General features: G+C 40.3%; 3 protein-coding genes and 2 long non-coding RNA genes across 12 annotated transcripts in view; 2 read left to right on the plus strand and 3 right to left on the minus strand.

Annotated features, from left to right (window-relative positions):
• Window positions 1-762: 762 nt before the first annotated feature.
• On the minus strand, window positions 763-152,957 carry FBN1 (fibrillin 1). Of its 2 annotated transcripts, XM_072148248.1 has the most exons (66): window positions 152,754-152,957; window positions 152,392-152,652; window positions 140,565-140,647; window positions 136,428-136,526; window positions 122,843-122,938; window positions 120,113-120,208; window positions 94,084-94,281; window positions 85,997-86,122; window positions 79,046-79,171; window positions 78,803-78,961; window positions 77,537-77,713; window positions 75,520-75,657; window positions 71,889-72,008; window positions 70,950-71,075; window positions 68,959-69,081; window positions 64,489-64,611; window positions 61,129-61,281; window positions 60,519-60,572; window positions 58,088-58,213; window positions 57,865-57,990; window positions 57,312-57,431; window positions 56,661-56,798; window positions 54,413-54,463; window positions 52,180-52,305; window positions 50,469-50,690; window positions 50,147-50,272; window positions 49,943-50,071; window positions 49,236-49,361; window positions 48,957-49,082; window positions 48,272-48,394; window positions 45,569-45,694; window positions 43,957-44,082; window positions 38,123-38,245; window positions 36,956-37,078; window positions 36,181-36,306; window positions 35,501-35,623; window positions 35,184-35,306; window positions 34,642-34,806; window positions 34,486-34,554; window positions 34,121-34,246; window positions 33,886-34,008; window positions 32,838-32,996; window positions 32,036-32,107; window positions 31,825-31,950; window positions 30,778-30,900; window positions 27,667-27,792; window positions 26,980-27,096; window positions 26,512-26,640; window positions 25,594-25,713; window positions 25,379-25,504; window positions 24,990-25,139; window positions 24,814-24,879; window positions 24,609-24,725; window positions 23,844-23,963; window positions 22,720-22,842; window positions 21,464-21,595; window positions 21,061-21,183; window positions 19,299-19,505; window positions 18,830-18,955; window positions 17,866-17,988; window positions 16,430-16,546; window positions 13,340-13,468; window positions 11,014-11,133; window positions 8,156-8,387; window positions 5,745-5,913; window positions 763-2,268 (listed from the first exon to the last, which is right to left on the minus strand). In XM_072148248.1, the coding sequence occupies exons 2-66, from the start codon at window positions 152,562-152,564 to the stop codon at window positions 1,879-1,881; spliced, it is 8,604 nt and encodes a 2,867-aa protein (XP_072004349.1). In that variant the 5' UTR covers window positions 152,565-152,652; window positions 152,754-152,957; the 3' UTR covers window positions 763-1,878. The 2 variants fall into 2 exon arrangements, with proteins under 2 accessions (XP_072004349.1, XP_072004350.1); XM_072148249.1 differs by having other exon boundaries at window positions 152,392-152,957.
• A 54,073-nt stretch (window positions 152,958-207,030) lies between these two features.
• On the plus strand, window positions 207,031-217,264 carry LOC140125676 (uncharacterized). The gene is made up of 3 exons (XR_011854685.1): window positions 207,031-207,187; window positions 207,704-207,813; window positions 217,176-217,264. It is a non-coding gene; the product is annotated as an uncharacterized lncRNA (long non-coding RNA).
• Window positions 217,265-225,706: 8,442 nt separating this feature from the next.
• On the minus strand, window positions 225,707-257,739 carry CEP152 (centrosomal protein 152). 5 transcript variants are annotated; one of them, XM_072148254.1, is made up of 28 exons: window positions 257,472-257,739; window positions 255,846-255,962; window positions 255,075-255,181; window positions 254,935-254,998; window positions 254,508-254,849; window positions 253,235-253,400; window positions 253,019-253,159; window positions 252,573-252,712; window positions 251,641-251,841; window positions 250,351-250,498; window positions 249,887-249,978; window positions 249,551-249,705; window positions 247,746-247,956; window positions 246,022-246,144; window positions 245,740-245,870; window positions 245,483-245,611; window positions 245,262-245,385; window positions 244,993-245,184; window positions 243,293-243,556; window positions 242,160-242,291; window positions 241,385-242,005; window positions 241,178-241,274; window positions 238,597-238,770; window positions 229,632-229,722; window positions 229,097-229,200; window positions 228,554-228,710; window positions 227,409-227,512; window positions 225,707-226,784 (listed from the first exon to the last, which is right to left on the minus strand). In XM_072148254.1, exons 2-28 carry the CDS (start codon window positions 255,930-255,932, stop codon window positions 225,943-225,945), a joined length of 5,139 nt encoding a protein of 1,712 aa, XP_072004355.1. In that variant the 5' UTR covers window positions 255,933-255,962; window positions 257,472-257,739; the 3' UTR covers window positions 225,707-225,942. The 5 variants fall into 5 exon arrangements, with proteins under 5 accessions (XP_072004355.1, XP_072004354.1, XP_072004353.1 ...); XM_072148253.1 differs by having other exon boundaries at window positions 253,235-253,403; window positions 255,846-255,956; window positions 257,472-257,738; XM_072148252.1 differs by having other exon boundaries at window positions 253,235-253,403; window positions 255,846-255,959; window positions 257,472-257,738.
• Window positions 257,349-288,358, plus strand: part of LOC140127491 (uncharacterized) — a 50,445-nt gene continuing 19,435 nt past the window's right edge. The window contains exons 1-4 of one of the 2 annotated variants that reach the window (XR_011854999.1): window positions 257,357-257,887; window positions 258,838-258,919; window positions 262,916-263,019; window positions 283,610-284,437. This is a non-coding gene — a long non-coding RNA (uncharacterized lncRNA). Of the gene's footprint in view, window positions 257,888-258,837; window positions 258,920-262,915; window positions 263,020-283,609; window positions 284,438-288,358 lie in introns of those variants that run through there. The other variant, XR_011854998.1, reaches the window with a different exon arrangement.
• Window positions 268,531-288,358, minus strand: part of SHC4 (SHC adaptor protein 4) — a 53,159-nt gene continuing 33,331 nt past the window's right edge. For both annotated transcript variants that reach the window (XM_072148256.1, XM_072148257.1), the window contains exons 6-12: window positions 287,849-287,900; window positions 283,123-283,240; window positions 274,595-274,763; window positions 273,249-273,309; window positions 271,101-271,232; window positions 270,612-270,844; window positions 268,531-268,867 (exon numbers count right to left, since the gene is read on the minus strand). In XM_072148256.1, the coding sequence (XP_072004357.1) occupies window positions 268,721-268,867; window positions 270,612-270,844; window positions 271,101-271,232; window positions 273,249-273,309; window positions 274,595-274,763; window positions 283,123-283,240; window positions 287,849-287,900 (912 nt within the window). In that variant the 3' untranslated portion in view covers window positions 268,531-268,720. The remainder of the gene's footprint in view (window positions 268,868-270,611; window positions 270,845-271,100; window positions 271,233-273,248; window positions 273,310-274,594; window positions 274,764-283,122; window positions 283,241-287,848; window positions 287,901-288,358) is intronic.

Here is a 288,358-nt window from a genome sequence, read left to right on the forward strand (position 1 = left end):
GAGGGCTACAATCAGACCGCCTGCAGACATCACTTATTATACATGGGTATAGTTCTGCAGCTGTCCCGCAACATGAGCAGGTAACCTTGGGCTATACCCACAGTGGTAATTTTTCACATATGGGCATGGTCCAATATTCCTAAATCTGAAAATATTATATTTTTAATGCCCAGTGAACACAAAACACAATGAAAGTTCCAGTTTTTTTTAATAGCTATTTATTTTCACATACTAGGGGCAAAACTTTTCTTTTTATGAAATGCAGGGTTGGACTCAGACACACAGCTTTCAATGTCATATAATTCTAGGAGAATTTTGAAATACAGGCCAAATAATTTAATTGAAAAAAAAAACCTTATTCTCTGTGTCAAAATCTCCATAGAAGGACAAAATACTGTCTACTTTGGGAAGAGATCAAATCCAAAAGATCCTTGCAATAATAAGGAATCTAAAAATTTTTTAACATGTATAAATGTACCTGAATAAAATACTGTACTTATGACATAATGTATAATATTGTATTGTGCAAATGAATCAGTCGCTATTTGCTGTAGATACCAAGAGTAAAGTGGAAATCCCTGGATGAAGAAATGAATGAAGCTCATGTAGTATTATGTAATAAAACTATGTTTGATCTATGTATGATGATACCTTTGTCACTTCACCCCAGAATTGAGGAGACAAAATCCCATATGAATGTTCTATAGAAAAGTGCATGATCTCGGCTTTATAAAAATCAACATCAGACATTCACATTGTAACATTTACAGCAGTAGGTTGGCTGCTGATTTATTCTGTAAAGTTAATAGATTTTTTTTTCTTCACACAGATGAAAAACAGATATTTCATTGTAGTTATGTAAAACTGAGTACCACAGGACATTATAGGAAACATACTGCATTGGTCCTCCCACCAACATGAAGCTTAACATACAGTAATAGTTGTTGTTTGATTGTAACAGTTTATTTTCACGTAACTACTTTGGATTGATTGAACAAGGTAACAAATATGCAACATAACAAAAAAAATACTGTCTTATGGTGGCATCTATCTATAATTAGAATGTCGCTGGGTACTTACAATGTGCAATGTATGTCATATATTGTAGGATGGCACTGAACCTGCGCTGATAATCCTATATGGTCACCTGACCTCAGTGCATTCACCTAGTTTTCGAAATTGCACCACTAGGCTTCTGTATACAAGTAGTTGGTCTTTATAAGCACCGTTTACAATAAAAACCCAAAACCGTTTCAGGTTTTATATCTAGTTTACAATTGCTCCAAGGATAAATAAAAGCTTGATTACAGTATACACACATGTCATATACATGACACATAGAGATAATTGAGATAAACTATAGCTAACTTTGGTTGAGTTTGTAAATTTTAGACAGAATAATGGTTGACTTCTAAAATGTGTACATATTACAGTGCATTCATACAAAAATGTTTTGAAAGAGCTACTAGCACCAAAAAGGTATCATAAATGTCTGGCTTAGTGTGTTTAGGTGGCGTAAAAAAAGAAAAACCTTTGACTTTACAAACCAGAAAAGTCCAACACAAGGACAGCTTCATGTACCTCTGCTGAAATTGTCAAAAATTTCAGCATCAAAGGCCAACTTCCATTCAAGTCCCCAAGTTTAAAATTGGCGTATTCACCATATGAAGGTAGCTCAGCTACATACTATGTAGGAAGCCTGAGAAAGTGGTTGTGTTGAGCTGGGATAATGATCCTGTACCTTGCATATGTCATGAGAAGAAAGTGCTTTTTATTCATAAAAACATACTTATGAAGGGTTTGTACCAAAGCTATGGGAATCAGTGAAATAACTTTACTTATAAATCTTTGGTTTTTGCTGTTCTTTGGCTTGGCCAATTAATGAAGTAAGATCTTGATTTTCATCTTAAGAATATCACCCAGTTCACCAGTGAGGTAGTCTCTGTCATGTTTATCTTCAAGCTGGATAAGCTCTTTCTCCTTATAAAGAGGAAAACTGCTAATCTCTAGGTCGTAAACACCGGGCACTGGCTTCTTCTTGGTCAGATGCAGGTAACTGATTCCATCTTTTTGGTTAAGCCTGAATAAGCCATGTTCATTTCCATAGTCTATTATGTATCTGTTGTGATGCTGGAGAGTGGTAAGGGCTGGAGTCAGCTCAAGAATACGGTCCCTGGTGTTTAAGTGGGAGATGTTAAAAGAAAGAACTGCGGTCTGTTCAAGATCCCAACTTGCGAGGCTAACAATGGATTCCAACTCAAGCTTCTCCTAAGAAATAGAAGGAAAAATAATAGGTTAAAAGGGTTAAACCGACTCTTGCCCTATCTATAGAATACACCATTAATGCCAAAAAAGTATGTTCAATCAAATAAATAGCTAGGTGCTCACACTTTTATCGTAAAGATGGTTAAGAAGACAAACGACTAGCTATTTATTCTATCTAAAATATTCTAAAAACATACAGGCTGTTTACCAGAGACCAAGTTCTGGACTGCCATTCAGAGCCTGAACACGGAAGTCTGAGTCCAAACACGAATGTTCGTGTATTCCGCTGAATAGAGTCATTGTAAGCCGGGCGACCATACTAAGAAATTACCCATGCGCATGCAGGATCTGAGGACAACGAGCGAGAGCGAACGACTCCATGACTAGGACTACGAGGTCCACAATTCACACTTCTATAAGCTGTATTTGACACGCTTACATCACCAACAGTGAGTTGGTCATACAATGCTGATCGAATAACCGTGCTGCGTGACTATACATTTGCTATTATTTATAGCCGATTTATGTGACATTGTTACATGACAATCTAGTCATTCCATCACCTTGCAATTGTGGAGGAACCGCAGACTCTGATTGCAACAACTTATCAACAACTTGAGTATTTATAAACAATATAGTCGCACTCGTCCTTAACACCTCAGTCTAACATTATCTTCAACGATAAACCATTTTTTAGACTACATGTACTTTTTTCGGTGTGGTAGGCCTTTTTACCAACCAACCGTTTGCCCAGCCTGTGATCTCCATAATTGTAATTATTGTGCATTGATACTTTCACTCATTGTATATGGTTCATAACCATGATCATGTATTTTATTGTATATTAAAATCGTAATACGGAATATGCACAATATACATGTCTAACTATTATTATTACTATTTTTATTAAAGTATTTTATTATTTAGTCGCAGTTGGCGCTCAGTATTTTAATCATTTTTCATATGACCTAATGTGTGTCAACAATAGGGGCTGTTTGATGTATTACTTACACTACAGACTGAAATATCATTCTGGTTAACAAGTTGACTGACTTGTTAACTAGTCCTACATCTAGTGCTCCACTAGTTAACTAGTGCTATACAAATCCGTTCATATGGAGCATATTTCTTTATTTTAGAAATTTCACATGCCCTTTAATTACAATTTCAATCTACGGGTCAGTTGAACACTATAGCAGGTGCGAGGCTGTGTTCGGGATGGCAGCGCTGGCCTCTGTAATTAGACAACAACCTGGCAGTGACGGATGTGAATTATAGTGCCAGAGGGGGTGAGTATAAATATTTTATGTTTATATGCTCCTTTAAGGAGTTCATTGTATAATGGTTGAAATGTATTATTCTATTATAGCAAAGTTTCTTTTTACTATGTTTTGCGGTGTAATTGCCACTTCAATAAAAAGTGGGCAGAGCATAGGCCTTGATAGCCCAATAAACCTTCCATAATTTACAGCAGAAAACTGGCATAAAGATACAAGTTTGTGACTGCTCCTTCCTGTGCACTCTGTAAATTTGGGATTCTAAAGCAGAGATCTGAAATTGATTGCAAAGGTAATTAAGACTTATATGCCTACATATAATTTTAGTGCATTTAGCCCTGTAAATGATTTGGGCTGTACCTAATACATTGTCACTACTCAGCCATGCGTAAGAATCTATAATACAAAATATATCGGCTGCACTGAAAGTGGTCACTGGACTGGTCTCAGGAGCGGATTTTCAATTTCTGAGACTCTCAAGTAAATCTATGTCTCAGGACCCCCCTAATGCACAGTAGTGGATCCATCATAGCTTGAAACAGCATTGGCATCTTGTGGAGGAATTTCCGGAGGACATAAGGATACAATCTGTATGCATCTCACTTATTTTAATAACTGGTCGTTTTACACTACTGTGTGGGGTCCTCCACATCTCTGAGGCTCCTAACTGTAGGATAACACAACAAATGGACAATTGTCAGTTATCTTCATTTGACACACTATGTTATCATTAACTGCACAATATAAGCTCTGGTAGTGGCTGTATGCAAATTTGTAATATATGTTATTGAAGAAAATACCTCTTTCATATATCAGACTCCTCTCCTGTTTCTAACGCGGCTCATATCAGTGGTATGATCTTTACTGAGGTGGTAAGGAAAGGGTTAATTTAGTTATGTGAGGTGATTTACTTTGATTTGCTGGCCTGTTTTATGAGGTAACTCTTTCCTGCAGTTTTTATGAGGCTTTGTTTTGATTGGCCAAAGGCTAGATCAGCTGTTATTGGATAACAGCTGGATCAATGACAGATGTGTAACTAGGCAAAATATTGTCGGCAGTCAGCTGATTGGCAGCTGGCCGCCTCAACTTACCTATATAAAGGGCTGTCGGCGGGATCTATGTGCCAGTTTGAAGAACAAGAAGTCCTCAACACTCCGCCCAGCCCTCCCTTGCTATATTTATCAACTGTATAATTTTGCAGCTGCTTATTAGTGGGGGATATTTCTCCCAACTAATGCAGGGGAGAAGAAGCTATAGATATTATTTATTGTTATGTTTTCAAATATTCTGTGTTTATTATAATTAATTATTATTAAAGTTACTAATTATTTAATCTCCTTGGTTACCCTATATCAGTGGTGGCAAACCTATGGCACTGGTGCCAGAGGCGGCACTCTGAGCACTCTCTGTGGGCACCCAGCCCATCACCCCAGCATGAAGTTCACCAGACAGGACTCAAAGAATCTTCCTACAGAATCTTCCTACAGAATCTTCCTACAATAATAGGCGAGTTAGTTTGCCCTCCTCCTTTCAACTGCATTGGTGTCTTTAGGAGGGTGAACGATTGAAAGTTGTCAAAGAACAAGGAGAAATGAATTGCTGTGCTGACACTTTGCTATAAATAAGTGGGTTTTGGTTTAAGTTTGGGCACTCTGGCTCTAAAAGGTTCACCATCACTGCCCTATATTAAAGCATAGCGGCCATTTTTATCCACAACTTGTTGTCTTTGTTTTTATTTCTCTAAAGTATAAGTTTAGTTAATATATATACATACATACACACATAGATATATATATATATATATATATATATATATATATATATATATATATATATATATGGGGCTTGTGTCACCATGTTCTTCTTGCTGCTATCTGTGAGGTTGTGAGAAATAGATTGAGACCTTTGTAGTTTTTCCCTGCTGTGTATGAAGACATCACATTATCTAATCTTCACCCACTAGTTCAGGGAAACCCGCAGAGGGTAAACCGAGAAATATTCAGCATAAATGTCTTATAACAGCCAGATATTATGTTATGGTGTGATACAGTCACGTACACACATGAAAGTTTATTCTGAAAGTGACATAAAGGTATGCTGTCATTTAATGTCAATGCAGTGAATTTGGACAACAATATCACAAAACTACCCAAACTCTCCAGCATCCATATTGATGTAATCTGTACTGTTTGATAAAATTACCTCATCGTCTGTAACTGTGTCATTGGCACTCCTCCGTTTCCTTCCTCTTTTAGGATAGCCATTGATCTTGCAGTCATAGCATGCTTCTGGGGATAAAGAGTTGTCATCTATTTCCCCACTGACTGCCATATCTTGCGGTCGGCTCAATCCTGCTCCTGTTACACAGTGTCTAAAAGAATAACAGCACTTTAGATGAATCCTCTGAAGGTAATACTGAAAAAAGCACAAATATTTGCCAATCATAATTGTCACCCTTTGAAATCAGATTTGTTAGACAAATCTGAGGGCTTGAATGTGGGGTAAAGATTCAGTAAAAATTGGGATTTAAGTCCTGCTGTGGGGTTTAGGATCCTTGTGGTCAGTCCTACTCAGTGATTCACAGCGGTAGGTGTATACGCACTTATACAGAGAACTGGAATAGGCATGAAACCTCTACATGTCGGTGATGTGATGAAGGGGCTGTCTGGGTAAATTTTTAAAGGGAACCTGTCACCACAACCTCCATTTTTCACCATGCACATGTTCCAAAAACCCATAACTTGACAATTGCATCGTTGCTGTTGTCATGTTTTTGAGTAGTATAGGTTCGCAATAATCATATGGTATATTTTACCCGGCTCCTTGCCAAGCTCCCGTGCTGAGTCCTAGGGGAAGGAATTCAAAATCAAATGGACGTCTGCTCCTGGATCTTTTCCCCAGCCCACACACTCCAGTTTCCCCACTGATGTCATGGATTGACTTAATCTAGGAACCAGGGGAGGGATGTCTGCTTCCTAGCCTTTCTCCCATCTGTGACGTCACAGGGGAGGGAATTTAGTGTGTGGGCATTACATGATTTTGAGTTCCTGCCCCAGGGCAGGGAGCCAGATAAAATACACTATATGATTATAGCAAACCTAAACTACTCCCAAACAAAAGCAACTATGAAATTTTCATGTTATGGGCTTTTGGAACATGTGCATGGTGCAAAATGGGTTGTGGTGACAGGATCCCTTTAAGCAAAGGTTTATAATGATGTTTGAATTGTTACTCTGCTCCTTTGTCAGTTTATTATATATGGAAAATTCAGCTGATCTGCACAAAATGCATTGACACACTGTTGGCTATTTAATAAAAAACACCAGCAAAATAACAGAGCCTAATGCAATAGAGAGATAGGCAATAGTCACTGGTGATGATTCTGATGTGAACTCTGTCTGATTCCAAGACAGAACAGATAATGGAGAAAATGCTTGCACATGTGACATAACCCTTACTCTACACATGTTGTTCCAAGGGCGTTGGCACTTTATGTTTTTCATGCCATGAGCAATTTCTGAGAATTGTTTCCAACAGCAGGAAAGTCATTGCTTCAAGATTCAACACACTTTATATTTTTTTATTACACTTTAGCTATATCTTTTATTTGTGAAACAGATTAAAGTGAATTATAGGTTCGTTTTAATAATGAGTAAAATAAAGATACTATGGTCAATATCATACAAGAATTATAAAAGGGGTATGCCCATGAAATAAAGTTCTCAAATCTTAATCCCCTAGTGATGCTAACAAAATAAAGTTAACTTTTAAACCCTTACTTTCCAGCTTTACTTATATTTCTGCTTTTCTCCTATCACTAGCACTATCCATAAGCTGTTCAGTGTAAGATTCATATCTATGGGTGGCCAGTAGCTGAGTAGACAATTTTTGATTCCTTTGTGCTATGCTCATGCACAAGATGCTGTGTGCTGACCATGTGCTTAGTTTATTAATGTACAGGGTTTAGCTAAACTTTCAATTAGCTTCTGAACATTCTACTAGTATCTGACCATAGAAGAAAAGAGAGATCAGGCAGATCAGAGCCATGACACGAATATAATAAAACAATCTGCTCTCCTCTACACCCTGCTGGACAGGAAGTGCCTCTGGCTCTAGTGGCATCTGCCACCTGTGCCCTATCCCCCCCCCCCCCCGCAATACTGGAGATGTACGTTCATGTGATAGGAATCTGGGAAGACCATATTTAGGACTGAATTTATGGTTGTATTCAAAGAAAACCAAAATATACCACATCGAGACTAATAGATACAGGTTATACTATCTGTGTTAATAACACTTTATTTAAGAATGTGTTATTTTTCCATCCTGAGTATATTTAAGAATTTTGTCTTTGGGAGAATACCCTTTTAATTATTTTTCTGCGGTTCATTAATGTGAATAATTATTTCTTTCCCCAGTATTTGGACCAGTGCATTGGATGCTGGTGTCCACAGGAATTCAGTGACATGTAAATTCTGCCAATTACAGCAGCGCCGGAAGTAATCGAATAGAAGGGAGTGCCATCTTGGCAGCTTCTCCTCTACAGCCTAAAAGCGTGTATTAGTTATCTACGGAGGTTCAAAATAATGGAAACAAGTAAAAAATAATATTACCCTTGTCCTATCCTGAAGTAACCTGGTGGGCAGCCACACACATAGCCCCCTTCTGTATTGGAACAGCCATAGCTACATGGAGCCTGGGAAGAACTGCACTCATTGACATCATGGCAAGAACCTGCAAACTGTTCAAACTGAAATCCTGTTGGACATATGCACTTAAAGCTTCCCAGCGTGTTGTGACATGTGGCTCCCCCACATGCATGACTGCTCAGGCACTCATTCTCATCTGCAAAGGTAAAGCAGACAAAAACACAATTTTTAGCAGTTAGCAAGTTTTACCTCTTCACAGCTGCAGGACATTTCCATAACTCCAAAATGGAAGTAAATGTTGCAAAAGAACGTAAGGAAAATGTAAAAATAATACATTCAGGTGGAAAAATATTTTACATAACAAAAAGCATTCCTGTTAATAGGAACAATAGTGTAATTATATGTTTAAAGCGGTTTTAAAGACTAATATTTTGCTGACCGATTCTTAAAGGGAACCTGTCACCAGGTATCTCATTTTCACTAAAGATGGGTTGCAGAAGCTTATTAAACCTACAGTGCACATATGCCTCTCTGCCTTTTCTAAGTATTTGCATTACAATATAATTGTGTGTTATAGCTTATATTGCACGCTGAAGAAAATCCTAGGGTAGTCACAGGGGTTGGGCTTTGCTTTGGATGCATTTCAAAAACAACAGGAACTTGTCTGTTTTACTCACTCCTCAGATCTTGGCCCCCACTGTTGTGCTCCTGTACAGCTCCTCCTCCTGCTCCTACTCAGCGGTCACAGGAGCTCAAAGATGAAGGCAGTCTGCAGCACAGACAAGTCACATGTTTGTTTTTTTTAATGCATCTAAACCAAAGCCCAACCCCGGTGACTACCCCAGGTTTTGTCAAGGTTTATGGTAAGTTATAACACACAATTTTATTGTAATGCAAATGCTTATAAAAGGCAGAGAGGCAATTTTGTACTGCAGGAATGATGGGCTTTTACAACCTGTCTTTAGTGAAAATGAGGTTTCTGGTGACAGGTTCCCTTTAATATAGGAAACCAGTATTAGATTTGTGTCGGTTTGACACCTGGTACTTCCACCAAATAAGGATTTGAAGTGGCAGCAGTGCTTCAATTTCAATGCCTGTATGGTCATATTCCTAGGTCACATGGTCTGGCTCAGGGACAGACATTATGTAGCCTATGGGCCCCATCCAGCCCTGCAACTGCGATTGTGGTCACACAGGGATATTGGGGCCAGCGGCAATGCACGGACCAGAATGGGCATGCAAGCCAGGTGTCGTACAGTAGTAGGGCTCCAGGCTAATTCTCTAAAGCTGACCGCTGTTAGGGACAGCACCGCTCCCAGCGCCTGCAACGTAATGACATCACTACATCGCTGGCACTGGGCGCCTTACTTCAGCACCACGGAGAGCTGCCATCTGAAATACCAGACAGGCAAATATTTTTTTTGCAAATGTAGGACATGAGGAGAGGAGGCATAAAGAAAGAGGGCATAAGGAGAAGAGGCATTATAAAAGGAGGAGTAAGGTGAGGAGGCATAATGGAGGGGGTGTTATAATAAAGGGCATAAGGAGAGGGAGTATTATAAAAGGGGAGTAAGGCAAGGGGGCATTATAAAAGGGGGCATAAGGAGAGGGAGTATTATAAAAGAATGCATAATGGTAGGGGCATAAGGAGAGGTAGCATAAATGGGAGCATAATTGAGGGGGCATTATAAAAGAGGGCAGAAACAGAGGGGGGCACTATACATGGGGCATAAGGAGAGGGGGCATTATAAAAATTGTATAATAGAAGGGGCGTTATAAAATGAGGCATTATAAATGGGGCATAATCGAGCAGCATTAAAAAAAAGGGGCATGATGAATGGGAGCGTAATGAGAGGGGGCTTTAGATATTGGGTAAAACTAAGTATATTAGCCTGACCCTGTAAAACCTTTCCACTTTTTCATGTGGTCCCACTTTCCACTTTCTCATGTAATTCCCTACCCCTGGTCTTTATACAGCTCCCCATGTTTTCAGTATTATGGTAAGCAATAAAGAGACTACAAATTGCTAAACAGTGAGGGATTTGGGTGTTGTATCCCTAAATCTTTATATTAATTGCTTAATTTAATGAGAAGTAATTGATATATATGTCTTGGAAAACTCCTTTAAATTTCTTAGATGCAGCTTCAGAGAAGTCTGGGCCGGTATTAAGATGGTCCTTGTAGTCAGGGCCTGTGACATGCATTTTTGCAGGAATAAAAGTGGTGATGTTTCAGGTAAAAAGAAGAACCATCAAAAATACCTATTTTTTAAGGTAATAAGAGGCTACAATGCTGCGGCAATACTGAAATCAACACTATATGAGTATCATATGGCTAGTACTGCTCTGTTATTAATAATAATTGTGGACACCAGAAGGAAAAATCAATGAGTGGTAATTTGTCTGGAAATAGGAGGACTCTCCATGCCTATTAAAATACAATAACAAAGGAAGCCATGGAGACACATATGTCTTCACTTTCCCAGAGCATGATAAACACATCTGGTAGTATTATATGTTAAACTCACTGCAAATCACTGTTCTGCTAAATGGATCAAAATAGAGAATATCTTCATGTAAAAATTCCAGTGTCTGAACTGACCCATTAAAGTGAACAGACAGAAAACACATTAAAGACTGAAATAAAACCCATAAGACTGAATTAAGTAACTAAAAAAATGCAATAAACTAGAGGGATATGCAGCGTTGATATAAAACATGTAAAAACACAACTTTCTTATTATCATGTTAATAACACAAGAATGGGACTGGTAACCAGTGAATGGTATTTGCTTCCCTATTTTCCATATATTAAATACTTACCCACACACTGATTCCACTGGTAATGTTGAAGATAGCCTTGTGGACAGCTACACCTGTATCCACCAATGATGTTCTGGCATCCATGCTGACAGCGATGGCTTCCATCACATTCATCCACATCTAGGTTAACAAAAATGATGAAACTGGTTTGATTTATTCCTAGAAATTGCTGACTTAAAATACTGAAATATTAGAAGAATAAGATGTTTACTTGCAACTGTAATTGATGAAAAAACACATATGCTAGTCAAAATGCATATTTATGATTAGTGGTTTTAGCCAACATGTTCACATTGTACAAGGCGCTACAGCGTGCACCATGCTCTATCGTGCAGACAGATTCTGCAAAAATAAACATTGCTGTTTCCCTTGGCGAATGTAAAACTATGGACAAACTTCTGAAACACTTAGCTATAAGTCATGTCACTGTTCTCCCCTGCTCAGGCCTCCACACACAGACATCCTCTGGGGCACAGAACTGTAATTTGTACCACCGGACAATTCCAAAAGATTAAAATATAAACCATTATGTTGAGATGTGTCTTTAAAGAACAACTGTAAAGTTTTTTTCTTTTTCACAAATCAATAACTTCTTGGGATGCAGAACAACATTGCCTTTGTTACCTATATGCAGAAGTTTCTTTGCTGTAGCCCTCAGATAATCTCAGTGCTGAAGTATTTCCTTCCTCTGCCTATGTTGATAAGACCAGTAGTCCGTCGGATAAACAAATCTACTACTTTACGGTCTCACAAGACGGGAGGGGCTGCTGCTTCATGCTCACAGAGGAGGAGGTCATGTGACTGTGCTATGTAGCAGAGCTGGATGTGTTCAGTTCTGTGGATACAGATGTCTCCTGCACAGAATAGTGAGGTACAAGATCTCCCCTGTTCTGTAACAGTTCCTCCATCCCAGTCTGTGATTTTACAGAACTTTCTCTTGCATTCTCTACACCTCATGCTGCAGCCCTCCCCCTTTTATTCGACAGTGTAAGCTCTGTGTAGGTAAGCTATTAACCCTTAGTGCTTACACAACACAGGCTATACACATTGGGGGTCATTTACTAAGGGCCCGATTCGCTTTTTCCCCACGCGTTACCCGAATATTTCCGATTTGCGCCGATTTCCCCTGAATTGCCCTGGGATTTTGGCGCACGCGATCAGATTGTGGCGCATCGGCATGCACGCGACGGAAATCAGGGGGCGTGGCCGAGCGAAAACCCGAAGGATTCGGAAAAACTGCTGCATTTAAAACAAAAAATCTGTCGCGGAGCTTGCACTTACCTTCACTCAGCCCGAGCCGGTGAACTCCAGCGCGTTTTCGATGCTTTTCAGCGCAGCAGCGCCACCTGGTGAACGACGGAGGAACTACCTTAATAAATCCCGGCCGGACCCGAATCCAGCGCAGAGAACGCGCCGCTGGATCACGAATGGACTGGGTAAGTAAATCTGCCCCATTATGTACTAACAATTTCTACCACTTATTACATGTTCCCTGCTCCTGCCTATGATGAAAGCTGCCAGGCTGTATGTGCACTGTTCAGTGAATTTACTTGTGGGAAACTATAAGGATTTAATGCTAAATTACTTTGAGAGAGAAAACAAGGCATGAGAATTTGGTAAAATCAACTTTAACAGTTACACTTTAAAAAAAACTCTTTTTGTTGTGCTAATGCTGTTCTGACTGCCACTGATGAAGATGATGGGCCCTGTATTCCCATTTGCAACTGTTCGACTTGTGCACTTTAATCTCTTTTTTATTTCTCTTCCATAACTTATCAGGTACAGTATAAGACATTTGAAATCCCATGGAGGGTCTCGTTTATGAGGAAAGATTAAAGCAACTAAATTTATTTAGTCTGGAAAAGAGACGACTACGAGTGGACATTATTAATTTATATAAATATATGAATGGTCCATACAAATAATATGGTGGTAAGTTGTTTCAGATTAAATCAAATCTAAAGACGAGGGGGCACTGTCTCCATCTGGAGAAATCAAGGTTTAATCACCAGAGGCGACAGGGCTTTTTTACTATGAGAACTATCAATCTGTGGAATAGCCTGCCTCAGGTGCTGGTCACAGCAGGGACAGCGGAGAGCTTCAAGAAGGGTCTAGATGCCTTTTTACACCTAAATAACATTGATGGTTATGTTATGTGGTTATGTTTCCCCTAAATCCCTTCCTCATCCAATCCCTTCCTTGGTTGAACTTGATGGGCATGTGTCTTTTTTCAACCGTATAAACTATGATACTATGATACATAGTATTATACTAATTAAGAGTACATTTTCACAAATGTATTTGTAGCAAGACAAAATAGTAGTACCTTCACATGCTGCTCCACTCTGGTCAAGGGAAAATCCACGCTGACATTCACAAGCATAACTTCCAGGAGTATTCTGACATATACCTTTAGCTCCACACAGGTTTACTTCTGAAGCACACTCATTATTATCTAAAAGTATACAGGGAGTAAAAGATACCAAATGATTGAGAAGACAAACAAAAAGGTACAAGGAATTCACTAAAATTAATAACAAATATTGGATTTACTCCTTTCTCTGCATGTATATATCCCTAGAATATAGGCAGGGTCAGTCTCCTGTTCCCTTAAATAATTCTCTAATTTAGCATTCCAAACAGGCCCCCTCATGGTTATTTTATATAAAGGCCCCCATCATGATTATTTTATATAAAGCGCCCTCACCGCTATAGATATATTAGATACAGCCCCTCTCATCCCCTTGCATTCCTTATGCATCCAGGTATGACCAGTTCTGGAGCCGGCCCTGAATATAGGGCATCCTTGTGCCATAATATAAATAACCATAATACAAATAAGTAACTGATAAAACTGAATTTTATTCCAAAACAACAGTTAATGCTATTGTAAAAAATGTCAAATAATGCTACAATAAAAAAATGGAAAAACCACAAATAAAAACAATTTAGTAACAGGTTATGTTAAGTTCATAAGAAAAACAAGAACAGGCAGTCCCCGGGTTACATACAAGATAGGTTCTGTAGGTTTGTTGAATTTTTATGTAAGTCGCAACATTTTATAATTGTAACTCCAGACAAATTTTTTTGGTCTCTGTGACAATTGGAATTTAACACATTTGGGTTGTCATAAGAACCAGTATAAACAATAAAGCTTAAAGGGCTATTCCCATTTCAGCAAATTAATGTTATGGTTTGTATTATAAAAACTTATATGTTTTACCAATATACTTTCTGTATCAATTCCTCATGGTATTCTAGATCTCTGCTTGCTGTCACTCTGTGGGAAGCTTCTTTGTTTATTTCCAGGGAACAGAAATCTGTCCATGATCACACAGGTGCACGGCTCGTTAGAATCATAGAGAGTAATCAGAGCTGTGTGTTATAACGAGCCGCGCAACTGTGTGACCATGGTCAGATTTTTGTTCACTGGAAGTAAAGCTTTCCACAGAGTGACAGCAAGCAGAGATCTAGAAACCCGCATGGAATTGTATATGGTAAAATTGTATAACTTTTTTTTGTTAAAACATTAATATCAATTTACTGAAATGGGAATACCCCTTGTGAAAACACATTTGATAACTCTTACAGCTGATCATTGTAGCCTGGGAATAAAGTACAGTAAATTACCAACATCCAGAGGTCTATTAACTAGGGATCGTCTGTAAGTTGGGTGTTCTTAAGTAGGGGACCGCCCGTATACACAATCTAATAACTCCAAGTTTACAAAGGACGACACCTTCTATCAGTAATAGATCCCATTTTTCATTCAACATAAAAATGAAAACAAGTTCCCACGGTGGACAATAATGGAGCAGATTTACTTACCCGGTCTTGTTGCGATCCACGAGGTGCGTTCTTGGACGAGGATGCGATTCTTCAAGATCGTGCGTCCATTTTCCTGCATGTGTAGCTTCCCCGCTCAGGTCCGCCGGATTTCACCTTCTTCTTCCCGGTGTATGTGAGTGCATTGTCACAATTTGAATTGTAAATCCCGTGCTCAGTCTGAAACAGTTGGGTTGCCCGTCGACCACGCCCCCCAATTTGTGTCACATGTAAGTAGCCGGGATTGCGCCAAAATCCGACCGCGTGCGTCAAAAACCCCACTTAAATGCGGCGCAAATCAGAAATAGTCGGGAAACCCAACGAATATGCGCCGTGCGGACCCTTAGTAAATGTGCCCCTATGTGTCTAAGGAAGGAAAATAGTCAGAGAAATTTACAATATACCTTCTATGCACCTTTAGTACTTTAGTGCATAGCCAGTAATCAAACTACTTTGGTGGACAGTTTCTTTCACTACTTTCCCCCCTCAGACACATTTTTGTCCACTGTGGAAATATTTCAGTATTTGACCTCATTTCCTTTTTATCAGAGATACCGAGGATAGTGTTAGAGCCTTTTAATTCCTATATAGGAGGTCCCTTACTTAGGGACACCTGACTTACAGACGAGTTAAAGATGGACCCCTCTGCCACTGTGACCTCTGGTGAAGCTCTCCGGATGATTTACTTTAGTCCCAGGCTGCAATGATAAGCTGTAATGTGTCTGTTATGAAGCTTTATTGATAATCATTGGTCCCGTTACAGCAAAAAAATTTGAAACTCCAATTGTCACTGGGGCAAAATATGTTTTTGTCTGGATATACAATTATAAAATATACAGTTTCGACTTCCATACAAATTCAACTTAAGAACAAACCTATAGAACCTATCTTGTATGTAACTGCCTGTATATACAAAAAAACTGTAGCACAAAACTTTGGTGTAGGGTAAGTCAATCAATAGATTGTGTTAAACTTTACAAAAGTGCACCATATTCACCATTTGATGTGAACTACATTGTCCAACTCTCAGGATTAGAAAAATTGTCCATTGGCACTACACTTGTCTACTTTTTATAATTACAATTACTGGTAAATCTTCTGGTATTATGTGTGACTTTACATAACCTGGTTCCAATTTTTCAAGTTCAGAGAATGAATCACAGAAGCTTCCATTGAGCGCTAAGGATGACATGAGGCTATTCCATGATTTATTGTAATAATTAATGAACAAGTACAGTTGTTGACAGTAAACTTCATGAGAGATTTGGTACATGAAATCAAAATTATATGTTATACTAAGCTTCCTATTCTTAAGCATCAACCAGAAAGCCATAATACTTTTTGTCAACATATTAAACTAATTAGCATGGAAACGTCTGTCACTGGTTAAAGGGAACCTGTCACCACATTTTCACACATAAATCTAGTGGCAGGTTCCCATAGAGCCATATTAACTAAGCAACTGTCCCCTGCTATTTAGAAAATGTGACTAAACTATTATATTAACGTATATATAATTGTATGTAGTCAGACTAGCATTCTATGAGTAACAAGAAGTGGAAAATTTCATTTAAATTTCAAATGCACTCACCAATGCAAGCAGTATGATGCTGGGTGAATCCCGGAGGGCATTTACATGTAAATCCACCAATTGTGTTGACACAAATAAACTGGCAATTGTGTTGCTTAGTTGCACATTCATCAAGATCTGAGAAGAAATAATAAGAATATTCGTTGTGGCTTCCTTAATAATAGTTTCACAACCAGATTTTTATTTCTCCTATGCATCTTAAATAAGAAATAAACTCAAAGGATGTTTGGTTTCTTAAACTACTTTATGAGACTTGTTTGTCTCAGTTGAAAAAAACAAAAAGTAGAAGTAACCAAACAGTGTGGCGATAAATTCCCCCAAATAGTCTTGACAAAAATGTTCTACCAGTTGTGTGTATACAGCCCAAGTGCTAATTTGTGATTCCATGGTTAATTACCATATATACTCGAGTATAATCCTATTTTTTCAGCACAAAAAAATGTGCTGAAAACCCAAACTCAGCGTATACTCGAGTAAAAAAATATATCAAAACTCACCTTTCCGGCTTCCCCCACTGCTGGCTATGTACTGGGGTAGGGGGCTGGCTATATACTGGGCAGGGGGCTGGCTATATAATGAGGGATATGGGCTTGCAGGCTTTATACTGGGGGACAGGTGCTGGCTATATACTATGGGGCTGGGTCCGGCAGGCTATATAATGGGGAGGCTGTGACCAATGCATTTCCCACCCTCGGCTTATACATGAGTCAATAGGTTTTCCCAGGTTTTTGTGGTAAAATTAGGGGCCTCGGCTTATACTTGGGTCGGGTTATACTTGAATATACACGGTATTTGTTATTTTCCATGACTTTATGACATATGTAAATTATATTAATTTATTAAACTTATCATGTATTATTTTGCTATAATTATTTCAGCTTAATTACTACCGTATTTTCCGGACTATAAGGCGCACTTAAAAGCCTTGGATTTCCTTGGAAATCCAAAGGGCGCCTTATAGTCCGGTGCGCCCTATATGAGGGCAGCGGACCCTACTTACATATGTCCCCGCTACCGGAGACAGCAGATCTCCAGCGGGAACTGCAGACCACGCGGCACGAACAACTTCTGCCGCGTGGTCTGCAGTTCCCGCTGGAGATCTGCTGTCTCCGGTAGCGGGGACCTATGTAAGTATTCCATTCTCCACCTCCCCCTCACCTTCCCCGCGTTCCGCGTCTCTTCTCGGCGTCGCGTCCCGTCGGGTCTCCGCTCCGCCCCCGGACCTCCGCCACGCCCCCGACCATGCGCCTTATAGTCCGATGCGCCTTATATATGGAATTATTACATATATAAGGCGCATCGGACTGTTGCGCCTTATATTCCGGTGCGCCTAATGGCCCGGAAAATACGGTAGTTTTGAGAGTGAAAAAGAAATAGTATGTACAAGTGATGTTGTATGAAATGTGTTATTCTATGTAATGTTCATTATACGTTACCTTTACAGCTTCTCCTATCTTCTTGTAAAATATAGCCACGTGGGCAGGAACATTGGAAACTTCCATCAGTATTTTTACAGATAAAATTACAGGGTTTGGGAGATTGACTACATTCATCAAGGTCTGTAAGAAATAGAAAATTAAGTGTAATTACGTCTGAAGTGTATAGAAAATTTTGATACATGATTAGAATAAGCTGCCAAAAGTGTGTACTAAATAAATAACTCTATTCTAGCTATTATATAAGAAAAACTACCGCATTTTATCAGTTTTCCCCTCTGTAGGCTGTATCTGTAATTCTCAGTTGTCTCTGAGCTGATGGGCAGCAGGTTGAGAATTGCTCTGGTGATGTCTTCTTTCAAAGAGGCTTAGGGCAAAGCCGCAAAGTTTTTTAGATTGACTTAATGTAAAATATACATTGGGGGTCATTTATCTTGGAATGTTCTCTTTTTTCTCTTACTTGTGCAACTTTTTTTTTGACACATATGATATATTTGCGCCTAAACTGGTGACTTTTCCACTTGGCTAGAGAAAATTTTCCAGTGTTGCGCCTTATTTATCTTTACAATCCAGATGTGGATGGTCAGAAATTTTGGCGCAAATCATGGTTAAGAAGTCACAAATAAACTCCACTTCCGATCAGACATACGAAAAACAAAGGGGTTGCTAACTGTGCGACTTTTAATTAAAAGTTCCAAAAACCCTACAGGCTCAACTGTCTGATATATGAACCTCTAAGATAAATCAAACAAGTCCAAAAACCAGATAAACAAAGAAAAGTCACGCAAAAAATGTCCTCACTAAAGATAAATGACCCCCATTGTGTATTAACAGATAATATAATGGAACAATGGAGAAACACTTTGAATATAACTCAATGCCAAGGAACTGTCTCTTCTATACCAGTAACCTAAGAAGATGGACTGGGCCATAATCTTGGTGCCATTTAATAATATGAATATACCTATGCAAGAAGTGCCAGTCACATCTGGAATATAGCCAGGATTGCATTCACACTTATATGAACCTCTCTCATTGATACATTGTCCATTCCGGCAGATACCATGTAGCACATGGCACTCATCAATATCTGAAAAAAATACAAGATAAGTGATGTGACAATAATATACAACAACTGTAATAAAAGGTAAAGTGCTATGGAATATTAAGGAGGTGTAACTTGCAGCTTTTGGGGTTAAATTTAAAATCTATACAAGACTTCTCACACCATTTGATTTTGACCCCCTTTAGGTACCAATGAGTATGCTGGTACAATGCAAACAGCATGTTCAGATTGATAGATAAACTCACATCTTCTATTTCATGAGTTCATTTATTTATAGTTCATATACATTTTTATATTGACGTATACATCAGGGCTATGAATCATACACTATAAACACCATAATCATATAACACACTAAGATACATACCTTCTCCTCCTGTTGTGAAACCTTTTCCATAAGGACAAAGCTTTTTAAATTGTACTGTGCCAGGGAAAGGGCAGATCTCACAAGTAATACCCCATCCTCTTCCTGAGTTACAGCAACATTCAGACTTGGTGACTGAGTTCTGGGTGGATGAACCGAGTTGACACATGGTATGTAGAACTTCAGTAAAGCAATATCCAAGCCTGTTGTCTGGAGCAAAATATTATATGGTAAATATTGTGGTTGGGAAAAAGTATTACATGCATACTGCTCATTATCTAAATATTTTAATACCTCCATAACCTCCTCGAATGGAGGTATCTGTGTACCATGTTACAGTCCTGCTACATCTAGGCCTCCAGCAGCATTATACCACTATCTATAAATCCTTCACCTTGTAATGATAATGACAAGACTCTTCTCTTTCTGTCCTAGTCTATACACTAAAGATGACAAGTGAACTCCAGATGACAGCAAGCAACATATTGGGGCTTATTTAGGTTCGCGCTGCTCACTTTCGTCAGACTGTTTCCCGTTTTCAGGATTTGTGCAGCTTTGACAGGTATTAACAGGGGATTGCACTGGTATTGTGTCGCACGTGATCAGACTGTAGCGCAGTTACGTTGGCTTTTATGCAACAGAAATTGGGTGGCGGGCCATCGGACGATCCGACTGATTTGGACTGAGCACAGGATTTAGCTTTCAAATTGTGTCGCAAGACAATGCACCTACATGCACCAGGAATAAGAAGCTGAAAAGAAGCAACACATGCAGGCCCACGCCCCTCCCCCGGTTTGTGGAGCGTGAAAGCCGGCACGATTGCGATACAAACTGATCGTGTGCGACACAATCCTTATTATTCTTCTCTGTGGTTTCCCAGCTAACTCTCTAATGCCCCTCTAATCCATCCTTGACTCTGCTTCCTGACTAATCCATCTGTCTCCTTGCTTCTCCTCTGCCAGTATCTCAACTATTCACCTATTGCACAGCAAATTCAATTTAAAATACTAATCATGACTTTCATATATCTCTGAACTAATCAGCCAATATCGTCCCATACATAATCTCCTTTCCATACAAGACCTTCCTCTTCTCCTGTGCATCTCCTATACCCTGCCCCCCCATCAAAATGTGTTAGACTGTCCCCCACATTCCAACCCTCAAACGTGACCTGAAAACCCACTAGTTTAGGATTGCCTACAATACACAATAACTGCACTGCTCTCCCACACTTACTAGATCCAGCACCTTGTGCACCGGACAGCGGGGTAATATTAAGACTGGCATGCAAAACACTAGTCTTAAAGGAAATCAACCACATTGATTAGTGTTTTAAACCCAAGTCTGTACCCTCTGAAACAAGCTCCCTTCTTCAATTAGCTATTAAAGGCATATTTTTCGGTAGGAAGACTTTATAAAAATATGCAAATGAGCTTCAGGGGCTCCTGTGTATATCACATAAACCACTTCTGGCTCTGTTGGCTGTAACTGACTCTGGCCGGGGAAATGAGAGAGAAGGTGAATATAAGCATCGAATGAAGGCTTGACTAATTAGACAGAATGGGCTTCTGTGATGTACATAGGAGCCCCTGAGGCTCATTTGCAAATTTGTAAAAGTCCTTTAAAAGTTGACGCATGCCAGTATGTAAATATGCTTGGGTTAAAACCACTAATCCATGTGGTTAAAATTGTGTATAAAACCAGGAAAACATATTTCGGGTACAATAATGTTCTTATGAAACATACCTGGATCTTTTATACTCACCAATACATTCTGTTTCGGTAGCGCTGGCGTTGAATCCATCTGCACACTCACACTTGTAGCTTCCCACAGTGTTCAGACATTTTCCATTTTCACATAATCCAGGTTTACTGCACTCGTTCACATCTTAAGAAACAAGAACATTCATATTATAAAACAAGAGATTTCTAATATCCACTAACTAAGATAAATCACATAGAAAATCATCACATCCCTTAGGAATACAGCCATACCTTCAGCTCTGGAAGGAATTATTTACAACAGCATAACTTTCATTGACTAATCTAGTTAAACATAACTAAATTTTCATAAAATTATCCTAATTTTCTAGCTCACAGAAAAGTTCTACAGCTTTTCTTATTCCCACTGAATAGTAATCAATAGATTTCTGGTCCAGCTCACTTACCCATGCATCCTTCGCCATTTGGTCTACGTTGATACCCTGGTCCACATATGCACATAAATGTCCCTATGAGATTCTTGCAGGTCATCTGCTTTTCTTCACAATCATGAAGGCCTTCTTCACACTCATCTTGATCTATAGAAGAGAAAGTAAATTGAAGAAAAACTGCATTTCAGGACACTTTGTATATTTCTGAATGTGTATAATGAAGCATTTAAAAGCTGCTTATAATAAGCATGTGAAAAGTAAATGAAGCTTGACACCATCTGGATCCTTGGATGTTTTCTGCTTCATCTTACTAGTTTGCTGAGTAAGTGTACAGTATGTGACATAAGCATTCTGGGGGAGATTAATCACAAGGGATATTTATGGTTGCATATTTGATGGAGCCTGTGTTGCTGGAAATTGTGTCTAATGTATCATATGTCTCAGATTACTTTATAAATTTGGTGTATCTAATGTCCTGAGATACTAGTCATCTGTCTTGGATAACCTCCCCCCCCCCCCCCCCCCACTAAAGATGTAAGAATGTAAGAAACTTTCCCACTTCATAAAAACTTGATAAATCTGGCATTTTATTTTTTTGCTTTTTGTCAAAAAAATTCTGGAGTAGAGAATAAATTGCCCCCCTGGTGTTGTCAACATAGTTACTGCTGGACTGTAAAAAAAAAGTAAGCCCATGCACACAGGGCTGGATTATGCAGTAGGCTCCCGGGGTGCGTGCCCCGGGCCCCCACCAAGTGTGGTGCTTCGGGCAGTCTTATGGCCACCTGAACTGTGACTATATGTTCGGGCTGTCTACCTGGAATAGAAAACTGCCCGTAGTCGATAGATTTGTTTCTGTGGCAGAGCAGGGAAAAATAAGCTCCCTGCTCTACCATAGATGTTGGCTGTCATCTTGGTGCAGGCGGCACAGCGATGTCACGCAGTAACGCGCCCAGTGGCCCTCATCAACCTTAATCTAATATATATTATTTTTATATACATATTATTTTTAACAAAAGAATGCTACATAACATGACCGTATTTCCTTTTAGAAAAGTAGAGAACTCATAAAATATTATAAAATGGTAACTTGCTTGAAAATTTAAGCGTTAGGCCTTATGGCCTCTGCCATTATTAAGCGATCTATATTGATTGATATAAAGATAAAAAAATGTTCAAGTTTGGAACATTATTTATGATTCAAAAATTTTTCAGGTACTCTGTACCCAACATAACATCAAACTAAACGGCTATTCATTATTGAAGACACTTACCCTTGCACATCCTCTTGTCTTCTCTGAGCACATAACCAGCTGGACACTTGCATTCATACGAACCAAAGGTATTAACACAGCGGAAAGCACATAGCAAGGGATTTTGAGCACATTCGTTAACATCTGTAAAAAAAAAAATTCAGCACATAACAATTAATATAAAAATACATCTAGACTTTGCGGAGTTCCAGAATGTAGTTATAGCTAATTATTCTCTCTATGTCTCTGTTTTGCATCGCATACTAGAACCCATATCCATAACATCCCCATTTAGTGCTTGAACGCTTGAAGGGGCTTCCTAGCAAAAGATGCAGAAAGCAAACAGATTTCACAGCAGTGTAGTTGCAAAACCACTAAAGATTTTTCTGCTTCCTGTTCCATTTTTATATTAATCAGCTGCAGAGCATAGCTGATCTTTAGGGCCGATGGGTGTTTAACCCACACCAAGTTAATATTCTGTGAATACCGTATATACTCGAGTACGTCTATGTTCTTTGCCCGTGCACACAATATAAAATGTCATGCAGAGGCAACAATGCTGCATTATAGTGTGTGTGCAGCCAGAGTGCATAGACATGCCTCTGCCCGCACTGCTGGGAAGCTGCAAGAGCCGAAGAGAGAAGAACAAGCCAGAGCCACAGGGAGAAGGACGGCTGTGGGGAAGACTGGAGGTTAGTACTTTGTTTGTTTTTTATAATTTTGAGTATAAGCCCAGTTGGGGCTCTTTCAGCACCAACATTGTGCTGAAATATTTGGCTTAAATTTGGTATATACATTATATTATAAATATCTTAAGCCTGGAAAACCTTTTCAGTGGAGTTTGCTTTTAAAAAGACTAGCAAATTTATAGCAACATATCTTTATACGTCAGTACACACATTATAAAATATTAATGGAACACATTTGATCCATTAGAATCAAAATTTTACATTTGGTGACTATTGTATTTCAGTTTCATACATTTAGTATATTTAGTGTTGTGGCTATTCACTTAGCACATCAAATAACACAGAGAGTAATTGGAAATGTAAAATATGAGATGATGGGCCACAAGTAAAAGTAATAAAAAGTAATAAAGGATTGAATCATATTAGTCCATTACAATTATAGTATTTAGAAGTTACCTTCACAAGACATCATTGGTCCAGGTTCAAAACCTTCCTCACATGTACACTCAAATCCACCAATTACATTTTTGCAAGTTCCATTTCCACATGGATTTCCAACAGCGCACTCATCGGTGTCTGGAAAACAGAAACAATGTGTTAATCATTGACCATTAGTTACCCATTTTTACCCAACAATAATCTAGTGATGTGTAATTAATGTCTACCTCTAGTTTTGCAAGACAATGCAGTTGTACAATGCGGGAGTTTGCACTACAGCCATGAGCTAAAGGACTAAATTAGGTTGTTTAATGTTTTAAAAAATATTATATGTGGCTTGAAGTGGGGTACAAAAAAATAATAAACCACTTATACTCACCTCCTCTGCCGTTCCCATTCAGCTGTTGCTTCACCCATCTCTGCTGGTGTCTGTATACAGGCAGTGCTGTCTTGTCCACTGCCGGCGTGCCTGCTACAGCATAAGTTTCGGTGTATAGCAGGCACTCCGCAGAATCTAGGTTTACGCTTGGTTAAGTTAAGCTTTCCTATAGAATTGAATGGAGAGTGCTCATACATGCAACACACTCTCCATATGGCCAAGATGCAGGACCCAAAAGTGGCTATGACATAAGTACTGGACTTGGAACTAAGAAGAATTCTGTATGTTTATAGTACCAGTCCCTAAACTGAAACAGTAGTCTATCCACCAGAGCAGAAGTGTCGTATACTATTACCATGTAACTCAATGATTCATGCAATGCTATATTTATAATAAATGCATACCTATACATTCCTCGCCTGTGAGGACATAGCCAAAGGAACATTCACAGCGGTAGGAGCCATCTGTGTTGATACACTGCCCATTCTTGCATTTCTCTGGATCAACGCATTCATCCATATCTACGTGAAGAAGTTGAGTAAATGACAATGTAAATCCCTGATTTTGAGGCCTCTAACAATCACATTATCACATGTCATTAGACCTTACCAATTCGTTCCCCATTTGGTCCAACCTTATTGCCATATCCAAATGGACAGATTTCTCTGAAGGCGGCTTTAGACAGAAACAGATACACAGATTATTATAGTAAATACTTCATGTTTCTTATCTCTACAAATAAGAAATGGCATTGTCTACACAAACGCTGGACACACAGATCATACCATCTGCTTCCACTGGGCAGATTTCACATGGAGATCCCCATCCAGACCCTTTGATAGTACAGCAACAGTCGGCTTTTGATTCATTGTGAGGTTTGGGTGCCGTACATTTTCCATCTTCAAAGTTAGCATAGCAGAATCCAACTCTGACATCTGTTAAGGAAGGATAAACAACTTCTATAAGCATCTGAATATTAAAATGGCAATATTAATAAAATTAAATCATAGACGTTGGTAATATAATTATGTTGGGCTAAGGTTTTGAGCATAACCAAATTTTTAAAGCAAGCAAGGTTATAGTTTACAGTAGGTGCTGGATAAGTGATTAGAGTAATTTTGATTTTTATTATTTTCACTTTACATTATTTCATTGAAGCAGGTTAAAATGTTACCTTGGCATCGCCTTCCACTGGAAGATAACTCAAATCCTTCTGGGCACAGACAGATGAAGCTACCAGGAACATTGCTGCAAGTCCCCAAGGCACAAGTTTCTGGCACTTCGGCACACTCATCAATGTCTGCACAGATAGTTATTGTACAAAGTCAGATTTATTTCAGAGTTCACATTAAATCACCTAAATCACTTAAGGAGCTTATTATTCTTTACCTTCACATGTGTCATTTTTCAAGAGATATCCTGGAGGGCAAATGCAACGGTATGAGCCATCCAGATTTTGACAGGTTCCAGGAGCACATTTCCCAGGATCAAGGGCACATTCATTGATATCTAAGAAGTGCAATGATAGAAAGTCAACATTTAATCTTTTAGGAAGCTAGAAAGAAACAGAACTGTGAAGAAACATCACACAAAGTGAGTTTGGCTAAAACTATTTACAATTGCCTTATTAACCAGCCACTTCTATGCACTGCATTTAAGTCACTGGATATCTCTTGTGTATCAGAGCCAAGAGAAGTGCTAACTGTTTCTCTACAGCATATAGAAGAAGATACAATAGTTAGACTAACCTTTGTTAGCTCAGTATTTACAAATGTGGCAAATTTGTCCAAAGCTGTGGTTTTCTAAACACTTACAATAGCCGAATGCCCCTTACCTAATCCTTAGAATAATAGGATCAAGCAAGTAAAATTCAAAATGTCTTATCCTTTATTGTTTGTTGGTGGAGATTCTGGACAACCCTAAAATTGTTGGCTGGCCAGACAAAATGTATGTCTGTTTCATAATGTTAAAGCAAATTTAAGAATTGTAAAATGTGCATTTCTTATATATAGATGAAACAATGGAAACAAGGATATTTAGAGGCTTTAATAAGTTATGTTTAATTATTCTCTTGGCTGTAGCAGAAATAAAGGCCATTCTCCCTAGTCAGATGATCAGCTTATATTTCGATGGTCCAAATGGTTTGTCCAAATTATAAGAATGTAATTATGTAAATAATTTTGAATACAAGCAATACATGCATAAATTATATGATAAATGATAAAACCACTGCATAAACAGAAATGGAAATGCTTTAAGGTCAGTTACTGTTTTGTTTTACACCTTTAAAAAATGACTGATGCTTACCGAGACATGTTCTTCCATCAGCTGCCATCTCGTAACCTTCATTACATATACACTGGAAAGACCCAACGACATTAATGCACTTTCCGTTTCTACATAACTGACCATTCAGAGTGGCACATTCATCGAAATCTGTCAAAAACACAAAGCAGAGTTAAAGGAAACTATATCTATAATGCTGAATCTCTTGCAAATCTACAAAATGGAGGACGCTGCATTCCTTTGTGATCCACCAGAATAAAAAAAAAAATTCTGTCACAATGATCTGTATCAGAAGTATTACAGCATCCAAAAATAATAGAATGGCTCACTTCCTTTAATTAATATCTGGATCGTCTTCAAAGAGAAAATATTTGACTGAATTCTGTGTAGGCGAAAACAAAATACTAGACTGGATAAAAGAGGGAAGCTTTTGCCATGAGGACCTAAGAATTAGCTCTATGTAATCTGTTTCACATCTGATGGTCTCACCTATGCAGTCATTATTATGGGACAGGATGAACCCCTCAAAACAGCGGCAGTTGTAAGAACCGACTGTGTTCCTGCATGTTCCATTACCACAGGGATCTCTTTCACACTCATTAATGTCTGCAACAAGAAAAACATTTTAGAAATGACTTGTTTGCAATTGTAAAGTTCTAAAGATTCAGTAGACAGAATATTGAGTCTACTATTTTTGCATAAATTAATTTAAATCTATCAGCACAATTATAAGGGACTGAAGAATCACTGGGGAGCATTCTTCTGCAGCTATTGTCTATCCACTTCCCGTAAAGTAGGTGCCCTGCTAGATTTACTACATTTCACACTAATTATCTGGCTTGGAAGTGCCTTACAATTGTTACTGTAGAGAACGGTAGCATGGTCATGATGTGGGCACATGCTGCACTTGTTTAAGAGAGTATCAAGACCAGTGGTCTTGATAAATGACCCCCAATCACTCATTTGCAAAAAATTTGGTAAAAAGGAAGTCAATGCACTTCCATCCTCCAACGTTCTTCATGCTTTGTGTTGGCTAAAACACAAAGCGGAGATACTGATACACAACTCACACTTAATGCCAATCTCAATACATCTACCACTCTTCTAATTTCAGCTACTAATAAGAAGTCATTAAAAAATTATTCTAAGCATGTATGTAAATTGTGATCTACCCACCTAGACACATGGTCTCATCTTCATTGGTTTTAAATCCATTATGACAAACACAGTAATATCCTCCAGTCTTGTCGTGACATTCTCCATGGCTGCAGAGGTTCAGATTCTCCTGACACTCATTACGATCTGTACAGAGATGAAAAGAAACATGTGATAAACAGAAAACATCAGTGACTCTCTGACACTTACCACCGGACATGAAACATACTGGTTTGATCTGTCAGTGGATGTCACGAAAACAAATTTTCTTTCCACAATCAAAGTGTTTACAAGATCATATCCCTTCAGTAATGAGAGCAGACGTGCGGTTCACTACAATGAACGCATCGCTCATGTGTGACATCTCAGTAACTCCACAGTGATCAAACAGAATACCGCAAGACTATAGTCCATACAATCCATCTCTCAAATATCACTAGTGTATTACAATAAAAAGGCTTCCAGAGAAAACTCCAGGAAAAATGGATACATTCAGAGAGATTTACTAGGCTTTTTGTAAAAAGTAGGTGTTAAACTGCAAAATCTATGGCAGTCATGCCAAAATTATGGTGCCTGGAAGAGCATCTAACATGTAGTATGACCTTATGCTAGATGCACACGTTTTTTGGGTGTGAAAATGTACATTTACATACTTTTTTCATGCCCTATCTTAAATTGTAGTCTAAGGGGGGCATTTATCATAGTTTGTATGCCAGTTTTATGGTGTACAAGTCCTGAAATAATCGCAATTCCTTGTGAACTGGAAGTAATTTTACATCACCTCCATACCATGTTAGTGTGAAGGGAGCGCAACAGGTGGAAGAGTGGGTAAGCCTAGGGAAGACCTGGGCATTGTGCAGCCCGCAGGCCACATGCAGCCCTCTAACTATCTCTGACCGGCCTGCCTGAGCTCATTGAAAAATTTGAGCTCCCCCCCCCCCATCATTAAACAATTATGCAGTTAGAACTTCCATATTTGAATTGAATTATTGTAATGTCTTATTTAGTGTTTTTTACACAAGAATAAATTATATACTGAAAACAGTTTATAGGTATTGGGTAGAATTGAGTTAAGTATATTAGTCTGGCCCTCTAAAACCATTCCAATTTCTCATGTAGCCCTATGAGAAAATTAATTGCCCACCCCTGGTATAGGGCACTCATTTCCTGTTACTTGTTCACTCGCTTAGTAACCGTTTCGGCTTTATTATCCCATCTCAAAAAGGGGCCAATTATGAAAACACTTTTTTCTGTAACTCCTCAAACACAATTGGTGAAGAGACCTATAAAAATTATATGACCTGCCCCCAAATACAAAATGCTGAATGATAAAGTTAACGGGTTTTCCCACCAAAAAAGTTAGGCAAGATAGGGCCTTACTTGCTGATCACTGGGGGTCTCAGTGATAAGACCCTCACAGATCACAAGAACGGTGGGTCCGACTGGGTCCAAGGTACCTCTGTCAGACCCCTTGTTGCTTCTCGAATTCATCTCTGGGAGCGACGAGGGGACCGACAGAGGTGATCTGTGATCTGATCACGGAAACCCCCACTGATTAGCAAGTTAATTTCAAATATGATAATCATTTTTAAGCAATTTTCTTTTTTTTAATCTGTCCAACAGTTCAAATGCTTACATATGAGCTAACTGAAACTAGCCAAAGAGGCAGCTACCTTATATTTGCATATAGTGCACAGCCATCCTTATCCCAGGTTACCTCCCCTTTGACTAATATAAGCTCCAAAGCATTAGAGTCACAATAGTGATTAAGTGAAGTACATCATTCATTTTACACTTGGTGACAGATACTCCACTAATTTTACTGGTGGCTATAGATGAGGTTTATAAACCCTCTTGCCCTTGACCTATAACCCAAACAGACTCCAGATTTTTTTTTACAAAATTTCACCCTTGTTTTTCTCCACATCATTAGGATATTTCTTTATATCAGGTGTTTCCTACAAAAACACCACTGCCTACTTCTGCTAGCCAGGTTGGTTCCCGAGCTGGAGAATGGCAGGAAGGTGTACAACTTGCCAATGTGATCACCGATATTGTTCTTGGGATCTGATTATCTAGCATTTTTCCTGTTTCACTGAGCAAGTCACAATAGTAGTTGTGAGGGAAAGTATAAACATCTTTAAACAACCACACCAGAGGCCTTTCAAGAAAGTATATATGAACACCCTACTTGTTATAGGAATGGAGTGCATGAACAATAGTCTTTCTCATCAGGAGAATAACCTGGATAACAACTATAGAATGTTCTTGACAGACTTGGAGTAGAAAGTGAAATATAGTATCGCCATCATTAGGCAAAATGCTTTATAGTTGACAGAAAATCCTCTGTTGTGGGTTCAAAGAAAAGTTTTATACATTTGTAGCAGTTGAATCCAGCTATTCCTGAGTCATACAGAGACCTGGGAAGAGCTCTCAATATTTCAACAGCGTTAGGGTAAAGAGCAATGGTCTTCTGGCTAGGTTCAACAAGCTTAGTGCCAGAGAGCATCATGTTTTGGGTTCAGTTCTGTGCTTGTGTGGTTGGTGTGAAAGAACAGATGACCCAAAACAATAATAAATCAAGGACTGATGAAAACACATCTCAGATTTTACAACTATCCAGGCCATGCTACTTAATAAAAACCATACAGTCTATAATAGGAGCAGATCCACCCGTTGTACTCTAGTATAAAACGGGAAAAATAATGCAATACTATTTGTTCTGAGCAGCATGTTTATTGAGTAGAAACCCCACACAGTGTGGAGGAACCTGTGATGTCTCTATAACTTACCTTGACAACTAAAGTCTCTTTCGAGCATGGAGGCACAGTGTCGGCAGTGTTCCAGAGTTAAGTTTACGATTCTATTTTATGGAACTATAGGCACTATGTGTCATCATTTAGATCTTCCCTATTGCAACTCTGCTATTTGACCCTAAAAACAATCTGTCTACAGTAGAATAACTCTAGAAAACAGCATGGCACATTTTTGTTCCCGTATGGACTCCGGATTCCCTATAGATATATTCCCATTTCATAAAAAGACTGCATCACCTATCTCTAACAATACTATAGAGATTAATTAAGACACAACTGGCATAAGGTGCAAAACCTAAACTACATAATATCTCACCAACACATTGTCCAGTAGAAGTAAATTTGTAGCCAGGCTTGCAGTCACAGCGGTAGCTCCCTGGGGTGTTAATACAGTCTGCATTTCTTTGACATACCGGGCCATTCTGACATTCATCAATATCTGGAAAAGCAAGCAAACACAGATACATGTACTGTTATAATAAGATTAGGAAATGTTTAAAATTATAAAAAAAAAATCTAATTGAATTAACTCGATTATCGGTTAAAACTCCTTTCATAACCAAATTATCAATGAAACACATTCATTGCAGAGCCTACCCTGTATTACAAACACGAAGCTATAATGTAATATCTACTATATTCTACAGCCTTAAAAAAAGCCTTCAGTAGCAAGTCGGTTAAGTATCCTGTTTATCCTCCTTTGGAGTCCTGTTTGCTTTCTCAGTTAGAGAATTTACCCTGTTCTTTTCCCTGTGACTACTTCTCTGTCTGTACAGAAACTTTATGAATGGCACCATAGCCCCTGTCAGCCCCTACCGTGTTTACAGATTGGCAAATATGCTGCCAGTTTATTTACATCATTGGATCCTTGAGTTTTAAGTTTCAGATGTTCACAGCTAAAGTGTTGTTGATGTGGTAGACATAGGTTTGGTCAAACACTGCTTTCTTAAGCTGCAATCTGCCGGTCTCTATCCTGTTGTATAGTAGCTATATGTGAGGTGTAAAAGGGCACACGTAGCACTGAAGCCGTTGCCAAGAAGCTTAGACCCTGTCTTTATACTGAATCATGAAATGGACCGTCAGGTAAAATTCTACTGAGATTTAGTTTCCAACAATGTATCAGAATTATGATCTTTTCTAAGTGAATTGTCAACACTTTCATCAGCCATTTTTTCTACTATACATTTTCTAAATACTTTTATTAACCGGTGCCCTAAATTGACACCCTGTTTATTAACACATTCCAACCGGAGCAACCTTCCAGAGAAATATTTATCCTGGCTACGACAGGAGCTCATGCCAGTGCTTTCAAGATTTACACAGATGACAAGGGCAAGGTGGTGGTTCCTATCAGCTATATTACCTTCACAGATCAGAAGTTTGTCATTGTAGAAAAATCCCATTGGACATTCACAACGGAAGCTCCCGATCATGTTTATACAAATGCCATTCTCACAAACTCCAGGAATTTCCCTACATTCATCAATATCTGTCGGAGAAAAGGAGTAGAATAAGCTCCCTAGTGACATGGATATGCATTTCACTATAAGGAAGAAAATCAGTATTGAGCTTACCGACTGGTTGTCCTGTGTAAATATCAATGACAAAGCCGGGCCGGGCACTTCCACAGAGTGCTGAAAAGTCATCTGCCAAAAAAACCAATTCTGCTTAGCTCAGTAAAGAACAGCATCCCCTTAGTACGGTAACTTTGTGTAAGTCACCTCCAATTTTGTTAAACCAAATTCTCAAGCTTTTGAGCCATGAGGCAATACAGTCTTATGGAGATTCTTATGGTGTTTAACATTTATGTAAACTATAGGGTGATGACGAGATGACTGCAAGGGATGGCAAAATTGGGCAATGCTTGCGAGAGATTACCAGAAGAAACCAGAATAGGTAATTCATTACCTATTTAACATCAATATCTTAACAAACCTCGGGAAAATCTGTGCCAAAATCCCCCTCTCATTGGCATCAATGGGAGGCTGTCAAGTCAAAGGCCCACATGAAAAAGAGAAGTGACATGCCCTATGTATTCAGCATTTTAGGAATTCCCATCAATTAGCTTATAAGGGTATTATATTATTATCTTACTTTTCTACAATTTAACCAAGCAAATTCCAGAAATACTTTTTTGTCATTCCAATTATAGTGAATTTATATTTTAATAGTTTTTGCTGTATAAAAAAAATGTAATTTATCAGTGAATTTACGTACATTGGTAGAGGACCATGGGTCTGAGTTCACAATTAGTAAACAAACAGGGCCAAATCCCTGCATTAAATAGGATCAAAGCTATGTTACTTTTCCTACTTTACTATAAAGCATTTGGTGTGACTTTATTACAGGATGGTTACATTTCTATCATGTACTCACCAGTACTTGGCAATGGACATTCCTCACAAGGTCTATGCCATGCACGTCCAATATTATATGAACAGCAGCACATTTTTTTTGTCATGTTGTAAAGCAATTCTCCATCACAAGTTTGATTGTCGGCATAAAAGTTTCTAAAGCACAAACTTCTTCTCATGTCTATATATAAGATATAGCAGATGAAAAATGAAATTGTAGAATATATATAATCAATTACACAGTCAAAAAAAGACAACAAATAAACTAAAGCTATAATAATGTCAAAAGAGCAGAATATTTTCACATATTCTGTAAAACTGAGCCATACTTGAGAAGGTAATAAAATAGATTAGCTACAAGACGAATAAATCAGCCGCTTTCTTTGTACATTTTATTGCCTAGAAGGTGTGAATCCTTTATGCTGCATAACAAAGTTAAACCAGACTCTCTTTATATTTGTAATTTGACATCTTTTTTTGGATGTACTTTTACAACTGTTTATAGACCTGGCAAACCACAGCCTGTTATTTCAACAAATCTGTGAAAGCTATGTAAATTAAGTCATCTGTAGCTTAACTGGAGGGTGAAGAGGTTCATGTGGCGGACAAATTAGTACAGCAAGGCTTAGATAGTCATCAAGCTAGAGGTGGTCTACATCAACTGCTTCAGCCCACATACCTCTGTATAACAAAAGTGAACTAAATACTGTTTTGCTGTTTTTGATGTTTCAAATATAATATGCCTAATAATTCTCACTATATTTTGCCTCCTTGGCTTTCAAATTTCAACTGAAGTTTACTTCACTTTGTTGTCAGTGTTGTGGCCTAAAATCTTAGCTGCTCTCAATGTGTGTGCACATAACAGTCCATACAAAAATTTGAACTGCCTATTACATTATGGTAGGCTAAGTTCTGAACCTTTATGAACAAAGGCTTTGTGGCTTTACATACTGTTTATATATTTCAAATCTTGCCAAAGGTTTTCTTATTCTTCTTCACTTTTACAACCAAAACCAATAACCAATAATATTTTGAGAGGTAAAACTATTATATAATGTATCATAACTTACCCATACAGTTGTTTCCACCATTAACTGCCATGAAGTCAGGTGGGCAAATACAGGTGTAGTTTCCAACAGTGTTGTAGCATGTTCCAGGTCCACATATTCCAGGCTGCTCACATTCATTGACATCTTAAATACAGTAAGACATATACATGTATTAGATATGTAAAAAGTAGCATATATATCTTTTTACAGTGTAAATAAGAAGTATAATCAGTTAATAATTCAGGACTTAACTTACCATCGCAAACTCGTGTCTCTTCATTGAGGAAGAAGCCAGTTGGACAACGACACTGGAAACTACCAAAGGTATTGATGCATTTTCCTCCCTGACATAAACCTGGCAACTCAAGACATTCATCGATATCTAGAATAAAATAAAGAAGACATGTTTTTATTTTTTGCTTCACAAGATCTCCAAAACACTTTCAGAAATTAAAAGACAAAAGAAAAAAATGTCAATTAAACCAATAAAAATCTGATGTAATTTCTGTATTTTCTGAATTTTTGCCCAAAACACTGGGCTCTGACTGAATGTGCAATTTGCGTTTTGGTCTGAGAATGACTTGCATGGGTGATCTCACAACATTTCACATTAAAATTTACCTTCTAAAATAACAGTGATGGGATTTGGCCTGAAACCTTCTCCTCCGGGACACAATAATTTATAATCACCTGCAAAATAAATTCTGTGTTACTTCTCTATTATAAGTAGTTTTCAATGTAGCCTTTGTATGCAAAGTTTCTTAGCTTTCTACTTACTTGAATTTACAGATGGACAGTGTTCACAAGGTGTTCCCCATGCTTTCCCAAGTGAGCAACAGCATGAGGCCTTGGATACACTTACTCCAATCTCATTAGTGCAGGCCAGGTCTCCATTATCTCCTCGTGGTTTTGCTTCCAGGTAACAGTTGCCAGAGCGAGTATCTGTACAACAAGAAGAATGGTATTATATTAGGCTGCATAAGTATTATTATAAAATTATAATGATATAAACTTATAATTATTAGCAAAGGAGGAACCAATGCTCCCTAGAATAACTCCATAAGATCAAGCATCTTTGATAAGGTCTAAATCAGAGTTGATCATTAGTGGATGGCAGTGAATCAGCTTCTACTTTTGGTAACAGAAGAACAGCAGGAAATAGGAATAAGGGGTCATTTATAGACTGAAATTTATAAAACCGAATTTTAATAATAACAATAATACTAATGTTAACAATATGGTAGAATAAATGGTAAGTGAATAATATAACTAGTTCTAGGCGCTAGCTTATAGAGAACAATAGCTAATAGAAATCATACCAACACATCCAACTCCAGTGGGGTTAAGCTGGAAATCTGGGGGGCATTCACAGTTGTAGCTACCAGGGGAGTTCTCACATGTTCCACTTATACATGCTGTTGGATCAGCACATTCATCCACATCTGAAAAAGGAAGAAAAAAAGAATATGTGATTGTTTCTAGAAATGTCACCAGACCAATAGTTGGGGTTGACTGATGGTCACCATTCTAGTAATGTTACATATTTGATATAGTCTCATTATTGATGCTACATAGATGATTCAGTATAATTTTTTTTTACTTGATGTCAGTTGAGGAAAGTCCACCTAGATCTCACCTGTGCAGTTGCCACCACTTTTATCCAGTTCATACCCACGATCACAGTCACATCTGAAGAGACCTGGGAGGTTCTTGCAAGTGCCATAAACACAGATGTTTGGAAGAGCACATTCATCAATATCTGCAAACATAAAAATACTATGTCCAATATACAAAAGAAAATATGTACTGTATGTAAACTATACTACACAACATATGTAATCAGACAAAAACAAAGTCAAATGTATTATACAATTATTAAAGAAATATATCAAGATTATACCGGGAAAGCAAGTTCAAGCGAAAAATCCAGTGACAAACAAGCACATTTTTATTAGCCCTTACAAGTGCACGAATATAGGCTAATAAATTATCACCTACTTTTACTGGATTTTTACTGGATGCGGCAAACATTTTTCATTTATTGGGACCTTGGATTAGGCTCTGGTTGCTGCCCTAAGCACCGACCCTCAATGGCAAATACAGCCATGCAGATATAATAATCTCTATAGTCTATCATTACCACTTTATAGATAAGGTATATCTAATGGGGAAAAAGTTCACAAGATGTCTAAAGATGATTCTAGACTTTTAACCTAGACTTTTAACCAAGCAAAAGCAAATACTCAGCATTGCATGTAATAGTCAAAGTTGTCATTCTTCATTCTTTTGTATGATGATAACCTTGGCACATCCTACCTTCACAAGATTTGCTATCAGTGCTTGGTAGGAATCCCATGTCACAGTCACATCGGTATCCTCCAGGGGTATTAAGACATTGGCCGTTTCCACATAGATGCACGTTGTCTGTGCATTCATCAATATCTGTTCAGAAGAGCAGAATATTTTATTTCATTAAACAATGACTTCTTGGCATAAATTAAAGCTTACAGTGTGTTATTGAAGCTAAATTCTCCTTTGCTCTTGTTGTAATTATAAAGATCCATTCTAACAAGGATGACCTATTCATTGGCAGTAACACTGCAAAATCCATCTACCAGACCAAATGTGTAATGCCTTCACTAATCTGCTGCAGTGATCTCACCATGAAAACAGCAACCACCATGAAAATAGAGAAGTAACAGTATGATAATATCAGCTAGTTTACCTGATGTTGGGTTCTTTCCCACCATACAACAGAAAATTGTAAATCTGAAAATCTCCTTTAGCATGAATTGCTTCAGAAGAAATCCTTAAGTTATCATAAACAATATGAACTAAAGCTCAATTATTTTATATTGTAAAAATATAGGTTTATAAGTGCATTTTAGTTCCCCAGACCGGGTATAAGTGCTTTATGTGTGCATAATAAATTTGTAAATTTTATGAATTTATGAGCATATTATTTACTTTAATGGGATGTGGTAGTGCATTTATCCATCTTTAGTAAACCTCAATTCATGCCTATGGCCACAACCACCCTTAACACACCCCAACTTGTCTGATCTCAATGGACCACCAAATGCAGACTCACCTTTGCATTCAAATCCATCTCCTATGTATCCCTCCTTGCAAAGGCATCGGTACGATCCCATGGTGTTTTTGCAAACTGCATCTTGACTACACAGATGGGTTCCATTAGAGCATTCATCAAGATCTGGCAAAAATGTAAAACAGTTAATTTCCGATTCTATGTTGTCCAGGATGCAAGGTAAAAATGAATGGGCTCCACCAATGGAAATGGCTGAGGAGTGAACTGATTCTGTCAGCCTCGACAAGTCATGTGGCTGTGGACACGTTTGACTTTTGCCCCATTCAATCTGGAGAAAGAAGAAATAAGGATTTGGGGCCCTGTTCTAGTAACAGAGGGGACCTTCATTGTTTATTAGGAATGATAAATCTTTTCTCAAAAAATTGGAGTTGGAGCATGTGTATCACTCCTTGTTTTCTTTTTTTGTGCAATTTGAGACTTTATAGGTGCAGAATCAAGCAGTGTACCAAAGTTAGCTGCCTCAAGCAGTTAGTGCAGTGGCCGTATTCATCCTTGACTCAGATGTTTGTTCAACTTTCGAGACTTTTGGGCTCTGAAATTGTCCCATTCTTGATATATTGTCCCATTCTTGCACCTAATAAGTCCCAAAACAGAGAATCCTAGACCCAGACTTACTTTTGGGAGCTACTATTTGGGACTAAAAAGTGGCACACCTCAAAAAGTCGCAAAAGTGAGACTATATAGGCAACTAATCACATGTATCACAAAGGGGAAAAAACTTAAGAAACATTGCAGTGATTAAGTAGGATGACTTAAGGAAACTTGAAAAAGTGGCAGCCGTAAAGCTATGATACATGTGCCCCAGTATGTGCTCAAGTTTCCCCTCTTACAAAACCTGTGCTAGGCTGTAAGATAGAGCATAAAATGAGTGAGTGTAGGCCCAGGAGCCTTAGGGGGCTGATATGGTGTCTCTTCCCCCTGCATAGAGTTCAATATTATAAATAGTACGACTGCCTGATGAGTTTTAATTAACTGCTATATTTAACTGTAGTGACTGATTATTCCCTATATAGATTCCAAAAAATGATATTCCACCCACCATTAGGGAATGGAAGCCACAGCTTGATATGACAATTTACTATTTGTAAAAAGACCTCCTAGTCAATATTGCAGATGATCAGAACCTAAAATAATAAGAAAATACCCTACCTGTGCACTTGATTCCATTTCCTACCCATCCAGGGCTACAGCTGCATTTAAAACTTCCAGGGAGGTTTGTACACATGGCATGTCGGTCACAATTGTGGGCACCAATCTCACACTCATTTACATCTGGTCAAAAAAAACCAAAACATAGATATTGAAAATGACATAAAAGTAGACGCATTAACGATTGGCATATTGTGATAGTTTACCATGCAGTCATGTAGACACATTTATCTGGGCAACCCAGCTAATACTAAAGGTAAAGAGGTTGTCCATCCACATCAAGTGCCCCCCATGGACCAAATGAATGCTGCTGCATGTCGGACATGTGAGCTGCTGCTCCACTCATCTATGGGACTGATGGAATTAGTCGGGGACTAAGCTTGGTAATCTCAGTCAGCGCCATTAAGATGTATTGTATGTGAACCCCTTACTGATTGTATAGCACCATGAAATTAATGGTGCTCTATATATAAATACATAAATAATAATTCCTTTATTTATATAGTGCACACAGATTACGCAGTGCTACACAGAGTTTGCGAATTCAGTCCCTGTCCCCACAATCTAATCAACCTACCAGTATGTTTTGGAGTGTGGGTGGAAAACCGGTGGACCCGGAGGAAACCCACACAAACACGGAGAGTACATACAAACTCTTTGCAAATGTTGACCTGGATGGGACTTGAGTCCAGGACCCCAGCAATGCAAGGCTGTAGTGCTAACCACTGAGTCACCGTGCTGCCCCTTAAAATAATAATAATCAATAATTATAATAATGAAGAGAGTAGCAGGCACATTTGTGACCAGCTGCTCTGTCACTTTCTTGATGGGGAACTTGATGTGTCTGGAAAAGCCCTTAATGGAGCAACACATTTGTAGTTGAGGGGTGGATTTGGTTTCACTAAACATCAAACACAATATGATTTTCTAAATTGAAAATGCAGCATCCAAGATCTTTAAGAATTCAGTATTTAGGTACTTGTAGGGATTCCACTATATGTGAAGCACAGGACAGATTATTCTTCCACAGATCCTCTACCGTCTAGTGTTATTTACATGTGAAAGATACAAGCATACAACACAATAAACTTCTTCGCCCGGGCTTTTGCTTGTTGTTTGTTCCCTTTCTGCACATGAACTTAGGAGCTTGTGTAATAAACAAGTCATATCATAGAGAGTTAATTAGAATCATCTCCACACGGACTCAGCATAGCTGCCCCTCACTGATCCTTTGTACTAGGATATATCTTTTCCCACAGAGCCTGAACAGCTTGAGAAATTGATATTTTGCACATTGTCCTGCTTGTGGAATGTGGAGCATGTCATATTTATGAAGATACCAGGAAAGAATTGCGTGAAGATATACTGGGATATTTGTAAGGGTTCAGGGAGCTTGAGGAGATTCCTGTACTAGCTAAGAAAACAAACACTACACATATTCTGGCAACTGTCCTTAAAGGAAACTCAACGCAACTGACTAATGTGCAACCTGTGTTCTAAGAGGAGCCATGACCACTGGATACTATCTGAATCATAAAATCCTAATCCACAAATGCTAATTCATTTAGAGTACAATTTATCCAAAAAAAACCTCAATAGCACTGAATAAGTAAAGTAACCAATACTTCATATGGTACACATAATTAATCTTTATTAATCACATCAGTCATACACAATGCCAGAAAGAAGCATTTAAAAACACCCCATTAAATGAGATACAAATTAGCAAAGATTAATTATGTGTACCATATGAGGTATTGATTACTTTACTCATTCGGTGCTATTGAGGTTTTTTTGGTTAAATATTAGTTGAGTGGTCCTCTATTTAGCCCCTTACTATTTGTATTTTCAATTTTTTGTGTGTGATATATTTCTGGTGATTCATATAGAATACAAGTAGCAAAATACTAACAATATCTTCTGCAGATGTAAAATTCACCATTGATATTAATGTTCTTGGTTATTTAGTTTCATATACAGACGGTCCCCTACTTAAGAGCACCCGACTTACAGACGACCCCTAGTTACAAACAGATCTCTATATGTTGGTAATTTAGCTACAATAGCTACAATAAACAGCTATAACAGTTATCAAAGGGGTCTGCAATGAAGCTTTATTGTTAATCCCAACGTTTTTGACAACCCAACGTTTTTTAAAATCCAATTGTCACAGAGACCAAAAAGAATTTACAATTATAAAATATAAAGATCCGACTTGCATACAAATTCAACTTAAGAAGAAACCTACAGAATCTTGTACGTAGCCCGGGGACTGCCTGTATTCCATTTCAATAGAAAGATCTACAAAATGGAATCAAATCATCCAAGTAAAAATCTTGAGGGCTGTGGTGATTTGCTGTGTGGTTTGGTCAAAACCATAATAGGATGTTTATTAGAATTGATTCAAAGCTATTCTTCCCAGGGAAAATTTTATTCATGCAAATCTTGGCACAGCGACTTGATTTCAGATTGATCTCCTGCCGAACTGTCAGTTACCCAAGTACAGACTCTCTGGGAACTATTTAGTTTAGGAAATGCAACTGTGCGTAAAGTTAGCCGTTAGAGAAATAGATCTTTTTTTACGAAATACAAAAACACCAATTTACAATAACTCAAAAATGGAAAACAAATGAACCAGTGATGGCCCAGCACCATGATAGCACCTTCATAAAAGGTGGCTGGCCTGGCAAACAGCTCAGGTCAACAGGTTTACCTACTGAGACCCCTGGTGATTCTCTGTTATTACTGCACCAATACAATACAATAAAGCTTTATTGATCCCTTAGGAAATTGTGGGTAAGAAAGTTTACCAGGTTATCAAGTACAATATGGGGGTCACGCCATATTGTACACACCTTGGTAAACTTTTCTGTTCTGCCCATAGGAGGCATGGGTCAGCTGCTTTCGGGACTTTCGGGACCTTTTTCCTTCGCCATTTTTCCTTCTGCTCCTACTCGTTATATGTGTCAATTCCCTAACTTTTTGGCTTTGTACCTTTGACTACACCTTTGACAGCACTTTACTGCCAATGACAATACAGATATTTGTTGTATTTTGTATGCCTCTCTTCTTGGCAGGTTGATTCACTTCAATTCAACATTTTCGATAACAAAACAGTATATAAAAACCTACTATTCATAACCCTCAATGCTAAATGCTATGTTTGTCGCTTGCAGTAGTAAGGAACTGTGCTGCTCCTTTGCTTCTTGACATTTTCATTCCTTCTATTGTTAAACACTGTAATGGAGCGTGTAATTGGTGGTGAATTAATAAATCACTAACTAGAGATTGCCAAGTCTATATGGCCATGTGTCATATTTTACAGCTTCCCATAGGGATCTCAGGTTCTCATTACTACAAGCTTTCCATCTGTTCCAGAGGTAACAGCTACATTTATTTCTGAACTCTCTTCTAAATTCTACTTAGAAGGAGAAACAAGCGTGTGTGGGTTGGGAATGTGCTGCATGATAGTGGGTGGACGATGAAACCGAGTGATTAGGGAACTAAAACATGTTTATTTGTGAGCATGGAAACAATCCACAATGACAGGGGAGACCAAATATTTAGGCTAGACCCAATGAGGCCCAAAGGACAATGACTTGTAGATCTGTTGGGCGTGTCTCTAGCATAGTCATATGCTCACTCACTTTCCACAAAGAGCAACTAGTGATTGGTGAGTTTTTTATATGTGTGGAGGTGGGGCAGGGGTAGACATTTATCACCTATTATCTAGACAGTTGATAAATGTTAATTGTGGGAATCCCTTGATATCATACAAGGGTGTATATATCAAAAGCAGCTGCTACGGGGCCACTGAAAAATACAGGCTTGCCAAGCTCAGGTTAGCATCATCCCTTATTTTAACTGGTAGTAAGAACATGTGCAGGGGGCTCTTCCTCCAGCCAAACGTGAATAAGAGATGAGGAGGTTGTGGGGGGAAAAGGTATTCAACCTTCAAGTCTTCATATCTCTAGTGGTAAGAATCAGTGACGTCAATCAGGACAAGATGAAAGGATACATTTTTACCATATCAATATAAAGATTATTATTCTTAATATATTTTTGGTGCTATGAACTATCCTCTTTAGCCCTGCACTTCACATAACACAGGCATGTCAAAAAGGGAATGGGGATTTAAGGACATAGCATCTTTCAGAGGATCATACATCTACGTGTCTGATTGATCATGAGATTATTGTTTGGCTAACCATACACTTCCGATTGTTGTAGGAGAAACACCCCTAACACTTCAGTTGTGGGCTAAACACATGCGTGGTCTTCCAAGCATTGCCTGGTTTCTGAATTTATAAGAAGAAAGGGCCACTGCCAGGCATTTATCTCCCCAAAAACCAAAGGACGGAGTAAAGCTTGATTTTTATCTTACTTTATGTCTGCCATTAGATATTGACCAGTGGATAAGACTTATACACATCATATGCATATGGCTGCTCAATTTGCTGCCAGCACATCTGGTGGGGGTTTAGCTCCCATGAAATCTAAAAGCCCAATCCTTATTTCATTGACACCCAGCTGTCATCAGGGGGAAACTCAGATCTCACCCATTTGTAGAAGATGGTTGCTAGTCCAAGAAATTACTACAGTGACAAGAAAATAGATAATTGTTATATATCATTCTATTCTTCCTCTAACCATACTGTAAAGCATACACCCCTAGATGTTCTTGTTTCCTATGCTGTAGAATGCATTTCTTCATCTATGACTAAGATTAGTAATGCTTTGGATCTGGATCAGTTTTCATGTCAGTAACAGGCAGTGGCTCCAGATGTACACAAGTATGGTATGTGTTCTTGTGCTAAACCGAGAATATCTTCAGTACATTTCCACATCTATTGTTACGGGAAACCACAGTGAATGGTTGCCATTTACATTTCAAGAAAAATATGGAAACAGTATATATGTTTCCTGAAAGGGAATGTATCAAGATGGCTGCATGTTATCTAGTAACAATGAACCTATCAACTTAATAAGCTGTAAGGGCCAAATGAACCATACAAAAAAGTCTGTGACCTACGCAATCTCTTTCACTGCACTTTGATAGCAATCATCTATGAGTTGTATACAGGCTGTTCATACATACTTCCTCCAATTTGTTAACCCAATCTATTTCCATTTTTCTTGGCCTGTTTCTGACCTGTTCTACTCTCCAGTTATATAAAGTTCTTTCCAGAGAGACTATTATTGTGTCCAATATCTTCACAAGACTAAAGTAAAACATGTAATCCCATCCACCACCGGTGGCTGTAGAACAGCTTCAGACACAAAGGTGTAGGTTGGAAAACCATTGTAGCTGTGGCCATACAATTGAATTTGGTGAGATCCAGAGGCACTTTAATGTGTATCCTCTTAGAGAAAAGCTAAGGATTGTTTATGTACAGTTCTAAGTAAGGATAAGTCATTGCCTGATGAGTCCGTGTGAAGCTTACTGTACTGTGCCATCTGAAAACATGTGCATTTGAAAAAGCTGAGTGTGCATGTTTATGAAGGTGTCAGGAGGATTAGTTTTTGCTCAAATGTGTGTTCAGCTATCTACTGTGTTTGGGTAGCTTAGGCACCACCATAATTAAAACAAGCCTCGCCTAGACAAATATCAACAGTAATGACCACTATAAAGATGAGACCTCACCCGGTTAAGGCACTGGCTGAAAGTTATAAAGCTTTCTTACATTGAAGTGTCATTGAGGAAGAGTCATCTTCAAGATGTAGGTATTTCTTATCACATATATTATACCATGGAACAAGCAACATGTACAGTAACATGACCAGTGTATGATGGCTCTGGCAGATGTTGTAAAGCTTATTAAATTGCCTAATACCTGTACATCCGGTGAGTCCTTTCTTGCCAGAGTAACCCGGATTACAATGACAGATGAAGGAGCCTTTGGTGTTCTCACAGCTTCCACTTAGGCAGATGTTTAGATGGAGTTCACACTCATCAACATCTGAAAAATAAAAATATGTCATGAAGAGTTATAAGGACTCAATACACGGTCAACATCTGTACACAGAACAGGCTTCTAAGCAGATTACATGACATGGTCAGGGGAACTGAAGCAGAGGAATGATGGATCTATGAGGTTGGTTTTTGCTCTGTTTAACCATTTGTCTGCCAGCTCAACCTTTTAGCATTGAAATTATTATATTGTATTGTATTATATAACCACAATGTTACTCTGACATTTGGTCCCATACATAAAATATATGTATGTCAATACTTTACTTGTGTCCAAGTTGCACAAATACTCTCTTGTCTGTTGTGAAATTTCATTCATAGCTATCCAATGAACTATGTGCAAACTTGGCTGAGCTACTTTATCCATATATGTAGGAAATGTAACATTTTCTCTTGTAGGCCCAGCAGTAAGTGCTCGGGACTTCTCCTGACTTTCAATTTTGGAACAGGAAATTATAACTAAAACTAAAGTTTTCAGGTATATAAGCGGTTTACCCTCAGGCTTCTACTCTACTTTCCTCACTTGGCTCTTTCAGGCAGCCGGTCGTCGAAAGAGAACTCTACCTTTTCTTTCTGTCCATATACATGCTTGTGTCCTGCTCTCTCACCTCTCCCTGTCATAAAAGGAAATCCCTTCGAGAGATATATGTATATATATATATATATATATATATATATATATATATAAATTATTTTTACCTTGACACAAAATAGGTTGAAAGGAAAGTTGAAGTTTAAGGGCTAATTTATTCCTCCAACCTTGGATCAGATTTAAAGGAGGTCATACAACTTGAAATCCTATGCAGAAATGGTCCAATCTTTCTGTGGCAGAAAGTAACTACTGGGGCAAGTCTCAAAATTTGGGGTTTAAAACGATTGCAGCCATTCAGCATGGTTTCATTGGTATTTCAGCCACTGAAACCAGTGCTAGAGAGGTCATTATATCTTTCAACTTAAAGAACAAAACAGTTTACACCTTTGCTTCCATTAGAAATGTCCTTTTTCCATTTAATTTCTAATTAGAAATCTGTGTTAAAATCCATTGTGTGAACAAGCCTTTAGAGAGGAACAATTATTGTTAAGGGTTCATTTCAATGGACAGATCCCTGCTACGATAAGGAGAGATACATAAAAAAGACATTTAATAGTAATTCCTTCCAGCCATCAGAAATATCCCAAGGGATGGATATGACCCAAGCTACGAAGCTTCTCTGCATGTGGTATAAGAATGCTTCCTAAATAACATCCCTAATCAACTAATTGCAGAATTGGCATCCTGTATGAAGAATATCTACAGTACATTAGTGGGAGTATTTTTACAAAGAAACCTTCATTCCTAAATTGGTAATAAATGGGTTTACAATGAAAAACAATGTTGTGACACTTCCCCTCCTGGATTTGCAAATTACAAAACAATTAAATAGACAGAGATACTAAAAAGCATTGGACACACATCAGCTCTGTATTTTACTGACCTAGACAAGTCTTCATATCCAGAGATGCCATGTAACCATCAAAGCACAGGCAGCGGTACTCGCCCGGTATGTTTGTGCACTGGCCTCCATCGCAGATGTTTGGATTAGTTTCACACTCATCAATGTCTGGATAGGAATGAAAAGAAATCCTGTTACCATCATGCATTGTTTCATATATTACAATGCCTTTAATGACCTGTCACGTTATTATCATTCTGCTATGACTTTCAGGTATTTTCATCATGTAGATTAGCTTTCATGTAATATAAAACTACTAAAAATCCAACAATGCTAAAGGAATGTAAATGAAAAGAAAACTGTACAAATTTCTATAGTAACATTATAAAATGTGCTTCTTATTGGTGCCCAACAGTAGAAATGTGCAGTCTGTTTTTTTTCTGTTAGAATAGAGGCTGCAGTAAGGGCAAAATGCTAAACTTTTCTATTCTATGACGTCTACTGGTATTGTCATTGTATGTTATATATATAATCTTTCATTATACAATATATACATGACATAAAGTAGACTTTACTAACATATGGATACATCACTTTAGATATATAGTTTTCATAAAACATTGAAAACTGCATACTCATCTTACTGATCCCTCAGCACTCTACCTCTGATGCTTCCTGGGTCCTACACAAGTCTCTGATACCTGCTGCAGCACTGACATCCCAACTTAGGGTCACTGGTTGCTGCAGGATAATGCTACTGCAAGTGATTGGCTGCAGTGGTCACAAGGCAATAGGATTGAGCTACAGTAGCAGTCACAGCCACTACCTGGTGTTGCGTCTAGTATGTAATGAAGAGGATTTAATGCTCCTCTGAGCACTAGAGTCCCTTAAAATGTCTGATCAACAGGAGAAATGGGAGTCAGAACGCCTTTAATTTATGACTGAGGATGGAAAATTTACTAAAATGACACAGTGTTATATTGAAAATTGCCAGAATTTTTGGGAACACTTTTGATGGTTTTTTAGTTTATTCAGTAGATGAAAAATATCAATGTGAAATAACAGTGCAGTTTTTCCTAAAAAACATTGTATGTGGAATCACCTACTGATATAGCTTATATATAGCTGAGTATTAGATAATAAAACAAACAAGGTCAAGTTAATGAGGTGCTATAGTTTATATGTTTGTAAAAGTAACTCCTCTATTTCTCCCTGCACCACAGACTGTAATATCAGGATATATAAATCTCCCTTTCTTATACACAGGCTCTTGCGGCCTGTTCTGTTGTAACTTCAGCATTCCATTCCTAATAGAGAAAAAGGCTGTCACTATTCACACAATAAATCTGTGCTCCTGTAAATAGACTATTATGTTGATGACTTGATCTTGGCGGAAAACTTGGCAGCTTCACCTCACACCAATGTGGGTCAGTGAGAGGTATAATTAGGAAGACACCTTTAGCATTTTCCATATTGTAATGTAAATACTCCCGATGTAAATACTATCGGGAGTTCATGTTACATTTAATGGACAATATGGACAATGCATAACTAAGGGCCAGTTCATGCGAGCTATTTTATATTGATTTTTAAACCGTTTTTTTGTGAGCTAAAACCAATTAGCAAAAATATTCTGAAATACATATGAATATGTAGCTGACAAATGTTTTAAATTATTTATAAAAATCTTTTAAAAAGGTTCGATCACCCCTCCTGACATCTCTGTTTCAGTGAATACTTCTTGGTAATTTTTAGAAAATAAATAAATGTTGATAATCATTCATATCTAATCTTGACCCTCAAAGGAAATCTACCATCAGAATAAAGCATGATAAATCAGGAACACTAACTCATAGATCCAGGCAGTTTGCCTGTGGTAATCTTACATTTGTTATCCATTGTCTCCTTCCTCCTAAAATCAACTTTTCTAATTATTGTTATGCGCCTGAAGGGTCCTCTGTACTGCAGCTTCACACAGTTACAGTGAGCAGAGCAGGTCTCCCCCTGCACTTCCTATTTACTAGCTTATACAGGCAGAGAGAGGATGGAGCAGGGGCTCAGGTAACATCATTAGCATAATTTTAAAAGTTGATTTTAGAAGGAAGGAAGCTGTGAATAACAAATATAAGATCATTACCAAATTCACAGTGATTGGATCTATGGGTAAGTGTCCCTTGTTTATCATGCTTGAGTTGATGATAGATTTTCTTTAAGCAAATTTTGGTTACATTATCGTAACATCTGTGTTGACCCAATCACAAATGAGGCCGGGCTCTGATATCACAGTCCTGCCCACCCTTCCTTGGGTGCTGGCTATAGGTTTTTCTTAGATAATTCCATACCTCTTGTGACTCTAATTGTTTTCCTGGTGTCCTGACCTTTGGTTTGTATTTAGACTTTCCTACTGTCTTGTGATTTCTTTACTGTGTTTACCCTCAGTATTGTGACCTGGCTCTGGCAACTATTGTTATCTGTTTGTACTGTCTTGTTTTTGTCTCAGGGTTTCAGTGGAAGGGATCGCTACCCAGTTACCGGGAACCATTTAGAATGGAGCAAGTAAGTTGGTAGGGCGAGTCTGACGGGTTCAGAATTAGGGCTGATTGTCTGTGTGTATTTTCTGTTCAAGCCTTACACTTGTACTAAAACTACTAAGTTACTGTGATGTTAACTCCAAAAAAGGTAAATTCAATAACTATGTAATTCATACTCATTTCTGTGATTCTGCAGAATGAGCAAAAGACTTACCAGTACAGGATCTGTGATCTTGCATCAACGCATAACCTTCTAAGCAGCTACACTCATAACTTCCTTCAGAGTTGGTACAATTTGAGTCACATCCGCCATTGTAATGTTCACATTCATCAATATCTGAAAAAGAAATGGTATCATAGGTATGAGAAATAATGTAGCAGAATAAGTTGTTGTCTGGTAGATATTTGAGATATTTCACTGTGTATGATTCTACACAGCATCTTTGTAGTCCCATAATATAGAGTCATAGCCACTCAATGTGCCAGCATATGGGAACATATTACAGGTTTATTCTCTTATTGATGCTTCTACAGGATAATATATCATATACCTCAAGCAGTATTAGAAAGTACAGGGAAATCTTTTTTATTTACGAATTTACATAATAATTAAAGGAAAAACCCTTTACTATATGAATCTTTGTTAAACCAAAGGAATGTAAAGATTCTAGAAACGGGAGCTCTGTTCAATGGTGATTTGCAGGGACCTGATACAACCAACTGCATGAAATATAATTCAAGAGAATTTGGTAAATGTTCTTATAGGTGTCTTAATTTGAAAAAAAAATAAAAATATATATTTAAGTAAAATATAAAAATAAGTACAATTTTCAATGTGAATTTCAACATATTACTGCAATCTAAAAATGTTAGACACATCAACAAAAAACACCTCTTACCAACACAGGCGAGTTTATCAGGGGATGGTTGGTACCCTGGATCACATGCACACTGGTATCTTCCAATCAGATTTATGCATCGGCCATTTCTGCACAGATCCGTACTTAGGCCACACTCGTTGATATCTAAAGAAAAGATGGAAATCTGCCATAAAAAAAAAATTCTAGCGCAAATCTAGCATCATAGATGCTTAGCATTGATAGGGATCTGATTATAAACAACATTTAAAGTTTCTGGTAAAAATAATAATCTAAGGTACCACAGTGGGTCCAACATACCTAGGCAAGCAGTACCATCGAGTGCCACTTCATGTCCGGGAGGGCATTCACACCTAAAACTTCCTTCTGTATTCAGGCAGATGCCACCACGGCACAGGAGTGGGTTCCTTTCACACTCATCAATATCTGAAATAAAGGAAAAAAATTGTTCTAATTACTTAATATCACGGATTGCGCTCAGGATAGAAAAAATTCTTTAGTAGAATTGAAAAACTGAGGTGAGCCAAAAATAATTACTGCAAAATCTATTTCTTCCCTCAAGCCAACATGCCTATTAGCCAACTAAAAATAAATACAATTTGATACACTGAAGGGCCTGTCCTGTAATTTTATAATATTAAGTTATTAAAACAATATTTTAGCAATTATCTGTTTTTGTTAACATTATTGAAAGAAAACCATAACTGCTCCTCATACGTCACTTTAGACAGTGCTTATAATGGTGGGTCTAGTTAATCTTTTCTAATGGCTCTTTTTTATTCCATTCCTTGTGTCCTTGTGTTATTCACAAGTTGTGAACTGGTTGACGTCTGTCCCTGCAGAATCTCATACTGTCCAATCAGCACAGCCTGCGTGGGACACACCCAGTTGGTAATTTACTACATTTCCTAAATTGCTGCTTGATAATGAACTAAAGAGTACAGCTTGGATCATTCTTAAAACATTTTTAGAAATTGAATATAATTTTGCATGTGAGCATCACTTACCCATACAGTTCTTCATCATCATGAATCCACTTTCATAGCCTTCAAAGCAGTGACACTCAAAGTCCCCTGGAGTGTTAATGCAGTTTCCTTGTCCACAAATATCAGGGGATATTCTGCATTCATCAATATCTGCAAAGACGACAATTGTTAAATATCTGCTCCACAACAGTCAAGAGTCATGAATTTGTATAAATGAGCACTTACCTGTGCAATTTCTTTCCTCAGCATCCAGGGCAAACCCATTGTCACATCGACACTTGAAGCTACCAATGGTATTTCTGCATTTACCATATTTGCAAAGACTTGGAAACACTTTACATTCGTTGATGTCTACAAGGCAAGGCAACAATAAGAATACAAATGCTTTGTCCTTGAATGAAATATCACTTTGCAATAAGATATCACTAGATATACTATGCAGGACTGGAGTCCAAAACATCTTTAATTAAAGTCCAAAACAGACTATAATTAAATCTAGAGACTGTAGAGCTAGATTAGACATATTTGTTTGTCATCTTTCTATTACCTTTAGAGAATACCTTTCCTGGGGTAATCTCTTTAGAGGAGAAACCAGGGCCTCTGGGACAAAGAATATTAAACTCAGGTGTTCCCCTTTCCGGGCACTCCTCACAGTCAGACCCCCATGCAGCGCCAACTGAGCAGCAGCAGGCATCCAACCTATGGCGCCCAAGAGGAGTAGCACATTCCTCATCTTCATGCCTCAGGAAGCAGGTCTCCACACGAATGTCTGTTGTAAAACATATAAAATTAAGTTAACAAAGTGGTCTTAACTTTATATACAACTGTGTTCCCAGTGTTGTGTTATCTCACCAACTATTCTCAATGTAAAGGCCAAAAATGCTGTTTTAAATATGTTCTCCAAAATCACATAATAGTGAAATGAAAGACAAAGAATAAAATTCACCTTATCTATCTCCTATGCCACCCATTCCTAGTTCACCCTTGATCTTTGTATCCTGGCCTCCAATAAAAAAATAATACAATTCTCTGTGTCAAAACATCATTACTGGAAGCCAAGATACAGGAACTGGTGGGAGACCTAGAAAAACAGCAAATTAGGAGTACTGGAGTAATGGAGTAAGGTGAGTATTAGATTTTTCGGCTTGTCGCTAGTGATAAACGGACCAGTCAAAATCCAGATAAGGCAGAGTTAGTGTGAACCCGAATTTAAAAAACCTGTGACCTGTGATTGGTCTTGGCACCGATCGAGTTTGTCAACTGTTTAAATGCTATAGACAGTGGGGCCACGCACCGCCATTTTGGACATCATCAAGGTGTGAAAGTTGTACCAAAAAAAACACTGTCCTGTTAGGTTAGGGCTGGACCCACTAAGATTTAAATGCCACTGACGTCGTCTTCGCCAGTAGAGAAGGGTTTGGGCTTGAAGTTCAGGGTCGGGTCCTGGGGACCCAGACCTGCAAAGTTCAATACAAACTTGAACTTTGTGGCTTGGACCTTGTCAATACTAGTTGTCACTTCTCTAATACAAAAGTCAATTGATATACTAAATCCATAAATCATAATGATGAGTAAGATGAGTAAATATTTTCCAATAGGGTTAGTCACCTAATTCAGCATCAAGAGTAAATGAAAATTAACTTTAACACACAACAAAATAGTTTGCTGCAGAAAATATATTTTGACAATGCTGTTTATAACCTTTCCAACATATGCCGTCTCCTTTAATAGTTGCAATTTTTTCTGTAGGACTCACAGATTGAAAGGTAATCATTTATTTTAGTTTGAAGCACACAATACACAAATTACCGTGTAATAGGCAGTCCCAGGTAGTCTATTCCAGCCCTGGATCACCCAATTGACAGTAAATATCCCAATTAGATTATCGGGTGCCAAACTCATGGTACAGTGCGATCTAGAGAAAAAAATCCACTCAACTAAAATCAGTGGGTCCACACCTATTTAAATGGTCCAATGATTCTGAGTTGGACAAAGGACCTTTTAAAAAGGACAGCCACTCAGTATTCCCTTTAATATCTTTCCAACAATGTATTTTATATACAATCTGTGCATTACATAATGGCTTATTCAATTCTATTGCAATACAGGCAGTCTTATCTGCAAATCTATTCCTGAATCACTGGAATTGCAAACTGGTCTGTGTCGCCAATAACAGAACTTTAATGGATTATATAGTCCTGTTGGGAAATGTCTGGAAAGAAATGCAACAAATATTCTATAAAGTCTGTGAATTATACCAATGCATGTGCGTCCAGTAGCATCAACCTTCATTCCAGGGGGACATTCACAGACAAAGGACCCGATTGTGTTTCGGCAATTGGCATTGGTGCATATTCCTGCAAATATCTCACATTCATTTACATCTGCAACCAAAACATATAAATGTTGCATCAGAGGAGGGACACAGATAACAGTATATATCATACAATACTAAAAAAGAGGGTGTGGACCAATTCCCAACTGTCCATGACTACAGATAGCCTGGGAGGTTTAGAGGAACATCTAAAACTAACGAATGTCAATATAAAACCATAAGACAAACTTTAATACAAACACAGAATTAGTACAAACGTAATCTACAGTGATAGCATTTATGTAGCCGTCAATCACAAGGTGGAGCAAAGGCATTATGTACAGGCTTTTATGTGGGTTGATGAGCAATTATCTTCTATAATTAGTTACCTTCTTTCATTGTGGTGCATGGCATAGCTATTAATTCCTTAGATTTGGGATTTTTTTGTTATGTACCACCACTTCAGGCACTGCCCTATGCACAAGCTAATGGGGGAGATTGAATAAAGTGCAGGTGAATAGACCACTGCAGAGTTATACTCCACAGTCATATTCTGCACCGGAAAAATCATGCTTAATGATCTATCTGTAGTAATTTAGAATAGTGGAGTAGATACTAGTTGGGCTAGTTTACGTCAGAATATTCTGGTGCCCTGGCTAGCCCAAGCCCCCACGCAAGTTGAAAAACTGCCTAAAAATGGTCTAATACCCTCATTAAATGTGGCACACAATAATTCAGGTGCATGTTACTCCAGAATTCTAGTGTAGATAGATTGATAAATCTTCCCAATGTGTTCTAAACATTCTCTTTATAGCCTGGGAGGTTTAGAGGAACATCTAAAACTAACGAATGTCAATATAAAACCATAAGACAAACTTTAATACAAACACAGAATTAGTACAAACGTAATCTACAGTGATAGCATTTATGTAGCCGTCAATCACAAGGTGGAGCAAAGGCTAGCCCAAGCCCCCACGCAAGTTGAAAAACTGCCTAAAAATGGTCTAATACCCTCATTAAATGTGGCACACAATAATTCAGGTGCATGTTACTCCAGAATTCTAGTGTAGATAGATTGATAAATCTTCCCAATGTGTTCTAAACATTCTCTTTAAAAAGGTTGTCCACTTTAAATGCTGGTCCATGGTCATGTGAGTCACACAGGTGCACAGCTCGTTATGACACACAGCTCTGACTACTCTTCGCGATACTATCTAGCTGTGTACCTGTGTGACCTCACATGACCATGGATTGTTTTTTTATCCACAGGGAGTAAATAGTGAACTTTCTGTTGAATAACAGCAAGCAGAGATCTAAAAACGGTGAGCAATTGAAACAGAAAGTAAATTAAAATATTGACAACACCAAAAGGTTATTGTTACATTCAGCAATATTTTATATCCAAAAACTACATATGACTGAGGATAAATATTGGTTTTAAAGAAATAAAGATTTGGATTTACGGTAATTTTACTGCTCCAACAATTGGCTTTTATAAGTTTTGTCTCTTAGGACTAGGAAGAGAAATCAAGTTTTTTTTTTCCGATTAAAAGAAAATTGTTTGTCCCCTATCCAAATTTTTTAGACAAAAAGTAGCATAACTAGGAACTGCATCTGTACACTTTTAAAGGAAATTCAAGGTAAAAATGTGTATTGTGCTTATTATTTATCTAGTCACATACACCTAAGCCCTGGAAGCTAAACCACAAGCACTCTGCAAATAACATGCTTTGTTTTTGTGCTGTTATGGATATAGGGATCCAGACAGTGTGCATGATTACATAATTCTCATCTGGAGGGGGGCATTAACACATAGCTAACAATTCCATTTTTTGTATAGCTTTAATTAAGAGTGCAAAAAAAATGAAGGGACCACCCTTTTTTATGAGTGTTGACTTTGGCAGGACTTTTCCAAGGCGTTTTCAGGTTTGTCATGGTGAACATAAGACAAAAACATAAGCCAAAGTGTTGGGTCATGGGGAGTGAACTCCCTCAAATACATAACAAGGGTCTTTGGAGACCTGACATCAGGGAAGAGATGTGTTCTCTGTGCGTCAGTGGAAGTATCTAGTTGTCCATTATGCCGGCTCTTCCAAGATTTGGTCACCTTAGGCTGAAGTCAATAGAACAAAGGCAGAGACATCAGGACTAGAGGGAAATTGTATTTAATATTTTACCTTGACAAGTATTGTCTTTGGTCCTTGAAAAACCTTTTCCGCAGACATGATCTGTAGAAACAAAGATGAACAACTGTAAATGATGGAAGTGAGCAGTGTTTCTAACATAAATAAATATAATACCCTATTTATTCACTCCACTGCTGATGTTAGTCTGTTGCTGTTGTTGTTGTTGCTGTAGTTCCTGTTGATCAGTCCAACCTCTCACTATAGAACACCTTTTGACTTCCAGAAATCTATGCTATGATAGAGGCTCGAATCCTTTCCTGACAAGCAAGGCAGAATGTTTATTGCCCATTCTACGGTAAACTGAAGAACACTATCCTGAGGCATGGTCATGGGAAGAGTAATTAAAATTGGTCACATTACTTCAAGTTTTTTGTAATGTGTATATGTGTAAGTGCCAGGGGCAGGGTATCTATTAAATGTTCTGCACCACTTTCCTTCAAAGTAAAGCCCCCTTGTTCAGAAATGTACTTCACCTCATCAGCTGCCAATACTGTCCATAAAATGGTTGTAGATGGAAGCAGGGCTGTGGAGTCGGTGACAATTTTGGTGGATAAAATGATAAAATGGACCGACATAGACTCCACAAACATGTAATAAATTATAAAAATTTTGAAATTTCCTTTAATGTCTGTTCTGTTCCTTATCTAAGGATTTAGGTCAGGGGTGAGCAACATTGATAGGTCCAAGGGCCATACTGTCATACTGCTCATTTTTAATGAGCACCCAACAATGAGCAACCAACAATGAGCAACCAACACCCTTGATTCACCAACAGCCACAGTACAGCGCAAATGGCAACCCAGAAATTATAACTGCCAGCAATACCACACCAGAACCCAAATACTGCATTCAAAGCAGATAATAATAGTACTGGAGACCACATAGCAGGTCTAAAATACTGGAGAGCCCCAGAGCAGAGAAATTTCCATAGGCCCCCAGAGCAGACAATAATATTGTCTAGAACACAATACTGGAAACCCCCCAGAGCATTAAAATAATAATACTGGAGATCTTCAGTGCAAACAAATATTGAAGACTAATTAGCAGACAATAATACTGGAAACCCCAGAGCAGACAAAAAAAAAATGAATAAATCATCTCCTTTCTTTGCTCTTCTTCTCCTTGCACCACTCTGCAACTTCTTCTCTCCTATTATTGCCACTCTGCTCTGTGTCCCGTGTTGGTTGTATGCGGTGGCATCAGGGCCCAGAGCAGACCTGTGCCAGGAGCCGGAGAGAACAGGAGAGTACAGTAAAGCTGACAAGTACTTACCACAACTGGGTCCTGTCCTGCAGTGTTCTAAGTCCTGATCTTGACGCATACAACCATTGTCAGGAGTCTGGACACAGAGCGGAGCTGCAGGAGAGGATCTGGAATAGTGAGAACTTCTCAGCTGCACTCACCACTACATGGCCTTCTACAGCAATGAACGCTTCCATCAGTTATGCTACATAAGTTATTGAAGTGCTCATTGGACAGTCAGTAGGGTGCGGACCGCAACTCATGGCTTGACAGGCTGCATGTGGCCTGTCGGTGTGGCTTTGCCCCATTGATACTCCTTTTAGTTGAGATGAATGTATGATGCACTTTATGTACATGCTCAGGAGTGAAGCTCCTCTGCTAAAGATTAGAGGAATAAGGCACTGGGAATGAACGCCTGCATTTATCTCAGCACTTCTAATGTGACCAGGAAAACAGGGCTGGGGGGGTCAGAGTAGTTGATCATCCTAGTGGAGCTGGAGTCGGAGTCAAATTGAGGAGTCAGATGTTTGGCTTACCAACCCCAAAGCCCTGGATGGAAGGTCATACAATCTCTAACTGTCCATGACCAATCATCCATCCAGGACTGTGAAATTGCATACATCAATGCTAACATAAGATCCTGAAAGCTTGATTAGTCATGGAGAGTTTTGATCACATGACCCTCTATCTGCTGCCATTTTAGAGACAGGGATGACTGGTTGATGAGGTAAAGATATCTCTGAACTATAAGGCATCATTTTCACATATCAGGAGTGTGTTGCACAACTATTAACAGATGTATATTGGTAAATTTCCTAACATGCTGACACCTACATTTACACACACATTACAAAAAACATGTAAATTGTAAAGTAAATTGGCTAACCTTTTTAATCATGTGAAAGTGTTTGGCTTATATTTTCCAGAATTGTATTTTAAAGGGGGGAAACTATGACTAAGGCTAAGTGAATGTGTTGGCTAATGACTCATTTCTTACCAACATCACAAGGTTGACACGGACTTCCCCAAGCTACTCCTAATGTTGAACAACACTCAGATTTCAGAGTGGCTCCATTTATGTTTATTTCACATCTTCCATTGATCATATCTTTCCAGCAGGTGCCTTTTAGTGTTTCTGTGAAGCAAAACAAAACATTACCATTGCTAGAATAAGTAACAGATAATTTATTTTTAAAGGAAGAAAAGCATATCAGAATCTGATGGAATGGAGACTACCCAATAGCAAATAATCTAACGTATCAATATTATTATTCACTCAAGAATTAGATAGTAGCAGTAGAAGAAATCATGATTTAACTTTTATTATGCTAACCTCAAACATTGGGTGTTAAAGCAAGTTAAGGTTCAAAGGCACATGAAAGGGGTTGATCCTTGATTGAGTTCAATACGTGACTCAGTTTAACAAAACGGGTCTGGAAGTCTGATCCACAAAAAAATTGTAGATGCAATATTTTCTCTTCAGCCGTTTTCTCACAGCTGTGTAACACCCAACAACTATCTAAATCTCAGACTTCTGCCACCAACTGTGCAGGGACATGAAGTCAAAATTACAGTAAATTTGCATCAATAACTAATATGATCAAATTGTTACATGTCTTCAACCAGATTTTAGAGACTAATGACTTACCGATACAAATAGTCTTGGTTTTATCCAATGTGCTGCCAAACAAACATTCACAAACAAAGGATCCTTTGATATTCTTGCATACGCCATTGATGCAGGGGCTCGACTCACATTCATCAACATCTGAAAAAAATATCAGAGTTCATTTCAAATTTGCAATTTATACCAGTACAACACTTAGGCAAGCTGCAAAGACATGTTTTCTGCAGTGTATGTATATTCACATTGCATCAGGTTGTGCAGGATGTATCATTAGTATTAGCTACATCCCATTGATGGAAGATAAACCTTTGTGATATTTATTTTTAATAAAACATCCTGACATTCTCAAAATAACATGAACAGACTAATAAAATTAATAAACTAAAAAAAAAATATATATATATATATATGAGACGCCTATATTTAGTGGATCTCTCATTATACTCTGAACACATATCCAGAAGGCAAAATCCGCCAAGCATCTCATCTACGCTGGTAAGATTATGGAGAATGCTCATCACTAGCAGTAGATCTTTCATAAAGCACATTTATGTACACAGCATAACTCTACTACCTTCACAGGTTTTTAGTTCAGGCTTGAAGACATATCCAGTAGGGCAAGTACACGAGAAGCTTCCCGGAGTGTTACGACATTGACCATTGTCACAGAGTAGTCTGTTCAGGGCACATTCATCCACATCTACAAAGGTGCAAACACAGAAACATATTAGTCAATGTGATTTTGTGTCCAAGCTGCTCTTACAATCTTAATTTCTAAGGCTTGTAAAAGGACATACCAATACAATTCTTTCCAGTAGGGTCCACATCATATCCAGAATTACAGACGCATTTGTACGTTCCATAGAGGTTTTCACATATTCCATTTGGACAGATATCAGGATCCAGAGCACATTCATTGATATCTACAAGAAATGGGTTGAAAATGTAAAAATACTGCAATTGAGATAACCTTTTTCACAATTACTTTTATAACTTTATTGTTATTATTCTTCGAAGTAATTCAAAATAAACATTTGCATAGTATCTGTCTAATAATTACTTAAACGCCTCAAGCTTACCATAACATTCACACATCTCTACTATTGGGTTAAATAATTAAAAGGGGTTGTATTTGAGTAAAACAAATGTCTGATTTCTTCAACTACTTTTTAAAACTTTTTCATATTAGTTGAGGCTATGAGACTTTTTCATCTCAAAATGTAGCAGAAGAAAGCAGACAAAGTGGTAACTTATGGCTTTAGTGGTGATGCTAGAACCTATGGTATGTGACTACTGGGTCTACATTGGGTTACAGGATGGAAATAAGCAAGTTTTGTCTCTAGATTAGTGTGATTAGTAAGAATTTTTATTATTTGCTGTTTTTAAGTGGTTGCATGAAGCAGCTTTGCTGTCTCTTGAAGCTCCTGTTTAGCTGTTAGATGTAGTTATAGTCGAGGGCATTTTACTGGCATTCGCAATGACCCCTACACACATGGCATTTGACAAATTACATCAAAAGTGATATGTGATTGGTGTGGAGGTCACCACTGAGGACAGTGTTTGGCTGCACTGGTAATCTGCCACAAATGACCTCAAATGGGGTTGTAAGAGCTTGCAATGGGCTGTCAGTTGTAAAAACAGAGGGGTCTGTTAGCTTTATATTAGTTACTGTAATGGACAACCCCTTGTAAGATATTACCAGGAAACACAAAGATGTTATTTGTTAATTCCTTTGAAAAAAGGAATTGACTTTTTGTTGCCCTACGGAAGAATCCACATGAATTTTTTTTTAATTATGTGAATGTTTTCAAACCCTTAAGTTTTCCTGCTCTCCTTGTTTCAATACAGGTCAACTGGCAATATGCTTTGTAACCTAGATTGGATTTGCATGTCATATTATAGAGATGGCTGCAAGTCCTGTCCCAGTTGTGCGTCCATGGTTAGAAACCTATGATTTTCCTTGTTTGGGTAATAAAACCAATAAATGGAAAGGGATTTGTCGACACAACAGGGCTCATGTAATATGGATATAATATGCTCATGTAAATGCAGCATTTCTAATACCATATAAATGACAGCTATAACTTGAATAGTCATATTTTCTAGCTGAAATGTTACTAGTCTCGTTTTCTCGATGGTTGCACTGAATGACTTCTTTTAGACTTTGTTTTATGTCTCAGCCTGATAAGCAGACATTACCAGGATATAACTTGTGGCTAAATTCCTAGTCCCAAGAATTCTATTTATATACCACATGAGATTACATTGTTGTGCACCAAATGGACACTTTAATTGATCTCCTTTAATTGCATTCTTATGGTTTATGGGGGAAAAGCACATCCAAAGCCTGTTTACATAAACAACCTAGTGAAAAGTGAAAAGGGAAAGATGGTTTTAATTACTTTTCTACTATTGAGAGTATGCTTTTTTAAATATATCAGTAATTTCTTTTCTAGATATATAGCAGTCATTCTCACAGTACCAGGCAGTATACTACACTGCAACTTTTCCTACTGGTGCTATAAGGGGTTCATGTATTTTGTTAAGTGAAAATAGTATAATCTACCATGCAAATTTAACTGTCAAAAAAAACAGAACCTCATCCAAAACTGATTGATTGAACTAAAGTGATATAAATCAGCTTTGGTAGAAGTTGCTAACCTTGCCAAAACAGGCTGCAAACAGGGGATCAAAGTATTGCACACATTGTCATGTACATGTAGCCTTAGAGCCATTTTTAAGACATGCAAGCTACAGCTCTGGCACCAAAAACTAAATAATAAATGGAGCCTTACAAATATTTTGGGCCTACATGTGCAAAACATTTGTGGCTTTTTAAAGAATGACATGACAAAAATAGCCTCTGCTCTGAGTTTTGAGGAACGGGCAGTCGACTCATACACAATTGGAAACCACCTCTGTGTGTATGAGCCCATACAAGTACATGGGAATGTGTGAGCGAGTTATTGAAACAACGACTAGTATACCTCATGTCCCCTAGTACACCTTATAGATATGCTAAATGCATTAAATTTGGTGCAAATTCAGTTGTGTAAATCTGGCTTTAAATTTCTCCTCATACTAGTTTACCAATTAGCTAACCTGTTGGTAAATTTATTAAAAACAGAAGACATGATTATGAGACTCATTCAGAGCTTAATCCTTGTCCATTCCAGTCTACATACATAAGAGCACTAACATGTATGTCAGAATATTACTCATACATACCAGTTCCTGTGGATGTCAATCCTGGGCCACTGCTGCATAATGCGTGATACTCATCTGAAAACACAGGAAATACATTGTAGCCAACAAAAATGAATTTTAGATTTCAGAAACAATATCCTTATTAATAGTAAGAGTAAAAGGTTATTGTAAAGAAGGACATGCTTGCTTCTATGGGTTTGGTCATGAAATATTACAATGTAGCATTGTGTGCCAGGAGACAGTGATGTACTGTACAACTGGGTAAAGCTGGGGGTCAAGATTTCATTATTGCTTACACTGGTGAAAATATTATCTTGTGTATTTGGCATTGATGGAAGAAGAGATGACTATTTTGCATGTATGAGGTTTGGGCAGATGGAATCTATGTTATGATGTAGTAATGGTGTTTTTGCAAAGAAAAAGTGTAACTATCAAAGCTTTGTTCACAATGCTATTAACAATTCCACCACAATATATATCAAGGACAGATATCAAGTGCATCCTGATATCATCCAAACACTATAAGAGAACCCAGATGGATCTAAAAGCACATATTTTACCATAATCACCAAAGATGATTAATGTAGATTTCAGTGGTGTAACGTTGGTTCAGAATATTAGCCCATCTTACCTGAAGTAGGCGAAGGACAAGGTCGGCATGGTTCACCAAAAGCATGTTCTGGTTTGGAACAACAGCACTCCGATTTTGTCACAGCACCCAGTAATGGTTTATCGCACTGACCCCTCTTGTAGCCACCGTAACATGTGCTCCTCATATGAGTGTCTGTGATACAATATATGTATAAAAAGGTGGATTACAGCCAGGTCAAATGCACACATTTACAGATTTTTTTACTTTTTTACTGATTATTGAACAGAAATACATATTATTTGTTTCTAACTTCCAAAAGACTGCCTTAGGCTCAGTGCACACGTCGGCAAATGAAGAGCTAGCCGTTTTTGCGGCTAGCTCACGGCCACCATAGAGGTGCATTGTATATCTGAGCTAGGCAGCTGTACCACAAGAGATATGGCAGGTCCTATTCCTGCCTGGGTTTGTGGCACCGCTGTCCAGCTCCCTAAGGAGAGGACATTTCAACAATAACCCATAAACTATGAACCCCAAACCCCCTTTCAAGCAAGTCAGATAATATTGCTCTAAAACAACATATGCCAAACTGCACCATCTATTTGTAAAATTTGTGCCAAGACTGAATTGCTACTAAAGTATATTTGGCCCATTTCCTCACTTTTCCATTTCAGACATTTTTCACAACTTCACTGTAGATGTTCTAGTGATGGCCAACAAATATTTGTCTAGTGGACCACTGAAGGATATGAGAGGTAATTACTGTGTGCTTATTTTTTTTAGATTTAATCTTTTTTTAACATTCTTTATTGAGGCATCCTATGTCATAGAACACTTTTTAGACCACAAACATGAAGTAGGTAGGGGGGAAGGGGAAAATAAATCAGTGTGTAGGGAAAATGACAGTGCTAGAACAGTCTAACACTAAGGCTGACAAGTTCTTATGATGGACTCCCAGCAATTTATTGATGATATCAAAAACTTTGTCCCGGAACGCCCCGATTGGTTGACAATCCTACCAGCCATGGCCTCATGGTACCCCTAGTTTCGGAAGGGCACCAGCACTGATCCAAGACTGAGGTTAACAGGGATAAAGCCTGGATGGGACTCTATAGATTCTATCTATTTCTCTTTTTACCAATGAAGGTAACCTATAAGGCGATTGGGCTGGCTAAACTCAGGTATTAGCAAGAGCTAAAACTTAGTTCTGTTGGCTGATGTTTGTTTCATTAAAATAATTAAGCCCTTCATCTCATTCTAAAATTTTCCATGTGGTTATATCCTTTAACCAGTTTGTACTGCATTGCTTTATATACTAACATTGTCCTGATTCTTGGCTTGCTGCTGAATGGTTATCCCTGACTCTGTATTGTTTGACCATGGCACAGACACACCTCCCCCTTCCTTTGTGGAAAGTACAAAGGTCAACATGGAGCAATACTAAAAAGTATTGTCTGTCAAGGATGCAAAACCTTTCCCTGCACTTATTATGAATATATCATTTTATAAAGTCGAAATTTTATATTTATGGTATATTTATATGTAGATAAAATTGTAGGTACCCCTCGTTTAATGAAATAAAAACCCACAAAAGTAAAAATAAATAAAATTTGTATGAAAATGAACAAATGAAAGGCAGACATTGCTTTTTTGCCAGGCTTCAACAGAATTAAAAAAAAACCCATAAACTCATGAAACAGGCCTGGACAGAAATGATGGTTCCCTTAACGTAATATTTTATTACACAACCTTTTGAGGCAATCGCTGAAAACGATTTCTGTGATTGTCAATGATACTCCTGCACCTCTCAGGTATTTTGGCCACTCCTAATGAGCAAACTGCTCCAGGTGTCTGGGATATGAAGGGGTCCTTTCCAGACACCATGTTCTAGCGCCTTTCAAAGATGCTCAAAAGGATTTAGATCAGGGCCCATAGAAGGCCACTTCAGAATAGTCCAATGTTTTCCTCATAGCGGTTCTTGGGTGGTTTTAGCTGTGTGTTTTGGATCATTATCCTGTTGCGAGAGCCATGACCTGTGACTAAGACCAAGTTTTCTGACACTGGGCAGCACATTTCTTTCTAGAATCTCTTTATAGTCTTGAGATTTCAAATTTAGCATGCACAGATTCAAGACACCTCATGCCAGATACTGCAAAGCAGCCGAGAACATAACAAAGCCTCCTCCATGTTTTACAATAGGAACAATGTTATTTTCAAGATATGCTTCATGTTTCCACCTGTGAACATAGAGCTGATGTGCCTTGCTCGATTTAAGTCTCATCTGTCCATAGGACATTCTCCCATAAGCTTTGTGGCTTGTCAACATGTAGTTTTGCAAATTCCTGTCTTGCTTTTTTATGTTTTGTTTTATACAATGGTGTTGTCTCTGATTAAGACCCCTTTGGCTTAAATAACAATGGATGGTACAATCTGACACTGATGTTCCTTGAGCTTGAAGTTCACCTTTAATCTTTTTAGTCACAAGAATATCAAGCTGCTTGCAGGTGGTCTTATAACCTTTACCTTTAATATTCTTGTCTATAATTTTTTTTTCTAAGCTCCTGAGACAACTCTTTCCTTTGCTTCCTCTGGTCCATGTTGAGTTTTGTACACACCATGTCACCAAACAGCACAGTGAGTAGCTATAGCCATATATATACAGGTTCACTGATCGATTACATAATTGTAGACACCTGTGACAATAATTAGTGTACACACCTTATTTAACATTTCCATTTGCTCACATATTTTCAGCGGTACCATCATTTCTGATTCAGGAGTTCTATATTTTTTTTAAAAAATTCTGTTGATGCAAGGCTGAAAAACAATGTCTGCCTTTCATTTGTTGATTTTCATAGAAATGTAATCTATTTCTACTTTTGTCAATTTCAAGTTATTTCTGTGACCATTGTGGGTTTTTCTTTCATTAAATAAGGGGTACCAATTGTCCATGTGAGTATATATTGTTTGTAATGGAAGATTCATAGATTTGTGGCCCTTGGTAAATCATTGGGCCACACTAAGCCCAGGTTTTAGAGGTAAATCGTCAGCATTACCATTTCCCCCTCTTGTGATAGCACCTTATTACAAATACTTAGGTAGCTAACCAACCAATCATGTCACAGCAACTAAATAAGGAGAGGTTTAATAATATTTCTCTAATATGTATTACATGGTATAAGGCCTAGGTTTTTGTGACCTCTACAGAACTGATACTTCCCTGACTGTATATTTTTTTATTTAAGCACAACTCTGCATTAAAAAAGCTTTAGATTTTATAGGACAACCCCTCTAATACCAGCTAAACATAACATAAGTAACATTTCTTCTACTACACAGATGGAAATAACATTGTAGCAACTGACTGTATATCAGGAATGGGAAATGCAAAGATATACTTACCCACGCACACACGTCCATCAAGTCCAACTGCAAGGCCAGGGAAACATTCACACCGGAAGGAACCCTCTGTGTTCACACATTGTCCATTCATGCAAATGCCTGCTGTTTCACATTCATCGATATCTAAAATCATAAAGTCATATAATGATTATATGCAGCATAGAACGGTCATTCATATACAAAACAGTAAAATAAGTCTTCCTCGCATACATGCAACTTCTAAAAGGGTTAAGTATCTCATAACCAAAGATATTTTACTACCCATAGATTCCACAAAAATAGAGCACACATAGTTCTCTATGTGTTTCGTAGACAACTACATAATAAAACATTAGACTGATTGTGATCTGGCTGTATTACAATGTAGGTTACTAATTGTTTCATCTTTGTAGCTACATTACAAGTATAGCAATAAATGACATACGTATACAATGTTACCATGCAAACAAAACTAGAGCACAACACAGAAGACGGCCGTCAATGTGCTATACTCCTGACCATAAAAGGACAAAATGAGTATGAAACACCTTTCTTTTTTTTTCTGGCTGGGGGCCATAGCACACACTAGTAATATCCAAACTCACTCCAACTGTATTTTATTAATAGACTGTAATTCTAAAAAAAATTGCTGGACACTTACAAAGAACATTCAAAGCATGTTGTATATTAACAGCAAGCTGATCCTACCAGGAGGCTACGACTCTACCTCAGCATCACACTGGTTATACTGTCACTTTATAGATAACTTGGACAATTTTAGAGATTAAAGTAAATCAAATGTTGTTGGCAGTGTCTTCTATGCAGTCTAAATGTACAATTTGTTTGGCAACATAATTCCTCATGGCCGTGTGGTAAAGAGAGGGAAAATGGTTTTATTGCCAATGCAGGGGCTACACCTATAACCAGACACTGGCTGGATGGTTTCCCCAACAAATAGGAGAAGTGAAAAGGTTTCTTAATAGAACTATTTGGATGGAGTTGAAAATATATGTCAAGCAAGGGTCTGTGTGTAAGTTCGAGAAGCAATGGAGTAGAATGGCTTTGGCTAATTTGCTAAGAGGCTGGATGAGAATGTGCCCTGAAAGGCTACTGGGACAATGATCTGATTTCTGTATTACCTGTTAAGGGAGATGGTAGAAATAATATCACCCGTGTGGATGGTTAAAGGATGTAGTAGGAAGAACCTGACTGTTTGGGGAGCGGGGTGGTTGGGGACAGTTTAAATTCTGTAATTGTAATTCTATGGTATTGTATTTCTATATTAAACATTGAGGTCATATTCTGCTTATAATATTGTGCATATAAATAAATGTTACTTGGTTAAAAAAAAAATTGTTTTAGCAAAATCTCTTACATATGCCAGTTCATTAACACAGCCTTAAAGGACATCTACCACCAGGATGAAGGATTGTTAACCAAGCACACTAACATACTGGTGTGCGCCCCCTATTGAAAGATCTGCTCTTTTCTAAGCTTTTTATGCCCTGGTTTTGCAAAAAAAAAAAGGCTTTAAAATTATGTAAATAAACCATAGGACTTCGGGCTAAATAGATGTTAATGGAGCCCTGAGCCCCTCAGGCTCATTTGCATCATTTTTTAAGCCTATTTTCCTAAAAACAAGGCCATAGGAAGCTTAAAGAAGAGTGGATCCTGTCAGAGTGGGCACACACCAGTATGTCAGTGTGCTTAGTTTACAATCATTCATCCTGGTGGTAGATGTCCTTTAAGACAGTTGCCCATGAGCAAGTTTGATCAGAGAAACTTGGTCCATGTGTTTGTGGGATTCCCGGACCAAACCTTGAACCACAAGACTAAACTGACTAATAGGTTCAGTCTGGGAAATCCCGCCAGCGCATAGAGTGAGTTTTTCTGACTGTACACAAGCAAGTTTGGTCCAACAAACTGACTCAGTGCGTCTTTGGAATTTACTGGTCCAAACATAACACTACAGAACTGAACAAAGTTCTATGTTCAGACGGGTAAATCCAGCAGACACATGGAACAAACTCGCTTGTGTACAACCAGCCTGGTACATGACCGTGTAATGTAATCATATTAAACAGGTCACTTAGATGTTTAGATTTTAACAAGCACTAGGTATTCATGGCTTATTTAGCTTGGCTGTACTGTGTAGTCAAACTATCTACGTGGTTCCCCACAAATATATTTATTATCTGGTCAATTAGAAAGTCTCTCCACCTCACAGAACACCTTATGTGCAGACAGCAAGTCAGATTCTCAATTTAATTCTATATGACATCATAACGTGTTATTTTAAATTAACCAATTTCTAAAAATCTTTAAATGCACAATTTTTCCTAATCAATACATGGAACTGTAGTAAATGCAATTTATAATACATGTAACACACATAGGGGCAGATTTATCAAGCAGTCTGAATGTCAGAATATTTCCAGTTGCCCATGGCAACCAATCACAGCTCAGCTTTCATTTGACCAGTGCTCATGAATATTTTAAAGGGAAGCTGTGATTGGTTGCCATGGGCAACTGGAAATATTCTGACATTCAGACTGCTTGATAAATCTGCCCCATAATGTTACATCACAATAAACCAATCCATCATGGCTGTCTTTTATGCAATAACAAAACAGATTTTTGAGAGAGAGAAAAACAGACAAACCACACTTAGCATATGTTTTGCTCTAATGTTAGTGGTTTGGTGGGGTCATGTTCTAAATTACAAAAAGTTTTTTTCTCTATTCGAAAACCAAATTCCCAGAGGACTGAATACCACAATGTCCCATAAAAAAGCTAATGTTTACAGCCTGTGCATTATACATTACAAACTAAACTCAACTAGTCGTGGGATGGAAAGTTTGGGTTGAAAAAGTATTTGGGATATGCCACCTCAGCAATGAATAGGTTCCTCTGCATCTGTTGTGGTAGTCTAGTGCTTAGTTAAGTCAAGATGCCAAGGGCACAAACCTGTCTCATATACATGACAGAGACAGATGAAATAATAGAAAAGAATGACACATACCAGTAGAATAGGAATCAAAACCAACAATGCAATAAAATCTCAATACCGATTTTGGGAGTTGTGTGGTGAGGAAGATATTTGACATCATGCTCTGAAGAGATTGTCCAGGTTCAGAAAATGTTAGCTCTATGGCTGGGTAGAGGATGGGGTATAAAACAAATAAAGAGCTCTTACTCACCTGCGCAGTTTCTATCTGTATACAGAGGCCAGCAGTAACACCACATTGACAGAGTGCACCCGTGCTATAACCTATGAAAGCTGCTGTAGAAGTCAACACATTACTGCCAGCCTCTATAACTATAAGTAGCCAGAGCTTCAGCGGAACAGGAGAGCTGTTTATTATTTTCACACCCCCCTTTGGAACTTATAAAAGGTTTCTGAACCCTACTACCCCTTTAAGGAAGAAAAAAGTAAGACTTCTCTTATTGATCCTCCAGTACTTCAATTCCAATACTTTCCGGATCTCCCATATGTGCCTGCTTCTTGACACACTAGATGGTCACACATGGAGATGATCCCAATCAGTAATTTGTAGGGTGGGATTGTGCCAAGATGGTTCTAGAAGCAAACACCAGCAGGTATTATGACCCACATTCATTACAAACAATTTTTTTAGGTGCACCTTTAACATAGAGCACTGGGGCGCCCCTTTCACTGCAGAAATTTGTGTTGCATGAGGAATAGTGCAGCCGCGACACAAAAGATACATAAAAGAATGTGCAAAGCCGGACAGAAAACTGATGGAAGGTACTTAGTAAATGTTCCCCTATTTATTTTATTTTTCCAGCAAGACAACCTATTAAGAATGTAAGTTATCAAAGAAGTTTGTTTTTTTAATATTTTAAAATGGTGGTGTTTGATGCGGAAAAAGCTAACCTATGATTTTTGGGAAACAGAATTTTCCAATGTAATTACTCTGAAACATCCACTCCTTAATTAAATCATAGTGCAGATGATAATGGTAAACTTTGTAGCATGCTTTAGTATGGAAATATATCCCTGTGTCCTTCCTTTTCCCCAGCTTTTCTTCCTTATTAATGCAGTTTGTGTAAATCAATTGTCTATTCTGTATCCACTGACAGCTGAGAGATAAAGAAATCTTATAAAGAGTCTGATGACTTAACTCTTTACAGACAGTGCCTGAATACTCTAATCTCATCAAAGAGCTGAATCAGCAAAGGAAATATGCTCTAGGTATTGAAAAAGGTTAACAATTAGCCTGTTTATCTGTCTGAAGTGGATGGGAACTTAGAAGGCTTTCAGCTACACTGCTCATTATAGGAGAAAAAGTAGAAGAGAGATACAGAGAAGCTGCTTTATGTAATGAAGTAAAGTTTACTATTATAATCTGTTCTATGGATTTATGAAATAAGAAATTTGTGGCCTTACAGATAGAGAAAGTACTCCTATGTACTCCTCTGCAATCTGACTGCATCTTACAAAAATGACTAAGTTATCTTCTTACATACCTGTGCAAAATCGTCCATTAGGTGCCAGCTGGAAGCCAGGTTTGCAGATGCATTTAAAGCTTCCATCCTCATTAATGCACATTCCATTTAAGCACATGTTCTTCACACTACACTCATCCATATCTGAAAATAACATAAAATATAAATCATAAATAAACTTCCAAAATATAACCTTATTATTTTTCTATACAATATTTCTCTTTTTATTTACGGCATTGTGTTAATGTACTGAACATTTTCTTGGAAAACAGACAGACAGTCTACAGAAATAATTGTTGTATTATTGCATGCTGGATCTGATGAACTTAGAAAGATTACTAATATGTCCTATATTCGAGACAACAACATTACTTGATGTCAATTATGCCATAATGTTCTATTATAAGCCCCACATCTATACTATCACTTTTGCTGCTGTCTGACAGCTACAACTACTCCCACTATTGTACAGTGAAAGTAACGCTTTTCCTGAGAACTTGTAAATCTGCCAAGCTTCACCACACTATTGTTTTCAATAACAATGTGATTGCTTCCTCAATATAACACACTTTCTTTCTGGGAAACTTTGATAACTAAATTTCCTCTGTTGAATTATAGCCAGTGCTATATTTGCTCCTATAATGTCAAAAGGTTGAGGCAGTAAAATCAGGAATAGTTATATCCTTGCTCTGTATCAGGCAACATATTACCAGTAATAAGCAAACAAATGCAGGGCTGTGGAGATGGAGTCAGGGACCATTTTGTTGAAGTCAAAACCAGAATAAAGTGGACCGACCAACTCCAAAAATATATAAAAAAAATGTTACAATTAGTTCACTGCAGTAAGTGCTGAATATTTTATCAGTATTTGGGGAAATTATGGCATGTCCTGTAAATGTCTGTTCTATTCCTGATCTAAGGATCTAGGCTTTTAGTTAAGATGAATATGGATGCATTTTTTGCTCATGCTCAGTAGTGAATATCTTCCTTTACAGATCAGAGGGGAAGGAATGCCTGCACTTATCTTAGAACTGCTAGAGTGACCAGGAACACTGGATTAAGGCAGGATTGTCCAGTGTGTGTTTAATGCTTTAGTTTGCTTTTCCTTTTGTTCATGTTTTAGATGTTAGTTGCTCTGATGGATTCTATATATTATACATAGAATATGAGGGGGGAAACGTTTTTCTAACATCTTAAATTCAGAAATACAGAAACACACACAACTATCCCTACTATAGGTATAGAATCGAGTAAGAGTTCTCCTTATGGAGCGTTTGCCAATTAAAGCCTCCTTGCAGGCGTGTGGAGACTTATAGTTATTGATGCTCCACTAGGGGATTCACGAAGCCTAATGACATGATATGGGATTAAAGTCAAACCAGTATATTCCATGAAGATGCATGGTTTTCCTTTTTCCATCTAGAAAAACATATTTCCAAGAATCCACCAGTGGAGCATCAATGGCTATTAGTCTACACGCCTTTATGGCGGCCTTAATTGACAAACTCTCTGTAAGGAGAACTTACCTTCTGATCCTAGTCAATAGCCTCTCACTCAGCTAAACCAGTTCTCTACACTGTACCGAGATGCAACCACGTTGAAACAGCGCTGTCTACAGTAGGGAATCTGTTCCTTCTCAAGTAGATAAACTGATTTGGCTTTAATCCCACAACATGACATTAGGCTTCCTGAAGGTCATACTTGACGGTAATGGTCTTCAAAATAGAAAAAGAGGCAGTGGTTTTCCGTGTCTCGTGTAGGAAAATGTATTTGCATATTCCTCATAGTTATAGAAGCCAAGCCTCCATGTTATCTAGCACTTTAAGATCACTTAAAGTTAGGGAAATAAAAGAGCCAAAGTCTGAGGTTTAGCTTATCGACTCCACAGCTCTGAACAAAAGCAAACAAAACTCCAACTTTAAGGATATACAGTAGGAAGGGAAGTCTGTCAGTAGCATGATATCACTCTTCAATGGAAAATAAATTATAAATAATAAAAATTGAGAACTTACCTTGGCAATTCTTTCCATCAGGCGCAACTTGAAAACCTGCATTGCACACACAGTGGAAACTTCCATCTGTATTCACACATCGTCCATTATTACAGATGCGTCCATTCTGTAGGCACTCATCAATGTCTAAAAGACAGGAGACTCATTAAATTGTGGTGTAGTACGATGGCAGAGAAGCCAGTACCTTCAAATGGCTTAAATGAGATTACAGAATCTCATGTACTAATGAACAGCTTAAAGGCATCACTAACTGAACTGGAATAGTATGAAATAGATTCCATCTAACTATATAATACTATCACATAACAGAGCATCAGACATTTATTCTCACAGCTTGATCTGTGAACATATTATGATACTTGCATGCACTGCCTTAGATCTGGAGTTTCCTTTTTGGATGAACATGTATGTGTGTTGGCATTTATTTTTTTAGTGTAAAGAAAAGCATATAAGACTGGCGGTTTCTATACGGACCACCACTGCAACCCCACTTCCTCCCCAAAAAAATACTATATGTTATTATTTTATTCGTAATCACCAATGAGTTGTGTATGCCACAGTATAAATAAACACTTCATTGCTAGAAAACTCATACATCTAAAATACAGACAAATATAATTATCCTACATACCAGATTAGCATTTCTCTGATAAGCCCTTGTGGCATATCTGCTTGTCAGGTACTTTAGAATGTTCAGGTATATTTAAAACAAAGATTATTCACTAAACTCATGTTCCCTTTAAGGACTATTTTTAGCAAAGGAATTTTCCACTCTCTTGTTCAAGGATTTTATATTCCAGCTTGACTCGAAAGAGAAAAGCTTCAATCCAAATGGTTACTATGTGGAACAGATTTTTTTTTAAACTTATTATATAATTTACAGTAAACACAACACAGAACTACATAATGGCGTCCCTGTCTGTACAGGATTTCCCATACCTCTGCATTCTGTCCGTGTTGATGTGCTCACAAACCCAGAATGACACTGGCAAATGTATGATCCCTGGGTATTTACACATTCCGCATGTAGGCAGGGGTTGGTCGCACACTCATCTTTATCTACATATAGAAAATGAGAATTAGAACAAAGCAAATAAAACAGTTACAATAAAAATGACACTGTACCAGCATAACCACTAGACATGCCAGTATTACACGTGGCCACTGAGACAAGTGATTGGCTGCTGTAGTCACATGAATGATGTACTGTACATAGAAGCATTCTGAAAGATCACAGGAGCCTCAGGATAAGAGATTTATTGTGTTAGTCTTTAGATTTTATGCCATTGTCTGCTCTCTGACAATCCCAGTCATCCCCACTGCTTGTTCAGTCTTTGGCTTTATGCTGTCATGAACTTAAAGGGAACCTGTCTTCAGGAGCCCCTTTTCTGTCTCCCCCATGTCCACATAGAGAATATTGTACAAATTGCCAAAGAGTTTTTTTATAGTAAAACTGGCTTTTTACAAAAAAAGGAAAAGTTATATCAAAGTTTACGTTTCTGTATGCAGATCTGTGTCCCTAGTCCCATGCGAGTGGCCAGTGAGGAGCAGTGCAGACATTGGGTTGGGGGGACACTCCTCACTGGCTACTCTCAGGATGATAGGGACACAGCTCTCCATACAAAAAGAAAAAAAAAATATCTAACTTGACTTTTTTTCAGAAAAAGCCAGTTTCACTATAAAAAACACTTTGGCAATGTGTACACTATGGGGGCATGGGGGACCCAGAAAATGGGCTCCTGATAACAGGTTTCCTTTAAACATCTAACATACTAACTGAAACCAGAACACTCTGAGATGTAGCTCTTGAGGTTTTTTTTTTACAATTTCTCGAAGGGATTGGGGTGCATTTCTGTGAAGATTGGCAACTATCTTTAAACTCTTTCCTTGTGCAGAGTCTTCCCAATGTAGAATGATGAACTTCAAATTGTTTTTAAATGAAGATTTAACTTTTCTCAGAGTGATGGGAAGAACAATTGCTTCTCATTTGCTAATCATCACTTACTATTATACTTAGCAGCTAGCGGGATATCATGTCTCAAAATAAAGCGTATTCTTTTACATGCATTTAAGGGAGAGACATCAGCTCAAAAAGGGGAATTCCTTTAAATTTAGTCTAAAGGAAACTCAAATCCAGAGGATTAAATTGAATTCCTATCATATTTTAAAACAGAAACTTTTATGAAAGATATCCCGGGCCGCACGTGGATACATTAATTTTAATAACTGAAAGAAATTAGTTTCTTTACAGAGAAAACCAATAATACATTAAATATGTTTCAAAAGTACATTTTCTCCACAATCTGGAAAATAGATCAAGATTTAGCAGAGACTGACGCTCATTCAGAATTCTATCCTTTGGGCAAATAACGTTTCTTAGTAAAACATCCTTCCTAACATGACCTTTAATTATCTTTGCTATGTGCTACTGGAGCTGTCTAGCTGTACAAATAATATATACAAAGATTTGTACAGAATCAGACCTTAAATAAAATACAAGGTGTTAGGCAATCAATATTATCACCAGTCATCCTAATAGAAGGCTTCATCTTCTGCAATCCATTTTATAAATTCAGTTTCATAAAAATTCAATACATCAGGGGCCTAGCATATATGTTGCTTATCAATATTGCAGATCAAGTAATATCCATTCTGCAGCCCTGTTAGGCTGCAAAATTGTTAAGTCAAGGATTTAGCAACATGGGTATATTTACATGGAGCATTACAGTATGAATATTTCAACGGAAAAATAAAAGTTCCTCTTCCATTTATTTCAATGGGGGTTTTTCAGCTTGTTCTTTGATATACTTTGTTTGGGTTTTGAAAAAAGGAGTGTGTCGTAATCTATGTAGGAACATAGAAATCCGAGTAGATTTTGACAGAGAAAATTTGTGTCAAATTTTGGCATATGAACTAGCACAAAGGGTTCAAGAAGTTTTGCATTTCTTCAAAATCTCCTCAAGCATCTGTGGCATGCGCTGCATAATACATCTAATCCACAGACTCTCCACCTCAAAATTTATAGAACTAAATTTGCTGCTAATCTCTTGATGCCACAGGTCGTATTCAGAGGTTCTGAACTTTTTTTCACGACATGAAATGTTTACATAAGAGCTGTTTTTAGTGTTGTTATTTGTTGAACATGTTGCCATTGATGGTCTCCTTCCAAATAAGCTGCTCCCTCAAGCCTTGACAAAACATATAAGGCTTTGGCCACATAATCTATTCTTAAAAAGCACAGGTGGAATTGAGTTTCCTGTAAAAGTGGCAAGCCACCAATGTTCCATGGAAAAGTTTCCTAGGATACATTTTATGACTTGGCATCCTGTATCTCAAAGCATGACTCACCACAAAACTTTTGGACTCACCAATGCTGTTTACGAACCAACATTCTCAAGTATAAATTCCACACACTTCCAAATGTATTACACAAACATTTCACCAGCCCAGGATTCGCAGCTCTCCCTGCGTTGCAGCTTATAACAATATACTGCTCTTTACTTTCAAAGTGACTTGTACATATATTGCATTTTCCATTTGCAAAGTAGCCATAAAAAATTCCAAGGCTGATGAGTTTGGCATATGCTGAGAGGTGGATTTTCATTTTTGTTAACATGCCGGTTTTCTTCTTGTCTTTGGTCCATTCTTTAGTTTCTTTTGAAAGTTTGTTTCCAGTTAAACTACTTAGAAACTTATATTCTTATAGTGCACCTCCAGCTTTAAGGTCTAATTTTTGTTTTCCTATACAGCATCATTTTGGAGATGCTCACCTATTTTCTTTAAGGCCAAATGAAGTGTGACCTGCTTCATACCCCTCCACGCCCACTGGAAATGCAAGTTACAGTATCTGCCATTACATTATTATCCTCTTTGGTGGGTTAACAATCAATGCACATAGCACTTCATAAGCACTATATATACTGTATGCACATAAAGAGGAAGCTCAGTTTCTTCTTATAGTTTTTCCCCCTTCCTCAAAATCTAGTAATATATATATATATATTATTCCTTTTTTTAAATGTAGTGACAGTTTCCAAGGATCTTTCTACTATTCCTTCAGGGAAAATATCTCCAGTGCATTCTTGGGATTTCTGAAATGACCATTTCAACTATTTCCCGCCAGCTAGCCAAATGTCCACAAGCCTGCTAATAGCAACTACTAAGAAAAAGTAATTCTATCAAAACTACAATATATAAAAAAAAATTTGTAAAAAAGAAATCAGTATAACATACATACAATGGAGGAGAAAAGAAAGTGTGAAGTGTATTTTGAGGTCTAAAGCATGGTAACATTTTTTTCATCTTGTCTACCACAATTCTTAGTTTGCTATTAATTGCTATATTTTTTTTCTTTTGTAGGATTTTTGTAGATGTTATAAAAATTATTCAATATTCCTGGTCTGTATCCAAGAAATCATTAAAAGGTCACCTGTCTCCAAAATATTACTTTTATTTAGCATATAGGAACATAAAATAGACCTTCCAGAAATGTCAGAAGTGATGAACAACGATAATAAGAAGTATAAGTAACATAAATTACAGTTAAATAATCATTTAAAAAATATCTTACCTATGCATTCTCCTCTTCCATCTAACTCAAAACCTTTATTGCACTCACAACGATAACTTCCAGGAGTGGGGATGCATCGGCCATTTATACACAGGTTTCGGTACAATAAACAGTAATCAGTGACATTCAAGGTAGTAACTGGAGGGACAAAATAAATTAATTAATACAAAACATTATATGCATTATTTTCAATAACTGAACAGTAACAAATATTCAACCCATCCAAAGCAATACATGTACATAACCACAATATCTTATTTCCTCATACTGTGTAATAATAATGTTTAGTCCTATATCTTACTCAATAAATGCAATATTTAGGGTCCAAAAACTCTTCACTGATAACAGAGCCTGTATTTATCTATGAATTTGAGGTGCTGTGAATTTGCTTCTTCCTGAGAAAACAGCATTATTGCTGCATTCTGACTGAGCTAGATATGTGTAGTGCTTTCCAGGCATACATTTCCTTTTTCTAAAGTGATCTCTTGTTTTAAAGAAAAAAAAACAACAACTATGTATATGCTCGAGTATAAGCCGACCCGAGTATAAGCCGAGACCCCTAATTTCAACACAAAAAACTGGGAAAATCTATTGACTCGAGTACAAGCCGAGGGTGGGAAATGCATTGGTTACAGCCTCCCAGTATATAGCCTGCCCAACCCCTGTAGCATACAGCCTGCCCAACCCCTGTAGCATACAGCCTGCCCAACCCCTGTAGCATACAGCCTGCCCAGCCCCTCTAGCATACAGCCTGCCCAGCCCCTGTAGCATACAGCCTGCCCAGCCCCTGTAGTAGGAAAAAAATAACACTGTACTCATCTTTCCGACATCCCCCATAGGTCCTCTTCTGTCTCAGACTGTCTCAGACAGAAGAGGACCTATGGGTGACGTCAGAAAGGTGAGTTTTGTCTTTGTTTTTAGTTGACTCGAGTATAAGCCGAGTTAGGGTTTTTGAGCACAAATTTTGTGCTGAAAAACTAGGCTTATACTCGAGTATATAAGGTAATAATTATATTTATGCAGACAACTTTTTGGTCAACCAAAGGATGGCACCTGCTGGTGCTCCTATTTTCTATGCTTCCTATCACAATTCAGTTTAACCCCCTTAAACCAACATTGCCAATAAGGTAGAAAAAAAAGCAAGCAACTGGACAGAAAAGTTCAGCTGCATTAAATAAAAATATCCTTGTAAATCAGGAACTGTATGCCTGGAAAGAACTCTACACAATCCTGGTTTTCCTTGGGAGTGATTAACTACCTTTTAATAGGCAGTTGTGCTCCTCTCTGTTTTTGACTCAAAATATCAATATTACTCCAAAGCATATAAACTCATAGAGCATAGACCTCCACTGATGACTCCACTTTCGGGCAGCCATTATTTTTATGTTTATTATTTTTTTTAAATGAATCACTATTACCCCACTATCCAGAAAAGAGGAAGAGAAGACAGCAATCCAAGACTCCAATTACAATTGGGTGGTGCTCGCAGCTGGGGATCCGGTGCTCAGAGTCCCAAATTCAGCATAAGGGATGGAGACAGCCACAGCACCCGGTACGTTTCAATATCAGAACGTCTTTATTGATACTTGGTGCTGTGGCTTTCTCCATCCCCTATAACCCCACTATCTTCATTGGTGCTGTAGTTCTTCTTACATGCCTCTTTCTTTTTCAGAGCTTCCCCCACAGCCTCTGATGTCAGCGCCTTCACTTGAAATCTTGTGCATGTGCTAAGCGATATTCAGCCTAATCCAGAAGTGGCTTCAGACTCATCTGGTGCTCTGGCTCCTAGTTGAGTTGCACAGCCTCACTGAGTAGCAGATGGCTTCCCAATGAAGATCACATAGCACATGTGCAGAATTTAAGAGAAGAACTTGATGTTACCGGCTGTGAGACACGTGAGTAGGGCTGTTTATAAAACTAGGATTAACTAGTAGGATCTTTCTGTAAAATATTATAATACTGTGAAATACATAAAGAATAATAAAAGATAATAAAAAAGGGAAATAATATAATTTACCAGGATGTGAAGGAGTTGGATGAGGATATCCCGGGACTGGTGGTTGCGGAAACACTGGAGGGTAGGGTACATGGGGGCCTATAGGAGGATAACCAGGTCCAGGAGGAAACCCTGGTCCAGGATCAGGTACAGGAAATGTAGGGGGTAAAGTCAGTGTGCACAGCTTACGATAATCATCTAAAAGGAGAAAATATAATATATGACTAAGTAACAAGAAAAGGCATTGTTGTAATCAACCAACAAGTAGCAATAGTTAATAATAATATAGAACATATATAACTAGAACATCTAAAACCGAAGTCATACAAAACAAAACAAAATAATCAGACATGAAGAGTTACAGCATGTCCCATGTATCCCTGATATGTAAAACAGACCATCGCTCAACTTGTACATTTTTCCTCGCACGGTAGGTCCGTCTATACATCTACTATAATCCAATCGTTTATCTTTGAGTTTTTCTTTTTCCTCAAAATTTTGGGCCTACCTTTGAAATATTTTCTCTCGCTTAGCAAAGTTAGCTGCGCAAAAAAATTTTCCAGTGTTATGCCTGATATTTCTTTAAAATCTAGATGTGGATGTATGAAAAAGTAGCAATTTTGTCACAAATAGTTGTTAAAAAGTTGCAAATAAACTCCAGTGTAAAAAAACCATTAGAAGGGGTTGCAGAAGATTTTTTTTATTTTTGTGCAACTTTTTAACAAACCCACAGTCTCAGCTGCCTGATATATCAACCTATAAGATAACCCAGTCCAAAACTCAGAAAAACCAATAAAAAACACACACAAATGTCCTGACTAAAGATAAATAGCCCCTTAGATATACATATACAGGCAGTACAAGGTAGGTAGGTTCTTTAGGTTCTTTAAGTTGAATTTGTATGTAATTTGGAACCTTATATTTCAGAATTGTAACTACAGACATATGATTTTGTTCCAGTGACAATTGAATTTTCCAAATTTTTTTCTGTAATGGGAATAAGTATTATCAATAAAACTTAATTACAGACATTTTACCGTTGATCAATGCAGTCTGGGACTAAAGTAAAGCATCCAGAAAGCTTCACCGAAGTTCACAGTGGCCAGAGGGGTCCATCTGTAACTAGGGGTGGTAAGTAAATCAGGTTACCTTAAGTAAGGAACCGCCTGTAAAAAATATTACTTGAACTTCCCTTATGTGTTTCTTAATAAAGATCCATTGAGCTTTTGAATAGAAGTGATAAGTATAAAAAATAACCAGATCCATTACTAGAACCAGAAGTCCTACCTGTTCCTCGGAAAGGACACATTTCTGGGGCTCCTGCAACTCCTGAAGACCAGCATCTTCCGCTATCACAACAACACTGTGTTTTTGGTTGAAGTTGAGGGAGCTGATTGGAACAGCGTCCATTGACAACAGAGGTGAAGCAATATCCAGGTCGAGTATCTGGCATTTACAGACAACTTGGGTCAACTAATGAGGCATAAAACATGCAATAAGACATACAAATTATTACTTGATGGTACTTACCGATACATCTCGATCCATCAGCAGATGTGAAGAATCCTGGGGGACATTTACAGAAGTAGCTGCCCACAGTGTTTGCACATTCACCTGATTCGCAAATCCCTAGTATGGTACTGCATTCATCAATATCTAAAAGATCAAAATTAAAATAAAAATACTGTAAACCTTTTTAACAATTAGCCAAAGAATAATGGGCATATACTGGTATACATAAGTATAAGTATACATTAGAAACAGAGAAACTTCTACCAAAGTAGAATGTACATGTCAGAGATGATGCCTCAACTCATATATGTTGTACATGAGACTTGATAAGTGTACCAGTGTACAGGACAGTGTCATTTTCCAGTCTCAGTATACTGTACATTAGCTACAGTTAATGCTACCATGTACCGTATATATCTATTTTTACTGAATCCTAAAGAAGTGGAGTATTATTACATGTAAAGGAATTAAAATAATCTGGAATCAGGAAACCTATTTCTGGACCTTCTAATAACCATGGGAGGATATGTGGTCAGTCCATTCAACAGCAAAATGTAATAAGTGGAAATCCCTGATGAAACCCAGAGGTGCTTAGAGAATTTCATGTGAAAGGTGTTAGGTCTTAAGTATTCTGAGCAGAACCTAGTAGTAAATCTAGTTTAATTTACCAGTAGCAAATGTCTGAGCAACTCCCCCAACTCTGCATTAGCACTAAAGCACTAAAAAGGCCTTAGGGAAAGTCTGTGGTTTAAGAAATCACATCTATGGTTTATGAAATAATGCAGCATATGTATTAATTCGGAACGTCCCTGGATCATGTACTTTGCTGTTGACACAGCACTCAAGATTATGGCTGGAAACATGGGATTGATGGGAAATTTCACAGGCAAAATTTCAGCAGGATGTAAGCTAAACATTATGAACTGCACAGTACATGTCCTTTAACCTGGCATCTACTGTGCCCAACAAGTTCTGCCAAATGTTCCAAATTGTTGAAGGGAATAGCTTAATTCTTAGTTACAAGAGCCCTGCTATGCCAATGTCATTCTTATGATAAGGTGGATGTTACAGATGTTCTTTCTTTGTGGGTTCATGATGTAATTGTAAATATTCAGCTTGTTAAAAATACCAGTAATATCTGGAACTTTCTGTTACAGGTGCCCCAGCCTGAATTTTAGATCCAATTTCTGAAGGATTAGTGACAACCCTGTAGAAATTGTAATGACTGTACAATAATGGAAGTTTTTGTTTTCTTCTGGAAAACCAAAGGTTATGTGTCAGTAATATGTCAGAGGTCATAATGGGGTCTGTGTTGCACCTTAATGTAGACAGATAAAAACACAGCAGCGTGAGGATACTTCCCCATAGGACTTGTGAAAAATACAATCCTAGAATATAAATACATTTGTTCACAGTCAAGTTGCTACTAACACATACATGTAGGATTACAGAGATCACCAAGGCCAATGCCTAACACTGAATGTGGATTTGTATGTAGAGAAAGGAGAAAATATTCTAAAATATCGTAAAACTGTTAATGTCAGTCGTTTGTGGTAACTTGTGGGCACCAGCTATCTCAAACAATCCTTAACATGCTCAGGGTACAATTGTATTTTGCCAACCAAACATTCTCCCATGATGCCACAATGAGGCTAATCCTGACTTCACATGTGTTGGATAATTATTTGTCAGAATCTTGATTCTGGACCATTTCATCCGGCCTTAAAAGTAAATTGAAATCCGTATGTGTCAGAAGAGTGGTTAACAGTTGTCATTAAGATGATACAGTGTAACCATCACTATTCCACCTTGAATTATGGCAGCTATAAAATGTCTCTAAATGCCTGAGCACAACCATATATATTCATATAAAGATATGGTACAACACACAAGCATCACGTATACCTCATTCAAAATAATGCTCAAACCTCAAAATGTATATTATACATTTTATACAGTTAAAACACAAAATACAGCAAAATAATGTACAGTAAAAGGCATCAAATAAAAGTAAAAATTAATTTTAATTGCAGGGCATTTAATGCAACTTATATATCTTGATCTGGCAGCTGGATTTACAGAGAGGATAACAGGGAGGATCAGCAGATTTCCCCACATTTTGGAGATCGATTCCTATAGTGGAATTTGAACTTAACTATATCAATAGGGACTATAAAAGTAATCAATTCTCCAATTTTCCAAACAACATGTTAGTTATAAATGGAGGTCTGGCTTCTATAGATGCTTTATTGCAGTGGTGGCGAACCTATGGCACGGGTGCCAGAGGTGGCACTCAGAGCCCTTTCTGTGGGCACCAGGGCCATCAACCCCCAGCAAACCAGACAGGACTCAAAGAATCTTCCTGCAGTTCCAAGCACCTTCAAAGATGCTGCTTTCAGTCATATGTTAAAGTGATACTTACTTCACTACCTGTGAATTTAAGAAGAAGGAGAATGAGTAGACAGGGCCAGAAGGACATTCTGCTGGCCCCAAGATTCTCTGTGTACAGAGTGACACTGGAAAGAAGCTAAATAGATGCAAATTTCCCCTCTTGTCCTAATGAGGCCAGTATGATTGAACGTTGTTGAAGAACAGGGAGCAATAAGTTACTGCTTTAATTTTTGCCTGGCACCTCCCAATAATTAAGGGGGGTTTTGGGTTGCAGTTTGGGCACTCAGCCTCTAAAAGGTTCGCCAACACTGCTTTATTGTCTTACAGCAACTTTCACATTATATAGCACGTTTGACATATTTTGTAATATTTGATATTTATAGATGAAAATGCATGGGCCCTGCATTTAAATATAATTTTACTTTTATTTGATGCATTTAATTGTACTTTATTTTGTGTATTTTTGTAAGTTGTTTTACCTTTATAAAATTTATATAAAATATTGAGTTTTGAGTATTATTTTGAATCAGCTATATGTGGTGCTTGTGTATTGTACCATATTTCTATAGTCTTTTTACCCTTGTACCCAGGGTTATCATGTAGCATGTGCACAGCTTCTTCATATCCTCATGGACTGTAAGCTATTGTGAGCACGGCTTTCACTCCTCTTGTTCAATATGACTGTTTGTACTCTGTAATGTTTTTTTAGATTTGTATATGTCCCCTATGATTTGTAAAGCGCTGCAGAATTTGATGGAGCTATATAAATAAAGATTATTGATATTATTCAACCACGATGGCCCACACAGCTTGATTTTGTTATATTCATATTAGGACCTATTCTCACCAAAGGTTTTTCATATCAGATTGCTGAGTATTTGACATCCGACACTCTCATCGATCATCTGATCTAAGCAGAGATGTCTGATTCCTGTTCCATTCTCTATATATTGCCAGCTGAGAAGCTGATCAGTGGGGATGTTGGTTGTCAAACCCCCATTAATAGCAATTAATCTACCGTATATACTCGTGTATAAGCTGAGTTTTTCAGCACAAAAAATGTGCTGAAAAACGTCCCCTCGGCTTATACACAAGTCAATACACAATGTCAATGCACTTAAAAATAATAAACTTATATACTCTCCCTCCGGTGGCCCCTATGTGCAGCGCTGCTCCCCCGATGTCCACGCGGGTCCCCTTCTGGCTTCCGCGTCTGTGTTCTTTCTTCTGTAACATCGTGCTGGGCGCTGCCATGTTTTTCTCCCGGGTGGCGCCTAGTTTGATGTCAGCATACTATGTGCCTGCCGGCCGGGAGAGAGCCATGGCGGCGCCCAGCACGATGTTACAGAAGAAAAAAGATGGGCGCGGAAGCCAGAAGAGGACCCGCGTGGACATCGGGGGAGCAGCGCTGCGCATCGGGGCCACCGGCAGGTGAGTATATAAGTTTTTTTTGTTTTTTTTAATGCTGGGCTGGCTGTACACTACTGGGGGCAGGCTGAGATGGCTGTATACTACTGGGGGTAGGCTGAGGTGGCTTTATACTACTGGGGGCAGGCTGGTCTGGCTGTATACTACTGGGGGCAGGCTGGGGTGGCTGTATACTACTGGGGGCAGGCTGTATACTACTGGGGGCAGGCTGTATACTACTGGGGGCAAGCTGGGCTGGCTGTATACTACTGGGGGCAGGCTGGGGTGGCTGTATACTACTGAGGGCAGGCTGGGGTGGCTGTATACTACTGGGGGCAGGCTGTATACTACTGAGGGCAGGCTGGGGTGGCTGTATACTACTGGGGGCAGGCTGTCTACTATGGGGGGCAGGCTGTATACTACTGGGGGCAGGCTGGGCTGGCTGTATACTACTTGGGGCAAGCTGGGCTGGCCGTATAGTACTGGGGGAAAGCTGGGCTGGCTGTATACTACTGGGAGCAGGCTGTATACTACAGGGGGCAGGCTGTATACTATAGGGGGCTGGCTGGCTAAATACTTGGGGGGTCTGTGACCAATGCATTTCCCACCCTCGGCTTATACTCGAGTCAATAGTTTTTCCCAGTTTTGGTGGTAAAATTAGGGGTCTCGGCTTATACTCGGGTCTGCTTATACTCGAGTATATACGGTAGTTGTTAACAGATTTAAAGGGAACCTGTCACCAGATTTTCAGTAATAAATCTAATAACAAGTTCCCATAGCACTATACTAACTTACACACAATGGGGGTCATTTACTAAGGGCCCGATTCGCGTTTTCCCGACGTGTTACCCAAATATTTCCGATTTGTGCCGATTTTCCCTGCATTGCCACGCGAACGGATTTTGGCGCATCGGCGCCGGCATGCACGCAACGGAAATCGGGGGGCGTGGCCGAACAAAAACCCGACGGATTCGGAAAAACTGCCGCATTTAAAAAAAAATGTGTTGCGAAAATTGCACTTACCTTCACTAGGAATAGGCCGGTGAATTTCAGGGCATTCCAGCGGGCCTCGGCGGACTTCAGCGCAGCAGCGACATCTGGTGGACGGCAGAGGAACTGCCTTAGTGAATCCCGGCCGGACCTGAATCCACTGCAGAGAAAGCGCCGCTGGATCGCGAATGGACCGGGTAAGTAAATCTGCCCCAATGTTTTTAGCTAAATAATGCAGAGTACCTATTACCAGAAAATGTAGTGTAGAGGATGACTCATCAACCAAAAGGAGGGAGGAGGGACTTTGCAGAAGACATGAGCGGAGGTACACGGTGCCTTGATTGAATAGCACACACCCTTGGGACACCCTGCTCCTTCAAGCAGGGTGCCATGTAGGCTTACTAACTTTATTTTCCGGGGATAGGGACAGTGCATTTTTTAGGTAATAACCGTATGGGCACAAGTTAGAAAAGTGCTATGGGAACTTGTTATTAGGCTTATTAGTGAATCTGGTGACAGGTTTCCTTTAAAGAAATCTCCAGGAAAACCTTTACTATGTCCATTTATGAAATGCCAGATCTTTCTTTTTTCCAAAAGAGTGCAGAGTCAAGACACTACTATAAATATGAAGTCCTCCCAAATGGCCCAGGTAAATGAATCATTGGTTTGCAAGTTTGACTGCCACTCCTTTCCTTCTTATAGGGCTGCTGAAGATTTTGACCACCCTGACTAACAATGCCTGCTGATAAAGGGTTACAAGTCCAACCCATATCACTTAAAATTATCTGCCAATGGGTCTCTTTTCCTTAATTACAGATGTTTTTCTAATATACAAATTAACTTTTGTGACTCATGTCTGGTATCTGTGACTCTTCTCTCTCTCAGGCTGGCAGTGAATCATGCCCCATTATTCTGACTGACAGCTCTGTTTCTCTTCAAATCACTGCTCTGCCTCCATGTACTTATGGACTGTCTGCTATTATTCAACTACAGACATATAGGGGCACATTTACTTACCCGGTCCTGTCACGATCCCGCGGTGCGTTGTCCGATGAGGATTCGGGTCCGCCGCGATTTACTAACCTAATGCGCCCGAGTTACACCGTGCCTTTTGTTACATTCACGACATGTGACTAGAGTGACATCTCGCAGGTCCTTTAGCCTTCTAATAATAGCAAACTGTACACCATGTATGTGAATACATGAAATCACAGCAGTCTCCTTGGAGGATGGAAAGAAGTAGGAGTCCATGGAGGCAGCTGTGACTTCATGTGGTCACATTCATACATGGGGTACAGTTTGCTATTGTTAAGAGGCTAAAGGACCTGAGTAAGGCATAAGGCATAGGGAGGAGTAGATGTGAGAGGCCGGATGAGCAGGATACGCCCCTCTGATTCCAGGTAATATAAGATAAAAGGTAATTTATGTTGATGTAAAAAAAAAATTTAGCTAAAAGAAGGGTGTCAGTTACTTATTAGAGCTCTATAGGAACCTGTCACTGGCTGCATATGTGCACATGTGGAGACAGGTTCCCTTTAAGTCAGGCAACGCCTGTACAAAACTATATTTTATGGTTTAATTGGTGACTTTAAAGAGTGTGGGAACTTCTCCAATGTAAACTTGATGGTCTATCCTATGGAACCATATTATCCAATTAAGTGCCAAGGTGCTAAACCTACAAACACTTATACAAAAACTCTCTGAGAAGATGATGTGTAAAAAATGTTTAGATATTTAGAACACAGTGATCTTCTGGGTCCCTTTGGTCAGTACACAATACAGTATTAATACCAGAAGACAGTTGGGGCCTCTTCTGGCAAAAAGTCTTGTAGATGCTTCCAGAAACCCCTCCTAAGATCACATCATGTAAGAAGGGAGTATGGACCTAGGAAGAACACCGTGAGGCCATATGACACTGTAATCTCCAAGCAGCTGCATTTTTCCATCCCAGCCCTGTGAAATGAATTCCCTAAAGATCTAGCCTTTCTTTCATACTCCAGATCACAAGTGTCCTGCTCAACATACAACAAATAACTGGAGTTCAGTAAATGAAACATGACACATACAATATGACAATAATCAACAATAATGATGTGGAACAATGAACAAGACATTCTATGATTTCCAAAAACAGAAATCTGAACGGGTTTGTTTATCTTGATGGGTTTGGAAAAGTCTTACCTTCACATTTTTGTGTTATTTCACTAAACTTGTGTCCAGCTGGGCATTTGCACTCGAAAGATCCCACAGTGTTAATGCAATTTCCTCCTTGACACATCCCAGGGATTGCTTGGCACTCATCCACATCTGTCCCAAGGATACAGAACAACAAAAACCACAAAATGTAAAAACATCCCTCCATTACAGATAATTATTCTTAAAGGCTAAATCATTCATTTAAATGAACATTGTGTAAGAATGGCTTAAAATTTAAATTATTCTACTTCAGGGGATTAGGAAGCCAGGAACAAGATATTTTTATTAAGCATTTAGTATTCTCTGGGTCCATTTAAGAATATGATAGTCGCTAAAGATTAAGCCTACATGAGCCTAGAGCTTAAGTACAAAGGCAACAGTAGAATAAGAAAATTGTGCTCCTAAATACATAGGAACAAGGATGTGCATTAATGCTAATACTTCACAAAGTCAAACATCTGCAAGAAAACATCACAGTCCAGAAAATGGAAACACAGCACCTAGTCTCCACTCCAGGTATAAAAGAGAACAAGAGGAAAACAGCCACCAATACCTTCATGAAATATTATCCTTTTAGTTGACAAAGTACGTCTTCACATCATATATGGACCTTGATTTGGTGTCATGGTTGAGATGTTCTTCTAAATCTAAGGAATATGCTGGAGTCTATATATATATATATATATATATATATATATATATATATTAAAGGGAGTTTTCCATCTCTCAAATCATCTAACCAAGTCAGCAATGTGTAGCACACTTTATAACTTTTCAGATAAACTTTTCCCACTGATTTGTCATTTCTGAGAAAATGTCATCTGTAACCAAACAAGTTCCTCCACAGTTGCAGTGCTCCTTACAAAGTGATCCATACAATGCTGTTTACTTTGGGTGATTTGGGAGCTGGGACTTCATTTAATGAGACAAGGTACTCTGTTTTGTTGCCAACAAGATTAAAGGAAACCTACCACTGCCCGCATGATGAAATCATGCGAGCAGACCACCCGGTAGGCTACTTCATGCTGATGCCGGCACATAGTTTTGTTAGGCACGGCAATCGTTAGTTTAGCAAAAAAAACTATTTTCTTACATATTTAAATGAGCCCTCCGGTGCTACCCTGCGCCATCTTCGGGCTTGTGGTGGCTTCCGATGTTTAATTATTCCTCCTTCAGGTTCCGAGAGCCGTGACGTCACCAAGCTCTCGGCACCTATCACGCATGCGCAGACACTAAGTCTCGCACAGCCGGCCGGCGATAGGTGCCGAGAGCTTGGTGACATCACGGCTCTCGGCACCTGAAGGAGGAATAATTAAACATCGGAAGCCACCGCAAGCCCGAAGATGGCGCAGGGTAGCACTGGAGGGCACATTTAAATATGTAAGAAAATAATTTTTTTTGCTAAACTAACGATTGCCGTTCCAAAAAAACCTATGTGCCGGCATCAGCATTAAGTAGCCTACCGGGTGGTCTGCTCGCATGATTTCATCATGCGGGCAGTGGTAGGTTTCCTTTAACACGTTCAAGATCCTGTGTCTTTCATGGTTCCAGCCTGGTGGCATCATCCAGTAAAACAAGTTTCACAGAGGAGATAAGTTGAGAACTGAAGTCAAGCTCAGAATGTCCCCTTAATTGTCATTGATGGTCCTGTAGCCTGAGATATCAGAGACAATTGGCATTCCTGAAGTCTCCATGTCAAACACAAGAGACAGAAAGCTCTGAGACAGAACTAGCTTGATTTCAGTGCTAAACTCTCAGCCTCTGTGACCTTATAATTTACATATCATTTAAAAGATGATTTTCTAGAAACCACCACTATTCAACATGAATGAAACATACTATAATCTAAAAGTGTAGAAGCATCACTTTGTTTAGGGGCTGCTACACAGATTCAGGGGCAATATTTCTTTCTAGCCCTGACGGTTGTGGAGATATCAGTCCCAACGTCTGACCATTATAATCTGTGTTCTGTCAGTGAGGAGGAGCTGGGACTGGAGCTGGAGGTGTGTATTGTACAAATCTTCTCTCATACTGTGGCAGGCAATGTCAGAGAAGCTATTATGAATATTGAGCTGTGATTTCTCTATACTCATCTAAAGGCTATTTTTGCACACATACTGCAAATATTCTGTTGACATTGCACTTACACCACATTTACATAAACACAACATTACCAAATTGCGATGTAAATGGAATGTGAATGCAAACGTCTTGTTAAAGCAAATGCGATTTTACCACAAACATAATGTAAATGCAAATATGATAACATGATGTAAATGTGATGAGAAAGCAGATGCGATGTAAATTCAAACTCAATGTTACCGCATAAGCGATGTGAACATAAACGTGATGTAAAAGTATTTACATTCCATTTATGCAATAATGATGCTTGGTATTTGTGCTTACATCTCATTTGCCATTACGTTAATATGGCATTTTCATTACATTTGCGGTTGTGTGGCATTTGCGTGGACATGGCGCTTGCACAGTGGCACTAGTAATTACACAGTTTTTACTTTGTGTTTACATTTACTTGGTGCTTGCGTTGTGTTTATGAAGCGTTTGTATTTATGTTGTGTTGGCGTACCATTTCCATCATGTTAATATTTAAGTGGCATTTGAATTACATTTACATTTATGGTTACATGCCATTTGTATCACAGTAATTTGGTGTCTGTGTCATTTTATTCTTTCGTTTACATGCATACTACATTTACATCACATTTGTGCTTTAAATGGCGTTTGCATCATGTTTACTTTTATGTGGTGTTTATGTTTTATGTGTGTTTATGCTGCGTTCGTTTAGCATTTGTGTTTATGTTGTGTTTGTGTTTACGTCGTGTGAAAAGAATGTGCAAACTGCTTGCATATATATTGTGTCTAGTGTCTTTGGCAGTTTTGTGTCGCGGCTGGACTGTGTCTGACAAGACAGGAAATATGTCCACCAAAAGGGGCGTGTTAGTGCTTAGTGGGAGTCTGCGTCACATTTATAACTGACGTTCACCACAATTCTGTCTGAGCCACTATTTTGCTGCATGAAAATGTGCACCAAAAAAATTGATGCAGGGTGCGCCAGATTAATAGCAAACAGCACATAGTATGGACTTCCAATTTTTTTATAAATATGGGCCAATGTATGAACACATCATCTAGATGAGCATAGAGAGATCACATAGTTTCTGCCACTGATTGGACAACATGAGAGAAGATTAGTATAACACAGGCCTCCAACTACAGCTCATGATTAGAATGGTCAGATACTGGGACTGATATCTCTGCAACCATGAGGGCTATAAAGAAGATTCAGAGTGTGCCTGAATCTGTGAAGAAATCACTAAAAAAAATTACCAAAAAGAATATTCCAGAAGAACATCTATGAACTGGCTCTAAACTAACATTTAATTTGCTAATCCTATCCCCTAAATGTATTTTTTTTTAAAACAAGTTATATGTAAACAGGGCCGGCGCTATGGGTAGGCAAAGGTGGCAATTGCCCAGGGCCCCCAGGGAGAAAGGGGAGAATCTCTTCTTTCAAATGAATCTTGAATTGTGTTTCTAGGTGCTATGGATCCAGAGATATTCAGGTTTAAAGTGAGAATATCAGGTTCCATTTTTATATATAAATATCTCAGTTTTCCTACATTTCAGAAACACAAATTTAGATTCATATAAAAGAGGAGACTCTCTTCTGTCATAGGAAAAAAGAAGTGAGGTTCTATGTGTCACAGAGCCAGAGATACAGCCCCCTGAAGTGCCCCCCCCCTCCAGATTCTTAGCCATCAGGCTGCAGGGAGCATTTGCTGCACACAGGAGCTGCTGCACCTCACAGATAATGGAAATATTCACTTTATATGTTACTACATTTTGAGAAGGGATAATATCAACTAATATTCATGTTTTTAACCCTTCTCTATGCAAATCTAAGAACACACTTTGGGCCACATGTATCAATCGTTTTTTTCTGTTGTTTTTGCGCCGTTTCATTCAGGCGCACCGTTTTTGTACCATTTTTGCGACTAAATGCCAAACTAGCTGCGCAGCAAAAATAACCAGCTTTCCCTCATCTATCTTACCAATCCAGATGTTTTGATGCGCCTAATCATATTCATCACTTGCGACTTTTCATTTAGGCAAAAAAACGGGCGCAAAAACACTCCAGCCCGAAGGTGGCGTTAACTGAGAAGAAAGCACTGAGCCCCTTTGCAGAACAGCTCATTTCTAGCAGCAAAGCTCAGCCAGACACTGCAGACACTAGAACAGATCATACAGACATGAGATACTCTGCAGACACTAGTACAGATAATACAGTCATTAGATACTCTGCAGACAGGAGCTGCAGACTCTATTTACAGTTCATCACCTTCTATTTACAAAACATTCTGCAGAATCCTGAGCTCAAAGCAAGAGAGAAGAGAACGTTACAGAATGTTGCACATAGTACCGATAAGTGTCCCCCATATAATTCTGCACAGTATCACCAGTGTGTCTGAGGGGGATACTGTGCAGAATTACAGGGGTGCAGCAGGAGACCAGCACTGGGGGATCCCCTCCAGGAGAAGCCCCTGCTGAGGAGGTCACTGGGTGCTGGGTGTCACACACATGGGTGCTGTTGTGAGTGTTATCTTCATTCTGGGCTGTGGGAGAAGCAGAGAGGAGCTTGTAGGAGGATCACATGTAAGTGCCTGAATCTAACATTGCGCCTTAACTGCGCCAAAATTGCGCCTAAACTGTGATAAAGTAAAGTGATTAATAAGAGGCAGGAAATTAACTTATCACAGATGGTTGTAGCTTGTGATAATTCTGGAAAACAGTGCGCCAGAATTTAGGCGCAACTACTACACTTAGGCGCACAAAAGTGATAAATGTGGCCCATTCTCTCTTATTCCCTTTTATTTTGTGATAGTTATTTTTTGTTGGGAAAATTGACTGATACGATGAACATTCAATCCTCTTCGCTTAATGTGACTACACCGCGACCAGAACATGTCCATAAAGTTATATGTAACACCAAAAACACACACATGTCCTGGAATACAGTTTTTATTTCCCACCATCCTCCATTATTTACACCAACGTTCTCACTCTCATTCTTATGAAGGGCGGAGGGTTCTGTTATTGTGCGGATAATACATTGGCGCACATCTAAATGTGACTTATTATCTCATTAGAGGGGTTTATGGATATATAGTTATTTATTTGGGTTACCACTGTCTAAGGAACAGACAATGATACATCTGTGTGAATTTTCTGCAGTTCCCTTTGCTGCATATTTTGGTGAATATACACATGTGGGGTCTGTATGATCCCCTCACAGCTTACGGTTTTAGGAAACTAGATTTTCTTTATATAAGTATTCTGGATTTGTACAGATTTTAGAGGAAATTTTGAATGTTAATTGCCAAATGCATCGCCTGGTTGTCTGCTTTCAAAATTCTGTAGGTTTTATGGCGCCTTTACTTTTTATTCTGTTTTATTGATATATTTTGCAGGTTGTGACTGTCTAAAAATGTCTAGCTGAAAAGCAGATCTCTAGTTATTACAGTTTTAGTGATATTATGTGGATTTATTCATGTGAACATATCAATAGGGCACATTTGTGAACTCTACAAATGTCCATGTTTGGATCAAATTTTTTGCCATCAAAGTCAAATTTTAAGTATTTTTAATAAAATGTTTCAATTTGAATCAAAATTGCATGAAGGCGCCTTTGTCTATAAAATCTTTGATGCAATTTTGAAAATGGGGCAAGTGTCTGCTTTCAGAAAATATTGGTCCCTCTCCCCAATAGGCCTCACAGTCTAATCAACCTACCAGTAATTTTTTGGAGTGTGGGAGGAAACCGGAGGACCCGGAGGAAACCCACGCAGACACAGAGAGAACATACAAAATCTTTGCAGATGTTGACCAGCGCTGCAAGGCTGTAGTGCTAATCACGGAGCCACCATGCTACCCATAAATCTCCCTATCATTTATCTATCTCCTATAAAATTCTCCCATATTACAGTTTGTTTTACCATACTAAAGGAGCCTCTTGCTGACTGTGACTGGTCATAAAATAGTTTTATTTTGGGGCCCCACTTTTAGTTTTGCCCAGGGCCCCACTTTGTCTAGAACCGGCCCTGTATGTAAATTAGCTACAGAGGCTACTGGGGATACTATCTCGCCGTTGGCTTTCTATGGAGCTACTGCGCATGTACCCGCCCCGGGTTGAGAAAAGAGGCGCGCTCTGTACTATGCACGCCTCTCTCTCAACCTGACACAGGAACATGCACAGTGGCTCCATAGAAAGCCATCAGCGTGGCAGGACCAAGACATTGCTCTAGGACAGTGGTGGCGAACCTATGGCACCAGTGCCAGAGGTGGCACTCAGAGCCCTTTCTGTGGGCACTCAGGCCTTCACCCCAACACAGAGTTTGCCAAACAGGACCCTGCTGTCCAATATAGGCCAGGACGTGCCATGCTTAGCGCCATTTTAAATCGACATCCTTGGCAGCCAGAGCTACAGGAGGAACGAGAAGGTGTGGAAAGAGATAGATTATTTTTGGAGCTCCTGCTCTGGGAACCTTGATTCTTCCTTTTCATGGTACCCTGGAGTTAAGCTACAATCCAAATTTCTCCATCATCTTTCTATTGTATTGATTAACTCAGGACGTCAATAGGATTAAAACCTGAGGTTGAGCAGGGATCAATAAGTTACTGCTTAAATTGTCATATTGGCACTTTGTGCCATATAAGTGGATTTTGGTTGAAGTTTGGGCACTCTCTCTCCAAAAGGTTCACCATCACTGCTCTAGGATGTGGAACTACAACGGCTACTGAGGCATGGAGTTCTGGCAAATCTACAGCACACCCCAGTAGCCTCTGCAGCTAATTTACATATAACTTTATTAAAGTTTTTTAAACATAAGGTTAGTTGCTAGGATTAGCATATTAAAGGTTAGAGCCAGGCAGCAGACATTTACCATCAGATTTGTGGTAGATTTCCTTTAACTTGGAGATTTAGATTTACACTAAGGTAAAAAGGTTGAGCACTACTAATCTAAGTTTTAATTTTCTAAAATAAAATCGTAAGTAAAATGTTTATTTAGTGAAGAATCATCCAGTTCCTTTTATAACATATCATGCACAAGTATGGTCTTTGATCCAACAGATTACAGCCCTGGCTCATGGAAATAGATGTACCCTGAGGTCTATTCTTTTTATAGAGTACTCATCTGAATCACTCATGGTACTCAGAATGCCCTAATATAACTGCGTCACACAAACTATCCACTAAAGAGACTCTTCGTGCTATATCCTCTGTGCAGATGCCAGAAGATCAGAATGTAGATAGTCTGGACTGAACCTACTTTATTCTGTTTCTCTGTTGCATTTCATGTTTTCTTACGTACCCAAGTGAAAAACTTACATAAAACTTTACAAAATTCCCCTACAGTGCTGGAAAGTTAGATTACTCAACAGTTTAGTATATGACTGCCTCTGTTAACTTTCTTCAGCTTCCTGCCAGACATCCAGACAATAAAAGAATTTATACAGCTGGAAGTATTAGACCAAAAGCCAAAAACTGTGTCAGAGCTCTCTATCAGGAGGCATGCTCAGGAATAAGTGGGGAACATCTGGGCGAATGCAATGATCTGAACTGACTGCACACTCCAGCAGAAGAAAATGTCATAGGTGGATAAGCAAGTTTTTCACAAGTCAAATCACACAATCTGTCAGCTATCTATGAGAGGCAGTCATAATTCTGAGCGTTTTCTATTAGAGTCCAGCTTTAATTGAAATGAAACCTCTCTATCTGAGGTCATGTTGAATTATCTCTTTTCTGACGGAATGAGGGAGTTCTTGGCAGGGAGAAATTAATTAAGACCTTGGCTCGTCTGTCTGACCTGAGTTGCTAATGCCCCCCCTTTTACATCACGCAGTCACTTAGTTGTGAGGTAATGCCTTTGACAATGATTTTCCATTCTCCATGCACAGGCTAGGGTATGAAACAAGGAATGCCGTCCAAAGCCCTGTAATTCTATCAACATTAAGACATTAGCAGTTTCAACAGCTCCATGTACTTTGCATACCTTGACACGCTCCTGTTCGGATGTTTGGGATAAAGCCACGACGACAGGGATGTGGCTGGGCTGGGCACATCTCACAAGGGTGGCCCCATGCCCTCCCCACTGTAGCACAGCACAGCGTCTTCGTGCACACAATGCCACTCAGTTGTCCTTGGCACATCTGGTTGCTCACAATGGAGAAGCAAGGTCCTGTCCTGTAATCTTGAAAAAAAAACAAAAAAAACAACAGGTACTTTAGAGCACAGCCAACAGATATATCTGCTGAAAATGTAAAACCTAATATAAACAATTATGTCTTTCACATGGCTAGCGGCCAAACTTTTCCTAGAAGTTATAGCACGTGTATAGTAAAAGTATCCAGAAAGAGGATCCAGGTATTTTACATAGTAGAAACTGTTCAAGTAAAACTTGAGGATAAATAAAAACTTAACCTCTTTTTTGTACCATTTAGCAAGGAAGTAAAATGTTTATTGTTGTGGTGCCCAACTTTGCTTTTCCAGTTTTTATTGTGTATCACAAAGATTCCTGTTTGAAGTACACAGTACAAATAGCCTGCACTTAAACAACACATCCATCGTAACAAACAACGTTAGCACAGCATTGCCAGAGAGTGACCATACATGGAGAAAACAACATTGTATCCATGACATTGTGAACATCTGGACTATTGTACATGTCAGATTGGATTGGTGGAAACTTGGCAGTGAAGGGGATACAAACAATTATTGATCCTGGCAAATAGGCTTTGGCATCTAAACATTGTATTCCGAAAGGGACAATAATATTGCCAGTTTGCAGAATAAGTGGAAAACCAGAGTAGGTCTGCACAAATTTAACTAGGGTTTTGCTAAGAACTTTTAAATGGAACCTGTCAGTAAAAAACTGATCTTATAAACCACTACCAGTATGTTGTCAAGCAACTTAACACCTTTCAGATTATGTTTCTTTCATGGCCCAGCATGGTGTCATTATCCAGAAACTCTTTGAAATGAAATACAAATTGGTTGTATAAATTCACGTAGTTGGAGAATTTAGCACTGGATTCCGGCTCTCTGAAATGCAGAACACCCCCTTTGCTGTTAAGTGCATCCAGGGACATCATCAATGACTGTCCTGAAGTCTTATGTCAATCACAACCACAGGGGAGCATAATCACAACCACGTGGGGAGCATAACTTCATTTCTGAACTCTCCATTTCCCTGACTTTATACAACTATATTACATCTGAATTCAAAGTTGATTTTGGATGATGCCACCACACCGGACCAGGAAAGTAACATGATATGGAAGGTGTTAAGCTGATTCACACCATCCTAATAGTGGTTTATTAGGTCAATTTATGCTGACAGGTTCTCTTTAAGGCAGCACAATACCAAGATAACGTGAATATATACTGTAAGTTGGCGCTCAAAGTCTCTTTTGTTTCTATTCAATTTTATTAAATAATGTAATATCCATAAGCATATTATAGTACAGGAAGATAGAAATCATAAAGCTAGTCAAACCTTTAGTCAAATGAACACAAATCCAATCCAAACATCAGAATCAATCACATGTGGAGGGTTTACAAGAATACAAGCTTTATATCACAGAAGCAGGACTGAAATGTTAATGAAGCAAGGCTAAGATTGTCATTGAGCAAGACTCAAAGTGCAGTTGGCCGTATGTATGAGATAACTGTTAACCAGAACACTTGCTTGGCCAAGAGCTATTTCTGCCAATGCCACAATAAACATGCATGGTTGGCTCAGGGGAAGTGAACATGTAAGTTTCAAAGTGGAGAGAAGTCACTTCCAGTGGTGTCTGGCACATCTCCTGGGAGAACAAAAGCTTAGCTGTGTTGGAATCAAACATGACTGATCATTTTTCCTCTTACATCAGGATTATAGGACTGTAGGCAGGCCCAAACCACATGAGACTTGTACAATACAATAGAATCCTAACAAAATCAACAGGTTTATGCAACGTTTCTCTCATCTTAATTTATTTCTTTGTGAATGAGCAATAGTCTTATTACATTTACAGTTCAGTATGGTTTGACTCAAAAATGTTGGCACTCCTGGGCAGAACTTGAATACCCCTATTTTTATCTATTAAAAGTTGGTAAACACGAAAGGGCGTTATGATACACTAAACTCTCATTGTAACTTATGCTATGCTATAACACTGTATTCTTACTAGTGACTTTATTTAAAACTTAAAGGAAATTAGCCCACCGCCCTAAAAATACCTACTGAATAAGCAAGACAAGACTTTATCATTCATGTTTCTAATGTAGTATAAAGATACAGATGAGGTTCGCACTCTTGCTTGTTTGTGATAAAATCTTTAGCTTTATTCGTACATGGATACAGCAATTTACAAAGAAGAATGAGATCTGACGCGTTTCTGACCCTTTCGGTCCTTAGTCATAGATAAAATGAATGAGGTGAGAGAGACACTTGTATTCTGGATACCGGAAATGGTAAGGTAATTGACCAGGTGTGGGTGTCTCAATCTCATCTCCTTCTAACTGGGTATATATACATAATAGTGTTAAAAACATCAAATTGTGTAACTAGTAACATATCACATAAGATACACACAGCGACCTGGCTATAGAGTTTAATAATTGACCAATAGGTCGTTTCTTACATTGAATCCTTTAGGATATATGCAGTCTTTAGTAAGGATTAGAGATGAGCGAGCACTAAAATGCTCGGGTGCTCGTTATTCGAGACGAACTTTTCCAGATGCTCGAGTGCTCGTCTCGAATAACGAGCCCCATTGAAGTCAATGGGAGACTCGAGCATTTTTCAAAGGGACCATGGTTCGGGAATAAAATGTGTTATTTAATTGAAAAAGAATGTCTTCTGATAAGTTATCAGATGTATGCAAACATCTGCAATCTATTCTTCACTGTTCCGCGCGTATATTATCTCCCGACAAGTTATCAGATGTGAAGAACAGTGAAGAATAGAATAAAAACAGTGAACACAGGATCATTTAAGTGAAAAACACAGTGAAGAATAGATTACAGATGTTCGGCACATCTGCTTACTTGTCGGGAGAGGAGATACGCTGTCCCGGGATCCGCTCCTCTTCTTCCACTGAAGTCTCCCCGATGTCTGCCTGCTGCCCGATGTCTGCCTGCTGCCCGATGTCTGCCTGCTGCCCGATGTCTCCCTGGTGCCCGCGATGTCTCCCTGGTGCCCGCGATGTCTCCCTGCTGCGCGCGATGTCTCCCTGCTGCGCGCGATGTGTCTCTGCTGCGCCAGATGTGTCTCTGCTGCGCCAGATGTGTCTCTGCTGTGCCAGATGTGTCTCTGCTGCGCCAGATGTGTCTCTGCTGCGCCAGATGTCTCCCTGCTGTGCGATGTCTCCCTGCTGCCGTTCCGCGTGTATCTTCCGACAAGTAAGCAGATGTGCCGAACATCTGTAATCTATTCTTCACTGTGTTCTTCACTTAAATGATCCTGTGTTCACTGTGTTCACTGTTTTTATTCTATTCTTCATTGTTCTTCACTGTGTTTGTTTAATTAAATGCTCGATCTCGAGCAGGGGAAATACTCGTCCGAGCAACGAGCCGTTTCGAGTACCTTAATACTCGAACGAGCATCAAGCTCGGACGAGTATACTCGCTCATCTCTAGTCACCACCCCTATTGTTTCGTTTAACCCTTTCCAAGCCACAAAAGGTAAATCCCGATAAATCTCTATCATGGTATTTGATGAAATGTCTCGCGGCGTTGGACGGATTCATGTAATCTACATTAGTGACACCATTAAGGTGTTCTCTTATGCGTTCTTTTAGTGCCCTACTTGTGCAGCCTATATAATCTTTGTTGCAAATGATGCACGTAATGCAATAAACCACGTTTTTAGTGTTACAGTTGATAAAATCACGTATAGTTATTTCTATATTATTATTTTTATCCAACGTGGTTTTGCAGTTGCGTGCATATTTACAGCTTTTACATATTTTTGCCCCACATTTAAAAAATCCTTTTGTATTCAGCCAAGATTTAACATGAATATTTTTGTGAGTATCACTAGGGGACAATATGCTTCCTATGGTGGGGGCTTTTCTGGTAGAAAAGGAAAAACCATCATGTAAAAGTTGTCGCAAAATGTCATCCTGATACAACATAGGTACATAGGTATTAATGATATTTTTTATTACTCTATATTCAACACTATATGTTGTAACAAAAGTAGGTTTGGTGTTGTAAGCCTTAAACGGTTTATAGGAAGCAAGGCGTTCCTGGAGGTGTACGCACCGGGAGTGGAGCAGGTCTGTGTGAATGCGTGATCATAGATCACTACTATTTGGACTGTGTACATGTTTCTAATGTCTTTAGCCCTCAAACAGGGTTATAATTAATAGTTCCCGCAGCACTTCAGATTCAGATAACCCATCCGGACTGCATGTTGATGCCCACATCATTCTCAACAGCTCCTGCACAGTTCTTCTAGAAGCTTCATTAAACCCCTAGTGATGGTTTTTTTAGCCCCTTTGCAATTTTACTCAGTGTTATTGTTGTTTTAGCTCCTATCACTCAGTGATGGTCAGTGTCAATTCCCAGGGTATGGGCGGGGACTCTCTAAGCAGACACATTAGGATCCATCTAGTTCTGTGAGCTGATAATGTGGTTAGATTATCAGGATACAGGTGTATATACACTTTCATTTAGCTTCTGAACATTGTAGAAACACACTGACACATAGAGAGATGCGACAGATCAAAGATGATGAGATCCTTGAGATGCCTATTACAGACAATGACAGTCAGCTCTCCTACATCTCTGCTATTTCACATCACACTAGATCTGCTGTGCCTGCCTCTGACTCCCCAGATAAAAAAAAATTATCTGTATGTACTTTACACACCCCGGAAGGAATTCAGTGTATATGTCAGTGTGAGCTCTGTCCTGAACTGCAGGGGGCGGGTCTAGAGCGCAGGGAGCAGAGAGAGAAAAACTCAGCTCCACGGCCTCACACAGAAATCCAATGTGGTTTCCCGTCCCTAAGTCAGAAGTTACAGGATCGTGTCTAGGGACAACTGAAATTGTGTACAGCAGGACTGATATAGACAGGTTGGAATTATATCTGTGAAATTCTGTATTTTTGTTAATAAAAGTGAATTGGAGAATGTGTTATTATGTTATCCTGAGTACATTTAAGAAACTTGTCTTTGTGGGAAGAACCCTTTATCTTGGAAGCCACAATATTAAATGGGTAGACTGCACAGGCACAGGATCATAATTCTGAATTATATGGGCGTCAGCATGCAGTCCAGATGGAGCAGTGGGCGTATGTGCGGTGCGATGGAAAGCATTAATTATGTTCTGAAGACAGAGACTGCAGGGGCTCCGATCACACCCCTGAAAGCACTTCACACTAATTAGCATAATTTGGAAAACTGTTTTTCAGACCTACAGACATCGGAGACAGGAATGATAAAGTTAGGCCTGGCTTACTAGGGAGAAGCATTACAAGGTTACACAAATATAAGATGTTTACAAATGAAACCCTTCTTAAAGTGACACTAAAAAACACATTTGTACTTCTCTGCAGCTCTCACCTTATTGCCAAATACATAACAGAAGTGCAAGTGTCTGTTATCTTTCCCATAATCCTTTAGAATCACATGATCAGCTAGAGAATTATCTGTATCAGAAGGGTGCATTGCCAACTCTCTAATCATCAGCTGTAGCTATATCAGATTTTGTGTCAGATACAGAAAGTCATATAATTTTATCAGTTCTTAATAAGATCATATGAGCTAACAAAATGAGTTAATACTCATTGGGGTTTATTTACCATATACTGGTTCTTGGTGCACCAGCCTATGATGTCCCCCCACACCCCTCCTGCGCACCACATATATAACAAGGCACTGGCCTCTTCATGCATCTGGCAGGGTGGCCGCGCCCTTTGGCAATTCTACACAAGTCCCTGCCCATTTGGCTTGGAGGTGGCGTAAAGGGCAAAATAATCACAATTCCTGGAACTGTTCCAGCTATTGCTATTTCAGGGCAATATATAAGCTGGGAGCTAGTGATGTAGAGTCTGGGAACAAGGAATATTCATAAAGGAAAAAAAAAATCACGCTTGAAGCATTCTTACATAGCCCGTGTCAATGTACTAGATGCATATTGTGTGTGCACAAAGATAAACAAGATAAATATCACAATTAAAGGGCATTATTTCTTATGGGAACAGCCACATTTGGTCTCTATTCCTATATTGTTAGGGTACAATCGTGCCAGTATTTTATTGTGTATTATTAGTACACGATAACCTTTTGCTTTTTACAGTTATATACAAAAATAACAGTGGGTGGATGTGGTTGTTACAAAACAAAAAAGCAGAGTACACAAACATAGAGAAATATAAGACATAGGAACTCTGAAGTGTAAAGCTTGAAAGATGAGTTTATCACTGTTGTAAAGCTTGGCTTTTAACTTGGAACAACTCTACAGAGTGATCCAGGGGAACTCTATTATTTATTTTATTTAAAGCACCCACATATTTAGCAGCTCTCAGATTGCGCAACTGTCCCCGTTGGGGATTACCATGTTCGTTTCAGATTAACCTATCTTTATACTGTTTTATAATATGCATTTCTGACAAAAGCTGTACAATTTAAAACATTCCAGGGGAATAAGAGTCAGTATCCTGCATCTCCCAAGCTTTCATAAATGCATCCCATTCCGGTGAGGAAACTCCCCTATCTCTTATCTCTTCGTTATGAACAAAGCCATACATTTGCTAGAACTGTCAATTGAATTCTTCATCAGACTATCTTCTCCGAAGTACCAATGGTTGGTTTGAATTACCATATATACTCAAGTATAAGTCTAGTTTTTCAGCACAAAAAAATGTGCTGAAAACCCAGACTCGGCTTAAATAGGTTTTACCAGGTTTTTGTGGTAAAATTAGGGGTCTCGGCTTATACTTGGGTCGGCTTATACTCGAGTATATACTTTATGAGAAAACAGACAAGTCACTGACAGACACATGTGACAGCAGCATATCTTGTGGCAGAACCATGGGTCACCCCTATTGGTGTGTAATGACAGTTGAGAGTGACACCATGTCAGAGACAGTTTGTCAATAGATCTAGGGTGCATGGGGAGCCTTCAAATAAAATGAAAAGATAGGACAGCCATCTGTAATGTCCTCCTTATTTGTCTGCAGGGGGACATGCTTACAGTAAAGGTATTCCGTTTTTACAAAAGTGATGTTTATACATTCCCCCTTAGCAAAATTAATATAAGCTTAAAGGGGTTGTCCCCTTTAAGCACATTCCAATAAATTATAAAAAGTTATAACATTTTCCAATATATTTTCTTTATCAATTCTTCAAGGTTTCAAAGATCTCTGCTTGTTGTCTGCTTTCTGTCATGCAACAGGAAACTTCCTGTAGATAAACCCCGGTACGTGATCATGTGATCTCACACAGGTGCACAGCTCGCTATGACACACGTGTAATCAAAGCTTTGTGGTGCTAACGAGTCATACACCTGTGTGACATCACACGACTTTGGGTCAGTGTTTATCTACAAGAAGTAATCGATGAAGCTTCCTATAAAATGACAACAAGCAGAGAGCTAGAAAACCATAAAAATTGAAACATAAGGTATATTGGAAAATGTAATAACTTTTCATTACAGAAACAATATTATTTGCTGTAATGTGCTTAAAGTGAACATCCCCTTTAATATATTAAGCTCTAGGCATAAGACATAGGTTGCTAATAACCAATTGTTTCTTTCCGTGCACCTTGAACACAAGGATTACTACACAGCGGACGAACACTAGAAGAGCCAAACCACCAGTATGCATGATCAAATTCATCATGACAAATTATGTCAACCCAAATTCTTACTCCTAAAGGAAGGTCAAGGCACTCACTAACACTTCAATAAGATACATCCAAGTAGAATACAGTATGTGAGTTATACATTGTAAACAAATGACTTCATTACATTGGCCATTAGTGGTCAACATCTGTTCCTCCAGCTGTTATTAATCCTAGCACGTTCTTGAGCGAAAACTCCTGTACACTTTTTCAGTCAGTGGTTAGATTCGCCCAATACGCTATGTCAGTCACTGCCTGGGATAGAACACCGCACACTGCACAACAGGGGAGAGTCCTCCCGACATTATATTACAATACAAGATCAACAATCACCTTGAAAGAAATGACAAAGTCACCGAAAGAGAAAAAAGGACAGAACATTGTGTCATTTTTTTGGGGGGGGACAAAAAGTAATAAAGGCAGAATTTAAATAAAAAGTTAACATCCAAGAAATGGCCCTCCAAAGTTCGTATTAAAGAATTTAGAAATTCTAAAACAAAGATGCACTGAAGTCAGGATTTGAACGGAGTGTTTCAGGTGACCCAATGTCCTGTTGCATAACATAAGGAATCAAATACTGACAGTAAATGGGTTACACACAAGTTTGTACTTAAGTTGAATTTGTATATAAGGTAGAACACACGCTGAGCCCTCTTCATACATTTGCTGAATAAGGCCTCATGGACAGGACATTTGGGGAACCATTATTGGATATTTGTCCAATATTTTGCTGTACTTCGGCGCCATCAACTCACTACTCTAGAGCTGAACACCCCTCCACTCTCCTGCGCATGGACGATCATACGTTTGTGTGCAAGGAGTCTTATGCAGCAAACACCCAGCAGTAACACCAGTGATAGGTGCTGATTTAATTCACTGATTTAAACCACTCAAATGTAACTGGCAAATCGGCATTTAAATCCTGTATTGGAGTATATGGCAGGAACAATCAGACTAAAGTAAGCAGCTCCTAGCCCTACCCCATTTGTAGCAGGGATAAACTGCTAGCTTTATTGGAACCCTCCGATAAAGCTAGCAGACACTGCCATGCTCAAAGCGTTCCAGCGTATTCATGAGGGGGCAGGACTAGGCAATCACCGCTGGCCTATGGAGTGGGAGGGGCGGCCCAGGGAGAAGCAGCGCCTCAGACTGCCCGCTTTGAGCATGGTCTGGCGCTCCTATTGTACTGCGCGGCAGTGTCTGCTAGCTTTATCGGAGCAGTTTATCACTGCTAAAAATGGGGTAGCGCTAGGAGCTGCTTACTTTAGTAAGCAGTACATGGCATTGAATATTATAGAAAAAAAGTCTGTATACCAAAAGATAAAAAAATTATATATTTTCGAAGGTAGGGATCGAAAAAGGCTCCGTCCTTAAAGGAGTATTCCCACAAAGAGAATATTCTTAAATGTACTCAGGATCTAGGGGAGGGGGAGAGGGAGGTATATAGTATGAACTTAACATTTTCAATATAAGCTGTCTTCATCATCATCAGCCCCACAAAACTCTTTGCTCACATTACCTGTGGTCATTGCTCCTTTTAACTATATGCATTTTAACATAGGGTTGATAAGAATCAGCAATCGGCGCTTATGAACAGTTCCTACCAGAGACATAACTTTTTATTTAGTATTTCTGTATGAATGCATATTTCCGTGTTAGCATAATATTCCATCTGGAACTAAGAATTTCTTTCCCAGATAAATACAGATGCTTGAATGCTGAAACGTTAGCTAAAAAATATTCAGAGTAATTCTTGTTTGATTTATAATGTTACCAATAATGATTAAAATACAATTAAAGGTACATACACAAAGTCGTATGCCTGTCCGGCGCTGGAGAGTTGGAGGAGATGACCATTCCATAGAGAAAAGTGGCGCACGGCCACACACGAGAAAGATAAAGCATACTCTATCTTTTCCTTGTGTGCGGCAGTGGCCACATGTGTGGCACCGCACCACTGCCGGGTCGCCATTGCCTTCTTTGGGGAAGTATATGCAGCCACAAATTTGTGGCCGCACATATATCCCCACAGACGGATGTCTAAATCTACACTAAAACAACTGCAATTAAAGGTGGCTTCCACTGAACAGAAATTGACATGACCATGACACTTAACACTTTGACTTTTTTGTTTTTTCCTTATTCAGCAAAGGCCCACATATACTAAAACAGTGCACTGTACTGTACTATGTGCAGCTTGCCTGTGTATAGTGCAGGGTGCACCAGATTCAGGATTTCTTGCACAAGTTCTTCATGAATCTGGTGCTCCCTGCACTGATTCGACACAGTGCACCAACTTTATTTTGTTACACTTTTAACACGGAGCGTGCTAAACATTTCTTTCGGACATTGCATGATAAATGTGGTGCACAGTCCGACTATGCAGCGGAATGACCATTTCAGTGTTGAAATTTTTGACGGTTGAAGAATAGTGTAGCAGCACTACAAAAGGGTCACGTGTGACACTTATGTGGTGCGGGCACTTTTTTAAATACATGTGCAAGCAGTTTGCACATAAAAGAATGTTCAAAGTCGGAGAGAAAACTGGCGCAAAGTCCTTAGTAAATGTGCCCCAGAGGGTTTCTTACCACTGAATCGAAAACAATGGGGCTTGTGTCGATTCGGGGGGCGGGCCATCGGAAGATCCGACGGATACAAACTAAGCACAGGATTTAACATTCAAATTTGTGTCGCTAGCCAAGCACTTACATGCACCGGTAAGAAGAAGGTGAACTCCAGCGGATCTGATCGGGGAAGCAACACATGCAGGATATCGGGAGCACGATCTACGTGGATTGCGGCACAGTGCAGGATTGTCAGGGAACGCATCTCGGGGAACGCTACTCGGATAGGTAAGTAAATGTGCCCCAATGGCTTACATTTAGGTTTGCACCAGTTTTCTGACTTTGCACTGTAAAGAATGTGCAAAATGTTTGGACATGTATTTATTAAGTGGCTTGCGTAACAAAGTGTACTTCCTAGTGACGGTATTTTATATTCCATCCCATGTACATAGAAGTGGAAATCTAATTCAAAATGCATGAATTGTGTAGAGAGGAAAAAAAGCTGGCACTCACCATATAAAATTTCAGTCTTTATTCCAGAACAACGTTAAAACATGATGCAGGAGAGAGGAATTACGCAGGAGACCACTAGAGGCGACGGCCCGGCAGGGCCTGGCAGGACTAAGCGCTCAGTTAGCGCAAAACGGGCCGTCACCTCTAGTGGGCTCCTGCGTGATTCCTCTCTCCTGCATCATGTTTTAACGTTGTTCTGGAATAAAGACTGAAATTTTATATGGTGAGTGACAGCTTTTCTTCCTCTCTACACAATTCATGTTGCTTTTTCTATGGACTATGAGAGCTAGAGCACCACGATGCATTAATACGTTCCTTCGCCCCAGCTATTCATCACTCCTTTTTTTGCTAAATAGCCTGTATGGGACATTATAGCTTGAGCAGTGCCCCCGCCACCCCCCCTTTTCTCTCTATTGTACTTGGAATAATTCAAAATGCGGTAATATTGACAAGAAACCATATTTGCGCCATTTTGTTGTTGTCTCTGTTTTTACGTCTTTTACTGTGCCCTCCAAATGGCATCTCTAATTAATTCAATACAATCACAGGGATACCAAATTTATATAGTTTTTATTAGGTGTTAATAGATTTTAGCAAAAATTAAAACCTTTTGTACCAAAAAATTTTTTTACTTTTACCATATTCTGACTCCAATAAATTTTTCATGCTTAGGAGTACGGTGGTGTCATTTTTCCCGGGACAAGCTGACGTTTACATTGCTACCATTTTGGGGCTTGTGCGACCTTTAGATCAGTTTTTATTTTGTTTTTATGCAAAAGGGCAAAAAAATTGGCGAGTCGGATATTTGAGAACATTTTTCCGTTACGCGATTCACCGCCGGGAATAACCGTTTCTATAATTTTATAGATTGGGAATTTTGGGACGCGATGATACCTAACATGTTCCTTTTTTTTTTACTTTGTTTCCACTTTTTTATTATTTATTGTTTAGGGATTTTGGGACATTTTATTTTTTATTTATTTTTTTGTGGGGTTTTTTGCAGTGCATTAGAAGTGTGAGCCTATGCATCTGCATTGGCTGACAGGCAGCTACTCGGTCCAACTACCAATGACAGGCTGTCTGGCTATGAAGCCCCTTCCGTCTGCAGGTACGTAGATCCCACGGTCACAGCATTGACCGTGGGATCTAACGGGTTAAGAGCCGTAACGGAACTCTGTTCTGATCCTGACTGTTAGAGCAGGGGCACTGCTCTTCCCTGCATCGGGGGCCGATGCAGATCTTAGGTTAGGACGACAGAGAAACCCGTTAGCTGCTTTTTTTTAGCCATAATACAAATTCTAGCAGTGTATTCAGTAGGACTATGAGCTGTGTATCCACCTGACTTCTGCACAACACAACTGATAGTCCCAACACTGTTTATAAGGCAAGAAATCCCACTTATTAAACCTGACAGGGCGCCCCTGTGATGTGAAAACCTTTTCTGGTGACTACCTCTTGAAGCTCACCAAGAGAATGCCAAGAGTGTATAAAGCAATAATCAAAGCAAAAGGAACCATATTGTCAGTTGTTTCACACATGTATATAATTCCACATGTGTTAATTCTTAGTTTTGATGCCTTCAAAAAGAATCTACAAATTTTAGAGTCATGAAAATACAGAAAACTCTTTGAATGAGAAGGTGTCTGTATTTTGCATTTAAACTAGGCATCAATGTTCCTTCTACACATTACGTAACAACTTGAAAAAATTGTTACACTGTTGATGAAGCTGCAAAATGTACAGTAATGCTTACAATGAAGAAGACCTGGTCATTTTTATGACTCATGAATATATCAGTATTATCAGCTCTTGTATCAGATTTAGACAACATATTTCTCTACATGTACAAGCATAACAAAAACCAGACTTTTATGAACTATATCCATAATGTGATTAGCAATTTAAGGAGTAAGTTGTATTAAAAGGCATTCGTGCAAAGATTTTGAAGAGAATAAGTAGTTTTATGGTCATTTGCCATATTTTACATCTCTTCTCCCAGACTGTCTCAAACAACTGAGAAAGAAGATTAGATTGCCAGCTGCAAAGTGCATGTGGGCTGTCATGTGGGTACCCTCGGCCAAAAAGCAATAACCCGACCTCCACTCAAGTACTGATCAATGTGTATGATGGAAAGGTTGGAAAGGAAATTGGGGTATGATTGGGGTCATGTTGGATTATGGAGCATTCTAATCATGGCCAGTTACTATCATACAATAGATAAACAATAAGTTGTGATTTGCCACAGTTTAAACAAATAATCCAAATATTATTTAATAATTCTTCATATATATGTTTCATTGGAAAACGTAGGTACCCTGACAGTCAATGCCTGGACTATAACAAGGCTGTGAAACATGATTAGCGATGATGGCAAAGCAGCCAACCACTGATAATTGTATGGGTAGTGCTATGTGGACTCACAAGGCTAGTTAAATGGTTTAGCTTAGGGCTTCCTATCCAGGGGACCCCAATCGACATGCACAGTTTAAAGCCAACAGAGGTATCAGGACTTTATTAAGTCAGGGTCAGTAGGCCGCTACCACTTAAAATTGTTCCAGTGTAGATTGCAGCCGGGGTCAGCAACAGCACAAAAGTTAGGCAGAGAAAAGTCTGGGATGAGCTAAGTTCATGACAGGTCTGGTCATAGGTTTGTATGAGCAGTACAGATATATTATTAGAGGAAAGCTTGAGTCAAAACAAGAAATCAGCGGGTCAAGGTCGAAAAACAGAAAGACAAACTTGAGATACAAAAACACAGTTAACAGGGAATGTACATGTGCATCGGAAGGCCTGGTAAGCACTAGGTAAGCTAAATACCCATGCAATTGCTTAAAGAAGAAAGTACCTTTTCTAAACAATGCCAAGCAGGGAACACTGTTGCACTTGAGCTGTGTGTCATGGACAGTCAACAACTGATTAGGGTTAACAAACCTGTGGTGTCACAGTAGACAGCCGTTTGTAAATTTGTGTCTTGATTGAATAATTTACCTTTTATAAATTAGGCATTGAGTTACATGATAGCTCCCGATAGGTGAACCTAGAGGAAAGCTAATTTTGCAAACTTTTTACCATGCAGCATAGCCTGTAAATCTCCATATTTCAGCTGAGTCAAGGAGAACTAGAACTTAAAAAAGCAATACAAAATGGGGGGGATTTACTTATTCTGGCGCAAGCACGATTGTCGACATCGGAGATCATTCTCCGTAAAGCCCGATGTTTTAAAGTGGCGCATAGCTGTAAGTAAATAATGGGTAGACGGTAATAATCAGTCGTGCGCCATAAAAATGCAGACATCAATGCTGCGCTTTAATGTTGCTCTCTGACCATTTTTGTCCTGGTCTATTGTGCGCCAAAAATTGCGCCTAAAAATGCAGACAAACTACACATAAATGTGGCGCCCACTTGCGCCAAAAAAAGACAGAGGAGTCGGGATAGAACATCTGTTCTTTCTGGCGCAAACTCATTATAAATGATCCGCAACAATTCTGTGCCCAAAAAACGATAGATGCCGGCAATTTTTAGGCACAGATACGATAATACATGTACCCCAATGTTTTAAGTCTTCACCAAATCTTACCAAAAACATAATTTTTAAAAATGTTCTCAATAAAAAATACTATCATTTTAAGATTATATGTCTCTGACAATGCCAGCGTCTCGAATGAGGGGAAACTATACGTGCAGCCTTGAGCTTACCTGGCACAGAGACAGAATCAGACTGCTATACACGAGCTGCTACGTCCCACAGACTGATGAAGGGAACTATTCATAGGGGGGAAAATCCTGATCATTTAATGCCAGTGTTTATCATCCATGGTGCATCATGATCAACCCCATGTATACTACTACGGTCTTGTATCTAATGTCAGTGCCCAGTGTCAAAGCCGTAGGCTGTGCAGCGAGCGTGGCTAGAGATTCTGTCGAAAATTCAGTGCATCTTCTATATTTGCGGAGCTTTACTTAGCTGGATCATGTTTTTATTTACTTAGATTTGTTTTCTTTTTTTAGTACAGGCAGTTCATACAGAACACAGCAGTCTTACAATAAGAGTACAGAGAGGCAGCCTTACCACATGAACTTACAAAGTGTTTCCTTCATGAATTTTATTTAACAAGATTTCACTTTGGGATAATGCATGCAGACTATATTTACTGCACCTACGGGCACATCATAATACTGCATTCATGAAGAGGATGAGACTCATTTACACCTTTACTTGTAGCAGGTAGTTACCGTAATAGCCATCTACACTGTAAATGAAGAACGCAAATTACACAGATGGATATACAGGCAGGAAACCTGACAAACTGGACTTGGCTACTAAAAATGTATCAAAATAAATAGTACAGTGAATGATTATGTATGAACAGTTAATACTCTAAGAAATTATTTAGACATGTTTATTAGATTTAAATTCACAAGAGCCTTCAAGTGGCTTTTTTCAAGGGGGTTTCCAGGGAAATGAAAATCATGAGATGTTGGCCAATATTGCCCACTCCACCAATCAGTAGTGATGTGGCTCAGACAGAGATGAGCACAGAGGGCATCCCTGGGCATTTCCTGTTTTTTTTCAGACAGTAGGAGTTAAAGACCATCAGGAACCCTAGCATAGCCAAAAGCAGAGAAGCAAAGAATCAGGAAAATGTATCACATGTTTTATTAAAATTTTCCTGGAAACCCCTTTTAATAATGTTACCAAAGATTTAACAATGTGACTTACCTATAACAATACTGACACACAACACATTATATACGATATATATATATATATATATATATATATATATATATATATACACTCACTGGCCACTTTATTAGGTACACCTGTCCAACTGCTCGTTAACACTTTATTTCTAATCAGCCAATCACATGGCGGCAACTCAGTGCATTTAGGCATGTAGACATGTTCAAGACAATCTCCTGCAGTTCAAACCGAGCATCAGTATGGGGAAGAAAGGTGATTTGAGTGCCTTTGAACGTGGCATGGTTGTTGGTGCCAGAAGGGCTGGTCTGAGTATTTTAGAAACTGCTGATCTACTGGGATTTTCACGCACAACCATCTCTAGGGTTTACAGAGAATGGTCCGAAAAAGAAAAAACATCCAGTGAGCGGCAGTTCTGTGGGCGGAAATGCCTTGTTGATGCCAGAGGTCAGAGGAGAATGGGCAGACTGGTTTGAGCTGATAGAAAGGCAACAGTGACTCAAATCGCCACCCGTTACAACCAAGGTAGGCAGAAGAGCATCTCTGAACGCACAGTACATCGAACTTTGAGGCAGATGGGCTACAGCAGCAGAAGACCACACCGGGTGCCACTCCTTTCAGCTAAGAACAGAAAACTGAGGCTACAATTTGCACAAGCTCATCGAAATTGGACAGTAGAAGATTGGAAAAACGTTGCCTGGTCTGATGAGTCTCGATTTCTGCTGCGACATTCATATGGTAGGGTCAGAATTTGGCGTCAACAACATGAAAGCATGGATCCATCCTGCCTTGTATCAACGGTTCAGGCTGGTGGTGGTGGTGTCATGGTGTGGGGAATATTTTCTTGGAACTCTTTGGGCCCCTTGGTACCAATTGAGCATCGTTGCAACGACACAGCCTACCTGAGTATTGTTGCTGACCATGTCCATCCCTTTATGACCACAATGTACCCAACATCTGATGGCTACTTTCAGCAGGATAATGCGCCATGTCATAAAGCTGGAGTCATCTCAGACTGGTTTCTTGAACATGACAATGAGTTCACTGTACTCAAATGGCCTCCACAGTCACCAGATCTCAATCCAATAGAGCATCTTTGGGATGTGGTGGAACGGGAGATTCGCATCATGGATGTGCAGCCGACAAATCTGCGGCAACTGTGTGATGCCATCATGTCAATATGGACCAAAATCTCTGAGGAATGCTTCCAGCACCTTTTTGAATCTATGCCACGAAGAATTGAGGCAGTTCTGAAGTCAAAAGGGGGTCCAACCCGTTACTAGCATGGTGTACCTAATAAAGTGGCCGGTGAGTGTATATATATATATATATATATATATATATATATTTATTTATTTATATAATTACATATTCATATATGGATTAAAAGGGAACATGAGATGAGATTTCTTTAACATTAGTCATCTCTAAGCTCAGTATTTCTCTTGCTTTTCATATTTCAGGTGATCATCAGATTCTAAATTTTGGACCTAAATGAAGTTTACACATTAATGCCTTATACTCCATTGCCTGTTGAATCTGAGCCCAACAATAATATATTACATCCACATCTGATTCCAAACAATAGGTGACCTTATACTCCAAAGCTACAATGGCTCCAGTCATACTCTATATTCCAATTTTACTTGCAGTAAGATTGTTATAAACTATAGATGTAGCGTTTTGCAACAGCCCAGCTATAGAGTTTATTCCTAATACCAACACAAAAATATAAAATGCCTTTTGGCAACATAAATTTAAGATGTTATACCCAAGATTATCAGATTTTACATATGTAACCTGAGTTGCCAAGGGAAGGCAAAAAACACTTCACAAATAGGCTACATACGTCACCAATACCAATAACCATGTATATTATGATAAGAAAGGAACATCCTTTTTAATGACTTGTATGTATGTGCCCTCAGAGAGTTAATAGAAAGTGATAAAAGACAACAGAGAACAGTAGGAGCACTCTCCTTGTGCATTAAATGGCAGCCAGGGTGTCCCTCCTATACGTATAGAGACTCTCAGCTGGTTACACTAATATAAATGCATGTAGTATGTAGCCTAGCATACCGTCCTCCGCAATCCAGGACGACCGGTGGGCGATTCCAAAATGAATCCAACTGATATTATATACGTTTGTAGTCAGCGCTCAAGGAATTTACGGGACCCGTGGTCTAGGATTCCATAAAATGCGATGTATGTATGGTAAATCCTGTGAATTCCATCTGGGTGTGTTCTTGATAGAATAATATCCTTAACATATTCAATGTATTGTAGGTATAAAATGGTCTTCCAATGCAGATGAAAAAAATTGGTCGTTCGGTAATTTTGTCCTTTTTATATTTCAATCATTCTTGAGAATTTAATGTGTAGAGAAACTATGTAAGATAACTTCAATAACAGCGCTGTACAAAAGTGGTGTACTAGTAAGGGAAAGCTTGATTCATAACAGCTCAGAGAAATTGTAAGATACTTTATGATTGAATATGGAAGTAAAGGATAATCCAGAAGAATAATATTAGTCTTTTCGTGTGATGTATTCAATATAGAAGGACTCACGGTCATGTAGGTAATTCTAAAACTTTAGGCAAAAATATAAAGGTGAATGTGAACAAAAATCAGAAGGTCTTCTAAAGATGTGATCGTTTGGGATATACATAAACTACATGTTTGGGGGTAGAAGGTTCTCTGATTTCTTGACATAGAGATATAACATGGTTTATCAAAAGCATTTTTCTTGCTGCAGTTTTAAAAGAGAAATTTAATAGAGCAGCTGAGCATTTTACAATCTTTTGGAAGATGTGAAAAGAGGGATCTGAACTCTAGCCCACCCTATAAAGCATACATTTCTTACCAAAAGAATATGAGCTCTGTACATTAGGTCAATAATTACTCACTTTCTTTGGAAATCGACCAAGCGACCCCACCTAGTGAGTACTGTTTTAGTGTATGACCAGGCCTACGAGCAGTCTTGGTACATGATATATACCAGTGGCTTATGTCTTACCCCCAAAAGGATTTGGCAACAAAAGCTCAGATCTCATATCTCAACATTTTCAAAGGTTAAACAAGAGAAAAATGTTTGCAGAAACGAAGTAACTAACTCATACCTTATGTAAATAGTAACATGCTCTGGAATTCTTAATTAGTTTCAGTTTTTAAACAACCCAGTTAGTTAATGACAAGTTGAATAAACATCAAGATTCTAACGCCTCTCCGAACTTCACTTCCCCGTCCGACTATTTCCACCCTTCAACAACTTTTAGAGCAGTAAAATTGAAGTCATAAACCACAAGTTCTAAGGAGCAGTTGACAGACAGTGATGCGCGCCAATTCAACTAAGTGGTCCCTAATAAAATGATTTCTGATACCTAACGCATGTAACTAATCTTTCAACAAAACTGCATAAATCAATAGTACAGTTGATGACAGTAAACTTTGTAATGTAATGTATTAAAGGACATCTACCACCAGGATAAAGGATTGTAAACTAAGCACACTGACATACTGGTGTGTGCCCCCTCTAGCAGGATCTGCTCCTCTTTAAAGGGGTATTGTGGGAATATGAACTTCTGATACAAAACCCCATAATGCTTTAAATAAATTAATACAACCGGACTCCATTTCATTAGTCCCTAAATGGAGCTTAAATAGTAGGTAGAGTTATATTCAAGATGGCCGTCATCTAAAAGTACAAGTCACATGATCATTCAGTTCTCAGTAACAGACTGTCCTGCTCTGTTACCATAGTAATGGTGTGTAACTGCCATCACTGTACATTGCCTCACTGAGATGAGGTCTCATCACAATACTGACCATACTGACCATACTGGATGCAATGCAACCAACCGACCAAAGCCTAACATAGGGATGATCACATGACCTGCCCAGGCAGGTGAAAGACATGTGATGTGGACATCCACAGGGACAAAGCCACAGGACTGATTAAAGGGACAGTGTCATCTTAATTCTCCATTATAGTGTATGTCCACAACAATTTTAAATAACAAAATATTTTAAATAACAAGTAATTACATATTAGCTTATATTTTAATGACCCATTTTAAAGGGAACCTGTCACCAGGAGACACATTTCTAGCACTCCCCCAGTCCGCACAGAGCACATAGTACATACACTGCCAGAGTGTTTTTGAATAAAAAATAGGTTTTACAGAAAAAAAAGATATGTTACCTGGGTGTGGCTATAGAGGAGCAGTTTCCCCCTCCTCTTGGGAAACAGCTCCTCCATGTGTCCTTTCAAATATATGAAAAAACCCATCACTTGGCTTAGCAACGCCCCCTGCTCCTCTACAGCCAATCCCGAGTGATAGGAGTTATTCATTTATTTGAAAAGGACACATGGAGGAGCAGTGGGGGGGAAACTGCTCCTTTCCAGCCACTCCCAGGTGACAAGTGCCTAGTCACACAGCACAGTACTATATAACATGTCTTTTTTTCTGTAAAACCTATTTTTTATACAAAAACACTTTGGCAGTGTATGTATTATGCTCTGTGGGGACTGGAGGAGTGCTAAAAATGGGTCTCCTGGTGACAGGTTCCCTTTAAAATGAATTAGGCTTATTCCTGGAATACCCCTTTAACCTTATTATGGCCTTGTTTTAAAAAAAAACCATGGCATTAAAAATTATGCAAAGGAGCCTGAGGGGCTCCAGACTCAATTAAAACATAAGGAGCCTGGAGCCCCTCAGACTCATTTGCATAAATTTAAGAACCTTTTGTTTGTAAAAATCAGGGCATAAGAAGCTACAAGAAGAGCAGATCCTGCTAGAGGGGGCAGACACCAGTATGCCAGTGTGCTTGGTTTACAATCCTGCATCCTGGTGTTAGATGTCCTTTAAACATATTTCTGTGTCTTTCCTTATGCTTTTCCTTATCAAAATGAAGCATGATACACCAGAGACACATACTCATCAAGGCACAGCGACTGTGGTCTCTTCTCTATCATGTCCTCCTTCCTTCTAAAATTATACTAATGAGCCTGAGAGTTACCCTAGCCCCTCTGTGATCTGGCTTTACAGGCTATTACACTGTCTTGCCCTCCCACCTGCTCTATCAGCACTTCCTGATCACTGCACAAGAGCAGCCGAAGACAGACGAACATAGCACTCAACTATATCCGGCCGATTGCATGGAACTGAATGGAGCAGCAGGGTGCATCCTTGTCCTGCCACTTTATCCATTAGTGAGAACAGGAGCATTCTCCTAATTTGTGGGAGATCCCATTTTGATGATCATGGAGTTCCCAGCTGACCCTGTGGTTTGGGAATAACTTCCTAAGTTGGGACAACTTATCCAAGGTAAATCCAAGATATAAAGCAAGACTTTTCATAGCCTTTCTTCTGAACATACAACTCAAAGAATAGCAGTGTAAGGTAGAAATCATTAAAATATATATTCCGCTAATGTAGAGAGTCATATTGTAAAAGAACCCATAGTTATTAATAATTTTGCCCCAACTGTAGGGGCCCAAAAAAAACAAGTGACCCTTTAATATGTTATATGTCAAAAAATGAAACTAAATGGACATAATTTACAGATTTCAAAGTGCAAAATCTGACTGCATTCATGGAGAGCCTACAGCCAGCAAACAACATCTGTCCCTTACATTATGATCCAAGAGTTATCTTTGTCCAACACAGTGATGAATCCAAACAATGATGCACTAGGAATTAAGTCATTCAAGAAGACCAGATGCTTGAGATGGGTGGCAGTAAAGAATGCAGTGTAATATTTCCAACGCTTTAGAGAGTACGCACACAGCTACCGTAGCACTATGTAAATCATCCGATTGACACCGCAGTAAAACTAACCATTTGTTTCATGAAAGTAAATATACTCCATGGATATGAATGTCATTACTCAGCTGTAGCAACAAAGCACAAATATTTAGAGGATACTTAAGGAGGCAATGTGACGACAGATGTCCGAACATACTGATCTTCACTTCAAATAATCTATATAATGTTTTCCGAGTTATATGAAAAAGTATTCATATATTAACAGCATTAATATAAATATATAAATATTTCCTACATGTCTTTGCTGGGCTCTCTGGTTATAATACTTGCCAATTTTGTGTTGCCCAAGGGACTTCATTAAACCCAAATGGGAATGCCCCGCTTCTTGCATGGCACTTGTTCAAACCACACCCCTTTTGGATTGGGATGAGTTAAGTTTGTCAGATTGCTACTAATATTTTCTGGACATTGTAAGTTTGAGAGTGTCAGCAACAAAAGGTTATGTCTACCATGTGAACAAATAGAAATTATTTTTATAGTCTCATAGAAAAACCAAATTAGTTTATGACTTCTATCATTATTCAGTTATGCGTTATTACACCTTTATAATAGTGGATAATAAAAGTTATGATTAAGTTTTAATAGGCGCTAAGCTGCCGGGATTCTGCTTGGAGCTATGCCAACTATTGGACCCACACTCATCTGATACTAATTACTTAGTCCAAATATATATCATACACATGTAAAAAAAACCATATAAATGAGTCTACCAGGTGTTTAGATCACAAAAAACTCTAGACAAGGTTAGGTAGCCAAGCTGGAGAGCTGTGTAACCTCACCTTGGTGTGTGTTGTTAGTAGTAGTGAAAAATGCATTTATATTCCAGTATTGCATCTGGACTTGAAGTGCCCTTACACTCTTCAGAGATCCCTTCTCCAAAGACACTCTCCCTACTCCCTACCGAGTGACAGAGAGTAGAATATTTACACTGTCTGCAGCTCAGTATGGACAAGAATGCTGGTAGACTCCCTTTAATAACTAATAGTCCATAATCTGTAGCTTTGCAAGAAAATACATTAATGATCTTTCTCAAAATAAATCAAAACCAGGATTATACTGCAGTCACTTAGAGCAGACATTGTACTTTTCAACTATTCACCCAGGCAATATCTTCATCAAATACGAGCAAATGTACAAATGGCTGCACGTTACTGCTTAAATGGGGTTTACATAGGAATTTCCAGGAATTGCTATTGTTGGATATTGCTGTGAATGAGCATAGGTTATAAAGTGCCCAACAAAATTTGGTTTGCCCAAATTACTTGCATTATAATTCTTGGCACAAGTGCACCATAAAACAAATTGAGGATACTAGATTTCTGTACCGACCTTGTCCTTACGATAAGATGTAAAGCGCCAACGTTGTGTTTTTTATTGCCTGTAATCTTCAAAATTAAGATTCTCAAAGATTCTTACATTATCTGTAGTTAATACAGCACTTTGACAACTTCTTTCCTAATCTCTGTATATTTAACTTTTTTTTCTTTGATAGTATGGCATATCTTACTGCATATGGTAAGAAACATAAGGTTTACTTTACTCTATACTCATAAATCTCTATAGATTTGGCAATTTGCCTTGTGATCCTCCTTTCCTAAGGGAGATACAAATCTTCCCCAGCTAAAGATTAATTGATGTATCCAAACATATGAATCTCATGTATGCAGATAATAAATCTGGAGCAAAAGAAGCAACTACTTGAGCAGATTACTCTCACATAATAAAAATATTACATATATAAGCTGTAACAATGTGTTAAAACAATGGAATTAAGCTTTGTATACGACTTCTGTTGGGATCACAGAAAGGTTAAGGGTTACAATAATTTGAAATAGGACCCTTTAAAAATATTCCACAACAGTAAAGTAGCCAGACCACTTTTCTATATTGCAGAGGTACACCAGGAAACCGAGGATACAAACACAATCTAATCTGTACATCTAACAGGGTGACATCATCAGGTGACGTAGCCTGAACACCCCAGGGTAGGCAAGCATAACTTTAATAAATGTATATTTCCGCAACCGCAGCATATATAGAGTTATGATAAAGGAAGTTCTGATGAATTATTAGGACACATCTACCTTTGCAAACCTAATGGTAGATGTCCTTTAAGGGGGATGCCTTACAAGGTAGCTAATAGACATTGGGGGTCATTTACTAAGGGCTGATTTGCGTTTTCTCGACGTGTTACCCGAATATTTCCGATTTGCGCCGATTTCCCCTGAATTGCCCCGGGATTTTGGCGCACTGGATTGGATTGTGGCGCATCGGCGCTGGCATGCATGCGACGGAAGTCGGGGCGTGGCCGAACGAAAACCCGACAGATTCGGAAAAACCGCCGCATTTAAAACAAAAAATGTGTCGCGGAGCTTGCACTTACCTTCACTAGGAATAGGCCGGTGAACTTGAGTGCGTTCCGATGCTTTTCAGCGCAGCAGCGCCACCTTGTGGACGTCGGAGGAACCGGCCGGACCCGAATCCAGCGCAGAGACCGTGCTGCTGGATCGCGAATGGACCGGGTAAGCAAATCTGCCCCAATGTTTTCCTTATTTCCTTATCCCATCCTGGAAAACATATTTACATATTTTCCTGCTGTTTATAGGTTCACACATATTTAGGACAATGCAGGATGCTTGGGACATTTCTAGATCTCCATGCTATTGGCATAACCAGTAGAAGCATTACTAGTTCTATTGTGGTGAAGAAAAGACTATAAGGGGCATTTACTATGCCTTGTTCGCCAAATTTTCCTACAGTTTATAAATTAAAACCCCATTTCTGTTTTGTTGGAATTTCGTCCTGAACACCACTTTGTGAGTGATGAGGCAGGGAGTGGGGAGGGGGAAATTATAGAAGACTATAGCAGAAATCTCCAACAAGTCAGACCTGGTCTATCTGCTGTACATCACTTCCTTGAACCTCTTAGTATCCTGCATGTGGTGTTCAAAATGCCAGTCTTAATAAATACCGCTCCCCCCAATGATTCAAGACTGCAGTAAAGGCATTGCCTACTTCTACTGTAACACAGAAGAAAGATGGTGGTACCTTGGTTGCTTTTGAGGGTCCTTAGTTCAATTCTTTGTGACACGCAAAAATATGTTGCAGAAGACCAATAATCACAGAGGAAAGAAATAAGCAGAGAAGAAAAAAGCTATATACTAGAAAGTGAAGAAAGACACAAAGGTAGAATAGTTAGTGTAAAGTAAGGTTGTAGAAATCTGATGAGCCAAGACTGCCATAGAACAGAAATATAGAAAATAAGATATTTGATTTAAAGGAAATCTACCATTTGTTTTATGAATTGTTAACCGAACCTAATTTGAGAATGCTGTAGCTACACTGATGCAGAAACTTTTGTTGTTTAATCCCTGAACCGAGTGGTTTTGCTCAAAAAGCCACTCAAAAGAACTGTCCAGACAGAAATAATCAAACTGAGCTGGATGACTCATATACAGCAGCTGGGAGATGGTCCGGCGATTTATTACTTCTGTCTGTCAGGGACAACACAGTAAATTCAGCGTTCTCCGAAAAAGTTCATAATTAGGCTGGGCCACCCACAGGAGCGAGACAGCCTCATTACCATAATTTTATAATAGCTTTTTCAGCAAAACCACTCAGTTCAGGGATTAAACAAGATATGTTTCTGCATCAGTGTAGCTACGGCATTTTCAAGGTATATTTGGTTCAAAATGTACAAAATCAAATGGTAGATTTCCTTTAAATGATTTAAGAATTGTTATAGCAATGTGATATTTACAATTTGTGGAAGTGCATTCAAATGTTATTTGTCAATGAAAAGTTATCAAATATTACCCATTCCTTGTTTAAGGAAACCTGTCAGCAGAAATTGATCTAAGTCAGAGGCAGCGAGTTTAGCATGGAAGTCAAGCTCTCCCAACCTCAGAATACCCTCCTGCTGTCTCTGATGCCCTTATATCCAGATCCATGACTGACAATCTCTCTGGAAGTGTGATGAATAATATCAGATAGAGTAGAGAGGGTGATCTAAAGCAAGGAGAGCTTGACTTCACTGCTGAGCGCTCTACCTTATACAACTAATTTACATCTCAATCTAAAGTTGATTGAACATGACCTGGAAGATGATAATCTACTTCACTACATACTAGTCGTGGTTTATTGGGTAAATTTCTGGTGACAGGTTCCCTTTAAAATAGAGATTTCAGACACTCCACTAGGCATAACAGTCCTTCAGCTGCACAGTCTATTATGTAGATAGCACTTTATATAGCAGAAGGAGTTGCTGTTGCTCTAATTCACTCTTGTCTTGATTAGTTGTATCCCCTTCTCATTGGATTTCCTCTTATTTAAATGTTATTTGTGTTTATGTAATCTAATTTTCCATATTAATTAACTACAAAACATCTTCAAGTTTTGATAAGCAGGATATTTCATTTCAGAAATGCTACAGAACAATGTACCCAATATAAATTTTTACCTTAATTACTGGAGTATGTCACTCATTTCTAGCTTCAAAAGACAATTACCGTGTTATATATAAAAAGTTGGGTATGCAGACAAATAGTATAGATTTCACTAGTAAGAATCTCACCCTTACCTCTTTCACACTGCGGTCCTGTAAAGCCATATGTGCAGGCACAGCGATTTGGAGCCACACATCTTCCACCATTTAGACACCCATGTTCACAAACAGCTGCAACCATAAAGATTTATAACCATAAGGAAAAGATTGCAAAATATATAAATTTAAGAACTACGTGCAAAAACCTTTAAACATTTTATTATATTTCTTGTTCCAGAATTTAATTACCAAAGTTTGTGGAAAAGATGTACAGGTGCTAATGTATTTGTTCCAATCAATCTTAATGAGAGAAATGCATTGAAATATATATATATATATATATATATATATATATATATATATATATATATATATATATAGGCATAGATGTTTTAAAAGTGTCTAAAAGTAGCACTGTGAAAAGTTAGACTAGATAGTCTTAAACTGCTGGATGATAAATCTGGCATAGTATAAGACTATATAACGTTATACCTCCTGTCTTGTTCCACAATTTTTTTTTTTTGGGGGGGGGGGTAGTTTTATTTTGAAGGGGGGTGTAAAATGAGGCGAGCAAAAAAGGCATGTATAATCAACATGGCATTGTACATACAATATACATCATGACACAGGGGGAACAGAAATGAGAATACAGGCATTTCACCAAAATGGAATTAGAGAAAGAAGGATCAGGAAAGGTATAGGATGGGGGGGAAGAGGCCCTAAGGAGGTCAGTGACTTAGTTTACACCTTTGTTTACAACCCCCCTTTTTAGATACCAAACTCCCTTAGTTGTACTAGTTGAAAAAGTGATTAAAACAGTCTAAAATCCTTGATAGATGTGGTCTGATCCTTCGTAGAAGATTTTTATGGAGCAAAATATGACAGACTTCTGTTGTAAACAGATTGATAAATATATACCATTTCTGGATGCTATGCCTTCTTTGTCACTTCCTGTTTACTTACATATTGAGCATATTTTAATGTTTACTATCTTTTCAATATGTGCCTTCAGTAACTAATACCTTTCCTGAGGAATACATTTATAAACCTTGAAAACAACTCCTAGATATCCTTTTAGTGTCTGTTGCACCAAATGTTGAGACCTTTACAGGGCTAGCACTGACAATGTGAATGTATTGTAGATGACTACAAATACCTTTTCCTTCTATTATACATTGTGTTAGAATATTAGATTTACATATAAACACATTCCGATTTACTGCAATTTCGCTGACCAATTGGTAATTCCCAGGATAAGGACATGAAATGGACATAATAAAACAGTACCAGTATCATGTAAGTAAAGCTACATTCACACAGGTGTGTGCCCGCCATACCACAGCATGGCGGGCACACGTCTGCACCAGGGAGAGGAGGAGGGAGTGAGTGCCGCTCGTCCCCGCCCCCTCCTTGGAGAAACATGAGGCACGGCGCCGTATTCCGGGGAAAGATAGGACATGTCCTATTTTTGCCCGGTCATGGAACGGTACGGTACCGCTCCCATACGGCGGCATGAGCCCACTGCCATTTGTGGGGGACATATATACGCCATATATACATCTGCCATTTATACGTCCCCCATACAGCAGTGTAAATGCAACCTTAGACTAAGTTTATATTTGCATAATTTTTTGTCGGAAACGACCTTCAAGGGAACGGGAAGTGAAGGTCTTGGATATAGACCTTGGTAGTTACATGGTTACATGGAAATTTGGTTGATTCCATTCTATTTAAAGGACACCTGTCATCAGGTCTCTGCCACTCGTCCTGTCACCTCTACCTGTTGGAGCAGCTCACAAGGAACCCATCCCAGCCTTTATCTAGTTATTTCATACATTAATCATTGTAAAATCATCTATTTTTATCATGTAAATGAGGCTGGTCACATGGTCAGAGGCAGTGATGTCACCACTGTTACCCCTCCCCTCTCCTCCCCTGCTCATGTCTGTGTGTAATGTATAGTAAAGCATGGCTAGTGTGTGTGTGCTGCATCTGCTGACATGCTGCATCCTCCTAGTATACAGGTGAGAGACACAGACATCAGCTACACATGAATCTGACATGTTCTGCTGTAACATGGCTGCCTGGAGCTGCTGTATCTCTCCTAAACACACACATGCACACACAGGCTGCAGGGGGTGTGGCCACCAGCACCAGGAAGCACATCATTATACAGCCTCACACCATTATAGAGGCTGTCAGTCATGCACTGGGGGTGTGGCTGTGCCTCCCACTCATGAATAAGGTGGACGGCTTGAATATGCTAATGCTTCATTGGACATTTCACAGGTCATTTGCATACAGCTTTAGGACCTCATTGCTTAGGTTTACAGGCATGTAGAGGGACAATGAAGGGATAGAGGCAATGCTCTCTAATGGCAGTTTATGAAAACAATAATGAATTTTCTGGCGCACAAACTCCGGCCACGGTACCTTTTACAAAGGCCGTGCCTCTTTTCCAAATGAATCGTTAAACTACCTAAAAATGACCGAAGACCTTCAATAAAAACGGGGCATTTTAGATGCAAATTGTTACAAAATTCTAGAGTAGAAAGATGGGTAGACCTCCCCTAGCATGTCACAGCAGCTAGATCTTCACACTACAGATGAAGGTACACTTAGGATTCACAGGAATTGAAAATGTACAAGTCACACAATGACCAGAAATAGTACATACAATGGAATAACGGATTTCTTTAAAGCTTGTTGAATGGTGAGATACACTTTAAGTAGTGAATAAATATTTAATAATAATAAAGTACTTACGCTGGCCACAATGTGTTCCTGTATAACCTTTCTGACACATACAGTGTTCATCGCTGCAGGTGCCACCGTTCATACATCTGATGTTACATTGCTGAACTACAATAACATTTGAGGATAACTGTTATAACACAACTAAACCATAACTGAAAATCATAAAAAAACACATATATTCCAAAAAGTTATCAAAGTCAACAAAAGCTGACTTATTCAAGGCTGGCTGAATTTATTAAATACATAATTTAAAAAAGCACACCTATGGTATGAACATTTTAGTTATCTCCATCAGCGTATCATAACTAAGCTCCATAAATATACAGGCGGTCCCCGGGTTACGTACAAGATAGGTTCTGTAGGTTTGTTCTTAAGTTGAATTTGTATGTAAATCGGAAATGTATAGTTTATAATTGTAACCCCAGACAAATTTATTTTGATCTCTGTGACAATTGGATTTTTAAAATGTTGGATTGTCATCAGAACCAGAATGAACAACTTAGGCTTCTATAAACAGCTATAACAGTTATCTAAGGCTACAGTACAATAAATTACTAACATCCAGAGGGCCGTTTGTAACTAGGGGTTGTCTGTAAGTCGAGTGTTCTTAAGTAGGGGACCGTCTGTAAACCACTCTCAGGTCTAGGCCACATCCCCATGATTATCTTTATTTTACTCTTATTCTCCATCTAGTACCCTACTGTGTTTATTTGACTAATGAATGGAATAGGGTAAGTGATATTTGCAATATTGAGAGGAGAACATAATAAAAATAATTAAATATAATGGTATTATTAAAGATGGGTGTCATATAGTCAAATGACCAGATGACTTGTTTTCTAAATAAACGGGTTGCTTGGGATTAGAAAAAAGTTGATATATGGCAGGGGAGTGCAGCGGCTCCTGTTCACCTACGGTACCACACGTTCCTACCCACCTCTATTCATATACCATTCCAGCCACTGTCTGATTAGTTTAAGGCTATAGTACGTGTGCAGCAGTGGTAGGGATGGCACTCGTAGCCAGTGTAGACATAGACTAGTAGTGACAGAATACATAGTGGCTGAACGGGAGCGAGGAGAGAGGTAAGTATAAGAGGTTTATTGTTTTAATACACACACCCCCACACCCATATATCAACTTTTTACTAATCCTGGACAACCCCTTTAAGGTCAATGAAAAAAATCCCAACCTTGCCATGTATTCTCTCACTGCTACATTTGGCCAAATATAAAGGGCTACGAGCCGTATACAGATGGAGCACTGAATAACATCAATGGCTTAACCCATTGACCAGATTACATAACACAGTTCGCAGTGTAAGTGCATAGAGAGAACCACCCATTTTCTGTGATACGGGAATTAACTCAATTTAAGTCATGTTAACCAGCTCTGCATCTGTACATGCACAAAATGATCAAAAGGGAGGATGTAAGGAGATATTATAAACCCAAAGGAACAACAAGTAGGATGCATACCCTCTACATTAAAGTCATATCTTTAGAATGATCTTAGAAAAATTATTTACAACTCCAGGTTAGTGTAAAAAAATTGTGAGCCCTCATGGTCAGGGACCTCTTTCAACTTTGTGCATGCTTTTATGCAGTGGATGGGAACCTCTTTTTCAAATATAAAGCACCAAGAATTCTGCTGCTGCATAAATTGATCATGATAATATCAATAAGTATAATTAATAATAAATAATTGCCTTGATATTCCATATTATATTCCGGTTCATTGCTTAAAACCAGGGCCAGATGATCAGACTTTCTAGATTATTGTGGCAAATGCAAACATTATGGGAGTCGTTTATCTTTATTTTCTTTAGTTTTTTCTGTCTTTTTTGCAACTTTTGTAGCGCATTGCAATTTTTCTGCCCTTTTGGACTTTTTGAAATGTGCACTGAAGTCCGCCAAACATTAGTGTATTGTCAGTAAGACACATTTATCTTTATCGTTATGTTCTAAAAACTCAAAAAACTTCAGACAAAAGCATACTTAAAGGGGTTATCCGGGTTTAAAAAATTTCTTATGGCCGGGCTGGGGAGGGCTATTTAAACACAATAAACATGTACTTACCTCCTCCGGTGCTGCCGATGTCCCGCGCCGCGGCCGGTCTTCTCTGTGCGCCGGTTTCATTACAAGTGCGCATAGGGAGCTTCCGGACGGCCGGAAGCTCCCATACGCACCATCTCCCAGCGCTTACAACGCTGAGAGACAGGGACGGAAGGGAGGAGCCGTCCACATCGCGGACCGGAAGCTCCCTGTGCGCGGCTTCCGTGCCCCTGTAAACAAACAGGGGCGCGGATCGAAGTGCCGCGGCGCGGGACATCAGCGGCGCCGGAGGAGGTAAGTCCATGTTTATTATGTTCAACTAGCCCTCCCCAGCCCGGCCATAAAAAAAATTTTAAACCCGGATAACCCCTTTAAGGAAAACTTAGAAAATGGAAAGAAGTGACTTGAGACATAAGCCTGTCATTTTTCCAACATTTGTAACAAATTTTGCAAAAGGAGATCTTAAGAAAAAAAAATTTAACACAATGAAAAAGTGAGATTGATAAATTTTCAAAGTAGCAGAGAAGGCTGAAAGAAGCCAAAACAAATAGAGATAAGATAAATGGCTGAAAGTGTGAAAAAGCCCACTGAAAAGAAGGGATCAGTGAGGCATCATTGAGAAATCACTGAAGCCATGAAGAGAAAACCAATCTGTATGTGTCCATAAGCCAAAAAGGTTCAGTGACCGCTCCATCAAAGATGTAAACCGGGCCTTATGTATTATGTCAGAAAAGTAGGTGGCTCACTGAAGCTGAATAACTGGCTCGGGAATGAGAGATCAGAAATCCTGGTACTTAACAGGCTGTGTATAACTGGTTTAATGGAATCTGAATCTTAAGTCCCTCACAATATACCATCAGATGGACAGGGAAGAAGTATGGGACTTCAGAGCCAGAACTTTCAGTTTCCATTAAACTTTTATTATGTCCACGTAAAATTGTTAGAGAATTACACATACACAAAATAACACTCCAATTTTCTATCCTGACTTTGCTTAACCCCTTATCACCGACACTAGTTTTCAGCTCAATGACCAGACTCGATTTTTCAAATCTGACATGTCTCACGATAATTGGTTATAACTTCCTAACGCTTTAACATATCCTGGTGATTTTGAGAATGTTTTCTCGTGATACATTTTACTTCATGTTAGTTATAAACAGTTAGTATAAGTTTTGCGATTCGTTCTGAAAAAAAGTGAAAATTTGGCAAAAGTTTGTAAAAATTCTTCATTTTCCAAGTTTGAAATGTTCTGCTTTCCAGACAGGAAGTAAAACTACCCAAAAAGCTTGATAAATTACATTTACGGAATGTCTGCTTTATGTTGGGATGATATTTTATGCTTCCGGTCATTTTTCTAGGATGTTATGAGGCGCAGAACTTTAGGTGCGATTTTTCTCATTTTCATGAAAATTGCCAAAACTCACATTTTGAGGGAAAACTCAGCTTCCAAGTGACTTTGAGAGGCCTAAATAATAGTAAAACCCCATAAATTACCCCACTATAGAAACTTCACCCCTCAACGTATGTAAAACAACTTCTATTAAGTCCATTAACCCTTTAAGTGTTTCACATGGGTTAAAACAATATGGACCTGCGATTTAGAAACTATGGAATTTTTTTGGAAAATACATTCATTTAGGCCAAACTGACAGTTTCAGGATAAATTAAATGATGAAACGCACTGCAACGTTTGATGCCCAATTCCTCCCGAGTTTACTGATACCCCATATGTGGTGGTAAACTTCTGTACGGACGCACGGCCGGGCATAGAATGAATGGAGGCGCCATTCACAGCAGATTTGTATTGTCACATTGTACTACCTATACATTTTTATTTTTTTTGGTAATGCAAACATATGAGGGCTTATTTTTTACGGAATGAGATACAATGTATAGATAATTCATTTAGGGGGTCCATAGCTTAGTCATGAGATTTTATTAACTATTTCAAGGGGGACACAAATAAAATCATCAATTTTTATTTTGGATTTTTAGCATTTTTTTCCCCCCGCTCACCGTAATGTAAAAATAATATTTTATCTTTATTCTCTGGTTCACTACGATTGCGGTGATACCTCATTTATATAGTTTTTCTTATCTTTGCTCAATTTTCCTGAGCAAAACCAACATTGGACAAAATCGCATTGTTTTTACTATTGACAACTTTTTAGGGCCATAACTTCTGTATTTTTATGTTGTCAGACCTGGTTGAGGGCTTATTTTTTGCAAAAAGAGTTGTTCTTTTCAGTCGTATCATATTAGGGAACGTAGCTTTTTTTGATCACTTTTTAGAACATTTTTTGTGACGGTGTTTGATAAAAAATGGTATCATACGGGAAGTTTTTCGTAGTTTTTTTTTCATCGTTCACCGAGTGGGTTCAATATTGATTTAGATTTATTGTACAGATTAATACGGACGCGGTGATACCAAATATGTACATTTTTCGTGTGTTTTTGTGTTTTATATACTGTATTTGCATTATATGTGTAACTGGGGAGATTATGGGACTTTATTTTATTTATTTATTTAATTATTATTATAAAATGATTTAATCTTTTTTTTTTTACTCTCACATATTTTCCACCTTTTGGCTTGAAGAAGCGATCATACAAGTGTATTGCAGTGTATAGTGTAACATGCTCAGTTACTTACAGCCGGGTCCTGCCAGGAAGGCAGGACCCGGCGAGAAGAGGAGCCGACAGCCTCGGGTCACTCGTCGGGACCCGGGGCAGCGGCAGGAGGGATCGGATCCCCCGGTAAGCACACAGAAATCCAAGATGGTGTCATCGACTCTAAGTCAGAAGTTACAGGGTTGTGTCTAGGGGCAAATGAAAATCTGTACACAAGGACTGATAGAGATGTTGGCCTTTTGTCTGTGAAATGCTGCATTTTTGTTAATAACATTGCATTAGAGAATGTATTATTTTGTTATCCTGATTACATTAAGAAATTTGTCTTTGTGGGAATACCCCTTTAAAGAGGTCATACCACCAATAATGAGAATGGATCCCCACTGATCCAGAGAACTGGAGTTCCATTTTCACTAATGGGTGGAGCAGCAGGACAAGCATGCCTCCTACCACTCCACCAATTAGTGGGAACGGATCCTCCATTCTCCAGATTAGTGATCCAAAATTGTGGGAAATGGATAATTTCCTAAATCGGTCAGCCCCTTTAACATAATGTTTTGTATGAGAAATATCCCACATCATATCTACAAGGTTACCTATAAATTGTGTATACAGAAAAGATGGCAAAAGGTATTTTCTGGGAACCAACTCCACATCTTAATAGATACTTCAGCCTGACTAATGCTTGGCTATCTAGACCAATGCTGCACAATTTATCTCCTTGGCAAGCTCTGCTTCCGGCTCACAGACTTGTCCTGGGGATTCAGCTGGGAAAGTTTATATCTGTGAAGAGGCTATGGGTGAATGCTGTGTTAAACTTTTCCTGCCAATTCAGTTAATGCTAAACTGCAGTTTTATCTAGGAGAATTACATAACTATCTATATCACATGGTATGTGGTGTACACAAACAGAATAACCTACAGTCAATATATGTATAGGCCAATATTCTACATGAATTATTACTGTGTTTGAGTCTTTACTTGAAAAAGTCCAATTGAACTCTATACTGTAATAATATATGTTCAGTTGTAGAAAACAACACAGACCCATAGACCATAGCAGGATGTGTGATCTGTGGGGTTTTGTAAAATAAAGATGCTGTCATTATTCAGATCAAAAGCATATGTCCATTATAGACATGTCTCGTATAATACAACAGAATAAGCCTGTTAATATCTGCATTATAATCACATGGCCTCTGTTTAACTTGAAGGTAATGTGGCCATATGTAACTCCAATATTTTTTAATATTATTATTTATTTATAGATCACCATTATTTCCATGGTGCCGTACATTCAATAAGGGGTTCACATACATAAAATAAGGATGAGAACAAGGACCCTTCCAGTGAAGGTGCAGAATTTACATGGGAGGGCAGATTGAGACAAGAGGAGGGGCATTTTTTTATTTTTGGCGCAAGGTGACACTAGAACCGTTCTATATTTTTTAGTGGGATGTAAATTTGTAGCGCAAGGGATTCATGAATTGGCGCATGGATTGAAAGGTTAGCTGGGCTATATTGGCTCCACAAACAGCTCCAAAAAATGTGTCTGAAAAATAGAAGCGCCAGAAAAGTGGTGGATTCACAAGTAGCGCCAAAATTTTGTGACCAAAAATAGAACAAGTCGTAAATGTAGAAAAACAGCAATATTATAGCGCCAACACAGGTGCAAGAGGTGCAGAAAGGAAAAAAAAACAGCAAGTTTTTCCGTTTGAAAGGCCATAATAAATGCCCCTCGAGGTGAGGGAGCAGAACAGTGCAGTAATTGGCCCTCATTTATCAAAAACAGTGCAAACTGCGCCATGTGTAGTTTACCTGTGAAGTGTGCAGGGTGCACCAGATTTATAAATTGTATCACACTTCATGGATCTGACGCCCCCTGTACAACTCTGGAAGTGTGTACTCTTTTTTGGTGTACTTTGTTCCTGCTGCAGAATTGTGGTGCAGATACAATTGTGGCGCACACTGGGCAGAATTGTGGTGCACAGTCCGACTAATCAGTAACACACCCCTTTAGGTGCACATTTTTTTGCCTTGTCAGACACAGTGCAACCATTGTGCAAGCAGTTTGCATGTTCTCTCTAGTGCAAAATCAGACAGAAAACTGGCGCCAACACTTTAATCAGATTCTGTTTGAAGGCATGGAATGTGGGAAACAGTCTGAAATATTTTGGATGGGTATCCCAGAGAATTGGGGATGCACAGGAGAAGTCCTGAAGACAACTGTGAGAAGAGTACTAGTAGAGTGCAGCAGAAGGTCTTGTGAGGATCTGAGATTACGAGTGGGGCAGTATTATGTTTATTTCTGTAGTTGCAATTAAATTATCCCGGTTTCTCCACATTTAGGTTACAAGGTTAAACAGTCAAATAAAACTAAACTCTCACTGCAATGCTCATGCATCTTTCTTATCCAAACCAGAAATAGACCCATAGGAGGTGAGGAGCATAGGGATTACTTTACACTCCTCCTCTCTGTTCTCAGTTCACTTCCAAAGAAGACCAGACATTCTTATTCCTACTGCCTGAAAGAGTAAAATGTCATCATGCCCCTCATCTTCCAAAAAAGATAACTACAACTTTGAGTTATTATAACAGTATGCAGAGTCTGATGTTATGAGAAAAATAGGACAAACTTAAGACAAAACTTTTTATACAGTGCAACTATTATCTAACCTTAGCCTAGGCACAATGCTAGCTTCCACATCTATTAAACGTGTCTAGAGTGAATGGACCAGACATTCTACACATTCTTATGGTTTGTCAGGGAATTAATTGTTGAACTTTTGTGGTATAAAAAGTTTGGTTAGTCTGTTTGACTGTATCCACCCCAGACCCATGCAGTGCCAGAAACATTAAATTATACCTATAAATATGAATTATTGAGTTTTAATGGTGTGGATAACCAAGGAGGGAATCACGGCTGGTAACTGATAGTTGTACAAATATTTATTGGGCCTAAAACAGGGAAGGATCAGAATTCTAAATACTTATTCAAAGACTATTTTCTGGATTTCTTTATCCCAACCTAATACAATAGAAATGATTACCACTATACATGGATGTTATCATAAGTATTTTTGGGGGGGAAAAAAATAAGTACAAAGTTCCATTGTACAATTCACCTATCACCCTATACCTAAATCCTACCTCTGCTCTGGGTCAGACAGAACCTAGGAAATGTTCATTCAACCAATCACTTCTTAAACGGTTATATAAATGAAGCTTTGATGTGTATAATATAGAGAGTACAGAGCATAGGCCCTTTGTTAGATAATACCATAAATAGGATTAGTGAATCCTTTTCAACTTCATAGTGGATGAGAACATGGAATATATTTACATCACATTCACTAACCAAAAGCAACAAGTTGTAAATTTCCAAAACAGCAAAATAAAAATTGTCTATGTATGTTATGACTTTGGGCTAAAACATGACTAATGAGCATTCTTCTGGCCCCTTTGACTAACGTCAACATTCTAGACTGGGAACTTAGATAGTGAAGTATGTAAAGTCATTACACACAAATAAATGCAAATACCGCTCATGTGAAATGGAACACAGTGAAAAGTAATAAATCACATAATATAAAAGCAACATCAAAAGTAATATACTATAAAAAAAAACTCTAAGAATGTCATGATCTTTATTATTCCAGGCAGTTAGGATGCAGACAAAGATTTGGATCCACTCAATGCTCATTTAACAACTTCACCCCTTAGGCAGAAACAAGTTGTTGGGGACAGGGGCTGTCAGCTGTATACTACAGTTAAATAAATGTCTAAGGCTAAGTTTACACTACGGTGTAAACCTCCATTCCTTACCTCCGATAAAAGAAGTAAAGTGTGGCAGTTCAATGTATCCCATTGACATCTATGTAAATTTTACATAAACCGTTATGGTAAGGCATCCGTTATCCATGTGTTCTTTTGCAAACAGACAAAAAGAACTGCAGCCTCCATAATTTTTTCCATCCAAAAACGCATGCATAATGGATACATGCCTAAACTGAACATATTACATAAACTTTACATAAATATAAATGGAATTTTTAATTAAAACCTCTGTTCTCTTAGAGAGAGTAATGTGAACTCAGCCTATATGGTATGTAAACTTTTACAGGTCCCCCCTTACAGCACCCATATTTGCAATTCTTGCAGGACCAGTACTGGATAAGCTAAGTTTTTTTCATGGCAGAGTCTCAGCAGTGGCCTTTTTCGTGAACAGTATGTCACCGTTGAGGCCAGTGACTGAAAGAATAAAAATTCACAACTTCCTTGGAACATCAGGCTGCCAGCCTTCATATGGAGGACATGTAAAAGGTAGATTACCAGAGCCCCTCCTTGCTGTAGATCCACAGTTACAATATCTCACCCTCGCCCCTACTCTCCAGCGCTTCCTCCTCTCTTTGCACTATGTCTTTTAGCAACAAAGGAAGTTTCAGCACACAGTCAGAGGAAGGAATTGCTGTTTGGACACACCAACAGCCTGTGAAGCTGCGGCAAGGAGGGGCTCTGGTATCACCTCCCAGAGCCCTTCTGACTCATTATCATATTTCTAAAAGTTGATTTTAAAAGGAAGAGGCCATGAATAACACATACAAGAAGATTACCACAGTCACAGTGCCTGGATCTATGAGTAAGTGTACCTGGTTTATAATGCTTGATTTTTATGGTAGATTTCCTTTAAAGAACAACTGTATAGTATAAATACTTTTGCCTAGCTCTGCACTAAGCTAAAATAAGCAATTCTCTCTAATTTACTCTCATTAGCTATCTGAAGCTGTTAGCCTGCTAGCAGGGGTTTTACCTTGTCCCCTGGGTGCTCACTCTACGTTTGTTTGGATTGGTTCCAATGGAAATCCCTATCTGTAGCTTGAGATGAGTGAGAGGGTGGATGGATCTTGTTGGGCACTAGGAGAGGCGTGCACTTTCGATCAGTAGCTTGTTAGTTGCAGGAGAATATCCTGACTATTTCCAGCAATAAGAAGAAACCTCCAGGGCCATGTGACTGATCACATGCTTCAGGTCATCAAATTTCAAGGAGGCAGTCTATGCATACTGCCCCAGGAAAAGTATGTAGCAGAGCTGGTTGTGTTTAAACACAGTCTAAGGAGGAGATTTATCATTAGGCAGGATTTTGAGCAGTTGTCTATGTCTTAGACTGTCAGGTTTCCAACAGTCCGGTGTATGTGCAGTGTTAAATGCCTTCTGATGTGTGTGCTGTGTGGGAATAGACTACACCAGTTGCACGTATGTTTAACATCTGCTCAATTTCTGCCTTTTTGCAATGTTTTTGCACAGGAAATTCTCAGATACCTCAAAAATAAAATTGAGCAAAAACTTTAAAATTGAGCAAATTCTGTAGTAGCAATGGACTCGAAGAACGACAACAAAGTCCAGCTCACCTCAAACCATGTGTGGAAATCCAACGAGGCACAGACTGCCCTACTGCAAGGGCTGCGTTAGACTAGTAAAAGTGGAAAAAAAGATTCCGTTCCCAGCTTCATCCAAGATATTCCAACTTTATTTTCGGCATAATGTTTAAAATCCAAAAGTGTTTAAACGCCAACGCGTTTCAAACGGTAGACCCGTTCTTAGTCATGGCTGAGAACGGGTCTACCGTTTGAAACGCGTTGGCGTTTAAACACTTTTGGATTTTAAACATTATGCCGTAAATAAAGTTGGAATATCTTGGATGAAGCTGGACACGGAATCTTTTTTTCCACTTTTACTAGTAGCAATGGACTCACATACACCACCTCCTCTCTCTCTCTCTCTCTCTCTCTCTCTCTCTCTCTCTCTCTCTATATATATATATATATATATATATATATGTACACATACTGTTATGTTGCCATGTGTTCATCTTTTTATTCCTATGTAGATGTTTTATGATGCAACATGTTTTCATATATCTTTTTCTTTGGTGTGTAGCAGATTACTGTATGATAATTTCTTATGATGATGCATAATTCCAGTGCTCTGTACTGCCAGCCCTGTGTCTTCCCTTTCTTGCTCTGCAATAGATCTCTGAACAAGCAGTAACACTGATTCTGTTTCCTGATTGCTTGGACTGTTTGTTCTTGTACAAGTAAATGGCCTCAATGCACTGGCCTCAGTAACCATAGCTGATGTCCCAACCAGGAAGTCCTTTTTGGGTGGTTGGACAACCATTTTAGGCTTCTAACAAATAAGACAGTAGGATCTCTTAATAACATGCAACACTTTAGAAACACAAAATTATAAAAATCTGCCAACTATACACATTTTAGAGCAAAATATGCCTGCCATGAGCATAAATTCATGAGTATGTTCACTATTAACTCATATTTTACGATCTGATTTTTAATTTTTGTAAAAATGTTCATAATTCACTGCAATTTTTTGTCTTTTACATTAACTCTATGGGGCATGTGTGTCATTAGACTGGGATTGTACACCTGTTTTTTTCCCCTTCTATTTGGCAATGTGATGCCCGTAGATACTAGCTATCGCTTTGATTGTTTAGTGGGACACCCCTGGCCAATCATAGCCAATCACAGTAGCAATTTGTCGGTGTCAATAAGTGTGTGGCGCGCAGGCCGCACTTAAAATTTGGCTCTGCTCAATTCAACCCCTGGAGACGCAACAATACTTTTGTATCCACATTATATTTCCTGTTATAAATAACAACAAGATGAGAAAGGGAAGCCGTGCATGGAAAAAGTAAAAATAAGTTAAAAATAAAAATTGTCTTAGATAGCTTTCTTTAACTGAAGGAAATATTTGGATTTGTGAGTTGTATAGGAAATGATATCATCCAAGAAGTAGGGTAGGAAATCAACTGAAGAAAACTGATTTCAATTAATGCGTCTCTTGCCAACTTTTAATTCCATTCCCACCAAGCTCATTCACATACTTTGAACTGTAGTTTAGATTAGAAGAGTGAACAGACGCCTAAGACATGGTTTGAGAATACTTTTTCCAAGCTGGAAGAAAGACACGTTTCTGAAACGGAAAACAAGCTCACATGAACCCTTAATATGACATTTCCTACATTTGTTCTTATGTTGTCTATGATATTTCCACTGAGTCTTTTTATCTAGAGGAGGGATGAACACAGTTGGCTTCAGAGTATTTAAAGCTGTATTAGACATATTTTTTTTATTTTCAGCATGCATCTTGGAGACTGTCCAAAATGATGATGAGGCCAATTACTAGAGTATGTTTACTTGACTGTGTAATTTTTCAGTGATTATTATACACTTTAACCACTTTGCAGGATGTGGAAATATACTTAAGGGCTTATAAAATCAGTAGTTCAAATTACTGTGAGTGATCACTTTTTCACTTGCAAAGCGATGCAATTCATTTTGTCTGATCTTCTACATTATGGTTAAGCATTCTTATATAATACCTCTCAATGGGGAATTTGTATCTGCTGGTACATAAAAAATAACCAGACTTGTAATTACCATAGTGTTGTTGACATGAAAATAGAAACGGATATGGCAAACTGCTCTACCCATCCCGGGGCTTCCTACAGATCCATTCTTATTAATACAATCATTTTTAAGAAGCCCAAGGCCCATTTTCAAGGAGAGATCAAATATAATTCAGAGAAATGGTGTACAGGTGATCCCCTACTTAAGAACACCCAACTTACAGACAATACCTAGTTACAAACAGTCCTCTGGATGTTGGTAATTTACTGTACTTTAGCCCTAAGCTAAAATAAATAGAGATCAAAACAAATTGGCTGGGGTTACAATTATAAAATTTACAGTTCCGACTTACATACAAATTCAATTTAAGAACAAACCTACAGAACCTATCTTGTACGTAACCCAGGGACTGCCTGTATTAAAAGGTGTATATGTAGGTCTCATATACAAAAGTTCATATTCATATATTCATCCATTTAGCCAATTCTCTGCAGTGTTGTTTACAATAAAAGCAAAAAAAAATTCTGCTCAAATTCAAAATTTGGATCCTGACCGTTCATCAGAGATCTACTAGCAATAACATAATGGGGCACATTTACTAAGGGTCCGCAGCCGCGAATTCGTCGGGTTTTTCCCGAATATTTCCTCTTTGCGCTGTATTTCACGGGATTGTGGCGCACACGATCGATTTTTGGCGCAATCGCGCCGACTTTCACGCGACAGAAATCGGACAACCCGAAGGATTCGGAAAAATCGCGGAATTTAAAAAGCCATTTGTGTCGCAAGATCAAGCACTCACATACACCAGAAAAAAGCAGGTGAACTCCGGCGGACCTCGGCACAGCAGCGACACCTGGTGAATATCGGCGCACGGACCTTAGTGAATCCCGGCAGAACCCGAATCAGCGCCGGAGAACCCGCCACTGGATCGTGACTGGACTGGGTAAGTAAATGTGCCCCATAATCAGTGAACTCAGAAAAGGCATTCAGGCCCATTTTAAACTCTTTTAGCATGTTGAGCGGCAGTCTTAATCATCAGTGAACCTGGAGCACAACAATGACAAAATTACTACGTAATTCTGGGGCAGCTTTTGTGCACTGAAATGGAATTATTTTTAGATTATACTTGGTAGTCTGAGGCATGGCCTGCCTTGTTCCCTGCTGAGCCTATATATTTAAAAAGTGTCATATACGGGGCAAAAAGTCACAAATTCTTTAGCGTGTGCCAGGAATTAAGGCTTTTTTTGTACAAAAAATGCACAGGGCTCGATACATCGGCACAAGTAAGTGCTATATGTCCACTGCTAATATAGTAAATAGTATGTGTCTATGTTCATATGAATCCCTTTCCTGTATAAGTCAAGGATACCCCTAATAATAGATACTGTAGAGATTATGAGACCTTTAATATATGTATAGACAGTTACATAGATTATTGTTATAGATTTCTATTGGCATATAATACAGTAAAAAGCTCACTTGATTTAGATCCGCAGGATGGTGCTGTTTGCCCGGTTGGACAAGTGCACATATTAGGCCGTGAACAGAATCCATCTCCACAGGAATGACGACAAATAGCTGGAAAAACACAAACACTTTTTATTTAACAACCCTAAAATAAATTTACATCAATAAAAAAAATATGAAAATACTAGATGTAGGTTATTGCATATAAATGTATATAAATCAGAAATCCAATTCAAACAAACACCATCTGCCTAAGGCAAAACCCAGCATTGCATAAAAAAACATTCCTACCCTGATCTAAAACTCCATCGTTTTCAATGTTTATTTGATATGTCACAAAATCATTTTAAGATGAAAATTACTGTGTAATAAAATGGGCCTGGATTGGATAGGTGGAGATGAGGAGAGTCATACTGGAATCATTAGCATAAATATAAATGCATATTTATTGTCCCATGTGATTGTGGGTAAAGGGAATGTATCACCAAAACGTTTTATATTCAGTATATTTTAAAATAATTCTTCTTTTTATTTTTCCTGTTGCTTAAAAAAGTATTAGATTCTGCAAGTATAACTGCACGCTAAGCTTAAAGGGTTTGGCAAGTACATTTTAACAGAATAGAATAGGGTCACCCATTAAGTACTTAGCACACCATGGTAAAGTTTGTGTAACTTCCTGCAGATGGAGGATGTCCTTAGCACGCCCCTTCAACCATTGCTATGGGAGTGCTTATGTATAGTAATTTCTGTACACCCCCTCCATCCGCCAGAAGCCAGAAGGACACAGGGTATCATAGGAAGTCCCGAGTCCTGCTACCAGTCACTTTACACATATGTAACCGGGGTAAGTACTATATGGGTAACCTTATTCGGGTCCTATACTGGTACATTTTTGTAATAGTAGCCAGCTCCATCAATAATAGAATGAGAAGAATAGTTCTGTTAGTGTTATTTGCAGCGGTAATTGTCACACAGGATTACATTAGAAGATAAGGCCGCTATACAATCCAACATTATTGCTTCACTACAGATAATAGGAGATGTTACAGCTTTCTACCTTTCTCGTTTATGTAAAGCAAATCCCTTGAAACCTATCCCAAAAGCTCACTGAACTTCTCTAGTGTATTATTATTTATGGTCAGGGGACTGCTGTAAAGCATATCATAAAATGCTGTTAACAGAGAAGAGGCAACATGGCAGCCCCCATAATCATGTACATACAATGAAAAGAAACAACTACAAACAGCAAATAAAAACAGATAAGAAAAAGGTGATAGATTTCACTTTAAGGTTTCAAAAGATAAAACATTTGTGATACATTCCCTTTAAGCCTCATGCAGATGGACGTTTGGGGGCTGGTGATACATCACTGCCCCCACAGACATCCATGGCACCTAGTCATAGTATGGTCAGCTTTCAATAGAGAGGTGAGGGATGAAGAGCGCTCACCCCTTCTCCCTCCTTAATGAGTCAACTTCCCCAATGTTATTAAAAAGATTGAGTAATGTTCACTAGATATATCATTAACAGATATAAGAATATGGCATAAGTGTGACCCGTCATTAGTTGGGACCCTAGCGCAGACTGATATTTTCGCAAAGGATTCTTGAGAATTTGGACGAGTAGATTTGCACTTTAAATAATACCGGTAAATGTAAATTGAAAGATTATTTTATTCTACATGAAAATGTGATAGAAAGAATCAAGTCAAATCAATACAAAATACTTTCTACAAACGCAAAGACATTTTTTGATAACCAAAATCTACAGGTCTGTCTGCTTGACATTTAGTGAACATTTTTTAGAGGGTGTAACCTGCATGTAATATAAATATGCTGAGGCAGGACGTCTGCTTCCCGTTTAGGGCTTCGTAATTTATGGAGAGCAGTAACATCTGTGCAGGATATGTGCTGAAAAAAGATGATGTCGTGTAATAGTGGAGATGATGAACAATGATTTGTTGCCATTAGTGGCGATTGCCTTCTATGTTCTAGTTCTCGCATTACATTGAGGAAGTTCCAATCTTATGTGCAATGGTTAAAAGGTGTTTATTGTAGCAGGTGTGTGAAGATTTATCCCTGGATATCCATAACTGGCCACTAGCTGGAGCTTTCCGGTCTGAAACAATTATAAGTACATTATTTTACAGATTTGCAGCTATGAAAAGTAAACTCAGTTATGATTTATAAAATTGCTTAGTCCAATGTAAAATCAGAACATGGGCACAGGAAGACATCAATGAGGTTGGAGGAAGCACATGATTAATAAAGGTAAGGACTTAAAGGAAACCTACCACTTGAAGTGGCAGGCTTCTGATGGAAATACCGGGCACCAGCTCAGGGTGAGCTGGTGCCGGAGCTTATTTTTGTTAGTGTTTTAAACCGCGGTATCGCGGTTTAAAACACCTTTTAAACTTTATAGCCGGCGCAGGGAGGTACGTGCTCGGCGCTTACCATGCGCGCAACTACATAGGAAGTGAAGGAGAGCCGCACGCATGGTAAGCGCCGAGCGCGTACCTCCCTGCGCCGGCTATAAAGTTTAAAAAGTGTTTTAAACCGCGATACCGCAGTTTAAAACACTAACAAAAATAAGCTCCGGCACCAGCTCACCCTGAGCTGGTGCCCGGTATTTCCATCAGAAACCTGCCACTTCAAGTGGTAGGTTTCCTTTAAGGTGGTATAATAACAAAGACATGACTGATCAAGTCTTCGATATAGTGGTACAGTATTCTTACTTTTTATTTAACATATCCCCAATCACTAGTGGTTGTCCAGTTAGATGGGAAAACCCCATTACATTCCTGGCAAGTCTTGATTTGAGCACAATGGGGCTTATTTACTAAGGGTCCACGGATTGCACTTTAGTCCGATTTTCCGATGTTTTCTGGATTTGTGCCGCTGTGACTTAGGGCTTATTCACATGTACGTCCCCATAGACGGCAATAGCGGCGCGGCGCAGATGCGGTGCCACATGCTCTATCTTTTGGCGTGTGTGCGGCCGTGCGCCGCTATTCTCTATGGAGGGAGGAGGGGCCGCCTTCTCCTCCTCTCCAGCACACGGCGGTATGCGGTGAATGTACCCTTAACTGGGTATTTAACTGGGGATTGTGTCGCACACAATCGGATTGTAGCGCAGCTGCGCTGACTTTCATGGGAAAGAAATCAGGGGGAGTGGCCGTTGGACGATCCGACTGATTCAGACTGAGCGTAGGATTTAACTTTGAAATTGTGTCGCAAGATCAAGCACTTACATACACCGGGAAGAAGGTGAACTCCAACGGACCTGAGCGGGGAAGTGACACATGCGGGATATCGGGTGCACAATCTTAGTGAATCGCTGCACAGTGCATTCCGTCGGACAATGCACTTTCGAGGAACGCGTCAGGACAGGTAAGTAAATGTGCCCCAATATTTCACCTTAAAGGGGTATTCTCATCTGGGCATATACATTTAATTAATCTGACATATATACATTTCTTCAATTGCATGTTATTAAAAGAATTTACCTGTGTGAATATAATTTTCCATTAATGTAGCAATGTCCTGGACATAGTTATCCTTGGATACAACCACCCTGAACCCTGGCAGCAGTGGCTGCCAGGCACTGCCCAACCACTTGTATCCAGCATACATTGTCACAGTACGATTGTGTTAAATGCAGTAACTCCCACCCATTTCAAATAGGAAAACAATTTATTTCTTTGTGCAATCACTTCCTCTTGGTTGCATCCAAGGACAGCAGTCCTTCATTTCTAAGGATAATGTATGGCTTAATTTATGGGAAATTATCTTCACACAGGTACATTGCTTTGATGAAAGTACATACAACTGAAGAAATGTATTTATGTGGCAGAATAATTATATTAAATGTCAATGCCCAGAAGAGAAAACCCCATTAATCATTCTGTTATTTTTACATTCTGCATCAAAAACAACCATATTTTGAGTCTAGAAAAATACAGGGCAGATTATCCCTATTTGGAAACCAGAAGCAAACATGACCCTTTGATGGTTGAAAAGACAAGCAGGGGTTAAAACCTGATACTTACAACTATTTACTTTTAATATGGCTGTAGCTCCAAAGAAATGCTCTATGTCAGCAGAATTCAGTATAAGAAGGTAAGGAAATAATAAGAAAATGGAAACTTACGGACTATGCATTGGTTTCCTCCTGGTAACGTTTTCCACCCAGGACAACAGTAGGCATTGTATCTGGATCCACAAACATTGGGTCTTAAAAACAAAAGCAGCATATTAGACCAATATGTTTCAAAGGCATTAAAGTGTCAAGTATAGAAACAGATGTTCATTTCTTTATGTCATAGGAAAAAGGACTAAGCTTTGTATTCAATCTAATATCATTACTCATGCAAAAAAAAAAATCAGGTAGCTGCCGTAAAGTGTAGGCTTTCTGAGGTTTATGTAACTGACACATTATTTGGTTGGTGAAAGACAAGTGGAACGGACGCTGTGCCTGGGAGTTTAGAAAATAAAAAACTCTGATGAGGTATTAACGGTCACCATGGCCCAAATTCTGTCCAGCTCAGCAGTATTTTAATGAGTCCAGGATGCTCGCACTCAGCTATAACTTAATGAGTTGGACTCTCCCCAGGCACAACAAGGTCCATTAAAAAATTACAGACAACTGGTCATTTCAGGGACCTTTAACTCCTTACATGCTACAAAATCATGCAATGTATTTCCTGTTGCTAAAATAAGCAACAGGAAATAAACACACAATTTCGGGCTAATCTACTTTTTTATACAGTGGTCTTGTGTAAGATCTTTGTTCCTGCCATCACTGAGCTGCCAGCGTTTGTTTCTGAAGTGAGATAGCTACATTGTGACTGCAAAAATAATGAAGTAAAAGAAAATGCTCTTTAAATCTGTAAATGTCATGATTAGGATATACAACCACAGTAAATCTCCAAGGCAAAAGTCCACTGCAATTACAATAAGGTGAGTTACCCACAGGGGAGAAAAATGCTTTGTGCACTGGGGGGATTCCCTGGACTGCACCTGGTATCACTGGACTGAACTCAGCTTGTCTGTCCAGTGGTCCGGGAAACCCCTCCAGCACATGAAGCGTTTTTCTCAGATCAAACTCGCTTGTGGGCAACGAGCCTTAGGGTAACCAAAAATGCATATAGAATACCCAATTTCCTTGTTACCAGATAAACATTTAACTTGGGTGTTCTTTCTCTTCCCTAATAGTGAATGTCGGTGGAAAGCAGGGATTGTTCACAATCACATTCACATGGCTAATTCTCATTGACTAGTAGAGATAAGAGAGTGGGTGCTTTAAATCAATGTATTAATTCTGTGCAATCACTTCACACACTGAAAGGGCAGATCAGTCCTGGGCAGATGGCAATGTCCGATATTTAAAGAGATAAAACATTAACAATACACTAAGCTGCCCTGGAAGAAGAAGCCTTGGAGGCAAAACCCTGAGCCAGTCGTTCTGGCTAGCTCATGTATGAATACAGGATTGTAATTGCTGTTTTTAAACTGCTAAAATGTGACTGTGATGAATTAAAGATTTTTATGTGAACTGTGGACAGGCTACGCTATGTGCAACTATTCTTTTCAATAGAAGGAGCGCTGGGGATCTGGAATACAGGTAGAATAAGGTAGAGAAGATAGGAAACACACACTGGAGACGTCTGGATGGTGACTTATTCTTATCTTGTAATTTGACACAAGAAAACCTTTTCCCATCTTCCGGATTAAAGAATTTTCTAATAGTTGGTGTTGAGCAGCAGTAGCCAGCTTACTGTATGGTTTATGAACAATTGGTAAATGTGAGCCATATACTTAAAGGGGTTTTCCAATGAACATAAGTTAGGCCCTATCCATAGGATAGGGTCTTACTTGCTGAACGGTGGGGTCTCAGTGATGAGACCCCCACAGATCACAAAAAACAAAGAGTCCGATGGGGTACCATGTACATCCGTTGCACTCCTTGTCCGCTCCGTACATGTCCGCTCTGTTTCATTAATCTGAGGGAGGGGTCTGACAAGGTATGTGGGACCCCATTGGACCCCTCATTGTCATGATCTGTGGGGTCCTCTAACTTGTGCTCATGGGAAAACCCATTTAATTATTATTTAATTTTAAAAAAAAATCATCCTTTATGATTGGTAAGGTTTTTCTCTTTGCAGCATATTTTATCAGTCAGTCCTTTATGACCTTATATCAGGCTATGGCCACTGTTACCACACCCGCCTCTGTCTTTGTACAATGTAGATCTATAACAGTTAGAGACAAATGATTATAAGCATCTCAAGCACATACAGTGACATGCATCATGTTTCTCAAATCTAAAGTCAGAACATGGTATTGTGATTATGGGCCAGGAGACTTTTGTATGAAAACATCAGTGATTTACATGGGGCCATCAGGCTTAGCTATGGTGTCCATTAATTTACTAGAAAAAAATAGTGGTTCTCCTCCATTAACCCCTAGTCACCAATAGACATTTTCCATTTCATGTTTCTGTTTTTTACCCCACCTATAAAAAATCCATAACCGTTTTATTTTTCTGTGTATAGAGTTGTACAAGGTTTATTTTCTGCATAACAATTTGTACTTCAGTGTACGGACATGTGTAATGTGTAATTTTTTGTGGGAGGAGCTGACGTTTTCATTGTTACCATGTTGTAGACTCTACAACCTTTTGAATACCTTTTGTTCAAATTTGTATGCATTGCAAAATGGCAAAAAAGGTTGATTCAGACATTTGGGTGGTATTTTCCATTACCAACAGAAATAATTGTTTCTATGTTTTGATCGCTTGGAACCGTTGGGACATGGCAATACCTGACATGTTTCTATTTGTTTTTTTACTTTGCATTCTAGGGAAACAGGAGTGATTTCAAAATGTAAGATTTTTTTTTTTTTACTGTATCCTTTGCCCCCTATAAAACTTGAAGCCTCTTAGGCTGATCACTTATACAATATACTGCTGTACTAGTGTATTGCAGTAAATTATATAATCAGTGGATTTGTAAAAAAGCCAGCAGACGGCAGGCTCCTGCTATAACAGGCATGGGAGTTTTAGTAAGGGTCCCGGCTCTTATAGCCAACGTCATTGGGGGTGCCATCTGCAACAAAGATGGCAGCACACATGTGGCCCTGTCATCTAATAGCCACTATTGTGTCTAATGGGTATGGAGCGATTTGGTATGGAGTGGGTTTTGCTCACAGGGTATGGAGCGGGTATGGGTATGGAGCGGGTATGAAGCCGGTATGGAGCGGGTTTTGCTCACAGGGGGTGAGCAAAACTGTTCTAGTTGCACCTGTGTGACATCACATTGCCATGGACAGATTTCTTTCTACATAATACATTACTGGGATAGCTAAAAGTGCAGTGCTTTATTAGTTGTATTATTATCTTCTCCAAATTTGTACACGAGAGGCCAGGATGTGATATGGTCTATATAATAAAGTACTAACAGGGTTATCTGAATAAGCCATTAAATGTGTTAATAGTGGAACAACTTTCTTCAAACACCATTGGCATTATAGTGGTGCTGAGGATTTAAAACTTGATTTTGAAAAATAAATTATTTTGAAAGTAAGAAAATACCAGAGAATTTCTACAATGCTGAGCACAAATATTACGCTCATCACAGTTATCCAAACATTGTAGTGATGCCTCTGGTTGACATCGAGTGGTCCATGTGAATGGAGTAGTGGTGTGCATGTGTGACTACCACTCCATTCATGGCTTTAGGGCAAGAACAATGATATCTAGAAATCTCATAATACATCACATCATGCTTGTAGCGGTCTTAATGTATGCTCTCTTTTAAATACTTGAACAATTCAGATAATAGAAAAAAAACATCTGAGGTCATATAAGTAAGTATGAAAATTATCTGGAAAGAAACCATTCCTAAAATGTGATTATTTAGCTTGTCCAGGGTGTATCTCTTCAAAATATCACATGAGGATCTAAACATTGCTCCATTGAGAGTTTATCCAGCTGTTGGATTAGAAGCCAAAGATTTTTTTAAAAGTCCTTTTTATTTAATGTTCGGCTAGAGAATAGGTTTGACAGTCCTGTGAGCCAAGGGTGTCAAAAGCACAACATTCCCAAGTGGTAGCACTATAAGGAGTCTCCCCATACTAAAGATGCAGGAAAACTCCCAGAGATACAGTAGGTTATCTGAGGACAATCTAGCTACGCAGCAGCATGAAAATGTACATCTAGTCGCCTATTTCAACAAAAGCATGACACTTCAGCTGTAAAACATTATCTCTAGGTTCTGGACAAATGTACTGCACACAGTAAGAGATGTACTTTCTCGTAAGCATAAAACCAACCCAAATAACAGCCACTTTCTGTGTGGATGTTGGTAGAATAAACTACAAAATACAGCTAAAGACTAAAAATGTTATCTCTCGGTAACCTAAAGGGCAAAAAGTAGTCTCATGCACACAGGTGTTTTATAGCTCAATGATGTAGCCAACCATGTTAGGGTACCCGCCAATAGATAATGAATGTCCATAATTCATTTGAAGTTTATATGGGGGAATTTAGCAATGATGTTTTGGTCTGAAAAGTAGAACATTTCACCAAAAAAAGACTCATTTGAATTAATACTTATGTCCTTGGTCTACTTTTGAATAAGGTTGAGAAAAATGGGAGTAGTTAACTGGTAGATGATTAGAAAGGTTCAGACAATATTATTTAAGGCATGGAATGTCTTACACTTGCTCACTGCAGGAGTAGATTCAGTTTTTACTCACTAAAACAAAAGATGAGCAAAATGTATAGATTTCGGCACATTTGATTCCTAGATACTCTAACTTAAAAATGATTGCAGTGTGTGCACTGGCATCCTTATAAATATCTACTTTAAGGGTACATTCACACACGGTATGCCATGTATATCGCATAAACGGCCGTGTGAATGAGCCCTAAGGTGTACTGTCATATTCTACTTTCATCAAATGTGATATTCCATCGCCTTATTAGGTGAGTGTAAGGTATAGAGCAAGGAAAGCTTATATACTCAATTGGCATCTTTTACAAAACACCTCAAATGAACATCACATTTTGGTCAAAGTCAAAGGATTTGTCTACAACTTTGCAGTGAATACCTATTATATGATGGCCTCTATGCTCCGCGTTCTCTGATGAAGGGAAGGCTAGGGTGAGACAACCCTTTTAAAAGTTCCCTCATCCTTGAAGTTCCTTGGTTATTTAAAGCTAACCTGTCACCAGGGATGTCATTTTTATCTGGTGACAGGTTCAAATAGCCTATGTTATGATTATTTCAACAATGCAGCTTTCAGCATTTAGAATAATTTCAGTACTTTCTAAAACTTTATTTCTTACTGAGGTGAGTGATGATCTTGGGAGCAGTACAGCTGCAGCATGCTGTGTGCCTGTGTCTCAGTCTCCTTTCCTCCACACTCATCCAGCTCCATCCACCACTCCACACTTCCTGTCATGTGTAGTGAGAAGGCAGGGGAGGGAGAGGGATTGTGTGGAGCAGAGGTAGAATGTATGAGGAGACAATAATAATCCAGCTCTGTCCAAACCTTCTAACTCCACTGGTAGTCCCTGGTAGCCAAGGATGCCCAACTCTGTCCACACTTTCTCCATCCTCCTGTTGTTCCAGGCAGCCAAGGATGTAACAGGGATGTGTGTGCTTTTATTTAGACTATTGTTGCTGTAATGTTTCTCCTTATTGTTTTATTGACAACAGATGTCAGACAGCAGAGAAAGAAATGGTTAGACAACAGATTTAGGGAAGGAGTGTTGTGGTGGCACAGTCTGGTGCTTATGAAAACGTAGGAGTTGTAATCTGCCACGTAGGGCAGCCATTGAGGGTGTGGCTTGGCACTTTGGGAATAGTGTGGTATGTAACAAGGTATTATAATTTGGTGCTGCAAAATCTAACTGCCCCATTTTTTTGTGTTTTAGGTTTTTGACTCCCCTCCTTTCACAAGCCATATCTTTTTAATTTTTCAGTGTGCAGGGCTGATTGAGGGATTTTAATCTGCAGGACATATTGTACTTTATAGTGAGACAATTTTATTTCCTGTGCTATGTACTAGGAAGTTGGAAAAAAATTACAGATGTGGTCACATTAGCAAAAAACACAGCTGCACTATTGTCTTATGGACTTTGTTTTTACTGATTTTACTGTGCGGCCCAGATGACACATCCACTTTATTAATTTACTCAGCCAACACATAGGAGGTGTAAAGTTATACTATTGTAGTCTTTTACTTAAGATAAATTTATCATCCATTATCAAATAAAAGTGCGGTTTAAGACTGTCCAGTCTGTCAAAGGTGCTCCTGCAACCCAAGTCCCGGGTCGCAGGTGCACCAGTCCCCCTATCTTCGCCCCAGCGTTCACCCAGGCTTACTCACCAACGCAATCCAACTCAAATCTGCTTCCAGTGTGCGTGTCCCTGCCTCCTAGGGCGCACGCGCCGGCTCCTGAAGATTTAATGGACCAGCGAACCTTTAATTTGTGGCCACTCCCGGACTTCTAGTAAAGCCAGACCTTTCCTTTCACACCCCGCCTAATCTTCGTGCTTTATGCCTTTGAGAAAGCATTACCTGTCTGCTCCTGTGATTCTCAACCTTTGCCTGCAAACTCTGTACCTAGCCTTGGCTGCCACCACGGACAAAGTCGCACCTGAGGACAGACCTGGTGGTACCACGCCACAGCAAGACCAACCTGCTTTTCGGCGGGCTCTGGTGAAAACAGGGTGTCTCTTAGATTCCGCTCCCAAGTGTCGGCTTACGACATCATCCATGGTGGTCCAGTGGGACCACTACCGCTGATCCTGACACAGTCTAAGTTTACACTCAAGTTTACATCAATTATACAAAGAGTCCCTGCCCTAGTTGATGCCACCCTTTGCTATGAAGTGGAACAATATTCATTAGATGTATAGGGTGGATAAAGAGACCTAAAAGCATAAACAAACATCAGGCTCTTCTGTTGTCACAAAATCAGCACTCCTCCTCCACCATGTATACAACTCACTGAAAGTTTTTTCTATTTTTGTATTTTATTTCCAATAATTTAAAGTAGTTTAGCATTCTGATAACAATAATAGTTGTATATGCAGTTGTATATCTTGAGTCTTATGCTTAAGTAAGCATAAGACAATCCAATATTAAGTCCTGCCAGCAACTTTTATACATTTTAAGAATTTTAAAAGCCTAACACTAGTAAAACTAAGACAGTTTAGATAAGAAAGTCCACGGAGAGCATCAATGACTTCATTTCTCAACATGTAACAAATTAAAATTTTGCAGACCAGATGCATGTAACACATAAAACTTTACTGTACTGTATATGTATTACAAATAAAAAGGATGTTACTAGCTTGTTTAGCTATAAAACTGTGATAGTCTCTTACACTGTTTGGAATGACTGGGTTATCCCTTCTGCTCCCACCACCTATACCGTTACTGCTGATTCTGTCATTGAACAGGGTTAACGGAAAGTTCACACTGAATCGCTGCTCACATTCTAAGCAGTGGATAAAGTTCTCAGCCAACGTAAACATTACTTACAAGTACTCCCAAAGTCTCATCACTAGCACTACAGTATGCTGAACGTGCTGGTGACTGGGATAGACATCACTCAGATCAACTCAAATCCTTCTATTCCAACTTGCATACAAACATCATATTTCTACATTGGATCCTAAATAACCTGAAATCCCACACCACACATTAATATACTGTGTTTATGGGAAAATATTCAGTATAACTTATAATCTATTTATCTGAACCTCAGTTTAGGAGCTTAGTGGGGACTCCTACCTAGTAACTTCCAACTACCTATTTTTGCAAAATCATAAATGGAAGGCTATCAATCACTTACAAAGCCTACCGGACTTCTACTCTCTGAATAACACAAGATTTAAGGGGTTTATCAAGAGAACTAGGAAGTGCTGTGATCAGAAATGGAACTTTGGGGCTGGTTACAACAACAGATTATATGTCTGGCTCTCTGATGTCAGGAGCTGGCATGGTACAATGGGTAAACCAGGCCTTTCTCTGTTACATCAATGCAGAGAACACCAAAGAGAGGTTGGTGATGAAGCTGCCTCATCACAAAGGTTCAATTCCGTTCACAGTGGGCCCTGGTCCAAAAGAAGTTTTAATTGTTCCATGGAAAATCACATTAAATAAATACCCTAATTCATACTGAATATTTTCCTAGAAATTGGCAGATCAATATAGTCTAAAACAGTTAGCCATGAGCAGTTTTCTCTGAACTTTCTGTACCGGCCAGACGCCAACCCTGCAGCCATGAGTCCCACAGAAGTTAGGCCATCCACCAGTTATCTTAGATTATTCTCTTCCTTAAAGGAAACCTACCACTTCTGAAGGTAGGTATGAGATGCAAACACCGGGCACCAGCTCAGGGTGAGCTGGTGCCGGTGCTTAGTCTCGTTAGTGTTAAAACCGCGGTATCGCGGTTTTAACACTTTTTAAACTTTCTAGCAGAAACTGCTTTGGCGCTGCGTGCGCACGATCGTGCGCGCGCCTACATTGGAAATGCCGCAGGCGTTGCGCGCGCACGGTCGCGCGCAGCGCCGAAGCAGTTTCTACTATAAAGTTTAAAAAGTGTTAAAACCGCGATACCGCGGTTTTAACACTAACGAGACTAAGCACCGGCACCAGCTCACCCTGAGCTGGTGCCCGGTGTTTGCATCTCATACCTACCTTCAGAAGTGGTAGGTTTCCTTTAATTCAAACCTCCCACACACATCTCCATGACTTATGCCGAGCTGCACCCATTCTCTGGAATGCCCTACCATGGTCTATTAGACTAATACCCATCCTCTAAAGCTTCAAACATGCTCTTAAAACCTATTTATTTAGGCAGGCATATGATAACTCATGCGACTTTACCTCTCTATTTATTAACCAATTCTGGGTACTCCCCCTGTCTGTTATCCGAAAAATGCTGGGTACCAAGCTCCGGGCTTCTGTGCAGTCCCATTGACTTTGGACTTATTTTTATTCCACTCCCATAAAAAAAATGGGCCAGGTTGTCTGCTGTCCAGTGCAGAACCACCTTACAGCAGAGAACCTAAATAGTCAAAAGAAATGATACAGTCTGGTAAAATAATTCCAATTGCCCTACACTATCTCTACATGTATAATTATATAAATTAAGTAGTACAAGATATGGGGTTATCCATGGTATTTAAGACTATGTAGCTAGTGTTATTGTCCATTCATGGCTTTTCTTATGCTAGGGTTTTGTTGCTTAAATTTGCACCATCTGAAAGTGCTTCACATGTTTTTCCTGGTGTCTACATACTCCAAGAAAAACCATTCAATGGACAGAAGAGCTTCCTGGGTCTCCAGGAGAAAGGTGGTGTGGACAGGGTAGGACTATCATTGGAGCACTGCCCCGTGATTGTTTCTGGTCCAGGAGACCCTGGGTGGAAGCTACAAGGATAATCTGAATTTCCCCTGCTTCTTTCATCGGTACTGGTGTCCTCAAGACACCAATTTACTAGAAAGCTGTGGCAGAGCAGAAAGCGATAAGTTGCTGATTAAATTGTGTTGGCACTTTGTGATAAATTTGTGTCTTTTTGTCTCCTGTTTGTGCACTGTGCCACTAAAAGGTTCACCATCTATACTAAGGATAGATCATCAATTTTAGATCTGTGGGGATCTGACAGTTAGAACTGTGCAAATCAGCTGTTCTTAGAGAGCACTGCTACTGGTATTGACTACAAGGTATGTGCCATACTGCTCATTCACCTTACTATTTGTAGGGATGGTTTCGGGTACTGCACTGGTTTCCAATAGACCTAAATGGCTTGCAACCTATAAGCAATACCAGGAGTTGTACTATTCAGGAACAGCTGATCAAACAGTCAGGAACCGATGATCCTACAGATAGGCCATCATCAATCCCTTTGAGCGATGCCCGTAAGTGAAGAGTCTAGTCTCATATTCTGTGTTATTACATATATAGTCAAAATATGATGCTTCTGAAGACATTACATACCGTTATGGGGATAGCTGTTTCCTGGGCCTGGAAGGATTGTATGACTTTACAATATATCAATTTTTTGGTATACACTTGTGTTTATATCTTGAGGTTACTTTCATATTGAGGAATTAGCAAGCCTCTTATGTTACTATAACTACTGTTTTCTAGGCACAGTTCCTCGAATGTATATAGGACTGACCTGATAAAACACAGCTGTATGAACAGACCAGCTGTAGTGCATCATATTCCTAATGGCAGCCATCTCTACAGCATGACCAACATTAGAGGAGGATCAATACACATTATTTACAACTTTGCCAACACTTTCCATCAATGTTCCACAAAGATGAACACCATTACGTCTATAAAACTTACCTTTGTAAAACCCATTTTAGCTCCCCCTAGTGACTACAGTGCTCACTACAATACAAAAAGAACTAAATTGTCTAAGTTTAGATATAATATAATATAAATATTCTATTATCTATCTATCTACCTATAAACATTCCACATTACATCCCACTTATCTAATGTCAATCAATCTACGTACCTATCCATATACTGATATATCATCCATGTATTACCTATCTAAATATCTATAATACAGCATCTATCAATCCATTTACATACCTATTAAAGTATATATATATATATATATATATATATATTCTGCCCATTTCTTTTCAATGTGTTTTGAGATCACAATATATAATGTATGCCAAATATTTCTTTACACAGTGAAATATTCTCCAGAATTTTCTAAATGAAATTAAGTAATTCACTAACTTTTTCAATGCAATCCTGCAAGGATATTAGTGCTCTCCTCCTAGGATGCACCTCACTTAAATACTTTGTAAGTAACTGATGCAATAGATGTCAGAGAGAATCCAACCGCAAATGATAAAATATGTTCGATTACGTCAACCATGTTGTAAACAAATGTGTTTGGAAAATCTGCTCACTCTGAGATTCATGAGACTTTTATTATCTGTTAGTAAAAAATTTGCACATAGCTGACATATTTTGGCATAAGCTCTCTAGATCCTGTCATTTTAATATTCTCTACCATAGTCCCCATAAGGATTTCCCTTAGCAATTTCCCAGTTACTGACAAATGACATTTTGGAAACGATTTTAAAGTATCAAATGCATTTCTGACAAATGTTACCCTAACTCTTCCAATATGTTTATTACCAAATAAATGAAGGTTCCTGAAAAGCTGGGGCGTGTGATTACACAATTGAAGGTATTTGCATAGTCATATATAGCTGTCATTAATATTAATATGACAATCTTGTCATCTTATTATATTATATATAGTATACTATGTGTGTGTTAGTAAAAGTACTGATCAGTTACTTGATATTACTGTATGAGTGAGTAGAACAGCTATCAGTGAACTGAATCTCTACCCATGATGTAAAGGTCCACTCCCCATTTTTGTGTAACCCACATAACACAGCATCTAAATCCCAGTGTTTGTATTATATAGAACCCATCCTAGTGATTAAAGACTTAAACCTGAACATTTGCATCTGTTTAAAGACTCTTATGTATCTCTGGATGAAGACATTGCTTTGGTGCTAGAATCCCAATCCCAATGTGTATATAAATACTGAAATACATATTACTACTAATTTGCTACTTAATATAGAATAAACCCACTGTCCAATAAACATACTACAAATAAATGACATACAGGTGTATATATAGATAGATAGATAGATAGATAGATAGATAGATAGATAGATAGCAGCACTCCAGATATGTGAATCCAAATGAAGTGGCTTTTATTCCCAAACTATATAATGGGAATGTAATATGATAATAATCATCTCATCTATCTCCTTCTATCCTTTGATAGATGACTTCTTCCATACAGCAGGGGTTAATAGGAGAACTAGAATAATACATAGCACACTGAGAAGACACAGGCTCACCCATAAATCTACAGTGAATGACTGATACTTACCCTTTGAGGACATCATGCCCCAGACCAGCACCTCCACCTCTTCTCTTGGCTCTGTTGGCTCTGGATTCCTTCACTGTATCAGATGTCACATCTTTGTCAGCACCTTGACTGGCACAGAAGGAGAGCAACACTGTAAATCCCAGTGCCAGCCCCAGCAGAGTAGCCAGCCTCATCCTGGTGCAGATCACAGGGTCTTCTTCTCCTCCAGGTCCTCTCTAGGCTTCTCTGCCCTGGCTCAAGATGTCTGTGCTCCACAGGGTCCTGTCCAAAAGAATAAATGAGAAGTCTTCTCACATTAGGAGGAAGAGCAGAAATGTAATGTACCCCAGCTCAGGGCTATGAAGAAGGGTGCAGAGCCCTACCCCCAGGACAGCTTCAGCAGACAGTCAGGGCTGCACATGCCATGGGGTCCTTGTGCTGTCAGGGCAGGGGATATTTAGAATTTATACAAGTAAGTGGCCGTCAGGGACAATAAACAAGATAAAAAGCTTTAGTGGCAGTGAACCCGCCCAGAGACACCAGGCAGGAGCTGCGGCTGCTCCCTCTCCTCTCCAGGCTCTGCCTCTCTTGGCCGCAGCAGCGTGTGAGGCTGTGCAGGGGCTGTGTGCGCCCCGTGCAAGCAGAGCTCCATCCAGAGCAGAGCCCCTGTCACCTGCAGCATCCCCCTGCCCCAATACAGGGGGCACACTGCTCTATCAACATCACAGGGATAACTTCTCATGCCAGAACTAGAAAATATTCTACTCATGTATAAATTGGTGTATAGTGGTGATGTATAATCCCTTACTGCTTATAACTCAGACTACATATTGGGAGATTTACGTAGGTATGTAGTCACCCCTGCCCTGATGTGACTATACCTATACTTATGCTACATGCAATGTGCGCCTCATTACCTGATGCCATAGGTCATAGTCAGTGGCGTAACTGGGAGAGACAGGGCCCCCTAGCAGGCTACTGCATGGGGCCCCCTTCCCACTTAAAAAATATACATATTACTATACTCACACATGCGAGTTACAATCACACATTTATACACTCATGTGCATATACACATACATACAGTGCCATATGCAACATACTCACATACAGTGTATACAGACACCATATACACACAGATACTGCATATATACACTCACCGGCCACTTTATTAGCTACACCTGTCCATCTGCTCGTTAACACTTAATTTCTAATCAGCCAATCACATGGCGGCAACTCAGTGCATTTAGGCATGTAGACATGGTCAAGACAATCTCCTGCAGTTCAAACCGAGCATCAGTATGGGGAAGAAAGGTGATTTGAGTGCCTTTGAACGTGGCATGGTTGTTGGTGCCAGAAGGGCTGGTCTGAGTATTTCAGAAACTGCTGATCTACTGGGATTTTCACGCACAACCATCTCTAGGGTTGACAGAGAATGGTCCGAAAAAGAAAAAACATCCAGTGATCAGCAGTTCTGTGGGCGGAAATGCCTTGTTGATGCCAGAGGTCAGAGGAGAATGGGCAGACTGGTTCAAGCTGATAGAAAGGCAACAGTGACTCAAATCGCCACCCGTTACAACCAAGGTAGGCAGAAGAGCATCTCTGAACGCACAGTACGTCGAACTTTGAGGCAGATGGGCTACAGCAGCAGACGACCACACCGGGTGCCACTCCTTTCAGCTAAGAACAGGAAACTGAGGCTACAATTTGCACAAGCTCATCGAAATTGGACAGTAGAAGATTGGAAAAACGTTGCCTGGTCTGATGAGTCTCGATTTCTGCTGCGACATTCAGATGGTAGGGTCAGAATTTGGCGTCAACAACATGAAAGCATGGATCCATCCTGCCTTGTATCAACGGTTCAGGCTGGTGGTGGTGGTGTCATGGTGTGGGGAATATTTTCTTGGCACTCTTTGGGCCCCTTGGTACCAATTGAGCATCGTTGCAACGCCACAGCCTATCTGAGTATTGTTGCTGACCATGTCCATCCCTTTATGACCACATAAAGCGCCATGTCATAAAGCTGGAATCATCTCAGACTGGTTTCTTGAACATGACAATGAGTTCACTGGACTCAAATGGCCTCCACAGTCACCAGATCTCAATCCAATAGAGCATCTTTGGGATGTGGTGGAACGGGAGATTCGCATCATGGATGTGCAGCCGACAAATCTGTGATGCCATCATGTCAATATGGACCAAAATCTCTGAGGAATGCTTCCAGCACCTTGTTGAATCTATGCCATGGAGAATTGAGGCAGTTCTGAAGGCAAAAGGGGGTCCAACCCGTTACTAGCATGGTGTACCTAATAAAGGGGCCCGGTGAGTGTACATCACAGTATATGTTATATACATATTATGCTGGACAATGTTCAGTACAATATAGATAAAATGGTGCACATCCTCCATTCTTTATTGTGTCAGGTCGGATGACGGGGCCCCCCTGACACTGCAGGCCCCATGGCTGCTACCACTGTAGTTACGCCCCTGGTCATAGTGCCATAGTCATATACTGGTCATTACTGTGTAGCTCAGAGGCATTACAAGCACCCTTATGGCCCTAACTACAAGATAACACTGATTTTAATAGGCTTAGATAATGCACGCAGTGATGTCACAGTACAGGGATAGTACAATCAATAATGTCACAGGATTGAGATAACACACGTTGATATGATGTCACAGTAATACAAAGTGATGTCATAATGCATAAATAATCCACACAGTGATATCACAGCACATTGATAATATGCACAGTGATGTCACAATACAGGGATAATGTTCACAGTGATGTCACAGTACACGGATAATGTACACAGTGATGTCACAGTACATGGATAATGTACACAGTGATCACAGTGATGTCACAGTACATGGATAATGTACACAGTGATTTCACAGTACATGGATAATGTACACATAATGTACACAGTGATCACAGTGATGTCACAGTACATGGATAATGTACACAGTGATGTCACAGTACATGGATAATGTACACAGTGATGTCACAGTACATGGATAATGTACACAGTGATGTCACAGTACATGGATAATGTACACAGTGATGTCACAGTACATGGATAATGTACACAGTGATCACAGTGATGTCACAGTACATGGATAGTGATGTTATGGGTGCACTCAGCTGATGATCCAAATTGGCAGGATCCAGGTATATGCAGAGTAAAAGAAAAAGCATTAACAGTGGTAGCAGCCATAGCAGCTGCTACAGGGTGGCCTGGCCACAAGACTTTTTTACACTTAAGAATGGAGCATGTGCACCATTATGTACATATTATATATGCTGTATTGAGCTGGTAGCACAGATAATTAATGTTGGGGAGGAGATAGCACGAAAGCGGAACTTGGAATCTATCAGTTCTACTTCCTACCATCTACTTCCCCACATGTAGTCAGCAGCTACTGGGGCCTCTATCACCCCCCCCCCCCCCCCAGGATAAAAATACTGCCTGACAGTGAGTACATACATGTGTGTATAAGTTTATCAATGTGTGTGTGTATATGTTATATTTGTGTTTATGGTGTATACGTGTGTATATGCTGTGTGCATATACTGTATGCATGTGTGTATATATACTGTATGTGTGAGTATATGGTTAGTTTATGGTGTATGTATGCATGTATTTGGTGTGTATATGCTGTATGTGTGTGTATATGCTTTATGTGTATACATGGTGTGTATATACTGTATGTATGTAGGTATATACTGTATGTGTATCTGCTGTATGTGTGTATATGCTGTATGTGTGGGCATTCTGTGTATATGCTGTATGTGTGTGTATGCTGTGTTTGTATGTATATGCTGTATGTATGAACATGTTGCCTATATATGTGTATGTGTGTATGGTAAGTATACTGCATGTATGTGTGTGTATATGCAATATGCATATGCAGTATGTGTGTATATAGAGTGTTTATACTGTATGTATGTTTATTTATGGTGAATATATACTATATGTGTGTATATATAGTGTGTATATACTATATGTGTGTATATTTGATGTATATATACTGCATGTGTGTATAGGATGTATATATACTGTATGATTGTGTATATGATGTATATATGTTGTATGTATAAATGTATATTTGACCACATAAATATGTGCATATGAATGTATAAATGTATGTAAAAGCACATATCTGTGTGTGTGAGTGTAGAACTTTATGAGTGTGTATAGAACTACATAAATTTGTGCATATATGAGTGTATAAATGTATATGATTGTATGAACGTGTGTATACAAATAAACATTAATAATTTTTATAAAGGGAAGGACAGCCCCATTCAGAAGTCTGCCATGTAAACTATTACACCATGTATCCCCATAGACTGTGACCCCTTGTGCCTGACTCCAATAAACTGTAGCTCACTGTGCCCCTACCTCTATAGATTACTACCCTGTTTCCCCGAAACAGGGTAGCCTTGTATTAATTTTTGCCCCTATAGATGCACTAGGTCTTATTTTCAGGGGATGTGTTATTCTTCCATGAACAAGAATTTACATTTATTGGTGAACAAAAAAATCTACTTTTAAAACATCATTATAATTCTCCAAACTCTGAACTATTTAATAATCTCTCATGTATAGCAATAGCATTTTCCTTAAATGACCACATCATGTCCATGTAGCTGCTTGTAGCGCATTTGTCCTGCAACAGTCATTGATTTTATTCCGCAATTCTTCACCAATGTTACAACCTCTTGCAGCATCTAAAAGATCTACTAATACTGATGTACGGCCTTGGGGGGAGATGTAGCAATGTCTGCCACTAGGTCTTATTTTCAGGGGAGGCCTTATATTTCTAAGATTGAGCAAAATTGTACTAGGTCTTATTTTCGGGGAATGTCCTATTTTAGGAGAAACAGGGTATTATGACACCACTCTTAAATACTATGACCCTCCATATACCCCAATTACTATACATTATGAGCCCTCTCTGCTCTTACTATAGAACGGTAACCTCTTTTGTCCCTCTTCTTTGTTCTCAGTAAAAGCAGTATCAGGCTTCTACAAAGTAAGGAGACTCTCACAGTGCCACAGGCCCAACAAAAATCCTGGAATATAAATACACTTTTCACAATCCTCCTGCTACTAACAACACACAGGTATGGTTACACATATCTACAGGTCCAATGCCTGCAGCATTGTATGCAGGGGCGTAACTAGGAGAGAAATGGCCCCATAACAGGCTTCTGAATGGGGCCCCCTTCCAACTAAAAAAATATACAAATCTGTATACTCACTCACCCATGTGAGTTACAATCGAACATTTATACACTCATGCGAACATATAGAGCAAATATACACACATACATACAGTGCTATATGTAATGCACAACGTATATACACACATACAGTATATACAAACACCAACATACATCTGAAACACATATAGCATATACACATCACAGATACAGCATTCCTCCATTCTTTCAAGTGTCAGGTCGGATGATGGTGCCCCTTGACACCGCGGGCCCCATAGCAGCTGCTATGGCTGCTACCACTGTAGTTACATTGAGACAGAGTAATAGGATAGAGCCAGGGCCGCATCTGCCATGAGGCGTGATGAAAATCTTGCTTCAGGTGGCAGAATGCGGGTCCCTGTAAAGTGCGGCGAAATTTGCCGCTCTAAAGTGTGCGATTCGTGCGTCCATTAACGCCCAAATCGTCCACCAGCTAAATAAATCGCGATTTTTATGCGGAGTGACACAGCGCCTTTCCGGCTGCTGCGTGGCTCCGTTCTAAGCAGTGACACAGGCGTCATGACGTCACGCCGCCTGTGTCACTGTGCTGAGCCGCGGATCACAGAAGAACCGCGCGCCGAGGGAGCAGCTGCCTGCAGGTGAGTATGATTATTATTATTTTTCAAGTACTTTCATTAATTAAATGTGGCTAATAAGTGTGTGGGGAGGTGTCATGTTATATTGGGAGGGGGAGTACTGTAAGTATTATATGGGACTAGAAAACGTTTAATACTGGGGGGGGGACGCTATATATATCATATGGGGCCATAATTACTTTATACTGGGGCGGGGATGATGGAATGCTATGTATTTTATTTGGGGCTATAATTATTTTATACTGGGGGGGGATGCTATATATATATATATTATTTGGGGATATAATTATTTTATACTGGGGGGATGCTATTTATATATTATTCGGGGCTATAATTATTTTACACAAAACCTATAAATACTAATGGAGATTTGGGGCTATAATTATTTTCTACTGGCGTGATGCTATATATATTATTTGGGGCTATAATTATGTTATACTGGGGGGGATGCTATATATATTATTTGGGGCTATAATTATTTTATACTGGGGGCGGTTGCTATAGATATAATTTGAGGCTATAATTACTTTATACTAGGGGGGGGGTGCTGTATATATTATATGGGGCCATAATTATTTTATACTGGGGAAGGATTCAGTATATATTATATGGGGCTATAATTATTTTATACTGGGGGGGATGCTATATATATTATTTGGGGCTATAATTATTTTATACCGGGGGGATTCAGTATATATTATATGGGGCCAGAATCATTTTATACTGGGGGGTCCTATATATATTATATATCACTATATCACTAAGCTGGGGGGATCTGTATATGGGATACAGTGTATTACTAAGCTGGGGGGGCTGTATATCGGGTACAGTATATTACTTAGCTGCAGGGGCTGTATATGGGATATGGTATATTACTAAGCTGGGAGGGGACTATGTGGGGCAAGATTTTATTTAAGCTGTAGGGGATCTGTATATGGGAGCTGTATATAATTTAATTGGGTGGTGAATAACGAGGCCTTTAAATATATGAGAGCAGGGCTATATAAAAATAAATTTATTATATATATATATATATATATATATATATATATATATATATTCCTTAGGGGGTGCTATATATTTATCAGGGTTGCACTGTATGTAAAATCATGTAACACAATAACAGGGTGGGATATATTAGTTATAGGATACAGATTACTTTGTATAATGTAAACCAAATGTTGGTGGGGGGGGGGGTCTGTATTAATAAATTGGGGGTGTTGTATATTGATTGGTTGTCACGGGCACCACCGCGATCCATACCACGGATCGCGGGTGCACCCGTGTCTCTCTCCGCTGCCCCGGTCCCGCTCCCGTGCACTCACCTCGCCTGGCTCCCGCTCCCGTCCGGACTAGGTCCCGCGCGCGGCAGTGTCTCCAGATTTAAAGGGCCAGCACGCAGGTGAGTGGTGCTGGTAATTTCCTGTTTGGTATTTAAAGGGAACCTACCACCACGAAACTACCTATAAAGGTAGATCGGGTGGTAGGTGGATCAATAGGACGTGAGGATAGCCCTTTTAAGGACTAATCCTCACGTCCCCGCAATGTTTTGAAAACTTTTATTGCCCCAATATTAAAATTTTCGCGACCGCCTGCGCGGTCACTGCTACGGAGTCGGAGCTGCACAGGCGCGGGCCTGCTGTTCTGCGCATGCGCAGACAGCAGATGTGCCGGACGAGGGCGCGCAGCTCCTCGTAGCTGCGCGCAGGGCCGCCGATAGGGCAGTACAACTGGTACTGCCCTATGGGGCCCGGACTCTAAGACACTAGGGGGGCCCGGACTCTAAGACACCCTCCTCTAACACCCGCGATCGGAGATTTCTCCGATCGCGGGTGTTAACCCCTAACACGCCGCGGTCGCGCTGACCGCGGCGTGCTAGGGGCATTTAACAGGATTCGGACCCCCCGCGGCGCTTACCGGGGGGGTCCCGCTGCTCTGATCGCAGCCCCGGGACTGCCGGTGCCCGGGGCTGCGCGATCTTCTTCTGGGTGCCGGGTCCGTGCCTCCTGGCAGGACCCGGCTGTGACACACTGAGCATGCGCAGCATGCTCAGTGTTTCACATAATACAGTGTAATACATCTGTATTACACTGTATTAGGTGAAGAATAGCTTGAACAAGTGATCAGTGGATCACTTGTTCAAGCTAACCTGTAAAAGTAAAGAAAAAAAAGTTAAAAACACTGAATAAACACAATTTTTAATAAAAATAATTAATTAAATAGAGTTAAAGTCCCCTAAACACAAACATTCCCTATACACATCTAATAAAGTAAAAATACCTGAAAGTCACCAAAACCCCCCACATATTTGGTATCACCGCGTCCGTAACAATCTGTACAATAAGTCAGAAACATTATTGGACCCGTACGGTGAACGCCGTAAAAACAAAACCCGAAAAACTCGCCAAAAATATAAATTTTCATAAAATCCCTTTACAAAAATGTTCTAAAAAGTGATCAAAAAAAGTTATGTGCCCCAAAATGGTACCAATTGAAAGAACAACTCAACACGTAAAAAATAAGCCCTAAACTAGCTCTGTCAACCAAAAAATATTAAGGTTAAGTTCCCGAAAAGATGGCGATGCAGAAACAAATAAGATTTCCTCTGTATTAGTTTTTCTCCAGTAAAATTGTAAAAATAAATGAAAAACTATATAAATGAGGTATCACCGTAATCGTAGTGATCTATAGAATGAAAATATTATAGTATTTTTAGTGTATGGTGTACGACCCCCAAAATATACAAAAAAAAGAAACCCCAAATTGACAATTTTCTTTTCCTCCATACATTAAAGAGTTAATAAAATCTCATCGAAAAGCTATAGACCCACTTAAATGAAGTATTTGTAAAGTGCATCTCATGTCGCAAAAAATAAGCCCTTAAATGTCCAAATTGCCAAAAAAATAAAGATTGTATAGCCAATAAAAAGTGACAATGCATAATCTGCTCTGAATGGCGCAGCTCCCCCTCAATGCCCTGGCGTGTGCCCATACAGCAGGTTACCACCACATATGGGGTATTGTTATACGCGGGAGAGATGGTGGATCAAATTTTGAGGAGCGTTTTGGAATTTTATCCACTGAGAATTTGTACATTTTATGAAAAACACATTAATTTAGCCAAATACAATGTAATTTCGAAATTGCATCCGATTTTGTTTTAACCCCTGTAAACCAATTAAAGGGTTAACAAACTTCATAAAAGTTGTTTTACGTACGTTGAGGGGTGTAGTTTCTATAATGGAGTAATTTATGGGGTTTTACTTTATTTAGGCCTCTCAAAGTGACTTGAAACCTGAGCAGGTCCCTCAATAGCAGGATTTAGCTTTTTTTATGAAAATGTGAAAAATTGCACGTGACGTTCAATAGTATGACTCCTATTGGCAATCTACCAGAAGAGTGTGCCTTGTCGTAGCAACAGGCCTCAAACCCTGTTTGTGAAAGGTCACTGCGGGGGGCAGGAGGCTTGTTCGGTTTTGGGGTGTGTTGGGGCCCAGACACTTTTGCTGTATGGGGCCCCGAATTTCCTGATGGCTGCCCTGGCTGCGCGCCAAAGATTTTTGGTAGGAGGAGAAAAGAGGCTACCGGGGCGTGGAGTAGCCGCCTCGTGTAACCTCAGATGCGGCTACTCCACGCCCCAGTAGCCGTATAAGAAAATTTTAATATTGGGGCAATAAAAGTTTTCAAATCATTGCGGGGAAGTGAGGATTAGCCCTTAAAAGGGCTATCCTCACGTCCTATTGATCCACCTACCACCCGATCTACCTTTATAGGTAGATTTGTGGTGGTAGGTGCCCTTTAACCCTATGTCTCCCATCATTCCCTGCCGGATCTTTGTGCCTCTTAGCCTTAGAGAAAGCTTCCTAGCGAGTATTCCTGTGTGTTCCTGCGTTCCTGTGTGTTCCTGCGTTCCTGTGTGTTCCTGCGTTCCTGTGTGTCCCCGCTCCTGAGTCATGTGTTGCCGTCTTACCCAAGTTCCTCCGTGTGCCTGTATTCCCGTTCCCACCTGCCTGGACCTCCTGTTGCTGAACCCGGACTTGGACTTGACGTTGCATCTCTGCCGCCTGCCCTGACCCTGTGCCTGGACCTGACTACGTGATCGTCATCCGCTAAGGTACCTCGACCTCGTCTGCCACCGCGGGCTAGTCACACTTGGGAACGTCCTGGTGGTATCCTGCCGCAGCAAGTCCAACCCGCTTTGCGGCGGGCTCTGGTGAATACCAGGTGCCGCTAGGCTCCGGTCCCGGGTGTTGGCTAGTTCTACCTCCCGCGATGGTCCAGAGGATCCACTGATCCTGACAGTAAGATCCGGCCATGGATCCCGCTGAGGTTTCACTCCCTGACTTGGCTGATATCACCACGCTTCTGGCTCGACAGTCCCAGCGGATCAACGTGCAAGGTCAGCTGCTCGACCAGATCACCGCCATGCTGCGACATCTCTGGACTTCTCAGCCGCATCCGCCACAGCAGGCGTCTTCTGCTCCTTCTGTTTGCTTGCCTTCTGCTGAACCTAGGTTGTGACTTTCCTTACCGTCTAAATATGACGGGGATCCCGAACTGTGCAGAGGCTTCATCACCCAGTGCACCCTGCATATTGAATTTATGCCGTCGCAGTTCTTCTCTGAGCGGTCCAAGGTGGCGTTTATTATCAGTCTTCTGTCTGGGAAGGCCCTGGCATGGGTGACACCCCTCTGGGACAAGAAGGACCCCGTTACGACTGACTTCTCTTCCTTCCTCACGGAATTCCGGTCAGTCTTTGAGGAACCAGCCCGTGCATCGTCAGCAGAGACGGCACTGCTGAATCTAACGCAAGGAGACGTTTCTGTGGGTGACTATGCTGTCCGTTTTCGCACCCTGGCTTCTGAATTATCATGGAATGAAGCAGCCTTGATGGCATCTTTTAAAAAGGGACTTTCTGGTCACATTAAGGACGCTCTGTCTGCCCGGGACTTGCCATCCACACTGAGTGGTCTCATCTCTCTGGCCACTCGGATAGACATTAGTTTTTCGGAACGTTCCGAGGAGTTACGTTTGGAACATACCCAACCTTGGGCCCAATGCCCATTTCGATTGGCCCCGGTTTTTCAAAGACCAGCCCAGCTTCCGGTTCTCCCTGCTGCTGAGGAACCCAGGTGGGAGGATAGATCCCGGCTCTCCCCGCAAGAACGTTCCGGGCCTCGGCTGGAGAACCTCTGCCTATATTGTGCCTCTCCTGGACATCTTCTCAAGACGTGTCCTATTCGTCCCCAGCGTCCAGAAGGACATTCTCACCTAGGTTTTATAGGGGAGTCGTCCCTAGGTGAGAGAGAGGCCTCTCCGAGATTGAACATTCCCGTATTGCTCGGCTCTGGTTCTGGTGATCTGATCCAGGTTTCTGCGTTCCTGGATTCTGGCTCTACAGCGAACTTTGTGAATGCTGCCCTGGTCTCTCAGCATCACTTCCCGGTGGTTCGTCTAGAAAAGCCATTGTCTATCGCCTCTGTCAGCGGCCAGATTCTCTCCGTACCCATTTGGTTCCGCACTGAACCTCTACTCCTTCAAGTTGGTGCTCTACACAAAGAGAGACTTTCTTTGTTCGTGCAACCCCTCTGCACTTCTGCTCTCCTGCTGGGTCTCCCTTGGTTGCAGCATCACGCCCCTGTACTGGACTGGTCTTCACGCTGTATGCAGATTCCTCGTCCACTACCTGTCAGGACTTCGACTCTATCTCCCAAGTCTCTGGAGGGTCTGCCAGCTTGTTATCGGGACTTTTCTGATGTTTTTTCCAAGAAGCAGGCAGAGATTTTGCCACCACATAGTCCCTATGATTGCCCGGTGGATCTTCTGCCAGGCACCACTCCTCCCAGAGGTCGTGTCTATCCTCTTTCTGTACCTGAGACTATAGCCATGTCCGACTACATCAGGGAGAATCTGCAGAGGGGTTTCATACGCAAGTCCTCCTCTCCGGCTGGCGCAGGTTTCTTCTTCGTTACCAAGAAGGACGGCTCCCTACGTCCCTGTATAGACTATCGTGGGCTGAATAAGATCACGGTAAAAAACCGTTACCCTCTGCCGTTGATTACAGAACTCTTTGATCGTCTGCGTGGTTCCAAGGTGTTCTCCAAGCTGGACCTCCGTGGTGCTTACAATCTTATCCGGATCCGCAAAGGTGATGAGTGGAAGACGGCGTTTAACACCCGTGACGGGCACTTTGAGTATCTAGTAATGCCCTTTGGGCTGTGTAATGCCCCTGCTGTTTTTCAGGAGTTTGTGAACGATATTTTTCGGGACCTCCTTTATACGTGTGTCGTGGTCTATTTAGATGACATCTTAGTCTCTCCAGACCTTGAGTCCCACCAGGCACATGTACGACAAGTTCTAGGTTGACTTAGGGCCAATCATCTCTATGCCAAGTTAGAGAAATGCCTGTTCCACCAGCACTGCCTTCCTTTCCTCGGTTACATAATTTCCGATAGAGGCCTCCAGCTGTCTGCAGTTCTTAAGTGGCCACGTCCAGAGGGTCTCCGAGCCATACAGAGATTCCTGGGGTTTGCGAACTATTACCGTCAGTTTATTCCCCATTTCTCCACTCTGGTGTCTCCCATTGTGGCGCTCACCAAGAAGGGTGCCGATCCACGTGCCTGGTCTCCGGCTGCTGAAATGGCCTTCTCCAAGTTGAAGTCCGCTTTTGCATCGGCTCCCGTGCTCACTAGGCCAGATACAAACAAACCCTTTCTTCTGGAGGTGGACGCATCCTCCGTAGGAGCTGGAGCGGTGCTCACTCAGAAAGGGCCCAAGGGTCGAACTTTGACTTGTGGTTTCTTTTCCAAGACTTTTTCCCCAGCTGAGAGAAATTATTCTATTGGAGACAGAGAATTGTTGGCTATCAAACTTGCTCTTGAGGAATGGCGGTATCTTCTGGAGGGAGCTCTCCATGCCGTTTGTGTGTACACTGACCACAAGAATCTACTGTACCTCCAGACAGCCCAGCGTCTGAATCCCAGGCAAGCCCGGTGGTCATTGTTCTTCTCCCGTTTTGACCTGCTGATTCATTTCCGTCCGGCAGACAAGAATGTCAAGGCTGATGCTCTGTCCCGTTCTTTGGATGTTGTTGGAGATGAACCAGTTCCTCGGCACATAATTTCTCCTAACCAGCTTGTTGTTGCAGCTCCGGTGGACCTTCGGCAGCTACCTCCTGGCAAGACGTATGTTAGACCTGCTCTCTGGAAGAGGATTCTGTCTTGGGGTCATTCTTCTGGTCTGGCTGGGCACCCTGGGGTGCAACGCTCCGTGGCTCTCATCTCCCGCTACTACTGGTGGCCAGACCTGGTCAAAGATGTTCGGGAGTTTGTGGGATCCTGCTCCTCCTGTGCCCGCAATAAAGCCTCTCGTCTCAAACCGGCTGGACTGTTACTCCCCTTGCCGATACCCAGTCGCCCGTGGTCTCACGTGGCTATGGACTTTGTTACCGATCTGCCTGTCTCGTTGGGCAATACTGTCATCTGGGTGGTAACGGACCGGTTTTCCAAGATGTCCCATTTTGTGCCCCTTCCAGGTCTTCCGTCTTCTCCACAGCTTGCCAGTTTGTTCTTCAAACATATCTTCCGGCTGCATGGCCTTCCGCTTCACATTGTGTCCGATCGAGGAGTCCAGTTTGTGTCAAAATTCTCGCGTTCCTTATGTAACCAGCTGCAGGTCATCCTTGACTTTTCCTCTGCCTACCATCCGCAGTCTAATGGTCAAGTGGAAAGGGTGAACCAGACTTTGGGCTGCTACCTGCGCCACTTCGTCTCAGCCCGTCAAGACAATTGGACTGATCTTCTACCTTGGGCTGAGTTCTCTTACAATTCACTGGACTCGGGATCTACTGGTTCGGCTCCGTTCTTTGTGGTCTATGGACGTATTCCTCGCCCTCCTCTCCCGCTGTCTACTCCCTCTGTGGTCCCTGCGGTGGAGGATCTGGTGCAGGATCTCAAGGCTATTTGGGACCAGACCCGCCAGTCTCTTCTACGAGCTACTGACCGTACCAAGACCCAGGCTGATAAGAGACGTCGAGCTCCCCCTGTCTTCTCTCCTGGTGACAAAGTATGGCTATCCTCCAGATACGTCGGGCTTAAGATACCCAGCTACAAACTTGGGCCCCGGTTCCTTGGTCCCTTCGAGGTAATCAAGCGCATTAATCAAGTGGCCTACAAGCTCCGCCTTCCTCCATCAATGCGCATCCCGAACTCCTTCCATGTGTCCCTTCTGAAGCCAGTAGTCTTGAACCGCTTCACCCAGCAATCTCCTCCTCCTGCCCCTGAGGCTGATTCTCCAGATGTATATGAAGTCAAGGAGGTTCTGGACATGAAGTTCATTAGAGGCAAGCGGTTCTTCCTTGTAGACTGGAAGGGGTTCGAGCCTGAGGAGAGATCCTGGGAGCCTGAAGAGAATATTCTTGATCGGACTCTCCTCCAGAGGTTTCTTGGGACCAAGAAGAAGAGGTGGAGGCCAAAGGGGGAGGTACTGTCACGGGCACCACCGCGATTCATACCACGAATCGCGGGTGCACCCGTGTCTCTCTCCGCTGCCCCGGTCCCGCTCCCGTGCACTCACCTCGCCTGGCTCCCGCTCCCGTCCGGACTAGGTCCCGGGCGCGCGCGCGGCAGTGTCTCCAGATTTAAAGGGCCAGCGCGCAGGTGAGTGGTGCTGGTCATTTCCTGTTTGGTATTTAACCCTATGTCTCCCATCATTCCCTGCCGGATCTTTGTGCCTCTTAGCCTTAGAGAAAGCTTCCTAGCGAGTATTCCTGTGTGTTCCTGCGTTCCTGTGTGTTCCTGCGTTCCTGTGTGTTCCTGCGTTCCTGTGTGTCCCCACTCCTGAGTCCTGTGTTGCCGTCTTACCCAAGTTCCTCCGTGTGCCTGTGTTCCCGTTCCCACCTGCCTGGATCTCCTGTTGCTGAACCCGGACTTGGACTTGACGTTGCATCTCTGCCGCCTGCCCTGACCCTGTGCCTGGACCTGACTACGTGATCGTCATCTGCTAAGGTACCTCGACCTCGGCTGCCACCGCGGGCTAGTCACACTTGGGAACGTCCTGGTGGTATCCTGCCGCAGCAAGTCCAACCCGCTTTGCGGCGGGCTCTGGTGCCGCTAGGCTCCGGTCCCGGGTGTTGGCTAGTTCCACCTCCCGCGGATGAAGGGATGTTTTGTATATGTGGAGTGTGAGTTCAGTTGAGTTGTGAGGGGTATATATTATTTAGGAGCACAGTGTTGTTTTCCAGGAGACTTTATGCTGTAAGTGACTGTGGTATTTTTAGGGATGCCGGGTGGAGATGCTGCACGGAGCTAAAGATATATGCCCGTGAATTCAGCAGTGATACGTCATGGATTGGAAAACCTGGAATAAAGTTCTACTGATGGAAGAGATTGCCATCTATAAGGTACTAGATGCCACTAATGCCTCTCAGATCCTATAGTCAGTCACACAGTGTCAGGGAGCTGCCTGTGGGGATGTTAATTGTTAGTAAAGTTTAAGGATTTACTTAACAGGGGGGGGGGGGGGGGCGGGGGGAGCAGGGGGGGGGGGGCTCAGCATTTTAATATTCGCCTCAGGCAGAAAATATGCTAGAATCGGCCCTGGGTAGAGCTGTATTCACATGAGAAGCATTTTGAGATTTGAAACCAGATATCCCAAGGCTTAAACTGTATATATCATTTAATGTATTCTATGAAGCATGATGTGTAGTGCTGCTTGACTTCCACTATATGTTTTGAAAATACCGCGACTAGTTATAAGTAAGGATTCCGAAATGTGTAGTCCGAAATGTTTTTAAAAAATGTGACATATATAAAGATGTCTGTGTTTCATGTGGCGACCAGTTACAGAGAAGCTTTCGTTTTAAGATAGAACTATCATAATTGAAAGCTGGGCTGTGATTGGTTACTATGGGTGACCAGGACAGTTACCCCAGGACACATGATACCTGTGCAGTATGGCTTCTTCACATGGTAAGGGGCAACCACTGGGGCAGATGCATCCATAGGGGCAGTTATTTGAATATGCTACCTTATATGTATGTGATATGTAATGTGTACAATATATGTGTATAATATATATATATATATATATATATATATATATATATATATATATATATATATAAAGATGTCTGTGTTACATGTGGCGAGCAATCACAGAGAAGTTTTCAATTTAAGATATAACTATCATAGTTTAAAACTAAGCTGTGATTGGTTGCTATGGGTAACCCGGACAGTTATTTCATGTTTCAGGCCTTGTTACCCAACAGATGTGTGTATACCTGATACCTGTGCAGTCTGGCTTATTCACATTGTAAGGGGCAACCACAGGGGCAGATGTATCCATGGGGGCAGTTATTGAACTAAGTTTCCTTATAATTGTGTGATATGTGATGTGTACAGACCCTTATTTTCCAGCAAAATGAATCAAACCAAAATAGATGCAATAAATACACAAAACACGCTTCATTGGGAATTGAATGGCCAAATTTTTATTTATATCCCAACCCCATGGCAGCCCCCCGACTCATGAAGAGTCACCCTTCAGCACTCAGGAGAGGAAAAACCCCCTGTGGAGGAAACCTCTAGGGAAGCCATGGCTGAAGGGTCGCCCTTCCTCTGGGCTTAGAGGGTCACTGCCAATAAATATCTCTTACCCAATTTAGAATAATTTGGCTGATCTGGTGGTGGATGTCCCCTTCCTCCCTCGCAGCTCCAGGTCTGAGGCAGACAACCCCTTGAAGAGGATGGCGGCGCTGTAGTGATGAGTCCTGGGCTGATGGGGCGTCCCTGCTAGAACCTCCAAATCGCATCAAGGTAGGTATATTGTAGGTAGTCAAGCTCAAGGTCCAATGGCACAAAATGGCAGCGGGCACAGCATTGCGGAAGCTATTATGGAACCTTCAGTAATTATGACATCAGCACAACATCTGTGATGTCATACACAGGGAGGGATCTGAAGGATTAACCTTTTAAGTTTAATGAAGACATTGACAATCTTTCCTAACCCTATTAGTTACTGTTAACCTAGACCCTGCAGCCATAGTGATACATGCTTAGTTAAAGATTTAATGTATTTATCTAAAAGTTGAAAAATTCTCTCTGTGTCAGTCGGTAACTATTCAAAAAATTTTGCATAAATCAATAGCACAAGTGACTACAAGTATCTTTGTTATATATCCTTGCATTGAACAAGGCCTCTTTCTCCACTTAATTTGGCTCTTATTCTACTTCCTCTACCCCTAGTAAACTTTCAATGGAGAGAGTCTTACTCGATTACTAAGGACCATTAAAGAGGACCTGTTACCAAGTTTTACCCCACTAAACTACTAGCACCATCAAGTGGGGGATGAAATTTCCTTTCTAGAATTTAATCTTTTGTGTGAAATCTCACTCATTTACCTATAAAAAATAGCCCTCAAAATCAGGCAAATATGACTCTTCTCACCTCATTTTCACATGAGATGAGTCAAGTTTAGTGATTGCAGGGGTAGTATCACTTCAGAATCCCATATCTTCTATTCTCTAGGTTAGTTTATAACAAATTATCAGTCTGTTGCAGCAGCCTGGAAAACAATGAAAGTATTACATATTTCTGAGCTACTGCTATACCTATTACATGGTAAAGCTCATGGTGTTATTCTCCTTGACAAACACCTGACAACTACACTCTCCACAATTTAAGATTTCATTTAACCCCTTAGTGATGCGGCCTGAAAAGGCTCTGGTGACCGGGGCATTTTAGGAAATTTTTGTACGTGGCACACACGGGCCACAACTGTTTTTTTTTACTTTACTTTGCTTGTCCCCCATGAAGTCACAAAAGACCCCCCACAGGTTTTTTTTATTTTACTTTTTCTTTTACAAGTTTTTCCTTGTAACTGGGGCATCTATAAGAACCCCAGTTACAGGGGGAAACCACCATCTGTGACTGCTAATTAGACCCAGCAGCTCTGGTTAACCCCTTTAGACTCGGTGGTCACTTTACCTCCTAGTCTATAGAGCTGGCCGCAGTGCCGGCTACACTCCTCTATGCATTGCGCTACTTTAACGCGATGCTGTGAGGAGCGGAGAAGGGAGAAGCGGTAGTAATTCCTGTGATTAGTGCGAGAGCAGTAGAAAACTGCCGCAATGTCAAGATGTTGCTGCAGACTCCAAGGTCCTGGATCTGATCCCAGGTAGGAGGAACCTGAGAGCCCTCTTATGGGTGTGAAGGGGTGTGTCTGCACCTATTATAATCAGAGCACCACTTGTGCCCATTGTCTTTGCCTGCGAAAACCTTCAACATCTTCAGGATCTTAAAGAGTGGACTATCCATCCCCATTAGGCCAATACAAGGTAACAGAATTGCTGATGCTTGTAGTCCTACCATTGTAATTTGTACTTCGTTAAACTGTATTATATATATATATATATAAAATTTAATCTGTGTTGCTCTTTTATCTCGATCCACAAATCTCCACATTTGTGTCTCGGTTAAGTACACGCTACCAGGTTGGCTCCTCAACCGATATAATTCAGTTAAGGACCGGGCTCATATCAAATGAAAGCTGGTGGCAGCCTACCGGGTTGATAAGGTTCTGTTTCATGGAGGCTAGTGAAAGGGGTCTTTCAGCTGTTCAGAGTTGAGAATTAGTGTTGTGTCATATCTGTAGGGTGTGTGAACAGCCCTAACTCACTTCCTGCGCCTCCCAGAACTTATCTGTTCAGGGAATGTCTATAAAAAGAATACGTCCAAAATATATCACATTTTGTCACAGCAGGTCACTCATTGCTGTCTGTGCCACTAAGTTTATCAGTTTTGCAATTCAGGGCACAATAAATATGTGGACACAGAGTGGGAGTGGGCAACATTGTAAGCACACACAACATCTCAGGTGTCTAAAAACATTTCTGTGACTCCCATAGTGGGTCAGTAAAAACAATGTCACAACAATTAAACATGTTTTCCCCAGTAAACAGGGAGCAGATCACATGGTTAGCTTTATGGATTATGCATTTGGACATGTGCTACCCAAAAGGTATGAGCCATAAAAATGATCTGTTGTACATTTATTAAAATCCGCTTATTCATGAGTCTTTTTCCCTCATACATGTACTTTATGGATATATGACTGAACTTGTCGATATGGTTTGTGTTGTTCGGCTTTCACTTTGTGAATTGCTTTTGGATTGTCGCATGCAAAATAGCAATCTTCATTTTTGTTATTCTATCTGATATGTTATGCCTTCAGTAACTTGGGCTCTCCTCCATGATTTGAACCACATGATTCATTGTTAGTGATGGGCACCACATGACATGTACCTCTGGTGAAACTTTTAGCCACACCTTCTTATACCTGCCTCACTCTTTCCGGTGGCGTCCCCTTGTCTCATACAACTGGGCACATTTACATAACCATTCCTGCATAGTTCACAAAAGTGCATTGTCTGACGATAATGCACTGTTCCACGATTCTCTAAGATCATGCGCCGATATCCTGCATGTGACGGTTCCCCACTCTGGTCCACTGGAGTTCACCTTCTTCTTCCTGGTGCATGTAAGTGCTTGACCTTGCGACACAATTTGAAAATTAAATCCCGCGCTCAGTCCGAATCAGTCGGATCGTCCGACAGCCCGCCCCCTGATTTCTGTCGCATGAAAGCAAGTGCAGCTGCGCCACAATCCCATCATGTGCTACACAATCCCCAGTTAAATACTTGTCCCAGCGGCACAAATCCTGAAAAAATGCCAAAAGTAAAATAGTAAATAAGCCCCAACGTGTTTGACTTTGTTGTATTCTAAGTCTAAGGTATGACTAAGGACAATAATGTGTTCATGTCCAAAGCACGTAACCTTTTTTCTCTTTTGCGTGATATAACCTCATTTTAACATGTTTTTGGATTAAATAAATTTTGATGTTTTTACTCTTCTTTCTAGCTGGTGCGGATGTTTCTCTATTTTTTGTGCAATATTACCTTGGATTTGGACCAAGTGTCTACAAGAACTGTGTATCCTGTGGGTGAACAATAGCAAATTTACTGTACTTTGTTTTTTGTGTTTTTACACTTTCTTGCCCCTACAGAAAAGCTCTCAAATGAAGTTCATCTAGTTAAATTAAATTCGAATAGTAATACATTGTGTAACATATTGCCATGCCTCAATTCTTTTCCAAGTTCAGCTAAAATCAAGCTTTCTTATTCTAAATATTGTGTGTTTCCCTTAAATGGAAGGATGTGCAGATGTTGGCTCTACACTTAGCTTAGAAAAATTAAAGTCTTTCCATTTTACTTCCATTGTTTATAGTGTTACAGATCACATGAAAAGAATGTTTTAAAAACTACAAAATATAAATAGTGTTTAGAGAACAATTTGGTATTAGATGATATCTCTATTACATTTGTCACAAAACAATTTAAGGTTAAGATTATGTTATAAATGGATAATACTTACAATGTTTGTTTGTTTTTTATGGTTTCTCAACTTTTTTCCGAAATCAGTTTATCCTAAATTTAGTCTGAACCACTGGATAATATTGATCCTTCTTTGGATCTAGCAATGCTAATTCATACATGCAGACCTTTACCCCCTTCAATTATTTAATTTTATGTTTTACAACTTTTGCACAAAACTAAGTTTCACATGGTCTGAATCTATGCCATGATTTGATACTGTGCTATTAATGGAAGAATTTTGAATGCTGGGCAGCTGCACGGTCTGAACTTATTTTGAGATTTGATGCTGCTCCATTGGTGGAATAGTATGTGTATGTAATAGTAAGTTGGACTTTGCAACCATGTACAAGTAAACAGTATAGTGGTCCTTTATATATTTCATATTGAGGCTTGTGATATATGTATATATATACTTTTCACAATTTTGAAAGAGTTGCCATCCATTCATATAAAATATATGTAAAACATTTATATCTTCACATTTGGGCCTATGTTGGCTTGCATGTAAAAAATGTGAGTTGTTTGTGAAAAAAACATGTCTAGTGTCTATATGTTAATGGTGTAGAGAAATGTATGTCTGTAAGTTTAATTGAGGCGATATGTGTCAGGGCTGGGAGTCTGTGGACCCTCTGTACCACCGTGGGAGATGGTACTAGCCGACACCTGGGACCGGAGTCTAACTGGCACTTGGACTTCACCAGAGCCCGCTGGAAGGCTGTATGGGCTTGCTGTAGCGGGATACCACCAGGTCGTTCCAGAGGTGCGACTAGCCCGCAGCGGCTGCCAAGGTAGAAATGCAGGAGAATAGCACAAGAAGGCACACTAAGACTCACGTCAGGAATCGCAGGAATCACCAGAACAGACTGGCACACAGGAACGCAGGTATCACAGGAACGGACTGGCACACAGGAACGCAGGATACACAGGAACAGACTGGCACACAGGAACGCAGGATACACAGGGGAGCTTTCTCTTCAGGGGAAGCTTGAAGATCTGGCAAGGGTCACAGGAAGGGTCAAAAATTCAAGCCAAAATCAGGCCAGCGCCAATTGTCAGCACACTGGCCCTTTAAATCTTAGCGATCCGCGTGCGCCCTAGGACATGGGGACGTGCACGCCAAGCCGCGGGAGCAGTGGAGATCGCTGCTGGAGCCAGGGAAGGTAACAAGGGCCAGGCACCAGGGGCAGACAGAGAGACACAGGTGTGCACGCGATCCGAGACAGGGATCGTGGGAGCCCCGTGACAATATGCTTTTTCAAAATTAAGTCAATTGGGTAATATAAAATCTTAGTTAGCTGCATCATAAATATGTCATAAATATGCATTAGTATATGTATACAAGGTTCTTTTCGTTCCTTATTTTCCGTACTTACCAGCCTTTTCCGTAGTTTTAATTGTTTGACAACATACCGTATATACTCGAGTATAACCCGACCCAAGTATAAGCCGAGACCCCTCATTTTACCACCAAAAACTGGGAAAAACTATTGACTCGAGTATAAGCCGAGGGTGGGAAATGCATTGGTCACAGACCCCCCCCCCCAGTATATAGCCAACCAGCCCCCTATAGTATACAGCCAGCCCAGCCTGCCCCCAGTAGTATACAGCTTGCCCCCAGTAGTATACAGCCTGCCCTTAGTAGTATACAGCCTGCCCTTAGTAGTATACAGCCTGCCCCCAGTAGTATACAGCCTGCCCCCAGTAGTATACAGCTTGTCCCCAGTAGTATACAGCTTGCCCCCAGTAGTATACAGCCTGTCCCCAGTAGTATACAGCTTGCCCCCAGTAGTATACAGCCTGCCCCCAGTAGTATACAGCTTGCCCCCAGTAGTATACAGCCTGCCCCCAGTAGTATACAGTTTGCCCCCAGTAATATACAGTTTGCCCCCAGTAGTATACAGTTTGCCCCCAGTAGTATACAGCCTGCCCCCAGTGGTATACAGCTTGCCCCCAGTGGTATACAGCTTGCCCCCAGTAGTATACAGCTTGCCCCCAGCATTAAAATAAAATAAACTTATATACTCACCCTCCGGTGGCCCCGATGTGCAGTGCTGCTTGTCTTCAGGCTTCTGCGCCCGTCTTCTTTCTTCTGCTGGGCGCCGCCATTGCTCTCTCCCGGCCGGCGCCTAGTATGATACGCTGCTGACGTCATACTAGGCGCCGCCCGGGGGAAAGACATGGCGGCGCCCAGCAAAAGAAAGAAGACGGGTGCGGAAGCCTGAAGACAAGCGGCGCAGGCACCTTAAGACAAGCGGCGCGGACTTCGGGGGAGCAGCGCTGCACATCGGGGCCACCGGAGGGTGAGTATATAAGTTTATTATTTTTTAAGTATTTTTTACCCTTTATAGCTGGATATTGACTATTGTATAAGCCGAGGGGACGTTTTTCAGCACATTTTTTGTGCTGAAAAACTCGGCTTATACACGAGTATATACGGTAACACTAAATCACATAAATGCTGATGAGTCACATTTCTTGTATGGATGGGCCATGCTTAGAGCCAGTCCCGTGCATCGGAGGAGGAGAGCAAGTTTGACTTTAATAGCTGGAGTGAGCCAAGTATGTTTTTCATAAACAGGTTGCAACATAGATAAAGAGAGACTGTAAGGGTGATGGCACACGTTAGCGTTTTGAACCCCTTATTAAGTCTTTTTTTAAGCAGTCCGTTTAAAAAAGCATGCGTTTTGAAAACGTATCAGTTAGGAAAAACTGTCAAAATATGGATGCGTTTTTTAATTGGCTGCTTAAAAACGGCCCCAAAGCGGGTTCAAAACGCTACGTGTGCCACCATCCTAGGAGTTACAGAAAGGCGGAGAAGTGGACTTACTTTAGCCACATACAACACTGATGACCACTTCATTGTACCTTACGGGACTGAATGATGAATGCCACACAACGCCAAGCACATTTAAGTGAGCCACAACCAAGTGTGATTCAAAACTGCTTACTCCAGTGTGATCTGTATGCTAAGAGACCTGCAAGGGTACCTGACCACATCATCAGGCACAGGCGTCATTGTCATGGGTCAGGAACCATCTATGCTGGATTAGGGATCAGTCTGTTCAGCGGAGCAAAAATGATGGGCACCAACCTCAGGGGCTTTGCATCAGCCGCTGTTGTCACCAGATGGTGGTAATGGTACAGTTGGGTATGTGTGTCTTGTCAATAGAGAACCACCCAAGAAAGAAAAAAAAGGATCACACCAGGTGTACTTGTTTGTTCAACACCACAAAAATACAGTTTTAAAAACTTTTAAAATCAAAGTAAGTTCCTTTGTAAATCTGTCAGACTACCCCCATACTAGGCTTGATAAATCTGAACAAAAATTCTATGACAAACCTTTGCAGCATGATCCTGTGTACAGCAGATGACCAAAGTGTCAAACCACAGAGGGAACACCGGAGTACCCACACCATATCACTTAATGAAGGTTCATCAGGGGTTATATCTTCTATAGAATCCAAGATATAAGCATCTAAAGTGAAGCTTCCTCTCCAGCCTCTCAGCCTGGTTCATCTTTGCCTGAGAAAAGTCAGGTATAGAGGCTGGAAGAGTGACATCATTTCAGAAATCCATATATTGGGCGTTACAGTACTTAGTATGGTATGATTTTGATATCAGATTAAAGAATAGAATCTCATCTTTCAAATTGTATCACGGCTGTGATTTTATGAGCTAGAGAACAGGTAGTTAAGAAAACAGATACAGCGAGTTAAAAAACATAATATGGAATTGTAAGTACAGCTGCTTAGACCATTACCCTTGATGAAGCCAGTGTGACTGACCAGCCAAATATGTTAGGGGTTGAAACATTATAAGTTTTAAATACCAAGTATAGCCGCTCCACAAGCAGTGTTAAATAGATGCTAGATTTATACTAAAAATGAATAGATAGTGGATCCAGGGATAATGGACCTCTTGCTCTGGGATCCGATGGGCACGTAAAAATCTTCAGACTTTATTAAAAAAAAAATTCGCTCTTTGTTTCATTGCAGTTACTTGGTAAGATCAAAAAAGTTCATTAACATATAGGTATATTTGCTAATTTATTAAATAAGAAAAACTCAAATGTCACATGGTCATATGTATTCAGACCCTTTCCTGTGACACTCATATTTAATGCATGCTGTCTGTTTCCTTCTGATCTTCCTTGAGATGCTTTAATCCTCCATTGGGATCCAGTTGTGTTTATTTGAACTTATTGGGCTTGATTAGGAAAGGCACACACCTGTCTATATAATACCTCACAGCTCACAATACATGTCAGAGCACATGAGAATCGTGAGGTCAAAGGAACTGCACAAGGAACTCAGAAATTGAATTGTGGCAAGGCACAGATCTGGCCAAGGTTACAAAAGAATTTCTGTAGCACTCAAGGTTCCTAAGTGCACAGTGACCTCCATAATCTTTAAATGGATGAAGTTTGGGACAACTATAATGGTTCCTAGACCTGGCCGTCCAGCCAAACTAAGCAATCATGGGAGAAGAGCCTTGGTGAGAGATGTAAAGAAAGATCACTGTGGTTGAGCTCCAGAGATGCAGTAGGGAGATGTGAGAAAGTTCCACAAAGTCAACTATCACTGCAAGACAAGACAATGACCCTAAGCGCACATCTAAAATAACAAAGCTGTGGCTTCAGAACAACTCTGTGACCATTTTTAACTGCCCAACCAGAGTCCTGACCTAAACCCAATTGAGCATCTCTGGAGAGACAATGGGGTCATTTTCTAAGGGGCCGAATTGCGTTTTTACGGCGGGTTACCCGAATTTTTCAGTTTCACGCAGATTTTTCCTGAATTACCCCGGGTTTTTGGCGCACGGGTTCGGATTGTGGCGCATCGGCGCCGGCGTGCACGCGATGGAAATCGGGGTGTGTGGCCGTATGAAAACCCGACGGATTCGGATTTTTAAAAAAATGTTGCTTGACACGCACTTACCTGCACCCGGCCTGGCTTGGTGAACTTCAGTGCATTTCGACGAACTTCAGTGCAGCAGCGACACCTGGTGGACATCGGGGGAACTACCTTAGTGAATCGCCGGAAGACCCGAGTCCTCCACACAGAATGCGCCGCTGGATCGCAAATGGACCGGGTAAGTAAATCTGCCCCAATGTTCCAACAACATTCACCATCCAACCTGAGGGAACTGGAGAGGATCTGCCAGGAAGAATGGCAGAGGATCCCCAAATCCTGGTGTGACAAACTTGTTGCATCATTCCTAAAAAGACTCATGGCTGTACCAGCTCAAAAGCTGCTTCTACTGAGCAAAGGGGATGAATACTTATTGACATATGATATTTCAGTTTTCCTTGTTTAATAAATTTACAAAAACATCTACATTTCTGGGGGGGGGGGGTTGTCAAGGGTGCAGAGCATACATTAATGAGCTAAAATTAAATAACTTTTTTGATCTTACCAGTTGGCTGCATTGAAACAAAGAAAAATTTAAATGGGTCTGAATACTTTCTGTTCCCACTATGTAGACAGAGATACACTTATGGGCACAATATCTTGTGTAATTTGTTCAATCAGTATGAATCAACTGTAAAAATGAACAGTAAAATTAGACTATTACCTTTCATTTAATGAAAAGTCCATTTGAATCATGTTAAATGTTGCAGCCAGCAATGCTACTTGTGCTCCAGGGCGCAGGAGTAGATGTATAGAAACCCAGTGATGTTGAATTGCAGTATATGGCATTTGGGATAGATGTGGACCAAAGTCTGAAGTTTAGTAAGAACTGCAATGCGTTTTGCAGATTTTCAGAAGGGGAAATTATCTCAGGTGTAAATTCAGATTTTGACTGGTCTACATCCATTGCCTTGCTTATTGCCATAATAGCAGGGTTAATTTTGAGTTCTATAGGAAGATCTAACTATTAAGTAGATTCAGCATTTCACAGATTCCAACCTGTCTCTATTAGTTCTGGTGTATACAATTTCGGTTCCCCTGGGATCTTCTATCCTCTAGGGTTGGGCATGGCAGATTCTTCTCAAGAATAGCTTCTCCTCTCTGCCTCCAGCCCCTCCTGCTCCATCCATGCTGCAGTAAATGGAGCAGCAGAAAGGTGGAGGTTCGCACCTACTAATGAGCCATCCTAGTGGTTACAGTGCCCGGAAATCTGATTCAAGTTCTGGCCATGAGACAGTCTCGGGCTTTTTTTGCACCTTGGCCTATCATTGATATTGCAGAAGGGTTATTTTTTTGTCTCACTGGTAGAGAAGAGTTATTTTGTGCTGCTACAGCTTGACGCATACTTTTGTGGATTTGTGTTTTCTAAGGAGTCCCAAGTGAATGGGAGTTATTAAAAATCCTAGCATATTTTGTAGGCAATCCGCCAAAGTCTTAGTAAGTATTCTGTAATATAAGTTCAAAAGGGAAATATGGTCATAGGATTAGAATTGTGTAGGATTATTGACAGTCAAAATGAACGTAGATTCATTAAGGTCAAAGTGAACTATATTTACCTTACAGTACATAAAGTAATACTGCTTGGGTTCATTGTATTATTGTAATTGTGTTATGGAGGATCTGGGAATAGACAGACAAAGACAGTGGACCCTGAGACTATAAACTTTCCCAGCCTAATTGCCCTACCTACCTAGTAGTAGGAGAAAACTGGTTGACATTCTCTTCTTGTGCAAAAGAGCACATACAGAAGCTCTTATTCTTTTTTCTAAAGGTGTTGGGGTTGAGGTCAATGCTTTGGTAGGCCAGTCAAATTCCTTTACATCAAACCATGCCTTAAGGGAAGTTGACACCACCTTTTACACCACTAAAAAATAACTGCTTTGTCAGGTAGAGTATGAAATATTCTTACAGTTCCTCATTACCTATTTACCTATAATCTAATAAAAATGGAACCATTTTTGACAAGTCTGTAGCAGTCTGGCGTCGTCAAAGCTGTCTTGTGCTAAGTGAGGAGTCTCCTGGTGTACCGAATGGCGTCCTTATAGCAATTTATAAAGAGCCAGGCGGCCTGGATATCTAATATGGCATGAGTGCCCTGGAACAGCCCATAAAGCACTGCGTTGTGCGTCATGGAGCTCCTTGGCACAGAGTCTTGGAAATGGGACTCCAGGGCGTCCAACAGGCTCTGGGCAAAGGGGCATCCCTAAAACAGGTGCAGAGGGGTCTCCTCCATCCAGGGGCACCTGGGGCAGTAGGGGGTGTTGCTCAGTCTTCGGGCATACGTGAAGGCCCATAGGGGCAGCCCCCCTTGGATGGCCATCCACGATATGTCCTTGTGCCTGTTGAGCAGTCTGCCCCAGAACATGTTGGCCCAGATGGTCTGGGCCGTGTCCTGGGTGACTCCTAGGACAAATTCCAACAAGTCTTTGGCTCGGATAAGCTTGTGCATGGTCTTTGGTTTCCACAGGTTGGGCTTGAGTCCCTCCAGTTGGTGCTCCCTCACAAAGCGGACGGCCTGGCCGTAGTACCAGGGCGCATCCCAGTTGTAAGGGATGGAGCTGCCCCACTTGTCCCAGCCGGGCCCCCTCCAGAGGGGCAGGAGGAAAAAGCAGGACATGGACTTTCTCGCGGATCTTGCAGAGTTCCTTATGGTCCTGCGCACACAGTCGCAAACAAAGAACATCAAGAGCAAAGTGGAGATGTCCGGGACACCTTTGCCCCCCTTGCTTGGCTCCTTGAACATGACCGCTCGCTTGACCCGGTCCATCTTTGAGCCCCAAACAAAATGAAAAACGGCCCTGGTAACAGCCTTGCAGACGGGGGCCGGGGGCGGCCACACTTGAGCCTCGTACTGGAGTACGGGCAGCACCTCGTTATGCAGGATGAGTGTTTTCCCCTCCAAGCAGAGCTGTCTGAGGCTCCACAGGGTGACTCTGGTGTTGACTTTGGCCAAGCGTTCTTGCCAGGTCTTCAGGGCTGCGGCTTCTTTCCCGAACCAAACTCTCAGAACCTTCATGAAGTCCTGCTGAATGGTGAAGGGGGCAGAAGAAGCAAGCTGCCAGTCTCTGAAAAGCATGGCCTCCGACTTCTTGCAGTTGACTTTTGCCCCTAAGCCTGTCCGAACTCCTCGCAGGTCTGGACGAGCGCCGTCACCAAACTCTAGTCGGAGCAGAAGACCGTCACGTCGTCCATGTACAGGGAGCACTTGACCTCGTCACGTCTGGGTCCCGTTGCGGTGATACCTCTGATCCCTTCGTTCTGCCAGACAGACTCCGCGACCAGCTCTATAACGCAAACAAAAAGAAGGGGTGAAAGAGGACAGCCTTGCCTGACCCCAGATAGCAGCCGTTCACCAACACCGAGCTGTGGATGTCAAGGTACATTAGGTCAACAAACGAGCATAACGTCTTACCCAACCAGAACCTGCGCAGGACCTGGCTCATGAAGCGGTGAAAGACACGGTCAAAGGCCTTCTCCTGGTCCAGGCTGACCAGGGCCGCGCGGACGCGGCAGCTTCCGACGTAATGTAGGGTGTCCCTCACCAGACAGCTGTAGACAGCACTGTTTCGACCTGGTTGGGTCTCCTCAGTACACCGTAGGGAACTGGATTGACTGTGTGAGAGGCTATTGACTAGGGTCAGACAGTAGGTGTTCTCCTTATGGAGAGATTGCCATTTAAGGCCACCTTAAAGGCATGTGGAGACTTAAAGCCATAGATGCTCCACTAGGGAATTCTGGGAAGTATGCAAAAACGTTTTCCAAGGTGTTAGATACAAAACAATGCCTCCTTTTGCTACCTTGAAAGGCCTTGCTACCTTGAAATTGCCTTAACACCAAGTATGACCTACAAGAAGTCTACAAGTCTGTAATAGTGAGACCAAAGACAGCCACGCAGGCACTGTGTGACATGCATTACATATGGTGGCCTGAAATACCTGAAGAAGCCTCAACTTCAATATCATCAAAAGCATTGCTTGATTTGCAAAACATCTGAAAAACCAAGGAAATGTCTGATTTGTGGTGATGAGATGAAAGACAATAGTCAGGGTTCTAATGGGTGCAAGTAGTTCTGGAAAGTGGAAAAGGGGCTCACAGATCAAGAAATTGAAGGAACTGTTAAGTTGGCTGGAGTAAGCTGTATAATATGGGGCTGTTACACAGTCCTGGAGACTGGGCCAGGATTGATAGTGGTCTCAATGCTGCATTATATGTGAGTATGCAGTATAGTTGCAAATCAGTCCTATGTATGAGATAGCCAAGATAATTGTCTATAAAATAATGGTAGCCTCACGTTCAAAGATGTAGTGCAGGGTGAGATACGGAGACTGTAATTCAAAGTACACTTGACTGTAAGTCAACCCAAGTATATATCCAGCAGCCCATGCCCTGAGTATTCCAAGCCAATAAAAAAACCCTCTGTACTCACCTTTCCAACGCCCCCTGTAGGTCCTCTTCTTCTTCTTTGGGCTACCTGTGCACTGCCAGCACACTGCCATTGGCGCACACACTATCATGTCAGCAAGCTACTGAAGTCATTGGGGCACATTTACTTACCCGGTTCCTGCACGATCCCCGATCCGGACTATCTGAAGAGGATGAAATCTGCCACGATTCATGAAGATCGTGTGCCCGATTTCCTGCATGTGTCGCTTCCCTGATCAGGTCCGCCGGAGTTCACCTTCTTCTTCCTGGTGTATGTAAGTCCATGGCTTGCAACACAAATTTAAATGTTAAATCCCGTGCGTAGTCCAGATCCGCCAGATCGTCTGACGGCCCTGCCCCTGATTTGCGTCGCAATCCCCGAAAAGTCTGGAAAACCGGCGAAAATGCGGCAGCGGGACCTTTAGTAAATAAGCCCCATTGTGTGTGCGATGGATATGTGCAGGGAGCCGAAGCATCAGAAGATGGAGGAGGACCTGGTGGGTGGCGGTGTTGGTAAGGTGAGTACAGAGTGCGTTTTTTCTATAGGTTTGAGTATAGGTTATATACTTTTTTCAGCACATTTCTTTGTAATCATATTTATACAGTAATAGTATTTATGACATACAGAGAAGTATTACAATGTAAAATATATAGAGCAATACAGCTTGGCTGTCTCTTACATATGTGCCCTTTTTGGTGCTGTCATTAAGAAGTTTCTCCAAAAACTGTAGGTACAGACAATGATGCCCCACATGCAATGCCAAGTTATGTGTTACAGAAGAAGCCTACTTCACTGCCTTAATTTATATGGGTGTGCCAGGGTTATAGAGAGGACAGTATGGAAGAATTGTCTGAACTACAAATTAAAAGATACTAATGCCAATATTCACTATTATGTGATAAAATGTATCAAACTGTTTCATAATCAGGAAATCGAAAAATACTTGTTTTGTGCATTATTATTTATAAGCTGATACTTTCTGTATACAAAATCATGAATCTATGGAAAAGTTCTCTTATTAAATACTGTGGATACTGCAACATACACAGCCCTCCTCCCCGAACTGCAAGAACATAAAATCAGACGTTTTTCATATTTGATATGGGAGTATCTTCACATTACACTTCACCCACCCTTTTGGGACCTTCATGTTTCCAGCCCCAGAATGTGAAATCACAAGCAGAAGGGGATTCATTGTCTGCCACATTGGCGTGTCTGAAAAATGTGTAATAAGATCAGCCTTCTATGCAATTTCACACTGGAATTTGCCATTAATTTTAGTTAGTCATAAAGTAGAGGGTCAAGTTTAGATAATAGTACATGCCTCTGTATCATCTGCTTATATGAGCTGTCGTCAAGTTATTGCTAAGCACATAGGAGAGTCCTAAGTGACATCAAGTATGAAAGATAACTAATTACTGTGGGAAGACAAAGCCGTTTCAGAACAGGCCAATCTGTGGTGCGTCAGTAATAATTACCTAATCTTAAAATCTGTCATATGTACCTCAAATCTAACGTTACTGAGGCGGGATTTATCATGCACCACCACATGGTGATGTATCTGGTGGTCGGCTGAACTGGCGAACAGTTCTATGCCAGGTCCTGTCTGGAGTAGAATTGCACTATAACCTGCGCCAGAACTTTTGCAGGTGTGCAGCAGTAATGATCCATCTTCACAACAGGCCCACTAGGCATGGGGGGGTGGTGTAATGGGGAAAATAATCACAATTCCTGAGCAAGAAAGGAATTGCTATTATTTCAAGGCTTGTACGCCAGTTTTCTTGATAATCCCCCCCACCGTTTGTGTATTTGTATCTATGGTTATGGTTTCAACAGTATCTGGTCTATTTAGTATGTCTGTATGCTGACCGAGCCAGATGTAAAAGGACTGATAATCTATATTGGCTTGGTGGATGTCCGAGATTCTGGACCACACCTGAGCTTCGATCTAATATTGTTGACCTCATAAGCCTAACAATCCCTGTAAGGCTACCTGCACAATAACATGTAAATTGGGTCCGTATGTTGGCCGGATTCTACAGACTGCACACTTTGCACAGGACAGATATTCTTGCACCATACACAAATTTGATACAAAGATTCCCTGTCTGCCAGCAAGCACTGTGACAGTTAATACCAGGTATCCAGGCCTCTCTTGAGCATCTACAAAGTATCCACCATAACAACCTCCTGCGGCAGAGAGTTCCATAGCCTCACTGCTCTTACAGTAAAGAACCTTTGTCTATGGTGATGGCAGAACCGCCTCTCCTCTAGGCGTAGAGAATGTCCCCCTGTACCGGCCACAGGCCTAGGAATAAAAAGATATTTGGAGAGATCTCTTTACTGCCCAGAAAGATATTTGTACATTGTAATGAGGTCTGCCCTTTGCCTCCTACTTTAGATAAGCTCAGTTGTTCTCTTCTGCACCCTTTCCAGTTCAACTATGTAACTTTTATACACAGGTGCACAAAACTGTACAGAATATTCCATGTGTGGTCTGACTAGTGATTTGGGCAATACTATGTCCTTATCAGGAGAATATATTCCTCCTTTGATACATCCCATAATAAAATTGCCTTATTAGCAGCTGCCAGGCACTGGTCACTAAAATTAAGTTTTCCGCCCACCAATACCCCCAAGTCTTTTTCTGCTGCAGATTTACCAAATAATTGATTTAAGAATAGAATTGTACAGCCAATGGATGCAAACATCCATTTCTCTGCCTAATCCTCCTTACATTTTCTGCAATATTATACTATACTATACTGTCTCTGTATCAATAACTTTACAGAGCTTAGTATAATCTGCAAATATTGAAACTCTACCCTTTATGAGGTCATTAATAAAAATATTAGAAAACTGTCTGGATAATATCCATGTTTTTTGCAAATAGCATACTGACCCACTGTTTTCCATGTCCGTTTCTTTGTTTTTTTTCCATGAGCCATGAGAAAAAGAAAATGCAGCATGCACTATTTCTAGTCCAGAGCATGGACTTCCATAGAAGTCAACTGGTCCACAAAAAAACGGACAACACACTGATGACAGTTTGATTTTTTTTTTTCCAGATGATGCTATGGGAGCTGGTATTTCATGTCTATATTTCTGTCTTAACTATCTGTTTTTTATTTTTGCATATGCGAAAAAAGGTGCCATATCATGACTTCAGTTATTATCCAGGTTACTGCATCTATGGCAAGGCGTTATTACTGCTGATATATACAGAGGGGCTGGGAGTCAAAGCCCACAATGAGCTTCAGTAGATGTCATGTGGTCATTTTGAAAAAAGAAACATTGGGTCAACATTTCTGGAACATAACAGATTGTGAAAGCATTAACACATAAGAAGTGTAATTGTGCTGACATTTAATTTGTGGTGGATACGGTACTTGATATAAATATTCATATATACCATTTTGATAGAGCATAAGATGATATATGTCTGCGGAGACTCCCTGACTTGGAAGACCTTCAATTTTTCTATCAGATTTTTTTGCTTTTGTTCAAAAATATTGTTATTAGTGTGGTGTGAAAGAACCATGGCATTTCTATGGATTTTTACTCGGCATCTCTGAGTCAGAACCCTCCAGCTTATTGATGAGAGTTTTGTTTGTTACAATATTTCAACATTTGTTTATGATAAAAAGAAAATGAATCATATTCAGGGTGTGCCAGTCTGTGTGTTTTCCTCCACAAAACACTAACCCATGGCAGTAATGTAAACTAGGCCATAGACCAGCGCACAAACCTAAGACATAGGCTGGGTTTACATTACGTAATTTACCATACGTTGTAAGGACACTTCAGGAGGATTTCGATGTATCTTAAAATGTATGGTGTAGATGTTGCCCAGGGACCCCCCTCCCCCTTGAATGCAGGGGGAGGAGTGTACAGGGGCATCAGCTGGCGATTGGCTGCTGCTAATGAAAGGGGTGTTCCCCCAGTGATGTTACTGTCCTAATATGTACAGTGACATCACCAGGTCCTCCCTCATGCTGAGCAATGTATGCACCCGGCGGGGCTCTGAGGAGGGATGCAATACGTTGTATCCACTCCCTTTAGCTGTCCATTGCCTCTGCTAAGCACATATATATCGCTCAGATGGAGGCTACAGAGTGAAAAGACGTAGCTTGCTATGCCTTTCAATTTTGCATTTGTTGACGGACAGGATAAGGCCAGAACGAGGCAACAACTATTCCTCCGTCTGCCATTATATGTCAATGTATACGCTAAGCTCTCCCAGTGTATAAAAAAAATGTGGTGTGAACCCAGCCATAGAAGAACATATGCAGAACTATAAATCAGAAAGCATCATCACATTCAATATAAAAAAAAAATCTATTTTTTTCTGTTGTGAAAACAAATATCACATAATTCAAAGCTTGTACAAAGTTTTTGCAAAAATTAAAAACTTACAAATATATGCTATTCCACACAACACCCTTCAAGCTCATATAGCAGTAATTCCCAAAGAGGGCAAGGATCCAGCCTCCTGTGCAAGCTATAGGCCCATCTCACATCTTAACGTAGACCTCAAACTTTTCTCTTAAATCCTAGCCAATCACCTGGCCCCATTAATGCCGGGTCTAACTCACTATGACCAGACAGGTTTCATTCCTACTAAAGAAGTGAGGGATAACACTACGAAAGCACTGAACACATCAAAACACATGAACACTTTGCCAAACCATGCATTAGGGATGGGAGAGACCAAGATAGCGTTGTTGGATGCTGCAATTGTATGTTCACTGGGATGCACAAATACTCCTGCCCTTGAACTTTTTAACATTGCAGCCACAAAAAAAAATTAATTTAGTTTTTATTACTATTTTATGTGATAGAACAACACAAATTATAATTCATTTGTGTTTATAAATAAAATCAGATGAGCTTCTCCATACTTGCAAATTAAAAAAGTGAAAAGTGTGGCATGCATATGTATTCGGCCCCCCTGAGTCAATACTTTGTAGGACCACTATTAGCTGCAATGACAGCTGCTAGTCTGTTGGGGAATATCCCTACCAGCTATTTACATATAGAGGATAGATTTTTGCCCATTCTTCTTTGCAGCATAGCTCTAGCTCATGCTGTTCCGTCTTAAATCTTCACTTCATCGAGGACACAACAGACATATAATATCTCAGAGTAGATGAACTGTAATATGTCACATGTTATTTATCTTATTACCTGTGTTACCAGCAACAAGCAGTACATTGATTGAACGTTGGGACCACTAAAAGTGAGACTACAGCAGCATCTTCCTTTTAGTTTCAACGGGTTTAATTTGAAAGAAAACAAATAATCGCTCAAGGCACAATACTCCAGGTTCAGTGCCTGAACTCCTTAGAAAATGTAACAGATACGTAGATCGTCATCCCACGCAGGGGAAGAAAAAATATTCTAATAATCACTCGATTTAACCAGCGAACACCATAACAAATTAATACTTAGGGAGTTTGGACAGACAAAGATGTTCGACAAGGGGACAACACAAAAGATGGTGTGTGTGTGTGTGGGGGGGGGTTACAGATGAGATAAGTTAAGTCAGTCATAACTGCTATGTCACACACACATTAACCATAAAGAAGGTGCTCTAATAAGTATATGCTATGGTGCCAGTACAGTCACCTGTTCGACAATTGTATATAATGGATCAAGGGCTGCCATGTTTTCTGAGAAATCTCCATACTATCTTCCCTAATTGCCGATATATTTTCAAATGTCATCATCTTGCATTTTCACCTGTACCACAGTGGTGACTGTCATCATTTTCTAGTATTACAAAGGTTGTGAGACCAATATAAGGGGGGGATCATAGGAGAAAGCTACTCAATCAGGAGACCTTTTGTATCTTCTCCCTTGGTATCCGGACTTCAACTTGCCTCAGTAAGAGATTAGATGTCATTTTCTAGTATTAACACTTGTATCTTACCTTCTGTATCCTCGTAATCATTGTTATCATTGTTCCTCTTTTATGTTATTTATACATTTTTTATGTTGTATTTTTAAATTGTATGAAAGTCATATCAGACTGCCTTTCAGCCACTCATATATGACAGACATGGCTAAGGAGTGAAATCTGAAATGTGTAGGCTATTTTGCTATTGTTATGCTTGTTTTTTGAATCATATTTGAATCATGTTCTGAATAATGTAAATATGGATTTTTAACTTCAGTACGTGGAACCTCCTTTGAGCTGGACTACATTGTCTACATATACCCCACCTTTTTCAGGGGGTTCCTGTGCTGGGGGACCGCAGAGCATATTACATAATGATCCCCAGGTGAGTTTACTATTTTTCCCCTCTTGTATAGCTCAGTAGATTTAGGTCTGTGCTTTGACAGGGCCATTTTGTGGGCCTTTTCAGGCTGCTTGGCTGCTAATTCTTCCTACGTTCTCTAGCCGCAGAGATAGTTGAAAGCAGTGAATAGACTGGAGGTGTGGCAGATAATTGTGAGAATACCTGGCTGGCTGCATGCAGGGCACGGTACTGAGGTCTAGCAAAGTCCCAGCAAGCAAAGGATTCACAATTATTACCTGCTGCACTGTCTCTTCATGGAAACTAATTTCTCCCAAGATGTACACAGGCTGCAGAGCGCAGTGACAGCCCTGCCCCTATTTCATGTGCAGTGTCTGTGTGCAGGGCTCTGTAGCAGTGAGAGCCCCTCCCTCATGTGAAATGCTGCAGTCGGAGGAGAGGGAGAGCAGATATTAAAGCAGAGCAGTAGGACTGAGAATGGTAGATACAGGAAGGGCCCCATGCATATTCTACCCATGGTATGTCCCCTCCATGTGTATCCAGTTGCTTTATTCTATGGTGTGCACCCCACCTTCCCCATACCCCAGTCAGCAGGGCCGGCACCAGCACTGGGCATACCTGGGCAAGTGCCAGGGCTCAGAGCTGCTGGGGGAGCCCACATAAGGCTGTAAATAAGAAATTCGTATGGGGGCTGTTTAGGATTATGAACTACGGAATATTTTAGAGAACAGTTTTAGTTTCTGATTTTTTTATGCCGCCATGTGAGTTCATTGCAAAGGGGCCTACCGAGTCTCTGTCGCCCAGGGGCCTACTGAAACCTGAATCCAACCCTACCAGTCAGGTATCCCCTTCACCTCTCCCCTGTTGTGTGGTATGGTATGAGAAAAAATGGACTCCTTTGGACTGTATTTGAATTGAATTTTGAAATACAATTCAAGCACAGTAGGGAGGAGCTTGACCTGATTGTAGATGCGATTACACCTAAATGCTTGCGATGAGGAATGTAGATAATGTGTTATGCATTGCTTGCATTTGACCTTGTTCTCAATTGCAAGCATTTCAGTGTAGCTGTGTATGCAATCAGGCTAGCATAATGTCATAGCTCCCAACCATCATGGATTCAGTGGGACAGTACAGGTTTTTTAGGGGTGTCCCACCGTCCTGCAGAGTTGGGTTTTTGCGCTTTGTTCCATACATCTCCTCTGCACTCCACTCCACTCCTCCTGGTCCCAAAGAGGAACAGGCAGCCGAATACAGAGCGAGGCACAGCAGTTACCTCCCTTCCACTGTGTTCTGTTTTGCAGGAGGTCGGACAAGCTTGATGACACCTCTCTCCCACAGAGTCCGGCGATCCAGCAGCTCTTTCCATGAAAAATAAGCCCTGTCCTTTTCCCCATATAGACTGCGGATACATGGCGGGACAATGTCCTTCGGAAGTTGCTTGGGGAGGAGGCATTGTATCAAGGGGAGCTTCTGGAGGGACATAGTATGGCGGGGAGCTGCTAGGGGGCACAGTATCAAGGGGAGCTGCTGAGGGGACACAGTATGGAGGGGAACTGATGTGGGGTATGAAGGGAGCCTGTTATGGGAGCACAATATGAGGGGGGCCGAATATGAGGGAGCTACTATGTGACAGAGATTGGGGTACGAGGGGGAGGCACTATGGGGGCAACTATACTGTGTGGGAGATGACAAAGGGGCATTGCAAAAGGTGGGGATTAGAAGAAAAATGTCCGTTTGCGCAAGCTGCAACTTTTGTCCCTTTTGCACCTCACCAAAAGTTGGGAATTAATGTGAATAGGGCTGGCTTCTCATTTCATTTTTTGGACATTGTGTAGGTCAGTAAAGCTCCCAGCATACACATTGAACTTGTCTATATCCATATTATGAGAAGGCCATCTTCTTTTCATCAATATACTTCGCAAGAGGATGAGGTTATGGCAGTAAATTAATTTTAATGGATGTAACTACATTGTGTTGGTGTACACTGTATTTTCACACAACCAAGAGAGAAAGGTATGAAGCAGCACTGTGTAATGAAAATAAAGTTGGGTGCAGTTCTCCAAAGAGTTCAAACTAAACCCACATTCAATATGAAAAAAGGGGTAAGGAAGCAGCACTCCGTAGTGAAAAAAGTGTAGATTCTTTATTCTACCACTAATAAGCAATGTTTCGCCTTCTCCATGAAGGCATTATCAAGCATATTAATGGTGGAATAAAGAATTTAAAGTTTTCCCAGTACAGTACAGAGTTCTGCTTCATCACCCCTTTTTTCGTATTTTCACACAACAATGTACAGTTTCTGGGGGCCCTGACAAAATTTAGCTTTGGGGCCCAATCAATTCAAGTTATGCCCATGTGCTTTGATTTAAACCATTCCATTAAAACTTAGAAAATTTCAAGGGGTATCAATACTTCTAAAACCCGCTGTGTATCTACAGCCCCCTGAAGTCAATTAATTTGACAATGCACTAAAGCAATACTTTTCAGAAAAGGGAATGATTTTTTCATTAGTAAAAAATTTCATCATTCATCACTTCAGGGGAAAACATCCTCTTCTTGGCCACTGTATTTGAACTCACCTTATCTTTTTTTTTTAAGTTTGCAAGTCCAGGCAACACATAACCGCATAACGGGGTCAGTGTGATATTTTGACTTGTACATTGCATACTGTTGATAAAGGTCTGCAGATTTCAGGAAAGAGAGGATTTTGTAAATCCTGTGGCCTACAGTTTGGATAAATGATTCTTGCTGAAAGAACAAGGAGAGTGTCTGAGTTATTCATCACGGCTCCTATTTATGATTTATTTGTGCATATTTCTTTGAAATGTAGAGTGGCTTAATACCATATAGTGCAATGTTAGCACATGCTTGCAAAATGTGATAATCTTAAACAGAAAGAAGCCAATAACTAAGAGAGAATGTGTAAAACAATTGTGGCCAAACAGTAGATCAAGAAGCTAGGACCATTGTTTCTGTGGCCAGTAAAATGTTTACAATGTTTAAAATGTTTAGCACCCAAGAAGGGCCGATTCTAGCATATTTGCTGCCTGAGGCGAATAGTAAAATGCTGCCCCCCCCCCCCCCCGCTGCTCCCTGTTCAGTAAATACTGAAAACTTTACTAACAATTAACAACCCTACAGACAGCTCCCTGACACTGTGTCCCCCCCCCCCAACATTTGGTTTACACGATGCAAAGTTGTATCCTATTGTATCCTATAACTAATATATCCCACCCTTTTACATAAGATTTTATATATATTTTAATGCACAGCACCCCCCTTCCCAGATAAAAGGATAATGGCCCCATATAAAATGCACAGCACGCCCCTCCACCGGATAAAAGGATTATGGCCCCATATAAAATGCACAGCACCCCCCAAGATAAAAGGATTATGGCCCCATATAATATTAATAGCATCCCCCCCCCCAGATAAAAGGATTATGGCCCCATATAAAATGAACAGCTCTCCCCCCCCCCCAGATAAAAGGATTATGGCCCCATATAAAATGAACAGCTCTCCCCCCCCCCAGATAAAAGGATTATGGCCCCATATAAAATGAACAGCTCCAAAGATAAAAGGATTATGGCCCCATATAAAATGAACAGCCCCCCCCCCAGATAAAAGGATTATGGCCCCATATAAAATGAACAGCTCCCCCCCCCCAAATAAAAGGATTATGGCCCCATATAAAATGAACAGCTCCCCCCCCCCTCCAGATAAAAGGATTATGGCCCCATATAAAATGAACAGCCCCCCCCCCCAGATAAAAGGATTATGGCCCCATATAAAATGAACAGCTCCCCCCCCCCCAAATAAAAGGATTATGGCCCCATATAAAATGAACAGCTCCCCCCCCCTCCAGATAAAAGGATTATGGCCCCATATAAAATGAACAGCTCCCCCCCTCCCCCAGATAAAAGGATTATGGCCCCATATAGAATGAACAGCTCCCCCCCCCAGATAAAAGGATTATGGCCCCATATAAAATGAACAGCTCCCCCCCCCCAGATAAAAGGATTATGGCCCCATATAAAATGAACAGCTCCCCCCCCCAGATAAAAGGAATATGGGCCGATATATATAAATATATAGAAAAACCTCCCCACCCCTACACAATTATATTAACTATATAATCCTATATCCCCCCCTTATTGGCCACATTTAATTAGTAGCGGGACATAAAAAATAATAAAACTTATACTTACCTCCGGCAGGGTGCGTCCACGGAGCGCAGCTCCCATCTTCTCGCGGCTCTCCTGTCAGCCGCGGCTCTGATCAGAGACACAGGCGGGTGACGTCATCATCCGCCGCCTGTGTCTCTGCTTAGAACGGAGCGACGCCAGCAGCAAGATAGGCGCTGCGTCGCTCCGCTAATAAATCGCGCCTGTCTCTTAAAGAGACAGGCGCGTTTTATTTAGCTGGTGGGCAATTTGGGCGGCAGCGGGCGCCCGAATCACCCACATTACAGCGGCGAATATCGCCGCCCTTTACAGGGACCCGCAATCTGCCGCCTGAAGCGAGATTTTCATCTCGCCTCATGGCAGATGCGGCCCTGCACCCAAGTGTCAGTATACAGTGGCATAACTTGAAGCTGATGGGCCCCACTGCAAATCGCATGATTCGGAAAAACCGGCACATTTTTTTAAAAAAAGTGTTGCTGGACTCGTGCTTACCTTCACCCACGATGGCTCGGTGAACTCCAGTGCGTTCCGATGCTCTTCAGCGCAGCAGCGACACCCAGAGGAACTACCTTAGTGAATCCTGGCCTGAACCCGAATCCACTGCAGAGAAAGCGCCGCTGGATCGCGAATGGACCGGGTAAGTAAATCTGCCCCATTATATCTCCCCCAATATGTTTACCATCTGTATATATCTGTAGTCCAGGTTTCTTGTTTATGATACAATTGCAGAATAAGGCAATGGTGTCTAGCTGTCAATAGCAGTATGTTTAATGGGCGCTGTGACACCAAAATTTCATCTGCTAAACACCTGTCCAGCCTGAAGAGAGGTGTATAAAGAAGCTGTCACCTATTTCTGGATGGTGGACAACAAAACTGTGGGAAGTGTTTGTGCTTCTTGGTGGATCAAACAATTCTGTCTATTGGTTTCGTATCTGAGCCTGACCTCACAATGCTCCCAACACCTCCTAGCTAGAGATGACTGGACCCGTAATTTAGGTTTGGCTGAACAACAAATCCTGCAAATTGATTGCCGTTGCTTCTCATAAATTAGCAAAAATTTCTGCTTCTGAAGTGAATGCAGAAAGATGGGAGGAAAGCTTGAAGTTTGTAAATTTTAGCAAAAAGCTACAACACATGTTGTGTAACAAATTATGACACAATGGGGCACATTTACTAAGAACAGTGCAGTCTGTACTATGTGTAGTTTGCCTGTGTAGTGTGCAGAGGGCACCAGATTCAGGATTTCTGGTGCCCGTTCTTTATGAATCTGGCGCCCTCTGAATAGCCCTGACTGAGTGCACCATTTTTTGGTACACCTTTAACAAAGGCCGTGCATCACAGCCTTTAGTAAATGTGCCCCAATGTGTAACAAAATGTGAAAAATGTGAAATTTCCTAAGACCCTTTGAATGTACTATCTGATACATAACTACGTGCCCTATGTATAGTTATGTGTTCTTGCTAATAAATATAATTAGATATAACCCCCTTTAAATGCTGGTATGAAATATTCTTAACATAATATGGATTAATTTATACAGTAACCATAGATATTCGATTGCATAGCAGATTTAAAACTAAATACCACCCATGTTTGCAAAAGGGTGTCACCCTTCTAAGCTATAGGACATGTGGACATCTGGGTGTGTGCCTTTACCAAATGCAGAATATATCATCTCTTTTTTTTTTCATTTTCTGAGCAGAAATAAAGGAGGATATTTTTTCTCCCTTGACACAATGAATTCCCCTAAACAGCGACCTTTGCCTGTGGCAGATGTTCATCGTAGGGTGGATTCTGCAATACTAGAAAGTACTGACAGATCTTTTTTTTTTATCTTGTAGATGATATGAAATGGAATGAAAAAGTAAAATATCACAATTTTTTTTAATCAAACAACACTCTATTGATGCATATACCACAGAATAGATTACAGTTTCATAGCATTATAGCATTACAATCGGATACTGCATCAGATGATCAGATGATGTTACCATCAGATGATGGTAACATGTTCAAGCCCCCCCCCCTCCCATTGCGATCTGGTCAATTGCATCTATCTTCATGACTATTCCATCACGCCGCCATCTCTTTCCAATCCTGGCCTACTCAGTGTTAGGAGATACACCGCAGTTCACACCCCTAATAGTCCCCCTGGTCAGGCCAGTATCCATCTCTGTAGCAATTTCTCCGAGGCCACCCCCAGACAGTCAAGCCACTTACTCCACTGTTTCTCAAATTTATCCACCGCACCTCTTTTCACATACACATTCAATGACCTCTTCACTTCCCTCATTCTCGGCGGGGCAGTATCCAACCAGTGCATGGCAATAGATTTGCGCATCTGATATAACACCTTTGCAATCGCTAACTATTGCTTTCTGGTAACCTCAAATTTTCCCACAAACCCTAATATGCACACTTTCGGGTTCCTCGGCACAGTCATTCGAAACACTTTGTGTATCATTTCCAGTGCTCTGCTCCACAGGCCATCCAACTCCCTGCATGTCCAGAACATATGAAAATCATCCACATCCACCTCGTACAGCAGGCATCCCCCCTCAAGACTATCATTTTCAACACCCGTAGCATCCGATACTCTGATACAGCAGGAACAGCTGTGATCGTCTTTGTGCCACATTTAAAGAAAGCGTACTCAGAGATGCCAGTACCTCCCCCAACTCCTCGTCTTCCATGCGTCCAACTCTCTCCTCCCACTTTCTCCTGGCCCCCCCATCATTGGGTCCCCCACGACCTCATCCAATAATACACTATACAAAAGAGATATTAGCCCCTCATATGTTTAGCATGAACTACCCCATGCATCACTTTAATGGAAAAGAATGTCACCTCCTCTGGGCCTAATTGAGCCTATACAGCATGTCAAAGCTCAAACTCATCAGCCAATTGTGAAATGATTTCAGCACTGACTGGTCGTATAGCTGTGTATTCCCTTCTGTTTCCACCCCTGCATGTCTTCCAGCATATATATTTCCCCCAAGAATGGATTATCCCATAAAGGGGTATACTTGGTAATGGGCCCTGCCACAATTATCGTTTATAGGTTCCCAAGATCTCTTGTGTCAAGAGTTAAGTCGGGTGTCCACTAGCTACTCTCCCAAAAACTCCTGCCTCTTAGGCCACCATTGGTTTCCCACCACTGAGGTATCAGGATATCCACATACTTACTTAAACACATACTTAAACACCTCTGCCGGTATACCATCTATGCCTGGGGCCTTCTCATTGGCCATACCCATAGCCGCCTCCAGTTCCATAGTTCTTCCAGTGTTATAGGTCCCTCCAACATATCTCGCGCCACAAAATCATTTTTTATGATGCAAATACCATACACCAAGCATTCTTAACTGCAGCTGAATTACTCTATCTGGCTGAAATGGTGCATAAACAAATTCATATGAGTTTATGTATTACTTGTCCTAAATACAGAGGATATTATTTTTCAAACACATGGTAAGTTCTAACATCGTGCCTATTGGACACATAATTCTATAGAGATAAAAGAAACAATAGAAAGCCGAAATATGGATACAGTACAAATGATAAACAGAGGAAAGTTGCAAGCCAACTTTGGTGTCTAGACTATTAATTTTAACTCAGGCCAAGAGTTTCTTCATCACAAATGTAATGTGGATGATTAGCCATAGATGCAAATTAAACCACCTTACATCATGTGAAAGTGGAAATTGGGAAGGTAGGAGGAGCACAATAGGAGATACACAGATACAGGTATCTTTTGCACCTTGCACCTATTTTGCATTTGAATATTTGCACAAATATTTGCGACTTTTCCACCCACTCAGGAAAGTTTGCCACAACCATTCTATTTATGCATTACACCTAAAGTATCTTTAAAATCTAGATGTGGATGTATGAAAAAGTCGCAAATTGTAGCACAATTTAGGGAAGAAGTTGCAAAAACGAGCAGATGTAAGTAATAGCATGGTATAAGCAGCTCAAGCCTCTGCAATTTTTGTGCAACTTTTTTGTAAAAAAAAAGAGGCAAAAATCGTCAAACCCAAATGCCAAATATATCACCCTCTAAGATAAATCAAAGTCCAAAACCCAGAAAAGCAAAAAGACACACAAATGTATCTAGCTAAAGATAAATGGCCTCCAATGTGCTTAGCAGATTTCTAACTAATTGTATACCACTATTATAGCAGTTTTAGCTGTACTGACCAGTAGAGATATAAAGAAATCTACACTCACCGGCCACTTTATTAGGTACACCTGTCCAACTGCTCGTTAACACTTAATTTCTAATCAGCCAATCACATGGCGGCAACTCAGTGCATTTAGGCATGTAGACATGGTCAAGACAATCTCCTGCAGTTCAAACCGAGCATCAGTATGGGGAAGAAAGGTGATTTGAGTGCCTTTGAACGTGGCATGGTTGTTGGTGCCAGAAGGGCTGGTCTGAGTATTTCAGAAACTGCTGATCTACTGGGATTTTCACGCACAACCATCTCTAGGGTTTACAGAGAATGGTCCGAAAAAAGAAAAAACATCCAGTGAGCGGCAGTTCTGTGGGCGGAAATGCCTTGTTGATGCCAGAGGTCAGAGGAGAATGGGCAGACTTGTTCGAGCTGATAGAAAGACAACAGTGACTCAAATCGCCACCCGTTACAACCAAGGTAGGCAGAAGAGCATCTCTGAACGCACAGTACGTCGAACTTTGAGGCAGATGGGCTACAGCAGCAGAAGACCACACTGGGTGCCACTCCTTTCAGCTAAGAACAGGAAACTGAGGCTACAGTTTGCACAAGCTCATCGAAATTGGACAGTAGAAGAATGGAAAAACGTTGCCCGGTCTGATGAGTCTCGATTTCTGCTGCGACATTCAGATGGTAGGGTCAGAATGGATCCATCCTGCCTTGTATCAATGGTTCAGGCTGGTGGTGGTGGTGTCATGGTGTGGAGAATATTTTCTTGGCACTCTTTGGGCCCCTTGGTACCAATTGAGCATCGTTGCAACACCACAGCCTACCTGAGTATTGTTGCTCACCATATCCATCCCTTTATGACCACAATGTACCCAACATCTGATGGCTACTTTCAGCAGGATAATGCGCCATGTCATAAAGTTGGAATCATCTCAGACTGGTTTCTTGAACATGACAATGAGTTCACTGTACTCAAATGGCCTCCACAGTCACCAGATCTCAATCCAATAGAGCATCTTTGGGATGTGGTGGAACGGGAGATTCGCATCATGGATGTGCAGCCGACAAATCTGCGGCAACTGTGTGATGCCATCATGTCAATATGGACCAAAATCTCTGAGGAATGCTTCCAGCACCTTGTTGAATCTATGCCACGAAGAATTGAGGCAGTTCTGAAGGCAAAAGGGGGTCCAACCCGTTACTAGCATGGTGTACCTAATAAAGTGGCCGGTGAGTGTACATTTCAAAACTATATAGAAAAAAATTGTAAGTTAAAAACCTAAAATAAAATAGCACAGATATGTTGCTGAAATTTCTGCAACTGTTTTGTTTTCCTAATTGCATGTGAGTCTTTCCTGATAGATGTGCAGTAAGATGTTTATATGCAATGGTGTAACAAATGACTCACAGGCCACCAGACAAAATCTCTTAATCCCCATTGGTACCTTTAAGCACCACACATTCCACGAATATGCATACTGATCAGTTCCTTTAAAGGAAACCTACCACTTGAAGTGACAGGTATAAGAAGGACATACCGAGCACCAGCTTAGGGTGAGCTGGTGCCGGAGCTTATTTTTGTTAGTGTTTTAAACCACTGTATCGCGGTTTAAAACACTTTTTAAACGTTATAGCCGAAGCTGCTTCGGCGCAGGGAGGTACGTGCTTGGCGCTTACCATGCACGTGGCTCTCCTTCACTTCCAATGTAGCCGCGCGCGCGGTCGCGCGCATGGTAAGCGCCGAGCGCGTACCTCCTTGCGCCGAAGCAGCTTCGGCTATAATGTTTAAAAAGTGTTTTAAACCGCGATGCAGCGGTTTAAAACACTAACAAAAATAAGCTCCGGCACCAGCTCACCCTGGTGGTAGGTTTCCTTTAAGCTGCCCTACATTATTACTGTTATCAATGTTGTAATTGATTCACACCATTTGGAGACAACACCTTGTTCTGGTAAGACATTCCCAACTTCTGACCTTGACTATGTAAAAGACAAAAACTGATACCTAACTAATGATACCTTTTTTACCATTATATTAAAATTATTTAAGACATTTACTATGTGATACAAAGTGCATCTAATAGTCCAAAAATATGGTAATTCAATTTTTCTCCACCTGGGACTGAGTTTGCAAATTACCATAAATGGTGCAGTTTATCAGTCTCAAAGGTATCCTAGTTCTCACATTTTGTTCTTTTAGCTTATCATTTCTATGACTTGACCTACAAGAAAATCTCATTCGTTCATCTCTAGCACTGAAGATGTTAACAGTCTGCTAAGCAGATGGAGAATATTGTTTTGCCAACAATTGTTACTCACTTGGAAGCAATGTAATAGAACATTCCAAAATGTATAACATTGAACAAAATAATCCCACCAAGCTCTAACTTGTGATGTGACACTTTTTAGGAAAGGGGCTAAGCTGCTGCAATACAATATTTCATTTCCCTTTATATGTCAAAGTAACATTCTTTGAATTTACAACATTTTCTATGAGTAAAAAAAAATCCCCTTTTGCAAAAAATTATGTTGTTTTTAGCATTAAAGCAACATATCAATGTTACACTTAAATATGCACATTTATCAAAATTTATCAAACATTGTACAACATTTGATAAATTTTGTGCATATTAAATCAACTCAGACTTTAGTAAACATATTTAAAAATCCCACCCAAGGTTAAAGGGAACCTGTCAAAACATTTCTCACAAATACAGCTAGTGGCAGGTTCCCATAGAGCCCTAGTAACTAACTGACACCCTTCTTTTAGCTAAAAATTGTTCCCCTCAGATTTCCATATATTCAACTTTATAATTTTACCTGGTATCCAGGGATATCTATAGGGAATTGAAGTGAATGTGGCCTCCTCCCCCTGCTTTCTCTGCATGCATGTGACATCATCGCAGGTCATTTAGCCTCCTAACACTATCAAACTGTACACCAAGCATATATCTTACAAAATCACAGCATATGTGCACGCAGGTTGCTGTGATTTTTTTATGTGGTCATATATGCGCTTGGGGTTCAGTTTGAAAATGTTAAGAGGCTGAAGGACCCGTGATAACGTCACTCTAGTCACATAACATTAGGCCGTGCCCCCCCCCCCTTCCCGATTTGCTCTATGGATCCCTAGATACCAGGCAAGTTTATTACACTGATATTATGGAGATGTGATGGTAACAATTTTTAGCTAAAAGAAGGGGGTCAGATAATTACTAGGGCTTTATGGGAACCTGCCATTAGCTGTATTTGTGAAAAATGTGTTGACAGGTTCCCTTTAATCTCTGACACAGTTCAGATATGATTGTGCATGTATTTTGCTAATTTTAAGTTAGGTTAGTTTTAGGTCCTTTTTGTTTTCTATTTCTAAGCCTCTAATAGTACCCTAAACATGGTGGTCAATAGTGTTAAAAAGTAAAATTAATTTGGGGATTATTGTGCCCCACCTCTTGATTTTTTCCCTCCTCCGTGCATGTTGCACGAGTTATACTAAGAGTCTCCAGTGCATCCAGATCAACTCTATGCCATGTCCTGCCTAGTGTTTGAAGGGGAAGCTTAAGATTAACACTTTAAAAACTTGGATAATGATATTTCAGCTCTGTAGGGAGATAAGTTAATCAAGTGATGGTCTATCATCTGAACATTGACATTTACTTTAATTCATCTGCCGTATACATACTTTTCTTCCATTGGATATTATTTAAAAACATAGGGGCAGATTTACTTACCCGGTCCGTTCGCGATCCAGCGGCGCGTTCTCTGCGCTGGATTCGGGTCCGGCCTGGATTCATCAAGGCAGTTCCTCCGCCGTCCACCAGGTGGCGCTGCTGCGCTGAAAAGCATCTGAACGCATTGGAATTCACTGGGCCGGACCAAGTGAAGGTTTTTTTTTTGTTTTAAATGCGGCGTTTTTTTCCGAATCCATCGGGTTTTCGCTCGGCCACGCCCCCCGATTTCCATCGCGTGCATGCCGGCGCCGATGCGCCACAATCCGATCGCTTGCGCCAAAATCCCCGGGCAATACAGGGAAAATCGTCGCAAATTGTAAATATTCGGGTAACACGTCGGGAAAACGCGAATCGGGCCCTTAGTAAATGACCCCCATAGTGTATAGAGATGAGCGAGCACTAAAATGCTTGAGTGCTCGTTACTCGAGACGAACTTTTTCCGATGCTCGAGTGCTCGTTTCGAATAACGAACCCCATTGAAGTCAATGGGAGACTCGAGCATTTTTCAAGGGGACAAAGGCTCTGCACAGGGAAGCTTGGCCAAACACCTGGAAACCTCAGAAAATGATGGAAACATCATGGAAATGGACAGGAAACAGCAGGGGCAGCATGCATGGATGTCTCTGAGGCTGCTTAATCGCACCATTATGCCAAAATTATGGACAACAGCATGGCGATGACAGAGTGACCGAATGAGGCGAGATAGCATCTAAAACACCCAATAATTGACCCTGACACTATAGGGGACGGTATGCGGAGGCAGTGGCAGCAGAGGCAGGCTTGAGAGTGGCATGGCGACATACCCTTAATGGACTCAGGCTTCAAACCAATTAAAAAAATTCCTTTTGGCGTGGATAACGTGTAGCACTGTACGTATCAGTATGTGGCCTGGTTATGGCGGCAGAGAGGAACCAAAGGAGGTGAGCAAGAAGCGCTGAAATGATTTCCTATGTGAACAAAAGATTGACGGTATATTTAGTTGATAACACAGCATGGTGGCGACATAGTGACCAAGTTCCATAACGTATCTGGTGAAACACCCAAAAAATGAGCCTGACACAGCTCGTTTGCTAAGGGGACGACATGTGGAGGCAGCTATGGAGACGACTTTTGGAGGCAGCTATGGAGACGCCGTCTAGAGGCTGCTATGGAGACGATGTGTGGAGGCTGCTATGGAGACGATGTGTGGAGGTATCTATGGAGACGGCGTGTGGAGGCAGCTATGGAGACGGCGTCTGGAGGCTGCTATGAAGATGGCGTCTGGAGGCTGCTATGAAGACGGCGTCTGGAGGCTGCTATGGAGACGATGTGTGGAGGCAGCTATGGAGACGACGTGTGGAGACAGGTGGGGGAGGACGCACACTCAGTCATACAGCTTTGCATCCATTATCAAAATGAGTGACCCATATAAAAAACACCAGAAAATCATAGCCGGTAAACCACCCGAAAATGTAGCCTGACACAGCTCGTTGCTAAGGGGACGATGTGCTGTACTTCCTCTTTCGCTCCAGCGTCTGGGGTATAGACAGTTGAACCCTGCGCATGGGGACATTGGTGGACATTGTGGAGGATCGTGGAGGCAAAATGGACAGGAAACAGCAGGGGCAGCATGCCTGGATGACTCTGAGGCTGCCTAATCTTGGGATGGAGCTGGCGGTCCGCCTGTCCAAGCCCCTGCCTCTCGGCTCCTCCCCACCCAAAATGGGCCTGGGGGCTACTTTCATGGGAAATTATCTTCACACAGGTAAACATTTTTTAAACACTTTGCGCACTGGGACGTACTATGATATCCTGGTGCCGGGGGTGGGGGGGAGGTGTATGAATAGAGCTCATGGGCTGAACTCTCTACAAACACAGTGGGTGTCAGCTATATAATACAGCTGACACCCGTCTGTTACTTCCGCGGCCAGTGCTTGCATCGTTGTTGGCGATTAACCTGTTAAGTGCCACAGCATATAGCAGAGCTGCCGATGAGTGCCCCCATCTTGGGTGGACAATTGTTGCCCCCATGACATCAATGGAGGGTGGTGATTGGCTGCCAAAACAGCCTACAGTCTCATAGCCTACAGTCTAATAGCCTGCAGATTGCTGTCTATTAGAGAGATCATCAGTAAAATTGCAATACAGTAGTATTGTAGAATATAATATGAGAAATCAGACCCTGCAGGGTCAAAGTAGCAGTTTCACGCTATACTGCACTTCCTTCGATTCTTTTGTTTCAGAGAAGCGGAGGAACCGGTATCTTGTATTCCTCCGGTTCTTCTCTAAAATCATGAATATGGTATAGCCATGTGCCAAACTGCCCATTATATCAAAACATAAAAAAGATTATTACCACCTGTAAACATCATAATGGAAAATGTCCAAATGTCTGAATCGCCACTTTTGCGTCATCTTTCTATTCATACATATTTGAAAAAAAAAGTGATCAAACAGTCATATAGGTCCCAAATTTATACAAATGAAAACGCCAGCATGTTCCGCAAAAAAAATGAGACCATGCATTGGTCTGTACACCAAAGTGCAAAAAAATTATTGGCCTAAGAAATTGGTATAATGGCAAATTTTTGTACAAATATTTACATTTTTTTAAATCTACAGTACATAAATTTGGTATCCCTGTGATTGTTTCGACTCAAAGAATAAAGAGTAATGTGTCATTTGGAGTGTATAATGAAACCTGTAAAAACTGAGCCCACAAGAAAATGCCACTAATGTGAAAACAGAAAATGCTAAAACAGGAAAACTAAAAAAGGGTCTTGTAAGGGTTAATAACATTCAATTGAAGAAAATATATAGCAAATGAATTCAATTAAATGTGAATGCCTGGATGAAACTACCCATTTTTAGCACTCCCCCAGTCCCCACAGAGCATAGTACATACGCTGCCAAAGTGTTTTTGTATTAAAAATTGGTTTTACAGAAAAAAAGATATGTTATATTGTACCTTTCATTAGTATCTGCTGTGTGACTAGGCAGTTGCCAAATGGGAGGGTCTGGAAAGGAGCAGTTCCCCCCACCCTTGAGGAACAGCTACTCCATGTGACCTTTTCAAATATATGAAAACACCCATCACTTGGCTCAGCGACGCCCCCTGCCCCTCTACAGCCAATCCCGAGTGTGGGGAGTTATTCATATATTTGAAAAGGTCACATGTTTCCCCCTGAAACCCTACATTTATTATGTGTCTTTTAACTTTGTATCCATGTCAATAAAATTTGCACTTTATTTCATTTCATCTTGGTGTCTTTGTTATGCCTTGTTTCCCTGGTTGGTCTGGGATAAAATAGGTTGGGGAAAATAAAAAAGTTATAGATTTTTGAAGGTGGGGAGTGAAAAATGAAAAAACAAAAAAGGCCATGTCGTTAAGGGGTTAAAAGCCAAAGGTTTGCTAAGAATGGGCATTGGTTTCTTAGAGGGCATGCTGGCCAGGTCATATCATGTTCAGTGAAGATCAGTATGTACTAGATGTAATGCAAAAGTAACCAATGAATTGTCTGTCTACAGTTAGAGATGGGATCCAAAGATCTGTCCTGAAAATGATGATGTTGGATACCTTGGCTTGGTTATCAATCTTATAGTGCAAGTCATAATATCATTTTTCCAAATAACATATCAGCTGGTAAGTTTTCCAAACTTGTAGAAAAAAAAATCCAATAAAAATCAGGTGTATTTACGAGGGTAAAATATCTATTATAATGTTGTAAGTTAAAATACTGATGCAGTAGAAGAATGCCAAGGGACAGTGAGGTTTTCTGTGGAATGGCTTAGGGCAGTGGTGACGAACCTATATGGGCACCCATGCCATCACCCCAGGGAGGGGTTCGCCAGACAGGACTCAAGGCCTCCTGCAGTCCAAGGCAACCCAGGACCCTAGAACGAAGCTACAATGATAATCCAAACCTCTTCTTCTTCTTCCTACTATATTGGTCTCCTCAGGTGTCTAAGCAATTTAAACCTGTGAAAGAGCAGGGAGTAATAAGTTACTGCTTAAATTGACCTATTGGCACTTTGCGAAAAAAATGTGGGTTTTGGCTGTAGTTTAGGCACTCGGTGTCTAAAAGGTTTGCCATCACTGGCTTAGGGGGTTAACTATTTTGGGCTTCTCTTTTATAAACACGTATGGTAATAAAAAATGAATCAGAATTAGAGATGAGCGAACATGCTCGTCCGAGCTTGATGCTCGTTCGAGCATTAAGGTACTCGAGACGGCTCGTTGCTCGGACGAGTATTTCCCCTGCTCGAGATCGAGCATTTAATTAAAAAAACACAGTGAAGAACAATGAAGAATAGAATAAAAACAGTGAACACAGTGAACACAGGATCATTTAAGTGAAAAACACAGTGCAGAACACAGTGAAGAATAGATTACAGATGTTCGGCACATCTGCTTACTTGTCGGAAGATACGCGCGGAACGGTGCGAACAAAATAGTATGTGAAGAACAATATATATGTGTGAAGAAGACATTGCAGAACACGGTGAGCAGGACGGAGACACCGGGGAGCAGCACAGAGACATCGGGCAGCGGCACGGAGACATCGGGGAGCGGCACGGAGACATCGGGGCACGGAGACATATGGGCACGGAGACATATGGGCACGGAGACATATGGGCACGGAGACATATGGGCACGGAGACATATGGGCACGGAGACATCGGGGCACGGAGACATCGGGGCACGGAGACATCTGGGCACGGAGACATAGGGGCACGGAGACATAGGGGCACGGAGACATCGGGGCACGGAGACATCGGGGAGACTTCAGTGGAAGAAGAGCAGCGGATCCCGGGACAGCGTATCTCCCGACAAGTAAGCAGATGTTCAGAACATCTGCAATCTATTCTTCACTGTGTTTTTCACTTAAATGATCCTGTGGTCACTGTTTTTATTCTATTCTTCACTGTTCTTCACATCTGTTAACTTGTCGGGAGATAATATACGCGCGGAACAGTGAAGAATAGATTGCAGTTGTTTGCATACATCTGCTAACTTATCAGAAGACATTCTTTTTCAATTAATTAACACATTTTATTCCCGAACCATGGTCCCTTTGAAAAATGCTCGAGTCTCCCATTGACTTCAATGGGGCTCGTTATTCGAGACGAGCACTCGAGCATCTGGAAAAGTTCGTCTCGAATAACGAGCACTCGAGCATTTTAGTGCTCGCTCATCTCTAATCAGAATGTTTTAATGTGAACAAAGGGCGCTGATATAATCTAGAGAAGTTTTCTATAGTCTAGTTCAAGGGAATTAGCAACTTTTCTGCTGATTTTATGTGTAGGCATGGGTTAAAGCAGGTGGAGAAGGAGGTCACTGGTTAGCAGGCTTAAAGGGTTTTTCCATAACAAAAGGAGCCTGCCATTCGGAGACCTTTTTCTGGCTCTCCCGTATCCCCATAGAGAATAGTGGGCACATTGCCAAAGAATTTTTATAGTAAAACTGTCTTTTTCCAAAAAAAAAAAAAGATAAGTTAGATGAAAGTTTAGCTTTCTATATAGCCTGCCAGCCCCCTGGAGTATATAGCCCGCCAGCCCCGTGGAGTATATAGCCTGCCTGCCCCCTCAAGTATATGGGCTGCTTGCCAGCCCCTCAACTATATAGCCTGCCTGCCCCCTCAAATATATAGCCTGCCCCCTCGAGTTTATACCCTGCCTGCCTGCCCCCCTCAAGTATATAGCCTGCCTGCCCCCTCGAGTATATACCCTGCCTGCCCCCTCAAGTATATAGCCTGCCTGCCTGCCCCCTCAAGTATATAGCCTGCCTGCCCCCTCAAGTATATAGCCTGCCTGCCCCCTCAAGTATATAGCCTGCCTGCCCCTCCCGGTCCATTGCAGGCACCATGACGTCAGCCGCAAGCAGACATCATAGTGAGATGTTGATGTCACGAAGACTGTGACATCAGTATAAGCCGAGTTAGGGTTTTTCAGCACATTTTTTGTGTGGTGAAAAACTAGGCTTATACTCGGGTATATATGGTAAATTTCAGAATAAATAGGTAGAAGGAGCAGCACTGTGGATAACCGGATTAAATCCAATGTGGGTGAAGGCTTCAAGGAACTGACTCAGGATTCCATATGCATACAAACTCCAAGGAAGGAAGCAGCACTCCAAGATAAATAGTGAATGTTTATTCCACCAGTGGTAAGAGCTACGTTTCGGCTGACTCTATGCAGCCATTCTCAAGCATAGTGAAACAGTGATACAGGGCGGGTTTAAATCCCCAGCAGGATGTGACATCATGATTACAGAAACAGGTGGTGTGATAATGAGTTGTTGAATCATGCTCAGAAAACATATAAAAGGTATATATAGCATATCAATGTGCAATATTATTACATCATATGATCATAACACAGTATCAAGTGTACAAAAAACAGTGTAGCCAATCGATAGTCCTCTGCACGCCGTCTAGCCACAGTGTGTAAACATCACGTTAACAATTGTGTAAACACCATGTTAACACATGTCCTTAACTTGTTGCTAAGCAACATGACACCGCACAGCGAATCAAAAAAAGTAAATAAAGAGAAGCGCGCTCAGTGCCGGAGTACGACTTACTGCGTCAACAACAAACGGAGGCTCATCCTTACCAAGGTACAGGAGATCCTGAGGTGACAGGCCAAGGCAGTGTGATCGCTATGCAGGGCTGTGATCAGCTCAGCTGCGATCCACCATGTCACATGGCTTTGTCAAACTCTCAGGGATCGGACCCGCTATTGCGAGAACTACCAGGTGGGACGGCAGACATCTTTGAAGTGGGCAAGCGCACATGTAGCTAATGAGCAATAAAGCTGTCACAAAAACTATGGTATGAGCTACAACAGGTAAGTAATAACTTTAGGTGTATTCCCAAGGGTTTCATGAACAAAAGTTGTGATTCCAGGCGAATTCAGCCCAACATCATGTGGTCAGGCGGCACCCTGGAGGAAGCTGTCAGGTCAGATGCAGGTCATATGTATGAGGTTAATGTTGATAGAATACACAATGTGGGACTCCTTAACCGCGTACTGTCAGGCGGACCCGGGAGATCCCATGAGAGGAGAAGAGAAAAAAATAAATAAAGGTAGTGGCTGACGGTCGGCGCTCTGGGTTGATTATCAACAGGCATCATGTGAATAGTGATCTAGATCAAAAACAGAAGAAAAGAAATATTATTTAATGCAAAAAAACATATGTCAATAGAAAAGGATTTTTTGTACTTCCTTACAATATTCATTGTGTGATCGTTAAATGAGGTATAAACTGGTAAATCTGATCCAGAATGTGTACATTAAAGTCACATTCAAACCGCGTGGTTGTAAAGAATTGAGCTTGTGAATCCATTCGATCTCTCTTTTTAGCAATAGTTTCTGACGATCACCGCCTCTCCTAGGAGGAGGTATGTGGTCTACAATGCAAAATCTGAGCTGCTGAACACTATGTCCATGATCTGAAAAATGTCGAGGTACAGGTAAGTCGTGCTTAGATGTGTTGATAGATGACCTGTGGTTATGTAGTCTCAATCTACACTCAGTGGTGGTCTCACCAACATACAATTTGGGGCAGGGGCAAACCAACACATAAATTACATGATCCGATCTGCATGTCAAATGCTGGCGGATCCTATATTTTTTACCAGTGAGTGGGTCAGTGAATGAGTCTCCCTTAATCATGTGACTGCAGTTCTCACAGTGCATGCATGGATAGGATCCCGGCTTAAGACTAGAGGCCAGGTTCTCTTTTCTGTCGATAGGGCCAAAGTCACCTTTAACAAGATTTCTGGGTCTTCTATAAGAGAAAAGTGGAGGTACCTGGAATTCTTTAATGTCACTATGGTAACATTCATTATTTATCTTGGAGTGCTGCTTCCTTCCTTGGAGTTGGTACGGGTTGTTATGGACGTGGCAATACCTAATTTGTGCTGTTTGTGGGAAGATTTTCACATTTTATTGTCTTTTAGAGTTTTACTCAATATTAGCATTAAGGGGACTTTTTATTGTGTATTAATTTTTTGTAATGAAAGTTTTTTTTTTTTAACCTTTTTTTACACTTTTTTTGATCATCTGATACCTTGTTCAATTTAATACACTGCCCTACAGCAAGCAGTCATGTAATGTAGCCGTGGGGTCCTTCATTGGACCCCAGGCCTGCCGTGGAGATGATTGGGATCCCTATACTATGGGGGTGGGGTGGCGGCAATCGCCGGGGGGAGAGGTGGTTGACACCTTTAGGTTCTGCTGTCATATTTGACCTCAGTGCCTAAAGGTTAAACAGCCGGGATCGCGACTATCACTATCAGTGCAGAGACCCAGCCGTCACTTACATGGATTGCACAGGCACTGCTTCTAAACTATCCACATTACGCTGGGGAACGTCATGGTGGCCGAAACAGAAGCTCACCATGACGTTCCCCAAGTTATCACCTATCATGTGGATAGCAACCACAGACCTTTTAAATTCCATTACCTTTGCAAGGTACTGTAACTTTGGCGATGTCGATGCTTTACAATCAATGTATGCATTTTTCTTACCTGGTTATCCTACCATAAGTGTTACATGGGGGGGGGGGGGGGGGGGGACTTTAAGCCAAAACAAAAACACACACACACACAATATATATATATATATATATATATATATATATATATATATATATATATATGGGAATGTACTCTAACACCTCTACATGTAGTAGCTACTATTATTTCCATAAAACAACTGGGGCTGTTATCATTACAAGGTGTACATCTGTAATGTAGCTATAACACCAGCAGAGTAGACAGATGTTAGACACTAGTATAAATCGATGTAAATATTTATAAATCTGATTAACCCCCCGCCCCATAGTAGGAATTTGAAACATGCTGTTGAGACCAGCTCTGAATAATGCCGCACATGTAAAGGAAAGGAATCCTGCTTGCTGAATGAAATAGCATGGTCTAGATCACAATATAGGATGACAGATGAATCCTCCCAGTTACATCTGTATGTTTAATTCTCGGAAAGTATTTAGTCCATACATCTGAACAGATAATGGACCCTCCCGATACAGCAGCACGATTGCCAAGTTTAAGGTTAGCCAGTGATCCAGATGCTAAGGCGCGGGAAATTTCTTTGCAATGAGAAAATCCAGCTTGACTTCATGATGATCATGGATCTATGAAATAAACAATTTGATCTGAAGTGCAAGAAAACACATATGGTCGTTGTTAATTTTATTCAATTTCTGCAATCATAAAAGTTTTCACAAAGAACATTTGTAGTAAACAAGTGCAGCATAGATCTTAACTTTACTATCGGACAAGATGGCATCTGCTGATCATACTGTATGTCCAGACATGCACATGTATTGTCTTGTTGATATTGATCACCCAGTACTACTAATAATCTTATGAGGAGTATTTTAAACTGTTGAAAACCGTTAAAAACAATAATTCATGGATCCTCCACCACTTGCATTCTTATAATTCCTGGTCCTATCTCGGGACATAGGAAATGATTGTTCACTGGGGTGAGGGATGGGTGACTATTGCCTTTAGTTGTACTCATTCTGGGCCTATTTTTTAATCCTCTCAGACAATCCCTTTCATAAGAAAATACATCATGGAATGATGTAACATATCATAAAAAGATGATTATCCATACTGATGTTACTTTAACCCTTTCACAACCGTGACGTAATGGCCTGTCACGGGTCGGCTGCAGGTGCTTGGAGAGGGCTCACGGGCTGAGCCATATCCATAGCCGGCAAGTCTTTGCTGCATATCGCGGTAACACCCGCGATCGAGGCTGTCTCGTTTCAATCCATTCATTACAATGTGCGATTTGCTCATTGTAATAAATGAGGAAAATCCCCATATACAGTAGTATGGCAGTATATGGTAGGATCAATCAGACAACCTAGGGTTAAAGTACCCTAGAAAGAGTCTGAAAAATAGTAAAAAATAGTAATAGTAAAAAATGTTAAAAAATTATTTTAAAAAAATTAAAAAATCTCCCCCCTTTCCCTAGAACTGATATAAATATAAACAGTAAAAATCATAAACACATTAGCTATTATAATAACCATATTTCACTGCATTTAACCCCGTAACGGAAAATGGCAGTTTTTGCCATTTTTTACAATATTAAAAAATCAATAAAAAGTGATCAAAAGGTTGTACAGTCCTAAAAATCATAGCATTGAAAACTTCATCAAAAGTCACAAAAAAGATACCACACACAGCTCTGTACACCGAAGTATAAAAAAGTTATTAGTGCCAGAAGAGGGCAAAATAAAATAAAAAAAATCTTTGTACAGGAGGTTTTAATTTTTGTAACTGTATGAAAACATTTTAAAACCTATACAAATTTGGTATCCCTGTGACTGCACTGACCCAAAGAATAAAGTATACATGTCATTTGTGACGCATAGTGAAAGTCATAAATTCCAAGCCCACAAGAAAACGCTGCAGATGCATTTTTTCACCAATTTCACTTCATTTAGAATTTTTTCCCGCTTCCCAGTACACGGCATATAATAACAAATACCATCACTATGAAGTGCAATTTGTTACGCAGAAAACAAGCCATTACACAGCTCTTTACGTGTAAAAAAAAAAGTTATAGATTTTTGATTGTGGGGAGTGAAAAATAGAAAATGAAAAAACAAAAAAGAGCAAGGTTCTTAAAGGGTTAAGGGGATATGTTACCATACAGATATTACTGAATGACATACAAGTGCTTCTCACTAAATTAGAGTATCAGCAAAAAGTAATTGTTTTTCATCAATTTAATTCAAAAAGTGAAACTCTTGTATTATATATAGTCATTACACGCAGAGTGAACTTTTTCAAGTGTTTATCTCTGTTAGAGTTGACTATGGCTTACACAGCCAAGGAAAACCCAGAAGTCATTATTTCAAAAAATGTGATTATTATGTAAGAACAACTGTAAAGAAACGCATTCAATTATTGCACTCAATACTTGGTCGGGGCTCCTCCTGCATGAATTACTGCATCAATGAGATGTGGCATGGAGGCGATCAGCTGATGTTATGTTATGGAAACAGTTTTTTGTGATAGCAGCCTTCACCTCATCTGCGTTGTTAGGTCTGGTGCCTTTCATCTTCCTCTTCAAAATACCCCGAAAGTTCTCCATAGGATAAGGTGAGGCGAGTTTGCTGGCCAATCAAGGACAGAGTGATACTGTGGTAATAAACCAGATATTGGTCCTTCTGGCAGTGTGGACAGGTGCCAAGTCCCGATGGAAAATGAAAATACCATCTCCAAAAAGCTCGTTGGCAGAGGTATACAAGAAGTCCTCTAAATTTTCCTGGTTGACGGCTGCACTGACTTTGGTCTTGATAAAACACAGTGGACTTACACCAGCAGACGACATGGCTTCCCAACCATCACTGAATGGGGAAAAGTCACACAAGACCTCAAGTAGCTAGAATTGTGACTCTCAACTCTGCCTCCAGACCTTGATTTCTGATTGGGCCCAGGTAAGACGCTTCTGGTGTTGTTTATTGGTCAGAAGTGCCTTGACACATAGAATAAGACACTTGTAGTCCATGTACTGGATACTTCTGTGCGTGGTACCTCTTGAAGCACTGACACCAGCAGCAGTTCACTCCTTGTGAATCTGCCCCAAATTTTTGAATGGCCTTTTCTTAACAATCCTATCTAGGCTGTGGCTTCTTTAGCAATTATTTTGTGGCTTACTATCCTTGTGGAGTGTGTCTTCTGAACATCTGCCAAGTTAGCAGTCTTCCCCATGATTATGTTGCCTTCTGAACTGACCCTGGGTGAAAAAAACTGTTGGGGCCTTCAATTAATTCCTTTAAAAAACAAATAAATAAATAAAGTAAAAATAATAGTGCTACAGACTTTTTCAGGGAAGAAGTCCCTGAATACACACATCAGCTGCCACAGAACCTCATAATGCACTCCTCAGTTGCTGCAGAACCTCATAATACACTACTCAGCTGCCAAAGAATGTCAGAATACACACCTCAGCTGCCGCAGAACCTCTTTATACACACCTCAGCTGCCGCAGACCCTCATAATACACACCTTAGCTGTTGCAGGAAGCCATCAGAGGAGCGGCATGTTGGGCATACACCTCATTCCCCTTGCACTCTTTGCACTTGGTAATGTATGTCAGTTACTGCTGTATAAGCTCTGTAACTCCTCCACTGCTGCATTGTAGATTGATATCGGTACACTTTCATATGACCACATTGTGACATGTGATGTAAGTGCATTGTAGTCTGGGGATTCTGGTTCATTGTCCGGCAGACAGGTATTGTGTCGCGGCCAGTGGGGTCATCTGTATGGTCACAATCAATTGTGCTCTCATTTTAAAATGTCTGTTAGTGTACTATATAAATAAAATGAATATATTTTGAATAGCGCATCTATATGCATTCCTTGTTCCTATTTTTTCCAGGTGTTCTGTTTAATTATTAGTATTAGTAGTTGAAAAAGGTTAGGCTAGGGATAGAGATAGAGATTTTAGTCGTGCCAGCTCTCTCAACTAAATAAAATACCTCAGCTGCTGCAGAACCTCATAATACACACATCAGCTGCATTCTCCTGTATCTTCCATCCCACACATGTAGCTTTATCCCCCAAAAATGCAATGAGGCAGCACTCCAGTAAGTATAAAGGTGATCTTATTCACCCAAGGGTAGAAGCACCTTATATTGCCATGGGTGAATAAAAATCACTTTTATACTTACTGGATTGCTATTTCATAGCATTTTTTTCGGATATTTGATCTTACAAAGAGATGGATCGGGTTTGTTGGAGGTGTGCACCCACCATTGGACTGATTGCTTCTGTTTCACTGCTTTGTCCAGACCTTGGAATGCACAATGGAGAACTCAGATCTGACCAACTAGGTTCTGCCCCCTGTACACACACAAGATGGAGACCAGGAGTAAGGATTGTTTATAACTCCCTGTACTTCATAGCACTCAACAGTATTAGTGTCCATAGGGCACCAATGTTGTTGATTATAAAGCTGGAGTGGGGGAAAGCAGTATGGTGGGCCCACAAAAAATTGAATTACAAAAAAACAAGACTTAGTCCTTACCGCAGGGGTCAGGAACCTTTTTGGCTGAGAGAGCCATGAACACCGCATATTTTAAAATGTTATTCCATAAGAGCCGTACCATATGCACATGCCCCCCAGTACACAGTGCCACAGGTGCCCCTGCTATCTAGGTCTCGTATCGCAGGCACACCCGCACCCCTCTCCGTGGCGGCACCCCTTTCCGAGCTCAATAGTCCCACCACTAACCGGCTACCGGCCCGGCTGGCCAGCACCGGCACTCACGGATTTAAAGGGCCAGTGTGCCGCTGATTGGCGCTGCCCACTTCCCGGGTTCCTATTAAGACCGGCGGCTACCAGATAGGTGGCCGTAGCACATGTCCGCCAGTATACAGGTAGCCACAGCACATGTCCCCCACTATGTAGGTAGCCCTAGCACATACTCCCAGTAGATAGGTAGCCCTAGCACATACTCCCAGTAGACAGGTAGCCACAGCACATACTTCCAGTAGATAGGTAGTCACAGCAAAACAAAAAAAGAATATTCACTTACCAGCACTACCTGCAGCCAGCTCCTCATTGCTCCCACACTCTTCTCTTTGATCCAGGTTTAGACAATGGCGGATGGGTTGTACAAAGGACGTAGGCAGTGGTAACATCGCTGCCTGTGTCCAGTGATCAGTCTAAGAGACACACAGCAGCCATCACTATTTATTAAAGATCTGTCTGGGAGCCAGATGCAGCCAACGAAAGAGCCACAACTGGCTCCTGAGCCATAGGCTCCCTACCCCTGCCTACCGGTAATTCGGTTTCCATGAGTCCACCATGATAGCCCCCTGGAGGTTGCTTCCCCTTCCTCTGCAGGGACAGGAAATTAAGAGTTTAGAAGCCTCCCCTCAGTGTTTTTACCAAATAACTATACCGATATAGGATTCAAAACAATTTTATTTAATATATTTCAGTTATGTACATATTTATATATAGAAACCAAACATTACAACAAAAAAATATAGGAGTGAATTATAAGGGCTGTCATGGTGGACTCATGGAAACCGAATTACCGGTAAGGTGTAACTCCTTTTTTCCATATCATCCCTCATGACAGCCCCCTGCAGATGTAACAAATCATGCAATGATAGGAAGGGACAAAACCCTGGAGAACTTTCTGGCCGAAGGCCAGATCTCCAGGAGGTGCAATATGTAGTCTATAATGATGCCCTACAGATCTTACTTAGAGAGGTGCCTCTGCTCTCTCTGCCGAAGAGGTAGACATAGGTCTGGAGTGCGCTCTTATGGTGAGAGTAAACAGAACATTCTTGAGATGATAACATTCTTTAATTGTTCCAGTAATCCAGTGGGCGATTGTAGATTTTGAAGCTTTTTTCCTTTTGTTTTTTCCTGCAAATTGAAGAATTTTCAGGGGCTCGAGGCCTCTAGGTATTTTAGAGCTATATGTCTTACATCTAAGAGATGCCAATCCAATGATTTCTTGGGTTATTGCGGAAGGTTAGTAATATGATATCCTGGGTCCTGTGAAATTTATACACACTTTGGGTAAAATGTTCTTGTCAAATTTAAGACATATTCTATCCTCAGACACCACTAAATGCTTATCAAGCATTCTGGACAAAGTTATGGCCACTAAGAAAGTGGTTTTCATTGTTAACAGATGGATATTATTTTAAATTTTTGACTCAAAGGGATCCTTAGTCAAGGTGTCTCAGGAACAGAAATAGATCCCACTGGTTTGATGCAATTTTAACAGTGGGGCGCAAGCTGTTACAGGCCTGTATAAATCTTTTCACCCACCTGTGTTCTGCCAAGCTGGAGTTATAGAAGGCGCTCAGAGCGGAGATCTGGTTCTTTAATGTACTGGGCTTCCAGCCTTTTTTGAACATCTCCTGTAAAAAAAAAATCAAGAATTTGATATATACGGAGAGAGTCCTGACTAAGAGAGTCTTTTGACCAAGAGCAAAACCTTTTCCAAATCTTTTAGTGTATGGCATGTGTCACTGGCTTCCTACTGCTATTAAGAGTTTTCCCTTAGATGATAGACCTCTAGACATTAACAGGGAGCCTTCAGGATCCAGGCTGAAAGTTTGAGAAATCCTGTGTTCTAATGAAGGACTGGCTTTTGACGATGAACATCTGGTCTTACTGGAAGTAAATATGGGAGATCAAATGCCAACATCTGAGCTAAAAAAAGTTTTTCTTTAGACAAAAAGGAACCACCAAAATGACTCTGGCCCTGCAAGTGCAGATTTTCTGGTGCACCTCTTGGATTTAGAGAATAAAATTGAGGCACCTTCAAATTTCCCCTGGTAGCGAAGAGACCTCGTCTGAGAACAATGTCCCTGAAGACTTACTAGTTCAAGCTCCAATCATGCGGGAGGATATGGTTTCTGCTGAGATAATCCACTGCTGAGTTTTACAAGTGCCTTAGATGAATGTTTTTCGGCCCAAGAAAATATACATAATATAAAATATAAATAATACATTTTGAAGTCTCAGAGATCTTGTTCCTCTCCTCTCCCGTAAGTAGGTCACATTGTTGGACAGTAGTTTTAGATGTTTATTCTTTAAATCTTTTAAACGAGAATTCAGTATCTCAGCTCTCAACTGTCTTTCGTTTGATTGGGCGGCCAATGTCTTCTTTGACCAAGATCCCTAAACATACTTTCACACAAGAAGGGCCCTCCAGCTCTTTTGACTAGCATCTGTTTGAACAGGAACAGGTCACCACTGAATCCACCTTTTACCAGGTTCCATGGTTCCTTCCCCCGGTTCAAGGATCTTTTTATTTCTGAAGGAATTATGAGGCGTTTTTTCAGGCAATTTCTGTCTCATGTGGTCAGAATACAGGACTGAATTTTCTCGAGTGGGTCTGACATGAGGCTACACACTACATACATGAGGTCATCATTTCCAAGAGGCTCATTGCTTCTCGGAACAAGATTGATCTTTTTGCCTAGAAGTTCTTCACTCTTTTCTGTAGTCTTTTTCATTTTTCCTGTGGAATATAAGTGTGAGACAAGGAGTTTAAGGAAACACTCAAAAATTCTTTTACATGGTCTGGATATCTTATTTCTCAATATTTATAATCCAGCCAAGATGCTGTAAAATTTATATTGTTAATTGTTTTTGGTGTTATAGATGGCTTACCAATTCACAAAATACGAGGAAGTCGTCCAAGTATGGAACGATTATGCTCTTCCCACACTTAACCTCTATTTTCAATCTTTTCTTTCATATACCTCTCTGTTTTTCACTTCTTCTCTATTCTGCTGTAATGTTCTCTCACCAATATACCTGTTTACTACCGTTCAGAAAAGTAATGAAACTTATCTGATTGGTTTCATTTTCTTAAGCCCACCCCCTTACTGCTAGGTCATATTGTGCTGTGGAACAGGGCCTAATATGCTATAATATCCCCCACCGACTCCATTGTAATTTTCACTCCATTATACAGGTATTTGCTCTTGGGTCCTCAATTTACTTAAATTTAACCGCACCCTTCGATTGACCTCTCTCAGTGGGGTGGAATGCTACATTTGAGCATGTGCGCTTTGAAGATATCTTGATTGTTGTGATTATAATTTGTACCGCTCCATAAGGAGCCTTTTTGCTTTGTAAACATGATTTGTCCTTGCATGTTTAACCGTGCACTGATCTGTGATTATTATTTATTCTATATTGTATGATGTAAATGCTTGTGTTCCATTATTCCTTTTATCTACTTGTTTGTTTTTTCTTCTGTTTTGCTTGTTTGTCCAATATTCTTGATTAAACTAAAAGTATGGAACGATGAGGACTTCTTCTGTTCTGAGGTATTTCACTACCTCCTCCATGACCTTTGTGAATATCCGGGGAGCTGCGGAGAGACCAAAAAGGTAATGCAGTGAATTGTAAATGGACATCCTCTCCCCATGGGTTTAACACAGCAAATTGCAGATGTTTCTGAGAGTTTTTATGTATTTGGACGTGGTAATATGCATCTTTGAGATCTAAAATGCATAAAACTGCCCCCTGAGAGATAATTGGAGTTGCCCTATTTATGGACTTCATTTTGAATCTGGAGTACACTACCCAGTTGTTCAAAATGTAAGGTTTATAATTAGTCTGTTAGAACCAATGGGGTTCATTATGAGGAAGAGAAAAGAGTAAAAGCCCTTAAATTTTTCTGCCTGGGGGACTGAAGTTACCACATTTAGGTTCTGCAGGACAGCTAAATTTTCACAAAAATCTCAATTCAAGGTGGTGGAGGGCTTCCTGCATAAAATTGATGAAGAGGAGAGGACATAAATTCTATGAAATATCTATCTCGAATAATAGACAGCACCGACCTGTTGTTCTTTATCTTTTTCCATTAGGGAAGAAAATCTTTCAATTCGCCCCCGCACCTCCTACCCTGGCATTATTGTTTTTTTGTCTGCACAGTTGGAAGAGCTAAAGAGAAAGGATCTGTTCTTTTCTGCCTTTGAAGTGCTCCAATATGCCTGTCTCCAGGGCTGTTACCCTTTATTCTTGGGTGCTTCTTTAGAGGGTCTGAAGCCAAGAAAAAGGCTGCTTATTTGGCTGTTGTCTTGAGTCTCAAAACCCTTTTTTCTTGCCAGATGCTTTATCCAGAATTTTGGTGCGTATATCCCTGTTCCACTGCTTTAACCAGAGAGCATTTCAGAGTGCCGATTCTCTAGCTGAAAACCGGATTGTTTCCGCTGATGTGTCGGCTAATAAGACTTTGGCCGACTTCAATAAAGGAAAGGAACCTAGGGTAACAACATGAGGGGTTCCTTCTTTCAGATGGTTTAATCCCTCCAAATAAAAGAGAAGGGTACCTCTGGAGGGGCAGTTATGGGGGATGATATGGAAATCACTGTTTTAATCAAAAGAATTTTCACAAATATTTAGACTAGTGAAAGAACACATAAAAATATAAGAACAGAAAAAAGTGGGAGAAAAAAAAAATCTGTCTTTAAATGGCTAAATATAAAAAGAGAACAAAAAGTCTAGAATTGCTCAAATTAATCCTAAACAATAGAACAAAAACTCATGTATTTATATAAGCAGCAGTGAAAACCATTTTAAGTGAACATAATTACTGTAATTGGTTTGTAAATGTAATATATATTAAATCAAAAGGTCAATACAGGCGGTGCCCTACTTAAGAACACCTGACTTACATACGACCCCTAGTTACAAACGGACCTCTGGATTTTAGTAATGTGCTGTACTTTAGTCCCAGGCTCCAATAAACAACCATAACAGTTATCAAAGGTGTCTGTAATTAAGATTTATTGTTAATTCTGGTTATTATGACAACCCAACATTTTTAAAATCCAATTGTCACAGAGACCAAAAAAATTTTGACTGGGGTTACAATAATAAAGTATACAGTTCCGACTTACATACAAACTCAACTTAAGTACAAACCTACAGACCCTATCTTGTATGTAACCCGGGGACCGCCTGTAAAGTGATCTTCAAGCCTGAAATCTGGTAAACCAGAGGCTAATAGTTACAGCGAAGGCCTAAATATTCAGGAAAGTGTTTTAACCTCATACTCAGCAGGAGGAAACCCAGATAGTCATGAGTCATGCAACAAGTCTGTTACTTATTTTTTCAGCACTTCTCTCGACTAAGTTTGCCAAAGAATACGGTAAAATATGCAATAAATATTTTGGATTTTCTCTAATAAGCAGACATGCAAATTAACAGGACTGGATGCAAACTTTTCTACAAACAAGAATAAGACGGAAGATGTTTTCAGCTCATGATACTTTTTTTGCCACTTTGCCAGTTCTTAGAGAAATATTATCATTTACAGAACAAACTGTAACACTGCAGAATGTTGCCCTTCAAGGGGATTAAGAACATAGCAACAGAAGTGGTTGAGCTAAATGACACTGGAGACCGGGACAGAAAAGCCTGGGAAAAACGGCTGCTGGAAAATTCTGATTTCAGTTTTCTGGCTGTTCTACAATGTTCTGCCTTTGGCAGCACTTTTGTTTAAACCTCCAATGAGGCCCATTTACAGTCTGTTTCACCTTAAATTGTAAACTGTATTCAAAATGCAATATTTATTAAAACATGAAAATAACATATCTGTTCAAAACCATCAACTATTTACCTTCAGAAGAAGTAGGGGATGTCTAAAGAGTCCTAAAATGGTCCAGACGCTTTTACCATAAGAACTGTTTTAGTCAGTTGCAGAACATTTTATTATAACTCTATATAAAGAGTAACTAAACCTTTAAAGGATATTTTTTATTTCATTTCAGTGAGTAGTAAGTAAGGACGTAGTATTTCTGAAATTCTTCCTCTATAAAACAGCACATATATAGGGAGAGGAGGTTAAAGACTAACTCTTTACATACCTAGAGAATACTTCACTTGACAATTCAGCTCTGTAGAGAGAATAGACTAACCGATGACTGTCAGTTAAGTCATGAAAAACCAGCCAGGTACTATAAAGCAGCAGTAGCAGAAGTCTGACTACAGTGTGAGACCCCACTGTTTTTGTGCAGTCACAGCCCAATAATATCAGCCTGCTGCTGCATCGGGACCTGCCTATTACTATATGTTTGCGTACCTGCCAGGAACCAGATGAACCTGCTAGAAGAGAAGACGGCGGCAGTCTCCTCTTCAGGCAGCTGACAAAGAAGAACATCTCCCTGTGGAAGTTGGCAGCTGCAGTTCAGACTTCTGCTGACAGAGCATTGTAGTGTAGAGAAGGCAGCTACTATACAGGGGTAGGGAAGGCATAGCCATGCAGCTGATGGTGTATCAGTGCTGGTCACTCTGTACTTTATCTGTACAGCATAGTGATAAGGAGGAGATAAGCGATGTGCTTTCATATTAGAGGAATCCGGTCAGTCCCGCTAACCTTCCCACCATAGTCAGTACTGGTTTTACAGTGCGATTCATGGGCAATCAAAAAACACAACACAAGGACTGATGGAGATCTATGAAACACTGCATTTGTTTTAATGACATTGAATTACAGAAGATGTTATTTTGCCACCCTCATTTAAGAATTTCGTCTTTGTGGGAATTTCCCTTTGACGGGATATTCCCAACGAAGGCAAGTTTCTTAAATATACTAGGGATAACAAAATAACATATTCTCTAATTCACTGTTATTAACAAAAATACAGCATTTCACAGATATGATTCCAACCTGTCTCTATCAGTCCTGGTGTACACAATTTCAGTTGCCCCTGGTTTCTGACCCTGTATCTTCTGGCTTTATGGTCGCCAGCCATCTTGTTTTTCTGTCTGGCTGTGCAGCTGAGCTGCTCTCTGCCTCTAGCCCCCACTCTTGCAGTCCAGGACGAGCGCACCCTCACTGACTTCCTACTGGCAAAAATCGGAGAGTGAGTGTGGCCGAGATGTAGCAGAGCTGGAGAATGTCATTGTGTGTAATAAGCATCTCATGGATCTTAGCATCTCTCTTTCTATGTGTCAGATACCAGTAAATGTACACAAGATAAATAAAAGTGTATATAAACCTGTACTCTGGTAATCTAACCACTTTTTCAGCACACTATCCCACAGCACTAGAAGAATCATTAAGTGTCGGCTTAGAGAGTCCCTGGACACACTCTGGAATTTTACACTGCCCATGAGCTGCCTTACAAGGTCATGCTTGATGTCAAGGGAGCAGCCTTAAGCCCCTTCTACACTGGCGTTTTTCACGCGCGAGTTCTGCGCGTGCATTTGACGCGCAGAACTCGCATTGCACTCTGTCCCATTGTATTCAATGGGTCTTTCTCCATTAGCGTTGTTTTTCACGCCCCATTCAAGTCTATGGAGATGCATCAAGAACGCAGTGCACTCGCAATCATTGCAAGTGCAATGCGAGTGCAATGCGTTTTAAACGTAAGGGTTGCTAGGTGACCAGAATAACATTATTTCCCCTGCTCGCGATCGAGCATTTAATTAAAAAAACACAATGAAGAACAGTGAAGAATAGAATAAAATCATTGTACACAGTGAACACAGTGACCACAGGATCATTTAAGATAAAAACACAGTGCAGAACACAGTGCAGAATAGATTACAGATATTCGGCACATCTGCTTACTTGTCGGGAGATACGCGCGGAACGTTGCGCCCAAAATAGCATGTGAAGAACAATATATATGTGTGAAGAACACATTGCAGATGTATTTAAACATCTGCAATGTGTTCTTCACACACATATATATATATTGTTCTTCACATGCTATTTTATTCGCGCCGTTCCGCGCGTATCTCCCGACAAGTAAGCAGATGTGCCGAACATCTGTAATCTATTCTGCACTGTGTTCTGCACTGTGTTTTTATCTTAAATGATCCTGTGGTCACTGTGTTCACTGTGTACAATGATTTTATTCTATTCTTCACTGTTCTTCACATCTGCTAACTTGTCGGGAGATAATATACGCGCGGAACAGTGAAGAATAGATCGCAGATGTTTGCAATTTATCAGAAGACATTATTTTTCAATTAAATAACACATTTTAATCCCAAACCATGGTCCCTTTGAAAAATGCTCGAGTCTCCCATTGAATCGCGCGTGAAAAATGCGCCGAAAACGCAAAAAACCGCTAACAACACGCGCGTGAAAAACGCAAAAACGCTAATTACTCCAAGGAAAAATGGAACAAAAACGCAGGCAAAAACGTCAGTTTTTCACGCATTGCACCCTGACGTGAAACGCAACGCTAGTGTGGAAGAGGCCTTACAAGGTAGCTAAAATATGCGTTGTTTTACTTCCTGGAAAACTTTGCACATTTTCCCAGAAACCCCCCTAGTTGGAGCATCCATGGCTAGAAGACAAACATGCCTACATGGTGGCTGTAATTGGCAATCTTCGTAAGGAAAACTTACTTCCCAAAATTGAGTTATTGGAGCTAGAACAGCAATAACCTGATAAACAGTGAAAACCTGATGACTGGTTCCCTCTAAAGAGATTAGAGGCATATTGTGTCACTTAATGAGACACTAAGACCTATCTGTGGTATGAAACATCACTATGTGCCCTGTAATCCAAAGTGGATCAGTAAGAGAAAAAAGTATTGTAATACATTATAGTCTTATTGTGGGGATCAGAGGATTCATACTTAATGTAAAATCATGTTTAAAGTGAAAGCATTTGTAAAGCTGTGGGCATTGATACAGGTTGACGTTAATATTTTAAAAAGGACATCACAATTTATACTTGGCACACAAGCATAAAAAAAAAAAAAAAAAGGCAACGGCCATCACATCAATAACGTATGTAGAGCAATTAAACATTTTAATAAGGACATATGAAAACATCCATCCATCTGCTGCCATTACCTCGTGTGACCCAGACTACTCCCTATCACAAAGGAGAAAAAAAAAATCTGAAGAATAACAGCCCTTTCCCTACATTGATTCCTGAAAATGTTAACAGCTTAACTGTGAACAAAAAAAATCTAAGTACAGGCCTAATAACCTATATCGTGAAACACCATAGAGAAGGCCAAAGGATACACCATCCCAATCAACAAAAAATGTATAAATAGGTGAGGGCAATATAAAATATAACTTTTAATATAACGGTTAAAAGATACCAACGTGAACCATCACATATAACATAGAAAAAACAAGCTGACCAAAGTCAAATTATTGGTTAATCCAAGGGATACAGTAACCATCCAAGTTTGATGCAAACACAAACAGCATTAGGTATATGCACTCAGATTTCCAAAGGAAAATGTAACCAACCTGTAGAGGAAAAATGCAAACACATACAGCATCAAAACTATAGACTCAAGATGGGGAACTATAGTTATAAATAAGAGTAGAAAAAAAATGTTCAGATCTCACCCATCCTGAGGTAGGACAAGACGAGGAAAGTAGATGATGGGTCTCAGGTACATCAGGTCAGGAAAGGATGGATGCACTGCCCCTAGATGGCCCTCTACTTCACTTGCCCTATTCACCCAAATGTTGCTCCTGTCCTAACAAGGACAGTCCCAGGTTCTCCCTGATCGTAGAGTTACCCTAGTAAGCCCTATGGGTGCTTGAATCCAACAGCGTTCCTGACGCGTTTCCAGTGCCACAAAAAGTGGAACTTTCCTCAGGGGAAAAAGTGTTAGTTTAAGTTCTGCTGCAAGGAAACCGACAGTGGTCAGCAACGTGGATTAGCAGTGGCCTAGCAGTAGCTACAGGATTGGATTAGGCCACTGCTAATCCACGTTGCTGACCACTGTCGGTTTCCTTGCAGCAGGACTTTAACACTTTTTCCCCTGAGGAAAGTTCCACTTTTTGTGGCACTGGAAACGCGTCAGGAACGCTGTTGGATTCAAGCACCCATAGGGCTTACTAGGGTAACTCTACGATCAGGGAGAACCTGGGACTGTCCTTGTTAGGACAGGAGCAACATTTGGGTGAATAGGGCGAGTGAAGTAGAGGGCCATCTAGGGGCAGTGCATCCATCCTTTCCTGACCTGATGTACCGGAGACCCATCATCTACTTTCCTCGTCTTGTCCTACCTCAGGATGGGTGAGATCTGAACATTTTTTTCTACTCTTATTTATAACTATAGTTCCCCATCTTGAGTCTATAGTTTTGATGCTGTATGTGTTTGCATTTTTCCTCTACAGGTTGGTTACATTTTCCTTTGGAAATCTGAGTGCATATACCTAATGCTGTTTGTGTTTGCATCAAACTTGGATGGTTACTGTATCCCTTGGATTAACCAATAATTTGACTTTGGTCAGCTTGTTTTTTCTATGTTATATGTGATGGTTCACGTTGGTATCTTTTAACCGTTATATTAAAAGTTATATTTTATATTGCGCTTAACTGTGAACATTACAATCTAGAGTAGCTACACATAGATTGCGATCTGATATGTATTATGCCAGACATTCCACCGTCCCAACCTCATCGCAGTATATATATATTAAAACTACAATTAATATCTAGAAATGTATAAAATCAATTGGTGTGAAAAAGACACAGGTCAAAGACACTACATGGTGACTAGAACTAGATTACAAATGCAGAATAGGCTTCAAAACCATAAACCAAATACAGAAATAGACTTATGTCTTTCACCTCCAGTTGATATATCTACCCAAAACTTATGTTTCTTCATCGAAATTTCAAAAATGCTAATTTCAGCAAATAATGTTCCTAAAAAATATCGAAGACCCAACTTTATTACCACATTGTGGCTTTCATACTTTACCATTATAAAAGAGACTTTAAAGAGAACCCATCAGGCAAAATAACCCCCTAAACTATATATATTTTCATAAACTGCCATTAGAGAGCATTGCCTCTGTCCCTCTACATGCCTGTAAACCCAAGCAATGAGGTCCTAAAGCTGTATGCAAATGACCTGTGAGATGTCCAATGAGTCATTAACATATTCAAGCTGTCCAGCATATTCATGAGTGGGAGGCACAGCCACACCCCCAGTGCAAGACTGACAGCCTGTATAATGATGTGCTTTCTGGTGCTGGCTCCCCCTGCAGCCTGTGTGTGTGTGTATAGGAGAGATACAACAGCTCCAGGCAGCCATGTCATAGCAGAACATGTCATAGCAGAATATGTCTCTGTGTATTAGGAGGATGCAGCACACACACCAGCAATGCTTTACTATATATTACACACAGACATGAGCAGGGGGAGGGGAGGGGTAACAGGAGTGACATCACTGCCTCTGACCATGTGACCAGCCTCATTTACATAATAAAGAAAAGATGATTTTGCAATGATTAAATGTATGAATTGCCTAGATAAAGGCTGTGACGGATCCTTGTGAGCTGCTCCAACAGGTAGTAGTGACAGAAATAGTGGCAGAGACCTGATGACAGGTGTCCTTTAACATCGAAGCATAAGGATTTGTAAAAAATCTGCAAGAAAACTGTTTTGATGGTGGCTTGTTGTAGATTTTTCCGGATTCTTCCAGATCAGGTGGAAGAATAAGATAACAGAGTTTAAAACAAAAAAACAGGATGCTGAAAAAAATACATTTAAATCTGCAAAGACACTACACAATTTGATGAAAATGCGCATAAAAAAAAAAAAGTACATATAAACTGCTTGTATTTAATACAGATTTACATGCAGAGACAAAACACCACTGCAGTTTTTTTAAACCAAAGCCAAAAGCAGACCCAGTATTAAGGAGATGCATTACTCCCGTTTTTATATACGCCAATCCTTGTGGCTCCACTTGTGGGGCCAATTAAAAAAGCTCCATAATAAAACTAAAAAAAAAACTGTAAATGAAAGGGAAAAAAAAAAAGTGGTTTGTAAAACCAAACTATACCACAAAAATTACATTAGGCAAAAAAAGTAGTTAAAATAATAAAATGATTTTTATTTAAATAACATAATTCTGTAAAAACAAGCACAAAATACAAAAATAAGTCTTTACACGCGCACACACATAGAAAAATAGAATATATAAAAAGGCACAAAGACTATATACAAAAGCCCAACAAAAATAAATAGGTCAGTTAATCCTTCAGCAAAAACAAGACAGTTCTCTGCTAAAACAAGAGATGGTCAGGCACTAGGAGCTGTTCAAACTACTTAACTAGGCAATGGACTGTCAAAGCCGCTGTCTTGCTGTGGGGATACAAAATCCAGCAATAATTTCCGTGAAGGTAGTTGGCTGCTTCGACCTACATCGGAGTATGGCTTAGATTCAACAGCTGTAGGCGGGTGACCCACAACTTTACTAGAATGCTGTGTACCAGGAGTCTGATCTCTCTTCTTTGTAATATGTGCAGAGTGATTCTGACCTTCGTATCTGTTGCCAAAGGTATCATGACTTCCCTCCACAAAGGAAAATAAACCTGCTGCCGAAAGATTCCCGGGAGGGTTTGGATTTTGAGACTGTGCCCTTGTATGGGTTAAAGAGCTTTGCATAGTCTGTGTCATAAAAAGGCCTTTACTGTTCAAACAGCTCCAGTCATTGCTTCCATTTTCATCCCGTACAGGAGTTTCATGGAGTTCAAACTTCCGTCTATCCGACCTGGACTTTGGATTCCCATGGCGTTCTTTCAGTCCACGTAAAAGAGACGGCTCACTTTGTTTAGAATACGCGGCCTGGAGAGCATCGCTATTAGTATTTGGACCATGAAAAGCAAGACCATCATCTAAAGGTGTGCTCATAGACTGCCCTACATGCACCAGTGTAAGGTTATGCTCAGCGCAGTCCATTCCAAACTGCTTGGACACATCATGTTTAATAGAAGTAGTATCTTCAAGATTAGGGAATGCGCCCCCATCCAGCTTCTCCTTCATATGCCTCCTTATGAGCTCATCCAGGGTCTTCTGCTCTGAGTTGGGATCATTCGGTCTTTTGCTTGAACAGTTTTGAACAGGATTGACAGCTTTGGGCTCAGCTTCATCTTGGCTCGCTGGTAACCCTAAACAGGGTGAAAAGAAATGATAAATCTCCATGATGTCACATGACAATTTACAGGACAGTATTCCTGATTCTCCAAGAGAATCTCATGAGGTGACCCCACATTAGGTGGTCAGCAGGCAAGACCAAAATAAGCCATTGCTTATGGGGATGTGTTAACTAACTTTGGTATGCCTGATCTTTGTATTCTCATGAGTTTAAAAGCCATTTTCTCCCATCTCCCCCAATGGAAAAAATGCATCTGTGTATGGCCTCATTCACACAACTGTTTGGGATTTTGGGTGTTACAAAAATGGCCCTATTACTTTCTATGTGCTCATATCCGATGCATGCACCGTGCCATGGGTGAGCAGACCGCCCCTCCCGCAAATCATACAGCAAGTCCTATTCCTGTCCATCTTTGAGACCTGTAGAGTGTACATGTTTGTGTGCATGCGGTGGGATGAAAAGGAGTCAGAAGGGATCAGACACACATGTATTAGCTGGACAGCAAATATTTTTCACTTTTCATATCCCAGCTGGGGATCCCATAATACTAATTAGTAATGTAGTAGGAAGAACTAAATTATAGTAACAGTCCTTTCCATCAACTTCAGCCTATAACTACCTCAGAGTTTTTACATACCTAGACACAAGTTCCTGCTTATTGTTTTTTGGGAGGTGGGGGTTTCCAAAACCTTTGCCATAGTGGCCAGCTTGCTAGCAGCATTCATTATTTTCTTTTCAGCTCTACGGCAAAAAATAAATGTTAATGTATGAACGAAATAATAATTAAAACATAAACATAATTTAACATGTATATACTTTCCTCAAACTAATAATTGTAGATTTTATTGTCTTATTAATTATGTGTGTGATGTTTGAATACATTGACAACTGGGAGATACCATTTGTATTGTCAAATGGGTGTGTATTCCCACTAAACATTGGCAGCACTGAATGGACATGATCAGACTGTGCAAAGACACACACTCAATTTGTCATTGAATTCCTATATAGCTGAAATCACTTGTTAAATACAGTAGTCCAGATATATTAATGGTTCTGCGCCCGTTTGGTACACATGCAAACTGCTTGCACATGTATTTATCTAGAGATTGCACCAGTTTAGTGTCGCGGCTGCACCATGTCCGTTGCTACACAAAACTGCGCACTTAAAAGGGGCGTTCTAATGCAGATTGCTGGAAGTCCTGACATAATTGTGGCACACGGCCGTTAAACTGAGTGCACCAAAAAACCCCTGGTTTGAGCATGATTGATGCGTGCAGGGTGCACCAGTTTTTTGAAGACTGTGCGCTAATGTTCAATAATCTGGTGCACTCTACACGTGGAGCAGTTTGCCTCATTAATGAAAAATCTAGGCCTACATTGCAGAATAGTTCTATAATGGAGAGTACAAGTATTTACTAGACAATATGTTCTCTTCAGGGAAGTTCTATCCACATTTTACAAACTGATATAGCTGTGGGTAAAATAGGTGTTACCTGAGCCATTCCCCAAAACATGGTTCCCCTTAACCCCTTTCCAGCCAGATAAGTAGGTAAATGGAATCAGGTAGAGATTCAATGAGAGGTGCCTACACAAGTGCACAGTTCTCTTTATTCACCTCTATGCGTCTTACTTGAAAGCCATTAACGAGTCACCATAGAATGTAACCTTCCACAACCAATTGTATATCTTTTAAACTTAATGGCATAAAATATTATTGCCAGTTCAGACATTTAGTATAATGTCCATCTTAGTAATACGGTTCTGCGATGGCTTACTCACCCCTCATTCTTGCCATCGTCCTTAAGCAAGTGCTGCAGACAGGTCAAGTAGTACTTGCGCATTTTCCTAGCCGTTTCTTGACGTTCTCTTAAAACTTCATTTTTTAACATCTCAGCTGCCCTGCCCTTACTTTCATGTATATATCGTAGCATGTCATCTGTGTAAGGGGAAAAATAAAAATTAAGTAGTGCGCGGTGAAAGCAAAGCTCGTAGGAAAGATGAGAGAGACTTCAGTTCTAGTGGCCCCTTTATGGAAGAACCATTTTAATTTGTTATTTCCAATATATTAGCGAACTTTGGGTAGTTAAATCTGACTTGGTTTACACTGGCCTCATTATATTTGTCTAATGGACAGAAAGGTGTAAATGGATGCACTTTTCTATTACACATCCACTCAATTCTAAGGACCCCATCGCCCCAGAGGAATCCACAAAGGAAAGCCTGGTCTTGTGTATAATTACTTATAGGCTACGTGTAAGGGACTTAGCATCAGAGGTATGTGCTGCCATAATGTAGTATATACCCCTCATCGAATTCACTCACTTTTGATTTTGTCTACCGCTTTGATATACTGAGCACGCATCTCTTCTAAAACATTTCCGCTACACAGAGCGCAGCCCTTCTCAGAGTCCTCTTCTTGTAGGCTACTAAGGTGAAAACAAATAAATAAAAAATGTGAAATATATAAAATACACATTCATTGCTATAGTTCACCATAACTTATTACATAAGCTAAATCAGTAAGCTACTCTTCACGATGCTGCATTTAGTAACAAAACCTAAATATAGTGAGGCAAGAAGTCTGACCTCTGACCTCTCAGAATCCACCTTTATTTTTCTATGTCAAAGGTGAGCCCATCAAATGTGAAGATCAAATGGAACATCTCAGACTGCAAGATCTTGCGAGCAGGATCCTCACTCCTATTATTTCACCTTACTATATTACCCTGCAATGTCCCATTTTATTTGTACATGTCCCCACATGATCTGTAAAGTGCTGCGGAATATGATGGTGCCACATAAAGATTTATTATTATGTACTCTATATCATGTACATTACAAGACAGTTAATCCTTACCTTTGTGGTGTGCTCTTACTTTTCAGGTCTTGAAGAGTTTTATGCAAGTCCGCATTTTCTTTCCTTAGACTTTGGGCAACAATTTCATTATCTAAAATAAAATTTATATAAAAAAAAATAATTTAAAAAAGGTCTAAGGGTGCGTTCACACGTTGCAGTTAAAACTGCATCGCAATTAGTTTTGAGGTGGTTTTAGGTGCAGTTTTGTCAATTGAACAGAACAGGTGAATGACATTTGTGGAGCAGGTTTCCTCTTCAAAATCAAATTCACCTGTTCAGTTCATGTCTTTCACCTGTTCAATTGTCAAAACTGCACCTAAAACCACCTCAAAGCTGATTGCGATGCAGTTTTAACTGCAACGTGTGAACGAACCCTAAGAATCACTCATGCAATTGAAAATGCATGTTTAACAATTAACTCCAGCCGGTTCAAGAGGTTTTCCATAAGACTAGTAATAAAGATCAGACCTGGGAGGGCAAGACACCAGAACAGCCCATTACTACTATACACAATCATAAAGGTATTCGGGTTCATCATGTGTCACAACTTGTTGCAGTTACTTCTCAAAATGGCCATAACATTCAATGGCGATGGAGGTGGTCAGCGGACCACCGTTCCCGAGATAAGTGCTAGTTTCGGAGGTAGGACCTGGGGTTTGTTATCTATTTCACAAACTGTGGCCAGGGTTTACTCTTTGGAGGCTGCTGGACAAGCTGGGGTGTCCCATATTTCTCCCACCTCCAGGGAATCAGGATTTACTTTACTCTAAGTTTCTGTTACTTTCTCCTTTTTATTTTATAACTGTTTTGCCTTGTGTATACGTGACATTTTATTTTGTAATTCTTTTATTTTAGTATCTTTTTGGAAGCACTGAACATCTTTTGCAATTAAAAGCTTTTCACTTTAATTTTGGGTCCTGTATGCTCTGCGAACTCATAGGGGCAGATTTATCAAGCAGTCTGAAAGTCAGAATATTTCCAGTTGCCCATGGCAACCAATCACAGTTCAGCTTTTATTTCACCAGTGCTCATGAATATTTTAAAGGGGAGCCGTGATTGGTTGCCATGGGCAATTGGAAATATTCTGACTTTCAGACTGCTTGATAAATCTGCCCCATAGTGTGCAAGTCTAGTGGTGTAACAAGGTGACTGCTTGAGAAGCAAGAGAGGATGTAGAGGGGGATACTTATTTGTCCCAGTGTAAATGCAAGAAGTGGGGGCAGCGGATTCATTCGAGTGTTTTAACTGTATGAGGTGTGATTTATGCTCAATTTGTGTCCCGAGTGAAAGGCGAGCAAATTTGAGCAGGTTAAATTAACATGTACAGTCGCACCCCACGTCACGTGATGAGGCAGTGCGTCATTCCTGTGACAAGATCCTTAAAGAGAACCCGTCATGCAAAATAACCCTCCTAAACTAAATATATTTCATAAACTGCCATTAGAGAGCATTGCCTCTATCCCTTCATTGTCCCTCTACATGCCTGTAAACCTAAGTAATGAGGTCCTAAAGCTGTATGCAAATGACCTGTGAAATGTCCAATGAAGCATTAGCATATTCAAGCTGTCCACTCTATTCATGAGTGGGAGGCACAGCCACACCCCCAGTGCATGACTGACAGCCTGTATAATGATGTGAGGCTGTATAATGATGTGCTTCCTGGTGCTGGTGGCCACGCCCCCTGCAGCCTGTGTGTGCATGTGTGTGTGTATAGGAGAGATACAGCAGCTCCATGCAGCCATGTTACAGCAGAACATGTCAGGTACATGTGTAGCTGATGTCTGTGTCTCTCACCTGTATATTAGGAGGATGCAGCATGTCAGCAGATGCAGCACACACTAGCCATGCTTTACTATACATTACACACAGACATGAGCAGGGGGAGGAGAGGGGAGGGGGAACAGGGGTGACATCACTGCCTCTGACCATGTGACCAGCCTCATTTACATGATAAAGAATAGATGATTGAATAATGTATGAAATAACTAGATGGGATGGGATCCTTGTGAGCTGCTCCAACAGGTAGAGGTGACAGGACAAGTGACATAGACCTGATGACAGGTGTCCTTTAACCCTTTAAGGACACATTTTTTTGCGTTTCTATTTTTCACTCCCCACTTTCACAAATCCATAACTTTAATTTTTCGAAGTACTAGTGATGGTAGTTAATATTCCATGCCATGTACTGGGAAGCTGGAAAAATATTACAAATGAGACAAAACAGACATTTGAAAACACATTTGCATCTTTTTCTTTTGGGCCAGTTTTTATGGCTTTCACTTTGTGCCCCAAATGACAGCTTTGCTTTATTCTATAGGTCTGTATGATCATAGAGATATCAAATTTATATATATTTTATTATGTTTTAGTAGATTTTAAAAAAATGTACCAAAATGTTCAAGAAAAAAAAAATTCTTAAAGGACACCTGTCATCAGGTCTCGGTCACTATTTCTGTCACCAATACCTGTTCGAGCAGCTCATAAGGATTCCATCCTAGCCTTTATCTAGTCAATTCATACATTAATCATTGCAAAATAATCTTTTCATTATGTAAATGAGGCTGGTTATATGGTCAGAGGCAGTGATGTCACCCCTGTTACCCCTCCCCTCTCCTCCCCCTGCTCATGTCTGTGTGTAATGGATAGTAAAGCATTTCTGGTGTCTGTGCTTTATCTGCTGACACGCTGCATCCTCCTAATACACATGTGTGAGACACAGACATGAGCTACACAAGTACCTGACATGTTCAGCTCCAGGCGGCCATGTTATAGCAGTTGTATCTGCCCTACACACACAGGGTGCAGGGGGCGCCAGCACCAGGAAGCACATGAAGGAGACATTACACCATTATACCTCACATCATTATACAGACAGTTAGTTAAAATTGGATTTTGGCTGCACACTGTAATTGATCTTTAGTGCAGGTGCTCCGGAGAGGGTCCCAATCCCATATAGTGTACAAAATCTTGGACTCCAGTCACACTGCATACGTTGCAAGGAAATTTTATTGACACAAACAACATGTGACGTTTCGGTCAACAATAGACCTTTGTCAAAGTGAAATATAGTACAAAAAGGTGGGTCAGAAGTGTTATCACAATACTATTTACATATATACAAATTGTCACAAAATTATTGCGATGCTGACATCTGGTTTGTGTCAGATAGAGAGAGAGCAAGCTACAAAACTAGGTATCATAGTAAAAAGTTATGGTAGTCATATGTTAACAAGTACTAATATTAACAAACAAATGGCTGTAGGTATAAATGTCTTCATAAGCCCATGAAGGTTGATCTGGTCCAATCTTAAAATGTGCACACACACCTGTAGAGAATATATATATAAAAGATAATGGTCAGCTTACCAGTTTGTTTAAGTCATAACATATGAGGGAGGTTGCATATAGCAATGGGAGCGCTGCCATAGAGGGATGGCGGTCTGTGCCGCTTGGAGAAGTGTGGCGCTAGTCTCCTCATGTGCTCGGCGGCTTTTTAAAGCCCTGGTTTGAAAAAAAAAAAAATTGAACTTCCGGTATCACGTCAGCGACTTCCGGTATGGAACGCACCAATGACAACTTCCGGTTCCATACCTAGTTTTGTAGCTTGCTCTCTCTCTATCGGACACAAACCAGATGTCAGCATCGCAATAATTTTGTGACAATTTGTATATATGTAAATAGTATTGTGATAACACTTCTGACCCACCTTTTTGTACTATATTTCACAGAGTTTGACAAAGGTCTATTGTTGACCGAAACGTCACATGTTGTTTGTGTCAATAAAATTTCCTTGCAACGTATGCAGTGTGACTGGAGTCCAAGATTTTGTACACTATATGGGATTGGGACCCTCTCCGGAGCACCTGCACTAAAGATCAATTACAGTGTGCAGCCAATTTTAACTTGATGTTACCCTTATTTTGGCTAGCACCTACTATACCATGCCTCTAGGAACTTTTTCGTATAACTGCGAAGAATCAGCTGACATCCTGTCACAGCCAACTATCTCAACGGAATTCCTTCATATTCCAGCGAATGAATTCAAGACAAGAGATTTAGAACGAACATCAAAACAGGTATTAAACTCGCAACTGCACTGTGCGACATTATCGGAATACCTTAAAGTCCAACGGATACCCAGGGGACTACGGGTCCCACTGAGACCAACATTTTTTAAGGATAACAAAGAATTTTGCTCAACATTCGAACAAATTCTGAATAAATGCTCATTGGACCTTATGACCCCGACTGTTGAATATCTACATAAAGAGATTATTATTCTTCAAGAAAAAGTTACTAGTATTGAATCTCAGCTTCAAGCGACTATCACCACGGAAGAATTGACCTCCCTACAGACCAAACTAAAGTCCTCTCTGGATACATTCAAGAAAGAACAGGAAATAAAAAAAACGTCAAAAGTTCTTCAGGGACGCTGAGGACTATTTGAACGACAGAGTTTACAAATGGCAAGACAATTTTCAGCTGTACAATGCTCGTCGACGAAGATACAGATCACCCGCTACCTCTTCAGCCTCCAGCATGGAAGGGGAATACCAAGAGCAGCAGGCTTCTCTTTTTTTAGGTACAAATCGAGGACGTCAACCAAGAGGAAGACGAGGAGGGGCAAGAGAAAACAACCGAGACCAACCCCCAACAATGCCAACTCGATCCCAGGTAGGGACCCTTCACCCATCATACACCAACTCCCCGATAGAGACTCGTCACTCATAGTCAACATCTCCTCCATATCCCTTAGTCCCGCTGAACTCCTCCTCCTGCAAAAAGGTTTATCTTTTTGTCCATCTTACAAATACGACGCCTTTTCCCTTGACATGGATTTACAACGCTTTTATAGAAACCTAAGACTCAAAGCCCATTTCTCTGACACCACATACACAGAGAATTCCAGGGACCCTGGTAACCCTGTGGATCAGACACATCCAATCAATCTTAAAAACTTAGGTCTCAGAAACAAGAGCACATACATGCCTCCTAGGAATTCCCATGCAATTGAAACTTTCATCTCACTTGTTGAAAGAGACGTCACCCAATTCAGACACAATATCAATACCAACAAAATGCATGCACCCAATAACCTCTCCAGCACTGACAAAACAGCCCTACTTCAGCTTATGTCAAATAAAGAAATAATCATTAAACCAGCGGATAAGGGGGGCGCGGTGGTAATCCAGGATAGAGACAAATACATTAATGAGATCTTGTCCCAACTTAATGACACTACCGTATACCACAAACTGGAGAGAAATCCCACTAATAGAATTGCCACCACTATACAGAATACGCTTGACAAATACAACACACTGGGCATTATTGACTGGAACGTACGCACATTTTTGACCAAAGCCAATCCCATCACTCCGGTCATCTACACATTACCCAAAATTCATAAGAACCCCCCCGGTCGCCCCATTGTAGCCTCTACAGATTCCATCCTCTCACCACTTTCCATCCTTCTAGAGAAAATCCTCACTCCACTAGTCAGAACCACCACATCTTTCCTGTTAGACACATCAGAGTTTCTGAAATTAATTAAAGACATTCATAAATTGAATCCCAACACCATTTTGGTTACCTTAGATGTGAACAGCTTGTACACATCCATCAAACATGACTTAGGCATCAGAGCAGTACAAAAACTACTTGAAACACATAAATTCCCACAACTAGAAATAGAATTTGTCATTGACCTACTCAAGCTAGTTCTTACTGAAAATTTTTTTATGTTCCAAGACAACTACTATGTCCAAAGGCAGGGTACTGCCATGGGTTCCAACGTGGCCCCTCCATATGCGAACACATACATGGCCGACTTTGAAGAAACCTTCATTTACCACAATCCTCTCTTTATCCAACATTGCCAAGTTTGGAAAAGATATATAGATGACGTGTTCTGCATATGGAGGGGCCCAGAGAATTCACTTTTGGATTTTCTAACATACCTCAATTCCATCCGCTCAGAATTACAGTTCACTATTCATCATGACCTCACGCAAATCCAATTCCTTGACACACTTGTCATCAAAAACGAAGATGGCACACTGTGGTCTGACCTATATACAAAACCCACTGACCGTAATAACTTGCTCCACTTCTCCAGCTATCATCCAGAATCCACCAAACGCTCTTTGCCCTTCTCCCAATACAATAGGGTTGAACGTATAGTCAGCAGATCAGAAATCGTGAACACTAGACTACAAGAAATGGAGACTAAATTTGTTACTAGGGGCTATCCACCCAACACCTTAGTACAATATAGATCGAGACAGCCACGTCAACAACGGAACAACCACGTGTCCCATTTGTACACTCCTACCACCCCTTTGCTTACAAGATCCATCAATCCATTAGGAAACATTGGCCCATTTTACACAAGGGTCACCCATCCGTTACAGAATTCCAACAACCATTTCTTCCATGTTTTAAGAGACCCCCCAACCTGAGAGACAAATTGGTCAAAGCCGACATTGGTACCACTTCTAAAACATCTAGACAAACATTCCTGCGGACACCCAAGAGAGGCACATTCCCATGCCTACACTGTGCTCAATGCACTAACATTCAAAGAGGAGACTCATTTACACACCCGTTATCAGGCAAACGTTACCCCATCAAGGGCTACTATACATGTGATACAGACTACTGTATTTACCTTATCAAATGCCCCTGTGGTCTGGCTTACGTAGGAGAGACTACTCAGCGAATCCGTGATCGGATGTGCAAACATAAATCGACTATTCGTCTCAATAACATATTACTCCCCATACCGGCCCATTTCCTAGAAACCAGACACTCCATAAATCAACTCAAATTCCAGATCATTGACCATGTTGAAACCCCAAGGAGAGGAGGGGATCAAGTTGTATTATTAAAAAAGCGTGAATCATACTGGATTCACACCTTACAAACGTTACAACCAGATGGACTCAATCGGGACTATAACATACAAAGTTTTTGTTAATTTCAGCCTCCCTTCCAAATGTCTAACTAGTTTGTTCTTTACAGAGACTATAGAATTTTCCAGATGTGGACTCATGAAAACCACCATGAAGGATGGGCAAAATAACCCTGATCCCTGTGTGTCTCTAAATCCCTTTTTTTTTTTTTCCCCAAACGGCCAGGGCTTTAAAAAGCCGCCGAGCACATGAGGAGACTAGCGCCACACTTCTCCAAGCGGCACAGACCGCCATCCCTCTATGGCAGCGCTCCCATTGCTATATGCAACCTCCCTCATATGTTATGACTTAAACAAACTGGTAAGCTGACCATTATCTTTTATATATATATTCTCTACAGGTGTGTGTGCACATTTTAAGATTGGACCAGATCAACCTTCATGGGCTTATGAAGACATTTATACCTACAGCCATTTGTTTGTTAATATTAGTACTTGTTAACATATGACTACCATAACTTTTTACTATGATACCTAGTTTTGTAGCTTGCTCTCTCTCTATCTGACACAAACCAGATGTCAGCATCGCAATAATTTTGTGACAATTTGTATATATGTAAATAGTATTGTGATAACACTTCTGACCCACCTTTTTGTACTATATTTCACTTTGACAAAGGTCTATTGTTGACCGAAACGTCACATGTTGTTTGTGTCAATAAAATTTCCTTGCAACGTATGCAGTGTGACTGGAGTCCAAGATTTTGTATACAGACAGTTAGTCATGTGTATACTAGTATCTCATACACACACAGGCTACAGGAGGCGCCAGCACCAGGAAGTACATGGAGGAGCCATTACACAGGCTGTCAGTCAAGCAATGGGGTGTGGCTGTGCCTCCCACTTATGAATAAGCTGGACAGCTTGAATATGCTAATGTATCATTGGACATTTCACAGGTCATTTGCATACAGTTTTAGGACCTCATTGCTTAAGTTTACAGGCATGTAGAGGGACAATGAAGGGATAGAGGCAATGCTCTCTAATGGCAGTTTATGAAAATATATTTAGTTTAAGGGGTTAATTTGCCTGAGGTCTTCTCTTTAACTATGCCATATTCTGAGACCAATAACCTTTTCATACGTGTACAGTGACAAAAATATGGCATTCAGGCATTTGGACGCTATATTCCGCTACGGCGTTCAGCGCTGGGAATAACTGCCTTTTATATATCAGGCATTTTGGGTCCAGATTTTGTGTATGCTATTACGATAAGTAAACAGAAACAGCTTAAAAATATACAAATTATTTTTGGAAAGGTTTCATTACAAGAATTCCATTGAAGAAAATGATATTAAATGCAGTTAATGGCAATTAATATTATATCCTGTATGTCCTACAGCTAGTTTATGCAAGCCAAAAAATAGAAGCAACATCTCCACTGAAGTTTATGTACACAGAGCAGGTTTTGGATGCTCATTTAGGCTGGGTTCACATCTGGTTTTCTGCTATACGTTGTAAGGACATTTGGGTGGATTCACATGGCACAGATGTATCCCAGAGTATGCTCATACATAGGGATACGTCACCCAGTGACTCCTCTTCCCCTGATATCAGGTGGGAGGAGTGAACAAAGGCGGTAGCCGGTGATTGGCTTCTGTCAATGTTAGGAGTTTTTCCAGTGATGTCGCTGTCCATGAAAACACAGTGACATCGCTGCTACGCCGCTCAGCAGGTGGGAGCAGGATTGAAAGACGTAGCTTGCTACATTTTTTCATCCGGTCTTTTTCACAGGATATGTTGTATAGCGAGCAGACCGAGGCAACAACTATTTCTCCGCCTGCCAGTGCACGTGGCGTATACTAAATACAAACCTAACCTTACAGAGGATTTAATAAAGTGAATGCAAATAGTAAGATATCCAAACCCAAATCCCATAAGAAATGTCTTAAGGAGTCCATAACAGTTAAAATACTATTGAGCCCCAAAGCTGGAGATAAAGAAAAAAAAAAATGTACACGGGGGAAAAACTCGCAGAAAAAATCTACTCACTTTTAAACTGCTCGGCTTTCATCTTCTGGTCTCTCACAGCTTGCTGAAGGTGGCGACACGCTTTGTCCAATTTGCTCCGCAGTTCCTGACAGTCCTTCTTGTACCTCTCCAGCTGCTGCAGGCAGGTCTCACAGCAGCAGAAGGCAGGATTATCACCTCTCCTTTTCTGTTCATCTACAGGATGGAAATTAAAAGGGAACATTTTACAGAGGGTCTCGAAAACTTTGTCAATAAACATATGTTTGATTTATATGTGATACAAGACAGATAGCAAGCTCCTCATGGCGGAACGGCTCTTGAATATCTGCCATTGTCAAAGGCATTGTCTGCTGTAACATTTAAGTACACAGACTTTTGGCCAGGATGGGATAACTACAATGTAAAATATATATAATTAAAAAAAAAGTTAAACAAAGTCCTTGTGAAAGTGGCCATTTTCGATATTATATGTATAACAAGTAAAAGGGTAGCTGAATGTTGAACCAATAATTTACAAAAATGAGGATATTAAGTAAGATAAGAACACATTCTAATAGAGCCCTACATACACAGCAGAGGCAGTGTAAGGACCCACCAAAGGCCTCATACACGTATGCCACGCCCGGTTAGAAAAGGGAGATCTGCAGCCGCTCTTTATTTATTTTTATAAGATAGAGAAATCTTTCTTCCGGCGGCAGCATGATATGGTGTTACACGTGGGTTCACTATACCATGCACAGTGCACTTCTATGGCTGCTGTGTGCTTGGCTAGCAGATGACCACCATATAGGTTTGTGTGCTTGAGCCCCAAGCATTAAAATGTATTCTTATGGCAGATAAGCTTTACTTCAACCGCAAATTAATATAGCATGGCACAGCATGTCATATCATATATACAGTACAGTATCTGCAAAAGACTTTCCTGTTTCCATAGATTTCAATGCATCTTTCATTTGTTATTTATAGCAGAAAACACTATTTCCTCCTCTACCGATAACGGAAATAACCTTCTGATTTCAGGTGTAGATGTAACCTGACGTGTAGTATGGATGGATAATACTGGTAAGGAGATCTACCATCTCAAATGTACCTGTACAAGCATGCAGACCTTAACAAGAACGGAGCATGGTTCAGTTGGCATTTTCCTCTCTGCACCCTGCTCCAGGATCCGCTCTTGGAACAAGTTGTCATGGTCTTCTAAAAATCCAGTTTTAACCCTTCCCCCCCCCCATAGAACTAACTGCACTCCCCTCTACCAAGTTATTGTTGCCTCCAGGACTTAATCCATGCCCCCCTGCAGCTTCATCGCCGCCGCCGCCCCTAGCAGAGTTGCTCTGCAAAGGAATGCTTCTATGCTCTGCACCTGCAGGGGATATCCTTAAAGCCAACAAAGTAAGGAAGGTACTGTACAGACGCACTGCATGTACAGATTCCTATGCAGAGCACATCAGCCAGTGGAGGCAGCCATGACGCAGAAAACAGACCCTGGAGGCTGCGATGACATGTGCAACAACAGCTGGAGGCAGCAATTATGCTGAAGAGTGGGCATGCAGTAAGTGCCACAGGAGAGAGAGTAGTTTTCAGCAGAGCTGGAGAGCAGAAGGCCTATGGGGATGCCCCCAAGAGCACTTGGAGCTCATTTGCACATTTTTAAAACTAGAACATACAGACCATGAAACCAAGAACAAACAGATCCTGTGCAGAGAGGATTCTACCAGTGTACCTCCTTTTAGTGGTAAGTTTGAGACAGTAGATTTTTTTTAATTCATTGGTGGTTTTTCGAATCCTTATTTAGGGCATAAACATTTGTTGTAAGTTTCTATGTATTTCGTGCTTCGGATTCTATTACTTGAAGTCATTTTTCTATAGCACACATTTCTTCTCATAAGTCCCTACCAATTTTGTAAAATGTGACTGCCTTTTAACTGAGTACATAGTATTTTTCAATTACCCGTTTTTGAGACTGTCTTAGGAGACAATACAAAGATGGGAAAGCATTCCAGAGGAGGGCAGCAAGCAGACAGTCTAGACGCCCACCATGGGCTAAACTCAGAGGGGTACTTCAAAATAGTTATGCCCAAAAAAGCAGAATTTTTATGTTCACATAAAAAAAAAAAATCTTAATTCTTCACTCAATACATCAATGGATAGATAGATACATCTTTCTAAAATGTCCAATAAAATCTACACCAACAATTCAGGGTGCTTATAGCTAAATTTGGACATTAACCATAGAAAGATGCATTTATCTATCCATTGATGTATTGAGCGAAGGATTAAAGTTTTTTTTATGTGTACATGAAAATTCTGCTTGTGCACGTGTTTTAAGTCAGCAATTTAGGGTCTATTGTCGAGGTCCTCCTTGCTCCATCTGATATTAGACATATTCTGACCATTTGGATTTTTTCCGTCCTTCATCCACATTGTATACTGTTTATTTCAAAAATATAACCTCACCTCACTCTCTTTTTTACGAGCCTTCCCAGTTTCTATTTCTCCATGGTTTGCTATTTGTGCAAGCAACCCTTCAATAGTAATTTGCATGTTGATTTGCAATAAAAACATTAGAAAAAAAAAAGGAAGAAGTAAAAAAGATAATTACTATTTGTTTTCTTCTCAGAGTTCTTCCCTTCAGCATTCCCAATAACAGATCTGTCCTGGATTCTTGGTTCCCAATTGGCAAAATTCTCATCAGGTTTCTGAGATAAATCAAGTAAAAATGAAGAGGTGTATATGGAGTTACTGATATACCTAAAAAAATCTTCTTACTTAAAAGTATCCAAACTAAAGGGACACACAAATACATTACCTGCTTCCACTCCGTTTTAGCATTTGAGACAAGCTTATACACAATCCCTTTGACAGACTTTTGTAAGCAAGATCGCAGCCTATCCAAAAACTGAGCATCTAAACTGCTGGATGCAGACGAGAAACGATCCGCCGCGCGCTTCTCAATCAGTTCATCGTGAATATCAGACATAAGCCTCTCAATTTCTGATAAAATTTCTTTATGGAGATCCTGGATTTTACGAGATTCCTCACAAGCCCGGTGCTTGAGTTGCTGGCTGAACGATTCGGTTAATTCTGCTTCCTTCTGAGAAACCAGTTCACTCTTTTGCTTTTCAAAATCAGCTTTTGCTGCAGAAAGAATTTCGTTGATCTTAATCCTATGTTCATTCAAAAAGGTTCGGTAATCTTTTTCATTTTGTGCCTGAATTTGTTGAATTTCTTCTTGTCGCTCTTTGTTCCACAAAGCTCGTGCCTCCCCAAGTTCCACCTTCACCCGGGCCTCAAACTCCTGATTCTTTTGCTCCAATTCCCTTTTCAATGAGGCAATCTGCTCCTCAAATTCTCTCCCTTTCTTGCTGTAGTTAATGTCTCCGGCTCTCATCTTCCAATTTTCTTCAGCTGCAGCAACAGCATCGGCTATCTGCAACATCAATATTTATAAGCCATCAGATAGTAATAGTCAAAATGTCTTCTACACCTCAAATAAAACCCAATTCTGTGTGGCCCATTACATTAAGAGCCCACTGCTACATTTTCTTTGTCTTGCATGTTTTCTTGTCATGGTCTTTACTTACCTGCTTTTTGACATTAACATCATGAAGTCTCTCCCACTTTTCTCTCTCAAACCTCAAGTTTGCTTTGTATTCAGACAGACTAGTAAGGTTTCCTAACCACTTGGTGTGAGCTTTTGTTAGAGCAGATTCAATCTAAAAGATAAAAAATGTCGCAAACATCACAATAAGAATATTTGATACCCTTTCTTTGTTCTCAGTTTAAAAGGAAACACTTTGCTACCAAACAATAATAGTGCGAAGGCAACAATAATCTTTAAAATGGGTGTCCTATGGTTGAAAAACATGGCTGCTTGAAAAAAAAAAAACACCTCTGCTCCTGACCATGGGTGGTGGGTGGTATTGTAGCCAAGCTCAATTCATTTCTTACAACTGGGCTTTACCAGCTCAAACCACGGGTCAGGTGTGGCAATATTTTTGGAGAAAAGCTGCCATGTTTTTCAGCCTCCAAAGAATCCATTTACGGTATTTTTCGGACTATAAGGCGCACCGGAGTATAAGGCGCACCATCAACAAATGCCTGCTTAAATGTCTAGGTTCATATATAAGGCGCACCTGATTATATAACCAGCAGGCGGCAGACCTGTGCACAGTTCAAAGGCAGCTGTTGTCTGTAATTACGGTTCATATATAAGGTGCACTGGACTATAAGGCGCACCTTTGATTTCTGAGAAAATCAAAGGATTTTTTGTGCGCCTTATAGTCCAAAAATACGGTAAATGGAGATGAATATTAGCCTAGAGGGAAATATGTCAATTATTGCTAAATAGGTGTTTTGGCATTTGCAGGTCCTGGTGTAATTAAAAGCCAAACTGTACATCCATAAAAAGATAATTATGCCTGCAATACTGGTCAGTTTTTGGGAATAAAGAGATGTTTGCTTTGCTTAAGGCTCCTGCACACAAATGTTGTAGATTTCCATGTTCTACCCATTATTTCAACAGACAGATTTCTATGGGCTCACACCCACAGACTGCATGTTATGAATGGTTGAAAACTTCACTAATCATTGAATACATTATAGAAGCCAGATGATAGTACAGGACCAAAACTATGTAATGCATAAGCATACAGTATAATTTGGTCAAACACGCAAATGTGATTTTTGTTATGTAGAGATTTTAGAAACTGCTTACCTGCTTTGAAATATCCTCTCGATGGCGAGTTTCCAAATCAGCTTGGACTTCCCGGACAGCCCTTTCTTTCTCTTGTGCGACATTGCAAAGTTGACGTTTCAGTTCTTCAAGATCCTCAGCTACAGAATCGGACTGCACAGTCTCCTCTGTTTGGATTGCCTGATCTTCTAGGTTCTGCAGCAGCTTTGTTTTGGCATCGTGAACGGCGCTGTCAAGTTTACGTCTCCACTGGTTCTCCAGATCGTGAATCTTAAATTCCATTTTCTATTAAAATAAAAAACATGTTATCCGTTTCGCCATTCATGATGACAGCTACTGACATTTAAAAAAGAAATATCATCATATATAAAGTATACATATTTTATTTCGGTTTTATTTTTTTTTCCAGGAGAGATTTTCCAGTTAGTCCAGTTTCACACAAGTGAGTTTACTTCATCAAACTAGTTTCACGTGTCTGCCCCGAATATCCAGCAGAACACTGAGCAACTATACCGATTATCACAAGTTGCAAAGTGTGGTGAAACAAACTTGCTTGTGTATCTAGCCATAAAGTGCATGTTGCCTTTCATACAATCCCATTGCTGCATCATTAAAATATCAGTCTTTCAGAAAGTCATTACACAAATGGTAGCTCAGGAATGGAATATAATCTCACCAGGGCTACACACATACCAGCTAAAGCAAAGCCATAAGATAAAACTTAACGTTTTTTACTATTAGGTAATAACCAATGCAAAGGCTACATAAGATAAAAGTCTTTTCCACGGAAATACATTTTAACAATCTAAGGTAATTCATACAATACCCGTTCGATCACAAAGAAGCAAATAATAAAAAAAAAAACGGTCATAACGCATATCAAAGACAGTCAGATGGGTGGCTTTAAAGTGGTTCACTTGAGGTGTATTCCTATCCCCCTGGTAAGATCAAAAGAACTCCCGCCCTTACATAGGTGGTCCCATAGGTTCTCACTAATGGACTGCCCTAGTAGTCTCTAAATTAATATGCACGTCCTGACATGTTTCCCCATTCGTTTACAGAGGATAAACCGTGCGTGCAAGTGTGAGCTGCGATATAATGCTCAGTGGAGCGGAATTCAGAGGATAATTTTCAAAGGGTTTCCCTTTAAAGAGCACTTGTCATGCAAATTAACCCACCCAAAATAAAGACTTCAATAAAAACTGATTAAGCATTGTCCTTATCCCTAAATGATTCTTTTTCATTGCTGCAAAATCAACTTACAAGCAGCTGGTGTGTCCATCACACAAAGCGAATATGCATTCTGCATATTAAAATTTACATGCATTGTTCAGCCTCCTTGTTGTCGATTGACAGGCTATGATATTCTGCTGTATGGAGAGCTATGTTACATCACTGGGCAGCTAAAGTCATGTGAACAGGATGCCATGTAAGGTCCTGTAATATTTGCAACATCTACCCCGTGTATGTATCTGATCACATGAAATCACAGCAGTCTCCATGGAGGATGGGAAGAAGTAAAATTCCAAAGAATTGGCCGAGAAGAACAAGCCTTCTTTGATGCTAGGGAATAAAACAAAGTTGAATTATCTAGATGCAAGGGAAACAATTTTCAGCGACCGTCAGTTGGTTAATAGGACTCTATAGGAACCACTCACTAGCTGTATATAAGAAAATGTGGTGATAAGTTCTCACCAGTTAGAGTTATATTATATAAATACCTTCTCGTGCTCCTTTAACCACTGGTCTTTTGCCAATGCTAGCTCTGCATTAAATTGATCTTTCACCGAGCTTTCCCTTTCTTTCTCCCACTTAGCCTTAGCCTCGGACAAGGACGACTGGTGTTGTAACTCTAGCTCTGTTCTGAGAGTCTCCAAAGACTTTTCAGTGTGCTGCATTAGTTTTTCTTTCCACTAAAAAAAATAAATAAAAATATTAATAACAAAAATTAAAGTAAAAAAAGTTTATAAACATATAACATTCTTAGTACCTTTACTTCATTCATCTGAAATTCTTTCTTCATACTGTCTTCTAAAGTATCCTTCTCTTTACAAACTGCTATATAACATTCCTGTACTGCTGACATCTCATTAGTCAACTCCATGATCTGAGATCTGCAATCAATGAATGACCCAAGTAAGAAGAACGGCTCCACATTAACGTTACAAAAGTCCTAGAACATAAAAGGTTGTTAAAAAAAAAAAATCTTACTGTAAATAAGTTATTTTGGTCTCGTAAGCCTGACATAGCTGTTCTTTTTCTGCTTCAAATCTCTCACTCAGCTCCATTCTCATATGGTTCCTGATATCGTCATGATGCTGTTCATACGTGCGCTCGCACCTAACAGGACAATTAGTTAACCGTCATTAGTTAACACCAAATTGTACATTTAGTCCAATACCAAGGCATTAATACAATGCACATCAAGTAGAACAAATTGGCACAGGACCCTATGGTTCTATTGTCACCTTTCAATAGACTCCTTCTTGTCCTTATCAAAGTCTTCTAGCATTTGTCTCATCTCGCTGCAGAGTTGCTGATTTGCAGCCTTCAATTTCTCCTCATTTGTTGCAAGTTCCTTTATACACAGCAAATGTTTCTATAGAAAAAAGCAGAACTCATATGACAATATGAAAGGAAAGACAATATTCTGCAGAAGCGGTTATGCCCTGGATTATCTACAGGTGTAACAGATAGTAATGTGATACATGTAAAAACTAATTCTATATCACCACTTATATCTATTCTACCTCGACTTCTTGCTGCAGCTGCTGCTTTTCCACTTGTAGTCTTTGAAGATCCTGTTCTCTATCAGCTCCCAGTCTCTGATGAGGTGTAGACTCCAACCGACTATCAAACTTACTTGTAGCAGCCTAAAATCGGAAAAGAAAGTGCCATGATAAGAAGGCCCACATAAATGTACATACAATGAAAACAATGTATTTAAAGGGGTTGGCCACCTTCCCAAAAAAATTATTTTAATTAGTTGTTTTCCCCTTAAAGGGAACCTACCACCACGATTCTACCTATAAAAGGTAAATCGGGTGGTAGGTGGATGAATGGGACGTGAAGATAGCAGTTTTTTGGGCTAATCCTCACGTCCCGGCTACTCCATGGCTACATGTCGCGGCTACTCCATGCCCCAGTAGCCTCTCTTCTCCGCCTACCATGTCATCTTCGGCGAGCAGCTCCTTGTAGCTGCGCATCTCTCCCGAATACCCAGCGTTCTGCACGTGCGCAGAACGCAGACCTGCGGGTGCGCGGCCACAACTCTGAGGCCGGAGCTACTGCGCATGCGCAGATGCCAGACACTCGTACGAGGGCACGCAGCTACGAAGAGCTGCGCGCCGAAGATGACATGGTAGGCAGAGAAAAGAGACTACTCGGGCGTGGAGTAGCCGCGATGTGTAGCCTCATGTCCGGCTACTCCTTGCCCCAGTAGACACTTAAAAAAAAAAAAATTTACATATCCCAGGATTAAAGTTTTCTTAAAGATAGCCGGGACATGAGGATTTGCCCAAAAAAGGGATATCCTCACGTCCCATTCATCCACCTACCTTTTTAGGTAGAATCGTGGTGGAAGGTTCCCATTAAACTAAAAGCGAATGCCTCCCAGTGCCGATTGTGAGTGCTAAAAGCCACTCACCCAGTGATTCCATCAGTTCCCTGGGAGCGGCCCTCCCTGGCAAGCCAGAGTGGGCGGTACAATCGGGTGCCATGATGGGTGTGTCCTGCACACATCTCACAGTAATAGAATCGCCCTGCCCAATCTCTGTACATGCACAGTGTGTACCTCTGCTAATTTAGCGGAAAGTTAGATCTGATGGGCAACATCACGGGGGCGTCCACAGGACGGGAGGAAGTCACGTGTTCCTCCTGTCTGTGGACTATGACGGACGGACGAGTGGCAGAAGACAAAAAGAAGATACAGAAGTGGGAGTCTGAAACACACAGAAACGGGACAACGTTCATAATAGAATTCATAATAAAGTTAGAAAAATGTTGATAACCCTGCCCCCGAGGAATGCCCAACTTTTATATTAACGTGGCCAGCTCTTTTTAAAAGGGTGGTCTCATCTGGGCATTCACATTTAATTTAACTCATCATCCCTATGTATACCTGTATGTCCCTGTGTGAAAATAATTTCCTATAAAATGTAGCCATGCTGTCCCTTAGATATGAGATTGCTGGGCTTGAATAGGACCTCTCCTGCAGTATTGATTGTACCAATAAGCAAATGGTTTTTTGCAAATTACATGTCTAGGAGTTGCTGAATTCCCCAGATATCCTGTAGTAATGAACGCTGTGGCAGGCCTCAATGGATGGTCGTATCCTAGCACAACATAGCTACATATATGAGAAATTATCTTGACAAATGAATTTTTTTAAAAAAAACATCCAAATGTCTGTATATGGCAGATGAACTGAGCTACATGTGAATACCCCTTTAATGCACAATGATCACCCTAGTACCTGGACATCCTTGGCCTGTTTTTCAGCACTGTCCAGAAGCTTCTTCAGTTCCTCAGTTTTAGACTGATACTCTTTCAGGTCAGATTGTAGCTGAGCAATCTGCTGCCGTTTCGCTTTGTTACTGCTCAAACAGCGCTCAAGCTCTGCCTTCAGCTCTGGTATAATTTCATCAGATGAAATATCTTTTTTGAGACCATTAGGAGGCATCAACCTACACATGTATAACCAGAAAAAAAAAAATGTAATACTGGAAATGGCCATAAACATTATAAATACTGGAAAGCAGACGCTTCAGGCTTAAAATCTTAAACATTTTTAGTTACTTTTATAAATATATGAGCGGAAAATTCTGAACTGTCACTAATAGGTCAAAAACTGATATAGGTAGGAGTCACACAAAAAGCATCAACATGGCAATAAGTATATAAAATCATGTTTAACGGCCATGAACCCATGTAACATAATTTGTGATCTGTCCCCTTTAAAAGGCTACCTCTCCGAAACCAACCAGAGCTACACCGAAAGTGTTCTACTACAGAGGTTATACTGCATATGCTTTAGGCAAGAAGAAGGGGTGTCACCAAGTTTAAATGGGGTATTCTGGTCACATCATCGAGTGGTCTCCCAACTATAAGAGGAGTAGGTGCAGCTGCAGGGAATAAGGGACTAAATGGGTAGCAATAGCGGACAATGTCAAAGGATACAATTACGATATATACACTCACCGGCCCACTTTATTAGGTACACCTGTCCAACTGCTCGTTAACACTTAATTTCTAATCAGCCAATCACATGGCGGCAACTCAGTGCATTTAGGCATGTAGACATGGTCAAGACAATCTCCTGCAGTTCAAACCGAGCATCAGTGTGGGGAAGAAAGGTGATTTGAGTGCCTTTGAACGTGGCATGGTTGTTGGTGCCAGAAGGACTGGTCTGAGTATTTCAGAAACTGCTGATCTACTGGGATTTTCACGCACAACCATCTCTAGGGTTTACAGAGAATGGTCCGAAAAAGAAAAAACATCCAGTGAGCGGCAGTTCTGTGGGCGGAAATGCCTTGTTGATGCCAGAGGTCAGAGGAGAATGGGCAGACTGGTTCGAGCTGATAGAAAGACAACAGTGACTCAAATCGCCACCCGTTACAACCAAGGTAGGCAGAAGAGCATCTCTGAACGCACAGTACGTTGAACTTTGAGGGAGATGGGCTACAGCAGCAGAAGACCACACCGGGTGCCACTCCTTTCAGCTAAGAACAGGAAACTGAGGCTACAATTTGCACAAGCTCATTGAAATTGGATAGTAGAAGATTGGAAAAAACGTTGCCTGGTCTGATGCCTTTATGACCACGTTGCCTTGCTGACCATGTCCATCCCTTTATGACCACAATGTACCCAACATCTGATGGCTACTTTCAGCAGGATAATGCGCCATGTCATAAAGCTGGAGTCATCTCAGACTGGTTTCTTGAACATGACAATGAGTTCACTGTACTCAAATGGCCTCCACAGTCACCAGATCTCACTCCAATAGAGCATCTTTGGGATGTGGTGGAACGGGGGATTCGCATCATGGATGTGCAGCCGACAAATCTGCGGCAACTGTGTGATGCCATCATGTCAATATGGACCAAAATCTGAGGAATGCTTCCAGCACCTTCTATGCCACAAAGAATTGAGGCAGTTCTGAAGGCAAAAGGGGGTCCAACCCGTTACTAGCATGGTGTACCTAATAAAGTGGCCGCTGAGTTTATGTAGAAAAAAAACGTTCTGTAAAGGAAGAAGAGGCTTTCTAATAGGCGGAATTACCTGTTGAAACGCGACTTTTGCCAATTGACTTTCCTAATGCCCAGGTCCACATAAGAGTCAGATAGTTCTTGTTCCTCTTCACCACTGATAAAAACTCCCATTTTGGCAGCAGACTCATACATGGTAATTTGCTCTTTTAATTCATTAATTTCAGCCTAAATAAAAAAAAAATGCAAATAAATATTTATCAAATAAAGAAAAAGAAATTCTACACTACTGGATATGTTAAGAGCACACATCACATTTAGAGTAAATGGTAATTGGCGAGATTAAAAAAAAAGATTTATTCTATCTCCTAATCGCTTGATCTAGATCTCAAAATCTCTAGAAACTGACCTGCAAAGCCTTGTTCATCCCATCGCTTATCAACTTTGAGGACTGTAGCTGTTGAAGCTGCATACGTAACTGTGTAGACTCTTGAATAGAACCTAAAGGATGTGAACAAAGTGAAAACAAAATTGAAAAGGGTCTTAAGACTTTTCAAAAGGCACTGTATGTAAGACGCCGTAACTTTTACCACCATCAATACAGTTTCACTACAGAAGTAACTTTAAAGATCACCTGCAGACACAGACTATCTGCTGTGGATTAGCTTGAGGCTTTTACAGGTTTAGTGTACAGAATTTATACAAATCTCATCTACATACTGCATTTAAAAAAAAAAAGTAAATTTTTGCTAAAGATTCTGCTACACCAAAAAGCAGCTCATTTTATTGGATATCTACGGTACATGGAATTTGCACTGTGGACATGACTATGGGCTACAGAGTCAAAGCATTGCTATAAAGACTGCTTCTTACCTGAGTGTAAGAGATTGGCACATTGCTTTTGACTTTCTTCCAGGCTCCTAGTCAGGCGGTTTATTATCTCGGTTTTCTCCATCTTGACTTCCTCTTGGTTTCTTTCAGATAATTTCACTTGCTGCTCTAAGCGACTACATATTTCCTTCTACATTATTTAAAAAAGGATGAAGAAACATGAGCAAAAGAGATGTCTTATATAGGTAAATACAAACATACAGATTAGGCCCCATGCAGACGACCATCGGGGACATGTATACAGGCAGTCCCCGGGTAACATACAAGATAGGGTCTGTAGGTTTGTTCTTAAGTTGAATTTGTATGCAAGTCGGAACTGTATACTTTATAATTGTAAACCCAGCCAACATTTTTTGGGTGTCTGTCACAATTGTATTTCAAAAATGTTGGGTTGTCATAAGAACCAGGATTAACACTAACCACTCATTGCAGACATCATTTATAACTGTTATAGCTGTTTATTGTAGCCTAGGACTAAAGTACAGTAAATTTCCAAATTCCAGAGGTCCGTTTGTAACTAGGGGTTGTCTGTAAGTCGGGTGTTCTTAAGTAGGGGACCGCCTGTATGTGGCCGATATACGGCCCCCATAGACGACTAAGGCGTCTGGGCTCGGTAAGGTGAGCACAACTTGTGTTCTCCATTCCACGCCCGCACAAAAGATAGAGCTTGCTCAATCTTGGACTGTTAGAAATACAGTGCGATCTTCTACACAGAGGAAGATGTCCACTTTAAGAACATTCTAGCCAATTATTGTTTGTGTAATGAAAAGATATACACTTTTCAATATAATTTCTGTATAAATTCTTCAAGGGCTTTTTAGATCTCTGCTTGCTGTCATGCAACAGAAAGCTTCATCGTTTACTTCCTGTATATAAACATCGGTCCATGGTCATGTGATGTCACACAGGTGCACGGCTTGTTATAACACACAGTATAAATATAGCTGTGTGATATAACAAACCGTGCACCTGTGTTACATCACGTGACTATGGACTGGTGTTTATCTACAGGAAGTACATAACGAAGCTTCTAATAGAATGACAGCAAGCAGAGATTTAGAAACCCTTGAAGAATTGATACAGATAATATACTGGAAAATTGTATAACTTTTTATAACACAAACATCATCATTTATTTGTTGGAATGTCCTTAAAGTGGAGAACCCCTTTAAGTGTTTGGTCCATGAGCAGACTTTATCATGGATACATGGTCACAAAACTACACTATACAGTTCTACCAATACTTCGTCATGTAGCTCCTATGAATCCTACCTGTTCTGTCAGTGCAGCATTAACTTCATCCAACTTCTGCTGCAGGGAAAGTAACTGTTCCTCATTCTTCTTTTTAAGAACGGACACAACAGCTTCATGTTGTTCCCTTGCTCTGTGGATGGAATCAGAACGCCGCAGGTCCATGACTTGCTGCTGCATACTGTCCATCGCAAGCTTGGAAACTTTCACCTCCTTTCTTAGCTGAACAGAATTAAAAAAACATGTTTTTGTTTGGTTTGTTTCTCACATGCATCCTCTTGCAGTATAACAACCCTTAAAAGAAACCTACCATAGAAATCCTTCATTATAAACAAGAGACACTTATTCATAGATCCAGGCACTGTGACTGTGGAAATCTTGTTATATTTGTTATCCTTGGCCTCCTTCCTTCTAAAATCAACTATGGTAATTAGCTAGGGCTGTCGGGGAGCTTTACCAGATCCCCTTCATGCTGCAGTTTCAAAGGCTCTTATACTGTCTCCCCCTCTGCCTGCTGTAATCTCACAGCAGCAGAGGCAGTTTCAGCATACAGTGGAGGGGACTGCTCCTTGCACAACGTGGAACTGCAGTCACACCTCAGGAGCCCTTCTCGCTCATTAGCATAATTTTAAAAGTAGTTCTTAATAAGAAGGAGGCCATAGATAACAAATATAAGTTTACCAGTCACAGTGGCGGGCTTACCATAATAGAATTCAAGAATCTAACAAAGACATCACTCAGGCCCAGTCAATAACCATGATAAAGCACCAAATGTTGTGTATTATTTGTTCTGAACAGATGTACCTCAATGCCCTGTCAGAAAAATACTCCTCTTTCATACACCCATACATGTACATACATTGGCTAAAATAATAGACTTGTCCATAAACGGCATGTGTCAAGAATGATGTGAACAGAGCGTCAGTTATTTTACAGGATTGAAGACTACTTACCTGCTCATTGCTCAAGGTTAGACCCTCCACTGTTTTCTCTAGAGCAGCGATCTGACCTCGTAACTGCAGTTCCACTTCTTTATTATTCTGAAGCAAATTCTGTGATTCTTGAAGGCTTATTGCTGCTCCATCCTTTTCATCTTTTTACAAAAATTGCAAGAGGCATTAAAGAGTGTAATGTACTATATGTTTTCTGTAGATATTTAAGAATCTTATAAGCATATGACCATAATACAAATATTCATAAAGCGTAAGCTAGAAATATAAACAAGGGATTGTGTAACAGTAATATCTATAGTGTCAAGTAACAGCGTTTTCCTGAGCCGACACTGGGCCTGAAAGCAAATGGTGACGGAGACCCATGCATTATACTTGCAAGACTTATAATGGCTGGTCTAAAGAGAAAATACACACCGCCACAAATTAACAACAGGTCATAATATTACCGTTCACTATAGTGAGCTGATGACTGAGGTATCGGAATTGTCGCTGACTTTCTTCTAGCTTTGCATTTAATTCTTCTAGTTGTCTCCCTCTTGCCTTATAAAGTACTTGCAGTTGAACAAGTTGCATATTATTTGTTGTACCTAAAACACGCACAAGGTGTAAATATCATCGTTCTAAAAAAAGACAACAATATCCTTTACAGAAAACCATCTTACATTCCCCAGTATCCAGGAACTCTCTCTGCAGATCTGCATAATTGTCATCCCTTCTCATAGGATCCTGGTGGGCTGCATCTTTTCGTACGCCATTAAGCTGGTAAGGTTTGTACTTAAGTTGAGTTGTCTCAGACGTCTGATGGCCATTTTCATCTGATGCAGGGAACTTCTATTGAAATGATATATAAATGATATACAAATCCAGAACATTATATTTAATATTTGCCCAAAACATCTACATTATACTACAGTAAGCGATTTGCCATTTTTGAGATGGATGCTGGTTGATCCAAGCATGTTGCTCTTACTATAGTGCCGTAAAAAAAATACAACCCTTGAAGAAAGAACGTGAAAAATCCTCTCTCCTTATGTATGCATTTTATTTCTGGCAGATTACCCAATGTTGGCCACCATGGGCTTTCAGTAACATAGTTAAACTGATCTTCTGACATGTTTTACATATATATGCTGGAAAAGCAATGAGAACTGTACAGTGCCACAGCCCGGGGACAAGAGGTCTGGCAAACTGGATTAATAATTATGCACGCCCCTGCACCTCCCTCTCCCATGCTGGCAGAAGGAGGTGACGTCACACAGGAGGCAAGGATAATTAGCAGCCCGAAACTCCGGACATCTTGTCTCAGCGCTCCATCCTGCTAAATATCCGTCTTTTTGCCAGGAGAGCCTGGCATGTCAAGAATAAAGAAGAACAGCGCCAGGATTGGGATGAAGAGGAGCATAGGCGAGTATGTTTAGTTTGCTTTTTGTTAAAATTAATGGTAGTATTCCTTTAACCCTTTGAAGAACAATTCTATAAGCCCAAACGAGGGAAGTTACAGCATCTGTGAGGTGGCAATTTCTATGTTACCGTAAACAAGAGATACAAGGTTAACATAACTACGTCAGCTCACCCTTTCTTACATTTCATAGCTTATTTTGTTTCTGAACCACAATGCACCCTGTTTTTGTTCTACATAGTTATTAAAACCCAGAACTAAAAGTCTTGATAATGGGTCCACTGAGGGGCTGAGACATGTTGTACACTTGACCAAGAGTGAACAAACTACTTTTTGGCTTCTAAAGTGCTGCTTCCCTGGATTATCCCACATTATACTATATGAACACTTGCAGTATATCCCCTGCAATTTTGCATGTCAACCGTCTCCTCATCCAAGACATAAAGAATATAAAAAAAAATAAAAAATCTTAGTCCGAGTTTGGAGATGGAATTTGACTAGCAAACCTTTAATAGCTAATAATTTCAATTCCACACCTGAAACTGTTCATGCTTTGTGTCTGGAAAGCCTTCTCCCATCTGATGTCCATTATTGGTATATGGCTGAAAGTCTTCAGGAAGGTGATACAATTCACTTGTTGAACAATGGTCCGCTCCATCATAATGGTGGTCACTGTGATAGCTTCCTACATTAGACTCATCATTTGCAGCTTCTTTGGGATAGATGAATTTATTTTGAAAAAGATTTTCTTCTTTATCTCTGTTAGGTGCTCCCCATCCTTTGGTCATGTTTTCCGGAACCTCTTGGCCTCTAGGAGCTCCACCTTGCAGGCCCATATATTGAGCAGAATTTGTTCTGTCACTATAACCATTTTGGTACTATGAAGCAAGAGCAAAAAGTTAATAAGTACAAGATAAATGAAGGTGAAAATGGAGGGAAATGTAACATCTTGAAGGCACCTACATTTTGATGATCAGACATTCCACCATCATTCTCCCAGTGATCCTTGTGGCCCCAGTTTGGATGCCTTAAAACAGAAAACGTAAATGGTCAATTCACCTTGGAAATGATAAACATTTAATAATAACTTAGACACTACTTACTGCTCAGATAACTCATGGTCACTACAATCGCTGAAGTTTGGGCTTGAAGATGAACAGAGACTGTCATCAAGCAAATCCTGGGGAAGGTCTGTCAAGAGCTGCTGCAACTGTATGAAGAAAGGAGGTCATCACTAGCAAAAATATTTATCAATTTATACAGAAATTGCGATTATAGATATCAGACAAAACCCATTACTAAATAAGGCTGTTCACATAATGAAGAGGACCTAAGTTCTGGGTGTTCATGGATAATAGTCTACTACATTATTCCATACCAACAGCGGCCCAGCCTAGGAACTAAGCTTGTAATACAAAAACAGTCAAAATATCCCAATTATTTATGCCAGAAGGCTGAGAGGTGAGCATAGCCAAAGCCTATTTAGGACAAACATCAGCTGTTGTGAATGGGAGTACCTAGTGTCAAACCCATCAAATGATGACATAGGAAAAAAACGTAAACACTAGTAGTGAGCGGTAGAATTCTATAATAGCTAATAGATGCTTATCACAATTGGAAGAGATTGCCACTGACTGTATTTCATAATTTACCAAGGTAAAAAAAGAAAGAAAAACTTGCACAGCAATTACAACTAAGGGCAGATGGCAGCAGTAAATTAATCCCTGGGGTAGTCTTACAGAGAAGGTGGGAATCACAAAGAATTTGCAGCAATTTGATGAACCCTATTCAGATGTAGCCACTAATCCAACATCATTTACATGGATAGGCAATGACAAAAGGCAGTGCCTCACATAAGGAAACTACTTTCTCACCTCTTGCTCCCTGGCATAATCCTCTTTATCGTATTCCTCGTCATCGTGCTGGGTCTGCAACGCTCCGCTATCAAAGTCTATAGACATTGTAGGTGATCAGATACTGCCACCCTCCTACTGGAGAAAGACAGAAATAAGATCCAGATATACAGAATGTAATGTATTAATGTCACCATCAAATTACCCAAATGTCAAAATTGGCAAGTGATCATTGATAAATAGATTTTGCTGCTACCATTGGTGGATACTAGGCAACAAAAAAAAAAAAATAATAATAATAATTTTTTTTTTTTTTTTGTGAAAGCCAGGGTTATAAGAAGCTAAAATAAGAGCAGGTCCTGCCGGAGGAGGTACACACCAGCGTGTCAGTGTGCTTGGTTTACAATCATTCATCCTGGTGGTAAATATCCTTTAAAGGGAACCTACCACCACAAATCTACCTATAAAGGTAGATCGGGTGGTAGGTGGATCAATGGGACGTGAGGATAGCCCTTTTAAGGGCTAATCCTCACGTCCCCGCAATTTTTTGGTAACTTTTATGAAACGTTTATGCTAATTTTATTATGCGGCTACTGGGGCGTGGAGTAGCTGCATTTGAGGTTACACGAGGCGGCTACTCCACGCCCCGGTAGCCTCTTTTCTCCTCCTACTTACCATCGCAGAACAGCAGGCCCGCGTCTGTGCAGCCCCGGCTTCGGAGCAGTGACTGCGCAGGCACGGGCCTGCTGTTCTGCACATGCGCAGACTGCCGGATTGTTGGACGAGGGCGCGCAGCTACGAGCAGCTGCACGCCGAAGATGGTGAGTAGGAGGGGTAAAGTGGCTACCGGGACGTGGAGTAGCCGCCTCGTGTAACCTCAGATGCAGCTACTCCACGCCCCAGAAGCCACATAATAATAAAGTTAGCATAAACGTTTCATAAAAGTTACCAAAAAATTGCGGGGACGTGAGGATAGCCCTTAAAAGGGCTATCCTCACGTCCCATTTATCCACCTACCACCCGATCTACCTTTATAGGTAGATTTGTGGTGGTAGGTGCCCTTTAAGGTCAGGGACACAGAGGTGGTTTTCCCAGAAGAATATCCACCTGGACAGAGGATTATTTATACAATATGTGGATGGGATTTATTACAGTGGGAAATCTGTTATACAAGAGGAGTACAAAATGCTGAATGGTATCCCTTATTTAAAGGGGGTTTTCCAATAAATGACATTCATCCCCTTTACAGGCAGTCCCCGGGTTACATACAAGATAGGTCCTTTATGTTTGTTCTTAAGTTGAATTTGTATATACGTAGTAAATGGAATATTTTATAATTGTAGCTAAAAATGTTGTCCCTGTGACAATAGGATCTTCAGATTTTGTGATGTCAATGGAACAAGGATTGTCAATAACACTTCATTACAGACACCTTATAGCTGATCAGTGCAGCCTGGGACTACACCAGAGGTCACAGTGGGCAGAGAGGTCACATCTGCCATACACTGCAATGTATGATGAGCGCCCTCCATAGCCCCTGCTGTCTATAGTCTATACTATTGATCACATCAGAGACTCCTGGCACTTGTAGTTCTACAGACCATCCGCTGCTGCACTACAGCACACGAGCCGCCATGACACACTTACCACAGCGATCACGTCCTCCTCCCAGCCTCTTCCTTCATGGGCTCCCGGCAGTCCCGCACCGTAACCACAGCACCGGCTGCAACATCAACATCTCCCACTTCCCTCTCAACAGTCAAAATGGGAGCCAAGTCCTTGATTCGTCCAGCGATCATCTGAGTGACAGAAACATAACCCAATCACGAGACATAAGCGATGACTTCTCCAGTTTGAGGGCGTGGTTTGCTAAGTGCGCTTCCTGCTTAGTAACGTTAGGCTGAGCGGCACAGTCAACAGCCTGGAGCTATGATTCCGGTGGGCGGGGCAGTGGCGCGAGGGGCAGCGGGAAGGTTGTGAGACGAGATGATTGGCTGGAAGGATGAGCCGCAGTGTACACCGGTAGCCAGATGTGACAGGGTTGGGAATGTAGCCATGTACATGTATGTATAACATGTGTCAATAAAGCTTTATCAAGAATAGAGAGCAAGAGCAGAGATGTTGACACCACATTGCATTATCCTCCCCTGTAAACCCCATTTAAAATCATGCCCCTTCGTATTAGTGCCCATTATAATATCCATAATGTGAGGGGTCTGGGGGTGAGAGAGGGGGCACGCAAAGGGAGGGAGGAGGTATAAATCAAATGTGTGAGAGGCCAACAAGAAAAAGGTATTACCAGCAAAGGCCCAAATAAAAGGGGTTGTCCAAAACAGTCCAGGTATATACCTTTTTTATCTATATACATGGCTGGTGGTACAGTTACATATATTGGGAGACGCACTGTGAAATTCCAGGTTTTAGTTTCCATCTCACCTCTGTGATGCTTACCTATCAGCCTCTCCATTCCTCCCCCCCCCCCCCCCCTCTCGCCCATCCTTATGTCTTAAACTGGATTATATTCTAGTCTCATACATAAACATAAGACCTGCTTGGTGACTATCATAGCAATATCTTACTACATATATTATTATAAATAAAACAGCTTAAGATCTTATGCTATCCAACATGTCTTACTCATCCACATAGACCAGGGGTCAGGAACCTTTTTGGCTGAGAGAGACATGAACGCCACATATTTTAAAATGTAATTCCGTGAGAGCCATACAATATGCAAATGCACTCCATTAGATAGGTAGCCACAGCACATGCTGCCAGTAGATAGGTAACCACAGCACATGCCCTCGGTAAATAGGTTGCCACTGCAAATTCCTCCAGTAGATAGGTAGCCATAGCAAATGCCCCTCAGTAGATGGGTAGCCACTTTTACCATAGGTAGTACTTTTTACCATATTGGCTATTGTGGGGCATAATAGTGAATACAAGGAGAGTAATAATAGTTTGTGATAAGAAGTTGGAGAAGATGATGATTTTTGTGTTGCTAAATCTACAGAGACGAGTGGTGGCTGGAAGAAGCAGACATGGCGACTTAGCTTATAGAAGAAGATGTCATCTCTAAGAAGCCGGATTTACAGGTCATAGCTCACAATGAACTCACAATTCTGCAGCGTCTTGTTTTGTTATTTATTTTACCCATAGAGCTACAGCCAAGGTAACAAGCCATACATGGGGGTTATTTATGTTATCTCTGTGTTTTTGCCTGTCTTTTTTCTGTCTGCTTCTTTGGTAATTTATCAGTTTCACTTTTTCCTTGTGTTAAATGGGGATTTTTTCTAAGATCTCAATTTTCTCACACATGTCGCAAGTCACTTCTTTCCATTCCTAAGTATGGTTTAATCTGGATTTTTTTGCGCTAAAAAATGTTGCAAATTTTAGACAATTTGAAATGATAAATGTCATTTGCGACATTTAGCACATCTGGAATAGAAGATAAATGTGTCTTACTGACGGAAAACAAATGTCCAGAAGACATTTCAAAATGTCCCCAAAAAGGCGCAAAAATTGCAATGCGCCCAAAAATTTCTCAAAAAAGACAGAAAAAACTGGAAGAAAAATAAAGATAAATGACCCCCATGGAGTTCTAGGTAATCTTGCGGACTGCTGCTGTCACTCAATAGTTAAGACAATTCAGTAGCATCACAAAACGTCTCGGTGTACTCCACAGTTTATTGTCAACCAGCTGTTACCTTTCTCCCTGTCTGTAGTATGTGCTTCCAGTTTTGATTAGACACCATCAGAGGGTATTTTAGAGATTTATCATTTAGCATCAGTCAGAGAGATAAATCGGGTGCGTCTAGTCTAATGTTAGATGCTGCTGATAACTTTGCCCTCACTTGTCTAATATTGTCCAACGTCACTTGCATGTTTTACATTTCAATTAGGAGTAGTTTGATATTCTTTCTAGTTAAAATGAAGAGTGGGTCTTGAAAATAAATGTCCTCTGGTAGGCCCACAGTCCTCCAGTCTAACCCTGATCTCTGTCATCGCACTGTCCCGAAAAATAAAGGAGCGCTGTGATTGGGAGTGAAAAGTGGAAGCTGTAAAATCAGGGCCCACTAGAAAATGCTCCAAATTTTTCACCACATTTTAAATATTTTTCCTGCTTCCCAGTTCATTGATAGTGATATTAAGGGGGTATTCCCATTTCAGCAAATTACCGTATATACTCAAGTATAAGCCGACCCGAGTATAAGCTGAGACCCCTAATTTTTACCACCAAAAACTGGAAAAACCTATTGACTCGAGTATAAGCCGAGGGTGGGAAATGCATTGGTCACAGACCCCCCCAGTATATAGCCAGGCAGCCCCCTATAGTATACAGCCTGCCCAGCTTGCCCCCAGTAGTATACAGCCTGCCCCCAGTAGTATACAGCCTGCCCCCAGTAGTATACAGCCACCACAGCCTGCCCCCAGTAGTATACAGCCTTCCCCTAGTAGTATACAGCCTGCCCAGCTTGCCCCCATCAGTATACAGAATGCCCCCAGTAGTATACAGCCTGCCCCCAGTAGTATACAGCCTGCCCAGCTTGCCCCCAGTAGTATAAAGCCTGCCCCAGTAGTATACAGCCTGCCCCAGTAGTATACAGCCTGCCCCCAGTAGTATACAGCCACCCCAGCCTGCCCCCAGTAGTATAAGCCACTTCAGCCTGCCCCCAGTAGTATAAGCCAGCCCAGAATTTAAAAAAAAAAAACAACTTATATACTCACCCTCCGATGGCCCCAATGCGCAGCGCTGCTCCCCCGATGTCCACGTGGGTCCTCTTCTTGCTTCCGAGCCCGTCTTCAGTCTTCTGTAACATCGTGCTGGGCGCCGCCATTGCTCTCTCCCGGCCGGCCCTAGTATGACAGCACGATGTTACAGAAGACGGGCGTTGAAGCAAGAAGAGGAGCCGGGAAGCCAGAAGACGAGCCGCGATGACATCGGGGGAGCAGCGCTGCGCATCGGGGCCACCGGAGGGTGAATATATAAGTTTATTATTTTTTAAGTCCATTGACTTGTGTATTGACTTGTGTATAAGCCGAGGGGACGTTTTTCAGCACATTTTTTGTGCTGAAAAATGCGGCTTATACACAAGTACATACGGTAATGATATTGATTGTCTTATAGAAAGTTATACAACTTTTCAATATACTTTCTATATCAATTCCTCACAGGTTTTCTAGATCTCTGCTTGCTGTCCTTCTATAGAAATCTTCTATGTTTAGGGAACAGAAATCAGACCATGGTCACACAGGTGCACAGCTCGTTATAACACACAGCTCTGATTACTCTGTGATACTAACGAGCTGTGCACCTGTGTAAACATGGTCAGATTTCTGTTCCCTGGAAGTAAACTTAGAAACTTTCTACAGAATGAAAGCAAGCAGAGATCTAGGAAACCATGAGGAATTTATACAGAAAGTATATTGGAAATTTGTATAACTTTTTATATTGCAAACAATAACATTTATTTGCTGAAATGGGAATAGCCCTTTAAATACCGTCACCAAGAAGTACAATTTGTTATGCAAAATACACCCTCATATTGCTCTGCACACAGAAAAATATAAAGGGTTGGCATTAATGGACTGGAAAGGAACCTAAAAATGTTAAAATGACATCAGATTAGAAACCAGAAATCCTGGCTACAAAGGTGTCAATTTTATTCTTTATGGATAGGTATGTTTATGAAGAATGCTTAGGTTCATCATTGGGCAAGGAAGTAAGAGTTCTCCTTACGGAGACTTAGCCAATTATGGCCACCATGTAGGTGTGTGAAAACTTATAACCATTGATGCTCCACTAGAGGATTCTGGGAAACATGAAAGTAAGTTTTCCTGGATGGAATAAGGAAAACAGTGCCTCAGATGGCATCCCCTTAACATCAATCAGGATTAAAGCCAACCCAGCTTATCGATTCCAGGAGGAACAGATTCCCAGCTGTAAACAGCAATGTTTCGATGTGGTTGTGTCTCTTCAGTACAATGTAGGGAACTAGTTTAGCTGAGTGAGAGGCTAAACCAGTTCCCTACATTGTACTGAAGAGATGCAAAGACATTGAACCATTGCTGTCTACAGATGGGAATCTGTTCTTTCTGGAATAGATAAACTGGTATAGCTGTAATCCTGCATCATGTCATTAGGCTTCCGGAAAGTCATTCTTGATGGTAAGGGGGCTGCCTCACAAGTTAGCTAAGAGGCAATGTTTTCCTTATCCCTCCTGGAAAGGTTATTTGCATATGCACTTAATAATCTTCCTGTTTTATTCTCCTCTGTGCTATTTTTTGTCTCTTGGTGCCTTGTTCACACTCAGGTGACTTGTGAAGATGCGCAGGTAACATGGTATATGTACATAGGTAGTGCTACTTGTCTTCCACTATTCATTCTCCATATACTACTTACACTTATAGCGTAGCAAATAAGGGCCAGTGTAACATGAAACATGTTACCTTTTATTGTGAATTACTTTATTGTTTAAAAAATTCTACGTTTGTATATCTTAAGAGGAAGATGTCTGTGTTTCCCATGGTGACCAATTGCAGATCATATTTCATTTTATGACAGAACTATCAGAAATAAAAGCTGTGCTGTGACTGGTTGCTCTGGGTAACGAGGAAAGTGATTGGATGTGTCAGGCCTTATTACCCCAGCGATGTGTGTACAGATGATACCTGTGCAGTATTACTTCTTCACAAGTTAAGGGGCAACCACTGGGGCAGATGCATTCACAGGGGCAGTTATTTGATTATTTTCCCTGCAGGTGTTTTTCTATGTGATATGGTTCCTGTACATAACCCATATGAATCAAACCAAAGAAGACATAATAAATACACAAAACTCACAGAATTGGGAATTAAATGACCACATTTTTATTTATATCCCAAACCCGTGGCAGCCCCCCGACTCATGAAGAGTCACCCCTCAGCACTCAGGAGAGGAAAAACCCCCTGTGGGGGAAACCTCTAGGGAAGCCATGGCTGAAGGGTCGCCCTTCCTCTGGGCTTAGAGGGTCACTGCCAATAAATATCTCTCACCCAATTTAGAATAATTTGGCTGATCTGGTGGTGGATGTCCCCTTCCTCCCTCGCAGCTCCAGGTCTGAGGCAGACAACCCCTTGAAGAGGATGGCGGCGCTGTAGTGACGAGTCCTGGGCTGATGGGGCGTCCCTGCTAGAACCTCCAAATCGCATCAAGGTAGGTATATTGTAGGTAGTCAAGCTCAAGGTCCAATGGCACAAAATGGCAGCGGGCACAGCAGTGCGGAAGTTATTATGGAACCTTCAGTAATTATGACATCAGCACAACATCTGTGACCACTGAGGGCGTGTCTACACGTGTCATCCATTATGATGTCACACACAGGGAGGGATCTGAAGGATTAACCCTTTAAAGGCTCGACTTATGTTTCACTATAGTGGAATTAAGTTTATAAGATTTTTATGGACATCATGGGGTTTGTGCTGAGGAGTCTTTATATGTTACCTAATTACTGAAATCTTTGTGAATTATTGTGATACTCCAAAGATCAGTTGGGTTGACCACCATCATTGAAAAAAATCCTTTTTTTTGTCTTATTTTTTTTTCCATTGATAATGTGTGATGTGATGTTATAATGTGGTCACATGCTGTATATTAAAGGTGCTCCAAAAAAAGTTGGTGGACACTTTCTGAGCACTGCAGGGGGCAGCAGATTAATGAAGACCGTGCTACAATATTCAATAATCCGGCGCACTCTGCACATTAGTGAGGCAAACTGGGCTGATGTTTTCTCTTTGGGCACATCTCCGGCAGCATGGGAGCTCTGCACAAGCACAATAGCTCTTGTTCTGATTACGGCCATGCACCAATAGCAGAAGAGCTCTGTATTTGTGCAGTAACCCCTGTTCTTCAGCCAGCTTCATTAATGATGTGCATGTGCGCACTGCATCTATAAAGAATGCCTACAGTAAGGCGGGAATCCACATCATCATTCTCCACTATGCTCTGGGATGTCGGACAGGTAAGTATGGTAATGGTCACTATTGATGGGGATTTTTATGCAGGGCCCCAACAGCCCTCTTGACTTTTGTAAGGTGAGTCCTAATTAACCCTTTGAGGGAGGATGAGATAGCTGCCGGCAGCGAGATGACAGAGTAAAAGAAAGACACACTCAAGATGCACTCAAATCACACTGTTTATTTCAAAATACCCCAGCTGTATTTTAATACAGAGAAATCAGCATTTTGGGTGTTGTATGAAAGGAGATAAGGCACTTAGATTCTATTGGTCATCAGCACATTCTGGGAAAAAGTTAATTAATGGTGCTCAGTTCACAGAGACCTTGTACACAGATATTGTTTATACTAATTTGAGAAGAAGATGATAAGTGGACCCCAGAATCATAATATAATGTAGCATCAAGGGCAGACGGGCTTCTCATTAAATTTCAAAGGGTATTAGCTGACAGGCCAGCAAACAGGTTACATAAAATGAAGTTTGAATCATGACATTAACTCGACAATGGTCAGGGAACATGGCCGCTGTATCTAACATGGCGGACAGTAGTCAAGATGGCGTCCGAAACCAGTGCGATCTCCTTAACACTATCTTATACCATTAATTAATATCCACTGTCACCAATAAAATATACTGTGTATACTCGTATATAAGCCGGGTTTTTCAGCACAAAAAATGTACTGGAAAACTTCACCTCGGCTTATACACGAGTCTATTAAAAAAAACCTTATATACTCACCCTCTGGCGTCTCAGAGGCAGACAGGCTGGCTGTATACTACCTGGGGGCTGGCTGTATACTACCTGGGGGCTGGCTGTATACTACATGGGGGCTGGCTGTATACTACTGGGGGCAGGCTGTATACTACTGGGGGCTGGCTGTATACTACTAGGTGCTAGCTGGCTGTATACTACTGTGGGCTAGCTGGCTGTATACTACTGGGGACTGGCTGTATACTACTAGGTGCTGGCTGGCTGTATACTACAAGGGCTGGCTGTATACTACATGGGAGGCTGGCTGGCTGTATACTACAAGGGGCTGGCTGTATACTACATGGGGGGCTGGCTGTATACTATTAGGGGGTGGCTGGCTGTATACTAAATGGGGCTGTCTGTCTGTATACTACATGGGGGGCAGGGTGGCTATACACCACTGGGAGCTAGCTGGCTATATACTGGGGGGGGGGCTGTGACCACTGCATTTCCCACCCTCTGTTTATACTCGAGTCAATAGTTTTTCCCAGTTTTTGGTGGTAATTAGGGGTCTCGGCTTATACTCGTGTCGGCTCATACTCGAGTTTATATGGTATATGCATTATAGGGGTATATACACACTGACATCAGTGATAAATATCTATATTTATAGTGGTACATACACACTGACATCAAAAAATTATACAGTATATGCATTTATAGGTATATATTATATATTCACTGCCGCCTAAGATATCTATTTATAGGTATATAAATACACTGTCACCAATCAAAGCCTATATATTTCATTAACGTCAATGGGGCAGATTTAACAAGCTGTCTAAAAGTGAGAATATTCTTAGTTGCCCATGGCAATCAATCACAGCTCCCTTTTAAACTATTCATGAGCACTGGTAAAATGAAAGCTGAGCTGTGATTAGTTGCCATGGGCAACTAGGAATATTCTGACTTTCAGACAGCTTAAAAAATCTGCCCCAGAGTGTATATACCCCTATAAATGCATAAATGCGGGTGGTTACTGTCCCCGCTCCGGTGCACTTGTTGCTTCCGGCATTTTTTCACATGTGAATAGTCGCCACCTGCCTCTTGATTTATTGAAAATGCGTGGGGCTATAACACTGGGGGAATATCCCCCCAGTGTGTATATACCCCTATAAATTGATATATATTTAATTAGTGACTGGATGTTCATTAGTGGTATAAGATTGTGAGCACAGCCATACTTATATTTACCAGTCTACTGCGCCAAATAAGAGTGAAACGGATGGTCGGGACACACACCTCACTGTAGGCATTCTTCATTAATGAAGTATGTACACGCACAGCATCATTGAAGCCGGCCCAAGAACGGGGGCTACTACGCTGCGTGTTGCCGACAGATTAATAGGAGCTACTGCGCTACCTTTAGCCCTGGAGCTCTCAGAAGTTACTCCACGCCCCAGTAGTCCATGCAATTCATTTGCATAAAGTTTGCTAAAAACGGTTTGGGAATGCTGCAGGGAGGGGGTATGTACCTCGGGAACTACTTCAAAAAGTAAATTACCGATGGTAGGTTTCCTTTAAAATCTCAGTACAAAATTATTTATTATAGCACCATTTCCAGATCACTGATACAGTAGTGTCATTCAATAAAGACATTTGGAGTAAATTTCAACAATATTGTATATAACTAGTTATGTATAAGTAAAACAATTTTTTAAATCATCATGCTCTTATAGAATATTTATATATATATATATATATATATATATATATATATATATATATACACACACACATATTATTCTACTTGTACCAATGTACGTTCATTACTGCAAAAAAAGTAGTCATGCAACCAGTCTTATCTATAGAAATGTAATATTTATTGAAAATAATATTTCATACCGAACCAAACAAGAGCAATGGGCACATATTTTTTTCACATTTTTTAATTTCTTATTTATATATGAAATGTATTTAGATGGAACAGACAAAAATAATTTCTTTTTACAAAATATATTGTTTGGAAGAAAATAAGTGTGCAATAAAATGTTCTGTTTTCTATACCATCAGAAACTGCAGGTTAAAAATGTAAATGGACATTCCATTGGTTTTCCTTTATTTTAGCATCAGGTTATGGACAAATTTTATTTAACCTTTATATCCATAATTTTTCTGAAGTTATAGGGGATATTTATCAGGACCTCTGCGCACCGCTGCAATAAGCTAGCATTTGCGATTATTTGCCCCGATCTGCCACCTTCACGCCAGTGGGGCGCGGGGAGTTACTGTCCCCGCGCCTGAGCACTTGCTGCTGCCAGCGACTTTTCATATGTGAAAAGTCGCCAGCTGCGGTTTTTTCTATGCGTAGGATAAGCGCTTCGCAGCCTTCCGCCCTGATACATCAAGAGGCAGAAGCCTCTTGATGTATCGGGCTGCGAATTTGCTGCGGCGGGGCTATCCTACGCTGACGCACGAGCGCCAGCGTATGATAAACATCCCCCATAGTGTTGTTCAATGGGTAAACCCTTTGGGGCTCATTTACTAAGGGTCATGCTGCTCACTCACGGACCGTTCGCCATTTTCGGGGATTGTACAGCTTGGATGGGTCTACGTTGGGATTTTGGTGCATATGATCATTTTTAGGCGCAGCGGCGCTGGATTCCATGCAACACAAATTGGGGGCGTGCCATTGGACTGTGCGCCTGATTCGGACTGAGAACGGGATTTAACTTTCAAATTGTGTCAATGCACTTACATGCACCACTAAAAAGATGGTGAACTCTGTCAGACCAGAGTGGGGAAGTGACACATGCAGGATATCAGGCACACGATCTTAGTGAATCGCGGCACAGTGCATTATCGTCAGACAATGCACTTTATGTGAACTCCAGCGGAGTTTGCAATACAGATGCAAACATACTGGGGCACATTTACTTACCCGGCCCATTCGCGATCCAGCGGCGCGTTCTCTGCACAGGATTCGGGTCCGGCTGGGATTTAAGATGGTAGTTCCTCCGCCGTCCACCAGGTGGCGCTGCAGCGCCGAAAATAATCTTAACACCCCGGAATGCACCATCCCATAGAAGGTGAAGGTGAGCGCTCCCCAAGCGACACATTTTCGGTTTTTAAATGCGGCGGTTTTTCCGAATACGTCGGGTTTTCGTTCGGCCACGCCCCCCCGATTTCTGTCGCGCGCATGCCGGCCCCGATGCGCCACAATCCGATCGCGTGCGCCAAAAACCCGGGGCAATTCATGTACAAGCGGCGCAAATCGGAAATATTCGGGTAACACGTCGGGAAAACGCGAATCGGGCCCTTAGTAAATGACCCCCACTGACTGTGAATGAGGCTTAGTTACTTGAGGCTTTGATGAAATGGGTTTCCATAGCAATTCTTCTTGAATGTATAGAATACAGATGCTTCTCTGGTTTAATTTAACCTAGAATACCACTGCCTGATATAGAGAAAAATATGTGATATCAGTTATTGAATGTATGTTTTCATGGATATCATCCAGACTCTTAATAACACTTTATTCTGCTATATTTTATACATTGTTTCATCATCACTTAGCACATATGGCATAGATACATTTCCCTTATAAAAGCAATAGATTTTCTGAAGTATAACAATTCTTACCATACAGAGTTGAAGCAAGTAAAGCAAGTTTTATATGACCCCCTATATGTCTATTTACACTATAAAAGAAAGATTGCACTGTTAGTAAAAATAGAAGGTTTCATATTGAACTCATTACATGTATATACAGTACATGGCAGCTTTGCTTGTTTTTCCGTTATTTTATTTTAATATGATCCATATTTTACAACGTTCAATATTATCATAAAGCTTCACGCTGCATGCTAAGATTGGTAGAGGTGATTGTAATATATACAACTACATATACCCTGCTAACAATATTCATTCCAAGGCACATACCACTCATTTTGGCTGACGTACTATTGGGAGTTTGTGCTTTTAAGTAGTATTTGCTTGTATGTTTTTAAACAGACCTACAACAGCGGTTGTTGTGGAAAACACTCGTCCTGAATGCAAATCACATCTACATGAAAAAGAACATCCTATGGCGCCTTAGTTTACCAAGTCTCATTATGATTGATTTAGGTCCATTAGTAGTTTACACGAGAGAAGAAAATATGACATGTATACCATAGTTCGTATGCCGGCAATATAGATGCAGCCCTTTCAGTCTTGAAGAACATCAACATCTTTTCTCCTCACTGGCTGTTGCAGACTGAGCTCACTTCCAGATGAAGTAATTGGTAACTCATTTTCCACATGGTACCTTATTAGGTGGCTCACATTGTCAAAAACACGATCTTTAGTTCTCACCTATCAGACAGAGAGATAACATATTAAGTACAAGATTATAATCATACCGCGAGAAATGAGAAGTATACATGGTAATTTTCTTTTTTCTGGTAATTTCAGATATGTTCCACTGCAAATATTCTGGGCATTGACAAACCCTGGGTATTCCAGCAAAATTATGAAGTATTGCAGGTTCAGCATAAATTTCTATTTACATATAGCAAACTTTATTTTAAATGCTGAGAATATTAATTATATGTAAAAGGGATTGCCCAGTTATAGGGGATAACTTATTGATGGTGGAGCACCAGGGGTGAGAGCCCATGGATTATGAACATAGGGATCTATTGTACTATGAATGAATGGAGTGGCAGATCATGCAGCCTGCCACTCTATTAACTGGAAATGGCAGTGCCGATTAAAGCAGAAATCATATATGCAACCAACTGCTTTGTTTATTTGAGAGTAAAAGGGACCTCCGTTCCTGTAATACATGGGGTCACAACACTAGAACCCCCACCATTTACTTTTAAAGGAAACCTACCACTTGAGATGGTCGGTGTAAGCTGCAAATACCGAGCACCAGCTCAGGGTGAGCTGGTGCCGGAGCTTACTTTTGATATTGTCCTTAACCGCTGTATCTCGGTTTAAAGGGAACCTTGAGGACTTGGGGAACAGCTTCTCCATGTGACCTTTTCATATATTTGAAAAGGTCACATATTTCCCAAGGGTGGGGGGAACTGCTCCTTTCCAGCCCCTCCCTATTGGCAACTGCCTAGTCACACAGCAGATGCTAATGAAAGGTACAATATAACATATCTTTTTTTCCATAAAACCTATTTTTTTTATACAAAAACACTTTGGCAGTGTATGTACTATGCTCTGTGGGGACTGGGGGAGTGCTAAAAATGGGTCTCCTGATGACAGGTTCCCCTTAAACACTTTATATCTGAAGCTGCTTTGGCGCACTGTGGTTTAGGACAATAACGAAAGTAAGCTCCGGCACCAGCTCACCCTGAGCTAGTGCTCGGTATTTGCATCTTACACCTACCATTTCAAGCGGTAGGTTTCCTTTAATAGCAATTCCAAAGTTCCACTCTACTAGAATGTACTGTAGCTTGCTGTTTATATTTGCCATGTCTTAAAGGGAACATGTCATCAGAAATTTACCTAATTAACTATTACCAGTATGTTTGTGTGAAGCAGATTAACACCTTCAACATCATGTTTCTTTTTATGCCTCAGTGTGGTGGCATTATTCAGAAAAGCTGTAAATTCGTTGTATAAAGCCAACAAGGCTGAGAGTTCAGCATTGAAGTCAAGCTCTCCTCACCTCGGAATGAAGGAGATCTGGTTAGTGATATATTTGGATGTAGGGCCATTTATTAAAGAGAAGTGGGTACTCTGAAATGAGGAAAGCTTGACTTCAGTGTTAAACTCTCCGCCTCCTTGACTTTATACAACCAAATTACACGTCACTTCAAAGTTGATTTTCTGGATGATACCACCGCACTGGACCATGAAATAGACATGACATACTGGTAGTTTATTAGGTCAATTTCTGCTGACAGGTTCTCTTTAAAGGGGTGTGTGCATGAATAAACATTAATACACGTGATATCTGGCCTTTGCACCAATCAGCTATTCTGCCCAGTGTAAAAAGAGGTCACAGAGTTGGAAGCAGCTGACTTAAACATGTAATGATCAGTGGCAAAAATTTTTGCTTCATGCAAGAACTGAAGAAAATGAAAGTCAGGAAACCTACTTTTCCCTCTGGGTCCACTAACAAGAGATGTTTTGGATGTCCACCATGGAGCCCACTCAGTACATACTGCCCGACTGATGAGGTACTTTCTCGCACTAAGAAATCCCCATCCTGGATGAGTAAGCTCTCTGCAAGCTTTCGATTTATTTTTCCATGATACCATTCTTCCCTCTGCATAGAGATGCTTATGGGTGTTCTGCTTCCATGGCAAAGATCTGCAGAATCTTGAATTACTGTGACAATAAAAAAATTGTAAAAAGAAAAAGTATTGTATTTAAATGTCATTTGGTTAACCTTACACATTATTCTAACAATATCATGTAGAGGAACATAATACACTCATTGGAATAAGATGGAATCTAACAAAGGTCTCTTTTTTGGTAATTTCTGTATATAGTTAATCCTGGCAAGGCAATGTGGGTCACTGGTTCTACTAGTAACTGGATAGGTAGCAAATGCTCCTAAAGTATATAGATTTTCTTTGCTTACCTTTTATACATGGTTTCCCAGATATCATAATTTTATTTTCTGTTTTTGGCACTGTGTTTATATAACATGGATCATCCAGAATGTCTCTGTCAGATGGCATATCTTGTACGTGTTCATTCCGAGCAGTGAGACCTGAAAAACCACAATTCAATTCATTGGTAACTTCTTAATAAAGTAAAAGCACCAAAATGTGATCTTTAGTCATGTGAAGTATAACTGAAGCATAAGAAAGGGTATAGAAAAAGCAAATGCAGATTTGAGCTTGCCTTGTGTTCCCCTATGTCCAGTCACTGTATTTTAGAAAAAGAAGGATCATTGGGCCTGTATTTGAATACGGGAAAAGAGAAAAAGACCCTCCCGTCTCATGGTTGGGATGTCATTACATTATATTCTTTTGCTATGATATCTTTCTTTTCTACCCTGTTTTACTTGACTTTATTGTACAATAATACTACATCATAGAATAAACGTATAGATAACCCTCATTTGGTTTAATTTTTTTGGATGCCAAGAATATTATAATTTGGAACAGTATTCTTTCCATCAAAACACAATGAGAAAAACGTGAAAGACTCTGAAATAAGTCACTGGGAGCCTTAAAGGAAATCCATCATGAAAAACCAGGGATACTTAATCATAAATCCAGGCACTGTGACTTTGCTATTTTTTTATATTTGTTATCCATGGCCTCCTTCCTTCTAAAATCAACTGTTAAAATTATACTAATGAGTCAGAAGGGCTTTAACCGGTTAAGGACCGGGTCCTTTCCTGTTTTTTCATGTCCATTTTTCACTCCCCACCTTCACAAATCTATAACTTTTTTATTTTTACACGTAAAGAGCTGTGTGACGGCTTATTTTCTGCGTAACAAATTGCACTTCATAGAGATGGTATTAAATATTCCATGCCATGGTGAAAAAACGCATTTGCGCCATTTGCTTGTGGGCTTGGATCTTACGTCTTTCACTGAGCGCCCCAAATGACATGTCTACTGTATTCTTTGGGTCGGTACGATTAAGGGGATACCAAATTTGTATAGGTTTTATAATGTTTTCATACATTTACAAAAATTAAAACCTCCTGTACAAAAATTATTTTTTGGATTTTGCCAACTTCTGGCGCTAATAACTTTTTTATACTTTCGTGTACGGATCTGTGGGTGGTGTCATTTTTTGCGAAATTTGATAATATTTTCAATTATATAATTTTTAGGACTGTACGACATTTTGATCACTTTTTATAGATTTTTTTATATTTTTCAAAATAGCAAAAAAGTGCCATTTTCGACTTGGCGCTATTTTCCGGCTATTTGCCGGCAGCCATCGCTGTGATAACGCCCGATCGCGGGTGTTACCGGTAAGCCTTTGCTGCTATATGCAGCAAAAACTTACCGGCTATGGAGAGGGCTCAGCCCGTGAGCCCTCTCCATACAGCGCGACCCGACCGCCGCCGTGAATACACGGCGGGCGGTCGCGAACCGGTTAAAAGAGTCCTCCATGCTTTAGCCTTACACTTCACTCCTTACACTGTGTGCTATATCTTACTGGTGCCATGAGTTTACAACAGACAGACGGAGGGGAGAAGTGCCAAGGAAGTAGAAGCAGGGGGAGATGTACTCCCGCACCGTGTGACAGCCTGTGAAGCTACAGCATGAAGTAGCTCTGTTTACGCGCCCCCCCCCATAGCACTTCTGGGTCATTAGCATAATTTTAAAGGTTGATTTTACAAGGAAGGAGGCCATGGATGAAAGATATAAGAATATTATTCTATTTGTGCCTGGATCTATGAGTAAGTGTCCCTCGTTAATCATGATGGATTTTCATGGTAGATTTTATAGTGGTTAAGCCAGCCTTTTTTTTTTTCTCAAAAGCTAATAACATATGTATAAGATGTGGTTGAGGATTGTAACTAAAGAAAATGTGTATCCACAAAGAGAAGGTGCAATCTGCACAATAAATTTATTTAAGATAAGAAATATAACGTAAAAATTCTGAAAAGGAGTTTGGGATCCGGAAAATGTCCTTTTTCACTTACCCTTCTGGATCAGAAACGTGGAAGATTAGAATCTTACATTCTAATACAATGCAAATAGGGGATAGATGTAAGGATGGAGAGTAAAAAATACAGTATAAAGTATAAGACACATACCTACTATCTTCGGGTCCTCTAAACAGTTCTCATATATGTTGGCACTTTTAGGGCAAGTCATCTAAGTTTAAAAAAATACTTCATGTTCAGAAACCAGACATTCAAGAAAATTGGAATACTACAGCAGGGAGACAACATTTATTTTGTTTATTACCCTATCCAGAATACAATAATGCATATATATATATATATATATATACATAAAACAATGTGCTGAAGGGCTGAATTCAGTCCCCACAGCCACAAAATGTTTTTCTCTTGTGCTATTGTGGTTGTACCATAACCTTCCCATGAAATTTGACACAGATGTGGCATTACCTCTCTTCACAAAAATGTCAGCTGTATGGCATAGACCATTTACAGGCGGTCCCCTACTTAAGGACACCCGACTTACAGACAACCCATAGTTACAGACAGACCCCTCTGACCTCTGGTGAAGCTCTATGGATGCTTTACTATAGTCCCAGACTGCAATAATCAGCTGTAAGGTGTCTGTAATGAAGCTTTATTGATAATCCCTGGTCCCATTACAGCAAAAAATGTTTAAACTCCAATTGTCACTGGGGCCCAAAAATTTTTTGTCTGGATCTACAATTATAAAATATACAGTTTCGACTTACATACAAATTCAACTTAAGAACAAACCTCCGGACCCTATCTTGTACGTAACCCGGGGACTGCCTGTAGTTTAAAACCAATTAATTGGCTATTAGACAATAACTTTTATACATATACATTACGATGTAGCTGTTTAACCTAGGCCTTAATAACTCTGTTTAAAAAACACTGAATAACTTCATGTATCAGAGAACAGATTCCTCCAGTGTTCATTAATATAAAAGATTAAGAATAGAAATAGTAGTAAATAGAAATATATGTGTATTAGGAGCTCTGGTCTTTTATTTTACTTGTAAAAATGTTTATTTTTATGTAAATGTATCGCCAGGGCTCCATGGGATGTCACCAGAGCCCCTGGGGCCTCAGGGGGCTGTGACTCTTACAACCCTCCCAGAGTATTCTCACTTGCCTCCCTGCTCCCTCTATTCTCCCACTTCCAGTTATCTGCTGGAAATCACAGCTACTACAGCCTCTTGCCATAAGATTTCCGGCATATAGTGGGAGGCAGGCGAGAGAAGCTGAAGGGAGAAGGAGCCATTCATTTACATAAAAATTAAGTTTTATTTAAATTAAAGGATCATTTATTTAAGTAAATTAAATACTTAAGGTAAAGTTAGGAGCTCCTAATAAACTTATATTTCTATTTACCCAGCAGAATTAATAGTTAATCTACCATGAAGGAAGTGGTAGATTTCCTTTAAATATTAATCAAGTGATGTGGGATATACCTTAGCGTCTGTCTTGTCCCCATTAGGTCTGGACCCTGTGATTTCCACTTGCATTCTTTTGTCAAGTAATCCACCAGCAGGGGGCTCTTTTCCTGGCACCTCATTGTAATATTCATTGCCCTCTTTTCTTTCTGTTTTCTCGGCTACATTATTCGTGCTTAATGCTCCACTAAACAAAACACAAACACAGAATCATATCAATTATAGGAATGGCATTATATTCAAGCATGACAAAAAGGCAATGTCCATACATTCGGCATAATAAATGTAACAATATGTTGCCAACCAGAGCTACATCTTTATGGCCCAGTGTGGTGGTATCATCCACAAAACCAACTTTGAAGTGAGCTCAAAATTAGTTGTGTAAGTCATTGAGGTCGAGAGCTCATCATTGAAATGAAGCTTTGCCAGTCTCAGAATGTGATTGATGGCCCTGTGTCCAGACTCAACATAAATGACTCTTCAAAAATTTGGTGAGTGATGTCACACAGGGGGAAGCTTGACTTTGGTGCTAGATTCTCCTCCTCCTTGACTTATACAACCAGTTTATATCTCGCTTTTTAGTTGATTGTCTGGATGATGCCCCACCCTGGGCCATGAAAGAAAGATGATCTGTCATTTATTTGCTGACAGGTTTCCTTTAACATATAAAAAGCACAGTAATTTTCCATGTTTACAATAGCCCGCTTTCACTACATTTTATAGTTTCCCAAGGAGGAATTTCAGGGGTAAAGCTTTATATGCACCGATTTAAACAAAGCACATGTAAAAGAGAACATACATTTCTGTTTTCCTCTTACTCTGCTCTTCCACCCCCTTCTGCCCACTCCATGGGCCCCTCTATTTAGAAAATTAATTTTTGTGTGTTATTAATTTGTATTTGTTGAAAGTTACTAACAACGTAAATAAATCTGCAGGATAAAAATTGACAATAATATCATCATAAAATTCTACACAATTTGTTTGCTAAAACATAGCGGTATCTTTTCCCTTTTGTCATTTTAAAATAGGTGCATGAGTTCTTCCAGTAAATACAGTTTTGGAAGGTTTTTTACGCACTGTGGGGGAAGGGAGGGTATTGGTTTTCAGACAGAAGCTGGCATATTTTATTTCTTTCTTGCTGCACCATATTTATTAAGTGTCGGTGTCACAATATTGGCTATTTTCCAAAACTCACAAATTATTCTTTATTTGGGTGCCGCTTTGAAATCCGTCACTTTTCCAGCACATTTTTCAGACACATATTTTGTCACAATTTTTGGCGCTCACTTGCGCTGTAAAAAGCTGGTCTACATAGTTCTATTTCACCATCATGAATGTGGAGATAGTTCTAACCCTTTTCGCTCCTGCGCCAAAACATTAACCCCTTGCAGCACAATCTTATATCCCGTTGAAATTCTCCTAACGTAACGGAACATTTCATAGAGAAGCCTCTAACATACTGGTTTCCGATGGTATATGACACCCACTAGCTCTCATTTACAAAACAAAAAACCTACTGGGGGGCATTTATTGTAGCCTTTTAAACTGAAAACTGGGTTGTTGTTTTTTTTTTCATTTCTGCGCCTCTTGCACCTGAATTTATGAAGTGTTGGCATCACAGTATTGGTGTTTTCCGACACTCTCAACTTGTTCTATTTTTGGGGGGAAAATTTGAGGGCTGCTTGTGAATCCAACAGTTTTCTGCCGCTTCTATTTCTCCAACACGTTTTGTGGCCAAAAAAGAGAGCAGCTAAAAGCTGGTCTAGGGAGTTCGAAAACTTTTAGTTTGTGTGCCAATTCATTAATCCCTTGTGCCCCACATTTATATCCAGATTATTCAATAGCATGGTTCCAGCGGCAAAAATAATAAACGCTCCTCACTGTGCAGTAAAGTACCGTATATACTTGAGTATAAGCCAACCCGAGTATAAGCCGAGGTACCTAGTTTTACCACCAAAAACTGGAAAAACCTATTGACTCGAGTATAAGCCGAGGGTGGGAAATGCATTGGTCACAGCCTCCCAGTATATAGCTGCCAGCCCCCTTCAGTATATAGCCTGCCAGCCCCTTTGTCTATGTAGCCTGCCAGCCCCTTTGTTTTTAATGCCTGCCAGCCCCTTCCTCTATATAGCCTGCCAGCCCCTTCATGCCGTGCGCACGGAGCTGTCGCGGCCCCGAGCCGGCATGAAGACAGAAGTGGCACGGCCACGGAGCTCCCGCGGACCTGCGTCATGAAGATGAAGAGGAGCTGTCCGGGCCGTCGGAATGGTGAGTAGTAACTTTATTATTTTTGTATACCCGAGTATAAGCCGAGTGTTGAATTTTTAGCACAAAAGTTGTGCTAAAAAACTCAACTTATACTCGAGTATATACATTTACACATTTTTTGCACATGTATTTACGCCTCATATACTGAATGTAGTGGTAAATGCTATGTAAAAGTTTCTATAATAGAAATCCATGTTCCAGTGTTTGGCAACACGCTGCATTGACAATGTGTTAACTTATATCGAGCACATCCACAAACTGGGAATGCATTCCCATGGGACCATTAGATCTCTTCTCGGCATCAGTGGAATTCATTGTGGTGGAACCACTTAATAATCTGAATGTTATAGATTTGTTAAGAGATAGCTGGGGTTATAAAGAACACAACAGAATCAATACTGCAGTTTTGAAGAAGACGTCCATAGGAGATAGTTATCTTACAGACAGATAAGAAAGTTTCCTACAGCATAGAGGCAGCGGATCTGTCTGGAGTCTAGTGAATAATGACTGTGTATTCCAATGACATCGGGAGAGAGTAGGAGTCTAGTGAATAATGACTGTGTATTCCAATGACATCGGGAGAGAGTATAAGACATATTGTGGTAGGGAATGTATTTGATCAGAGGAGATCTCTGTTGGTGGTTCGCTGCTCTCCCATTAGATTGCAGTCATATATTATTTTATCAAATATTTTTCTTTACGGGTTGCAATGTCAATGTCATTTTTTTGTTAATTACCACATCTGGAAGGTTTCATGTAAAACCCCTTATCATCTTCCATTACAGCATTCTGCAGCCTCTGAGGATTTCTCAGTTTCTCCCCTATTCTCCTTGGAAGATAAAGTCTTTTTTATGTGATAAAATACAAACATGGCTTATTTTAATTGGCAAGTGCACTGAAATCTCTAAAAAAAAAATCACTCAGAGGAAATGTCTGTATTTTATTTCCCAGAACCGCAAGGGGAGAAAAAGCATTTCCTTTCCCTTAACTAGTGGATGTTTTCAATTTGTATAAATGTTGATTTATTTTATACTTTTTAAATTTGCTCCTCTTTTAGTTTCTAATGTCCTGGTTTTTACACAAAAAGGCTTTTAAAATTGTGCAAATGAGCCTGAGGGGCTCCAGGCTCCATTAACATCTATGGAGCCTGGAGCCCCTTAGGCTCATTGCATGATTTTTAAAGTCTTTTTTTTATGTAAAAACAAGGGAATTAGGAGAGTGGATCCTGCCAGAGGGGTCATACACCTGCATGTAATTGTGCTTGGTTTACAATCCTTCATAGGGTTTTCCTATTTCATAATACTGCTAGCCTGTTCACAGGCTAGGTCCTGGGGGTCCCATACTAAGTGTATGTCAAGCAGGTTTATGGAGCAGTGTAAACAGTGAGGAGGTTTTGGTGTATACCAAAGCTGTCCCTCTAAACACAGGTGTCCTGTCGTGCCTCTACTGAATAATATAATTATTAGCATCCAGGTAATCCCATGTAAATAAAGTGGGCTGTTAGTAGCAGCAGGACTGTGAAAAAATTTATTTTTTAGGATTGTTTGCAAAAAGATTTCACACAATGCACAAAGAACAGATACAATTATGGTATCTGCCAAGAGTATGTTCTCTCCATGTTTGCATGGGTTTACCCGGGTCCTCCGGTTTCTTCCCACACTCCAAAACATACTGGTAGGTTGATAAGATTGTGACCCCCATCAGGGACAGGGACCAATTTGGTAAGCTCTGTGAAGCGTTGCATAATCTGTGTACGCTATATAAATAAAGGAATTATTATTATTATTCATGCAACTTTGCAAACCTATATAATAAAGTCTGACTGAAGCTCCCAAGTTTTTTAAATCTCTGAGAGACTCCTGGGAAGTCTGCTAACTGTCTTGAATGTTTTCCACTTTAGAATAATAATTCTGATAGACTTCTTGTTTGGAAATGAATATTTCCAGATTAATAGCACTTGTCTGGCGTAGAATTCTGTTATAGCTGTCACAGTGCTTCACGGACTGACTTGGTCTTCTGTATGTACCCTAATAGACCTATTTCAATATAAAACCTTAATTAACATCAAGAAAATGTTATGGTCAAAGTAACCTAAATATTAAAGGTTTACAAATACAAACATGTAGAAAAATGTCTTCTACTTTGGACTTTGGCATATGGTTACAACTAGTGAACTAGTGATGACCGAACCCCACCCCACACCAGGATTTCAGTCAGAAGTTCGGAATCGCCTCACTGAGACTCTCGCCTCAGGCGGCGCGCCACCTGCTGGACAAGGGGGCGGCGTTGTGTGCCCGCTCGCTCGCTTGTGCTTCCGTCTGCCCGCCATGCTGATGCCTATGCCGCTGCCCAGGCTGACAGACCTCCCTCCATGCCGGGTGGCGCATTCTCTTTCCCGCCGCACACATCCCCCTGTCAAAAGTGCAGCGCCACCTGTCCGCTCCGGGCATACCCCCTCGGCTTCCTCTCCTCTCCGCTCGGCTCCCTCTCCGCTCCATCTCCTCTCCGCTCGGCTCCCTCTCCTCTCCGCTTGGCTCCCTCTCCTCTCCGTTCCCTCTCCTCTCCGGTCGGCTCACTCTCCGCACGGCTCCCTCTACGCTTCGCTCCATCTCCTTTCCGCTCTGCGCCCTGTCCGCTCCCTCTCCTCTCCGCACGGCTCCCTCTCCGCTTCGCTCCATCTCCTTTCCACTCTGCGCCCTGTCCGCTCCCTCTCCTCTCCGCTCTACTCCCTCTCCGCTCCCTCTGTCGCTCCCCCCCCCCCCCCCCCCGCTCTCCCCCGCTCTCCGCTCTCCTCTCCAACTCGGCGCTCCCCCGCTCCCTCTCCGCTCTCCTCTCCAACTCCCCCCCCCCTTCGCTCCAGGTGCCCACCCCAAGTGCAGAACAAGGCAGAAGTTTCCTAAAAGAAAAGATAGTAAGTTTATCTGTATATGTATATGGGTGTGATATGTATATGTATATGGATTTGATGTGTATATGTATGTGATGTGTGTATGTATATATGTATGTGATATGTGTATATGGATGTGATGTGTGTATATGGATGTGATGTGTGTATATGGATGTGATGTGTGTATGTGTATATGGATGTGATGTGTGTATGTGTATATGGATGTGATGTGTGTATGTGTATATGGATGTGATGTGTGTATATGGATGTAATGTGTGTATATGGATGTGATGTGTGTATATGGATGTGATGTGTGTATGTGTATATGGATGTGATGTGTGTATATGGATGTGATGTGTGTATGTGTATATGGATGTGATGTGTGTATATGGATGTGATGTGTGTATGTGTATATGGATGTGATGTGTGTATGTGTATATGGATGTGATGTGTGTATGTATATATGTATGTGATGTGTGTATGTGTATATGGATGTGATGTGTGTATGTGTATATGGATGTAATGTGTGTATATGGATGTGATGTGTGTATATGGATGTGATGTGTGTATATGGATGTGATGTGTGTATGTGTATATGGATGTGATGTGTGTATGTGTATATGGATGTGATGTGTGTATATGGATGTAATGTGTGTATATGGATGTGATGTGTGTATATGGATGTGATGTGTGTATGTGTATATGGATGTGATGTGTGTATATGGATGTGATGTGTGTATATGGATGTGATGTGTGTATGTGTATATGGATGTGATGTGTGTATATGGATGTGATGTGTGTATGTGTATATGGATGTGATGTGTGTATGTGTATATGGATGTGATGTGTGTATGTATATATGTATGTGATGTGTGTATGTGTATATGGATGTGATGTGTGTATGTGTATATGGATGTGATGTGTGTATATGGATGTGATGTGTGTATGTGTATATGGATGTGATGTGTGTATATGGATGTAATGTGTGTATATGGATGTGATGTGTGTATATGGATGTGATGTGTGTATGTGTATATGTATGTGATGTGTGTATATGGATGTGATGTGTGTATGTGTATATGGATGTGATGTGTGTATATGGATGTGATGTGTGTATGTATATATGTATGTGATGTGTGTATGTGTATATGGATGTGATGTGTGTATGTATATATGTATGTGATGTGTGTATGTGTATATGGATGTGATGTGTGTGTGTATATGGATGTGATGTGTGTATATGGATGTGATGTGTGTATATGGATGTGATGTGTGTATATGGATGTGATGTGTGTATATGGATGTGATGTGTGTATATGGATGTGATGTGTGTATGTGTATATGGATGTGATGTGTGTATGTGTATATGGATGTGATGTGTGTATGTGATGTGTGTATGTGTATATGGATGTGATGTGTGTATGTGTATATGGATGTGATGTGTGTATGTGATGTGTGTATGTGTATATGGATGTGATGTGTGTATGTGTATATGGATGTGATGTGTGTATATGTATATGGATGGTACACTGTATGCATTTTATACTACATGGCAGCGTGCTGTATGTATTTTATACTACATTCCGATATGCTGTATGTATTGTATATTACATGGCGGCACACTGTATGCATTTTATTCTACATGGCGATATGCTGTATGCATTTTATTCTACATGGCGATATGCTGTATGCATTTTATACTACATGGTTGTACACTGTATGCATTTTATACTACATGAGGGTACTCTCAATGCATTTTATACTACATGGCGATATGCTATATGCATTTTATACTACACGATGATATGCTATATGCATTTTATACTACACGGTGATATGCTGTATGTATTTTATACTACATTCCGATATGCTGTATGCATTTTATACTACATGGGGGGACGCTGTATGTATTTTATACTATATTGTGATGTGTGTATATGGATGTGATGTGTGTATATGGATGTGATGTGTGTATATGGATGTGATGTGTGTATGTGTATATGGATGTGATGTGTGTATGTATATATGTATGTGATGTGTGTATGTGTATATGGATGTGATGTGTGTATGTGTATATGGATGTGATGTGTGTATATGGATGTGATGTGTGTATATGGATGTGATGTGTGTATATGGATGTGATGTGTGTATATGGATGTGATGTGTGTATATGGATGTGATGTGTGTATGTGTATATGGATGTGATGTGTGTATATGGATGTGATGTGTGTATATGGATGTAATGTGTGTATATGGATGTGATGTGTGTATATGGATGTGATGTGTGTATATGGATGTGATGTGTGTATGTGTATATGGATGTGATGTGTGTATATGGATGTGATGTGTGTATATGGATGTAATGTGTGTATATGGATGTGATGTGTGTATATGGATGTGATGTGTGTATGTGTATATGGATGTGATGTGTGTATGTGTATATGGATGTGATGTGTGTATATGGATGTGATGTGTGTATATGGATGTGATGTGTGTATGTGTATATGGATGTGATGTGTGTATGTGTATATGGATGTGGATGTGTGTATGTGATGTGTGTATGTGTATATGGATGTGATGTGTGTATGTGTATATGGATGTGATGTGTGTATATGTATATGGATGGTACACTGTATGCATTTTATACTACATGGCAGCGTGCTGTATGTATTTTATACTACATTCCGATATGCTGTATGTATTGTATATTACATGGCGGCACACTGTATGCATTTTATTCTACATGGCGATATGCTGTATGCATTTTATTCTACATGGCGATATGCTGTATGCATTTTATACTACATGGTTGTACACTGTATGCATTTTATACTACATGAGGGTACTCTCAATGCATTTTATACTACATGGCGATATGCTATATGCATTTTATACTACACGATGATATGCTGTATGTATTTTATACTACATTCCGATATGCTGTATGCATTTTATACTACATGGGGGGACGCTGTATGTATTTTATACTATATTGTGATATGCTGTATGCATTTTATACTACATGGTGGTACGCTGTATGCATTTTAGACTAAATGGCGGTACGCTGTATGCATTTTATACTACATGGCGGTACACTGTATGCATTTTGCATTGCTTTATTTTCACATCAAACCAATATGATGGATCTGGTCCTGACACTCCCTGATATATTACATATATGGGCGGGGGGGGGGGGGGGGGCGTCTCTCTATAGCTCGCCTCAGGCAGCAGACAGGCTTGGTACACCCCTGGTGAGAGTTATATGATACAGACCCTGGTTCAATGCGGTGTACAATATTGTTCAATCTGCTCACAGCTATGGAGCAACACAGAGCTTCAAAGTTATGTGTTGTGCAGAAGTAATCATAGGAAAAACTTAGATTTAGCTTACTTCTCTTCTATTAAGGATGGGCTCTTCAAAAATTGTTTGAAACGCAGTTCAAATGCCTGTCCAATGGTATTGATGACTTCTTGAGCTTTGCTGTTTGGACATTCCAGAATGTGACACGCTAGGGGAAATGTAAGACACATTGCTATTAGACATCCCTGTCTGTTTGAATAGTTTCTTTTACCCAATAATACTTTAAAAATTGTTTTAAATGTACATGATAAAAGACAATAAAAACTAAAAACAAAACACAACACAGAACTTCTCATAACAGTGTCAGCCACAGTGATAAGGGAATCTTCTCAGCCGTGGTTTTTTCGATAGACTTTTCTTGTTTTAAACTGTCTAGAAAGGTGGAATAACTGACTGGAATCACAGTCTCATGCTGTGCAATCTACATTTTCACACAATTCTTTCACATTTTGCTTATTAATTGTGAATATTTGTAACCTGAATACTCATTTTTTTTGTATCTGTTTATTTTTTCTAGGGAAATATCTCTCTGGATATGCTTTTACAACATCTACCATTAGATGTCAGTCTTTACCAAGTTTGCTAGCCAGAGTCTTTTATACACAATGCAAACATGTGTTAAGAATTTGCACAACAGTGAACTGTCTGTCTGTGAAGAGCCAAACAAAGCATATGTGCACCTCTCATGCAGTCCTGTTTACACTGAAAGGACAAAATCGTGCCTCTCAACTTTTGGGATAAGGAACATAAGGAAAAAAAAACTGCACTAAACTAAACCCATTGCCCAGTCCCTTACCCCCCCCCCCCCTAACATACTATAAAAGTCACCCCCATCTTCTTCTCCCCTTTTCCTGATGGGCATTTCTCCTCCCCCTCACATTGTGGCCCCTGTCCTTCTTTCCCTTGACATTGTGGCCCCTCTCCTCCTGCCCCCTGAGATTGTGGCCCTTCTCCTCCTAACCCTTGAGATTGTGGCCCCTCTCTTTCTACTCCTTGATATTATGGCCCCTCTCCTCTTGTCCCTTGAGATTGTTGCCCCTTCTCCTGTTGCTATTAAATAATAGAAAAAAATCAGATACTTACCTCTCCGCTTTCCCCTGCAACTGCATAGCTGCCTCCTCTCCTGCTGGAATGCACAGCTCTGAGGCTGGCTAACCTCTGCTCCACATAGCAGCGGCAGAGGCCTAGAACAGAGCCCAAAATGTCCCACCAGATCTGGGAGTGTTGGGAGGTGTTTCTGTGTATTCATAGTCACATTAAACCTTACCTTTATGACACAGTAATAACAATGCAACATAGAACACTAATATTGAATTTGTAGAAGAACTTGTATATGTTCTAGTGCAGGGGTTCGCAAATGTTCTTCATGATAAGTCAGTTGATAATATGGCTCAAGTAGATCATTTTCACTTTAACTTAGAATTCCTATTTTACTTCCAAAGAATGAAAATTGTGAATCCTGGCTTCCAGACCCCTTTATAAGTAAGCATTTTCCGCTGCTTAACATTAGGCCACCGACACATGACAGCCAGTTTTAGAACGGTTGGCACAAAGTTTTTAATGTATGTGTGTCCATGGCTTTTATTTTAACAAACACATTAACTGATCCATTATAAAGTACCACATGTCCTAGTCAGAAAAGTTTTTATCTGATCACTTATAGACTACAGTTTACAATGGAAGGCTGATGCAAATCAGCCATGAAAAACAGACTTTAACGTTTGTTTTTCACGGGTGATTTTGCCACCCTTCGTGTGCAGGAAGCCTTAGACTGGCTAATTCAGTACTGAGCTTATGATTGTGAAGTCTATACAGAACTATTGTCAACAGCCGATCTGCTGTACTGCTCGGGTAAGTAAATGGCTCTGTTCAGATCTATATTTACAATTTTTATCTACTCTAGCACTGCCAGATCTTTGAAGTCTGTTGGCACACTGTTAGGCGCCATATGGGTGGATTCAGAGGATGAAAATGTCTTAAATTGTCTCTTTCATTTGAATGGAACCTTCAGAAACTCATGTGTTTCACACCTAAACTTTTGGGTAGGATTTTAAAGGATTTCTAAATTTCTTCTTGGAGCTGACTGAATATTAAAATTCTCTTTTGCTGTCATTGCTAAACCAGATCTCCTGTAAGAAACTGGAGCCTGTGTTCAGCTGCATCCTCACTTCCCAATGACTTGTACTGGACATATAACAATACAAAAATGTTACGTATTTCTCTTTCATATGTCATATAATGGAACATCACACCTTGCTGAGCACTTTATTAAAGGACGTTCCGACTTTATTCAAAAATCTAGAGGGGGACGGGGGGAGGCTGTAAAATTTTTTAAAAAAACGTTTACTTCTCCAGCACTATGGGTCTCTGTGCCGCAGTCCATCAGAGCCAACAACTTTCATCCTCCTGGCCTGCCCACCAGACCAGAAGCACCAGGGCAGGTAAGTATATATTTATTTTTTTACAGCAACGCCCATGCTACCTCTAAATTTTTTTAATACAGTCGGACAACCCCAGACATACTTTTCCTGTTTCCCAGCAATCAACCATTTTAGCTATTTTTTATCTTTATGCAAAAAGACTGCTGCAGCCATTTCTTTCTATGTGCCAAGAATCTTCCAGTGCTGCTCAGTTACATACTGATGGACATCCTTAATAGAAGAAGGTGAACCCATATACCCAGTGCACAGAAAAACTCATTTGTATAAATGGAAAAATGTCAGTGACTTCAGTGTTAAACTCTCCGCCTCCTTGACTTTATACAAACAATTTACATCTCATGTCAAAGTTGAGCTCTGAACGTCTCCATCTTCTGTGATTTATATTGTTTATCGGACTTCCAGAGATCTGGTTAGTGATGTCTCTGGATGTAGGACCATCAATTACAGTGAAGGGGGCTTACTAAGAAGAGAGAGCTTAATTTCAGAGGTAAAATCTTCACCTCCTTGACTTTATACAACCAATTTACATCTCACTTCAAAATTGATTTTCTGGATGATGCCACCACACTGGGTGAAAAAAGAAACACAATCTGGAAGGTGTTCTGCTGCTTAGCAACATACTGGTATTGGTTCATTAGGTCGATTTCTGATGGCAGGTTCCCTTTAATTTTCAGTAGTACAGATGGTCATAGTAAACTTCAGGATATCCTTTTTTCAAGGAAATCTATCACCAAAATATAGCATGATAAACCAGGGACACTTACTCATAGTTCCAGACAATGCAACTGTTGTAATCTTCTTATATCTGTCATCTGTGGCTTCCTTCCTAGTAAAATCATCCTTTAAAATGATGCTAATGAGCCAGAAGTGCTATGGGGTGTTGTTAACATAGATCTTTCATGCAGTAGCTTCACAGGCTGCTACACTGTGCTGGAGCACAACATTTGTTATCCATGGCCTCCTTTCTTCTAAATTCAACTTTTAAAATTATGGAAATGAACCAGAAGGGAACTGGGGGCATTACCAAAGCCCGTCAGTGCTATAGATTCACAGGCTGTTATATCGTGTAGGCGCACTTCCTTAAGCAAGCAGAGGGATGGGGAAGTGCTGAGGGAGCAAAGGGGGAGGATGAGAAAGTGTAACAGCCTGTGAAGAGAGACCCTTCTGTCTCATTAGCATAATTTTAAAGGATGATTTTACAAGGAAGGAGGCCATGGATAACAGATATAAGAAGACTACCACAGTCATGTTTCCTGGATCTATTAGTTAGTCTTTCTTGTTTATCATGGTTTACTTTTGTATACAATTTTGGTTGCCCCTGGATACAACTGTAAACCTTCTGACTATGGTTCGATTCCTCTCATGAATAGATTCTCCTGCCTGCTAGATACCGTGCTCCCTGACCCTCACCCCCAGCAAAGACACAGGCACTTCCTGCCAGCAAGCAGCAGCATGCAGAGACTTACTTAACTAGCTACAGACAATAAATGGTCTTTATTCGGGAGGGGGGCATATAGCTGACTCTGTGTGTGTTATTGGTGAGTTAACAGAACTGAGAGAATCATTGGGGCAAATTTACTTACCTGGTCCTGTCATGATCCCTGATTCAGACGGTCCAACGAAGATGAAGTCCGGCATGATTCATGAAGCTCGTGCGAGTTCCTGCATCCGTCGCTTCCCCGCGGAGGTCCGCTGGAGTTCACCTGCTTCTTCCCAGTGCATGTAAGTGCATGTCTCGCGACACAATTCTAAATGTTGAATCCTGTGCGTAGTACGAATCCGTCGGGTTAACCGACGGCCCTCCCCCCGATTTCTGTCGCTTGCAAGCCGGCACCGGTGCGGCAAAATCCGATCGCATGCGGCACAATCCCCGGCACGATGCGGCGCAAAACGGAAATTGTCAGGAAACCCGATGAAAATGCGCTCCGCAGACCCTTAGTAAGTGAACCCCATTGTGTTTTATATCCATCTCATGGATCTCATCTCTCTTTTTCTATTTGTCAGATCCTAGTAGAATGTTCAGAAGCTAAGTAAAAGTGTATATAAACCTGTACTCTGATACACACAGCATCTCATAGCACTAGAAGGATCATGAAGTGTCTGCTTAGAGAGCCCCCTGCCTCCACACTCTGAGATTTTACACTGACTACTACTGATAGGAGCTAAAACAGCAATAATACTGAGTAAAATTGTAAAATAAGGGGTTAAAAATAATCTTTATTGTGTAAACATCACGGGGGATTAAAATTTGAGAACGTTCTTTCGTGGTTAAAACCCCTAATATTGCAAAGACAAAACAGTAATATTGGTCATACCTCTTTGGTTCACTGGATCTTTAGCTACATAAGCAACATAGTCAGTAGTGTCCTGAAAGAAAATGTTAAATATCAATAATCAATAGACCATACAAGTACAATTGTTATAGAGCCACTGAACCTAAATTTCTGAGGAAAAGTCTGTAATATCCAACTCACAGATATATCACATAAGACAGTGATGGCGAACCTTTTGGAGACCGAGTGCCCAAACTACAACAAAAATCTACTTATTTACCATGAAGTGCCTACATGGCATTTTAAGCAGTAACTTATTGCTACCTGTTCTTCCAATCTTTCAATCGTATCAGCCCCCTGAGGAAACCAATACAATTGAAAAAAGAAGGGCAAATTCAGACTCAGACATTGTAGCTTCTCTCCAGTGAGGAATAATGGTGGGTCCATCAGGACGACCTTCAAAGATATTGCCGTTATGTCAACACCTTCTCAATTTTTATACAATTCCAAACAGCCTTAAAATAGCACTGAGAGCAGCATCTCTTGCCTGGG

This window comes from Engystomops pustulosus, chromosome 4, assembly GCF_040894005.1.
Source record: "Engystomops pustulosus chromosome 4, aEngPut4.maternal, whole genome shotgun sequence".
NCBI lineage: Eukaryota > Metazoa > Chordata > Amphibia > Anura > Leptodactylidae > Engystomops > Engystomops pustulosus.

Bases quoted from the DNA above. Each gene is read 5' to 3' on its own strand.
- FBN1 (XM_072148248.1), bottom strand. From the start codon at position 152,564: ATGAGGCTGGCTACTCTGCTGGGGCTGGCACTGGGATTTACAGTGTTG. The intron at 78,962-79,045 runs GTAAGTACCATC...TGTAAATGCCAG, and splicing joins TGATGGATCGAGATGTATCG to ATACTCGACCTGGATATTGC. The intron at 21,596-22,719 runs GTAAGTGTCTTC...TCTCTTCTATAG, and splicing joins AGACAAGAGGATGTGCAAGG to ATCAAGATGAGTGTGAAGAA.
- CEP152 (XM_072148253.1), bottom strand. From the start codon at position 255,932: ATGTCTATAGACTTTGATAGCGGAGCGTTGCAGACCCAGCACGATGAC. The intron at 254,999-255,074 runs GTAAGTAGTGTC...TTCTGTTTTAAG, and splicing joins GACCATGAGTTATCTGAGCA to GCATCCAAACTGGGGCCACA. The intron at 245,185-245,261 runs GTACTAAGAATG...TATTTTTTTTAG, and splicing joins TTCAGATGAATGAAGTAAAG to TGGAAAGAAAAACTAATGCA.